Raw genomic sequence first — 288,358 nt, forward strand, 5'->3', positions numbered from 1 at the left:
AAGACTCCTTTCTTGGGTTGATTAGGTTGCTAGAGTTGCTCATAGAACTTAGAAAAACATTTTAAAGCACTAGATTACCAGTTTATTATGAAAGGATATAACCCAGGAAGAGCCAGATGGAAGAGTTGCATAGGACAAGCTATGTAGAAATGGGCACTGAGTTTTCATGCCCTCTCTGGGCTTGTGTCACTCTCCCCACACCTCCATGTGTTCACCAACCCTGAAGCTCTCTGAACCTTGTCATTTTTATAGAGGCCTCATAACATAAGCATGATTGATAAAATCTTTGGCCGTTGGTGGTTGAACTCATTCCCCAGTTCCTCTCCCTTCCCTGGAGGTTGGGAGTGGAACTGAAAATTCCGACCCTCTAGTAACTAGCTCCCCATCCTTCAGGAGTTTCCAAAAGTCTCCTCATTAACACAAATCAAGTGTGCTCAAAAGGGGCTCTTTGTGAATGACAAGATATTCCTAGGGTTTTAGGAGAGCTCAGGGGAGATTCGGAAAAAATTGGAACTTCCAAAGTGGTCAGGTCTTCTCCTGCAACTTGCTGCCAAAGTGCTAGTCCCAGACATGATCCTGCGATTGTCGCCATCAATGCCCTTGTCTGGAGTTAGGTCTCTTCCAGCTTCATTGGTGAGCTCAACTTTAGAGCAATCGTTAGACTTGTCATCAGAGCAGATTCTGTGTTTATTAGGAGAAAAGCCCTAGAGCTGGATGAAGGTGAAAGTTAAGTCTCTATTTTGGACGGATGAAAGTGAGAGTTGAGTTTCTTTTTTGGGGGGATGAAGGTGAAAGTTGAGTTTCTGAGTCTGCTATTTTGTTTGACCACACTCTTCGGCCCTGAAAGTTATAAGAGAGAGCAGCATCTTCCCATTACTCCTGCCATGGCATTTGGAATTGTAGACATAGTCCTTCAACCACATACATTTTTTTCTCTCTTTAAACACAATACAACTTTGTTTTTATCTCTTTTACAGAATTTAAGTCATTTTCCTTTGTATTTTACAAATTTTATGTGTTTTTCTCCTTTCGATTATAAACTCCTTAAAGTTAGAGACTGTAAATAATTTAACAAAATATATTGAGTTGTTTTATGAAAGCACTGTGCTTAACACAGGCTATATTAAGGGAAAAAAAGTTCTATCCTATAGGAGCACATCAACTAGAAGGGAAAATAGAAAGCATTTGATAGCAGGTGTTACATAGGCCCAGGGCACTGTGAGAACCCTCAGGAGGAGCATCTTATCAAGCTTGGGAAGGGGAGATCATGAAAGTCTTCCAGAAGAAGTGATGTGTAGTCTGAGATCTGAAGTCCAAATTAACCAAACCAATATGGGATAGGAGAAGGGAGGGGATGGAAGAAGGATATGCTAATCTAAGTGCACATACCAATTTCTGAGGTATAGGGAAATATATCTTCCCAGATTTCTCAGTACTCCTATAAAAAAACTCCAGCCTCATCTTACTATGCTGATGGACAGTGACTGTAATGGGGTATGTCGGGGGACTTGATAATACGTGGAGTCTAGTAATCATAATGTTGTTCAAGTAATTCTACATTAACAATACCAAAAAAGAAAATCTCTAACCTCCTGGAATACAGAGTAGAAAGATACACTCTGTGTAAAGCTATACTCTGGTATAAAGACAGAGAGTGTTTGCCTCCACTTCCCCTAGGAATATCTTACCTTTTACATACCATGAGAATCCTATCTGTAGTCATGTGTCTAGTGAATTGCTCTGATCCAAAAGGATAACAAAATTACTATTATCTCCTTGAGAGGGCACAAGGTTACAGCCCAAACTGGCTTCTATGTTAAGCTCTGTGTTGCTTTCCCAATAACAATTCCCAATTCTCTGACATCAATTGGGTGTCCTAAGATTCAGTGCAATTCTGACACTAACTGGACAGAGTTAGTGCAGATCCCATAAGTTAAGGGCTCAGTCTTACAAGACTTCCCCTACTTCAAATGCTGGCCACAAATGGGGTCTTCAGATTAACTGCACTCCAACTGACCAGTTATAAATTCAGAGGTTCCCAGGATCCTCCTTCAGGTTTGGTAATTCCCTAGAATGACCCACAGAACTAAAAAAAGCACCACACTTATTATTATAGTTTCTTATAAAAGATATAAATGAACAGCTAGGTGTAAAGGTACATAGGGCAAGATTCAGAAGGGTCCCTAGCACAGAAGCTTCTGTCCCCATGGAGTCAAGAGTGAACCACCCTCCTGTCATGTCATGTTTGGCAAGGCAGGATGTGCTCTGAATCTCCTTGTTAAGAGAGTTGTATCCAGGCTTCACTGCATTGGCATAATTGATTAAATCTCTGGCTATTGGTAATTGAACTCAAATCTCCAGCCTCTTCTCTCCTGAGATTGGGGGTGGAATTGAAAGTTTCACAGGTGGCCAGACCCTCCCCTTGTGACTATCTGAGGGTCCACCTTGAGTCATCTCATTGGCATAAACGCAGGTATGGTGAAAGGGCTCCTTACACCTTATAACAAAAGACACTCCTATCACCCAGGACATTCCAAGGGCTTCTGAGGCTCTGGGCCAGGAACCAAAGGGGCAAAGACCAAATATATATTTCTTATAATACCACAAGTTCCCAAGGTGCCAACAGACTGGAGGACTCTCTCTCTGGGTGTCAACATTTCAAAGAAGAATGAAACCTGGGAGCTTTGAGGCATTTCTAGGTCATATAAGCTAGAGACACATGGCAGCTATCTGGACCTGGAGAGATTTTATTTATTTTCCCAAAAGTGTGAGAACCCAGCATCCTATACATCCTGTCTCCAATAAGCAAAGATTTTTCTCTCTCTTTTCGTTAAGAGTGTGGAAGGCAGCTGCCTCTTTCTCTTGTATGTAAGCAAAGACAATCCATTCTCTCCCATTCCAGACTTGTGATGCAGACTTTGAAGTGTGTCTGCATATGACAACTGACCTAGCTTTTGTTGTGTCCCTCCAGGAGTAAGAATTGGGGTGTGGGAAACCACACAATCAGTATTTGCTTTTTAAGTGAATAATGATAATCTGCCTCTGATCTAAATATCACATATTCACATTCAGGATAAAATGAATAAAGATTAGTATTAAAAACTCAGTAGAGAGCAAGAAAAGATGCCCATTTATGTAACTGTGGTATGATAGTACTTGTTTTCACCCAGAAAGAATGTATTGCAAAACAAGACAGAAGGGTTGCAGTTGACTCATGAGGAACTCTACCATCCAGGGACATGCAGAGGAACAGAAACTCAAGGAAGACACAGAGACGGGACAGCCCAGAGATATGACTTCAAGACAGAAGAGATGGTGCCATGGAAGCCAGGAAATTATTTCAGGAAGGTTAAGTGGTCAAAACTGTCCGGTGCTTTCAGAGATGCAAGAACTGACATCTAAGCATAAGAAGGGATTGAACCCAACACACTAGTGGTTCTACATCCTGTTTCTAGGCTCTCTAATGAAAAACCTGATTATTACCTTATTTGGTGTAGTGGACCTGAATTGATAATTCTGTTAACTCTGGCCAGGGGAGTAAATTTGTGACTTTGGGATGAAGTCTTTTTGTACAAGTTGTATTTGTATAGGTTTTGCTATCAATGTTTGTTAAGATGTTTACATGCCTAGGGAACTCCATCTACTAAATTTGTGTGTGGTTTATTAGATGTATAAGAGTCTTCTTAAAATGTGTTTAGGAAGAATAGTTTAAGTATTCAAGTGTGCCTTATTAAAGTTGGAGTGCAGCAGAATCAGGTAAACTAATCTTGTTATTGTCCTTTGAAAGGTCTATGGGAATGTAAGACGTATATAACTTTCATTTAACAGAGTAACTTAAAAACCAATTTAAAAAGTGGTGGACTACCATCAAATGTGTGAAAATAAGGAACAAATTTGATTTAAATCAAAGGTGTCATAAAAGCCTATAGCACTTAGTGAAAATAATAGGGAAGATTTTTAAAAAACAAATATTTCTGTATCTAATTTGCTCCAGGTCTTTCCTTTCTCTAAGTCTGTAAAATTGAGAATGGTATAAAATTGGAAAAGGACGAGATTATCTTACCCTTGAAAAAAAACCAAAGCTTCTGATCCTGGGATGGAGCAATTATGAGAATCTTCACATTGTTTTTCTAAGCTATACAATACATGAGCCAGTCTATACATCCCTGGACACATTTTCTAAAAGATAATTGAAAACACCTGCAGTTGAAACTAGTTATTCATTTCACTACTGTTTTAGTTTTAAATACTGCTTTGATTTTGTACTGCATTACCAGTTAAAACAGATGGGTATTTTTTAGTTTTGTGGTAATCAAAATTCTAGTTAGAAGGATAATTGATATCAACCACGAAGTGATTCAACAGGTTGATGAGACACACCAGGATTTTTAAAAAAGAAGAAAATGGTGTAACCATGGAGCTGACAAGTCCTGAACATATAAGTTTCACAGCAGGTTGCAGAAATTCCCGTGATCATGGAGATGATGTGAATCACAAGGCCAAACTAAAGGACAAAAATAATTTCGAACCAATATTGTAAGTTGCAGGAAATAAATGTATTTGATCAAATACCAGTGAAAGGGTGTGGGCTCAAAAAGTAATTGACATGCTAGGCATGAGCTTCCTCTAAGGAAGCTGAAGAAAACCTTAATACATTTAACACTCATTAACGTGTGACTGAGCGTTCCTTTCTTTCACATAGCCATGCCCCCAGTTCTTCACATAGCCGCCCACCGTTAGACGAGCTCACTAGTGATCATTTAAGATTTTTTAAAGATAAAAGGCAATACCTTCCATCATCATTAAGTTTTTCTGTATATTCAAAATCAAAATACCTTAGCTAGTTTTAAATTTGAAATCCTCTTTTCTGTCATTAAGGAAACATCTGGGTGGCAACTGTGTGATAGACAATATGCTAAGCAGAGGGAATACAAAGATGATTAGGATATTTACCTCTTTCTTATGAGCTTGATGTCAAGTTAGAAAGATGTTTGGATAAAATCACAATGCATCGTAATTGCCACAGTAAAATATCCAAACTTCTTTAGAAACAAAGACATATGATGAAAGCTACTTGCATGATGGGGGGTGTTGAAACTGATGTCTGAGCTGGGTCTTGGTAAATGTGAAAGTGTGCCACATAGAGAGGAGAGGTAGAAGCACAGTCCAGGTGGAGGGCAGGAGGAGCAGCACCACAGGCACAGAAACAGAAGGTAAGGAGGTGTGTTCAGACTTCTCAGCCAGCGAGTGGGTGGCGACAGAATTCATGGGAAGAGTAGCAAATATTGGGGTGAAGAAACAGGCGGGTGCTAGGTTCTGGAGGACCTTACGTACCTATAAGAAATGGGGAGCCATTTAAGAATTTTCAGTAAAGTCAGGGAGAACAATGAGATTATTATAAGTGAGAAATTAGGCCTTGAATTTAAGGGGCAGAGGGGACAGAGAAAAGAACAATAGGACAGGACTTTGATCATTTCTACATGATGAGGAAGGAAACCATTCTGCACGTGATGATCTCTTTCCCTCAAGGTCAGTGCTCTGGCGCGGGGGAGGCTGAAAGGACAAGTACAGGTAGGACGTGTAAACAAAGTGGTGGAGGAAAACAGGCTCCAAATGTAAGCATCTGTATGCTTAAGCTTTATTAGAAGAATAATCATGTAATACTGAGGGTATAAAAATTACTTTATTTCAAATACCAAAATATAAAAACCACTTGTGTATAAAATTTAAGGGTACTGAGGAATCAGAACTTTAAGTTCCAGCTTTAGCTCCTTATAAGTGTACTTAAATTTGAGACAAATTCATAGACATAAAGAGGATTATGGTTCTAAAAAATTAAGATTCAGGAGAAAATAAAACATTCTGTCTCTGGTAAAAGCACAGAACCATAGTGCCATAGGCTTCCCAACACCATCTCCATTCCAAAAGGTTAGTAGGAGATGATCACAGGAGTCTCACTGACGGCAGTGACGGGGAAACGGCCAGGTAACCCATTCCCAATCAGTGAGATGGGAGGAGGAATGAGGAGAGATTTGCCAAGAGAACCTCTGAGAAAGGGCTCTTCAAGTCTGTGAAGGAGACAGAAAAAGTTGCTCATCTTTCTCCAGCTTCTGCTGGGACTGAATGGGTCCAAGGAATAACCATCGCCATCGAGCCACCCTGAGAACGGAGCTGGAAATGGAGCCAATGCTAAAGGTGAAAGAGCAGAGAGATGGAAAGAAGCTGGTTCCTTGGTGACATGCTGAGGTGTGGAGCCCACTCTGCTTGAACTTCTTGTTATGCGGGATTATAAATGTCTCCTGGTTTAAACCGTATGAATCAGGGTTTTCTGCTCTTTGCAGCCAAAAGTTTCCCAACTAAAGAGGTAAAGGTAGATTAAATGTAAACTTGAATATATGGTTATAATGTATTGAATTAAATTTTCTCCTCTTGGTAAATCACTTAATTTTTTTTACTTCATTTGAAGTTTACATAATCCCTTCCCTCGGAATTGTCATTAATTTTTTATGCTATCACATCTAACCATCTGTCCTCTCACACAGCACTGCTGACGAAGACAGAACAGAGAGAAGAGGAGCAACATCTGGATCTAGCTGTCTGTAAGGTGCAGAGTCTCTCTCTTTTATAGTCAATTACAGCTTTTTCTAGGGGGAGCCCATAGGGACAGCATATAGAGTAAAGAATCTGACAATCTTCTAATAGCTGTTTTTAAAAATAAAAACAACTAAGCACTTTCTGTGTATCCTTTCCTTTCTTGCCTCCGGGCTGTAATGTGGGCATTCATATACCTTTCAAATAACTTAAATAAAAATCGCACATGCACAAGACTGAGCATAGTGTTGGACACGAGGTATTATTAGCAGTGGTCTACTTAGAACAATGTGGTGCTAAATCTAGCACTCAGCACGTTCCAGTGTCTCTAAAGTTCCCAGTAGTTGACCTGTGATGTATCTGCTTGCCTTCCTATAGCTTGAGCTTTGTTTTCTTCTTATTGATACGCTTGGAAAATTCAATCTCAAGGCTAGTGTATGCCTTTCACTCTCAGATGCAAGCAGCAACTTTGGCATTTCTTATCACGAAAAACCCATATGAGAAAGCTGGCAAGCCCAGTGAACTTCCTGGGCGAAGAGGTTTTTCTGTCAGAGCTGGCAGGGTTTGATCATCCACCATCTTCAGAGTTTGACCATTGAGTTGGACAGATCTGGAAAAGAGTGACGTCCAAATTAGCCACACTGTGCATACTCCACCTACTCTGTAAAAGTTGTGATATCTTTTTAAGACCAAAAAAAATGTTCTGGGGCAGTTTATATTATATAACCTGCATTTCAACACTGTATCAGCTAGGTTTGATCTTTAAGCTACATGGCAAGTGTTGAGTAATTGTGACAGACACCATCTGGCCTGCAAAGCCTGAAATATTTACTATCTGGTTCTTTACAGAAAATGGAACACACATAGTCTATATTAGGCAATATGATGGAGGTATACAAAGGATAAACATGACATAACTTCTGGATTTGTGGTGATTTTATTTAATAGTAAATAATTGAAAACATATATAAAGCAAAGAGATATGTAGAATGGAATGTAAATTTCATGAATTTAATATAAAAAATGACAACCAATGAAAGTCCCCACTTGTAGTTATGCCCATAAACCCTGCAGCCCCTCAGGAGTTTGCATCCCTTTTGTTTACATTGTTAAGATATTTTGATAGAATGTATATTGCTGTGATGGCACAAAAAATTTTGTTTGGCTAAACCACAGATTCCAAAATATTAAATTTTTGCATTTCACTGTTGGAATGAAAATTTAAAACTGAGTCAAAAAATGGAAGAAAAACTTAATGACAAGTGTTCTTATGCATATTATTATTTAAATCAAATCAATACATGCTCACAGCAACAAATCCAGTACACACAGAACTTACAAAAGAAAGCTTTAGTCTGCTTCTAGCTCTACTGATAGTTACTTCCATAATTCTAAATGATGCTTATGTCTTTTTCTCAAATGATTTTCATATTATGAAAACTTAGTAATATGAAAAAAACTTTTTGTTGAAAATTCATAAGATTCAATGCCAGTTATATCTATGTCATATATGTAATATATAGGACACTTATAATAGTGCCTTGCATATAGTAAGCACTGTAAAAAGTATTATCTATCCTTATTATTCTGATCAGTAAATTGAACAAAAGTAACCTGTTAATTCATCATAACGACTTTTAATATTCTGATGTGTATTCTTTCATCACTTTTCTATATATGCATATACACACATTTTTATTTAAACAAAATAAGCATATAGTACATAGTTTCTTGAAACTTGATTCTTTTTCCCTTAACACATCTTAACATTAATTCGCTCACACTATTAAACATTCATCCACGACACCATTTTCATGGCTGCACAGGATTCTGTTGTGTGAGTACATTAGTTTATGTACTTAAATGTCTACTGTTAGACATTTCATTGTTTCCAATGTAGGGTTATTACAAAGTTTTCGTTTTTTAAAGCTCTCTGACACTCTATCCTCACTGGGTATCAATGAGCAGAAAAACTGGTTTCCACTGAATCTTGGTCAGATGCCCAGCTCTAGGCTCCATACCTAAAGATTTAGTAGGATGACCATGATCATGCTGGAGGCCCACAAGAATACAGTGCAGTGCACTCAGTCCAGGTGCACCCGAGTTTTGTTTTTTAGCACTAAGATCACTATAAAGTCTTAGATGGGGTGGAGGAGGAAATGCCATGACTATCACCAGGAAACCACAAACAAAAATAGGTCTTGAAAACATTTCTAAATGACATTAGTAAGAGCTGTTCTGCATGAAATTGAGCACCAGTAACAAGAGTACACAAGAAAGTTCAGAGATGCTTTAGGAGGGGGCACAGAGTTTAAAGTCAATCTCATTGTAAATTAATGCTGCTGTAGGTTAAGATAATGAAACATGGGTGAGATAACATGTAATATGATCTGGCTATATTGTGTAATGAGATATAAATATAGCTAAAATGATGCTATCAGTATATAGTTTGTAAGCTTAAAGCATGCTGATTATTTCCCTATCAGGCTGGGCAATGATGGTAGAGTTTTATCTGAGGGTAATATCCTGCTTCGTATTTTGAAGTTGGTAACATGATAACAAGAAATAGAAGACATGCTTGTCATGTTTCAGATGAAACAGCTGAAAGGAATGAGGAAGCAACAGATTTGGCAGAATTGGAAATGCTGGGCAAAAGTTATCTCAGATAAATGTAAAATACTGCCTTCATATTAAAATAGATATTCACTCAAATATTTACTAAATACTATGCAAGGTGCTACACTAGCTGTACAAATAAAAAATAATTTTAAAAAGATTATCACTGTTTAGCACCCTGAGGTCATTAGCATGAGCAGATGTGCAGACTGTGCACTCATCAAACTTATCTGGGATATGCATGCAACATTTTAAAGAGAGAAAACTATAAGTAATATATACTTGTCAGAGAGAACTTAGGGCAGTAAACATCCATAACTTCACCAATTTTCCAATTATAAAGCATGAAATGTGTGATCACAGTGCAACAGTGTCTGATAAATACAGCAAAGAGAAGAATCATTGAAGAAATTGGGCATATTTAGCCTGGAGAGAATGTAATCCAACTGTCCTTCAAATATTTAAGAGTTATTCTGGGGAAAACAAGGTATTTGGCATTGCACATGAACAAAATGTAGCAGACTCAAATGCCCATAAGGGCCAAGGAAGTTACACATGTACCTGCAGTAGGACCAGCATAAGACAAGAGTGTCATGGAGGGACTGAGCAGAACTAAAAAGCTGAATGACCTGTCTAAAATAACCTCAATTCAATTCCATCTAATTTGGTAAACAAGCCCAGAGTTGCCAGAGATTCCAATTTTAAAGAAAATCTGCAAGTCCAGATGGTTTAGTAGTTTCAGTTCTTAAATGTTGACAACTAATTAAAAATAAAAACAGAGTTCATGCTAAACTCCCCTATGAGAGAGACACAGAGACATAGAGACACAGAGAGAGGAGGGATGTGGAGAAAAGGGAACCCATTTGCAATGTTGGTTGGATTGCAAATAGGAGCAGCCATAAAGCTACTATGGAAAGCAGTATAGAGGGTCCTCAAAAAGACTAAAAACTGAACTACTATATGTCCCAGCAATTCCACTTCTGGGTATCCACCCAAAGAAAACAAAATCACTAATCTGAAAAGATATTTGCACTTCTATGTTTATTGCTACCTTATATATAATAGACAAGATATGAAAGCAACCTAAGTGTCTGTCGATAGATAAATGGATAAAGAATATGTGGTACATACACACAATGAAATATTACTCAGCCATAAAAAATAAAGAAATCTTGCCATTTGGGAGAATATGGATGGACCTTGAGGGTATTATACTAACTGAAACAAGTCAGAGAAAGACAAATTTCATATGATTTCACTTATATTTGGAATCTAAAAAACAAAACAAAACTGAAATAGACTTATAAACAGAAAACAGAGAGAACAGACTGGTGGTTGCCACAGGAAGTGGTGGGGAATGGGTGACACAGGTGAAGAGTGAAAAAAAATTAGAATGCTTGATATCCTGATCTGGGCAATGGTTACATGAGTGTATATGTATGTTAAAATTAATCAAGTTGCACACTAATAGTTGTGCATTTTATTATATGTACCACAATATAAAAAGTTAAAAAAATAGCTCAGTGAAATAAGCCAGGTGGAGAAAGACAAGTATCAAATGATTTCACTCATCTGTGGAGTATAAGAACAAAGAAAAAACTGAAGGAAAGAGGAGAGGATTAAAGATGGTGGCGTGAGAGGTGAGACAGAAGCTTCCTCCTAGAACCACATATAATCCAAATATATAATTAATACAATTAATCCCGAAAGAGCAACAGGAAAGAGGACTATGCCAGACTGTACACACCTGGAGAAAAGAGCAGACCTCATGGAACAGGATAACGTACCAAAGCCATGGCCTGGCAGGACCCAAGCCCTTCCCCCACCCCAGCTCACTGGTGGGAGGAAGAGAAAATGGAGCATGGAGGGAGTGGAGGCCTGGGACTGCTGAATACCTAACCCTGGAAATCTGCTCTGGGAGCACAAACCTACATTTCATGGTGCTTTCATGATACTCTTGTGATTAGGGGATTGGAAAGCTAAGACAGGCAGAATTCCTAGAGAGACTGAGATTCCAGCTGCTTGTGGAAAGCAGGGATCCATGTCCACCTGCTCTGGGACAAAAGAAAGGTGGGCAGTCTGAGAGACTTCCTAACAAGGAAGCCCTTAGCAAGAGGGCTGCTAAGGGGCAAAGACTACACAGAGCTTACTGCTCAGGAGAAAGGACAGGTAAACAAAATTGTCTGGGTGCACTCTGCCCAGCAGGTTGGGAACATTGTTGATCTTCAGGTGCTCCAGCTCCCTGGCTGGCTACACAGCTCCAAGGACCCCCTCCATGATAGGCAGCCTACTGTGCCTTTCTCCTGGCCGGCCCCACCTGGTTTGCAAACCGGCAAACCCTACCCTGGTGTTAGGCCAGCCAGAGGGAAGATATGTCTACAGCAACTACAAATGCAAAGCAAAGGGGCTTATACCTGTGTTCTCAGCCCACTGGTTCAGGCAGTGGAGACAGGCATAGCAGCCGGAAAACAAAAAACAGCTTTTTCCTCCCCCCGAGCACCAATACCTCTCCTCTGCAACCCCCGACATTGCTTCAGGGGCTGAGCAGCTCCAGAGAGTAGAGCTTCTGGACACTAGAGGGCACCATATACAAATATGAAACGCCAAAGGAACCTGGTTCAGAGTAAAACTATTAATACAACTCCTGAGAAAGATTTAAATGATATCGACCTCATGAATCTTCCTGAAAGGGAGTTCAAAATAAAAATCATTAACATGCTCATGGAGGTATGGAAAGATATTCAAGAACTCAGGAATGAATTCCAGTTGGAGATTCAATCATTGAAGAGCACAATGGAGGGTATTAAAAGCAGATATGGTGGAGGAGACGAGAAATGAAATAGAAACTAGAGAATAGGAATACAAAGAAGCTGAGGGACAGAGAGAAAAAAGGATCTCTAAGAATGAAACAATATTGAGAGAAATGTGTGACCAATCCAAACGGAACAATATTCACATTATGGGGGTACCAGAAGAAGAAGAGAGAGAAAAAGGGATATAAAGTGTCTTTGAGGAGGTAATTGCTGAAAAATTCCCCAATATTGGAAGGAGATAGTCTCTCAGGCCATGGAGGTGCACAGATCTCCCAACACAAGGGACACAAAGAAGAAAACACCAAGACACATAGTAATTGAAATGGCAAAGATCAAGGGTAAGGACAGACTACTAAAAGCAGCCAGAGAGAGAAATAAGATCACATACAAAGGAAAGCCCATCAGGCTATCATCAGACTTCTCAGCAGAAATCTTATAGGCCAGAAGGGAGTGGAATGATGTATTTAATGAATGATGTATGCAATGAAGCAGAAGGGCCTGGAACCAAGATTACTTTATCCAGCAAGATTATCAATTAAATTTGAAGGAGGGATTAAACAATTTCCAGATAAGCAAAAGCTGAGAGAATTTACCTCCCACAAACCATCTCTACAGTCTATTTTGGAGGGACTGCTATAGATGGGAGTGTTCCTAAGGTTTAATAGCTGTCACCAGAGGTAATAAAACCACAGTAAAGAAAGTAGAACAGCTAATTACTAAGCAAATGAAAAATTAAATTAACTATCCCCAAAGTCAATCAAGGGATAGACAAAGAGTACAGAATATGATACCTAATATATAAAGAGGAGGAGAAAGAAAAAGGAGGAGAAACAGAAAAGAACCTTTAGATTGTGTTTGTAATAGCATACTAAGTGAGTATCTAAAGCCTGCAATGGCAATAAGTACATACCTATTGATAATCACCCTAAATATAATTGGACTGAATGCACCAATCAAAAGACATAGAGTCAATGAATGGATAAAAAAACAAGACCCATCTATATGCTGCCTACAAGAGACTCACTTTAAACCCAAAGACATACACAGACTAAAAGTGAAGGGATGGAAAAAGATACTTCATGCAACCAATAAGGAGAAAAAAGTAGGAGTTGCAGTACTTATATCAGACAAAATAGATTTCAAAACAAAGAAAGTCACAAGACACAAAGAAGGACATTACATAATGATAAAAGGGTAATCCAACAAGAAGATATAACCCTTATAAGTATCTATGCTCCCAACACAGGAGCACCTACATATGTGAAACAAATACTAACAGAATTAAAAGGGGAAATAAAATGCAATGCATTAATTCTTGGAGACCTCAACACTCCACTCACTCTGAAGAACAGATCAACCAGACAGAAAATAAGTAAGGACACAGAGGCACTGAACAACACATTAGAACAGATGGACCTAACAGACATCTACAGAACTCTACACCCAAAAGCAGCAGAATACACACTCTTCTCAAGTGCACATGGAACATTTTTAAGAATAGATCATATATTAGGCCACAAAAAGAGCCTAGGTAAATTCAAAAAGATTGAAATTGTACCAACCAGTTTCTCAGACCACAAAGGTATGAAACTAGAAATAAATTATGCAAAGAAAAGGAAAAATCTCACAAACACATGGAGGCTTCACAACATGCTCCTAAATAACCCATGGATCAATGACCAAATAAAAACAGAGATCAAGCAATATATGGAGACAAATGACAACAACAATTCAACACCACAAAATCTGTGGGACGTAGTAAAGGCTGTGCTGAGAGGAAAGTATATTGCAATAAATGGCTACCTCAGGAAAGATGAACAATCTCAAATGAGCAGTGTAAACTCCCAATTAACAAAACTAGAAAGAGAAGAATAAAGGAGGCCCAAAGTCAGTAGAAGGAGGGACATAATAAAGATTAGAGCAGAAATAAATAAATTCGAGAAGAATAAAACAATAGAAAGAATCAATGAAAGCAAGAGCTGGTTCTTCCAGAAAATAAACAAAATAGATAAACCCCTAGCCAGACTTATCAAGAAAATAAGAGAGTCTATTCACATAAACAGAATCAGAAATGAGAAAGGAAAAATCACTATGGACACCACAGAAATACAAAGAATTATTAGAGAATACTATGAAAAATTATATGCTAATGAACTGGATAAACTAGAAGAAATGGACAACTTTCTAGAAAAATACAACCTTCCAAGGCTGACCCAGGAAGAAACAGAAAATCTGAAGAGACCAATTACCAGCAACAAAATTGAACTGGTAATCAAAAACCTACCTAAGAACAAAACCCCTGAACCAGATGGCTTTACTACTGAATTTTATCAAACATTTAGTGAAGACCTAATACCCTCTTCCTTAAAGTTTTCTAAAGAGTAGAATAAGAGGGAATATATCCAAACTAATTCTATGAGGCCAGCATCACTCTAATACCAAAACCAGGCAAAGACACCACAAAAAAAGAAAATTACAGACCAATATCCCTGATGACATAGATGCAAAAATACTGAACAAAATATTAGCAAACCAAATTCAAAAATACATCAAAAAGATCATCCATCATGTTCAAGTAAGATTTATTCCAAGGATGCAAGGATGGTACAACATTAGAAAATCCATGAACATCATCCACCACATCAACAAAAAGAAGGACAAAAACCACACGATCATCTCCATAGATGCTGAGAAAGCATTTGTCAACATCCATTCATGATAAAAACTCTCAACAAAATGGGTATAGAGGGCAAGTACCTCAACATAATAAAGGCCATATATGACAAACCTACAGCCAACATCATACTTAACAGCGAGAAGCTGAAAGCTTTTCCTTTAAGATCGGGAACAAGACAAGGATTCCACTCTCCCCACTTCTATTCAACATAGTACTGGAGGTCCTAGCCATGGCAATCAGACAACACAAAGAAATAAAAAGCATCCAGATTAGCAAGGAAGAAGTTAAACTGTCCCTGTTTGCAGATGACATGATATTGTACATAAAAAACCCTAAAGAATCCACTCCAAAACTACTAGGTCTAATATATGAATTCAGCAAAGTTGCAGGATACAAAATTAATACACAGAAATCTGTTGCATTCCTATACACTAAAGATGAAGTAGCAGAGAGAGAAATCAGGAAAACAATTCCATTCACAGTTGCATCAATAAGAATAAAATACCTAGGAATAAACCTAACCAAGGAAGTGAAAGACCTATACTCTGAAAACTACAAGACACTCATGAGAGAAATTAAAGAGGATACCAATAAATGGAAACACATCCCGTGCTCATGAATAGAAAGAATTAATATTATCAAAATGGCCATACTGCCTAAAGCAATCTACAGATTCTATGCAATTTCTATCAAAATACCAGCAGCATTCTTCAATGAACTAGAGAAAATCATTCTAAAATTCATATGGAACCACAAAAGACCACAAATAGCCAAAGCAATCCTGAGAAGGAAGAATAAAGCAGGGGGGAATTATGCTACCCAACTTCAAGCTCTACTACAAAGCCACAGTAATCAAGACAATTTGGTACTGGCACAAGAACAGGCCCATAGACCAATGGAGCAGAGTAGAGAGCCCTGATACAAACCCAACCATATATGGTCAATTAATATATGATAAAGGAGCCATGGACATACAATGGGGAAATGACAGCCTCTTCAACAGCTGGTGTTGGCAAAACTGGACAGCTACATGCAAGAGAATGAAACTGGATTATTGTTTAGCCCCATACACAAAAGTAAACTCCAAATGGATCAAAGACCTGAATGTAAGTCATGAAACCATAAAACTCTAAGAAGACAACATAGGCAAAAATCTCCTGAATATAAATAAGCATGAGCAACTTCTTCCTGAATGCATCTCCTTGAGCAAGGGAAACAAAAGCAAAAATGAACTCATGAGACTACATCAAACTAAAAAGTTTCTGTACAGCAAAGGACACCATCAACAGAACAAAAAGGCCTCTTACAGTATGGGAGAATATATTTGTAAATGACATATCTGATGAGGGGTTAACATCCAAAATATATAAAGAACTTACACACCTCAACACCCAAAAAGGAAATAACCTGATTAAAAAATGGGCAGAGGATATGAAGAGACAGTTCTCCAAAGAAGAGGGCCAACAGGCACATGAAAAGATGCTCCTCATCACTAATCATCAGGGAAATGCAAATTAAAACCACAATGAGATATCACCTCACACCAGTAAGGATGGCCAGCATCGAAAACACTAAGAACAACAAATACTGGCGAGGATGCGGAGAAAGGGGAACCCTTCTACACTGCTGGTGGGAATGTAAGTTAGTTCAACCATTGTGGAAAGCAATATGGAGGTTCCTCAAAAAACTAAAAATAGAAATACCATTTGACCCGGGATTCCCACTCCTTGGAATTTACCCAGAGAATACAACTTCTCAGATTCAAAAGATATATGCTCCCCTATGTTTATTGCAGCACTTTTTACAATAGCCAAGATATGGAAGCAACCTAAGTGTCCATCAGTAGATGAATGGATTAAGAAGATATGGTACATATACACAATGGAATACTATTCAGCCATTCAGACATAAGAAAGAAACAAATCCTACCATTTGCAATAACATGGACGGAGCTGGAGGACATTATGCTCAGTGAAATAAGCCAGGTGGAGAAAGGCAAGTGCCTAATGATTTCCCTCATTTGTGGAGTAAAACAATGAAGCAAAAGTAAAGGAATAAAATAGCAGCAGACTCACAGACTCCAAGAAGGAGCTAGTGGTTACCAAAGGGGAGGGGTGTGGGAGGGCAGGTGGGGAGGGAGGGAGAAGGGGATTGAGGGGTATTATGTTTAGTACACATGGTGTGGGGGATCATGGGGAGAACAGTGTAGAACAGAGAAGGGACATAGTGGATCTGTGGCATCTTGCTGCACTGATGGACAGTGACTGCATTGGGGTATGGGTGGGGACTTGATAATATGGGTAAATGTAGTAACCGCATGGTTTTTTTCATGTGAAACCTTCATAAAAGTGTATATCAATAATACTTTAATAAAAAGTTTAAAAGAAAAAGAAAAAACTGAAGGAACAAAACAGCAGCAAACTCACAGAACCCAAGAATGGACTAACAGTTACCAAAGGGAAAGGGACTGGGGAAGATGGGTGGGAAGGGAGGGATAAGAGGAAAAGGGGGCATTACAATTAGCACACATAATGTAGGGTGGGGCACGGGGAAGGCAGTATAGCACAAAGAAGACAAGTAGTGATTCTATAGCATCTTACTATGCTGGTGGACAGTGTTTGTAATGGGGTATGTGGTGGGGACTTGATAATGGGGGGAGTCTAGTAACCACAGTGTTGCTCATGTAATTGTATATTAATGATACAAAAAAAAAGTTTAAAAAATTTTAAAAACATGAAAAAGAACAGTGAATTTATAATTTCCTGCCAATTTCTACATTATAACAAACCTTCTTCACACCAAAATAAATAAAATAAAAACACAGAGTTCATACCAACTTCCTCTACCAGAAAGAGAAGAAAATTTATATAAGCCCTCTTGTCCACAGACATGAGGTGTAGTTGCCAACCTCTGCTTTAGAGAATAGAACTAAGAGCATCATAGAATGCTCACTTTATCCTCATCAGAGAGAAGAGTTGCCAGGAGAGTGTGTGATATCCAACAGAGAAGTCAAACAGAGCCCACGGGCCACAGATACCCAACTGAGGTTAGAATAAAATGATCTTGTAAGGCACTTCCAACTCACAACTATTATTCAATTACTTCAGAAAAGCTTTCCCCTTATTAGCATCAGACACAAATATGCTAAAAATACCCACTTCACCAAGGATCAGAACCCAAATGGAGAAAAGTATCTGTTACCCAAATATGCATTATTTACAACAGGCAAAAAAGATTAAACAGTAGAAAAATGGTAGGTAAAACCATGGTATTTTATAAAACATGAAGCCCATCAACAAAGGCTATGTATGAAAAGACACTTGGGAAAACCTGTGTGGGTTTCCCCATCTTTTTTCCACAGAAGTTGCACGATTATAGTTATAGTAAAATAAAGCATGGGGAAAAAATAAAGGAATGGTACCCAGTGTTAATAACACTTCTGTATGGGGGACAGGATTTGGGGGAAAGCATGCTTACTGCACTTTTTTTCAGGTTCTGATGTTTATTGTTAGGAAAACATCACTCATATAACATTTTGCAGATATGGGAAGAGATGGTGAGAATTTTGTAAACTCTTCATTTTGTATGCTCCAATGTAAATAATAATTGAGAAAAGAGCCCCTTCCAATATCCACTGGACAGAAATCTTACAATGTTTGTGTTCCTGACTCTTCCAGGCTCCTGGTCATTCTTGGGTTTTCTGCTGAGTATCTTCTTTGATAGGACAGTCAATGGCTGCCTTTTAAAACCAAAATGTAGTAGGAACCAGCTTCAAATAATCCACCTAAAAGGTACATTTTTGACTATTCTGTTTTCTTACTCTAACCAATAAAAAACAATGTTATAAGAGAATCACACTCATCTTATATGGTATAATATTCTATGTCAACCTCCATGCTCTTAGTAGCGATTTTATCGAGGTATGCTTGTTTTGTTTAAGTCTTTTTAGAGCAAGTAATCTAAAAGCCTCGAGTGGATCCTGACACACTATTCCCTAAGATAAACTGCTTGTTTGTGTTCTTATCCTTCTGCCTTGGACTCTCAAAGTCCTACCTGTATTGATAAGTATTCCTGTATAAACTTCCTGGATATTAAGAATTGTTAGAACTTGAAATAGTTGTTTTTTTTCTTTTGCTCCCTTTGAACACTTTCTATTCTGATAAACACCAACAAATCGGTGAAAATTTGAAATGAACATGGAAAATAACTCACTTGGAAAGTAATCCATCAGGTCCTGAAGGTTTTATGAGGTATTTGTCCACTCGTTTGTCAAATAAGTAATATGGCAACTGTAAGCGCTTGGTGACATTATAGAGGTTTAGGGCATACAGGGTTAAATCTCCTTCTTTATATCTTGGGCTAAAAAAATAAGATCAACTCAATAAAAATATTTATCTAATTTAAACAATTGAAAACTTGACTACAAACATAATTGTGGATACTAATATCAGTATCTACAGTGATATGGGGCCTCTTATTATTCTTTTCACAATATATTAGACCACTAGTGTGGTCCTATGTGAAAGCATGATTAAAAACATTCCTCTTTCCACTTCCCATTACCAACTCTTGCCAGGCTGAGTTCTAGGAAGCTGGTCAGCCTGTGCATTTTAACATAGGAAGGTCAAATGGTAAAAGGTGAATTTTGAGGGTTCATGTTAATTCAAATTATAAACCAGATAAACAGGAATTTTTCTAACCTTACAAAAGAACTGAAACAAGAAAATTAAATCTGTTGACACTTTTCAGAATTTCCATCCAAACCATTTCCCTGTTTTTTCCTAGTTGGACCTTACTATCCCTGAAGTTCCCACTCACTAGAAATTGGAAATGATAGATGGTGTTTTTGGCAAGAGTTAGTATTTTAGTATCATGTTATCAGGAAGGACAGACTGAGCAGAGAGAAATCTCCAAGACTTAGGAGCATATTTTGCTACCAGAGGCCAGAGAACTGGGCTACAAAAATCTATGTGGCCTCTCAACTCCAGAAATTGGGTTGAAACTTCTGAAAACAAGATTGTTGTTACTATTGTTCTCCTCCTTCTTTTAAGTTATTTTTCTAATTCTTCTCTTAAAATGAATTTTAACTAATTCCTCTTAATTCTTCTTCTCCTTTATTGAATTTGTCAGATATGATTATATTCATATAATCATTCATGTGAATCCATTCATATTTATATTCACTCATAATTTCAATGACTTAACTGTTCAAATAAAAATAGTTACGTGTTCTTAAATTTGTCCTTTTCTTTATTTATTTAAAGTCAGAGTGTATTTCTAGTATGGATTATGACAAAATCAGTGTACAAATTTATGCTAGATTGCAAATGCCCATTATTTATTATTTATTTATTTTTAGTTAAACTCTGGCACCATGTCACTGTGAAAACAGAAATAAAAGTAAAGACCAATGACAAGCCTTAAACCCACTGTATAGAGGACCACAGGGTGTCAGAGCAGGAAGCCACGTGCTTACTGATTAAAGCTTGTTGCCTGGAAAAGAATGTGTTGCATACGTACTGGTTGATGTTTGTGCAGTGGAGGTATACTCGAAGTTTGCTTCTTTCTGGACTTTTCACACTTGCCATTAATACTTTAGTGCCTACCAGCTTCTTGAACAGAAGAGATAGCCAATAGTCCTAGTTGTGGTGGTTGGGAAGGGGAAGGGCAAAAATAGATCTTTATTTAGTTATTTATTTAACAAAAACAGTGTCAAGCAAATAGTTATCCTATAAAGACTGGGACTATTATCCTAGAGGTATTTAAACAGAATACCTCATTTGGTCCATGTTACCACCATGAATCTGAGGGCAATATTGCTGAGAGAGAATTTAAATATTCTTTTTTGTCTATCATGCAAGAATTCAAAGCAAAGCTCAAAGCCAAACTTTTAGGTACACACATGTGTACACACACACACACACACACATGGTTGCACACAAAGGCAAATTTTAAACATAGAGCTTGTATATGTTTAAGACACTAAAACAGTTTCCTTTAAAACCTTATAACCATTGCCTGCCCCCCCCAATAAAATAATGTATTACGTAACAATCATCATTGGCTATCAAGGTATAAAAAGAATGACAAGCAGACATTATGTGCCTCTTGATGGAAACACACATCTGCTATAAAGAATTCTTGAAAAACAAAACAAAAACAAGAATCTGATAAGCTCTAGCCTCAAGGTCTACCTACCAGTGTACAGGAAAGATGGAACACGGGGTTAACATGCTAACTGATACCACAGGAATAAATTTAGCAAAATCCATGTTGTGGGAAACACTATAAAACAAACTACCTGGTTTCTTTTTCTTCTTCTTTTTTTATTGAAGTGTAACTGCATACAATAAATAACCTATTAATTTTGGGTGTATATCATGATGACCCACTATGTTCATACATTATGAATCATGGTCATGGCAAATCTAATCACCATGTGTACTTGTTTTCTTTAATTAATAAATTCCAAGGGACAAGATAGGAGAGGAAGGAAGAACTTCACAATTAACAGACTTAAGAGATATATCAACCAAAGACAATACATGGACCTTGTTTGGATTCTGATGTGAATAAACCAACTATTAGAAACATCTGATATGAAAAGGAAAATGTGAAACACTAAATATTTGATGATATTGAGGAATTATTGCTAACATTATTTAAAGTATGATAATGATACTTTATGTTTTTACAAAAGAGATACATACTGAAATATTTATGGATAAAATGATATATCTGAGATTTGCTTGAAAGCAATCTAGTAGGTGGGAGGTGAGGAGCAGGTAGGATTCTGGATTAAACAAGAATAGGGATTCATATACTTATATACTTTGAAATTTTCCACATTAAAAAGACTGTGCTTTTTTTAAGAACCCCACTCAGTATATGCCACAACTCTTCCTCCCTCTTGAGCTGAGGAAAGGTAGACTCAATAGAAAAACAGCTTTTGTTTCCCTGCTTAAAATCAAATTTTTCACTGGAGACGAGTAAAACCAATTACATGTTTTCCAACGAGACAACTTCAGCCTGGTTCAGTGAGTGGTAGGGTAGAAAGCAGGCCTCGGCCAGGATTTGTGCAGGATTCTTTCAAGTAACACAGGACAACTGTGTGACCTCCAGCAAATCACACAGCCTGATCTCAGTTTGAACTTCCACATTTGAAAATGGATCTAAAATACTTGCCTTGCCCATTTCCAGTACTGTTATGGAAATCAAATAGGGAAACAGATGTGTGTGGTAGATTTAAAGCTGATTCCCATGTATCCTGCAGGTGTCAAAGGGTACCTTTTACTCTTCTTGCAAGTTTTTCTAGCCAACTGTGAACTTTGAGGAAGAAGTATATTTAATGCATATACAAAGGGTTCTTAAGCTAAAGGTTTATGTTTGGGCATTGAAAAGATTTTGTTAACATAATAAATAGCTGTTGCTACTTACAAAGAGTGACAGAATAAGCTGGTTAATTCCTAGCCATTATACTCAAAGTGAATTTTGTAGAAGCTACTTATTTACCTTCCATGTTCAAGGTGCATTTAAGAAAGGGCCAGATTTTGGATATTTGCCTAATGAAAATATCATTTGTTTTAACTCTAAAGTTGACTTATACTTGGAGAAGATAGATTTCATTTTTTAACAAGGCCATTTTTCTAAGAATTTTCTATAAGTTATGAATAGTGTGCTCCATGAGCTTGGACCACTAAAGATTAAAAGCAACTTTGTTGGGAAATCTATCTACAAACCACAAAAGCCTAGTTTATATTTTGGCATGTGCTTTTTGCAAACTTTCTTAGCTTTCCTATACTACTCAAATAATTCCCTTAGGAATTATTCTTAGAAAATAGATCCCCTCAAATGCCATTTTAGACTAAAAATCAAGGTCATACTTCCCAGAGCTTTATCTACACTAACCCAATTTTTAGACATATATCTTTCAGGTAGCTTTTTAGATAGAAAGTCTACATTTCTTGATTTAGTACCAGATGCAGTAGGAGATAGGGTGTAAATTAGACTTCATTCATAAATATGTTAGAGAGTATTAACAAAATAACCAATTCTTAGGGTGAGATTTTTTTGAGCAAATACATGATACTGGCTTATCTTAAAGTTAAATAAATTATTTCATGACATAAAAAAGTTTTGAAACTTTGGATACCATAGGTAATTTTCACTTTAATTTACTTTGCAAACATTTTTTGATCTAAGTTTGTTATCTTGTAAAATTAGAGTCATAAAATTTCAAATGACCCTTTGTTTAAAGATCCCATACCATGCCCCAAATGGCCCACATAAATTTCTTCTCTTAAGACACAAAATGTTAGAATTTCTTCTCTTGACATGCAAAAATGTTAGAATGGAAGATCTCTAAGATTTCTTTCAATTCATCATTCCATGGGTTGGCTCCTTACTGAGAGCACTGAATTTATTGAGAGGATTTGCTCTTCATAGGAGCTAAAAAAATAAGGACCCTCAGTATATGGGAGTCTACTCACAGAAATAGGAAAATAATGGTCACTTACAGGTAAAGGTTCGAAGTTTTTATCCACTAAATGATAGTTTCCAGCTCCGAATAACACTTGCCTCATCACCACTTCTATGCCCATTCTGGCAGACAGACCCAATTTATCCAGCCACCTGGAATAAAGTAAGGCCCATATTTCTTCAGGTTTGGAAAAGTAACCCAATTCTAATTACACACTATTCTGATTTATTCATCTATGTGGGAGGAACTGACAGGAAACTAGAAAAGTAGTATTAATTATAAGTAAGTCATCATATGAAATGGAGACCATCCTTCCCTTAGTATGTTCTCATACTTCAGCATGATAAAAATTCTTAGACCATTAATATGCCATAGGAGTCCCTTTCAGGGTAAGGCAACTTCTGCTAAGCAGAGTGGACAAATTCCCATCCCTATAGATGATTATTCTCCATCTTGAGGGGTACCCCTTGCCTCCACAGTCCCATGTGAGGTTTGAAGAAAGGTTGCTAATAGTCAGCAGTAGTAAAATGTGAAATAAGTAGAAATCACACTTAACTTTTTGGACATTTCCCCCACTGCATTAGTTAATGGCAAAACAAAATCCATTCTCTCTGTATGCCTCATACCCTCAATGAGCATAAAGATTTGTGCTTTATTCTGGACTTAGAAGAATGAGGGTAGGAGAGGTAAGAGAATATGTCTCAATGTGAAGATACAGAATTTAGATTAATAAGAGTGTTAGCAGACTTACGGATTAATCATAAGTAAACCAGTTGTTTAAAGCAAACAAGATTGTGGTGGTTGGTTAATGAGGTGATGCATTCAATCTTTAAACTCATTGGTAGCCCCTCTGATGTGATCTCATACTTCAGGCTCTAAACTTCTTGGGAATCCATGAATATAATATTTGTAGCTATATTCATAGATTCCCAAGAAGTTTAGAGGCTGAGTCACAGCTCTAGATGCACTCTTTCATCATCTCCTTTAAAGGAAGGAATCCTTGGCATACTTAAGAGCCATAATCAAGGAACAACACTTCTAAAGCAATTCATTCATAAATGATTGTTTGGGACACACATTAAAGATGTCCAGCAAACTTTAGTAAATCATTTTCTTGCAATATCTGGCACAAATTTTGGGGCTCAACCACAGAAATTGTCTTTGATCAGCTTTTGGCTGATGAGCTATTTCAACTTAATAAAAGGATAGTAGAATGCTGCTATCTGGTCCCTGAGCCAAGTGCTTCTTCACTCACATAAAGCCAGCAGCAAAGGTATTGGACAGCAAAGGTGCTCCACCCCCGTACGCAGAGCTTGTTTCTCCTAACCAAACCTTCTTGTTGGGTCTGGTCTCCTCAACAACCTATGGAACAGGAAAGTCTCCGTGGTAACTGCAAACAGACTGACCATTTGTAGTGCTGAAGATTAACTACATTCAAACCCTTTCATTTCCAGGCCCATTTGTCCAATATAGCTATGAAATATGCTCATAGTCATTTAGATTCTTGGGCAATTTACTTTTATTGGAATACAAGGTATGGGAGGTATTTAAATAATCCCATTCTTATGCCCTATGAGAGATAATTCTACCAGAAAGGCTACTGGAAGTTATTTTTAACTTCTAATCAACATACATGGGTAAGACCCTATATTGAGGGGGACTGAAGGTGAATAAGACCTAGGGCCTATTCTCTAAAGTTGAAAAAAACATGTAAATTTATATACACATAGAATTTAGAACTAGCTCGTCTACAAAATAAGGACTATGACTTTACAGGAGTCCCTGCTCAGTCAACCACAGTTCAAAAGCTGATAATCCTTCTGACACACTGAGGTCAATAGTAGCCTAACACTACATAACAATGCCTACGTCACTCACCTCGCTTCCTCCCATCACATAGGCATTCTATCACCCCACATCATCAAAAGAAAAGGAAGAGTGAGGACAATGCAATAAGATATTTTGAGAGACCACATTCACATACCTTTTATTAAAGTATGTTGCTATAAATGTTCTATTTTATTCTTAGTTATTGTTGTTAATTTCTTACTGTGCCTAACTTACAAATCAAACTTAATCATAGATATATATGGATAAAAAAAATTTAGTATGCAAAGGATTTGGTACTATCTGCAGTTTCAGGCATCCACTGGGGGGTCTTGGAACATACATCCTGAGAATAAGGGGGAACTAATGCACATGAAAAAGAAAAAAGACTTACCTGGAAAATTTTTTGCACAGATAAAATAAAAGTGTCCAGTATATCAGGGTTTAGAAAATCTTCTTTGGTAGCAATTCGTCCATTCAAGTAGTAGCTAAATTATTCAGAAAGTATTCAGAAACAAAGCAACACTCTTTACTTTCTGCTTTTAAGTTAATTGGCTGAATTTACTCTCCTTCCTACCTCTTCCCACCCCCCTTTTATAAAAAAAGGCAGATGTTCTACTAAGCAGAGACCAAGGTGGAAGGGGTTCAGTTACTTTGTCCTGAGAAGACACAGTCACCAGTGTGGATACTCATGGGTTACCCATTCTTTGGCAAGCACGTTGGCTTTAGCTAGGTATCTGTTCCATGAGTTAAATGGTAATGTGCCTTAATCTTTGAATTTTTTTTAAATTTTGGTATCATTAAAATACAATTACATGAGCAAAATTGTGGTTGCTAGATTCCCCCCATTATCAGGTCCCCACCACATCTTTGAATTTTTGTTTTATTAATACTAAAATTCTAGAACAGTGCTGCTGGAGACACTTTGTTTCTTACTTGAACTATAAGGCCAATTAGCAGTTAAATGGAAATAATTTTTTGAAAACTAGGTGACAAGTAAAGCTTGCATTACTTCCTTAGTATTAAGGTCAGGAAACATACTTACTGATGCCACGTAACTGAATCAATCACTTTTCCCCCTGCCTTCAGGAAGCTAGGAAAAAAAATCCGTTATGTTATCACTTAATCTTCATATGCACAATACATGAGCAAGAATTTTGTTCCCTAGAAATGGGCTGTTACTACTTTAGGTTCCAGCAAACAGAAATTTCCTAATTCTGATTAAAAAGTTTTCATAGCTGCTATTTGCCCCCAAATCCTTGGTCTTCTGCGCCAATGTTCCCTCTTTGGTAAAACATCTAGTTAGGCAGTAAATGGTTTAATAAGAAGTAGGCTGTTGATGGGCCCCACTGGAGAGAAATATTCTTTTTAAGAAAAATGGTTCTGCTTCCTCTAGCTCTTACCTCCTCAGCATCTCAACAGTCTTTCCTCGAGGCTGGCCAACATCAGGACCATAGAGCTTTGCAGTTTTGAAAGCAGATTTTCCTAGAAGTTTATGCAATTCAATAAAATCTTTTCCTAACTGCAATCCATCAATGAAAATACCAGCCTTCTTCCGGAAACTGTTAGGTTCTGAAAGACAGCACTTTTCAAAATAACCATATACCTAGTTTTGTTTATTTAAAAGCAAACATAACAGCAGCATATAAAAGCAACAAAACATTTCCAAATTACAAAACCTTAGAATCCAAAGTCAAGAAAAGTAAAACCCTTAGTTGTAAGGAAGATACTCCAGAGAAAGAAAAATTTTAATTATATAACTGAGGTATGAGGGGTTATTAAGACAATTTGAAGTTAATGATGGAGATATAAAACTAACAGATATTTGGGAAATAGTCTGTATTCAGTGTTTAGTAACTTAATTTACTTCAAAACAAGCAAACAAACAAGGCTGGGTTGGAGCAAGACATTTAGGTCTGAGTATCATGAAAATCTCAAGGAACCTGGGAGCTGTGGATGTTGCTGTATTCTAGTTGTCCTCAGTCCAAATGCACATAATCTAGGATTAACAATAGGTTCTGGGGTATATAAAGGAGTTTTCAGCCATAAGTAATTCCAAAAGTTGCATTGTTGAGCACTGGCACAAATGTGTTGAGTCAAAAGTATATTTGCTAATAATAAAAAGAATGTCATAAATGGGAACAAATAATGTCAAGGGGGAGAATCTCCTTATTAACGAAATGTTCCTGGGGGACACTTACCATTGCCTAGTTCCCAAGAAATGTTGTAACTCTTGGAAGAGCAGTAGTCTAGGAGCAACTGAGCATTAGAACTGTTCCACTGCAAATCTGCTGTTCGGAGTAATGCATTTATACCAAAGATCAAGTCTAGTCCTGAGCAATTTGCAAAAGTGTACAGCATATCCACTGAGCTTCCTAAAAGAAAAATGTTGCAGTTTAAGGGTTAGGTTGGCACCACCATAATGAAGGTCTCCAGATGTTCTTTGTAATGAATTACTATGTCCCTTGTTAAACTGAAGGAATTCCAGTCCTAATGAGTGACTACAGTTATGAATAAAAGACAAAAATTTAAGAATATTAATATGATTTCATTTACTCCAACTGTTGAATCAAGTCCCATGGAAGGTACCAAAAGCTTTGGTCAAGCACACAGGTTTTGTGCAGATGACCTCAGGTGGACTGGGAAAACTCTGCTGTATGGCTCAGCGCTCAGCCTGCACACACCGGACCTCATTAGTCAACATAAACCCCACTTTTCATAATCTGTCTCTACTCACAAACTCAGTTGCAAACTATTTTGGTAAATTTAATTACATTTAAAAGATTTTTTTGAGAAATTCATGTATGTGATTTATTACTTTAAAATTAGTAGAATTTTACATTAAAAATTTGGCCCAAGGCCATAGGACTGTGGTTTCCAAACTATGTGCCAGGGCACTCGGGGAGCTACAGTGAATTTACCACACAGTTGTCAGGTTAAGCAAATAAATATACAGGACATTTATCTGAACTTCAGATAAATGATGAATAATTTTTACTGTATGTCCTGTGCAGTATTTGAGAAATACAGAAAAAATGAGTTTCATCTGAAATTCAAATGTACCTGGGCAACCCTACTCAGCAGGGGCACTGCAGGATCTCTTAAGTTTGCAAGAGAAACCCATCACATCTGTTGGATGTGACAAGAATTACTACTATTAGGTTGTTTGGACCTAACAACTTAATAATTGAAGCTCTTAGGTATTTGTTATGGTCTAGGTATGCTGTGAAAAAAGTGCCATAAAAACTTGAGAAGTTTTGTCAAATTTTCCAAACATTAGCTAGTCTATAATCACTTCTTGAGAGTGGCCACAATGTCATTTTGAGTGTCATCTTTTTATTGTATGTATAATAATGATTTTTTGGTTATTTGTTAAGTAGAAATTCACTCTCGAATTCTCCTGGTTAAAAAAAACTCTACTTGCCATCAGCCATCCCTGGCAAACTTAACACCCTTTCTCCTTGAAAATGGGTTTGTTTTTGTTTTCTTTCTAAATCTCCAGCCTGAGTTATTCAGATCACCAGAACAGTGAAACCCTAGATTTAATGTTGCTGATAAAGGCTGAGGGGCAGAAATGACTCTAGCAAGCTGTTTTAGGTGTTTCTGATGTTTGCTCTGGCACCTGCTTACAGACATTAGGGTTTGAAAAGCTCTGGAGTCCTGCAGCCCAGCATGCCCCTGGATCTGGAGCTGTGGCTGAGGACAGCACAGAGCCTTTGGCAGCCCTGAGTCCTCCCCAAACCTCCACCCTCATTTTCAATGAGGAAACTAATACTCAAGAATTGAAGTGCTTTGCCCAGTACCACTCAGCTCTTTGATGGCAGTGCCATTCATAGAGCCTGTTGCAAAGGCATGACTCACTGCCGTAGTCACAGTATACTGTAGGTGGACATGTGATAAAATCATGTTGTAGAAAGTTTCCTGGACCAGGATTCATAAGATCTGAGCTGCAGGCCCTGCTCTCTCTCACTTACAGACTGTATGATCAGGGGTGACCCTTTTACCCTGCATGAGCCTCAGCTACGGATCTGTAGTCTGGGAAGCAGCAATCCACATACACCTTCCTCACATAGCCAAGGTTGACACCACACATGTGAGAACCCTTTGCAAACCATAAAACACCCTTAGAGATATACAGCACTATTACTGCTGCCTAGCCTCTGTACAAAGATTCTGGCATTTTCAAAAAACCTGGAACATTTGCATTTTACATTATTTATACAGCTCATAATTTACTCTTTATCTATTTCTTCATTTTTCCGAATGCACTTGGAATTTGCATAGCTTGAAATTCCATCATAAGCTTCCTAAAATTTAACAGTATCATCTAAAATAAGAGGTGGGGCTGAGTTCAAATCGACTCTTAAAAAAACACAAACCCACCCACCCTACTCTCTTCTCAAATAATAATAATAATAATAACAAAAGTCATAGATAATTAGTCGATATCCAATCATTATCCAATCTCTTATCTCTGGGACAAGGATAATCTAAATGTCATTAAAAACAGGCACTGACTCTCCCTGGCATTAAGCCTGTATGTTCACATTATGTGTGTCCAGCATCCAGGATGGGAGTGCGTGTTGTGGGGGGGCGGTGTTGGGTGATGAGGAAGAGAGGTGGAGAAGGACAGCAAGGAATTAGCTCACTAAATAGGATTATTTTAACAAGGAAGTCCTCATTTGTGCAGTCACATCCAGAATTACATCTGTAACACTGCTTCCTTCTCCTGTCCAAACAGGTTTACAGTGTGTTTATATTCCCATGACAAATGTTTTTGTCATCTTCTACATAAGTTAAATACACCATAACAAGTCCTGTAATTAGAAAACTTAACCTATATCTTCCAGAACACCTGTTTTAAGGGTTCAGGCCACTAAGCAATTAACGTGTTCTTTTCACAATAGACTTTTGCTCTGTCTTCCCCATTGTATGATACCACTCCAAGTACTCAGGCATTTCCAACCTCAGCCATGGATGCAGAGCAATGTACGGAAACACCTCCTAGCTTCTGAGATACTTATCATTATGAGTTGGTGCCCAGGCTAAACACAGTAGATTCCTACCTACATGTTTCCAAGATATGCAGATTAAAATAGAAAATTTCAAACCAGAAGTCAAATGTTTCCAAATACAAGTCAACTATCTCCATTTGTTATACATTTTAGCATTGCCAACAAGATGGCTGGAGTTATACTGACCCAGTTACATGGTTAGCAAAGGAAGCTTCCCTGGTGTGGAAACTATGAAGGTCCAAAACCCAGAGGCAGGAAAAGATGTTAGAAACCTCCTATCTTGGTTACAGAAAGGTCATGTGGAGTAGCATATCTTTTTTTAGAAAAATTAAACATAAACTAGTATAATATTTAACATAATAAAAAAAAGTAGGAATCTACAAACTACCCAAAACCATGGAGTCTTTTCCTAGCAGGCCTGTAGCATAATGATTTATTACAAATGAGACCTTACTGCTGTGGCTCTTTAGTGGGATCTGAGACGGTCCTGCTTTACACCAGATTCCGTTCAACCACAGATCATGTTATTAAAGCAACAGAGTAGCTCCCCCACCTTTCTTTAAAATGCAAAAAATTAATTTAAGAGAACTACATTATCTATTAACATATAACCTATTTTTTTACTTTTTGTGTCATATTTTTTTCTGTACTTCATAAATAAAAAATATAAATATAAAACATCTATCAGATATACTGAAGTCCAGATAGTGTACAGCAAAATCTTATAAAAATAGTTCACTTTCAATAATGTGCTTTTTAGAAATATTGATTAACCCAAATTAATGTCAAGATAATTTATTTTCCAAAAGTCAAAAGAAGACAGTTGTACAGAATCTGAGCAGGTCATTTCCTTAACTGAGATCTGGGGCAACATCAACCCTTAGTTAGGTATAAAACATCAACTTTCAGATAAAATATATTTCATAGTTAAATAAGGATTGCTAGTTTCAGTTGTTTTCAAGCCCTGCAGGACATCATCCCATTTTGAAGACTAGAAACCTGTTTCAGTGAATGGAGATAAATTCCTGGTTTGCCGAGCTAGTTCTGCATCTGCAGAGCACAGAGGGAAGAGAAAGCTGCTTCATTCATGGCTAAGACTGTGTGGTGTGACTGAGGATTCCCCTGCCTGGTGATACACCGATTCCTAATAGGGGCTGCTTCTGGGAGGAGTGACGGAAGGGACAATGAGTTGTGAATGGTTTTCACATTTTACTCTTCATACGTTGTATTTTACTTTCACGTGGAAAGTGTATCCATGTCTTCCTAGACTTCCTTCAGAACAATAAAGGTCAATATTAGCCAGTGAATTATTGACTTCTGTAATTCATTACTTAGCTAGTAGGCAAAGGCAGGTGAAAAAGAGAAAAAAAAGGAAATTTTGGGTTCGAGGTTTCACGCTAACTAGGGATAACATTCTTTGAGTATGATGCAGCTTTACACAGCTGTTGCAGGGTTTATTAGAGTCAAGCCCAAGTTCAAGCTATCCAAATGTTTTGGGGGCTGGAGCACCTTCAGGGTGCTTTTCATTTCTTACTAGAGTAGGTGCTGTTCTTGAACTTTTTCTGATACTGTTCTGTAAGTAGCAATTGCTCCTGGAAGGGCCATTCCAACTGTAAGCTCTTCTCCACATCAGAAGGGATGGATCCAGATTCGCAAATATCTGTAAATGGAAGAAAAAATTTAGAGAATCTATTTTCACAGAGACAAGGTCAAAATCCTATACATGTATTTACTTAGCTATTTATGGGGCTAAAGCAGGATAACGAACTTTCTGGTTTTCAGGTATAAGTTCAGAGAAAGATACATTCTGTTACAAATGTCCAATCTGTTGGCTAATCAATCATCACAAACGAACAACCAAAGGGTGGGTTGCCTAAGAAATTTCAGATTTACAAACATTGGCCACAGATACATTGGACATAATGTCATGATATTTAACAAAGCAGAAGCTCCTCAGACACTGAAAATGGTTAGAGACCAACACCAAAGAAAACAGTTCAGTTCTCTTAAGATTCACTGTTAAAATGAACAGAAATTTGTTTTACATGGACTATATCTGCTTTGTGGTGATGTCCTCTTTCCATAATGGTAGGACAGGAAATGTTGACCTTTTTCCTTGTAATTTGGTATCAACAAAGTTTCTGAGACCACAACATGTGTACTTGGAAATATCCACCACTCTCCAAGTCTGGCCGACTGTGCTTCTTTATCACAAGGCAGCAGGGCTGCTGGGTGCTTGCCGCCAGGGGGGCGAACCTGCCAGCGACTTCCTTTCTGTGAAGCTGCACATTCTGGCTTCCTGGAAGCTGGTGCCTCATCCATCCCTGTGCTCACAGAGGATGTTTCAGAGGCCCTTGGATAATCCCAGTGAGCCCTCACTACACACACACAGGATGACGAAGACTGATGAACAAAGGACAGTTTCCTGTCTAAAACTTATGGACCTTTTGAATGCATATGACTCGTTTGAGAAAAGCCAAGTCTAAACATAAACTATTTTGTGTTATTCCAAGGAAACCCTCCTGCTTTTTTTAAATTATTTTTATTTTGGTATCATTAATCTACAATTACATGAAGAACATTATGTTTACTAGGCTCCCCTCTTAACCAAATTCCCCCCACATACCCCTTCACAGTCACTGTCCATCAGCATAGTAAGAGGCTGTAAAATCACTACTTGTCTTAGCTGTGTTGCACAGCCCTCCCTGTGCCCCCACCACACTATACATGCTAATCATAATGCCCCCTTTCTTTTTCCCTGCCCTTATCCTTCCCTTCCCACCCATCCTCCCCAGTCCCTTTCCCTTTGGTAACTGTTAGTCCATTCTTGGGTTCTGTGATTCTGCTGCTGTTTTGTTCCTTCAGTTTTCCTTTGTTCTTATACTCCACATATGAGTGAAATCATTTGGTACTTGTCTTTCTCTGCCTGGATATTTTCACTGAACATAATACCCTCTAGCTCCATCCAAGTTGTTGCAAATGGAAACCCTCCTGCTTTTTAAAAAATTTGTTCTAATTACTATTCTATCAGTTCTGGCTGAAATACTAACTGCTCTAAACACTTCCAAGTAAAGAAAATAAACAAGGAAAATATGTAATACATTAAATACAGAAATACAATTCATTAATATATACATTATAATAATTCAATGATGCATATATTTTTAATAATTGCTAAGATAATGTTTTAACTTCCATTTGATGTCTGTAGAGCACTTAAGAAAGACCCAGGGCAAATGGCTCATGGCTCCCTAGGGCAGGTTTCCCCAGTGAAGCCCACAGACTTCCACTATCAAAATCACCTGAGGAGCTTGCTAAACTCTTAATCTAATGGAGTTCAGGAATCCAAATATTAAAACTCACCCAAGGTGACTATGTCTAGTCAGTAAAGCCTGAGAACCACACCCAATAAAGAGTCATAAGAGCCATTCTTAGAAGCAGAGCCTGTTTCCATGTCCCCCCTGCTATACCTGTCACCCACATCTACTGCTGGAGTAAATGGGTTTCAATCCATTGCTGTTTTCAGCTGGAAATGCTCTCTTCAATTTGACATGTTTCTGCCCACATGCTCCCTCTTCAGCTACACTCACTGCTCTACTTACAGCACAGTCAGCTCCCAGGCACGCTCAGCACACCTTCACTTGGGAGGACTCACTTGCAGGAAGCTGCCAGGAAGAGGAGACCTGCCCACTGCTTATTCATTGTGTGTAGGTGTCCCCACAGCTCAGTGGGAAGTCCTTAATCTCTTATTAATTGTTAGATGTGAGCAATAATATTTCTCCAAGAATGCTCATGACTGACTCCAGTTAATGGAAGTATATAGTTAATCTTTAAAAATATTCACCCTGGTTGACTTGAGATTGCCAGTAACTTCTCTCTTCAAAGGTTGGTTCCTTCTTGGGATCAAAAATTAGAAAGTCTGTCTTGGTACCACCAAATCTCAGGTATGCAGGAGACAAACCTTTGGCCAAAGTACGAAGCTTTGGAGAGCTGTTATGGAGACAAGCAAGAAATTAGAATGTTTTTTTCCCAAGACAATCTAGCCAAACATGTTTACTCCCTTCCCTCCTGGTGGACCTATTTCTTAGTATCTAGCCATACAGACCTTGGAGGGGAAAGTCATACTAGGGAATCGTCTCAATTTGAATCTCTCTATTTGCAAGGTTGCTCTTCTAGGTGTCTGAAGGCAACTTGGTGCTCTAACTGTGGCAAGAGCTTGTATTTTAATTGACAAGTAGGATAGTGTTTGGAAATTGCAAAAAATCATAACCTTCTATGATTGATGGAGGAACAGAGGTAAAAGAGTGGAAACTACAGGGAAGATGACTCTGTGTTTCTTTGAAAAACAGATGGTCTTCAAACATTCATATTCTCAGAGAAGTTCAGAAGTAACTTAACATTCCTCCTCTTCCTAACCTCCCTCCCCAAGGGAAACTATCTTTTTACATTTAAGTGAAATGACTTAGAGTTATTTAAGATTCTAATTCCTAACACTGACATCTCCAATTTGAGCAATTCTAAATGCATGTCTCATAAAGCTCCCAGGGCTCCTGAAAGGTGCCTATTATGTCCTCAGAAAGGTACCAAGTGCTGTAGAAAGGAATCAGAATGACTTATAATTCCTTCCCTCAGAAGATGAAAATGCCATGAATATTTATGTGAACCAAACTAAGAAAACATTGACCCAGTTAGCAGGGGCACCTGTGGTACATCCAGGAAGGCTCACACATGTGATCCTGGCCACACTGCTCTCCAAATGCTCTGAAAAGACATAAAACCAATGCTGTGTAGTTCTTGGAACAGTTGAGTTAATTAGTTTGCAGGCGGGCTGATTTCAAACTGGAAAATCATCCCAGGAGAACTACTGAACTGCCAAGTCTTTTGACATCCTAGGAATCAAATGCCTGACCTAAAATACAGAATATGAAGATGTTCTTCTGCTTAACTACATATGTGAAATTTTCAAAAGGTTTCTTTATTTGTACTTAGGAAAGAGGAATTAAAAGACAGAAACTGACCAAAAGATAAGTCTCCTGCATTAAAAACTTCAGGGATTCTCATTAACTTTTTTTTTTCATATTAAAGATATTTTAATATTTCCTTAATGGCCTCAAAGCCACTTAGAAAACTTGCTTCGATTTAGCATATTCATGAATGGCATTGCAATCTTAGGGAAAAAACTTCATTTTTAAGTTATCTGGCGGTTTGAATTTAGGACAAAACCTGATTATAGGATAATTTGTTTTATATCAACCAAGGCTTTAAGTTTTGTGTTTTTTTTGAGAGGGCATCTCTCATATTTATTGATCATATGGTTGTTAACAACAATAAAATTCTGTATAGGGGACTCAATGCACAATCATTAATCAACCCCAAGCCTAATTCTCAACAGTCTCCAATCTTCTGAAGCATAACGAACAAGTTCTTACATAGTGAATAAGTTCTTACATGGTGAACAGTGCAAGGGCAGTCATCACAGAAACTTTCGGTTTTGATCACGCATCATGAACTATAAACAATCAGGTCAAATATAATTATTCGTTTGATTTTTATACTTGATTTATATGTGAATCCCACATTTCTCCCTTATTATTATTATTATTATTTTAAATAAAATGCTGAAGTGGTAGGTAGATGCAAGATAAAGGTAGAAAACATAGTTTAGTGCTGTAAGAGGGCAAATGTAGATGATCAGGTGTGTGCCTGTAGACTATGTGTTAATCCAAGCTAGACAAGGGCAACAAAACATCCACGGATGCAGAAGATTTCTCTCAGAACAGGAGGGGTGAGGTTCTAAGCCTCACCTCTGTTGATCCCCAATTTCTCACCTGATGGCCCCCCTGCGACTGTGCCTGTCTTAGGTTGTTCCTCCCTTGAGGAATCTTACCCGTCTCTGGCTAACCAGTCATCTTCCGGGGCCATACAGGGAAATGTAAAGTTGGTAAGTGAGAGAGAAGCAATATTATTTGAAAAGGTTAGCTTTTTACTTCTTTGCAGATTTATGCCCTGTGGCTTCTATGCCCAGCATTTGTCTTGAGGTATCTTTACCACTTGGAAGAATTTCATCAACTTTTTATTTGTAACTTGAGAGCTTTTTACTATGCTCCCTAACTAGGCACCTTTGCCTTCATGAGCCTCTTACTCCATAAACAAAAAAACACTTAGAAGTGTATTTTATGATGATGTTTGTAGAAAGACGAATATTTTCAGTTATACATTTAAACATTTTCTTTGACTTAAACATTCATTTCTTTAGATCTTAGGGACTGTCTTGCCAATGGGTTTCAGCCCCGGGCAAGTTCGCTATGGATTCAATGTGACCAAATAAATGACAGTAGAACGTTCTTGGGGTGAAAGGGTGATACCCAACTCTATTTCCATGGTGGCAGGTTAATCACTAAAATCCCGTCCACTCAGAGTGAGTCTGCACACAGCAAGCTGGTCTCTGAGTCTGGGCCTCTCTGCCCACACAGCCGTCCTCTGGCTCTGTCTTGGCGCTGCCACCACTCCAGCCTCTGCTCTGCTCTCCTGCAGCCCCGCCACCATGTCATGCCCAGAGCACTGGGTGGAAATCTTTATATAGAGTCAATAGTGAAGTATTGCCCACAGGTGTGCAGTGAGCTAGCCAACCAGGGCCAGGTGAGAATCCTGGCCACAGGAGTTTAAATTTTATCCACAGGGACCTTAGCATATTTTCATGGGCCCCTTAAACACACCGTGGGTCCTGGCATGATCAAATGCAGCAACAGGTGAGACTCAGAAACTTTATCAACCTGAAATTTGCCCTGGTTCAAAGACCTGACAGGAACACTAGGAAGGATGGCATCTGCCATGCAAGCCTCAAAACCACTTGAAAATAAATGGAAATGCTAACTTGGACTAAGTAAGGATTCAGAGGAGAACCATTTCCACTTTGCTACAAACCCAAGTAAAATAAACTGTAGGGAGGAGGAAGAGAGCATTATTATTTAAAGAGTACAGAGCTTGAGTTTGGGAAGATGAGAAAGTACTAAGATGGACGGTGGTGATGGTTGCACTGCAGTGTGAATGTAGTTAATGTCAGTGAAATATGCACTTTAAAATGGTTAAGATGGTAACCATGTTTGGTATATTTTATGTTTGGTATATTTTACCAAAATAAAAAAACAAATCAAGTACATAGTGTGATTTCAACAATGAAAATAATATATATAGAAGAAGATAACAGGTGTCATTATATAACGAGATGGATAGTAGACTCTTCTATTGCTTTCTGCATTTTACAAGTTTTCCGTAATAAGCACATGATATTTTAATTTATTCAAGGTAGTTTTGTGCATGTGTTAGTTTTTTAAGAACAGGTGAAAATTTATTCAAAGGAGACATAGACATCTGTTAATTTATTCAAAAAAATATTCACTGCAGGTCCACTCTGCCAGGCATTATGCTAACTGCTAGAGATACAATGACAAATAAGACAGAGTAGCTGTTGTTCTCATATAATTTATAGTCTAGCGATATATACAAACAAGTAAATAGGCAATGTCAAAACAGTGCTATGAGAACAGACAAAGGGGATCCTGACCTGACTTTGAGCTGAGGGTGGGGGTGGCTAGAAGTTTTCCAGGGAGAGTGAAGTGGCTTCACTATTGGACATTCAAAAGGAATAAATCCTACCCAGATCAAAGACAGTGAGGTGGGACTGGAGGAAGTGTTCCATGTGTAGGGAAGTCTGTGCAAAGAAAGAAATAGAAGAGAATATGGCAACACTGAAGAGCTGATGGGTGTGGCTAGAGCCTAGAGATTTGGGGCAGGGAGTAGTTGGGAGAGGTTAAACTGGAGAGGCAAGCAGAGCCATGTCACAGAGGACCTGTAAGCTTCCGTGTCCGGGAGTCCAACTTTACACAAGAGCAATGGGAAGCCATGGAAGGATTCAGAACAGTGTAGTGGCCTCATCAGGCTTTTATTTTGGAGAAGAATCTCAGGCTGTGGTGTTCACTTACTGTGGTCATGCTAATGTGGACAGAAAGTGATGAGCTGAGGTAAGGTGACAGAGTGGGGATGGAGAAAAATGGACAAATTCAAGACATGTGGATATAGAAATAATACTAGATTTTGTGTTTAATTGGACATTGGAGAAGAGTCAAGCATTTTTCCTGGGAAGCATCTTGGAAGATGGTATTATCATTTGCTGAGATGAAAAGTAAGTGATAGATTGGAGATAGGGATGAAGGCAGGTGTGTGTGTGTGTGTTCAGTTTTGCAGAATTTAAGATCCTAATGGTACACCAAAAAACATATTTCCATCAGGCCTGGCCCTGTGTGTCTGGAGCTCAAGAGACACACCCAAGTGAGGTATAGCACGGAGAATCCTCAGTCTACAAGTCAGGGGCTAGTAACTCCCAGCCCCAAGGTGCAAAGACATGGCCCTAAAACTGATAAAAGGAGCTTCTTCAGAGACACTCCAGGCTGGCCCTCCTCCTCTGCTTGGCCGACACTGCTTCTGGGCTTGGCATTTTGATTGTGCTTGATGATAGCGGAGGATCATTTACCAGAGCCCGCCCGCCTCCCAGAGGGCATGGCGTTAGCACCCCGAGTCACACTCAGTCACATCACACTGCCTTTACTTTCTTCACAGCATCCACCACTCTCTAAAATTAGCTTCCTTGTTAGTTTCCCTGGTTTCTTACCAATCCCAGGCCCCACCCCGGATGTCAGCTCTGTGAAAGCAGGGGCTTCACACATGAGGCCCATCAGAATCTCCTCGGTGCCTGAATGAGGACCTGGCACACAGCTAGGGCTTATTAAGTGTCTGTTAAGTGAATGAACACTGGAGACCAGCCTGACGAAAGGGCAAGTGGGGCCAGACAAAGACTGTTTTCTCAACTAAATTAGAACCCAACACCATGGCTCCTCCAAGTAAAGGAAATCATGTGCATCAAAGTTATTAGTATTAAGGATGGTTTTGTTTACCACCTTTGCAATGGAACATTGCCTTGGTTTGGCCTATGACAAAATAGTAATGCCCTATGACAAAAACCAGAATTAAAAACACCTGCAAAACCTGTCATGAAAACAAAACTTATCAAAGGTACAGTACTTCTATCACATATAGGAAAAAGAAAGGGGGAAAAATCCACCACCATGATAGTGACACGGAAATAATGAAAGAACACATGAGCACAGCTGCAGACATGCCATTTCTGGAGTTTGTTAGGGGAAAGACAAGTCTGCAGGTATTTTGATTTTCCCTTCTGTGCAAAAACAAGCAATTTACACAAAAGCAGAGGAGTACTGGAGCTGGTCTGGACCAGCCTGTGAGAACCAGTTGTTAGATTTTGAGAACCAGTTGTTAAACTGTTGGCACTTTGACATTGGCCCTGGAGGGAGTACCCATACCAGAAATCATAAAAACAAATCAGTCTCCCCTCCTCCCAGGGAGCCAGATGTCAAACATTTTCTAGCACATGGAGGCCATAGTAACTGAAGCCAGCGAAGTGGGTGGGACCACTCAGAAGACTGTGTGAAGTGAAAAGAAAGCCTAGGTCAGAAGTCTGAAGAACATCATTTAAGACAAGCTAGAGGAAGAAATGGGAAATAACTTAGGGAGGTGGGGGAAACCCCTGGAATTGGAAGTGACACAGACCCGAAGGGATGAGACAGTGTTTCAGTTTTCAACCTTGCCAAATACTTCCAAGAGACTCTTAGTTTACCAGGGCTGCAATAACAAAATACCACAAACCCAGTGGCCTAAGCACCGGAAATCTATTGTCTTGTAGATTAGGAGCCTAGAAATCTGAAATCAAGGTGTTGGCAAAGCCGTGCTCCCTCTTTAGTTACTGGGGAAAGATCTTCTGGTAGTTCCTTATAGCAGCATAACACTAGTCTTCATATGGAATTCTCTCTGTGTGCCTATCTGTCTCCAAATTTCCCTTTTTCGTAAGGACATCATTCATACTGGATTAGGGCACACTCCATTCCAGTATGACCTGTTCTTAATTATGTCTGCAATGACACTATTTCCAAATCAGGTCACATACTTAGGTACTAGAGGTTAGGATGTCAACATACGAATTTGGGGGGGATGCCCAGAAATTCAACCCATAGCAGGCACCAAATAAGATCAGATTGAAAGGTGTTTATTGGGTTGGCAGCAAAAGAAGGTCACTGATGATGTTGGAGAGACTGGTTTTATGACACAATGATAGGGACTTCATGGGGGTGGAACAAGGAAGAAATGGGCAGTAAGAAAGACTGCAAAGGAGAGGAGAAAAAGAGGGAGTTAACTGCAGAGGCACATGTGCAGGGAGGTGTTTGAGATGGGGAAGACTAGAGGATGTTTCTATGCTGAGAGGAAGGATTCAATAAGAAAGGAGAGGCTGGAGACACAGGAAAGAGACAAGGTGATTGATGGAGTAAAGTCCTTGCAGGATGCAGGACGGGGGACAGGATTCAGAGCAGAGCTAGAAGAACTGGCCTGAGAAGAAAGGAAGGGAGAAAGCTAGACATAGCCATGGTATTTCTGCAGGTTTGATGGCAGGAAGAAAAGGAACTTCCTGTCTAGGGATGTTATTTTCTTTGGGAAACAGAAATGTGGTCATAAGCTAAGAGTGATAAGGTGGAGGTGGGAGCAGAGTTTTGAAGGAAGTAGAGAATGAGAGAGGAAGGAAATGACTAGTTCAGGGGTAGCACTAAGGGCCAAGTAGGTCTGGAGGCTAAGAATTTGTAGTGAAACATCAGTCCATGTGACTGGAGCATTCCTCCTGGCCTCTAAGAACTTGACAGCTCAGCTATATAGGGTGGCCACTACGACTGGAAGCAGAAGCAAATACATAAAAGTGGTTTATTAATAATATGCATTACAATCATGATTAGATAATATTTCCCATTTCCATACCTTATGGCCACCTAATAGTTCCCAAAGAGAGAAAACACAGTTGTACTAAACAAGGCTTGGGTTTTAGCAAGAACACTGGGGCAGCAGTTTGGAGATACTATCACAGAATGACTCGTGGTAAATTAAGAAGCCCAAATCAGATGTGTTAGAAGTAGAGAGAAGAAGAGGCTGTTCAGTGAAGGTACTTGAAAAATAGTTAAGGTGTGACCCAAAGAGTAAAAGAGCTAAGAGGGTAAGGACTGTGGTCCAAGAACGGAAGATTTTAACTTCAGATTTCAGAGGTTGAAAGGTTCTTAGATGAAAAGACTCAAGGCTTGGCCATGGCATTAGGTGGCTGAGATAGAGTGAAGCAGTGTGTGCTAGTAAGCTGGTGCCCTAAAAAAAGTGCCCTGATTTGTAGTATTTGTCAATATTTGCTAAGTATTCCTACCAGGGTGGGTCTTAGATACCAGGTTGATGTCACTGAATGCGGAGTTGGGAAGAGATGCATACAAGCTGGTGCAAGCTGGTTCCAGTACAACACGGAGTGAAGATTATTTAAAAATCTGGGTATGAAGAAATTGACAGTTTATTCAAGTAGACTTGAAGTTATCCAGGATGACGATGGGACATGGGAGTGGACAGGAAACCGAGATCAGTGCCAATCTTCAATCAGTGAGGAGGAGTGAGTAAGAGGGGAGCAGAGTGCACTGACAAGGAGCGCAGTATGAGAGCCGGGCTTGGTCACGCTGGAGTCGAGCAGTCCTTGCAGGCATGCAGCAGGTTCAATGAGTGTTTTAGACACTGCATAGGTTACTTCACTTCATCCTAAAACAACCCATATATAGACAAGGAACCTGAATAGAAGGAGGCAAGTAATCTGCCCAAGGTAACAAGCCACTAGGGATTTGAACTACAGTAGTCTGGAGTTCAAACTGGTGGGCAATCATCTGCCAGCTACACCAGGGAATGGGGAAGAGCTGCAGCGGGGGAGAAAGTGCAGTTTCTGCTCCAAAGGGCTACTTCAGAGAAGCAGCCACATCTACTTCTCCACTTGGGTTGACAGAGGAGAGCCACATTTTAGCTAGGGAAGAGAGGTGGAGAGGTGGGGGGAATATTCTATGAGGAGGGTACAGCAGGGTTATCATGCGATGGGAGACAGTGACAGGTGTGGGAGGGAAGGGAATGATGAGCATCGATCAGGGGCAGAGTACTCTCAGGGCTCAGAAAATCTGAATCTATGTCTCAGGATTGCTCTCAGTTCTGTTTCTCTGGCTGTGGTTATTTCTCTCAGCAACAAGCATGGAGAAGGCCTGATATTATTTCCAACATTGGTTATCAAAATGTGCACTTGACATTGCTGGTAAGTGCTTTTCCAAATATGAAAAGTAACTTTGCCAATGGAGATGCAGGAATCTGATTATTGAAAGTTATTAGTAATGAATATTTATTAAATTGGCAAAAAGGGATGAACTCTGCTGGAGAAAAAAAGCAAATCCTTATGAACGGCACTCTTGCTGTTTCCACCACTCTTTTTGCTCTGTAGAACTTAGGATCTCGACCACGGACCCTGTACGCCACTTCCTACCTTGTATTAGTGACCTGTGCATGTGTGTGTGTCTTAACTGAATGTTGATATACTGCCATTACAGTAACCACTAGCCACATGTGGTCAGGACTTGAAATGTAGCTAGTCTGAAATGAGATGTACTGAGTATAAAACATACACCAGCTTTTGAAGACTTGATTAGAAAAAGAATGTGAAATATCTCTTTAATATTTTTATATTAATTACATGATAAAATGTAATATGTTGGATATTTTGTGTTAAATAAACTATATTATTAAAATTAATTTCACCTGTTTCTTTTTACCTTTTTCAAACATAGCTACTAGAAAATTTTAAATTACTTATGTAGCTTGCACATGAGACTCACATTATATTTCTGTTGAGCACCACCGGTCTTAACTCCCATTTTTGAGGGGCCAGGGCCTCTTCCCAGCTCTGCACATAGTCAGACTTAGGAAGTTCCTGATTGGCTTGTTGATTAGTTACCTCTGGGAAGAAGGAAAACTGAAAAGATGCTCCTTTCCAATTCTAGATTGTTCTCATTGTCATTTAAGTTCTGTGTACTGTGCGTTCTCTAACTGGACATGCAAAAAGAAAAATCTGTTTGTCATCATAGGAAATCAGAACAGTGCCATCTGATTAAATTTTCTTAGGCTACTTTTGAAGCACTTTAGAGGTTTGGGCTCTGATTTTCCTACACTCAAGTCATTGCTTGTCTTCATTATATCAATCTTTTCAGTTTGTTTCTGGACAGTCTTTATAGCTATACCCTACCCTACTAGCCTTTAAAAAATATAAACTTTTTTATTTTCTTGTTGTGTACTCCTGTCTCTGCAATGAGCTTCTGGGTTCAAACTCTGCTCCTTCATGTAAGAGCTGGCTGACCTGGACAAGTTATTGAACCTCTCTAAGCCTCAATCTCTTCATTTTAAAAATGGGGACAATAATAGTACTGACCTCATAATTTTGGAGCAAAGACTAAATGAATTAACATCTAGAAGATGCTTAGAACAGAGCCTGGCATATGACGAGGGCCCAATTAGTATCAGCTCTATTTATTATCCCTCCTTAGTATTAGTTCAGCTTTCATCTCCTCAGCTCTTGCTGTCTTCACCCAAGCACCTTCACTTTGAGGAACTGTAACAGAACCATGTCCATCTCACCCTCTCCTCTGTGGACAGATACTAACCTTGGTGTTGTCTTCTGAGGTGGAAGCTAAATGCTTTGTATTTTGAGATGGCTGGGTCACTTTGGGCACTGTGCTGATCCTCTTGGGGAGATGTACCCTCAGGTGCTAATTCAGAAGCGGGGTCTTTGAATAGAAGGAGAGGGAGCTCCTGCCTCTGTGAGCTGCAGTCTTTGGGGTCTCAGCTGGGAAGAGTGTGGAGCTGCCTGCAGATGCCTCTGAGGTGTAGGCATGCAAGACGGCCTCTGCCGTGGGAAGGGAACTGGAGTGGTCAGGAGCCACTAGAGAGAAGCTCATATGAACAGAAGTACACTGTGTTTTGAAAATTAACAAAACAAACAGTTTTATCTATTGCATGTTATGCTCTTTTGGTTTTCATTATCCTCCAGTCTTTAACAAAAATGTCTGGGTTGGGGTCGGGGGGAGAAAGGGTGGCCTAGATGGCCTGGGACTGTCCCCACAGCTCCTTATCTTGGGAGAGCCTGCATTCACAGGGCAGGGCCAGTGAACCTGTATCAGCCTCAGTTTTCAGGTGAGGAAAATGTGTCAGCAGCGTCCCCCGTTCTGCAGTCTCATCTTGGAGAGGCAGCTTTGTATTCAGGCTCTGTAAGTCTCTGCAACAGTCTCCCAGGTCTCATTTATTTAAAATTTGGATTTAAAAAAAACCTGTACTCTGAGAAATCTCTGTACCTTGCACAAAAGTGCTCTTTAAAACTTTATATATATATATAAATTTATATGGAGTATATAAGCTTTACATGGAGCATAAAATTACATACTTATACATGGAGTAAGGAGCTTACTCTCTTTGAGGCCTTTTCCATCGTTAAAAAAAAAGTCCATCTAGTCCAAGGTCTTAGGTGTCCTACACTGGGCAATAGATCGAAGGCTCACAGCCCTCCAGGTGCACTTGCCCGGGTCCCCATCTCTGGGCGCGCTGCTGCGAGAGGTGGGAAGTTTCTTTTCCAAATTTCCCCTTAATAACTGAAGGCAGGAAGGAGCGGTTTGATGTAGGCTGCCGAGATAGAGCTGGAGGGAGGAAGGGAGAGAGAGACCGAGCGGTTCCGGGACTGAGCGGCGAAAGAACGGAGAGTGGCCGTCGGGGCGCTTACCCCAGGAAGGTGAGGAACCGCGGGTCGGTGGCCAGGTTGGCGTCGATGGTGACGGACAGGAAGGCGGGACTCACCAGGTGCAGCGGCGGCTCGGTGGAGAAGTCCAGCTCCGCCGCGACCTCCGCCTGCACGGGTCCCGCCGGGGGGCCCGCCAGGAAGGGACCGAGCGGCCCCAGCAGCAGCAGAAGCGGCGGGGGCACCGGCAGCCCCGGCCTCGCGCGCAGCAGCATCTCCGGCTCACCTGGCAGCCCCGCCCGCGCGCGGCCTCGCTGCGAGAGCAGACGGCGCGCTTCCTCCGTTCGCGGTCGGCGCGCGTCTCCCTCCCCGGCCTCCCGCCCTCCCCCGGCCTCCGCGGCCACCCGCGCCCGCTCCTGGCCCTCCCCGCGCCGCGCACCCCTCCCCCGCCCCCTCCCAGCGCCGCCCCGCCTCCCCCGCGCACTGCCCTTCCTTGCGCGCTTTCCAGTCCGCTGCAGTCACGTCCGTTCCTGAAAGCACCCACACCCACTGAAGGGTGAGGGCCTGGCCAGGAGCCAAGCGTCCGGGAGGCCTGGGAGGCAGCGCCCGGGACGCAGCACGAGGTCCCTTGTTCGCCGGTCGCGACCCTGGCGCTTCCTCTTCCAGGTCCCATCCAGGTGGGGGTGGCGTCAGGTCTTCGCACCCTCAACTAAAGCCTCCGGTAGAGCATTCATCACTTCGCCCCACATCTGGCTTTTAAACACTTGCTTGTAACTTGAGCCTGCCCAGATCTGATTATCAGGTGTCCTTTGGCTCAGCGGAGAGCTGTTCCCCAGGCACCTTACTTTTGCCTAAAAAAAAATATGACCAGGTTATTGGCCCTCCTCCAGCTAGAAAGAGATCAACTTCTAAAAATCAACTTGTCATGAAAAGAGCCTTGGGTATTCGACGCTCCATCTGACACTCGGGACGCAAACCTCCGTACAAGCGCAGGCTAAGGGCTGCCCCTTGAATTTGGAGCCTTTGTCAAATCTCCCCTTTGTTCATTTATCTTTAGATGTTGGCCAAACTTTTCTTCAGTTTTCCTGCATTGATATGTAATTACAACGGGCATACATGTACTTAGGGCTCTCTGTTTACCTGGTACTGAAAGAGGTGCTTTACCTGTACTGTCTCTTATTCCCACAGCTCTGCCAGGTGCATATTATCCTCGTATTACACATAAGGACCCAAGCTCTGGGACATTAATATGGCCAAGTGTCAGAACTGGGATGTGAAGGCAGTTGCACAACTGCAAACAGATGGCGGCCTGCCTCAACTGGAATGTAACTTCCTCAAAGGAGCTTTGCCTGAACTTCCAGGCAGCTGCAGTCCTGAAGGACACACTCTCACAGCCTCCTGAACTTGCTAGAACTTTCCACATTTGTTAGCATTGTGAATGTTGCTACGTGCTGGAGTCATCTGCTGGATTATAAACTCCACAAAGGCAGAGATGTGGTTTGTCTGGTCTACTGCGCTCACTGACACTCACGGCACCATGCTTGGCACTTTAGAACGCACCAAATAACACCAAAACCCTTAGAATTTTCCACTTAGATTGCAACACCAATAAAGCAATGAATGAAAAGTGGTTTGAAATTTTATTTGACTTGCACAGATTTGTCTGTTCTTCAGCAACTTAGAAGGTAAATGTAGAGTTAATTGAGGAAGGTTATTACAGTTTGGAGGCATTGTGTGTATACATATCAGTTACTATTTTGCAACCTGAATCAGACTTACAGTCTACAATTACAGATAAGAAAAAAAATCATATATCAGCACCAGGAGATCGTATGGTGGCAGAAATGGAGGCAGAAAAGCAGATGCAAAGGCTCTTTTTCTGCCTTTGTCATGACATTTGATCCTGTATCCCACCACGTTGCCCCTGTTGTGGGTTAAGTCACATCAATTACTTTGGAATATTTGGGTGATTTGAAAAGTGGATCACTGTGAATTTTCTAAATAGTAAATCCTTGTGACATGTGGGCCAGTGCAGTCCACATGCAAGTTAATAAAATGGAAACTGGGAAAACATAAATGAGGAAGTGAAGAAGAGAGATTTGCACACGTGATGATCTGTTGATTGAGATCAGTTACATTGCTGGCTCCTGGATCTAGCTGGTTTGATCCACTCTGCCAGGTAAGAGGAATATATGAGAACATAGGAGTAAGGATTATGCAGCAATATTAATAGGAATGGTTATTTCAGAGACTATATAATTAGATACCCTACATTTTTATGGCAAGTTTCAGCTTACATGCATCCTAGCTGGAGACCTCTTACATGCATCCCAGCCATGCAGCTTGGAAGGGTGCAGAATCTTGGTTTTTCAACCTCCCAGAGCCTCAGTTTCCTTAACTGTAAAGTGGGGGTAATAATGCACAATTTACTGTGTTTTCTGAGAATTATTTAGCTTTATGTGACACACCTAGCTTCATATGCAATATGATGTAGCTGTTCAGCAGGTGAGTTTTTATCATTATTATTACTTCATTTAATCTTCACAGTAACCTTGTAAAGTAGATTTAGACTCAGCCTGCTAATTCCAAGTCCAGAATTTTTCCACTATATAACCCAGATTTGGTGATCCAAAAGTGATCCAAAAGAAATAAAACTCTTCAAATGAACTAGGGCAGCTCATGTGAGTCATTTAATAATTATAATGTGGTAATATTTGCATGTGGCCTAGAATTGATTGTCAGTGGTGGCACTGAGATTTTAGGGACTCACACAATGTTTACTTGGCCAAACACTTGTAAGAACACAGGCTGATTTCAGGGTGTCTTCAGAAAATAATCATTTTTTCACTTGTCTGTCTAGAAAATGAAGATTTTCCTAATGTAAAAATCCCTTAGAGGGGGCAATCTCTTAGGTATTTGTTATTCCCTCTGGACTGTGTAAATGATATACATATGGTATGTTGTTTTGAGTTACTGGGTTAAGTCTTACTAAAGTTAAGTTTCAGTTTTAAGTTTTTAGTGATCAAACTATACTCTAAAACAAGGAGAAACTAAAAGCAATAACATCCTAGGGGCTGGAATGAAGGAAGTTAACATGTTGAGTGTGTGCTGTTCTTTAAGGTGCTTTCATTACCTGTTATTTATATGGCCATTCAAATATTTATGGATGCCCACCATGTGCCGAGCACTGAGCTAGGTAGCAGTAAGCAGCAAGCAGGAGCGACCCCTGCACTCTGGAGCTTCTAGTCTTACTGAGCAGGCAGATGCTATTTAAAAAAAACACACACACACAAAAGTAAAACTGCAAGGGTGGCAGGTGCTCTGAAGATGATTATGTCTTTACAAGTATATGTTGAGGATTTGAATTAGGGTGGGGTAAGGAAGTTCCTGTGGAGGTGATATTTAAGTTGAGGTCTGAAAGATGAGCAAAAAGTAGGCAAAGGAGGGGAATCATTCAAAGCTAAGGAGATGGTAGGTGCAAAGGTGAGGCAGCATGGACGTGAGAGGACTGAGGGCTGGGGGAGCTGAATAGAGAGAAAGGGGCAGCAGGGGACATAGAAACTGAAGTAGCAGGGCCCTGTGGTATCCTTGCAGCAATGGGAGGCCATTGACAGGGCCTCTAGCCTGGTGTGGCAGATGTTATATGATCAAATTTATGTTTTACAAAGATAAACTGTAGATAGTCTGTTTCCTTTCTAGTGTAGATGTCTGTTTATAGAAGATGGATGTGCACTTCTCTATAGATTTAGACAGGGTTTCTGATTTTCTTCTGTTAAGCTTTTGTCTATATATACCCTATAAATATGTATTTCTCCCCATGTTCATAGGAAAGGGCACTTAGGGCCAGTCAGTGAGCCAGAACCTATCAGAGAAAGCAGGAAGTGTCCCTAGAATAAGGACTCAAAAGTCTCAGCAGCCACATACCATAACCAGGTAGGTTTACTCAAAAGTTCCTGAGGAATACTGACTGCCCAATTTTGAACACCCATTTCTGGGATGATACAGGCCCTGGAAGACCCTATTAATTATACTAATGCTAAAAAAGCTAATTAAGTGGTATATTGTTTTTTGTTACCCCCAGGCTCTATAGACAGTGTAAGTAATGTACACACAGACAGAAAAGGGAGAGCTCAGAAAATGCACCAGAAATAGGGAAGTGGTTGGGGTGGGGATAGAGTGAGAACACGTCCTATTCTGATATTATATGTAGGCTAGAGTCTACTGTGTTCTTGACTTTTCACCAAGCATCAGTTAGTTTGTGGCTCTCCCAAGAAATAATCGCTACAAAGTAGGATGGAAGTATTTCCTGCTTTGTTGAGTCTAGATAAGGAGTTATAAGGAAGGTGGCCTGGGTAGGAAACACTCCTTGTGGTAGAACCAATTTAGCACTGGTGACTGAGGCCTGAAAAGGGCTACTGTTTGCACCCAGGTTGCAGCTGAAGTGCAAGTTTGGGTGGTCAACGAGCTTGTGGGCAATTACTTGTACATCTTGTATTGAATAGTTGGTTTAGGCATGATTGTGCAATTATTTGAATATTGTGTTAGATTGTATTATTTTATAAAATGAATAGAAAATGAAAAATACAGTTGAAGAGACACATGGGTCTCATGAACTTACCTCATTTGCAACCAGGTGGAAAATCATTAGATGTGCTGATGGAGATAAATCTTTATCCTCAATTTCAGCTCTTCAGCTATAAGCAGGTCAAATGTGCATTCATTTCTGAAGGAAAAATTCATATTAAAGAACCTATTCAAAAATGTTAGAAATAACCCTATTTTAATCCTAACTCAAACAAATAAACTTAATTGAAAATACTGATGAGGCAATTTGGGAAACACAGACTGGATATTTAATAATATTAAACAAGTTATTGTTCATTTGTTTTAAGGTGGGATAATGGCACTGAGGCTGTTTTTCAAGAAACCTCATCTTTTAAATATACATGATGAAGTGTTTATGGGTATACTGACATGATGTTTGGGATTTGCTTCAAAATAAACTCAGTGGGAGGAGAGAATTGGGTATGGTATGGATGGAACAAAGTTGGCCATGAGTGAACAATTTCTGAAGTGGGGCAATGGGTATGCAATGTTTGCGGCAGATTTTATTTTCTAAATATGGCAGTAACAGTTTTTTCTATCCCACATGTTCTTCTGTAATTTCATCTTCCCATAGAAAGGTGGGGGTCTATGTACATTCCCCTTGAATAGTAGGCAGGTTTGTAATTGCTTTAATTAAAAAGGCATAATAGAAATGACATGGTGACTTTTGAAGCTAGGTCATAAAAGGTTGTGCAGCTCCCATCTGATTCCCTTGGTACCTTAGCTCTCCAGACACCCCTCTTAGGAAGCTCCCTCTGGGAGTCCAGCTGCCACATTATGAGAAGCCCAAGCCAAATGGAGAGGCAATGTGTAGGTGCTCCCCTAGAAAGGTCAACAGCTCCTGCTAAGTTCAGCCTTCAAGTCAACTCAGCCCAGGTACAGACATATGAGTGAACAAACCTCCAGATCATTCCAGTTCCAATGATTCAACTCATATAAGCTATCTGATCTTTCCAGTTGAGGCTCCAGACATTGTGGAGCAAAAACATGCCATCTCTAATATGCCCTACCCAAATTTCTGACCTTCAGAATCCATGAATGCAGTAAAATGGCTTTTGATTTAGATCACAAAGTTTGAGGTTGTCTGTTACACAGCAAAAGGGAAATGAAAAAAGGTGAATTATGGTATTCTACCTACTTTTGTATTTATTTGAAATTGTCCATAATAGTTTTTAAAAACTACTTTTGTATATATTTGAAATTGTCCATAATAAACAGTTTTTAAAAGACCATTAAAAAGAATGCCAGAAATACACCATCAGATTGTGTAAAAGGCAAAATGCAATTAGGGATTTTACAATGGTTTTATGTGGAGACAGAAGCTCTCTTACGATATGGTAAACTTTTAGACTCCTTACTTATACACATGCGGCATATGTGAAAGCCAGGGACTGTCTGGATGAGTTTCCTTGTATTACTTTGGAGAGGAGAGAGTATGGGGACAAGCCTGTAGGGGAGACTCCATCACTCACAGTGAAATTAGAATCAATTGAAAATATGTTTATTATAGTTATTTTGTTTGTATTAATTTTTATAGTTTGGTATAGTTATTTCTAATGGTCAAATTAGAGTAAATTGCAGCCTCTGGGTAGATTTCTAGATTTTATGCACAAAGAATCAGCCCAAACCCTTATTTCTTTTTCTTGGGGTTAGAGACAATCTTTGTCATCATAGTTGATTAACTTCCCAGGAGTCCTGCAAAGGTCTCAACTAAGTTAAAGAACTTTGTACCACCCTTTCCTTCTCTTTGTTACCTGTGCTTTGTGAGAGAGCATGTGTCGTCTTTTTCCAAAACAGAAATAGCTTTATTTCTGTTGATAAGGTGAATTCATGTTCTTTTAAAAAAGTTGGTTTATCTAGAAGCAATTCACTTGTCACTGATGGATGAATATATGAACAAATGTGGACTATACATACAATGGAACATTATGAAGTCTTAAAAAGGAAGGAAATCTTAGCACATGCTACAACATAGATGAAATTTGAGGATATAATGCTAAGTGAAATAAACCAGTCACAAAAAAGCAAATACTGTATGATTCCACTTATATGAGGTTCCTAGACTGTCAAATTCATAAAGACAGGAAGAAGATGGCCATGGCTAGGAGCTGGGAGAAGGGAGGGAGATTTGTTGTTTAATAAGTATAGAGTTTCAGATTTGCAAGATGAAAAAGTTCTGAAGGTCTTGTTCACAACAGTGTGAATACACTTAGCACTGCTGGATTGAATACTCAAAGATGGTTGAGACGGTGAATTTTATGTTATGTGTTTTTTACCATACAGTTTTCTGCCATACAAGGTGTGAGGCAGAATAAAACTTTGGCAAGGATTCTCAAAATTTTTGCTCTCAGGATTCCTTTATACTATTAAAAATTATTGGGATAAAGAATTTTTTATGGGTTATATCTGTGATAATATGCAGATTAAAACTGAGAAATAAAAAATATTTATGAATTCATTTAAAATAATTATAATAAACATATTAATAACATTGTATGAAAAATAACTTTTTCTAAAACAAGAAAATTAGTGAGAAGGGTGGCATTGGTTTACATTTCTGCAAATCCTTTCATGTCAGGCTTAACAGGAGACAGCTGGATTCTGGTATCAGCTTTTATAGTCAATCTGTTACATTACGTATGTAGCTTCTGGAAAAGTGTACAGCATTCTCATGAAAGAATGAAAATGAAAAGAGCAAATAACATCTTAGTATTATTATAAAAAGAGTTTTGGCCTTTCAGACCCCCTGCAAGGGTGTTCAGATCTCTTTGTGGACTGGAGACCATATTTTAAGAACTGTTATTTTATAGATATTCCTTTATGTCCTTTAAGCTTTTTTTCAAAATTTCAGTTTTATCTAAATATAATTAACAAAATTGGAAGATAAAGTCTATGTCATGGTGATTTAATACAGGTATACATTATGAAAGGATTTTCCCACATTGAGTTAGTAACACATCTATCACCTCACATATTTATCACTTTGTGTGTGTGCATTAGAACATGTAAGCTATACTGTGTAAGCAAATTTCAATATACAATATAGTGTTGTTGACTACAGTTACCATGTTTTACTTGGGCTGCTCAGACCTCATTCATCTCAACAGATGAAAGCTTGTACCAACTTCTTGGTCCTTTTTTTCTTTCTAGTCTCTTTGAACAGAAGCCAGCCAGGCTCATTGCCTCAGGGGAAGGATGGCACAAAACAGAAAAAGGAAAAGAAGCTTTCATTTCCAAAAGCCTAAACCTAAATCCATTCAGGAGATTATGTGAAGTGCATCTGAAGTAGCATTTCTCCATAGTCAGTGTCCCAACCTTCTGCACATCTTGACATACGGAGACAAGTGAAGCGTTTGTAGGGCACTCTTGGGAAAGCTAGTGCTTTGGAGGGAATCTGTATACATTGGTGAAAAAATGTACTCCATTTTGTATACTCCCTTGGTCTTCTGCAAGCCCTTTCTGCTAATTTCAGCTTCATCATTACTTTGAAATACTGTGAAAAAGTTCAACTGTATTTAAAATCCATTTACTTTAATCACAGGAAATTCCACCATTGTCTTTGTCATGAAAAAAAAGGAATTGCTGTGAGAGTCTTTTAACAATATTACACTGTTAAAATTTATTATGTACTTGTGTGAGCAAAGCTTTGATCAAGAATTTGAAGTGATCGTCATCTAAAAATTTTAATCAAGTTGGCAACCAGCCATTTCAAGCACAACCCTGGATATTAAAAGTTTCACTCATGGAATCAAGCTCAAGTTTTTGCTAAGAAAATGGAAAAGACATTATTTAGAAATTATATACAAATCAAATTTTAGCAAACACATGCTCTGTATTTTACTTTTATTTTTCTTATCATAGTTATTATGGATAAAATTGCAATATTCCTAGAATCTATCGCCTGGCCTCAGTGTGTCTCCATATCAATAGGTGTTTCCAAGGGGTGGAGAGAAGTAGTTCATCTCCGTATCAGTAGGTGATTACAAGGGTGGGGGTAGCAAGGGTTTATCTGGACTGGAGAGGTTGGGTGGGGTCCCTTTTTATAGCCGGGTTGTGAGAGACACATTTTTCTCCCTTTGACCGATTTCCGCTTCAAAGGTAATTTGCAGATGGGCTGTGAACAGATGCCTAGAAGACCAGTGCCACCCACCATGTGTCTGCTCCCTACATACACCACACCTTGACCCTGTCTACATTCTCCATCCTATAACATTCCTTTTGTGGAAAGGGCTCAGAATAAAAATTAAGTTGTTATAGAATATGTTTTTACAGTTTTATATTTACTGCATGCCTCAGTTTTGCTCTGAGATCCATTTCTATCACAATGTTTATTTAGTTAGAAGTAGGACAGAGAGAGTGAAGACTTGTGCTTAAAGTCTGGAAAATAGAATGAAATAGTAAAGTGACAAGGACACCACTGGAAGAGCACAGAGGCAAATGCACTAAGTTGAGCAGTAAGAAGTCTTTTAAAAATACACACTCCAAGAAAGGGGATTGTGGGCAACCTCAGAGAGGAGGTGCACCTAAGGGCTTAGGATTCTGTCTTTCAAGGCTTTCAAGAATGGGATAAAGGTAAAGGGTCAGGGGGCGTAAGCTTGTCATGTGGTCTTGTGATGTCTGTCTCCAGTGAGAGACTATATGTCATTATCCCTAGTCAGTCCTCTAGATAATTCTGTAGAATAAACTTGCTGTTCCTCTCCAAGATAGTGGCTGCCCCCCAAGCACTGGGAACATACCAGTTAAGGCTGCTTGCCTTGCCTTAAGATAGGTTGTTGGCTGATTACCAAAGAATATGTTAGGAATCTTAACTTTGCAACTCTCTGCTTTTAAAATGGAATGTTAGCTTTAAGATAAGTCCCTCTTGTTCTTACTATGCTATTCGTATCTCAGCAATTTTAGGAAAATTAATCAGGGTGCTTGCCGTGTCTCTGCCCTATCTCACCTGCATTAGCTAGAGTAAATCTCAGGATCAGTCCAGATTCAGAGCATGTGGAATGAACTCACATTGCAAAGTGCATTAACTCTGTGAGTCCTTTCTGGCTCTCTGGCTTTATCTAATTAATTCCCTGAGTCCTTGGTGGGCCCCACCCTCTTTTCATCCCCTTATATCTGTCCTCCTGCCTAACAGGTATACTGCCTTGTATTTGTCCATTTTTCGATTGACAGATATTTGTGTTGTTTCCTTTTTGGGTATTAGGTATAATGCTCCTTTGAACATTCATGCACAGGTTTTTGTGTGGACATGTTTTCAATAGTCCTGGGTATATACAGAATTGCTGAGTCATATGATAACTGTGTTTAACATTTTGAAGAACTGCCTGTTTTCTGCAGTTGAACGCACCATATTGCATAGCCACCAGTAACATATAAGGGTTCCAATTTTTCCAAATCTTTGGGAACACTCACTTGTTATTGTCTGTCTTTTAGATTACAGCCATTCTAATAGATGCAAAATATTTTATTGTGGTTTTGATTTGCGTTTCTTTAGTGACAAATCATGCTGAACATTTTGTTGTTTTCATTGGCCATTTGTGTATTTTCTTTGGAGAAATGTCTATTTAAATCCTTTGCCTATCATCTAATTTTTTTGATACTGCAATATAAGCTGCAGACAGTGTACTTTACTCTTAAAGACTTCAACTTGCATGTTATTACCTAGAGTTCAGTTTGTTTATGGGTCTTTTTGTTTTTAGGTAAAATTTACACACAGTGTGTTAAAAACAAGACAATAGGCCCAAAATGGAATGGTTTCACCACACCAAGACCTAACTTAATTAACATTTTTGTAATTAATCTCAAGAATGGAATCTTAAAAGTCAATCAGGAATCGCCTACCAGCACTAGTTAGGTAATCTGCCCTGTCATCTCACATAAGGAAAGTGACCTTACCATAACCAACCAGCTTTTTTGCCTATTATAACTTCCTTGTTCCACCCCCTTCTGCCTGCAAAAATCATTCATTTTGTACTGCTCTTCAGAGCTCCTTTCCATGAATCAGCAAATAAAGACAATAAGATCTTTAAAATATACTCAGTTGAATTTTGTTTTTTTAACAAGTGAAATGCATAAATCGCAATTGTAACATTGGATGAGTTTTGACAAGTGAATGAACTCAAACTTCTATCCCTCCAGAAAGTTCCTACAAACTCTTTCCCAGTAAATCCCTGCTCCCATCACCGGAGACAACATTCATCATATATTCGTTTATCCTGTTCTAGAGCTAAAAAAATAAAGAAGAATCACACATGATATACTTTTGCATAATGCTCCTTTCACTCAGCATAATACTTCTTGAAATTAATTCAGGTTAGGGCAAATAGCTGGGAGTGGAACGGGAGGGCCATAAGGTCATGCATTATAGGACCTCCAAAACTTTTCCCAAGTGACTATATCATTTCATACTCTGTGAACAATGTATGGGAGTTCTGGTCCTTTCACATCTTCACCAACATTCAGTGTTGTCCAGTTTAAAAATTGAATCCATTATATAACCATACAGGGCATATAATCCTATCTCATTGTGGTTATTTTCATTTCTCTGATGACTAATGATGTTTTTTATGTGCTTATTTTCTATTTGAATAGCTTCCTTTCTGAAATGACTGTCCAAATTGTTGTCAGCTATATGCCATTTAAACATATATAAGGGGTGTATGCCCTTTAAGATAGTAAAAATTTAAAAAGAATGAAGAATTCTGCAAAATTAGATATTTCAATATCTGAAGAGCAAAAGAAATGCAAAATACATTGGCATAATGGGCCTGTCTAGGTCTGGTGTCCAAGCTCTGTAAATTGATTTAAAAATTAGTGCCTCATAGAACTCACACCGAGAGATGTAGGCTAAGTGACCAGGATCATGTTTTGACTTTCAATAGGCCCTGGGTACTTTTGCCTTTGTGGGAAAAAGATGTTAAAACTTGTATTTTATTACTGCATTGATATAAAGATGAATATAATCCAACCTGATTTGGCATTATATATTCATTATTATATTAATATTTTTCTTATTTTAAAAGAAGTTAAAATTTAAACGTATTTTTAATGTTGGTATGGTAGGTCCTAGATATTGTGCTGCTCTGAAGTGGATTAGTCAGCCCTATTATGAACCACTCCCTTCTTAAATTATGGCATTAAAAAACTATAGTAATTATAAAAGGGAATTCAACCTAGGTCTGGGTTGTGAAAAAATCTGACCTGGAAGTCTAATGTCCAGGCTGAATCTTCAGGCTGTTCCACAGCTCTCAAAGCACCTTGAAGGTAATCCCCAAAGAGCGTGGAATGACAGAATCTTTTCTTTGGTGGGCAAGCATCTCTCAACCTCAGAATGTATTAAGTATAGGAGTGTTTGAGGAAAACACACCTGTACGTGAATATTTTTAGGTTGAAGAAACTGAACTTATTTGATTTTTAATGTTTAAGAGAATTTGGCTGTTAGAATAATACTTTAGCTTTGTAATTCCCAATTAAGTGTACATTTGAGCAATTGCTTTAGCTCATGATTTTAAGTTGAGGTGCCATAGTTAAAACTGATTGGATTTTAACTTATCTAAGAACATGGAATGGTTTTGTTTGTTTTGTTTTTTAAAGGAAAATCAAATATGTTAAATGTATAAATATAGTTGGAAATATTTAAGGGAATCTACTCACTTTAAAAATCCTTCCTTAAGGAGAGTGTTAAAATTGTCTAGATTTATAAAGAGAATTATTTTTTGAAGCTGACTTCTTAAAAGCTTAAGAAATAATTATTAGGTTTTGAATAATTTGAACACAAATTTTTTAAATGAAAATAACTTTCTCTCTGTGCACAAAAACCACCCATAAGGATATAAGGAAATGTGTTGACAATATATACTGCCACAGTGGAGGAAGTTTGCTTTAGGTAAGTAATGAGGAGGACAGCTTGTGTAAAGTGGGGATACCAGGAACCAAGTGAGAACAGGAGTCTGCTCCTCTTACCCAAACCTCATATTTGCCATTTTGGGGCCTCAGTCCTAAGCCCAAATATGTATCTATGAAGTCATATGGCATATGCTGTAAATACGGACATGCGGTTGTCAATGCTCTGTGTTAACCAATTTGCAATGGTCATCTTTGTACAAAACACACTTTAAATGTTCCTATCAGTACCTGACCTCTCAAATTTGGTTTCCACTTTGGTCCAGACTCTGTTTTTGCATTATTTATCTGGCTATTTATTCCACCCTGATTCTTCTCTCTACTCCCTGGGTGCAGATTAGATCTTTTGGAAGCAGCGTCAAAATTTTCAGTCACTGGGGGCCTATTTGCCCTCATTTACTAGGAAAATAATTCCTTACATGGTGCCCTGGTGGCCTGAATAAATGGATGCCCCTTTCAAATCGCCTAATTTGCATCTGAGCATGATTTAGCCATCCAGCAACATCTAGAATTCTATTTTTATCTCCTTAGTTAACTTTGTAGTTACTTTGATAACTATTCTCAGAGCAGCCATATCATGTTGCTTGGATAAGGGAAATACTAAAGCTGCTGAGATAATGTGGGTTATTTTAAATTGCTATAAGAGAATATATATTAATATGCAAAGAGTATCATTTTTTAAATGTGAAGGCCATGATATTCGTATATGCTGGCAATTTAATAGTTACATTCATTTCACATTAAAGTTACAAAGTCTTTGTTCCCTGGGATATTATCACACACACACACTAAGGTGTGTTTGCCTACTCTTCATGCATCCAAGAGGCTGCTCCCACCATCCACAGGCCTGATTCTGTGCAGTAAATTTCTCCCTTATGATGGCCACTGTTTCCTGCCACAGTTGACTGACCAAGGGTGGGAATACAATCTGAACTTGGCCTTTCCTCTTTGGGAAGAGAGCCAGGAGAGTGTCTGCCGGTATATATACAGGAGGCCCTGTGACCAGGGTTCTGAAGCCATTGCTGTGGGGTGGCCATCCTGCACCACACATCTGTAGAGCCTAAGGAGGCCATCTGCAGAGAGAAAGCAGTAGATGTGCTGAGCAAAGCAAAGGTAGATAAGGGCTCAGCATCCTGGGAGAGGAACAGAGCAGCTGGTTTCAGAGAGCTTTCTGGTTCCTGGTTCCAGGCCCTTGTGAACCTGAGTGCACATTCTGTGCATGGAATTGGTGAAGTGACCCTGCTTTTCAGAATATATCAGCCCATTCACTCTGGATTTCTCTTACTTGTAACCCAAATAACTTTGAGAAATAAAGGATACTTCTTAAGTATTAGCCACAAAATCTAAATCTTCTTTAAAAAATTAATTTATTTAGGAGAAAAATAATGTGATATTAAGTGAAAGAAGGATCATGGTGTAAATGAGATGACGCTCAAGAATGCATTGAAGAATTGGCCCCCCAGAGAATCAGAGGCTGAAGCAGGACCGTTTAGCCTTGAAGACACACTGCCATAGGCTTGATCCAGGACCAGCTGCTTCTGACACCCATGAAACTAATGATGGACATCAGAACCTGCTGTAGGGAAGCCCAGGACAATACCTGCTGGAGGAAGACAGCTACACAGCAGAAAGGAGGCCTCCACCTTACCTGACCTTCAAAATAACAGCAATGATTACAAGAAAGCTAGCACTACAGATACTATGTGCCAGACTAAGCAATTTTTATGATTTAACTCACTTAGTTCTCAAAACAATGGTATGAAATAGGTGCTGTTATCACTCCCATTTTACAGACAAGGAACCTAAGGTAAAGCAATAGTAAGCATATCCAGGCCTCACAGGTAGTTAGTAAGTAGCAGTAGAGATGTGCATGCATCTTATTAGCATGGACTTTTTCACGTCTAGAACCCTATCTGCAAGGAAATCTGGGGAGCAAAGTGTCGGTTTTGATTTTCCTGCCTCTACAGCTTTCGAGGGCACACTAGAAGGGAGTCAGGATGGTGGCTACTTGCCTGTGCACCACTGCCAACCTGGTAAAGCAGCTGCACACCCAGGGCTTACTGCGGCAAGAATGCTGCCACAGCAGTGAGTCAGTGCAGATGATTCAATGCAATCTCCTCAGAGTGTGATTTAGCAGAAAAGCACCCAGTAGGAATCTAATCTATTTGTCATGTGTTACCCTATGATTAGTTAACCACAAAACCCTATCAAAGCAATCCTGAGAGCTTCTAGATTGTATCTGACACACACTCCTGTTTGAACAAGGCATAAATCAGCTTGTTGTCTGGGTTTATTTCATTCACATAAAAGTACAAACTTAAGTTTGGTATTTCAAATTCACTCATTTTTGGTAATATACGAAGTGTTGTTTGTTTTTTTAAGCAAGCAAACCAGCTGCAAATAATGATTAAAGCTCATTGTAGATCAACAATTCCCTTTCATTTTTCAAGACATAACTCAGAAGTCATCTCTTTCAAGAGGATTTCCTTTCTGTCTTAAGGTACTTCTGTTTATTCATTATATTCTTGTCTGTAAAAGATCAGAATGTGTCTGAACAAGTTTGCTAGGGCCGCCATCACAAAGTACCACAGTCTTGGTGGCTCACACAGCAGAAGTGTGTTTTCTCACAGTTCTGGAGGCTGGAAGTCCTAGCTCGGTATCCGCAGGGCTGGTTTCTCCTGAGGCCTCTCTCCTGGGCTTGTGGGCAGTGCTCCTCTCTGGGTCTTCACATGGCCGTCCCTCTCTGTGTGTCCGTGTTCTAATCTCCTGTTCTAAGGACGGCAGCCATATTGGATTAGGGCCCATCCTAATAACACCATTTTAACTTAATTACCTCTGTAAATTCCTTATATCCAAACACAGTCACATTCTGAGGTACTGGTGGTTCGGGATTCAACATAGGTTTAGGGGGACACAGTTTAGCCTATAACAATGTCCTTTGCCAGCTAAACTATTGTGTTCTCAGCATTTTTCATACCAAATACATTTTTTCCAAATCTTATTTTATTTTTACATCTAGGAGGCAAAATTTTTATGTAGTCAAATGGGCCCATCTTTCCTCGATTCTTCAATTACAGTGTTTTACTTTTTTGTTTTACCTATTTATATAACTTGAAAGTATCTTAAGTTTATTTTGGTACTATTTAAATGAGAAACTAAATGGTTTTTATTTCTCTGAAATTTTAAGTAATTATTCCAACATCGCCTTCTGCATATCCCTTCCTTTCTTCATTTGATATGTAATGATGTCTCCTTTATTATGTAACCCTGCTGCTTTGCTCCCAAGACCTGTCTGTAGCTTCAGACCACTACCGGCAAGAATGGCAAAGTGTTCCTTGTTTTCAGCCGGGGCATCCCTCAGTCTGTCAGGAGGCAGCTTAGGGTGGTCACTGGCAAATCTACTTCACCCTGTGTGCTGGTTCTCCTCTGCTGTTGCCTGGGGTTGGACTCCACCTGCTGCATTCCTAGTGGTTGAGGCTTGTGAGTTATTTGCCCTTTGCATCTGAGACAGGTAAGATCTTTCTCTCCAACCTGGAGGGCAATGGATCCTACATCCTTCAGAGATCTGATGGCTTGAAGTAGTTGTTCTGGTGAGTGAAAGAGGGAAGATGGTCAGAGAAATGTAATATGATTTCTGGGCAGGACTGAAACCATAAATTTAAGCAGAACCCACCAGCTCCATTGTGTTTGTCTTTGGTAGGGAATGGACAGATTTGAATTCCTTTCTCTGGGGATTGAAACCAAGTAGAGTGAAGAGGTTGAAATCAGAGGAGAGATGGAGAAAGTGGGAAGATATCAGCCTCAGTAAGAGATAAAAAGATTAGCCTTGACAAGAAAGACACTTTACCCTCTTACGAGGGAAAAGTAAAGAGAGTGTGTGTATGTGTGAGCTTGCACTGGGGTGTGTGTGTGTGCTGGGGTGTGTGCAGAAACTGGAAGAGTCCCTGCCTGCCATGTTCCAGTGCTCCCTGTTTCAGGGGAAGAGGGCCAGGAGGCACCTCTCTCCCATCCTGTCACAGACAGGCCAGGCCACGTGTTCCAGGCTCCCTGGATCTGATGCTTACCTGGGGCTCTGACTCTGGAACAACTAGTTGTTCTTGCCAACTGCAGTGATATTCTGTGGAGATGGCAGCAGTGTCCGATGTCACAGTGTCCCTCTCTACTGTCCTGGCTAAAAGATGAGTTTATATACTTCCTGTTTCGTTTCCTAGACCTGTCTTGGTTCCAGCGAATTTTCCAAGCCTGGTCCTCAGGCCTCAGGCCAATACTGTAGAGCCCCACTATCCTCCTGTCATATTGTCAGTGTCAGTTTCCGTCACCTGTGAACAGGACCCTGATTGTTGCTTGGGGTGGGCTTTGCCACCAAGCTCATGTTTAATATCAGTTCTGGCACTAATTCTGTGGCTTAAGCAAGGTTTATAAGCATTCTAAGCTCTAATTTCTCTCATTTTGTAAAATAAGAATAAGAATGTGTATCTTACAGAGTTGTTATTAGAATTAAATGAAACAATAAGTGTAAAATACCCTCAATGATACCTGCATTTTGGTAAGATCTTTATAAAGAAGTTATTCTTTTACAAAGTGCTTTCATGTGTGTAATCTCCTGTGACTTTCACACAAGGTAGGGAAGACAGCCCCATTTTACAGATTTTGAAACAGGTTCAGAGAGGCAAGGTGACATCCTTGAGTTCACACAAGGAGCGAGTACCTCAGGGATTGTAAATCCGGGTTGTCTGCTTCAGGGTCCAGCTCCCCTAGAGCCCTGGCTGTGAGCTTATGGGCGGATATGAGCATGTCACTGGGCATTCACGGGAACCTTTGGGGAAAGGCAATATGGGCAGGAATTTGGAACTTAGGACCAGTAAGATGCATTTTAATGCTATGATTACAGTGGAGAGAGGAGGAAGGACTGTCTGGTGTACACCAGTTCACAGGGGAGAGGCACAAGCAGAGCCTATGCAGTAGTGCACAGAGAGGAAGAGAATCAGTATCTTGCCGACACCTGGAATAAATAAGAGCATGGGACTGAGCTACAGAATTAGGCATTTCAAAGACATCAAGCAGAATGAGAACTGAGAACAGGCTATTGGATATGGCTACAGAGAAGTCCTAGCATTCAAAATCTCCACAATGTTCCCCAATCTCGTCACCAGACTTACCTATACCATCAGATTAACAAATATTTGAAGCATTTGTTTCATTCACAAAAGTAGACATAAATAAACAGAATAATATCAATGACATTTTTCATTAAGTATAGTGTACTATGGTTTTTACTAATTGCCATTAATCCTCTAAATGGTAGTATTCCCAGAAATGGAAGAACATAATAATAATACTACTCTCTGAAATCACCCCATAAAGATAAAGACATTTGTTGATTTGTAGTACATTTTTCTATTATCATTGGAAAAAAATGAATAGCTTTTCTGATACATGTAAGTGCACAATTAAAACACTACAAAAAAAAAGCCAGTCATATAAGTAATGTAAGTCTATTTCCTAACATATAGGAATAGGAAGTGTCAGTACTGGTAAGCAGTTAGGAATTTTTTTGCACCATCAAAATTTATGATCATTGGCCTTTATTTAAGGCCAAAAGGGAGACCCTGGCCACTTTAACAGTCTGAAGGCATATTCCAGGAATGTCCCCAACGGCACAACCTCTGAGACCAAATCCAACAACCTGAATTTTACCTCAGTGAAGTTTGAGCATCCATCACTGCTTGAACAGATGGATGGGAGAATTTGGCTGTTTGGCTTTGACCCCCTCCTTTTCCAGCACCTCCAAAGGGGTTGGCCTTCAGGGCTGCTCGCAAATGGGTTTGTTGTACTATTTATCACTGCCAACTTCTGGTCCATGGGGGAGTCAGCACTTCCAGGCCATATGAAGGCTGCAACACTTGCCCATCCTGCCAGCCCTGCAGGCCTCGGCACAAAAGTGATGTATTTTGGTGAATATTACAAATGCTCAAAAAGAAAGCAGAAAAAGAAGAAAAACAAAGGAAGGTTTTGTGTCTAAATGTGATCTTAGTGGGTGTGCTAGTTATCAATTTATTGCCACTCAGTTCAAAATCTACCCTCTATTGTCTGCTTTGTGATACCGGGCTAGACCCTTTAAGCACTTCTTGTTTGCGATGAGCACTCTGTTAGACTTTGCAGAAGGACACCGCAGGAGGAAGAGGCTTCTCATTCTGGTTTGGAGCTTCCATTTTATTTTTTCCAGATTACACGCATTTGCCCACCCAGGCAGAAGCAGCACTGGCCCACAGCAGGCTCCCTGTGGTGGGGGTGGGGTCAGGAGGCCCAGATCCCCTTTGACGGTTGGTGCCCACCCCCCACCAATGCTGTGAGTGGGGGCTGCTAACGCCCCGTTGCTCTTTGCTAGAGAACTGCCCGACCACACAGGTGCTGCCTTGGCCTGCCCAAGAGGCTCTGCCACTCTCTTGCCTGTCTGAGTTGCCCAATGACTGACTGATGAAGACTGACTGATGAAGGAGGGTACAAATGACCTCAAAGGGGACTGACTCTGTGTTGCAATTTGTGATCCAGGGCTTTTCCAAGGGATTAGACTGAGCTAGGCTTCAGCAGAGACAACAAGCTTGCTTCTCTTTCTTTCCCCATCCTGCCCTCTTACCTCATTGTCTCCTGAGAGCACCTCCCCAAAAAGCACTTGAACATGGTTTGAATCTCAGGTCTGCTTCTAGGGAACCCAATGAAAGGCCTACCCCCAAAGAGAGGTCAGCCCCAATAATACTCATGTGTGAAAGAGCTGAGTGCAGGATCACGTCAAAGATGAAACTGAGAGAAGACAACCTAGGACACCCACCCTGTTCCTTATACTAACTCAGCAATCAGAAGGTGCACCTCTGCTGGGTAAGAGTGAGTGACAGGGTACAGAAGCCAGGAGTAGTCCAGAGCTCCCTTTATGCACATGGAAGAGGAGACCAGGTGTGTGGAAGAAGAACCAGCACGAATGTCATCAAATTAGTATTTTTTAAATGTTACAACCTAGGGCTGTGTGGGGTAAATGGCAGAATTTCCAGAATCTCTTGCCTAGCCTTAGTTCATTTACATAACAATAGGTGTTTACCACTACAGAACCTTCTCTGTATCTGGGGCACGGGGTGGAGAGAAAATGGCCAGTCTCTCCTCCCCTCCATTCCTGGTACATAACTGGTCTGGCGTCTGCCAGTCACCAAGGACCCGCCCTTGGGGTTCCTTCTGGTCCGGGAAGGAGAGTGTGAGCCCAGTTGGAGGAGATGGTTGGTGACGAACCTGGCTAGTGACTGTAAGAAATAAAAGCCTTTCTCCCAGCCTACCTTTACCTTGACTTATTTCGGTTTCACTGCTTTCATAGGGCACTCGTCCTGAGCCAGGAACACCCTTCCCCCTGGAGCTACAGGCTGTCCTAACAAAGTACCACAGACTGGGTGGCTTACCCCAATGGAATGATTAAACTAATTTATTCTCTCACAGAGGCCAAAAGCCTGAACTCAAGGTGTCAGCAGGGCCATCCCTGGCTTGTAGATGCACCCCTCCAACCTTTGCCTTCATCATGTCATTCTCCCCCTGTGTCTTCACATCATCTTATAAGGACAACAGTCATATTAGACTTAGGGCCCACCCTACTCCACTGTGACCTCATCTTAACTAAATACTTTTCCAACGACTTATTTCCAAATTAAGTCACTTTCTGAGATACTGGGGTTAGGACTTCAACATACTTTTTTTGGATACGGTTCAACCCATATCAACTGTACAGGTCAAATAGGATCCCTGTGAGGGCTAGACTTAGCCACAGGGCTGTCAACTGGCTGATAAATGTGCTCCTTTTCTGTGCTTCTGGAGAACAAGGCTTTACCTGTGTGCAGAGTACCCATCTCTGCCATAGCACCTGTTACATGTTGTACAGTAGTCATCACTCTGCTTTGATTTCCCCTTAGACTGCAGTGCCTTGAGGGTGGGAGCAATTTATTATTTGTCATCTTCAGTATCTGGTAAAAAACCTGCCACAGAGGATTCACTTCCAAATGCTTGCTGAATAAAATAAGAATATTTCCAGACCTTCAAATACAATTTGGTTCAGATAATTGGGTCCATTATTTAACTTCTCTGAGCCTCTAGTTTGCTATTTATAAAATGAGATTAATCAAAACCAACCCATGGAACCATAATTTGAAAGTCTTTGCTTCCATCCCTTTTGCTGCTTTTCCCTCTTTGAATGTGTAGGGACCCACTTGGAACCTCCAGAGTTAGTATAAAGATGATTTTAAGCTGAAGAGACTTAAGATTCAATAGATGTAAAGAAAGGCCTTTTCAGGGCTTCTCTTTTCTGACTAAAAGCAGAAACTTCTGAGAAATGAGGCTGCCATGAGTTCTCTCTTTGGGATGGTTTCTACTCCCAGGAGAGACCAAGAGAAAAACCTGCCATATATTTCCTCTCCAGGGGTATTTCATAACCTGCAGAATTCGGACAGACCACTTGCACCTGCATAAACCAACATCATCACAAACTTTCTTATCTCCCATTTGTTCTCCCAAAAATCCATTTGTCTTTCCTAAAGAAATCTATTTATTCTTCCCATCGAAGCTGTTAGATACATTTGCCTTTAACTTTGGCCATTTAATGAGCCAGCTACTTCTTTTATTGGCTCCTGTGTGTATAAACCTTTTCCTCCTGTCAATCTGCCTTTTGTCAGTTTAAATCAGGTACAAAATTTAACAGGATAGAGGAAAAAGTTTTTCTTACCCTACAGAGTCTTTGGAAAAGTGCTATTTTGTTTTCATTTGTGACTATGTAATGTAACTATGTACATATACAAACATCCTGGAACATTATCTTAACAAGAATGGATGATTCTGCCAAAAAAGGTGTGATATCAGCTTCTAGCAACTGCTGAACTATGTCTGAACCACAGATGTCCACAGTGACCCCTCTCCCCTTCCACAGGACTAATAGGCAGCACATTCAATTACATTGTTAAAATGTGTAAGTTTGCAAAGGAAGAAGGAAAGAGGATTCATCAAAGTGTCAGCATGAGTTTTTTCTGGATGGGGACATTTTAAAATTTCCTTTCTCGGGCTTTTCTTTTTTTCCAAATTTTCAGCACTTAATAATCGTTGTATAATAAAAAAGCTCTTTCTTTCACAGCAAATACTGAAAATAAAAGTAAGTGATTAAAAATACAAGATAAGCAATACCTCTAGATTACTACTCATTTGCTGTTCTTTTTTTAACTTTCAATCCAGATTTGCCATTGCTTTTTAAGTGTTAACTGCATAGTCAGCATTCTTTGCTTTTTGGAAGTAGGAGGAGTTAAAGTAATTTCTTCTGGGATTTTGCAATCTACAGGTGTTTAAAAAAGAGACACAGGTCCAAAATGAAGTCACTTGTGCTAAGACCACATTACCAAACCAAAACTTACTATTTAACTTACAGTTTCAACCTCTCCCCTCACCCCAGAGTGGGATCCTAAACAGTCAGTCTGGAATTAACCAGTCAGCACAAGTGAGTTTGTTGGGAAGAAATTCAGTTCGGAGTTGCAGGGAAGTCAGAGAGGAAGGAATTCATTAAAGCAAGAATAGTAGAGAATGGCAGCCGTTTTGCAGCAGCAGAAAGCAAAGAATGACAGAGGCAGGAAAGGGAAGCTCAGTGAACTACTGCTCGGCATAGGGCAAGTCCCTTGCCAACTCCTAAAGCCAGGGTCACCTGGTATCCCATGTCTTCTTGAATCTGCACAGTGTGGGAACTAAGTCCCTACCACCTTAGGATTTGGGGGAGCCTCAGAGCACTAGATGGAGTTGAGATGATGTTCTGAAAACTTCCCAAAGGTGTAGAAAGGAGATTTTCATGCAGACTACTAAAGAGCACGATCATACAACTGCAGTCCTGTCTGGGTCATGATCATACAGCTGCAGTCCTGTTTGGGCTTTCAAGTTCCCAGGTGACGGGAACTTGCAGGCCAAATCAGAGGTCTCAGCAGCCTCTCTCTACTTATCTGGAGTAGAACAGAAAGAATGACACACTTGAAGAAAAGGGAGTGCAGGCAACCTCAGAGAGGAGGTGCACTTAAGGATTTGGAGTTTGGGGTTTTACAGGGCCTTTTGGGTAGGGGTCAGCATAAGGCATGATGCATGATGATTCATAATTCCTTTGAAGTTTTGCCTTAAGAATAGGGCTATTTAGGTGACAGTGTTGACTTGGGATCATGGCATTCTTTATCCACTAGGGTCATTTACACTTTGAAGATCTATCTCCTGTCCTGGTTACAAAGTTACCTAATTGATTAAGAGGCTGGCAGAAGAGGAAGAACAGCCTATAGATGAAGTAAAAGAATAAACTGGGCCTTTTCTGCAGGCTAAGTAGATTTTATAAGGGCATGACCCTTGTCCCATTTCCCTGCCCTAACTCAGCACTGTTAACATTGTGGGGACTACATAATTCCTGTGGTAGGGGCTGGTCTGTGCATCGTAGAAGCAGCATCCTGGCCTCTACCCGTTAGATGCCGGTCAAACACCCCCAACCCACACACAAACTATGACAACTAAAAATGTCTTCAGACATTATCAAATGTCCCTTGTGGGATAGAGGTGTGAATTGCCCTCCATTGAAAGCACTGGCTTAGAATAAGTTTTCTAAACACTCAGCCTTCTTCTCTCTCTACATGAGCCACACCTGTCTGCTGCATGCTGCCGGAATGTTTGGTGATGCATGGATGAACACCATGACTGAGTGAACCTAAATTCCATTCCCAAAGGAACTTACAGTCAAGTCCTCTTAGTGGAAGACATCTCTGTACCCAGCAGCCAGTCTCTCTCTCTCTCTCTCTCTCTTTTTGCTAACACCTTGATTATCTTTCTCAGTCATCATGATGTGGGGAGAGAGTTATGACCCAAATCATTGTACCTCCAGGGCTTTTCTGGTATCCAAGACCTTGTCAATCACTACAATCTACCCTTGTAGCCATCATGAAAAGGACAAAAGAAGAATTATTTTTTGGATGGTTTTACTTAGATTTGAGGACAGAATCCTTCAGGCAGCCATCTGGCCACCAACATGGGGGGATCCTGACTAAGAATAGAAGCAATTCTCGGGGAAGCAGAAATAAGATAAAAGGAGACAGTATCCTAGGGACAAAATTTGAGCCCTGGGTCTAGCCATGCCTGAAAGTCATTGCTTCTGTAATGTTTGTTAATGTGAGTCATCAAAAGCCATGGTTGGGAGTTCAGCATGCAACTGGCACACAGCACTCCCAGACTCGCCATGCTTTCCTTTCATCCCAGATGGACTGGGGAGGTGGAGGTAGAAGAGCTTTGTGCTTTTGACATTCTCTTCTGATCTCCCTCCCCAATGAAGTTCCTCCCTTCTTCACTTTTCTTGTATTATAGTTATTTATGAAGATGCTTTCTCTCTGCTACTGAGTAACTACATGTTTCTTAAGGACTAGATCCTATCAAATTCACCTTTATATTCTCTGAGCACACAGCAGACCCTCAACAGAAGGAATGGATTGCGTGAAGCAATTTACAGGTACCAAATTCTGTGATGTACATGTGTCTTAAATTGATATCTTTCTGGTTTCCACAGTAAGATTAGAGGAAGATTTTCAGCAGTGTTCAGAATCTGGAAGCCGGGCCTGTTTATTTCCCATTAACTGCGTGGACTCCATCTTTCTCTTCTCTGTATTATTCGCTCATAGTTTTGGACACATGCAATGGCCAGACAGCTCAGTTGCCCCTTCCTTTGCCATCCTGTCAATACTTCTTGAGTTCCTACTGTCCTTAAAACAACAAGAGATTGCTTGTTCCTGTAAAAAGTTCAAGAGTGGCTGGCAATGGAAAGGCCCTGATGGTGCTGTGGAAGACCAGGCCACGACTACTGTTTTATCAGAAAGGGTGCAGTTTGGAAAACAGGACCCTTCCTGGATAATTCAGGTGAGGGAATATGATGTTAGGGAACTGCATACAAAAGCACTGAAGGAGTAGAAGAGGCAAATAAAGGACATTGAGGCTGGTCATATATTAGTAACAGCAGAAATCTGTCATTACATATGGGGCTTGAGAGATCAAGGGAGAAGGTGGTGTCAGGAGTCTAGGAGCCAGGACCACCACCATCCATGGGAACCAGTCACAGTGGGGGCTGCCAGAGGAGCAGAGACCAAAGAAGGGCTGCCTCACAGAAGCCAGAACCTTGGAGGAAACACAGCCAGAGATGCTGCCCAGTCACCTGCCAGCACCTCTCATTGGCAAGTTGGAGAAAAACTACCCTCTTAAGCTTAGTACCTGGACACCTGCAAATTTAACTGATAAAACCAGGTTAACAAGAGAAAAGCTTAGGTGTTTGTTAGTTTAGGTGTGCAATATGCCATCATGCAGGCATGCTTTGTGATGAGTAACCTAAAGAGGTGGTTAAAATTTGGGGGTTTTTTATACCTAGCTTAGCAGGGGATAGGGAGAAGGGAGAAATGGTGTCTATGGGAAGAACAAATAGGTTTCCATAAGAAAGACAAATGGGTTTTTAGGAGAACAAACAGGAGATAAGAAAGGGAGTTTGTGGTAATGTCTGCTTATATAGGTGCAAGTGGTCTTACCACTATGAAATTCCAGCAGAGAGGATTTAAGGTGGGTTTACTCTTGGTCTCTCTCCTGGGAGCTGACCCACCCCAAGAAGGAACTTATGACAGTTTGTTTTCAGAAGTGTCTGCTTTTAATCAGATAAGGGAAGCTCTGAGATGGCTTCTTTCTGCACCTGTTGAATGTCAAGTATCTTTAGGTTAAAATCATCTTTACATCAACTCTGGGGTTCAAGTTGATCCTGATGGGGTTCAGGACATGCTATCCAAAATATAGCAGCATATTGGGTACTTCAAGATGAAGCAGTTTGAGAAAAGAGCAGAAGCAGGGAGATTACTCTGACCCCTGCCTTTCTTCCTTGAAACAGGTCATGACACCCTTCCTGGAGAGGTGCCCCCCACTGCACCCCGAGGAAAGGAACACCCTATCTCTGAAGACAAAGGGACAGTGAGTACAATCCAAATATACAGGCCTCACTCTTTCCCCTACTATACTTACCTCATACTCTTTGACCTGTCATATTTCTCCATGACTGCCCACTCTTTATCAAACCCAGCAAATACTCAGGTTTAACTGTTTCTTTAGGTGTCACATAAAATTTATATTAAATAAATGTGTATGCCTTTCTCCTGCTAATCTATCTGTCAGATTAATTTTCAGCCCCAGGCAGGGATCCTAAGAGGTTTCGATGAAAACTTTTTCCTCCCCTGCCGTCTCCATGAGCTAAACCTGACTGCGGGCCAGCTGAGCTGGGGAGCCTGGGAAGTACAAGTGTCCAAACTCCAGCCCCTACAATTCAGAGAAGAAAGGAGCAGGGACTGGTTCTAAGAGCAAATAGGCAACTGACTGGCCCCTCTCGTTTTCTGTGGTCACCGTGATATTGCTTCACCATTTGCCCCTTCTGGAGCACTCCATTATGATAGAAACAATGCCCACTGATCAAACGGCAAGCCCAATAGTTCACTTCTAGGTCTACTTACATTGCTAACTTGATGGTATTGCCTAAATGGCAAGAAGAGCTTTGTATGTGACAGTCCTTCCACCATACCCCCAGCTGTCACACACATCAACACAATTGATTTATGTTGGGTTATAAGCAAGACCAAACTGAAGTGCTTAAATAGAGCACCAAATAACACTTGGGAGCTTCTTAATTTACAATATAGATGTGATGAGTGCTCCCTGAGATATGGATTGGAGCTCTTTCTTTTCCAAGCCATCTCACTTACCTAGGGGACAATTTCCCTACAGTTTCAGGGCACTTGTTTCCAAGGGTTGGATTCAAGCTTCTCGTTCAACAGAGATCACTGAAGTTTGGCGGGCAAGAACAGAAACCTGGAATAGAATTCTTTGGTCTTAGTCTGCTTAGCGGCCTGTATCAGACACAGAAACCCAATCAACCACAATTTATGAATGAAATCACTAATCATTATGAATCAGTACCATAACGATTATACATTTGGAATAAATAAGGGGAAATACCCTTTCTCTCTGCTGAATGGACGAGAAAGAAGTTTCAGCAGCATCTGCTAGAATCTGCTCATTTTGCAGGAAAAGAAAACAAAAAAGGTCACCTAATAAGTCAGCCCCCACCAGAAGTATGCACTGCCTTCAGAAGGCCACTGTGAACTTGTTCTGCGCATGCTACTATTTAGTGAGGCACCACATCATTCTTACCCTTTCCTGTGTGTGGACTCGTGCCCTCCATTTGCGCTTCTCTCAAGGACTTCCAACTTCTGTGCGAACATGTGTTCTTCCAGCCCAACATGTTGGCAAAAGCAAGTCTTTCTGGCAGCAGGGTCATTACTGATAGCAGAAGCTGGCATAAATCTGGGAAGCCAGGGCACAGGGGAAGACAGTGACCCCGCTACTGACAGCTGGTAGAGCTTTGTGTCTCTATTTTAGTTTCCCCAGCTGAGTGGCACAGACACAACCATCATTAACATTTAATTTTGATTTAGTGTGTCTGCACAGGCTGAAACAACTAACGTGCAGCCTGTTGCCTATAAAAGTTCAAGCCCCCTTGAGGTCATTCAGAACTGCACCTGCTCAGGCCCAAGCGATGGGTACAGGAAGCTTTTCAAGGTCGTTTTGGTTTCTAAAGGCTTCCTGCAAATACAGGAGTCTTGAAAGATGATCTTAAGAGCTATGTGAAGAGCTGGAATAACTTATGCACAACTTTCTTCCCTACTTCTCTGTGATCTGCTGAGAAAAAGAACAAAGTACTAAAATTAAAAACCAAGACCCAGGTTTTAAAATATAGATTGAAGGAAGCCAAATACCATTCTTCATGATGACATTTTTGAAGGTGAGCTAAGTGGTGCATTTGGAACAAATACTAGAAAGTGACAAAGATTCTCTTCTTGAACAAACTTTAGACAGGCTCCTTGGAGCCTTCCTTTTGACCAGGCTTAACTTTGGCCGATAAAAACTGCAGACTCTCAGCACAAATGATCTTGTTCACTACCCTGAAACCTGACTGAAAGACCTGAGCAAACGCTAACATAGTCTCTAACAGCTCAAGGCTGTGCCACTAGGATGACCCCAGCCCCTTAAAGTGTCCGCCTGAGAAACTGCCAGATTTTACTGTTTGTTCTAACCCAATCAGCTAATAGGCCCCTGAACACCGCCCTGCCCTCCCCACCCTGTCACCTGTGTTTGGAGATGTAGATCTTCCACCATGCAGAACTGCTTCTCAAGAATCTGAGGGCCCTGTAGGTGAAATGCAAACATTAAGGGAAACAGCTCCTGCCTTGCCTCCCAAGCCTTGGGCAACTTTCTCTAACTTGCACCACTACCTTCTGGCATAAAGATACTACAAGTTTCTTCTCCTCCAGATAAGCACCCAATAATAAACACAGTCTCTGCATGAGCTCCCCCTTGTTTCCCTCCTTACTCACTCACCTCCCTTTAAATTGTCCATCACCCCTGCACCAAAGAGATTTGAGCTAATTTATGTTGGACCCTCTTCTCTATTGCAATAGCTATTACTCAATAAAGTCTATCCTGACCACTTGAACTGGTATCCCACTTACCTTTGAGAAAAGTCAGATCTACATTTTATATCTGCCCTAGGGCAAAGGTTAGTTTAGACAGATAGATCACAGTGCTAATAAGGCCAAGGTTATGAATTTGATCTCCATACAGCTCTGTCCACACTGCAGTCTCAGCTCAGCCAGGTGTTTCCTTCATTGATCATAAGGGACACCAGATGAGAAATTAGAGATGGCTCAGCACAAACCATTTCCTGCTGCTTTTTTTGTTTCTCATTACTGCTTTAAGAACTTAAATATGCAGATGGTGTGGCTTATGCCTTCCCCTTGTATATCCCAGCTAGTAAACTACCTTCATATCTCTCCTCTCCCAGATGCCCTGCTCCCTCTTTGTCTCAGATGTTCCCAATTCTCCCTTCCTTTTAGCATCTAGTTCATGATCTCTCTTTTCCACAAGTTCTTTCTCAATAACTCCACCTCCCTTTTCTCTCTCTCTAATGCCTATCAGCATTTATCTTTTGTATATACCGTATTTCATTTTGTTAGTGCCACTGGCTCATGGTTCATGTACTTATGCTTTAGTACTCCTGAAAAAAAAAAAACCAAAACCAAATATTCCACCTCTTGTTTTCTACCAGGGTCTAGCATCAAGCTAAGTATATTGAAACTGTTCAGTAAAATGCATTTAAGTATTTTCATTGAGCTTTCAAATGGTGTGGGTAAAATTGTAATATTTCCGAATATCTCACCCGGCTTTAGTGCATTTGCATATTAACAGGTCTTCCTCAAGGGTGGAGAGTAGTTCATTTCCGTATACCTGGGCAACTGAGGGCTTATCGGAACCTGAGAGGTTAGGGGGATGGATGGTTTTGCTTCTGCCAGAGCAGGAAAGAGAAACAGCCTGGGACTGCAGTTCACAAGCAATGAACGGGTTTTAAACTTTATTTCTCCCTTTGATTGATTTCGGTTTTAGAGGCATTTTGCCCTGGGACTTCCTTTCCCTGGAGTTACAAATGGCTTTGACAAATTTCTGCAAAATGATGTTGAATTCCTCCATCTTTTCTAGGATGGGCAGTAGACTGTGTTGTTACAACTCTCAAAGTGCGTACAAATTTATATAGAATCAAACTAGTGTTACTTACTTTGTACAGAGCGAGTAGCCTGTTGCCTGTGGATTTTCTTCCAATTTTATTTGATCATACAGTAATACTATATTTTACCACAAAGGATAATCATTTAGCATATAACATTATAATAGCTAGTTTTTTGTACTTACATTGCTGTTGGCCTACACTTTCATAGCTTGATGTACCTCTCTTTATTATGATAATATACTTTGTACTCATTTAAAGACAATTTTTAAAAAGTTGGGGAAAATGTCATGGATGACATTTTAGAGCCACTAGATTTAAGAGCCACTAAATGGTTTATAAAACTCAGAAGTTAGAGATTCAAATCTCAGTTGTAATTGGATCTTTTTGTTGTTGTTTTATTGTAACCAACTAGGGTTGGGACTTTTATTTAAGTTAAAAGGATAAGTAAAAAGAAATTTATCCCTTGGAGAAAAGTGCAATTAATAAAAATCATAGGTATTTATCACACTTAACTTCTATAGTATTCAAGTAAACAAAATAATCCTTTCAATGGGCTTAACACATTTAACTTAGATTGTTCACAAGTTAAGATCTAGAATGGGTCCTCTAAAATTGGTGGTTTTCCAATTGTATTCCATGCTATATTCAGATATGTTAGTTTCCAATTGCTGCTGTAACCTATTATTACAAATTTAGTAGACTAAAACAATACAAACTTATTATTTTACAGTTCTGGAGGTTAGAAGCCTCAAAAGGGTCTCTAAAGCGTCAGCAGAGCTGAGTTCCTTTCTTGAGTCTGTGGTGATAGCACTTAAGATCTCTCTAACCAATGTTCAAGTATATAATACAGCACTGTTAAAGATAGTCACCATGCTCTAGAAGAGACTCTGTTTCCTTGCCTTTATCACCTTCTAGAGGGTGCCTGAATTTCTCTCCCATTTTCAAAGCCATCAGTGGCTGGTTGAGTCTCTCCCATCATATCACCTGACCCTAACTCTCCTGTCTCCCTCTATCCCTTTAAGGACCTTTTTAGATTATATTGGGCCCGCCCAGACAATTCATCTCAAGGTCAGCTGACTAGCAACCTTAATTCCATCCACAACCCTAACTCCCTCTTGCCATATAATATGATGTAATTACAGTTTCCAGGGATTAGGAGGTGGATCTCTTTCACAGGGGGTGAGGCAAAGGGTGATAATGTTATTCTGTCTACCACACCAGGTATCATGCACATTTGAGATAAAGTTCTTTTTCTCCTGCTTTGAGATATTACTGACATATACATGAGCTTAAAATGTATGTGATTTACATGTATATTTTGTAAAATGATTAACACAATAAGGTTAGTTAACCTCCATCCCCTAACATATTTTGTGTATGGTTATAACATTCAGGATTGGCTCTCTTACCAACTTTCAAGTATATAAATACAGTACTGTGATTTATAGTTACCATGCTGTACCTAGATCCTCCAGACTTATTCATCTTATAACTGGAAGTTTATACACTTTGACCAACATCTACTCCACCTCCCCAGGCCCTTGGCAATCACCAGTCCACTCTCTGCTTCTGTGAGTTGGGCTTATTTAGATCCCAGTTATAAGTGAGAACATACAATGTTTGTCTTTGAGTCGAAAATTCTTAAAACAACAAAAATCCAAGTTAATTATGTAAATACTTAGAAGAAACAAAACATACAGTTGAACTTACAGTGCATCAAACGTTAGACAGCAGGTGTGACCTGGGTGCTCCTTTGTGCTGCTAGGCCCATGTGTTTTAGCGCAGTCCTGAGAATGAAGCGTCTACTGCTACCTCAGTGCGCACATCTCAGTTTGGGAGGTTTAATCATCGAATACATTTGGTTCAGCTAGAGCAAAACCACACATTTCCTCTAGAGTGACAGTTATAATTCTAAATAGCAAGATTTTTTTTATTAAGGTATCATTGATATATAATCTTATGAAGGTTTCACATGAGCAACATTGTGGATACTACATTCATCCATATTATCAAGTCCCCCTCACACACCCCATTGCAGTCACTGTCCATCAGCATCAGTGAAGATCCTAGAGTCATTACTTGTCTTCTCCCTGCTGTACTGCCTTCCCCATGACCTACCTACATTATGTATGGTAATCATAATGCCCGTTAATCCCCTTCCTCCCTCCCTCCCCACCTACCCTCCCCCACCCCTCCCCTTTGGTAACTGCTAGTCCCTTCTTGGAGTCTGTGAGTCTGCTGCTGTTTTGTTCCTTCAGCTTTTGCTTTGTTATTATACTCCACAAATGAGTGAAATCATCTGGTATTGTCTTTCTCTGCCTGGCTTATTTCACTGAGCATAATACCCTCTAGCTCCATCCATGTTGTTGCGAATGGTAGGATTTGTTTCCTTCTTGTAGCTGAAAAATATTCCATTGTGTACAGTACCATACCTTGTTTATCCATTCATAAATAGCACGTTTATATTACATACTTACACTCTCCTGAAAGACAAATATCACACCTTCTACTCCAAATGGCCACCTATCACTTGGGTAACTGTTCACTGAGGAAAAGGATCAAAAGACTATTTTAAAAATGAAAAATGAAGGAAATGGAGCATGTTAGCATCATATTTTTATTTCTATAATCATTTCATAGAATTTTAGGCAGGAGGAAGAGCTAATACATATGCTGTGTGTGCCATACTGATTGACTCCTTTCCAAACACAAGCAGGGTAGCTTGTAATGCAAATACACAGAATCAAAAAAGGAATTATCAGTGTGACCCAGATATGAGTCTAGGCCCTGTCACTTATTCATGGGGTGATCATGGGCAAGTTGCCTTTTCTACATTTGTAACACAGAGTAAAAAATAACACATACCTTAGATGTAAGGAATCATCTAAATAACACATATATGATGTTTAGTGCTGGCACATGGTGAGCCCTCAATGAATAGTTTATTGTCATCATTATTATTTATCCTTAAAAGAGTAACAAAATAAAATATACTTATTAATATGATAATAAATTACTGGAATTGTCAAAGACAACCACATATAACAATATTTTGTGCCACTGGTATTATTTTTTGTTATAATGGGGTCAAGTTCAAAAGTGGCAGTGATTCCTGTGTGGGAAGATTCTTACAAACAGAAGCATAAAGCTAAGGATATTAGTCCTTCCTGAAAAAAAATGTCAGTTTGGATATTTATTAAGAAGGCAGCTAGGTTTGGAAAGGCTTAATCTTGACCAAAACTTTGGTGCGCCCAAGAGAAAAGCTTTTTTTTGGTGGTGGTTGTTTAAGTTCATGGTGTAAATCAAAAGGAGCTAGGACGTTAGAAAGACCTTGGTGAAGTTAAGCATCCTGGAAATGGGCAAGCTTCCTCATAGCTTCAGAAAAATTAAAAAAGGACAATCTGACGCTACATTGGAATTGCTGACAGGTTAGTGTTTTGAAGCCTAACGTGAAGGAACTGCAGGTCCTTGAGGCTTCAGTGATAGTCAAATGAAGTCAGATTCAAATCTTCATTTAACTAAAACTTAATTAAGTTTGAGAGCTAGAAATTCAGCTTAATATATTCCTACAACAAGGTGCAGCCAGCTGTTCCAACTGCATTCACTGAGGTACCCATAGTTTCCAGTGTGGTTGAAGTGTCACCCATATTAGTTATTGACTTCTCTGCCTACCACTGCTTCTCCCTGCCTCCTGGGAAAAGTACAAGCCAGAACACCACACTCTGGCCACAGAGTGGGCAAAGGACCAATTAGAGCAATTAGGATCCTTCCCAGATATGTTTTTTACCTGGAGGTAGTAGCAGAGAGCTTCTGCTTTGTTCTTGAAGCTCTAAGAAAGTAAATTTGGATGCCTGATGATGAGTGCTTCCAGTTCCCTAAGCCAGTTCTAACCCGGCCCTGGTTTGAAAATGTGGCCACTGAATACTTCTTTTTGTTTACGCTAGATATACTTGGGTGCCTGTTAGTTGAAACTGAAAAACCATGTTATTATAGATTAAATTTTTAAATGTATTTGAGTCTATTTTTATTCTCCACTGTTTCCACTAATCTACTTATCTCTTCTCTAGAACTGAAATGTTTCAATTTCTTTACATTTTTGTATCTTTTAGGGCTAATACCCCATCATTATACTTGATACAGCCTTCCAGTTGGATTGACCTAGAGAAACACTGATTAAGGGTGGGAGAGATTGTCCTGGGAGCAGATATAGGGATTCTACTTTCTATAAAGATACCCAGCCAACCTCACCATCTCTAATTGTAAATTAATAAATTAAGTTGGGATTATTAATCAGTCTTTTATAAATTGGTCACCAGGAATAAGGGCTCACTTATAGTCTTACTTGAGCAGAGTAATAAAACTAGGGTTTCTAGATTTAAAAAAACTGGACATTTGACCATGGACCACCATGGGCACACCCCGATGGCTGGGCCCAAGCAGCCGCAGGCCCACCAGATGATCTTTTAGTCTTTTTACCTGACAAATGAAATATGTGAGTGAAACCCAAGATTCTAAGACATTAGGATGCCATACTTTGACTCATATGAAGTGGGATGTGAATGAGATAAAATCAAGGCCAGATGAATCACTTAGGAAGGCACAGAATGGGAAAATTCTACCAAGACAGTACTGTAGAATGGTTTGGTACACAGCCTGGGTCTGAATTCCTGCTCTACAAAATTAGTACATGACTTTGGGCAAGTTAATTTCTCTGTGTCTCAGTTTACTTATCTGTAAAATGGGGATGATAATAATAGTACTTGCCTTACAGGGTTGCTGTAAGGATTAAATTAGTGACATAAACCACTTTTAACTGTGCCTGGCAAATAGCGATTACTAGGCAAATGATTGCTATATTATAATGCCCTAAAATGCTAAGGCACAAAGAACTTAGACTGAATCTATTTGCAAACCTTCCAGTGAATGTCTTAAGCAGGTGAGTAAAAAGTTTAGTACTCATAAACATTGCTAGTTATTACCTTTTTTCCTACAGTTAACCAGTCATCTCCATTTGAGTTATAACTCTGAAAAGGGAGAGGGGAGAGGCAATATTTGTGTTTAGAGAATCTTTGAATTTTTAATTTGGGTGGTATTCATTCTTCACAGAGATTCCTCGTTTGAGCAGTGTTTGAGTACTGTGGTAGGTGCTATGTGGCATACAAAGAAGATAAAAAAGGGCTCGACCCTTCAGATTTCAAACTAACAGCATTAAAAAAAGACATGGGTGTAAATGAGGGGCTCAGAATACTTATAGGAGGGAAAGATGTATGTATGGGTGGGGTGAACATGAACCTGGACAATTTCATTGAGGAGACAGTATTTAAGCATTTTTAGTTACCACCTGAAGTACATAGTACAGTTTAAAGATAATTTTCCATGCTCTGGGAATAGCTTAAAGTGGTTAGGAAGTGGAGGATCTGAAAATTCTGGGAAAAACCCTGAGATTTCAAATAGTCCAGTTTGATGAAAGAAATGGGTAAGAGAATAATGAAAGATTCTGGCTGCAAAAGTAGGCTGGAGATATGTTGAGGAAGTTGGATTTCATTTGTGGCGGATACTGGATTTCTGAGCAGGGAATTAATATGTAAGTACTGAGCAAGATGGATTCTTAGTGGGAAGGTTATTGCAATTATGGGTGAAAGATATATTCAAACATCATCCATAGTTCTTAAGGTATAATTAAAATGTATTTTTTTCATTTATAAATTACAGGGAATATTTAATAAAACATATGTACAATAAATAATTCATATCTGAAAGTGCCCATCAAATAGCTTCATGCCTTTTCAGTGGAAGAGGCCACAGTGCCAGGAAAATCAGGAGGCAATCTCAGTAACTCTTCTACTTCTTCTTGCAAAGCCTCTGCTTTTTCATGCAACAGCATCTACGATAAAAAATCAAGTCAGGAGGCCAAAATATGCATTGCTAGAGAATTACTAACATTTTTATCACCATCTATTAGACACCTGAATCCTTACACATCAGAAATCGAGACATTAAAACTAATAATGAGATTGAAAAATAGCCACTTAAGAACAAGCGATTATAGTAAATGAGGCTGAAGCATTTAGTGAAAGCCATTTTAGCTGATCATTGCATTTGGTATATCAAAAATAAAAGAGCTTTAATACTCTCAAAGATTTGTTTTATTGAAGACTCAGCCACTTAAAAATGCACTTTTAATCTATAAAATCTATGACAATTTTGCAAAAATTGTATTAGCTCTTGGAAATGTTATCCTTTCTATATGCATTTAATAGTTCTGAAAATTACGTATGCTATCTTTTAAAAATCTCTCAGTGTTTCAAAGTAGTTTTATTAAAGCTTTTAAAACTTACATGGTTATTTTCAAAAGAAACCAGGAAAGAGCAAACAAAGTACTTCTAAACATGGCACATATTAGATGTCAACGAACATTTGCTGAATAATGATTTTTTCCCTTTTCTTTTCAAAACCAGAAATAAAAGTTTGGTATTTGTTGCAACTGGGTTTTGTGAACATTTGCTCAGTATCTGCACTACTTTTTCACAATATTTTATAATAAAACATTTGGCCAAATAACAGGGAGTGGAAAAAAATCATGACACAAAAGTGAAAGTGAAAACCCCACTCTACCAATTCGATATACGCATAGTACAGAGCATTATATAGAAAAGAGATTAAAGGGTAACTAGGTAAGCTTCCCAGTAGCTGAGGTAATGGTGACTATGTAAAATGAATTTCCCAACACAGCCTCTAAAAACTACACAAGAAAAAGAGCAAGTAAACCACACCAAATTCCTGTGCAGCATTACTAGAATACAGAGAATACCATCAATGTCAGATTACTTGCAACTAAAAAAATCCAGCAGAGCCATTTCTCAAGCTCCCACATCAAGTATTTGCAGATATCAAGGTGGGGTTGATAGAAACTAATGGAAAAGCAAGAGGGAAACAGAGAGTCTCAGAGGAAATATAAGCACCTCCAGTGAGAGAAAGGCTACTCCAAGTACAAAAACACGGAGAAAAGTCTATTGGTAGGTTAAAGCATGGTGTATAGGAAGGGACTTACAGTGTGTGGAACTCTAGAAGGCAGCTGGGAAAGGCAATGCTTTTGGGGGAAAAAATGGGTAAAAAGGGAGACGTTCCTTTGGAAGCTGAACAGTGAGGGAAAAAAGAAATAGGTGGGGATAATTTAGGATCCTGTATGACAAAAGGAAGCTAAAAAAAAATCAAACAATACAGCTCTCCTACCCCAAGCCCTTCGTTAAAGTAACTATACTTTGCTACAACGGACACTGAGAAACTCTTGAAGTAGGAATCTCATAAACCACTCCAGATGGCCATTTCTGTCTAAGAAATGCAGAGGCATAAGCAGTTCTCATATACAAAACTACTATATAAAAAGAAAACAGAAAGTGGGAATCAAAGCACTTCAGCTCATAAAAAATTCTTTCCCTGAAAGCAAACCATGAAGTAGAAAAATTGCACCACCCCACTCCCAATTGAGTTAACCTAATGAAACAAGGTCAGTTGTAGTGTCCCCACTTGTGAACTGAAGATGACATGGACTCTGCCCATCTCATAAGGCTGTTGTAAAGATCAATTAAGGTAATATAAACAATGTGAGCACCATCTAAAAAATAAGATGGAAATTTACTTTTTAGCTACTTCTGATCTAGATATGACAATAGTGTAACAATGAACTTTTTAAAAAAAGCTAAGTAATATCAGTTTACAAGAACAGAACTACAACTGAGATCAAAGAGGAAATAATCACAAACTGCTCTGTAATGGCTTCATCCACATGGAGCAGGAAGTAAGGACAAACTGGACTACACCTAGCAAAGGGTAACCTGGACAGTGAATGGCCTAAAACTAGATTATTTAATATCAAGGAAGGAAAAAAAAAAAGAGAAACCATGAAAGCAATGAGAGCTGTTTCCAAATGTGAAAAACTGTCATATGAACAAAGGACCAGAATAGTCCCAAGGGAGTAGTACAGCAATGTAACGGTAGACCTACTAAGAAAGCAACATTTAGCCTCATCATTTTGGGATGCTTTTATAACATTAAGAGTGTCCAAAAATAGAAGCACCTAATTTTTGAGCTTGTAAGCTCCTTGTCAATGAAAGCGTTCAAAGGTGGGAAGACCAGATGTCAGGGATACTGAGGAAAGGACTTCTGTGAAAATGGTATAAGGAGGCAGAATGCAATGAGTTCCAGAGTTCCCTCTACTTCAATGAACTCCTGAAATTGTCTATTTCTTTAGGAGGTCCTTTTTCTCTTTTTAGCAAGATTAGTGTCATAACAGATGCACTCTTTTTATCCACATACTGTGAGTATATACATTTGTGTTTATAGTTAAATATTTTTGTTTTTATGTCCTAAGTATAAAGAGATAACACTACAAAATAACATGAAAGTTAAAAAAATGCTTTGTTTGTTTACCTTTGCTGAAGAAACAATTTGCTTGGCTTGGCGTCTTGATAAATGATCAATTGTCTTTATTAGCACTTCAGGATCTGCATTAGCTAAGTGCACTAGACTTTTATAACCTGCATTGTATAACTGTTTTGCTCGACCCTGAAAGGTATTATAAAAATGAGTAGGATCAGATTTTGGGACTAGGAAAAAATAATTAAGTGTTTTACTGGAGGCAAATATTTCACATGGAAGAGAGAGGAATAAACTGAATAGTATAGTAAATATGATGAGATAACAAACAAAATCTGAGGAATTTTAAAAGATGTGCTTAGGTGGTTCCAATTGGATTGCAAGATAGCTTTCCATGCAGATTAAGTCAACTGATATTTACAATCAGGAAGGAGAACTCCGTTAAGGCAATTAGGTGCTGGGGGCATTATTTTAGTCTTCCAGCCAGACTGTTCTAGTCCAGTATACTTAAAATGTTGTCACCATTTATTCAGGGGACTAACCAGTATGTGTGTGTGTTTGTGTGTGTGTGTGTGTGCTCCGAAGCAGAACCCCTCTGATTCAAGAACTGAATAACAGAGAGCACACTGAAATCAAGGGTTGGACAAAAACAGAAAGCTGAGAAACCACCTTTTCTTGGGATACTTTTTTTCACTCCCTTAGGTAGTATAAAGAAGCCTTGTTATCACTGAATCACCACTACCTTAAGTAAGCACAGTCTAAACTGACAGAAGGTAATTCTTTACTGGAGTGGAGGATGAAGAGACGCTGAGGAGTGGCAGCACACATATACTTGGGGAGTGTCACCTTTGTCTCTACTGTTATTAATTTTTTTAAATGTGATTTTTCACTAGAACTGCTCCCAAATTAACAGGGGATCTCTGGGAGGCCATGGCAGCAATTTATTAAAAAAAAAAAAGACACCAATGACAAATGAGCAATAAAGCTGTTGCTGGCCCTTACCCGTGATAAAACTTCACAGAACAGTAAAATCTGATTTTTCTGTTAACTGAAATTATGTCAGTTGTGAAACTGGGAAGCTACTAACCTCTAAGACTCCAGTCACTTCCATGAGAGGGATCAGCTCTGCCTTTACACAATATGTCAACTTCTTGGTAAGTTCTACCAAAAGGGCTCTATAAACCCAAAACTCCTCAAGTTCCTGCTGAAAACAAAGAAACAAAATTTAAATCTGATAAGTTATTTCAAAGTTTAGTTTGTGTGGTAGAGGACTCAGAGAGGCTCTTCCCTTATGTAAATTCTGGAACTTGGATTAAGCCAGAGATGAACAATGAATAAGTAAAATTATTGTGAGGAAACATGGCAGAGATTCTGAGGAATTTGCTGAAGTGGTTTTGGGATGAGGAAATAGATTGAAAATAAAAAAATGAGACAATTTAAGAAGAGTTCTATTCACTTTTATCAAACACCACCAAATGAATGCATAGTTTTTCTTTCCTAAATGACTGAAAGCAATTCTTCCCTCTGGGAATTTATCCTGAAAACAAAATACTAAAACGGAAGGATTCAAATACATGATGATGCTCAGTGCAGCAATATTTAAAACAATAAAAATATGGAAACCATGAGTCAGAAACTGTTAAAGCTGGGTGGGTAAATGGGTATTAGTTACATTATTTTGTCTTCATTTGAACATGTTTGAAAATTTCTATAAGAGCAGTTTTTTTTTTTTAAACATCCCTTTCTAACCTTTGGGTGTCACTGTTAGAGTATGTGAGGTATGGAATGGCATTAGCTGGTCATTTTTGTGACCACTGGGAAAGTACAATGTATTAAAGGTGGCGGAGTTAAAAAGAAGAGAAGAAAACCTTGAGCAGAACTAGGGAATCAACCACCCTGGAATTGCCTTAGCTCTAGCTTTTCTCTCACACAAGATAATCTTTTTCCTTATTGTTTAACTTCTATGGAGTTTTCTTATTAACTGTAGTTAAAGGCACCTTAACTAATACAACTGGTATACCACTTATATAGCTTTTTAAAAAGAAAAAACACCTTAAAATATTGAAAATACATTCATGAGGGCATAAGTTGTCAGGTAGATTTGTTCCTAGGATCCATCATCAAATTACAGTAGTCTTCCAAGTTCAACTTACAGATTCTTTTACCTGGACAATTCTGTAAGACTAAAGTCCTTATAGTTCTAAGTAAAACAAAGATATAGAATATTAGGGAAAGCATCTTTAAATACGAAGAACAACAAACATAGGAAATGTATTCTTTATTATTCATAATTTTTGCCTACTTCTTAGCTAGTATGTGATTAAGGAGTGTAAGCTAATATTAAAAAATCAGTAAAAGTAAAAGATATTTAGAAAAGTAAATTTGCTAAAATAATTATCATTCAATGCAAAGTCAAGTATTTTTTATTATTTGCTCATTAGCACGTATGGTAGAATAATTGCCACATACATATAAAGAATATGGAGATTTAAGATAGGGAAAATGAAAAAGACTTTAAGTTTAAAAATAGAATTCATAGGGGAAAAGTTTTAAAAAAATTGAGCATAAAAACAAATATGGAAAGGATTATTATGTCCTCAATAAGAAGAAATTAAATGCAACAAAAATGTCTTATATTATAAATTCATCAAAAAAATTATCTGAATAGAAATGTTTGGTAAATTTTGTTGGGCTATTTAAAGAAATTCTGATAAAGCTTCTTTTAGTAAATTCTTAAACAAACAAATCTATCTCAAATGCATATGACCAAAATAAAGTTTTCTTCCTGAATTATTTTATAAAACATTTGATGTAGAAATGTAAAGTGGCTTCCTGACATTGGAAGCAAAAATGGTCAATTACTGTGACAATCAATAGAAGACGGTACTAAGCAGTCACAAGATAGCTGCTGGATAGTGTAACATACTGTACAAGTACTTTACATGGTATCATGTATATCAATGGAGAAATGTCATTTTGAAAGTTGATCACAAACACTTGAAACTTTTATTAGCAGTGGTTCTAACAGTTAGGATAACTAGGTACTTGTTCACTATATATTTTAGCTGGTTTTATCTTTTTTGTATCTTTACCATAAATATGTATATAGTATTTTTAAAAGCAAATAAATGCAAAAATATATTTTAAATTTTGAGTGCTTTGTAATAGCAGAATAAGTCAACAATAAGAAAATGCTAACTTGTTTATGAGTTTATTAATAGTTAAAACCAGAAGATGCACAAAGCATATATCATCTATTTAACGGAATTACCTCACAGAAATGAAGCACACAAGATGCAAATGCAGCAGCGCCAGTGAGAAGATTCTGGATATATCCTCGAGGCATATTAAATTTTTCAGACACACTCCAAATGTTGGTCTCTTTGAGCAAGGTATAAAGAACAAAAGACAGGTATAGTCTGTTGACGATATCTTTGTCCACCTTCTAGAAAGACACAATCAAATAAATTTATGTACTGGACCTGCTAAAAATGTAACATTTTATTCAAATTGGACAAAAGGTAAAATTAATGAATTTGTATTACAGGAGAGTAGGATAAAGTGATTCACAGAAATAAAAATTCAATTCTAACATCTGTGCTTTTGATTAACTCAAATCATCATTTTTGTCCAAGTATAGAGAGATATATCAAATTATTTCCAATTTAAATTAAACTTCTTTCTATAGGGAATGTACTGGGTTGAACTGTGAGTCACCCCATCCCAAAGATATGTTAAAGTCCTAACTGTGGTACCTGTGAATGTGAACTTATTTTGAAATAGGATCTTTGTAGATGCAGTTAGTTAAGGATCTTGATGAAATCATCTTGGATGTACAGGGGGCCCTTCAGGGCTCTTTTATCAATGACTGGTGTCTTTATAAGAGGAGAAGACACAGAGTGAGAGACAAGGAGGTGACATGAAGATGGAGGCAGACACTGGAGGGATGCACCTGCAAGCCAAGGAACACACCAAGGATTGCTGGCAACCAGCAAGAGCTAGGAGAGAGGCAAGCTACTTTCCTCCTTGGAGCCTCCAGGAGGAAGCAACCTTGCCAGCATTTTGATTATAGACTTCTGGCTTCCTGAACTGTGAGAGAATAAATTTCTGTTGTTCTAAGATACTCAGTTTATTCTAAGTTGTTATGGCAACTATAGAAAAAGAACACAGGAAGGGAAGAAATTTGGGAGAGCTTTACATTTAAGGTGATATTTTTAGGTTGTATATTTATGTGAATGTGATTATAAGTGACCAATACATTTATTTAGATAAATATGTCAAAAAATGCATCAACTAGCTACTCTTAGTTTCTTATAAACTATGGGTAAATGTTAGATTGTATGATTTTTACAGGTCATGATAAAGAATTAATGTTTCCAAAGTTAGCACACTGAAAGAAAAAAACGCTTCCTATAATTGACAATTTTTATTCTGTGTATCTGCTTCTGACTGTGTTGCTAGTGACTACATTTCATGTATAGTATTTCATAGCTAATATCATGCTAACTTAGAAACTGAGTAACTCCTGCTTAAAATCAGAGGAAAAAAAGGATGAACTAGAAAAAAAGGATAACATATAAAATTATTTCTCGACTATAGAAGGAAAGAATGTTTGAGGTGAGAACTTAGGGTGACATATCCGAAGGATGTGTGAATTACAGATTCTGCATGCTGATACTGGATCACCCTTTAAATTAAGCTGAAAAAGCAAGATAGTTGAATAACGAGTAGGAAAAGACTGCTTTTTCATTTCCCAATTTTAGTGCACCTTCATTATTAAGTATAAATTGAGTAAATGTAGATTTTTCCTTTGAATGTATTTTCTAAGCCAAGAAAAATGATATAATTATATTACATGGCAACACAAGGCGCTTTATACCACTTCCAAGATATATTTAAAGAAAAGAGGTTTGTGGGGGACATGTTCTTTTTCAATGTGGAGAAATCAATTAGATTTTAAGTATCACATTCTCTAGAATTATGAGACTGACGCACTGCCTACTGCGCTAAGGAGGCTGACTCCATTCTCTAGAATTAAAAGAAGATATTTCTAAAACATCAAGCCAGTAACTAATCCATTTATAATTTAGATAAATTCATATTTAATTGAAAATTTTTTATTTATTACTTGAACATTTGCTGACTACATTTCAAAAATGTAACAAAAATTCTGATTTGAGTTTAAAAAAAAGATGCATTATTTTAATAAGATTTTTTAAGTGTTTATTATTTGGTAGTGAGTTCCAAATTAACAAGATTTTGTTTTTATTTTGTATTTTAGAGTTGGATATAAAAGGTTTGTTTTAAGAAATATTTTTATTTAACATTTTGAAGATGTAAACAACATAGACATTTCTGAGGTAAAAGATCCAATCTAAATATTATGATAACATGAATGCTGAACTACTATATATTTATAATTTTATGATACAGCAATACATGGGACAGTGTACTATTCAATTCAAATGCAAGTAAACACCATCTTCCTTTTTTCAAAATGAAATGTTACATGTATGTAAATTTTAAAAATATAGGGAGAAATGATGGATAAGATAATTAGGTTTCAATGAAGATTGGATTACCAAAGAAAATTAAAAATGAAAAAATGCATATTCTGAGATGGGAGATGATACTACCTTATGGAATTTGAAGGCATTTTTGCCAAATAATTATTTCCACTTCTCTTAAAGTCAGCGTATGCATTAGACACTTGCTTCACATATGCTGATCAAACTTTAAAACACCAAAAAACAAGGTATCACACCCAAAGGAGTATTAGCTTACATACTCTAACCTTTTAAATGCTTTATGTAATCTAAGTACCAGAACTAGGAGTTATTTGAAGACAGCAAAACACAATGACAAAAACCCAAAACTTGTCCTGTCTCAGAATCCCTGATACCAAATAGAATGCTTAATAAAAAGTTCCTGGAAGATTGGAGCCAAGATGGCAGCGTGAGTAGAGCAGCAGAAATCTCCTCCCAAAACCACATATATCTATGAAAATATAACAAAGACAACTCTTCCCAGAATAAAGACCAGAAGACACAGGACACCATCCAGACCACATCCACACCTGCGAGAACCCAGTGCCTCGTAAAGGGGGTAAGATACAAGCACCAGCGCGGCGGGATCCGAGCGCCCCTCCCCCCAGCTCCCGGTGGGAGAAGAATAGGCAGAGCTGGAGGGAGACGGAGCCCAGGACTGCTGAACACCCAGCCCCAGCCATCAAGGCCAGAGTGCAGACACAGTGCGTGCATGAGGGGCCCTGGATACTAGGGAAACAAGGCAGCAAGAACAGTGAGCAGGTACCGGAGGACATAAGAAAAGCGAGTGGCCATTTTTTTTTTTTTTTTTTTTTGCTCTTTTGTTTTGGCGAGTGCTTTTTGGAAGTCTTAAAGGGATAGGGACCCCAATACTAGGGAAACAGGGCAGCAAGACTGGTGAGCAGATGCCTGAGGCTGGCGCCGGAGAATAAAGAAAAACGAGCGGCCATTTTTTATTTTATTTTATTTATTTAATTTTACAAATTTTTTTTCTTTTGTGGTTGTTCTGTTTTGGCTGGTGCTTTTTGGAAGTTTTAAAGGGGCAGGGCGGGACACTTAATCCAGACGTAGATAATCCAGGGATCTCTGGGCACCCTAATCCCCTGGGCTGCAGGGAGCTCGGAGGCCCCTTACAGAGATAAACAGCCTCCAGGCCACTCCCTCTCCAACGGGAATCCACCATTTTGGAGCAGCTGCCCGAGCCAGGCCACGCCCACAGCAACAGCGGAGATAAACTCCATAGCAGCCGGGCAGGAAGCAGAAGCCCTGTCTGCGCGCAGCTACCAAGCACAAGCCACTAGAGGTCGCTGTTCTCCTAGGAGAGGAGGGCCACAAACCAACAAGAAGGGAAGTTCTTCCAGCTGTCACTCGTCCCAGCTCTGCAAACTATTCCTATCACCATGAAAAGGCAAAGCTACAGGCAGACAAAGATCACAGAGACAACACCAGAGAAGGAGACAGACCTAACCAGTCTTCCTGACAAAGAATTCAAAATGAGAATCATAAACATGCTGACAGAGATGCAGAGAAATACGCGAGAGATATGGGATGAAGTCCGGAGGGAGATCACAGACGCCAGAAAGGAGATTACAGAAATGAAACAAACTCTGGAAGGGTTTATAAGCAGAATGGATAGGATGCAAGAGGCCATTGATGGAATTGAAACCAGAGAACAGGAACGCATAGAAGCTGACATAGAGATAAAAGGATCTGCAGGAATGAAACAATGTTAAGAGAACTGTATGACCAATCCAAAAGGAACAATATCCGTATTATAGGGGTCCCAGAAGAAGAAGAGAGAGGAAAAGGGATGGAAAGTATCTTGGAAGAAATAATTGCTGAAAACTTCCCCAAACTGGGGGAGGAAATAATCGAACAGACCACGGAAATACACAGAACCCCCAACAGAAACGATCCAAGGAGGACAACAGCAAGACACATAATAATTAAAATGGCAAAGATCAAGGACAAGGAAAGAGTTTTAAAGGCAGCTAGAGAGAAAAAGGTCACCTATAAAGGAAAACCCATCAGGCTAACATCAGACTTCTCAACAGAAACCCCACAGGCCAGAAGAGAATGGCATGATATATTAAATGCAATAAAACAGAAGGGCATTGAACCAAGGATACTGTATCCAGCACGACTATCATTCAAATATGATGGTGGGATTAAACAATTCCCAGACAAACAAAAGCTGAGGGAATTTGCTTCCCACAAACCACCTCTACAGAACATCTTACAGGGACTGCTCTAGATGGGAGCACTCCTAGAAAGAGCACAGAACAAAACACCCAACATATGAAGAATCGAGGAGGAGGAACAAGAAGGGAGAGAAGAAAAGAATCTCCAGACAGTGTATATAACAGCTCAATAAGTGGGCTAAGTTAGGCAGTAAGATACTAAAGAGGCTAACCTTGAACCTTTGGTAACCACGAATTTAAAGCCTGCAATGGCAATAAGTACATATCTTTCAATAGTCACCCTAAATGTTAATGGACTGAATGCACCAATCAAAAGACACAGAGTAATAGAATGGATAAAAAAGCAAGACCCATCTATATGCTGCTTATAAGAAACTCACCTCAAACCCAAAGACATGTACAGACTAAAAGTCAAGGGATGGAAAAACATATTTCAGGCAAACAACAGCGAGAAGAAAGCAGGGTTGCAGTACTAATATCAGACAAAATAGACTTCAAAACAAAGAAAGTAACAAGTGATAAAGAAGGACACTACATAATGATAAAGGGCTCAGTCAAACAGGAGGATATAACCATTCTAAATATATATGCACCCAACACAGGAGCCCCAGCATATGTGAAACAAATACTAACAGAACTAAAGGGGGAAATAGACTGCAATGCATTCATTCTAGTAGACTTCAACACACCACTCACCCCAAAGGATAGATCCACCGGGCAGAAAATTTGTAAGGACACAGAAGCACTGAACAACACAGTAGAGCAGATGGACCTAATAGACATCTATAGAACTCTACATCCAAAAGCAACAGAATATACATTCTTCTCAAGTGCACATGGAACATTCTCCAGAATAGACCACATACTAGGCCACAAAAAGAGCCTCAGTAAATTCCAAAAGATTGAAATCCTACCAACCAACTTTTCAGACCACAAAGGCAAAAAACTAGAAATAAACCGTACAAAGAAAGCAAAAAGGCTCACAAACACATGGAGGCTTAACAACACGCTCCTAAATAATCAATGGATCAATGACCAAATCAAAATGGAGATCCAGCAATATATGGAAACAAATGACAACAACAACACTAAGCCCCAACTTCTGTGGGACACAGCAAAAGAAGTCTTAAGAGGAAAGTATATAGCAATCCAAGCATATTTAAAAAAGGAATAACAATCCCAAATGAATGGTCTAATGTCACAATTATTGAAATTGGAAAAAGAAGAACAAATGAGACCTAAGGTCAGCAGAAGGAGGGACATAATAAAGATCAGAGAAGAAATAAATAAAATTGAGAAGAATAAAACAATAGCAAAAATCAATGAAACCAAGAGCTGGTTCTTCAAGAAAATAAACAAAATAGATAAGCCACTAGCCAGACTTATTAAGAGGAAAAGAGAGTCAACACAAATCAACAGTATCAGAAACGAGAAAGGAAAAATCACGATGGACCCCACAGAAATACAAAGAATTATTAGAGAATACTATGAAAACCTATATGCTAACAAGCTGGGAAACCTAGGAGAAATGGACAACTTCCTAGAAAAATACAACCTTCCAAGACTGACCCAGAAAGAAACAGAAAATCTAAACAGACCAATTACCAGAAAAGAAATTGAAGCGGTAATCAAAAAACTACCAAAGAACAAAACCCCCGGGCCAGATGGATTTACCTCGGAATTTTATCAGACATACAGGGAAGACATAATACCCATTCTCCTTAGAGTTTTCCAAAAAACAGAGGAGGAAGGGATACTCCCAAACTCATTCTATGAAGCTAACATCACCCTAATACCAAAACCAGGCAAAGACCCCACCAAAAAAGAAAACTACAGACCAATATCCCTGATGAACATAGATGCAAAAATACTCAACAAAATATTAGCAAACCGAATTCAAAAATACATCAAAAGGATCATACATGATGACCAAGTGGGATTCATCCCAGGGATGCAAGGATGGTACAACATTCGAAAGTCCATCAACATCATCCACCACATCAACAAAAAGAAAGACAAAAACCACATGATCATCTCCATAGATGCTGAAAAAGCATTTGACAAAGTTCAACATCCATTCATGATAAAAACTCTCAGCAAAATGGGAATAGAGGGCAAGTACCTCAACATAATAAAGGCCATCTATGATAAACCCACAGCCAACATTATATTGAACAGCGAGAAGCTGAAAGCATTTCCTCTGAGATCGGGAACTAGACAGGGATGCCCACTCTCCCCACTGTTATTTAACATAGTACTGGAGGTCCTAGCCACGGCAATCAGACAAAACAAAGAAATACAAGGAATCCAGATTGGTAAAGAAGAAGTTAAACTGTCACTGTTTGCAGATGACATGACACTGTACATAAAAAACCCTAAAGACTCCACCCCAAAACTACTAGAACTGATATCGGAATACAGCAAAGTTGCAGGATGCAAAATCAACACACAGAAATCTGTGGCTTTCCTATACACTAGCAATGAACCAATAGAAAGAGAAATCAGGAAAACAATTCCATTCACAATTGCATCAAAAAAAATAAAATACCTAGGAATAAACCTAACCAAAGAAGTGAAAGACTTATACTCTGAAAACTACAAGTCACTCTTAAGAGAAATTAAAGGGGACACTAACAGATGGAAACTCATCCCATGCTCGTGGCTAGGAAGAATTAATATCATCAAAATGGCCATCCTGCCAAAAGCAATATACAGATTTGATGCAATCCCTATGAAACTACCAGCAACATTCTTCAATGAACTAGAACAAATAATTCAAAAATTCATATGGAAACACCAAAAACCCCAAATAGCCAAAGCAATCCTGAGAAAGAAGAACAAACTAGGGGTGATCTCACTCCCCAACTTCAAGCTCTAGTATAAAGCCATAGTAATCAAGACAATTTGGTACTGGCACAAGAGCAGAGCCACAGACCAATGGAACAGACTAGAGAATCCAGACATTAACCCAGACATATATGGTCAATTAATATTTGATAAAGGAGCCATGGACATACAATGGCGAAATGACAGTCTCTTCAACAGGTGGTGCTGGCAAAACTGGACAGCTACATGTAGGAGAATGAAACTGGACCATTGTCTAACCCCATATACAAAAGTAAACTCAAAATGGATCAAAGACCTGAATGTAAGTCATGAAACCATTAAACTCTTGGAAGAAAACATAGGCAAAAACCTCTTAGACATAAACATGAGTGACCTCTTCTTGAACATATCTCCCCGGGCAAGGAAAACAACAGCAAAAATGAGTAAGTGGGACTATATTAAGCTGAAAAGCTTCTGTACAGCAAAAGACACCATCAATAGAACAAAAAGGATCCCTACAGTATGGGAGAATATATTTGAAAATGACACATCTGATAAAGGCTTGACGTCCAGAATATATAAAGATCTCACACGCCTCAACAAACAAAAAACAAATAACCCAATTAAAAAATGGGCAGAGGAACTGAACAGACAGTTCTCCAAAAAAGAAATACAGATGGCCAACAGACACATGAAAAGATGCTCCACATCACTAATTATCAGAGAAATGCAAATTAAAACTACAATGAGGTATCACCTCACACCAGTAAGGATGGCTGCCATCCAAAAGACAAACAACAACAAATGTTGGCGAGGCTGTGGAGAAAGGGGAACCCTCCTACACTGCTGGTGGGAATGTAAATTAGTTCAACCATTGTGGAAAGCAGTATGGAGGTACATCAAAATGCGCAAAACAGACTTACCATTTGACCCAGGAATTGCACTCCTAGGAATTTACCCTAAGAATGCAGCAATCAAGTATGAGAAAGACCAATGCACCCCTATTTTTATCGCAGCACTATTTACAATAGCCAAGAATTGGAAGTAACCTAAATATCCATCGATAGATGAATGGATAAAGAAGAAGTGGTACATATACACAATGGAATACTACTCAGCCATAAGAAAAGGGCAAATCCAATCATTTGCAGCAACATGGATGGAGCTGGAGGGTATTATGCTCAGTGAAACAAGCCAAGCGGAGGAAGAGAAATACCAAATGATTTCACTCATCTGTGGAATGTAAGAACAAAGGAAAAACTGAAGGACAAAACAGCAGCAGAATCACAGAACTCAAGAATGGACTAACAGGTGCCAAAGGGAAAGGGACTGGGGTGGATGGGTGGGTAGGGAGGGATAAGGGGGGGGGAGAAGAAGGGGGGTATTAAGATTAGCATGCATGGTGGGGGTGGGAGAAAGGGGAGGGCTGTACAACACAGAGAAGGCAAGTAGTGATTCTACAACATTTGCTATGCTGATGGACAGTGACTGTAAAGGGGTTTATAGGGGGGACCTCATATAGGGGAGAGCGTAGTAAACATAATATTCGTCATGTAAGTGTAGATTAATGACACCAAAAAAAAAAAAAGGCAGTTCCTGTGTGGAGACCTCCAATGAGTTGTACACAAGGGTATAAAGGGCATATGAAAGTGTAGGCAAAGGGTCTGTTTGTGTTTATACAGAGGATCAAAGCCAAATTGGGCTACCCCGAAAATGAACTAAGATACGATATGAAAAAGAACTTCCAACATCAGCACTCTCTGGAAGACTCATGCCAGAAGATGATCATCAAAAAACCCCAACAAAGATCAACTCACTGCTACAGGTGTAGATGCACTCATCCCACCAGCTCCTGGACTTGCCATGGGAATGAAGGAGATATCTAAGCTGGCCTGTGCATACAGTAAAACAACAAATTTGACTGGATCTATACTGTTGGAACTCAACCAAGAATTAGGAGAAGTGCAAATTGTAGCGCTCCAAAATCTTACAACTACAGACTATTTACTGTTAAAAGAACACAAGGGATGTGAACATTCCCCAGGAATGGGTTGTTTTAATTTGTCTGATTTCTCTCAGACTGTTGAAGTTCAGTTGGACAATATCCACCACATCATAGATAAGTTTTCACAAATGCCTAAGGTGCCTAACTGTTTTTCTTGGTTTCACTGGAGATGGCTGGTAATTACAGATATGCTTTGGTTATGTAACTATACTCCTATTATGTTAATGTGTGTGCACAATTTAAGTAGTAGCTTAGAACCTATATATGCTGAAGTTACTCTACAAGAAGATATGCCAAAGAAATAATCAAATCTTCCCATGTTTTCTTCCACCTGCTACTTCTATAGCTTTTCTTCTTCCTTCCTAATTATAACCCTTAAATAGAATTCGTGCCTCATATCGAATTTACCGAGTATCATAATTCTTCCAAGTGGTAAAGATACCTCAAGACAAATGCTGGGCATAGAAGCCACAGGCCATAAATATGCAAAGAAGTAAAAAGCTAACCTTTTCAAACAATAAGGCTTCTCTCTCACTTACCAACTTCACATTTCCCTGTATGGCCCCGGAAGATGACTGGTTAGCCAGAGACGGGTAAGATTCCTCAAGGGAGGAACAACCTAAGACAGGCACAGTCGCAGGGGGGCCATCAGGTGAGAAATTGGGGATCAACAGAGGTGAGGCTTAGAACCTCACCCCCCCTGTTCTGAGAGAAATCTTCTGCATCCGTGGATGTTTTGTTGCCCTTGTCTAGCTTGGATTAACATATAGTCTACAGACACACACCTGATCATCTACATTTGCTCTCTTACAACACTAAACTATGTTTTCTACCTTTATCTTGTATCTACCTACCACTTCAGCATTTTATTAAAAATAATAATAATAAAGAGAGACATGTGGTATCCACATATAAATCAAGTATAAAAATCAAATGAGTATTCATATTTGAACTGTTTATAGTTCATAATGCATGAGCAAAACCAAAAGTTCCTGTGATGAAGGGCACCAGTTAGTGCCCTTGTACTGCTCACCATGTAACATTCAATATGTAAGAATTTGTTCTCTATGTAAGAACTTGTTCGTTATGCTTCAGAAGATTGGAGACTGACGAAAATTAGGCTTGGGGTGGATTAATGATTGTGCATTGAGCATTGACTCCCCTATACAGAATTTTATTGTTGTTAACAACCATTTGATCAATAAATATGAGAGATGCCCTCACAACAACAACAACAACAAAAAAAAAAAGTACACACTTCCAATTGTAAAATAAATAAGTAACCAGGATGTAATATATAGCATAAGGAATATAGTCTAACTATGGTAACAACTTGGTATGGTGATACCTGGTACCTAGAATTATCATGTATATAAATGTTGAATCACTGTGTTGTACACCTGAAACTAATGTAATGTAATACTGTGTGTCAACTACCCTTCAATAAAAAATAATTATCTACACACACACACAAAAAAAGAGTTCCTGGAAAATACATTTTTTCTCCCATGAACTGAACTTATTTCAGGATTATATAGTATTGTGAAAACATTTTAGAAATATTTTACAATTTTTATAAGCCTAAGAAAAATTGATGAGTAAGCTTTCCTTTCCCTATGTTAAAAGCCTACATGTACATGACAGAAAATTTCAGAAATAAGAAAGGTACCAAAAAAAAGGCTATCACACCATCCAGAAATAAATACTACTTTTTAAGAATGCTTAAATTTCTGGTCCTCTGATATTCTGAATAGTAATATGGGAATTACATTAATTTAACAATATGTGAAACAAAAAGATCAAGTCAGCAAAAAAGATGACACAACAGCATTCATTTTGTTAAACGAACTTATTTAGGAAGGAAAAGAAGATTAAAGTACCTTCTTGATAGCTTGACCTGATGCTTTCTTCCCGATAAAGTTTTCAGAGACTCCGAGAAGAGAAACTACATTTTGTTCTGCTGGACTGAGCTGGTTAAACTATATGGAAATGAGTAAACATATAGAAAAATAAAATTGTGACTGTAAAAAAATTTGCCATTTGAAACAAATCCAGTGATATCACATTTTCATGATTTACAAATTTTATTTACAAATATTGCAAGCTTAAAATATATATTATTAAAATATAAGATACTTTAGTGGAGTTATTTAAATACATGGTCACAAGAACTGTGACCATGGCTATGGTTTCCATGGACTATGAGATCATGTTTAATACTGGAGATGCCTGGGAAGGGGGAAGAGGGAAAGCTTTTGAAAATAACTGCATTATATAGTATCACTTAAAAAAATTTACAACTACAAAAAAATGCAACATTAAAAAGTTTCCTGCAATTAAAAGCTGTATGCTGCTTCTACCTTGTGTGTATTTATACATCTATCCTCTTCACAGTAAAATCAAAGAAGACTACTCTACACCTAGCTTGGTAACAGGTAAGGCAGTCACACCTTGTTACTGGTGATAAAATGGATATTCCTCCTCAGGAACTGATGTCACTGGGTTTGGTCATCATGCTTGGTTCTGATAAGAGTTTTCATGTAACTAAACTCTCAATCATCAGAGACCCTGGTTTTCTTTATATTCTTGGTATTATAAAATGTAGTGGTCACCAATCCTAAGAGTAACTATTGTTGGGGGAAGGGGACCAGGCATGATCCCTTTTTTCTTTTCTGCACCTTTCCTTATTTTTTTGATAATGAACATGTTTATATTTAACAGAAAAGTAACCTTTAAGTTAAGCAAACCAAAAATGCTGTTGCCATATTACTATTTTAAAAACTTAAAGACAAAGGACCCAATTTCAAATATGTTTTAACAGAGAAAAAAAAGTAAATAATCACTTGACAAAAGTCACATCATTATCAATAAACTAAGTAGCCTGTATTGAAGAGTCTTATATTCTCACCTGCCTGAAGTATATCATCCAATCAGGGTGACAGTGAGAAGCCATTTCATAGGGAGTTGTTAAGTAAATCAGATGAAGAAAGCTTTCAAGCACAAGTCCCTCAAGACCTTTCTTCAAGTCTCTGTAGAGAATGTCACAATAAGCCAGATCTATAGTTCCTAAAGGAAAGATACAAATATTTCATCTTTCATAATTACCAAAGGGGTAAAGAGGTTATTTTAAAGAAAGTCTTGTTTAGAAGTCACCAAAATGTATTATATAACTTAGAACAACTATTTTGGGTCATTTTGATAATGATAGTATCCATCAACATGTAATAAGTACATACCTTCTGACTTGATGACTCTTTTTGAAAATCTAACCCAGACAAATATTTCCATAGATACCCCACAGTACATGAATAGAGGTGCCCATGCAACCTTGTTTATAATTGAGAAGAATCAGAAATAGTGCAAATGTCCATCAACAGAGGAATAGTTCCATAAATGAAGGTATCTCTATTATAGATTACAATCATATCAAAAGAAAAATGAGGTAGATTTAAAGGGACTGACATGTTAAGAAGCTCATGATATTTTTAAGTGAGAAAAGCAAGCTGTCAAAAAATACACTGATTCCATTAAATGACTATTTACATATGCATATATGTATGTGTATATAAATATATGTACACACATAAAAATATTTGGAAGGGTACACACACACACACACACACACACATATATATATATATATATATATATATATATATAAAATTGTTAATAGTGGAAGCCCCTAGGAGAGTAGAAATGGGACAGAAGTATATGGTTTTCCTTTACATAATTCGAGTTCTAAAGGTATATTTAAACAAAAGACATGTATTATTGTTTATTAAGTAAATTATGATATATCAATTAAGAAAGAAACTATTCACTGTCATGGACCAATCTCTATTACATTAAGCAAAAAAAGCAAGTTCCAGAACAATATAAATGATTATTTATATTTAAAGTTATATATATTTACAATTAAAAGCCTAAAACATCTTAAACCTGTATACATGCATATGCACTGAAATGTACAGAAAACTTCTGGGAAGACATAAAACAAACTGTCCTTGGCAGGATATTCAGGTTTGCATGCTTGCTGGGGGAGGGAGCACGCTGGAGGGATGGCCATTGTCTATATACTTCTGCAGTATTCTAAATTACTTGTAATTCAAAGCACTTTCCAACTTTTTAAATTGAAGCAGTTTAACAGTTTGTAAGAATAATGTTATTATAGGAAGTTACGAATGAAGTAAAATAAAGTTAAAGTAAAATAATTTAATTTCTACTTTTTCCAGTGCACTTCGTCAGATTAATAATAAGATTTAGATAAACTCTTACCCTTAAAAGAAGCTCGTCCCAACTTTGTAATACGAAAAGTACATTGGAACTCTTCTTCAGACTTATAAATAGTGTCTTTCTGTAGAAGATCCTTTTCCATTACAAAAGCATCTTTTTGTAGGAGTCCTTTTTCTGTCAGGTATCTAAGGGAGTCAATAATTATTTCCCAGAGACTTTTTTCTTTCAACAAAATCTTTTGCTGAACACCAAAAAACGTACCATTCATGAAGTGATATATGTCACCAATATTTGTTGTAATCTGAAACAATTCAGGACATCATTAGAGCATTTTTCTTAATTTAAACATCATTTTGAAAGTACATTAATCAAGGTGATGACTCATTTCCATACCTCAAAGTTATTGAAATAAAAAATTAGTATAAACTTTACATACTTGTATATATAAGGGTAATTTTATAATGGCCCTTTAATTAGCAAGAAAAAACAATTTAAAGAAGATAGTTATCAAATTCATACTTTTTATGAAATCAGCATACTTTTCATTCAAAAACTCCTGAGGTTTTTGAATAATTGACAATATATCCCCAAAGCTGCAAGCACTGTTTACTCCCCAACCAATTATCACTAATTCCCACTCAGCCTCCTTCAGAAATCATCCCTTACCTCTCTCCAGCCACCCATGAAATAATTTTTTAGCCCTAAAAACTGTATTAAAAACAAACAAAACAAAACACACTGAAAGTCTCCACCTCCCTGATGTACTTCCTAAAAGTAAACAGCAGTTTTCTACCTCTTTTTGTCTTTTAGTCCCATCTTTCCCTGTTCTTTTGTTGCCTTTTTCTCTCCCCTTATTTCCTACTTAGAACTTATAATGGCAATTGTAATACTTGACTCTCCATTTGCTGTTCAGATGTAGAGTTGACTCTGAATTTGAATAACTTTATATTAGCCAATTTTATTGAAATCAGCATGTTATAGTAAGATATAGTCAATCAATAAGTATATTTCTTTCTCTTAAAACGGTGATGATATTTCAACTGGAAAACTTAAGTAGTTATTTCAGATCAAACCAATAAAAGGATGACAAAACATTATGGAGCACAGACATTTCCTAGTGCTTCTCCTCCTATTAATCAAAATCATTTCTAATATAGTATTCAATTAGGCTAGAATTGCACTTTTAAGATATTCAAGAATTGATACTCAGTTTCCAGATTATCAGCATACTTAGTTTCTATATTGTTTCCTACTTGGTTAATTACAGTTAACACGAGGGATAAAAAAGAATAGAAACCTTTACATGATCCTTCTAGCTACCATCATGTTATCTTTCTGCTCCTCTGGAAAACTTTAAGACACAGTGATTTAAACCATCTTGGCCAGCCTCTGCCTCTGGCCCCCCCAGCTTTGCAAAGCTGGATTCTCCACTGTTGCCCCCACCTGCAAGTTAACCCACGTCCAACTCCAAAGTCAATCCACTCCTTAATTCAAGTATTTACTGAATGCCAACCACATGCCAGACATTGTGCTAGGCACTGGGATTCTGTAATTAATGAAAATAAAGGTACTAACAAAAATAAAATCACAAACTGTCAGGTGCTATTAAAGGAATGTAGTTCTATAAAGCATACAACAGACTGACTGGATTCAGGCATAGAGAGGCTTCCCTGAGAAAGTGTACAGTTTCAGTGAAATACAAAAGGCAATTGATAAAAGATATCATGAGACAAGTTTTGATTACCTTGTAGATGAAAGATATATAATATAATATCCTCTGGCAATTTAGAAGAGTGAAAGGCTACAAGGAAGAAAATGAATTAGTGTTGAGTATTGAAGGAGACAGAGGTTTTAGAAAAGAAGAGGGAAGGAATAAGCTGTTTCAGGTACTTAAAATAGTATGAAAGATGAGAAAACTTAACATGATGTGGGGTAGCAGTCAGTGGACTAGGTGCTGTAGCTCTAGAGGAGGACTGCAGATCCTGAAGAGTAGAAGGTTGTGTGGAAAAAGTTGGCCAGCCTGGGTACCATTGATTTGGGAAGATGGGAGAGTGTTCTTAAATACTACACTAAAGAGTTGTGATCTTTATCAGTGGCACAATGTTAACATTTCTTAAGAATAACCCTATAATCACAAACCAAACACTTAGAATAGATATACTAAAAAGAAAGAGAAGGGAACCCAACCATAACACTAAAGAAAGTAATAAAACATACAACATGAAAGCAAGAGAGAAAGGATTAAAAAAAAACAATAAAAACAACCAGAAAACATTTAACGAAATGCCAATACTACATACTTATTGAGAACTACTTTAGATGTAAATGGCCTAAAATGTGCTAATAAAAAGATATAGGGTGAATGAATTGATTAAAAAACAAGACCCATTTATTCGCTGCCTACAAAAGACTCACTTCAGATCTAAAGATACACATAGACTGAAACTGAAGGGATGGAAAAGACATATCATGCATATAGGGATGAGAAAGAAAGCTGGACACCAGTTAGGATGGCCAACATCTAAAAGACAAACAACAGCAACTGTTGGAGAAAGGGGAACCCTACTACACTGCTAGTGGGCATGTAAATTGGTTCAACCTTTGTGGAAAGCAGTATGGAGGTTCCTCAAAAAACTAAAACCAGAAATACGATTTGATTCAGGAATTCCACTCCTAGGAATTTACCCTAAGAATGCAGCAGCCCAGTTTCAAAAAGACAGATGCATCCCTATGTTTATCGCAGCACTATTTACAATAGCCAAGAAATGGAAGCAACCTAAGTGTCCAACAGTAGATGAATGGATAAAGAAGATGTGGTACATGTACAGAAAGGAATATTATTCAGCCATAAGAAGAAAACAAATCCTACCATTTGCAACAACATGGATGGAGCTAGAGGGTATTATGCTCAGTGAAATAAGTTATGTGGAGAAAGACAAGTATCAAATGATTTCACTCATCTGTGGAGTATAAGAACAAAGGAAAAACTGAAGGTACAAAACAGCAGCAGACTCACAGAACCCAAGAATGGACTAACAGTTACCAAATGGAAAGAGATTGGGGAGGATGGGTGGGAAGGGAGAGATAAGGGGAAAAAGGGGCGTTAAGATTAGCACACACAATGCCGGGGGGGTGGGCATGGAGAAGGCAGTATAGCACAGAGAAGACAAGTAGTGATTCTATAGCATCTTACTACGCTGATGGACAGTGTCTGTAATGGGGTATGTGGTGGGGACTTGATAATGGGGGGAATCTAGTTACCACAATGTTGTTCATGTAAGTGTATGTCAACAATACCAAATAAATAAATGAAAAAATAAATAAATAGAAAGAAAGAAAGAAAGAAAGAAAGAAAGAAAGAAAGAAAGAAAGAAAGAAAGAAAGAAAGAAAGAAAGAAAGAAAGAAAGAAAGAAAGAAGAAAGGAAAAGAAAGAAAGAAAAAGAAAGCTGGAGTTGCAATACATGTAACAGACAAAATAGACTTTAAAACAAAGAATGTAACAAGAGACAAAGAAGGACATTACATGATGATAAAAGGATCAGTCCAATGAGAGGATATAACAATCATAAACATTCTATGTACCAACATAGGAGCACCTAAATATATAAACCAAATACTAACAGACCTAAAGGGAGAAACTGACAGCAACACAATTACAGTAGGTGACTTTAACACCCCACTTACGTCAATGGACAATCATCCCAGCAGAAAAACAGAAAAAGGAAAGAGAGGCACTGTATGACACATTAGCCCAGATGGACTTAACAGATATTTTCAGGACATTCTAGCCAAAAGCAACAGACTACACATTTTTCTCAAGTGTGCATGGTATGTTCTCCAAAATAAATCACATATTAGGACACAAAACAAGTCTGAATAAATTTAAGAAGACTGAAATTTTATCATGCATATTCTCAGACCACAGTGGCATGCAACTAGAAATCAATTATTAGAAAAACACTGGAAAAAACACAAACATGTATGCTTCTAAATAATAAATGTATCAAGGAACAGATCAAAAAGGAGATCAAACAATACATGGAGACAAATGAAAACAGGAACACAACAAATTAAAATATGTGGGATGCAGCAAAAGCAGTTCTAAGAGGGATGTTTATAGCAATACAGGCCTACATCAAGAAACAAGAACAATCTCAAATAAACAATCTAATCCTACAACTAAAGGAAATAGAAAAAGAAGAACAAAGCCCAAAATTAGTAGAAGGAGGGACATAATAAAGAGCAGAGCAGAAGTAAATAAACTAGAGACTAAGAAAGCAATAGTTAAAACAAAACAAAACAAAAAAAAACAATGAAACCAAGACCTGGTTCTTCAAGAAGATAAAGTAGAGAAACCCTTAGATAGACTTATCAAGAAAAAAAGAGACTGCACACAACTAAACAAAATCAGAAATGAAAAAGGAGAAATTACAGCAGACACCACAAAAATTCAGGAATTATAAGAGAATTCTATGAAAAATTTTATGCCAATAGATTTGAGAATCTATAAGAATGGTTAAATTCCTAGAAATGTACACTCTTCAAGACTGACCCAGGAAGAAACAAAAAATGTGAACAGACAGACTGCTAGTAATGAAATTGAACTGGTAATCCAAAAACTCCTAACAAACAGAAGTCCAGGACCAGATGGCTTCATGGGTAAATTCTACCAAACATTTAAAGATGAGCTAATACCTATCTTTCTTAAAGTATTCCAAGACACAGAAGAGGAGGGAATACTTCCAAACTCATTCTACAAGGCCAGTATTACTCTAATATAAAACCAGACAAAGACACTACAAAAACAGAAAGAACAGACCAATATCAAGAGGATCATTTATCACAACAAAGTGGGATTTATTCTAGGGATACAAGGATGGTAGAATATCCACAAATCAATGTGATTCAACACATTAACAAAAAGAAGGATAAAAGCCATATGATCATCTCAATAGATGCTGAAAAACATTTGGCAAAATTCTACATCCATTCATGACAAAAACTCTCAATAAAGTGGGTATAGAGTGAACATACCTCTATAATAAATGCCATATATGACAAAACCACAGCTAACATCATACTCAATGGCGAAAAGCTCAAAGCTTTCCTCTAAGATCAGGATTAAGAAGACAAGGATGCCCATTCTCACCACTTTTATTCAGCATAGTACTGGAGGTCCTAGCCATGGCAGTCAGATAAGAAAAAGAAAGAAAAAGTATCCAAATTGGTAAGGAAGTAGTTACACTGTCACTATTTGCAGATGACGTGATACTATTTATAGAAAACACTAAAGATTCCACTAAAAAACTATCAGAACTAATGACTGTATTCAACAAAATCTCAGGATACAAAATCAATATACAGAAACCTGTTGCATTTCTATATAATAACAACAAACTAGCGGAAAGAGATATCAGTAAAATAACTCCATTTACAATTGCATTAAAAAGAATAAAATACCTAGGAATAAACCTACCAAGGGAGTGAAAGCCCTGTGCCCTGAAAACTATGAGAAACTGATGAAAGACACTGAAAAAGACACAAATAAATGGAAATCTAGCTCATGAAAAGAAAGAATTAGCATTGTCAAAATGGCCATCCTGTCCAAAGCAATTTACAGATTAAATGCAATCCTTATCAAAATACCATGGCACTTTTCAATGAACTAGAGCAAATAATCCTAAAGTTTATAAGGAACCATAAAAGATCTCAAACAGCCAAAGAAATCTTGAGAAAGAAAGACAAAGCTGGGGTTATCATGCTCCCAGATTTCAAGCTACACTATAAAGCTACAGTGATTAAAACAGTATGGTACTGGCACAAGAATAGACCCACAGATCAATGTAACAGAATAGAGAGCCCAGATATAAACCAATACTTATACAATCAATTAATATGTGACAAAGAAGCCATAAATAAACAATGGGGAAAAGACAGTCTTTTCAGTACATGGTGTTGGAAAAACTGGATAACTATATTCAAGGGAATGAAGCTGGATTACTGTCTAACTCCTTCACAAAAGTAAACTTGAAATGGATTAAAGACCTAAATGTAAGACATGAAACCATAAAATTCTCAGAAGGAAACTAGGCAAGACTCTCATGAACATCAGCATGAGAAATTTCTTTCTGATACATCTCTCTGGGCAAGGGAAACAAATAAAAAATAAACAGTGGGACTACATCAAACTAAAAAACTTCTGCCACAGCAAAGGAAACCATCAACAAAACAAAAAGGCAAGCTACAGTATGGGAGAATATAAATGTAAAGGACATATCCAGCAAGGGGTTAATATCCAAAATATATAAAGAACTCATATAACTCAACATCAAAAAGCAAATAACCTGATTAAAAAATAGGCAGAAGAACTGAACAGACATTTTTCCAAAGAAGAAATACAGATGGCCAGCAGGCACATGAAAAGATGCTCCACATCGCTGATCATCAGGGAAATGCAACTCAAAACCACAATGAGATAAACAACTCACACCAATCAGAATGGCCACTATCCAAAAGACAAGAAATAACAAGTGTTGTTGAGGATGTGGAGAAAAGGGAGCCCACCTACACTGTTATGAGAATGTAAACTGGTGGAGCCACTCTGGAAAGCAGCATGGAGATTCGTCAGAAAACTAAAAATAGAAATAACCATATGACCCAGCAATTCCACTTCTGGGTATTTACCCAAAGAAAACAAAAATCCCTGATTCAAAAAGATTTATGTACCTCTATGTTCATTGTAGCATTATTTACAATAGCAAAGATATGGAAGCAACCAAAGTGGCCATTGAAAGAGGAATGGATAAAGAAGATGTGGTACATATACACAGTGGAGTATTACTCAGACATAAAAAAGAAGGAAGTCTTGCCATTTGCAACAACATGGATGGACCTAGAGGGTATCCTGCTAAGTGAAATAAGCCAGGCAGAGAAAGACAAATACCACATGATTTCACTTTAATGTGGAATCTAAAAAAGAAAACAAACAAAAAATAGACTCACAAATATTGACAACAGACTGTTGGCTACAATAGAGAGGGGGGTTGAGGAATGGATCAAATAGATGAAGGGGATAAAGAAGTACAAACTACAAACTGTAAAATAAGTTAGACATAGGATGGAACTACAACACTGAAATATAACCAATAATATTATAGTATCTTGGTATGATAATGGGAGAACTACACTTATTGTGGCAAGCATTTAATAATGTATGTAATTATCAAGTCACTGTTGCACATCCGAAACCAATATAATATTGTGTATCAACTTTATTCCACCTTTTAAAAATAATATAAAATAAATAAATAAAGAGTAACTGTACAAAAGAAGTTTAACTCAAGAGAAACCCTACTATGATATACACCTGAAACTAATCAGATATTTTATGCCAAGTATACATCAATTTTTTTTAAAAAGCAAGGAAAAAAAAAAAAAGTAACCCAACAAAAGAGAGCTAATTTCTAATTTTAGGAAAAAGAGTATTTTCCTGTTGTGTATTTAAAAAAATTTTTCTGCTTGTTATAGGCTAAGCAGATCTCACAAATGGTTATAATATCCTAGAATGGTCACAGCACTACAGGTGAATCTTATTTTTGCAAGGGCAGAGATGCTGGATTATCCCACATCAGGACCCATATCTTTACAGCTCCTTATATGCCCCACAGTATCCACTTGTCTCTTACTTGTAATGGATGCCCAGTTATGATTTTTGATCTTTCATATTCTTTACAACTCAAAGAACTAAAAATGCACATATAAGTCCAGATTCAGATTTATCACAGACTTCTTTTTCAATTAGAAATTGACTTTTTTTTCAAACTTTACAGTTTTCATAACTTTTTAACCACTACTATCTCAGGCAACAGTAATAAGATTTAAAAATACTAAAAAAAATACCTTCAAACCAATCAAAGAGAGAAATAAAGTTTGAATTCCCTTGGTAAGTTCTTGAATAAGATGACTGTAACAGTTTTCTAAGGGTCTGCTTATGAACTCCAATACCTACAAAAGATAAAGCAATACTACGTTTTGTGTTATTATAAAAAATAAATAGTGTTCTGTATAAAACTTTATATATTGCATATATCTTATGAAGGCAGGGGTTAAAAATACAAAGACAAAAAAGTAAAACTTTAGTAAGTATCCTCATTAAAATGGAAGTTAAATAGGGAAAATATTTTTCATTGTTTGCCTGAAATATAAAGTATCAAACTAATTCAAACTCTAATTCTTAATCATAGAAGAGAAACATTATTTAAAGGAAATGAATAATTAACTTTTAAGAGATGAACTCATGAAGGAGCTAAATCAAAGACCAAGAAAAGAAGATCAACCAACCAGCCAACAACCAGACTGTTACCTGTTTCTTGTCTTTTTCTTGCAATATAAGGATACTCTCCCCAGCAGAATCTATTCCAGCACGGCCAGCTCTGCCAATCATCTGTTTATATTGATTCCTCTTTACAAAGTCCTTACCAACATAGGGGGCTCTTAAAATAACTCTATGGAATTGATAACATCAATTAAAAGTGATATTCCATCTAGCAATAGCACATATTTAAAATTTTTTAATTTCATTATATCTACGTGGTATTAAATTTAAGGATGTATTAATGCAAAATAATAGGTACCTATTATTTATGAAGATTTGATGTTCTAGGTTCTTTATGTACATTATTTGTAGTTCTTACAAAACTCTTGTAATAAATATTATTTTTAATTTTATTATATATATATATACACACACACACACACACACACACATATATATATATTTAAACAAAGGGGCTAACTGAAGCACAAATTAAGTGGCTTACCTCTACTCACAAAATTAGTAATTAACAGAATCATGATTTGACCTTAAGCCTCAAAACTTAAGATCACTCCACTATAGATAGCCCTAGTCTCCAGATATTTTTGATTTTATACCCCATAAATGAAAAATCTGACCATGTACCGTAAACAAATGCATATTTATTTATGAATTTATATTACTGTGAACTATATAAAATAACAGTCAACTGTTTTGACCTACAAACATGGTGATTTCAATCCTGTTCATGTATACAGAAGTCTGTAGCCAGCTTTCCTCTTCAAAGCTGAGAGAAAACCTATGTCATTTACCTATACTAATCAACCTACTACTTTATTTAATAATCATGATGGACAGTCCAGATTACCAAGCACTTGAAGGAAATTGATGACATAAAAGAAAAGCAACAAGAACACACAGAATAAATACTGACAGAAGCAGGTAACACAGGGAACAGAAAAGAACTTTAAAAAATTCTAATTAGTACCCACAGAAAATTCTAGAGGGTATTATATTCACAATATAAGAGTAGACTATTATAAACAAAGAGCAGTAAAAGAAGAGGGTTCTTGGATATTAATAAGAAAAATGTTAAATTCATTAAAACAATTAATTAGAAGAACTGGATGAATGAGATAGTTAAAAACTGATTCTGTTACATAGAAAGTGAAGTTGAAGAAATCACACAGCTCATATAGATTGAAAAAATATGTAAGAAAAGCTGATATGAAAGCTCAGTCTAAAATGCTTCAACCCTGTCTAACTGAAGTTACAAAGGCAGAGAACAGAGATAATGAAAGAAAAGAAATAGTAAAAGAAATTTTGAAAAAAATTACTCTAAGTTGAAGAAAAGCATGAAACTTTAGATTGAAAGCTTATATTCAAGTGATAAACCCTATGAATTAAAAGTAGCTAAACTGGGATAGTTGGGATTATAGATTTGGATTTCCCAGGTTCAAACTTGGCTTTGAAACTGATTTGTTGGGTGTGAAGTTGGTTAAGCTATTTAATTGTTCAGCACCTCAGTTTTTCCTTTAATAAAATGTGGATAATAAAATATGACCTCCCTCACAGAGATGTCATGAGTTTCTATTAAAACAATGTGTTCAAAGCTGTTCTGACATGGGGGATGGAGAGTAATAGCTGCAATCATTATTATACGCTGTAATGGAATTTTAAAATTAAAAAGTCCAGAAGCTTCTGCAGAGGAAAACAAACCTATGCAAACACAAAAATGAACACTGGCCTGTAGCAGTCATGGAACAATACTACAAAGTCCCCAAAGGAAAAAAAAATTGAATCTGTGATTCTTTTCCTAGCAAGGTGTTAAAGTGTGAGGCTAAAATAAAGACATCTTTAGCCTATGCAAAGACTCAAAAATTTTTGCCCCCAATGTGGCATTTAAAAAATAACTATTCAAGGATGGCAAAATACAAAATAAACCAGAGAAGGAAGATGAGGGATACAAGAGGCAGTAGTAAACATAAAAGCAAGTATAATTGACAGGTAAGTTTAAGCAATTATTGACTATGAGATGAAAAGAAATAAAAAATCTGGAACTAAAATTCTAGGTGAGGCCTACGTGAGGCAGCGCAGGAGAACCCACATATGCTAAGACTCTTGCTATGTTCTGGAGAGGATATAGTTATTACCTCTAAAATGATAGAAAAATATGTTTAGTTTCAACTGTTAAGATTTTAAGCGTAAAATTGAAATAAGAGAAATAGGACATATGACTTCCTTTTTTCCCTTCCCATTGTCTGAAAAATGGAAAACTTAATCAGTGACAGGTTGAAAACAAAAGAATGGTAAAGGATATTCTTAGCAAAAAATCATGTTGTTCTAGTATTCAAAGTAGAATCACTAAATGAGAAAAACAAGGACTTATTATATCAATAAAAGGCATAATTCAGCAATATTTGTAGCAAACCTTTGTATACCCAAACAGTTTTGAAATACAAAACAAAAACTTCTAGAAATCCAAAAAAGAAAAGTTGACAACTCCATAATTACAGTGGGAGACTAGCACCTCTCTGAAATTGAAAAATCGAGAAATCATAAATAGTAAGAAAATAGAGGAGCTGATAACACAGTAACTGTGATATTGAGATACATAAAACTGCATATTTTTTATGTATGCAGATTTTTTAACAAAACTGCAGATTTTTTAACATTCACTGATTTATAAAAATTGACCATTTATTTGAAAAAGTGTCACAAATTTTGAAGTCACAAATTATAAAGAAGATAAATAAATTACAGAGCCTATAGCTTTGGTAACAACTGAAAAAGTAATCAAGGTTCTACTTGAAAAAAAGATACAGGACTCAAAAGTCTTTATGGATGAGTTCTCTAAGGTTCCAAGGTTTCAACCCTATGTTAAATAAACTCATTCAGATCATACAACTGGTGGAAAGCGTAGCAACTGTTTCTACACAACTAGGATAATAAACTCTGACACCAAAGTCACATAGAGAGAATACAAAAGAAAGTAGCAATTCTTATGCCAGAAAATCTACTAGCATTGTTTTTCATTAAAATATTAAAGGTAACAAACCAATCAACTCAGCAAATGCTGAAAGAACATTTGATAAATTTTCACCTACCACTGAGAAACAATAAAACAATAAAACTGCTGGCAAGTTAGGAGTTGAAAAGTTTTGAGCCTGGTCAATGTTTATTTATATCTTACCTTCGTGCTGGTAGGTTAACACCTGCTGCTAGGGTGGATGTGCAGGTGAAAAGGCAGAGAACTCCCGTGGAATAGGCTTCCTCCAGGAGCTTCCTTTCATCACTTGTTAAACCACTATGGTGATAAGCAACTCCAAATGGGACAGTGTGCTTTAAAATAGGACACAGATTGCCACTGCTGATATTCTTCAAATTCTTAATCAACTCAAGTTTTTCTTCCTCCCTGTGTTTCAGATAGTCCCTAGGAAAAAGGTCAGTTAGAAATATGAACCCTCCATCTTATAGTGACAACGTTCCTATCATTTAAATTTTAGTAGAGATATATAAACATTCATTTATTTAAAAAGTATTACTTTTATTGATAATAAGTACATAAAATGTTCTTAGGATTCTGATTTTGATTTCATTAACTATTAGGCAGTCTCTCTTAACCTTTTTGTGAATCATAGAACCCTGTGAAAATCTGATTAAAGCTAAGGAAAAAAGAAAAATATTCACATTAACACAACACCTGGCATATAATTCCAGAGGGTTCATAGGCCGAAGCTCATTCCTGTACTTCGTATGAATCCATGAATGCCAGGTTTAGACTTCTGCTTTAGAAGTTACAATAATTTTTCTCACTAGAACATATACCTTTATTTAAGATGATTTGCTCTATTTTAAATCATAAATTTTCTTCTCTAAAGATGGATACATATATGTTTTTAAATTGTATGTATCATATGTTAACACTAGCATTTTAGAAGACTCAGTAATAGCTTACAATACCTCTGCATCTAGAAATACCTATTATTTTAAATTCCTTTTAGAAAAGAAAGACTAAGTACAACTAAATTACTATAAAAAAACAACTTCTGAAAACTGATAACAAATATGGTCTAAGATAAAATACACATGGCCCTGTGTTTAGTATGCTTCATTGATAGAACAGAGCTCTGGCTGACGTTAACTGCAGAAGGCTAGTGGTTTCATAAGAAGTTGAGAAATGGGAGGCAAGGAGACAAAGAAGAACAATGAAGAATTGGGAAGAAAGTGGTCAAGAGTCATCAGCATAAGAATTAGAAGTAACACTGAGTAGGGGCAGCAGACTTGTTATTCTTTCCAGCCAATGTGCAATGTCCTGAAAGGGATGGATACTATGAACCCATCCATGCAAAGTCTTGAATGGGGTGAGAATATGGATAATCTCCATATAATTTTAGAGAAGAGCGACATTATTTATAATTGACCAGATAAAACATGGTTACGTGGAGAAGGTTTTGTGGGAGAAACTAAGATCTGAGCTGGATCTTGAAGAACAGTATAGAGAGGTGGTGATGAAGGGGTTGGGAAGTGCATTCCTGAGAGGGTAAAACATGATCAGTGAAAGCATGATGTGGAAAGTTCAATGCATAAATAAAGAAGAGAAGTAATTTGGTTTGGATAACTGCAGGGTGAATGAAGAGTAGAAGTGAGGATGGAAAAGTAAGTTGAGTCAGATGTTAGCCTGCATTCTAGGCTAAGAAGCACTGTGATACCATTTTTAGATAAAGTGACATAACCAGAGCTTTGGCAGCTGTCAGCAAATAGTGTTTAAAAGCCATTCTTGACTTAGAAGTCAAGAGTAGTAACAGCTGTAAAAAAAAGATAATTTTCCTTGAAACTGAGACAATCACTTGGGAAAAATCTCCAGTCCCTGCACTTAAACAGACACACACAGTCTAGTGATCCCACTGCTCCTGCTTCCCGTGAATTATTATAAGAAGGCAAATAATTAGATACTAGCTGGTACCCCAGGACTCTCAAGAAATCATGTGTTAAAGACCCTACTGAGATCAGAATCCATTTAGCCCTAGATTTTGCTTTGTCTACATGTAAATTACAGAATAACATTGAAGAGTATGTTCTTAATATGACTCAACAGTTTAGTCAACAGCTACAAAAACAAGGGGCTAAACTACACTCAGCATTCAGCTTATGAAAGCAGCAAGCAATGTGGAAAATTATTTTAGAGGAAATTTTCCTTCAGAAAGAAAGTGTTAAGTCCTATCTCTTTAAGCAAGTATCAAGTATCCTTTACAATTCATTAACTAAGGGTTCTGGAGAACCAAATTTTTAAGGGCTTCAATATTAACCATCAACATTTATGACCCAAATAAACTATTGTCATCACAAAGCAAAATAAGTCAAGGGTATAACTAATAAACCTTAAGTCTCCCAGTCAAATGTTATTTTCTCAATGTCCACATCACTCAGCCAGTGCTATATTACCTCAAATTATTTTAAGAAAAGGAATGATTTACTGAGAATGCCTCAATGATAATTTAGTTTCCTTAGGTTTTCATAATCAACATCATCTAATTAGTAAGCATTCTCTTACATGTAGCCTTAGAATTTTTTTCTATTTCACATAGGTGAATTTCACAAACTTTTTGCAAGATCCAGACCTTTAAAATCTAGTGCAACAACTAAATATAATGTTGTGCAGGAAGTAATTAGAGTTTGTTGAACAAACAGAATATACAACCTGTAATTCACGATAAAAATAACAGAACAGAATACTTTGAAAAGATTAACATACTTGCTTAAAAATTTGCATATCATTTCTGCAACGTTTTCACAGTTCTTCTTAGTGGGACAAAAAACTAAGCAGGAATAACTGGGAATAACTTCTGTCACCAATGCTACCAAATGATCGGGATCCATCTTTTTCAGAGTGTCAGAATACTGCACAAGATGTAGGAACAAGGTAGTTAGCAACTATGAAAACCTGTCATTTTACCAGTGTGCTTTGAAGGTTGGTAAACCATCTGTAATTTTGAACTTCTCACTTAATAAACCTGATCATCTAAAACATGAACTCTATATTAAACATTAAAATGTTAAATCCCACTTTTCTCTTAGGTTATTAGGATTTTGTTAGGTGTATTTAATTTTAAATTAAAGAAGTGAAAGTAGTCAATGTTATTAATAACTCCGCTGCATGCCCCTCTCCACCAATGCAGAACAAAAAAGCCCAGAGAGGAACACAGATTGATCCTAAAAACAGTCAAAGGCCTGCATAAATAAGATATACCTTTTGCTATTACTAATAGTTTTCAAAACCATAGATTCAATCATACTAGAACATATTTTCAGAAATAAAAAATATATTTATCAAGCAGACACAAGGAACTCAAAGAACATGGAGAAAGTGTAGTTATTTAAAATCTCACTTTCTTTGACTTTTGTTGAAAACTAATAAGATACAGATTTAGAATAATATACCTTTTAGAATTCTAAAACTGTTGTAAAATCCCTTTCTCCCATTTCTAATATCCTTCATAGAACACTAATATAGTGGGCATTACCATTTTCATATACCAACATCGGAACCACATAGTCCATATAAATGTTTCTTGTTTTCCTGTTGCTGCTGAATAAATACACATTTAAGGGCGAGGTCTTCACATTTGCTTGCTTCATGGGGCCCCAAGGAAAAAAGAAGTATCTAACAAGTTTTATTAGGTAGTTAGATCTAAACAACTTGGTAAGTATATATTTCCTCAGAATTTAGTAGCCGTTTGAATAAATAATAAACATTATTGAATGAAATATTTGTATTTTGTTCTTAAATAACCACAACAGTCCCCTAATGGGATACGCATACAATGGGGTGCTGCACAGTTTTCAAATTTTAGAATCAGTTTGGACATAGCTACTCTCATTTCCTGTCCCACATTGACTTTCACATGGCATTTGTTTATAGTAACTGCAAAAAAAACCACCAACTTCACAAAGATATGATGTCATAGAGAGGAATGCAGTATGGCTCATGTTGACACTGGAAACTACCTTGAGTAGTAGTCGTTGAATGGTGTCTGACAGAGGTCAAACATCAGCTGTTTCTCTCAAATATCTAAACCAACCCAAGGTACCCCTGTGAAACTTCTGTGGTGCCCTGGGGCACTTGGGCACAAAGACTGTGAACTTAACATTCAAGGGTTATCAATATTACCTTAAAATTGAGCAGCCGTGAAAAAGTCATGCCATTCTCAGCTTTGCTGTCAACTTCATATATTGAACTGTTTATTTTCAGATATTCTTTTAATTCAACCTTGTATTAAAAGGACATTTGCAATTAATACTATATATATTCCCCCTTCCAGAGTTTTAAATTTTGTGATATTGTAAAGACATTTATATAAAAATTTTAGCTTTTCTAAGGTATATAAAATATGCTTCTACTTAAGTTTTTTCTCTATCATTTCTTTGTCTCTTTTTCCCTTATATCAAAACACAGATTAACATCCTTGAAGAGATACTTCTGAATTGAACAGTCACATATCTAAAAGGAAACCAGACACTTCTGTATTTGTCACAAGAAGAATGTACATGAGAAAAGTGTTCACACTCTATCTTTCACTAAGGAGTTATTTGTGTTATTCTTCAAGATACAAAATTTTGTTTTATTAGCCATCAGTTTTAATTCTAGTCCATCACCTTAACCACTCGGCCACCACCATCTGTTTTAATTCTAAACCACCATACTACTTTTAAGTATTTGTAGAAAAAAAATTTGTAAGTAAAGCTCATTTAAAAAAAAAGAATAGCATTTAATTTGACAAGGTTAGAAAATATCTCTTGAAAATTCTCATATTTTGTACAAATGTAAAAATATCAAATTTCAAATTAAAATTTGAAGATTCTCAAAAATTATTTTCTGAAAACTTATTCAAAGAACATGCATACAAGTATTGCAGACAGAGTATTATGTTAAAAGATTCTTCCAAGTAACTAAGAATTACATTTATTTACTTTCTTCATGCCTTTGGGAATACTATTATGGGGGGTTAAATTTAAATCTATGTCAAATCTTAACTTATTAAAAAAGCATTAAACTACCAAAGCATATATATTTGAAAATACTTCAACATTTAAGATAAATGTTGTAAGTTTCAAGATAAATTTAAGATAACTGCTTAAGTTACATAACTCAAAACAGAAATCATTAAATTTTGACCAAATGAAAAAATTTACCTTGCAGAATAGGAAATAGAAAAATAGAATGGGTCTGGAAAATTTCATTCAATCAATATTCATTGAAGGTCCATGTTCCAAGTGCTACAGATACAGTAGTGACCATGCCAAGATTCCTGACCCCACACAGTTAACATTTTCTATGCACAAACTCTTATTAGAATTAGCACTAGCATAAAAGCATAGTGGAGTTATGTTGCTTCCATAGAATTTTTTAACATAGTATGTTTGCTACTTTTCTTTCTAAGTAAGATGATATGTAACAAATCAGTACAGTGCAAACCTTCGGTACATACTGGTCTAAATTGACTGGTATAATATTCTGCTTGAAGGAACTCTTGTAGATCTTCAATATTGTTCAATGTTGCACTCATACCAATAATTTGAGTTGTTTCTAAAACAAAATACAAAGTATTGAGGAAAATATGTTAGTTAATATATCATAATAGTAATTTCAGCAAGCCTTTTGTATTCTGAACTCTTTCTGAGTGATTTGAGAAGGAGAAGGAGGGAGGATGTAAGACAAATAGAAACACATTACCAGAGTGCTAATCTGGCAATCAAAGACTGAAACCTTCAGGTATTCTGAAAATTACTAGTTAGAGTTTCATAAAATTTCAAACTTGGAGAGAAGTAGGATCTTCCTTAAAATTTCTGAACAGCAATAATGAGTATAAATATGCTTGTTGCTGATTACCTGGACCACTGTATAAAGAATCACAGTATGTTCTGTAGGTAGAGGTATAGGCAGATGTACAGTGCAGGATCCAGGGTTGACTAGTTCTCAAAACTCTTGCCACATGAAGAGTCCTTATGGGGTCTTGCTACTATCAGGTTGTTAACTTCTTTTCCAATAAAAGGTGGAGTAAAATTCATGAAGCTGCATGACTTCTTGGGCAGTACAAAATGGTTGCTTCCCATTGACTTAGTTATTGAATCAAAACCCAAAGAAACCTTCTTAGCAAATACTTATTTCTGCTGTCTTTTGCCTTGAAATTATCAAGATGTTATCTGAGAGAGGAATATGTGTGGTCTCTTCCTACTCCATAAGGGTGGACTTTGAAACTGAAGAGGTGAGCATGCACCCAAATGAAGAAAGGCTGTGCGAAGAAACGTGGCATTTATGTAGAAACAAAGGGAAGCTATTAAAGGATTGCAAAGAGTAAAATGCACTAATTGGATTTGCATTTGGGAAAGATCATTCTAACTGCACTGAAGAAGAGCGATTTGGGCGGGGAGAGGGCAGTGATCAAGACTGCAGGCAAAGAACTTTGTGATTTCTGTGGTGATCTAGGTAAGACAGGACGAGGTATTGAACTGAGTATTTAGCAGTAAAGAGGGACAGGAGGAAGAGAATTTAATAGTGCATCTATGAAGTAAACCAGACAGGATCTGGTTGTTGACAGATGTGCAAGAGTGAAGACTATGAGATTCTGGCTTGGCTGGCTGGCAAATGGTGGCACGGAATTCAGATTCGGACGTGGTGAATCTGAGCTATTCACAGGATATTCAAGTAGGAGTGTCCAGTTGGCAGAAAAAATTACTCAGAAGAGAGGTGTAAGCTGGAAATACAAATTGGGAGCCATCAGCACACAGAACGCACTTGATGTCATGAGTATGTATGCGAATCAGCAGAAACTGTATGAAGTAAGAAACAAAAGAAGAGTCTAAGATGAGTTTTTGGTAACACAAATGTACATAATAAACATGCTTAGAAAGGTATCACAAAGGAGAAGAAAAACTAAAAAGATTCCTTTCATTCAAATATCTATGAAGTGTAAGCACTGGTGATAGAAAGACAAATAAGTATACAGCACAGCAAACACACGTCCATTATGTGCAGGTGCTGTGCTAGATGCTTCAAAGATTACCTCATGCCATCTTCACAGCAGTCCAGGGAGGAAAGTTCTACTATTCTCATCCATTTTTGATGCATGAAGAAACAGAGGCAAAGTTTCTATAACTTGCCCAAGGTCACATACAGAGTTAAACGTGAGCTAGGATTTGAATCCAGAATCTGTCCTCAAACATGCTGTGCTCTCTCTCAATGTTAACACATCATCCCTCTTACAGACAGATAGGAGATAAACCAAGAGAGAATGGAGTTTTAGCACCCAAACTAAAAACAGAATGATAATCAAATGCTGAAGAAAAATTAAGATAAAGACAGTGTACACTGGATTTGACAAGTAGGTGATCACCCTCCCCTCTTTCTCTGCTTTCTATTTTTCCATAGAACTTGTCACCATCTGACATACCATGTTTTCCTGTTTATCTACATATTATCTATTCACTTTCATTAAAATCCAGGTCTGAGGAAAGCAAGGACTCATTTAATCACTGTTATATCCATAGTGCTTAACACAGTGTCTGGCATACAGCAGGTACTCCATAAATATTTCTTGAAAAAATGATTAGAAAGTGCTACAACCTACCTAAATACCATTGCTATCAAAATTTTAAAAACAGTTCTTAAGTTTCTACTTTCATAATTAATAATTTTTCCATATAAGCTATTGCAATGACTTAACTAATATTGCACCAGCATATTAATATATAGCAGAGAAGACATTTAGAACAAATATTTCATGTACATTTAAAGGCTATCTGATGCTGCAAAATAGCTCCTTAAAGTGTCTCCTTACATATCCTGCCCGATGGGTATGGTGACGACGGATGGTGGTGGAGGCAGCACTCTTGGAGCGCTAATGCTAGGCCCTGCTCAGTGCTTCGCCTGTGTTAGCTCCCACAGTCCTCACAATAATCCCACCAGGTTGGTACCCATAATAACCCTCATTTTACAGATGAAGAAACAGAAAGCTTGAGTCACATGCCTAAGCACACATAACTAGTAACTATAGGATAACGATGTTGATAGGGGATGTCCTCAAATGTTCATTTCATTTATCTTTACAATTCTACTCATTTATTCATTCTTCCAATGAAAATTCATAAGCTTATTTTAGAAATAAAGAACTAAGGCAGAAAACTTACATACTATACTCTAAGTTACATAATCTAGTTAGTGATATAATTAATTCTTTTATAGGTCTCTTGATTATAAATCAATTAGTGACCACATTTGAAGAAATACTCACTGCTAGTGTAGAGAATTTTTGCTAGGGTCATTTCCAGTACAGCCCCACGGCTTCCTTCACCAATCATGTGCAGCTATGAGATTTAAAAAAAAAAAGAGAGAAAAGTACATCCACTTATAAGGCCTGTATAGAACATGCATATATTTTTTGTTTGAAATGAGTAAGTAATTTCGCTTTGTAACTCTTAAGCATTTTGGATATGGCAACTGGAGTACATACGCATTATTTCACTGGTATTTTAAGTTAGTGAGGTATGGAGGCAGCATCACGACACATCTGGAATTCATAAGTACCATCATAAAATTGAACATACATACAATCATCCTTTAAGAAACATTTGACACAAAAGCAAATTTGAGATTACTATACATAAAATACCATCTGTATTGTCTCTGTATTGAAATAAATTATTTACTCTCATAGGAGTACTAAGCAGAGCTACATAATAAATGTTAGTATAATAAAAATGCTGATAAATTATAAAAGTAGTAACTAACCTCATCTACCACAACCAGACCCAGACTGCTAATCCTTTCAGTTTCAATCAAGGAGTTCACCAGACTATGTCCTTTTTCAATAGTGGCAATATAAAGTGATTTCTTTTCCCTTCTTTTAATTGGAGGAAATTTTCCTTTGCTTCCAGCATATTCTTCAACAAAGAAACCCAGTTCTACACCAAAACTTGACAAACCTGAAATCTAAAATATTAGTTAAAATAAACTGAGGACTAGAATTACTAAATTCTCACAGGAATTAAAAAAAATCAAAAAGTGTTTAATACTAATCAGAAACAAGGTCACAGATACACACACACACACACACACATCTCTAACAAATGTCATGATGTGTTGTTTACAAAATTAATGCAACTTTTAAACTACATAATAAATGTGAAAATAAATTTCAATGGTTTCCTCTGATGTAAAAAAAGATTGGAATAAGTAATTTGTTTTGATAAAATAATTAGTTCGTTTGAAAAATCAGGCTAAATGTGAATAGAACATTTAAAAATAGTTTAATCCACCAGTTCAGAAAAAAATAAAACTTTCTTCAAATGTAATTGGCATTTAAAAGGATTTTTATTGAGTATTCCATACTGCTTTTGCACATACTAAAAATAATTCATTAATAGATTCCTCTTCTCAGTCAATAAAGTTATGATTTATGATAGTTTTTATATCTTAAAGTAAAAATACTAGCAAATACCACCTTTTAAAAAAAAAATCACACCTTTTCTTGGACAATTGCCACATATGGTAGGATCAGTAAGACATCTTTCTGCCGGCAAAGCAATTCTTGTAGCATTAAAATCTCAGCCACGAGGGTTTTTCCACCACTTGTTGGCAAGGAATATATTAAATTTTTTCTTTCTTGCACAGAATTCAATGTTAAGCAAGTATGTTGCCATTCTGCAGAATTAGAAAAGAAGCATTATTTCCCCCTATTGTAATCTCAATCTCAAGGAAGTTTCCTAAGAAGTAAAAATCAAAGTCTACCCTGTATAGTAGTCTTCTCATGACAAACATAATTATACATCAATATTAAATGTCAAAAATCCTCAGTGTGTGATGTGCACAGCTGATGAGTCCAATCCAGGCTTGGTCAGCTGGGTAGGAACTATAGCCCACCCGTGGAGCAGCTACAGACGTAAGTCTCCAATTCCAGAAGGGCAGGCGGTGGCCTGCTGGACAAAAGGTGTCATCTGGGACATTAGAGGAGCTAAAGGACAGCACAAGGATCTGTGTGAATTCCAAGGCTTTCCTCTTATGTTCTGTAAGATTATGGAAGCTTTCCTTCCCCACTCACCCAAACACTATCTTACAGAGAAATAGGGATAGACAGAAAAAAAATCTATGAAGCTTTGCATAAACCAAGGAAGACTACTCAACTTTCTCTCTCATGGGGAGCTGAACTTTGAATGGCCTGAGTACCATTTAAAATTTTAAGACTCTTTAAAACATAGATGAGGATTATTAACTGGCATATCTAGGGTTTATACAACTTAGCAAGGTGGAATTCATGAAAAGGATCACATCAGATCTAAAACATGATATAAAAACTAGTAAAACTACTCTGTAGAATAATTTGATAATGTGGATCCTCAAAAGTCTTCAAAATGTGCATTAGTATTTTATCACTAGAAAAACAGGCAAAAGGTGTATTTCACAGCAGGAAGAAATGCAAATGGCTAATGAATACATGAAAAAATGCCAGCTGTTTCCTAATGGGTTGGCAAATAAATAACAAGTAACTAACAAGAAAAAAAAGCCAAACACAGGTAAAAACCAGAGCTGATAAGAATGGGAACAAATAGGCATTCTTGTATATGGCTGATGAGAGCAAAAACTGCTACAATCTTTTTTGGAAAGCAATCCACTGGTATGAAAAATAAAACTGCATATTGTCTTTGATCTACCAGAATTACTTTTAGGACTCTGCAACTGTAGAAATAAAAGCAAAAGCACATAAAGATTATGTGAAGATATTCTTCATAGCATTGTTTATATGTAATGAGCCATCAAGGGGTAAAAGTTGCATGAATTCTTATACAATCTTATGATTTAATTTTTTGCAGCTTGAAAATGGGGGGTAGACTGAAATATATATGCTCAGGAGACAGTTAAGTAAAAATAAAAGACATCATAAATGTGTTGGATAGTATGAACCCAATTAGGTACAGATATTAGAAAAGAATATATGCATAGAAAAGGTGGCCTTGAATATATAACATTTGTTTTTAAACAACTTAAATAAAAAACGACTAATAGGATATATTACTAAGTTATTAAAAATAGTCACATCTGATGATAGCCAAGGGCTTTAATTTATTATGCCTTTTTGGTGACTCCCAAATATTTGCAGGTAACTATTTTCTTTAAAAATATTTTAAAAATACTTAAATTTAGTATTTAATACCTAAAAATAAAAAATACTCCATACTGGTATTATCCATTAGTTACCAAACTGCAGATGTTTGTGTGAAAATACAACTTGACCATGCCCACATTTTATCCAATTTAGATTTTTAAAGTACAAAAAAACCAAAATAACAAATATTTAGGCACATCATTTATCTTCAGATACTAAAAGAAGTTACATTAACTTAGTTCTGAACATTTATACAAAATACATTAAGCATGTAATTCTATGATACAAAGGCAAAAGTAACAGTCTAAGAGGGAAGGTCTCTAGCTTAGCGGTTCTCAAACTTTAGGCACATCAAAATCTCCTAAAGGGCTTGTGAAAGCAGATAGCCAAGTTCTAGATCTAGGGCGGAGGCTGAGAACACGCATTTCAACAAGTTACCAGGTGACGGTGATGCTGAGGCTGAGGTCCAGGAACTGCAGTTTGAGAAAGACTGCTTTCACTCAATGAAAAGTAGCATACATATTTATCTTTTAAATTGGTCATGTCAATAAGCCAGATTTACAAGTAAGAGATTTAAAAAGTTGTCACTTACTGAAATTCTTCTTTAGAAGTAGCCAATGTAATTACTGACAGTCATTACTCTAATTTGGCATGCCCTGACACAGAACAAAACTTGCAAAAACAATTATTATTGTCATCCCTTTTTAATACATGAGGAACTAGGGCTCTGAGTGCAAAACCTGTGTTTGAGTGACAGGGCCAGCATTCACAACTAGGCTGACAATCCCCAGCAGTTGAGAACCTACCCAGCAGGCACAGTGTTAGTTAGGTAAGAAAAAGATGACTTAAGAGTCCAGTCCTCAGAGTACCCACTCTGGCAGAAGATGAACACTAAACAAAGAACAAGGTGCTAGGAGGAAAGCAGAGGGAAGTTAACATCTACTTCAACGGCAATACACACCTTTAGCTATTAAACTGTGAACCTCACAATTTAGAATTTATTAGACTCTTGTAGAGTCTTATATTAGACTTTGTTTCCTGCAGTCCTACTTCTCCAACCTGATTGTCTATTCCCTGAGATGAGGACCCATGTTTTCATGTGGTTCAGAAGATACTAACAGAAAAGTTTCAAAAATATTTATGAAGTGATTGGCTGATAGGTTGATCTTTTAGGATGGCAGCAACTAAAATGACACATATTTGAAATAAATGCAAGGACCTGGGATTTTTAAAAAACATTACAAGATACATTGCTATTAATACTATCTCTCTGCACTTTAAACTTCATCTGTCTTTAAAGATATTTAGTTTTAATGAATAAGTCAATAATCACTAATATTAACTTCTTTCACTCAAGACATATGAGAGGCTAGAGGAATTTCAGCAACTAAGTTTTGGTAGAGAAGACAGAGCCAGTCAAGGAAACACCAGCTAAGGAAACAAGGGAGTGGATAGACTGTCAAAGAAACAGGAGTGGAATGTCAAGTCAAGAAAGGGTCTGGTAGATTGTGTCAGGTAAGCTACTGAGAAGTCAGGGAAGGTAAAAATTAAAAGTACCATAGGGTTTAGACACCCTACTCATTGCACCTTAAGTGAGAGTACAGAATCCAAAGTTGGAGTGGGCTGGGAATTACTCAAGGTGAGGAAATGGAGGCAGCAGGATAAAAGGTTTGAGAAGTACGCCATGAACAGCAGGGAAGGAGGCTTGGTAGTAGGATAGAAATGGAAAGCTGAGAGAGGACTGATATTTTGATTTAAGTTGAGAAATATGACCATGGAAACATCTGCTCTCTGTTGATTTGCACTATTATTATGGTAATGATGGCAGTTTCTTTTCATTCTAGCAAAAAGCATTACCATATAATTTTTCAATTCCCTTGAGCTGAACATAAAGGTCTCTCACTTTGCTGGGTAAGGAATAAAAAGGACCAAGGTCATCTGATGATGACTCAATTGTCTTCTTAGCAACATTAATTTCTTCAGATAGGAGAGTTTCTTTGAGTTGTTTAGTCCTAGAAAATATTGGTGTTTGGGCCTTGGCATTTCCAGTCATGGCACTTTTTATTTGATCTTTAAGACTTTTTCTCCTATTCACATCTGAACTAGTTCTGACCTTAGAGGCAGAATCATCCGCTTGCTGAGGTTGTTCTATGCTATTATGGAGCAATTTCTCACTAACAGTCTTGTGAGAGAAGGAGCTCCAATCTTTCTCTTTAGAAGAGAGATCGCCTAAATCATTTGAAGAGTTCTGCAAATTTTCAAAGTATAAAACCTGTGAAGAAGGCACATCAAAAAAAAGATCAGCTCCAGGTTCAATACAGACATCATCATGCCCACTTGGGTTCTTTGTGTGCTCATCTGTTTTTAATTCAGTCAAGCTGTCTACAGCAGTAATGCTGAGTTCGGTATGTCTGATGCGCTCTGAACAAAGATCTTCAGTGGCAAGGTCTGTATCATGTTTTCTACGTTCAGCAAGTTGTATATATTTTTGTTCCAGGTCATCAACTTGAGCTAAAAAAGAGTTTTCAGCAAAGCTATCATAGTCACCAAACATGTCCTCTTCACTGTCATTATTCTGGAAAGAAAATAAAAAGATTTATGGCCAACTGTAGCTTCACTAAGAATAAAAGTTTCAGTCTTGGGCTGTATCCGATACGTAATTATATGATCACATATGGCTTAGAGACATTATCGTCCTCATTTTACAGAAGAAATGGAGACCCAGAGAGGTTGAGTGAGTCGCCTAAATTGCATTCCTAGCGAATGGTGACGCTGAAATACTAATTCTTAAGCCAGTACTAAATCCTTAAAATGGTAGCAAGACTGATAGGCATCTATTGGGATGTTTTCTAACTGGACGCTTCTGATAACAGCAGTATCCCTTCTCCTCCCAGACTCCAATCTACAGAGACTGGCCTGTAACAAACATACCATGCTTCTACCACTGGACTCTCCAGTTTCTCTTCATCAGAATCTGTAACTGAGAGGGAGTCTGCACACTGACTGTATTTACTGAATGTAAATTTGGAGATAGCACACTATAGTGAAGTGATTAAAAATAAGTTACGTCAGAAGTGCAGTTTCTTAATTTCTCAGGGCTTGGTTTCTGTTCTAAAAGATAATCTAAATAGCTTAACAAAATACCCAGCACACAATGGGTCTGCAATAAATGGTAGAATTTATTAGTACGGTAGGAACGGCAGTAACTTGAAAGTCTGGTTTTCGTCTCAGTCATGCCACTTATTTGCTGCGTAAACAATTGTCTTGGGGTCTACATTTCGTTATCTATTTAAAAATACGCATATATACCTCACAAGTGAGGATTAACGGCAATAACAAAGATGAGGTAAGCAAATGAAAGCTAGTCTGTAACTGGTCGATTGCCTGCAGTTGGGAAGGGAGCTGCCCAAATTTTGGTGTTTCAAGTTCTGTGCCTTCTAGCTGGTTTCCCAGCCCTCTTTCAGAGGGCATGCACAGTGGGAGCCCTGGGTTGGTATCACCGCCCCAAGCGGTGGAAACAGGAAGAAGCACCGACGGAATGAGAGCCCTGATCGCGCTGTACCTCGGCCGGTCGCACATCCGCGGTTCGCCGCCGCCGGCTGCCAGCCTCCTTCTCCTCCTCCTCCTCCTCTTGGTCCTTCTCATCACTGGGCTTGAGCTCGGCCGCGGTGGCGGCGGCAAAATTGTTCCCTATGCTAGGACGGCTCCTTTTGCGAACAGACACCCGCCGGCGGATGCGGGGACCACCTTCCTCCATGGCAAGGGCTGAGAGCCCCGCCCGGAAGTCTTGCCCTGTGACCCAGCTGCCAAACCCCAGTGATCCGGTGAGTGCGGGACAGCGCGGGTAGGAACCGGAGAAACTGCATTCACCTCCGCACCTTTAAGAAAGACCACAAGCCAATTGTCAGGGCCGTCGGACCGGAAGCGGAGATACAAGCGTTAGAAGCCCGCCCTCTCCTTGTCCAATCATAAGTGTCCTGTGCTTGAGGGGCGGGAAGGTCGAGAACCAAAAAGTGTTGCACAGGCGCATTGAAAACCTCACCCACTCTGTGTTCTCCGCGTTCGCCAACGGAACCTTTGAATGGAATACTCGCGTCAACAGGGGAAGAGTACCGGAAGGGACTTGTCAGGACGCTTTGGAGAAAAGGAAGAGGAGGAGTGAGGAGCCATGGCGACTGTGGCTGCTGTTTGCTGCCGTCTAGGAAGGAAAACGTTGACGCCCATCGTAACGGCTCCTGTCTGCCTCACAGAGGCCGGGATTCACGCGGGTAAAGTCTCTATATCCTATGCGCCTTTGTCATATTGCAACCGTTCCTTTAGCCCTAATTAGGTCGGTGGAGTGGTCACTGCTAGGCGAACGACGTCTGTTTTGGCAATACAGGGATTCTCCATGATAGGAATCTCTGATAGCCGTGACTAGTATCGTAAAGATGAAGATGGCATTAGATAGCCAGTGCTTTTTTTTTTTTTTTTTTCTGACACGAAGGGTGTGATGGGAGTGCTTATCCAAAAAGAGGCAGGGACTTGCTTAAGTTCTCGGGTAGACTTGGTAGGGAAGGGGCATTTCCAGTCACCCAGCAGCAAATTCCAGGTGTCTGAGGTACCACGTCAGGGCGAAATTGGGAAATGACGCCCTCAAGTCTTATTTTCTGAACTTTAATCTTCCCTGCCAATAACTACCCTCTGTAGGTGATCTGTTACTCACTTTCCCTTGGGTATGACAATGCTTTTCTGTTGCTTCTCCCGTATTTGCGTTAAAACCTGTCTCTAACCTTGGGGTGAAGGGAAAAGAAATTTTAGGAAGTGAGCAGGTGAAAGATTTTATAGGTAGGAAAATACATGTTTTCTCCCCAAAGCCCCGGAAAGCACAATCGTCTTAAGTCTCAATCTAACTCAAATCTAAAAGTTTTTATTCAGTCGTTGTGAGTATAATGAATGTAAAACTTTTCTCTGGTGTCCTTTGATTCATCTTGCCTCAATAAAAACAAAACCTTTCCTTAGCTGGTGAGTTAACAAAACAAATTGGTTTGTTGTTTGTTTAATTGCAGTGCTGTGGAGACGTTATTCACAATATAAACAAGTAACCAGCAATGAGGACCTGGTAAGAATTTTTTTTATTTCTCTTTATAAGGTATTTGCAAATATGGCCAAATTCTTTGATTAGCTATTTGAATAGAGTTCAACTGGAGTACAAAACAATATAGTAATCAGTCTGAGTTTGAAAATTATAATTCATTTATGAGTAGTCACATATTTGCATTTGCAAATACGACCAAATTCTTATTAGCTATTTGAATAGAGTTCAACTGGAATACAAAACAAGATAGTAATCAGTCTGAGTTTGAAAATTATAATTCATTCAAGAGTAGTCACTTAAGTGAGCTTTGAAATGAGAATTCCTAGATTACTAGCAAGAAGCATGGCTTCTGTAACATTGTATTTTAATCCTGGATTGTCAGTTTAAGGGTTTGAGTTAATGTATGTGCTTTCAAAATTAAAAAAGGTAGTTTTGATTGGTGCAGTAATGGCAGAAAATCCAATAAAAGGATTTTATAGAGCTTACCTGTAGTTTGGCTCTCTTTCGCATTTCAAATTCAATTCTTTGTGCCCATATTCATCACATTTGGGGTGAGAGTTGTCTTAAAAAATGAGGGGTCAAATTCAAGTTGTATACTAGGACATTAATTACAGTTTCTTGTACCCACAGAGGGATTTTTATGGGTTTCAAGTACTAGTAGAAGTTTTCTTGCTGTATACAAAAATAATTTGACACTAATCAGACCACACAAAGCACTTAGCACAGTGTAAAAAAGGAACATAGTTATTACATATGAGCTGATTGTAAGTTGGATTAAGAAAGTTTGAGGAGTTGGAAAAAAGATCTCTAGTCCCTCTGAGCATCCATCTTGGTCATCTAATTCATACCATAGTTAAGAGAGTAAAGGAAATTATTAGAGCTTCTTTTAGGTCATAAATATCCCAATGAGACTATACAGAAAGCTACAGGCTCTTTCAGAAAAAGGTATACTCAGTCCCATTCATTTGAATTTTCACTTACAACTCTAGGGGTTCAATGACTTCAAAGTCATTTCTAGATTAGGAATCTCTTGAGTGGAGACAAGCCTATACTGATTATAGTAGGGAGGCATTGTGACAGAAGCACTAGAGGTACTAGTGAAGATAGAAAAGCAAAAAGGCTGATACAAACTTATAAAGCAGGCTGGGCCACAAAATTGTAGTCAGAGAAGCTTATTACAGTAAGCCATGAGGGCACTGTCTTTTTATAAACATAAAAATAGTGACAAAACATCTGATAAATATAGGGATGGATTTAGGGATTGTATTAAGACACATATAATATCTGTTGTACTGTAAGTTTCTCTTAATTTAAATCTAAGTTAAGAATGTTTAGTCAACTGCAGTCTGGGCAAAACATTTGAGGAGAGAATCACTTACTGTAGACTTGAATTTTTTCCTCCTTATAAACTCTTTTTTCTCTAAAGATTGTATTTTATCCCAGAATCATCCTCCATGGCTTAGTTCCTCCTTAGCCAAACTAGAAATAAAATACGTGTACAAAGTAAGTATGAGCTCACTGAAATCTTTAAAATGGTGAATTCTTTTCAGAATCACTTGATTTTTCTTTTACAAGCCAAGCTTTTGTATTTATTCTTCTTCAGAGTAAAAAGGATACACCTAATTCTTTGCATAGATTTAAATGTGGTAACCTTAAGATTTTTTAACTCAAAATTAGCACATTAAAGTGTATAATGAGATTTTTTCCCCTTTATCTTAGCCCATTACAATGGAAAATCCTTATAAGGAACCTCTTAAGAAGTGTGTATTATGTGGAAAACGTGTAGATTATAAGAATGTACAGGTGAGATCTGGTTTATTTCACTACAATACTTTGTTTTAGGATTTTGCTTCTTTATTAGTCCTAACTAAAGAGAATTAAGTCAATTTTATAATAGGCTTTATGTAGAGGCAACCATTTAGCAACTTCGTAATTTTAAATCTTAACATCTGTGTATAAGGCATTGCTATTTTATTCCATCAAGAACCCCTTGGCTCTACCTCTTTTGCTATCATTTCAGCTCAGTGTTTCTTCCTCTTTTTTCTCTACCCCAAACATCTTTACAATAGCTCGTTATGGTACTGATTCTTAGTTGGTGGAGTTGAGAGTTTGAAAAAAACTCTCCCAGTGAAGTTGATTTCTGTCTCAGCACCAGTATCACTGCTTCAAATATAATTTTATCTCTTATCTAGCACTCAGCAAGTTAAAAGTGGCAACTTTAGGGGAGAAAATGGTGGAGTTAAATATACTGACTGTAGTACAAAGTGATAGCTGCTATAGTGGGAGAAAAACTAAGAAACTTTAAAATGCAGCATATTAGGAGGATAATGCATAGTGCCAAAAACAGTGCCTGGTACTGCATAGTGCTTAAGAAGAATTCATATTAATAGAACATAAATTATAGCAAATGGCCTGATGTACTTGTACCTCCTAAAGACCTCCTTATAATCTGATATGTGATGGTGTATGAAGATCGATGAAATGTTTAGGATCTTGTTATAAGCAGCAGTATTTCAGAAAAGTATGCGTGGAAAAGTTATGGAAACAGCTTTAGCACTGAAAGAATATGCTCATTAATTTGACACATTGTATATAAATGTTGACTTTAGTAATTTCTTTAGCTTTTTTATTTTCAAAGATGATCTGTTAATAGGATTAGTTCAGTATTTTAATTCATATTTTATGAAGTTTGAAATTTATTAGTAAATGCTTATATAACTTCAAAGTTTTAGGTTTTTTTGAAATAGACACAATCAAGGTTAATAAATATATTAACTTTTTTTTCTTTTCCAAATAAAACTCCAGCTTTTGTCCCAGTTTATTTCTCCATTTACTGGATGCATTTATGGAAGACACATAACAGGTATTTTATAGCAAGCTAAATGAAGATATATCTACTGTTAAATTTTCAAGTTGTACTATACATCATTATTAGACCAGATACTAAGGATACTTTGAGAAAGCCTCCTTAGGCCAAAAGCTTTATTACTTGGCATGTCTTCTTATGCTTAGGTTTAATTATAAGCTGACAACACATAGCAAACTTGGGCTTAAAAACTGCATTGATGTGTTGGGATATGTGATAGTCATTCCTAGACTATTGAAACTAAAGGCCTATTTTATTGCCTGCAGGCCAAATTTGATCTGCCACTTGTTTTTGTAAATAGCTTAGTTTATGTATTATGTATGGCTGTTTTGTGAGTGGAGTTGAGTAATTATGACAGAAACTATATGGTCTGCAAAGCCTAAGATACTGTCTGGCTCTTTAGAGGTTTCCAATGCTTCAGTTGTTAATACATTTTGAATACTGGCCCTCTTTATGAGTAAGAAAGCATTTCTTTTATAGGTCTTTGTGGGAAGAAACAAAGAGAAATTACAAAAGCAATTAAAAGAGCTCAAATAATGGGTAAGAGCATCTGAAAAACTTAATTGGGCTAATCAAAATTTGGTCATTATCCTTTGTGAAGAACTTTCATTGTTTCTTTACAGGGTTTATGCCAGTTACATACAAGGATCCTGCATATCTTAAAGACCCTAAAGTTTGTAACATCAAGTATCGGGAGTAAAGGTTATCATCAATAAACTTACTTTACAGTAAGTGGTTGTATGGTGCTGTACTGACTCAAACTATAAGACTTATTTAATAACTGTTGGGTAGAAAATTAATAGGCTAAATCTTAAACTATGAAATACTAAGTTTTTAATTCTTAATTTGAAATCTTACAAGGAAAAAGTGTCTCAGGAGTGAGGCTTCCTTTTCATACCAGTAAATGTTCATTAAAGAAAACCAATTATTTAAAATGTTAACTTGTTACATTTTACTCACCTGAATTAAAAAGAATTGATATTGTGGGATTGCCACTTACATTTGGTCCCCAAATAGCTCATACAGTCTTACCACTGATATTGGGGTATTAAATATGGAAAGGATGATTTGTATTGGAATTTTACTTTAGGCCCAGATTCTGTCAGATAGATGGGATTTTAGGGATATGGGTACAGGAAAGTGGAATGCTTGTATAATGTATAGACCACACATGACGACATGGTGTGGACTTGAAATTACTTAGGAAGAGATTCTAACTAGCAAATATAAACATGCCCTACCTTCCTCTACGCTCTAGCCTTCTACTTCCCTCCTCCTCCCAGTGGGTCTTTGCTTTGTAGAGAGGTACATGGGGATGGATAGTGGTGATGTCACACAGGACCTAACATTTATTCATGGACTAGTTTATCTTGAAATTGGTAGTGTCCTTAAAATGATTCATAGGCAATGAATTACATCATCTTCTCTTACTCCAGGGCTACAAACTAATTGCCAAAAGATGGAGAGTAATTGGTAAAAAAGTGTCCTGTAGGGACTCTCTTTTTGTTGAAAGTTGGATCATCAAACTTAATTATGGAAGTTCAGCTATGTACTAATGACCTCAGCAAATTCCCTATGATTGAAAATTTAGGATTTCTTTCTTCAAGAAGATGGATCACTGTATAAAATGAGCTAAATACTTTTGTACCTCTCTAGAGTGTGTTGGTTGGCAAATTACCTGTATGAAGGCCCATTTAGACAAGTTTAATTAAGTCTTTGAAAAATCTCAGGCTTCAGAAGACATTTGCATATGTTGACTGCTTGTTGCTTCTGCAGTTCCTGGTTTAGCCTGTTGATCTGTTGGTTAGTAAACTGGCTCCACACCTGAAGAGCAAGACCAGAGAGGCAGACTACTCCAGATTGGTAAGTGGCAGCTTTAATAAGCAAAGGAACATATGAGGCTTGTCTTAGGTGGCCACAAGACAAGATCTCCATACCCACCCACCAGAATCTTAAGTTTGTGTAGAGGACTCAGCTGGGTTCAGTAATGTACACAGTTCATACGGTCTCAGCATCTTACTCTCTCAGGGCTTTGTCCTTGGCACAGTTCCCACTGTGGAAACAGTAGGCAGAGTGTATATTCCAAGGACAGGAAGGATTGAGGAGCCTCTGCCCAGGGCCAGCTTCAAGGTCATCTCTTGACATCTTCCAACAGATTCCAATTTTGTGGATTTGTTTTGGTTGCATTTAATAATCATTGATGTTGCATATCAAGTTCTATATGCTCTGGTGATGTCTGTGGTTATTTTTAAATTAGGGTTCAGACTGACAGCCTATTTCCGTTCTGCCCTGCATGCCACCACAGTGCTGCTTAGGTAACCAGTAAAACAATCCCAACAGAAACTCATTTGTACAAATCATCTCTAGTTTTATTTTGGCTTTGTAAGCACCCCATGGTATCCAGTGCATGTTAACAGAGACAAAAGATGACAGTTCTTGATTCTATGAATTTTCTCTATCATGAACAGCAACGGACAAACTGTGTCGTTCAGCATTTCATCCAGTGAGTGAAACATGAAGGCTTCATATAACATGCATATGCTTAATGGAAGTTCTCAAAGTTATGAAAAGACACACACAAAAATACCACAGTAAGAGTTCCCTTAGCCAACTTCCACTTAACTCACTGAATTAAACTGGCACTTTACATCCTTAAAAATCATACAGAAGCCCAGGATTCTCCTAACCTATTGAGTTCTGCATTGCCAAGAGTGCTCTTTTGTTCCCAGACCTATGTCAGTTGCATTTGTAATTGTGTTGATGAAATATGAGCATTAAAGAAAAAGTTACTGTTGGAACAAAAACCAAGTAAATGCAAAAAAATAACTAGCTTTAAAAAACAGTTGTCAAATTAGGTGTGGTCAGGACACTTTAGTAAGACTGGGAGTAGGAGGGTGCTATGAAATGAAAAAACCTAGTAGCATTTTGTACTTAAGTTACTTTGCAAGTTTCTTTAAATTCTTCACTTTAAAGAAACTAAAACGGAATTGTAATGATTATGTAATGGTTGCAATTTACACTGGAATTCCAATATTCTTGCAGAAAAGTTCCTGACCCTACAATAAATGGTTGACAACTGTACACTTCTGATGTTAAAATTAAATCTCTGTGATGGACATTATATATATGTACATATGGGTATGTGTCATTTCCAAGTCCCATTTTAACTGGCCTTTTCAGCTGAACAACTACTGATCCCAAGCACAGTACTCAAATTCTGGATTCACTCAATATTGTATAGAGGACTGTAGACTAGGGAAGGGAGAGATTACATTTGTGCTGTGTTACAGTCATACCATATCAGAACTGCCAGATTTAGCAAATAAAACACAGGATATGCCATTAAATTTCAATTATCAGCTAAAAAATGGGTAATTTTTTAATGTAAGTAATAACATTGTATGGTGTCCAGCATTTTATCTGATAACCCTAGCCATAAATGTAATATTTTTCATAACTTAAGGAATGTTAATGAGTTAGATAAAAATTAAATTTTTCATACTAACTTTAGACTTATATTGTGAAGATAAGGTTAGTTCTTTTTCCAGTTCTAAAGAGTGCTGTACCAGTTTAAAAGAATATTTACTTTTCCAACAGTTTAGTAAAAGTAGAAAAAGTTTTAGACTAAGCATCTGGTATTTTTAAAAGTACTTAATAAAATAAATGCACTAGGACTTACTGTGTGTAACTGCAAATCATTGGACAGAGTAAAAACAACAGAAATGTTTGGCTTTACCTTTCAGCCAATGAAAAATCTTTTGGCCTAAAAGGATCAAAATGTAGGTGACTGTGGATATTCACCAGAACCTTTCATTTTTTCTATCTCTTCATCTGTTTCTGGGCTGCTTGTTGTGGATGTTTTTTCTTGGCTACTACTATCAGTATCTGTTTTAGATGGTTTGTTTTGTATCTCTAACAGCCGTGACTTCTTTACTTGCCATCCATCATCTGTATCTAAAACTTTACGCTTGGTCTTTTGCAGCGCATTGCTAGCTGGACTAGGTTCAGGAATGTCCGTGTATTCCACCATTAAGGTCAGGTTGTCTACCTCATTGAGGTGATGGCTGGTATTACACCGACTTTTAGAAATACGCCTATTTTTCAAGGAGATAACACATGAATGAAGAAAGTCACAATCTGGAAAAAATGTCTGTAAAGCTTGACAAAGAAAAATGTTCTCCTGAGGGTCTTTTTGGACAACAGTCTTCTCTCCTAAGCAAAATAAAAAGAAAAGTTCAACATAAAATATTTGTTCTACAAAGCTTTTGTAATATCTATTTGATAATAAAAGACTTAAAACAATTCTTTCAAACTATCTAAATTGAGAAAAATGGTGTGTATAACCCCTAATTTTAGTTTATATGCACAATATTCTAAGAGAAAATTAAAAGTTGCATATTTTTAATAATGGAATAGCATAGCTCTAACAGTACCATGTTCTTTGTTCCGGAGGATTTAAAGGTATTAATAAAACACTGCTAAGGTGGACAAATGCATCATTTAGTGCAGCTGGCTCATCCATAGGTCACATCCGTGAGAATTTTTTTTAAAGCACAGAAGGTAGTAATGTGTGAACTTTACTTACGTGCTGCTTGAATCTGTGCTTGTTTTCTTTTTTTAATTTCTTGTCTCAGTCTGTTTACATCTGTTAGTAGTTTCTCTACTGCTTGCTCACTGTGTTCTACTTGTTTGCATATATCCTGCAAAATAAAATGAGGGCATAGATCAAGTTCCAAGTCGTGCACTAAAATTCTTCACAGCATATAATGTCAAATATTTGCCTTTTTAAAATTTTTATTTCCCTGTTTTCTTGAGGAACTTAACAATAAGCAATTGTATGGTACTGCATTAAATAATACATGCTCTGCAGATGTATTCACTTCCCATTTATAGCTTTATCATACCAGTTATTTCCTTGATGATACACAGAAATAAATGTTTAACCCACTTTGAAACAAAATACTACCTACTTTGAAATGCATGCGTATTTACTGCATTTACCATTAAGAAACTGACAACAAATGAAAAATAAAAGTGACTATGTTTTACTGATATGAAAAAAACCTATGAAATTTTAATTTCTGTTAAAACCTATTACTGAAAAGCAGACTGGCTTTATGTGTCACATTTTATGTACTAATACCCTTTGATTTAGTGATTTCATTTTGGAAATATATCTTAACAAAATTTGTAAAAGATGTTTCTTAGAATAAAATCAAAGTAAACTAATTTCTAGTTATGGGTAATAAGATGGTATATAGCCAGTTTTGGTGCATACTTTTTAGTATCTCACTGTATTTCTCATGAACTTGTTCACCCTGCCATGAGTTCACCAGCAACCCACCAGCTTTCACCCTAGCTGACCCAAGCAGAGATAAATCACTTAGCCAACTGCCAAATCGTAGTATCTTGAACAGAAGAGATTTAAATGCAGGAGCTGTGGGTTGGCCGTGGTCTGGTCAGCCAGTGGATGAATAAACAGATCTGTAGATACTATGAAGGAAACCAATTGCAGACCCAAAGGGAGAAAAAGTTGATGGCACTCCAGCTCCTGGCTCCAGTTAGTTCCTGAAGCTCAGCTGCTTTCTGCCTACAGTTCCTGTAATATAGCTCTACATTCCCTATTTTAACCCAAGTTGGTATTTTTATCGTAGGAGTTCTAATATATTGCTCGATGAAATACAATGCCATTAAAAATGATATATGGCAACACAAATATAAATCATGACACAAATTTCTGTCTCCACACTGTCAACTATGTAAAAGCATGTATACATGAGGGAAAATAACTAGAGACTAGCAAGGTAAAAATAGTTATGCTACAATGGTGTAATTCAGTTTTCTAAATTATCATTCATCTGAAAAAATAGTGTGGGATATTAGTAGTGTGCCACAGTATTAACCCCATTTTTCTTTATGTGCTATATTGATAAATATGGTGGCCATGGATTATACTACTCAGATGTCTATTTGGAGGAAGCATAGTTAATTAACACCCCAGCTGCCATCCTTTTGGGTCCACTACTGTGTTTGTGCTTAGGATACACTTCCCTTAAGCAGCTCTTAGCCAATACTAAGCACAGTGGAGGTATTCAAGTCCATTCCTGTAGGTCAACTTTGCTTAAAGACTCCCCATCAGCCTAGCTGAAACTCTTGTGGCTCTGCAGTCTAAGGCTCCCTACCCAAATATCCTCCCTTACCTGTCTCCTTTTTCAGGTGTAAGACTTGGACTGAAAGTTTCCCTTCCTGCTCTTGCTCCCCCCTTTATCTTTTTTAGGCCCAGTTCTTTTGTATGTCTAATCCCATCTTGATGTCTGCTTCCCAAAGGACCTGAACTGACACAATGAAATTGAGCTTAGTACTGTGGAAGACTGTTCCATTCCCAAATAGTGCTTCCCGCTAATCCTGTAAAAAAGCCTGTTGCCATGACATTCTCTGGCGAATGAAACGTGAGTGGAAGTAACATGCCAGCTCTGAGCAAAAGTGCTAAGCTGCTATGAATTTTTAACCACCTTTCTGCTCTTTTCTCTTTGGCATCAGAAGAGCATGTCCGACATAAGGGCTGCTCCTTCAGTCTGGATTGTACAATGAGAATGACAATTTAAAACAGAGCTGCAGCCAAGACATAATGTGAGAGTAAATTTCTATTTTTGTAGGCCACTGAGATTGAGGTCTTATTACTGAAGCTAAACTAATACAAAAATATAAATCTAATCAAATGCAAGGTTATCTCTAAAAAATTTGTGACCAACTTGATAGGAACTATAGAAGTAGTCGTTACGTGTTTGACATATTAACTTACCTTTAATTCCTCTTGTAAAGAAGCATACATTTCATTTATCTTATGTACCTCCTTTAAAGATCCATCTTCTGTAAAAAATTCAGGGCTGTAAAAAATAACCATTTCCTCAAGCAAATACACAGACTCGTTTTCATGATAAAATGAAAAACTTATTTGTAGTTGAGGAGCAATGGAAGATGCTTTTTTCTGGCTTTGTAGGGACCAGTAATCTTGTCAACCTAATTGAATACAGTAAAACCAAATCAGAAAACCTAGTTCTTCTATCTTCACATTAGCAAACTTTTTAGCCTCCTGAGTTCTATTGCTAGCCCTAAAATAAGATTAAGTAAAAAGAGATAAAGACTGAAGAAAGATGGGGGGGAAAGGTTTCTTTCTTGACAGAGGGTGTTAGTCCATTTCAAAAATATTTTACTGAATTTAAGTCATCATCTATTTAAAGAGGCAACATTATTTTATAAACTGCAAAGGAAAAATGCTAAGGCATGGTTTGGAGAACATCCCAATTTGAGGTAAATGTAAAACTAAGCATTTTAGAATCAATGAAATGTGGTATTCAATTTCAAGACACTGTTAAGCACTGTGGGAACACAAAAATAACATCTAGTCCCTACTATCAGGAAGTTTATACTTTTGTGTCATATCATACCAGTGTTATTATTTCTGACATTAATTATTCCCTTAATGATCACAAAAAAATTATAGCTTAGCAGCTTATAGTATGAGTCTCAATTAAGGCTTCATTTTTTGTCTTTACTTAATATCTGGTCTAATTACATGCCTTTAATCTTAACTGCTGCTTTAGGAAATTATTAATTTGAGGCTAGCTACTTATTCTTATAATAAATATGTAAAAATATGCAGGATATACAACCACACTTGCCTCTCTTCTGTATTTTATAAATGGACAAGTGCTAGAAAAAATTATGGAGAAAATAAAAACAGTCTGGTTTACTTCAGTAATATAGTCATCAGTCAGTATTTTATTTTTATTTTGTGCTTGTGTAATACAAAAATTAATTTCAAAAACTGAATAGGAGTAAGTTTAGTGGGGAAGTAGCTGAAGAATCTCACCTGTGTGTTTTTACTGCTCGGCTAAAACCAGCAGACATACAGGAATCTGATACAGTTTTATAACCCAGTTGTTCGGACATGCCCAGATTGGCCACCACTAATGGTATCCTGTAGAAAAGTCTGAAGAAATGAGGTTTTAAAATATAAACAGGATAAAGTGGTAAAGATACCTCAAGACAAATGCTGGGCATAGAAGCCACAGGGCATAAATCTGCAAAGAAGTAAAAAGCTAACCTTTTCAAAGAATATTGCTTCTCTCTCACTTAGCAACTTTACATTTCCCTGTATGGCCCCGGAAGATGACTGGTTAGCCAGAGACGGGTAAGATTCCTCAAGGGAGGAACAACCTAAGACAGGCACAGTCGCAGGGGGGCCATGAGGTGAGACATTGGGGATCAACAGAGGTGAGGCTTAGAACCTCACACCCCTTGTTCTGAGAGAAATCTTCTGCATCCGTGGATGTTTTGTTGCCCTGGTCTAACTTGGATTAATACTTAGTCTATAGGCACACACCTGATCATCTACATTTGCCCTCTTACAGCACTAAATTATGTTTTCTACCTTTATCTTGCATCTACCTACCACTTCAGCATTTTATTTAAAAAAAAAATAAGGGAGAAATGTGGGATTCACATATAAATCAAGTATAAAAATCAAATGAATAATCATATCTGACTTCATTGTTTATAGTTCATGATCAAAACCGAAAGTTTCTGTGATATGACTGCCCTTGCACTGTTCACCATGTAAGAACTTACTCTATGTCAGAACTTGTTCATCATGTAAGAACTTGTTCGTTATGCTTCAGAAGATTGGAGACTGTTGAGAATTAGGCTTGGGGTTGATTAATGATTGTGCATTGAGTCCCCTATACAGAATTTTATTGTTGTTAACAACCATTTGATCAATAAATATGAGAGATGCCCTCTCAAAAAAAAAAAAAAAATTACGAAGTTACTGCATGCTGTTTCCTCATCAAAAGGAAAGCTGCAGAAGAATCTATTTTGTTTACTACCTAATACACAATAAATAATAAATATTTGTAGAAAAAAATATATATATATATAAACAGGATAAAGTGAAAATTAGTAACTACGTGTTACTATTGTTGACTACCTTTCTCCTACAAGGTTAAACAACAAAAAACTCATTCCTTACTATTTATCCAAGATAGAATATACTGACTTGAGGCAAATGTCTTTTAAATGTTGTGATATGTGCAAACTGTAAGGTAATTGTGTGAAAAAAATATTTTAATGGCTATTTTCACTGATTAGCACATGTAAAATAAGGCAATATTATGGAGATTTAGCCTATCTTCCATGAATAATAAAACTAATCTTACTTGGCACTCAACTTAATTCTCATGTTCCATGAAAATGCTTATATAACCTGTGGGGAGTTCCTGTTAATTCATTTTGGTGGATCAAGAACTACTTTCTTCCTTGTAGAGGTTATAGAAAAAATACTCAAGTACCCATGCTTAAGTTCTACATTATATCCCTTAGCAACCAATATCGAAAGCACATGTATTTTTTCCACCTTAGAATAAATAATGGCTTAGTGCCAAAACACAAGTCATGACTCCATACTGGTCTTCTCTTTTCCTTATCTCTCCTCACATTTCCCATCTCTAAAGAATAGAGGGAAGACAGACTTCAGAGGGTTATTGTGACAATCTAATGCAACGCTATATGAAAATTCTTGGAGAGCTGCAAAAGTACAATAGAAACATTGGGCATATTTTTCCATTGGCTGAAGATAGCCAGTGACTAGCCAACATTTACCCTTTCTGAGGTTTATATAAGGCATGCTCCAGCCGATGAGTAGAGCAGCTTTCTGTTATTATACTTGGTGTTAACAGCAGAAAGACAAGTTCCTGGCTTGAAAGATATTGTTGTAAGTTTTTGTGAAGCAGTCTCTCTCTAAATGTCATGACCTGGTCTGAATGACGCCGGAATTTGTACCAACCAACCACATCCTGAAAGAAAATAGAGGAAAGTATCAGGTGTATATCTTAATGGTTAAAATTATTACTTGTCTGACTGTAACTTCAACAATCTTAAAAGTGGTTTTCTTAATATCTAGCAAGATTTGGGGCATATATAAACAAAGTATCCACTTAAGGACACATTTTACTTTTGTAAAATATACATACTGACTTGCAGTTAAATTACTCTCCAGTTCCTTACAGGGCTGTGATTTTATTCAACAGAGATTGCAGAAAAAAACAATCAACTTCCTCTAGTTTCTTTTATGGCATTGGGTATCTTAAAATCTTAGCCTTTAGTCAAAATTTAAATGAAAAAAAGTCAGTGAAAACAAGTTAACTTTCCTGTATGGAAACTCGGTTTGTTAAATTAGCTGAACCCAATAGCTTTGAAATGATACCTATGTGGGAATGATAATCTATCCACAGAATTGGTTTCAAGATTGATTAAGATCATATGAAAGAATTTTGTAAACTAAAACATGCTAACCACATGTTTTTATATTAGTAAACCTTTCTTTTTTACAACTGGAAAAATAAGTCTCATCTACTGAAAACAGTAATTATTTTTTTAAAAAAGCAAACACTGCCTAGAAATCTACCTGTAACAGTTTCAGCAACTGAGTTTTATATTTGTACATTTGAACTGAGAAAATTTACTGAATCTATTTTTACTTTCAACTTAGAGATCAGAAAGTTTTAAAAGGGAAAAAGTACCCAGAAAAAAATCTGTATTTGGGAAAAACATTTCTTTAGATCATTCACCAAGTTTTAACTGAACACCCAGTAGCTGTGGCAGATTCAAAATAGGGGCTGTACAGGAAAACATCCTGAACTATGAACGATATTAACTGCAGTGATGTAAAAGAACAGTAATGGATTAAGTCCTAGAATAAATGTACTGGGAAGGCAGTACCTTAATGTAAATCTTTGTAAGTTAAAAATGGTGGGAATGTAGAAAAGGAAGAGGTCAGTGTTAATTAGAATAGCCAAGGGAAAGGATGAGAATAAGATTAATATTTCTAATGACTAGTTTTACTTTTAGAGCCTTTGATTGTGACAATCTAATGCAACGCTATATGAAAATTCTTGGAAAGCTGCAAAAGTACAATAGAAACATTGGGCATATTTTTCCATTGGCTGAAGATAGCCAGTGACCTTTGATTTCCAGAAACCTTTGATTTCTGGAAAGAACAAGCCTTCCCTCACCTACCTTGTAGGACACTGAAGATAAATGCTGCTTAAAGGTTTTGTCAAAGTATTACTATTACATGTTCTCAAGCACTGAAAATAATATATTCAATACCAAAAAAGAAAAGGTAAATCAAGAAATACCTTTTTGACACTGGACAATATTTTCTTTGCTGCTTCCTCATTTATTTCACCAGAAGAATTGTAAAAGCTGTAAAAGCCAAAATTAAAGGTACTTCAAATAAGCTAAAAATACAAATGATTTTATTAACAAACACTTCTATTTTTAGTTACTCATAACCCAACTACCCTACTTGCCTGTCATGTGGAGTTCCAAATAAATAGTGGAGAAAGTTCTCAAATTAACAGACTTAATGTGGTAGAAATGAGGTTCATAAACATGAAAAAGGAAAAGGAATGGAGAAACTTAAAGAGGTAAGTTTGAGCATCACATTTTTTTAACCTAAAACAAAACAAACTATCCACTAAATACAGGTATTTGTAAATTCACATAGCCAGTACACAATTCATTCATAATTTACTTATTAAAACTTTTTATAATATTGATACATTCAAAAAGAATATGTAATATGAGTAATGAAGCACAGTAACAAAAGACAATTATTCATTGCTAATTCCAAAGGCTATACTTTACCAAATTTGGAGAAATGCTTTAGGAGTTGATGGGTTTTTGTTTTTGTTTTTTTGGGGGGAACAGGTACTGGTTTAGTTTAGTGGTCTTTGTTCTGTAGTTGGAATGCAGGGAGAATTGCAAGATAATTCTACAAGATTCTAAAGTGTTTACTTCTAGCTTTCTTTCCCCTCCAATAACAGGGATTGCAAATAGTATTTTCCTCAATTTAACATTCATTGAGATCAATAATATTCTTTTCTATGATGGTGAAATATGTGTTATGCAAAGCCCTTTACAAATAATATTCAATGTAATGGACTTTTACTGGTAAACCTAATTTGTATACTGATAAAATATTTAGTTATATAAAACTGAAAAAATACATCCTAATAGGCAATATATTTTTTCTTTTTCACTTACAAAGACTTACATTGAAAGTTTCTCATCAAAAACTTTTAATGGGAAAATAGTGTTCTACCTATCTAAAGGGAATATTCAAGCAAATCAAAACAAATTTCTCCAATTTATCTACTCCTTTAATTCAACATGAATAATCGAAATACAAGAATTTATTCCTGTATTTCTCTACGGTGGTCCACTTCTGAGCTTCTCAAGTTGGGGCATAAGGCAATACACCACGGTGTATAAGAAATAACAAAGATAACATGTACATCTTCTGTGTAAGCAATGACTTTACATGAAGTTTCTGGGAAAGGGACATTCTTATGCAGAAAGATATAGTATGCAGAATTCATGTTAAACTGCATAATTTTTAAAAAGTGACTAAGTTTTAGGCTTCAATGGGCCATGTTCCAGGTACTCCCCCAAGATTCCTGAAGCAAGGGAATCAGTGTATTTCAGTGGAAAACTTTGAGAAGCAATGTATTAGAGCACAATTGGCAAACTTTTCCTGTGCAGGGCCAGGCAGTAAACACTCTGGGCTGTGTTGGAGACAAAGTCTCTGTTGCATATTCCTCAGTTTTTTTCTTTTTTTTTTTAACAACCCTTAACATATTAACTATTCATTGATGGGGGCCATGTAAGAACAGGCAGTGGGCCACACTTTGCCACCCTCTTAAGTAGAACATAAAACTGGGTATTAGAGTTTATTCAACTTGGACTCCAAGAAGTATGGTATCAGAAGACTTTGTTTTTAATATGTTCACCTATATTATTTAAAACACAGAAGAAACAACATGGTATGCTGTTGGATTAGAACTCAAGAAACCCTGCTTCTTCTACCTACCATTACAAAGTCTGTGGCACTGGTTAGATCATGAACATGTTAGGCACATTACTTTGTTGTTAAGGGAAAATGAAATGTGTAGTTAACTTTTTTGAATGACAGCTTTTTCTGGTAGGGTCTCATGCCACTCCCCCATCCTCTCCCCACAGTCTCGTACAGCTGAAAGGCTGAGGCATGGGTTTCTCACCCCTGGATCAGATTGATTCCTCAGCTTAAAAGACTCCTGCTAAATTTGTCTATTTAAGGAAGCTGCCAGAAGATACTGAATCACTTTTTTTCCCACTCTCCTGTCCTAATCTTTTGCTGGTCCAGAGTCTCTCAAGGAAGTATTTTTATGAGTCTTCACCAAGAATCCCTCAATCATTCAACAAATATTTTTATGTATCTGTAAGGCACTATAGGAGCTGTGTTCCTCTTTCTGGAACAGCAGTTTCAGACCACACAAAGCCTTTATTTCTGTCATCCCCTGCCTGGATCTTTCTCATCTTAACCATACCCTCCACTGCAACTCTTACACAACCTTAGTGATGTGTACATACGGTGTGACTGTATGATAGCAATGCCAATTTTTCATGTACAATTTATATAAATTATAAAGCTGCTTCACAAAAACCACATCATGTGGTTATAGACATTCACTTTATGAAAATTCATTTATTTGTGTACTTATTCTGTATATATGTTATATCTCCATAAAAAGGTTTTAAAAATATAACCTCTTAGGGCTAACAGTACTACCATCTGTAGGACTGATGGTGCAAGTTTTTACCCTAGAAAAAGCAATAGGAAGCAGGTTAGATAAAGCACCTAACCAGTTAACAAACAAAAGACAACATTTAAATATACGGTAAGTGAGGAAACATGATAAACTGGAATAAAATGGCAGAAGAAAGGGCTGCTATTGATGTATGAGAACATGTTACTGAGTTTATAATATGAAATGAGGTGATTGGTGTGAGAAGGAAATGCAATCCTCAAGGTAAACTGGTACCTGGGAGAGGCAGTGGAGACCAGCTAAAGCAAGCATATAAATACAGAGAAAGAACTATTAGCCAGGGCTGAAGTGAACAAGTGAATTTTCAGGTATTTAAAAAAAAGTTTTCATTTTAATCAGTACCACTATGCATATAACTGGTAACTTAAGATATTTTGTTAGTTTTAAAAGTTACTGCAACTTGAAGAGAATAATTTTCACAATGGATCTACTTTCTCATACTACTCACCTAAAAAGCTGATAGCATGGAATGTATTTCTGAATATCTGGAAAAAAAGAATTTTTAGTTATGATTATATTAATTATCACCCGAATAACATGTACTGAGCACTTCATGTCAGGAAGTACTTCACCATTATCTCACTTAATCCTCATGGCAAACCTGAAATAGATGTTATCACTCCCTTGGCTTTAAAGGTGAAGTAACAGGTGGACTGATTAAGCTGCTCAGCCAAGCCAGCAGTGGGGCCAAAATTCAAACCAATGCCTCAGTCTTAACTAGAATTCCATATTCCTTCTACATAGGTTTAGTAACAAGAACACAAAAGATAAATTCAAAGTTGCTGTATTTTCATGGAGTCCCAAAAAAGGTTATGTTCTAATTTTATTCAATTGATAAAAATAGCTGTTAAAAAGGATTCCCTCTTGTTATTTCAAGTAGTAGTTTCACAGAGGCTTGTTGGTGTTAGCTGCAGACTGAAAAAAAAAAAAGCCAACATCTTCTGGAGGTGAGTTATTCTCTTGTCAATAGAAATACATCTGCATTCTGGTAGCTGCATATGCTGTGCAAAACAGATTAAACTGTACTGTGTGAAACATCATTACAAATCTTGTAAGTATCAAGATCAACAAGGTGTTTCCTCTTACATTCCAAACCTTCAGATTTCTCAAGATTCAGTAGGGTAGAGTAAGAGGAGTGAAACATCCCTATCTGTTAACACAGAAACTTATCAAGAGAACACAAGTTCTTCTGGGCATCCCACTTTCAAGTGTTCTTTGGACAAGAATCAAATTTTACTGGACAGCATTTAGCAGATCACTGTAAGAGTAATCACCTGTTTCAGATTCTCCTGTAAAATGTCCTATTGGTACGTCTCTTCCTTGAAGAAACCCTAGACAGATTACTAGAAAGTTTGTTAGTCATCTAAATCAAAGACTTCAGTTTGATTATGGAGAATTTGTGAATCTTCAGCTAGATGAGGACATCTAGTATCAAACTGCTGTTGAAGAATCATTTCTAGTAAATACCTGAAGTCTACAGACATTTCTGCATTTTTGTATCTGCAAGCACCATCTTTAAGGAGAAAATCTCATGAAGTCACCATTTCAGTAACTTGACTATGTATATTAATAAAAATAATTCAGTCTATTAAAAAGAAGGAAAAGCGGTCATCCTCTTTAGATATTTTTTTTTTCAGCAAATGAACGTTAGCCTCAGGTAAATCCTGCCTGAGAAAACACTGGAAATAGTCTTTATAACTGATAGCCAGACATATTCTAATGTAAATAGGGAAAATACAAAAATGATGAGGATCTCATTAATTAAAGCAATGCAGTAGTTCTAATTCTGAGATTTTGCCTGTTAGCATCTGTTTTAAAGTAATCCAACATTTTAAAATATGTGAGCAAATGCTTAAGTGTTCCTACAGCACTTGCCTGAAACCTCAAAGCTTAGCTTTGTTCCAGGAACAATGAAGTTGTTCAATATATGGCTGCTTAATTAAATCTTCAAAATATATTAGATACTTTAGGTGGCATGCCAATTACAACTCAGAAAAAAAATGCCCTAAGGGCTTGCTTTTAAAGTTATGTCTAAGCAGGAAAAAAAAACATTAAGAAAGTAGAATTACAAACTGTATAAACATGTGTAACATATGACAAAGGCCAATTCCCTTAAGTTATAATATGGTATTACAAATCAATAAGAAAAAAACCTAACACCCTAGTAGAAAGTCAAAGCATGGAACACACCTATCCTTTTCAAAGGGAAAGGCCCCCCTGCTAAAAAAGTCAAATCATAAACAATATCATTTGTAATCAAGAAATGCAAATTATATTTTTTTCTTATAAAATTGACAAAGATTAAAAGATTTGATAATACCTAGTGGTGATAAGAGTATGGGGATGTAGGCACTTCTATTATAGAGGAGTCTCAGATGGAATGACTTTTCCAAAAGGCAGTGGTCTACCTCTAACAATTTGACTTTCAGACATACTCAGAAGCACAAAGATATATGCACTATATAATATTGTTACATTGTTTTGTATTAACAAAAAATTCATAGCTGGCTAAATAAATTATAGTACATTCATACAGTGGAAATATGAAGCCATTAGAATGAATGACAAACTATACACATTGATACTATTCTGCACTAATGATATAGTGGAGATATATATCATATACAGTATGATCCCCATTGTGTGAATAAAAGTATATACACATTTATACATGTGTATATTATGTGTACTGTGAAAGAGTAAAGATAAATATGAAATCAACAATGGTTACCACGGGAGACTAATGAGAATGAATTTAAATGTACTTCATATACTTTATACACATATACCACATTTACATACATATATGAACTAATACATAGAAGTTTACATATATAGTTTAATTTTTAACCTTTAAAATGGCAGACAAAAGAATACAATCACTATGAGTATAAAGGACATAATCTTTCTGGAAAGCAATTTGCTAATACAGATCAAGAACCTTAAAAATGTTTGTTCCCTTTGAACAGTGAACCATTAAACATGAACCATTAAAATAAAATGAATGCAAGAGACTGTCAGTACTACTAGTCACAGGAAATTGATCTGTAATAGATGCAGCATAATATACACATATGAAGATGTTCATTGTAGTATAATTTATGATAATGAAAAATTGGAAAACCCTGATTATAATTTATTTATTTAATGGACTGCTGAAGTCATATAGAATTGTAAGAATAAGTGAGCCATAGAGAATACAATGCAGTTATGAAAAACCTTTACAGGACTATTTAACATGGGAAAATAGTCACAACACAGTATGATGTCATGATGCCAATTTTTTAATAAAGGACACCACCAGTTTTGTTTAAAAAAATATACTTAAAAGAACCGCGTATGCTAGATAATCAGAAAACTCTTTATATATTTTAAAGCTCCCTCCCCTTTTCCCTTGTTTTCCTGAAAGAACAGGTGCCACCAGCTGCAGCTGCTTCACCACCCACTCCTCAAACCCTTTGCAGCTGCGCCCTTTCCCCACCACACTCCAGGAATTACTTACGGTTTTTGTTATCTAACCACTGAGTTTTTTCAGTTCTCATCCTAAGACTTTTATGCAGCATTTAACACTTTCGGCCAAAATGTTTAATCTTTTTTCTTCATGTTGCTCACTGGTTCCTTCCCCTTTTGCTCAGCCACCTTCTTGCCACTTAAATATATGAAGGTGCCATTTCATCCTTGATATTTCTTCACAGTAATCTTACCTCTTTCTATGTCCCATACTGTTTTTTGCTTTAGGCCAGGGCCATAATATTGAGAAATGAGTGCAGTATATTCTTTTGAAATAAATTTTTGTGTCTATTTTTTTAACTGTTGAAAAGGCAATTTATGCTGATCCTTTTAAGCATATTACTATTAAAAACAGCAGACACAGAAATAAAAGTGACTCACCAATTGTATAAATAACTTCAACATCATCCATTTGGGAATCAGTAATGCTATTCTTGGCTTCGCCTTTCACTTCCCCAAAGAGAAAACCTTCCTATGAGGACAAAAATAAGCAGTATATGGAATACACTGTCAGAATTACCAGTCACTTACCTTACCACTAATTCCCAAATATTTTACAATGTAAGCAAGTGTGTGCTACCAGCTGAGGGGCACATGCAAGAAAGACCAGGCACACCTTCCAGTTTAGTTGGGAAACATGAACCATTAAAATAAAATGAATGCAAGAGACTGTAAGGACTACTGTGACTTTAGCAAACTTGGACTGTAAAAGGTTTAAAGCCAGAAAGGAGCACACAGAGTTTATGGAACAAGGAGTAGAGCCTCGTCTTTGGAAGAGAAGGCTCCCACTTGTAAGGAAATCATAAATAGATAGGAATAGCGCCAGTAATGGAACATCCCAAATGACTAGCCATGGACTCTGGTTAATGGCATGTGCTTCTGGGAACCTGTGGAGGCCTCTGAGCTATGAAACGACACAATGATCTGTGCTTTTAGATTAAAAGTTGGGCAATATATTCATTATCAGAGTCTACTTTCTAAAAGGAGATCCATGGGCCTCGGTCCTCTGGTTCTTGCCTCAAGCAGTGGCATTTCTTTGAACTCTGGAGAATTGAATTATTTCTCTTGGCACATCTAAAGACCCAAGGTGCTTGATAGAAGATGTAGATTTTTATAGTTAGTTAAGACTGCTTTTTTCTTTTTCATTTCATTAATAGAAGAGCACAAAAGGAATAGTTTCCACAATGTGAGTCTTTACTGGAATCAAGGGGGAACAATCCACAACTCTAGTATTCTAGACAAACCCCAGGAAAGAAAGCAGGGACAATGTAAGTCTGACTACCCTGAAAAGCACCTTTTTAAACACTTTAGGAAAAAGATCTAACAAGGGCCTAACACTGTGGTACCTGCAAGGGCTAATTCTTTTTAAGCTACAGAGGACTTAAGGACCCATTCCGTTTATATTTACCCGAAGAAATTCCATAATTCCCAGAGCCACACACATTTTACATCATCATATATTTGCTGTTATTAATTTACAGGGTCATTTAAAATTGTACACATAAACGATATCAATTCCGACCTTTTTAGTACTGCGCCAAAAAATGATTCTGGTTAAGACAGACCTTACATTATAGAAAGGATGCAAATTTTTCTCGTAATTACCAGCCTTTGTCGGTACGTATTCTCTAAACTACATTTGTAAGTTACTAAGCACTTACTTGAAGACACTACTAGGTTCAAAGTTTTACGGTGTTTTTTAAATTTTATAAGTTTTTTAAAAAAATAGTCACAATACTGTATTTTAAGAAACGACACTAAATTCATCTGGAGATTTCTGAACCTATGTCAAAGTATGAAATGAGCATTTAAATATTTGAGGATAAACTTAAATATTTAAATTATAACTCGACGCCCCAGAAAATAAACTAGCTGAGGCCTTACAATTTAACAAACTTGATATCAATGCAAACAAGTCTGCCATCCGATATACCAAATGAAGCTTCTTTATCCACTAAGAGTTCCCCCAAAACGTCTAGTGGATGCATCATCTATTATTCCCTTACCATCCTACCATTTCAACAAACATGCACAGTAGCTGCTGTGCATGAAAAAATTAGGATGTCTTGGAAAACCAGTGCCTGTAGTAAGAGAAACAAACTTTACCGGCAACCTTCCCAGGGGTAGCGGCAGAACGCTGTGAACTTTCCATCCATTCACAGCCAAGTTTAACCAGAAAAGGGTGTGTGTATGTGCGTCGGGGTGGGGGTGGGGGGTTGAAACAGACGTCCGGGCACGGAAATCAACCCTGTGACAAGAGGGGGCTAATTCTTTCACGACCTGGCCGGGGCGGCGCCCGCAGGCGGCCCGGGGGCGGAGGCTCCAGACCCGAGTGCGGCGAGCAGACGCTGCGGCGTCTGGCAGCTCGCGGGCGGGGACCCGGGCCACCGGGCGAAAAGGCGCCCGCGCGCAGGGCCTCTTCCGAGGCGACGCCGGATCCCGTCCCGCCCCTCGGCTCACCGTGTCCGAATCGGTGTTGAGGTGCTGGAAGGCGAGCGCGCCGAGCACAAAGCCGGACAGCACCGCCGAAGTGCTCTCCCCCTCCATGTTTCCGTTGCTGCGGCGGAGAGGCGGGCCCGAGCGAGGAGGCGGGGCCGGGGCCGGCGCCGGCGCACTGGGCGGGCGGGGGGACGCGGGCGCCCCCTGGTGGGGCGGACGCGACGGGCCGGCGCTCAACTCCGCTGCGCGCTCGCGGTGCCGCTTGGCTTCTGCTGAAGACCGCGCGCAGCCGGCCGTTCTGAGTCGGACACCTCCGCAGAGGGCCTCGAGCGCGTTTGGGTGGCCAGCTGCTGATGAGGGGCCAGTGGCATATATGTACAAAGCTACAGAAATGAGCACTGCTGACAGAATAGAAGCATTGCTTTGTGACGCTCACAATGGAAATGCCTCGTTTACGGTTTTCAAAATGCATGATACTGCCGTTCATCCATTGAAACTTCTACAATAGTAATACCCGTTTCAGAAAGTGTTCTTTTCTAGAACTCTTCAGCGATGTTCTGCCGCGCGCGCGCGCGCGCGTGTGTGTGTGTGTATCTGTGTGTGGTGGAGAGGGTGGGTGTGGAATTAGAGGTAGAGGTTCTTTGTTTTTTTGCTTTTAGAAAATCCAGGCCTCAGGTTAATTTAAAGAATACCCAAATTTTAATCATCATTCCTGTAGTTGAATGGACAGGTATGCCCGTGTTGGGTTAGATTATTTGATATAAATTAAGTGGTGTGAGAAGACCAAGGCTTGACAATTTTCCACACACCATATGTTAAGTTACTGTTTTTAAATGATTAAAAGCCAGCAAAATTAGTATTGCACATTTCTGGGTTTTGTTGCACTGAGTTTTGTGTTGTTGTGCCCCGTTTCCTTGAGTCCCCCGTGTGGAGCCGCAGTCACCAGCCTCAGTCGTGAGATGTAAGAGCGAAATAGGTCTTTATTGCTAGTTCGAACTAGGGTCTCAGTGGCCCGTCAGAACACAGGACTGGGTCTGAGACCCTGAACAAAGTTCCCTTTTTGCTTTTATACTTTTGGAACAGTTAGGGGCTTTCCAAGCGGGGGGTGGTCTATTGTGACCTTAGCTGATTGGCTGAGGAGGGTTGCTGGGCAAGGTTTCCGCGGGAATGGGCGTAACTTGAGTGGGAACCTCAAAATGGGGGACACAAAATAAAATGGAGGGACATAGTCATTCAAAATGGCAGACACAAAATGGAGGCAGGGGTCATGTAGGGGACATAGCTATTCAAGATGGCGGACACAAAATGGAGGCAGGGGTCCCACATTCCACCCTTTTCTTTTGTGCCTGAGTGGGCATTCTTGTCCCACTATGGGTCTGCATTCAGTTGGTGACATTGGTGGCGATGCAACTTCAGCTTAAGGGGGTTCTGCAGGTGCGCTTTCACTGTCCACTGTTCCCCAGCAGGTGCAGGTGTCTTCTCTGGGTTGGCTTGCCGGATGTGCGAGTAATGGATCCACGGCCCAATGCCGTCTACCTTAAGGGCTGTAGGGATGGTAAGGAGCACAACATAAGGCCCTTTCCATCTAGGTTCCAAAATTTTGGAACGGTGATGTTTTACCCATACTTCTTCTCCTGGGTTGAGGTCATGTTGTGCCTCTGGTGGCTGGGGCTCCCTGCCACAGTTCATAAGAGGGGCCACACCTCCCAGTGTACTTCCTCCAGCCTCTCCAAGGCTTCCCGATGGGCCGGGTGTCCCAGGGATTCAGGAGTTGAGGCTGAGTGGGGTAAGATAGGAGGGGGAGCCCCGAACATGATTTCAAAAGGGGTCAGTCCTAACCAATAAGGGGTGTTCCGAGCTCGGAACAGGGTGAAGGGAAGGAGGGTCACCCAATCTCTGCCAGTCTTTAGTGCTAATTTAGTGAGGGTCTCCTTTAAGGTCCGATTCATCCCCTCTACCTGTACTGAACTCTGGGGGTTGTGCTCACAATGCAATTTCCAATCTACCCCCATGTGGGCAGCCGCCGTCTGTATAGCCTCTGCAGAGAATGCTGGTCCATTGTCTGATCCTATGGTCGAGGGCAGGCCATCTAGGCATGATTTCTTCTAGTAATTTCTTACCCACTACTAGTGCTGTTTCTCTTTTTGTGGGGAATGCCTCCACCCACCTGGAAAAGGTATCTACTAACACTAGCAGGTACCGGTACCCGTATTGGCCAGGTCTCACCTCAGTGAAGTCCACTTCCCAATGTTGCCCTGGTGGGTGGCCCCGAAGGTGAAGTCCTGTGTGTGTCCCTTTAACTCTTTCCGGTTGCATTACCTGGCATGCAGTACATAATCTCAAGAGAGCCTGTATGTGGGCCTTGGCCCCCGGGATCCAGATCTTGGCTTTTTCTAAGAGCACTCGAGTCTTCTTTTCACCCAGGTGGGTAGAGGAGTGTAAATTAGTTAGTATCTGGTTCCCCTCAATCTGTAGAGTTATCGAGTCCCGACCCCCTCAGTTGCTGTCTTCTCCTGCATACATCACGCGATGTCTAGGGGCCTCATTGGGTTTTTCGCCTTTCTCATGAGGTGTGAGGACAATGCCAGCGGAGGCACTCATTCTTCCAGTGCCCCATTTCTTTTCAGTAGGCACACTGGGTGGGTCCTAGTTTTCCGGGAAAAGGCCCCACTTTCCTCCATTCCAAAATAAGCTGCCATTTCCTGGGCAGGTGCAGGAGTAAACCCCTCTTCCTTTCTCCTGTCTCTCTCCCCTTAAGGGGCCCAAGGAGCCTCGGGGCGGACGGCCGTCCTGGGCCCCCAAGTGGAAGATGCGGGCTAGTTCCTTTTGATTTTTTCAGTTTTCTTCTGCCCTAACTTTCCTCTCTTCCATCCGGATCCTGTCCTCTCTTTCTTCGGGGGTTTCTCAGTTGTTGTAGACCTGCTCTGCTATTTGGAGTAGGTCTTGTATAGTCTGCTCCCCGAGTCTATCTACCTTAGGTAACTTTCTTCTGATATCAGGGGCTGCCTGGTTGACAAAAGCTAAGACTAAGGCGGCCCTTGTCTCATCTGCTGAAGTGTCTAGGGGAGTGTATTGTCTAAATGCTTCCATTAATCTCTCGAGGAAAGTGGCTGGGCTCTCGTGGGGCTCCTGTCTAACGGCATTTACCTTGGCCAAATTAGTAGGCTTCCTGGTGGCTGCCCAGAGACCGGCCATCAGAGTCTGGTGGTAGATTTGGAGACACTCCCTACCTTCTGCTGTTTCAAAATCCCAGTTGGGGCGCGTTAAGGGGAATCCTTCATCGATGAGGTGGGGCTGCATGGTGGGACAGCCGTCGATGCCTGGCACAAGTTTGCGAGCCTCCGTGAAGATCCTCTCCCTTTCCTCAGTGGTGAAAAGTACTTGGAGGAGCTGCTGGAAGTCCTCCCAAGAAGGACTGTGGGTAAAAAGGATAGATTCTACCAGGTCAATAAGACCCTGGGGTTTCTCAGAGAAAGGGGCATTTTGGGTTTTCTAATTATAGAGATCACTAGAGGAGAAAGGCCAGTATTGATAATTACAACCCCCATCGGACCTCCGGGGCCCGATTGCTTGGACCAGAAGGGCTTGGACATTGGAGTCGTCTGAATCCGTGTCCGTGGAGGCAGAGGATTTGCTAGTCTGGTGTCTACCCCTGATGCCAAAAGCCTGCCCCCCCTGGTAGCCGTCCCTGGGTGGGGAGGGCCTGATTGGGCTCAGGGTCCTCCGGAGGCGGACTGCCGGCCCGCGGATATGGGGGAGGGCGAGGTGGTAACACTGGTGCAGTGGGTTGGACTGCTTCGGCCTCCAAATCAAGAGCACTAGGATAGGGGGCCAACTCTGAGAGGACCTTGGAGCCTGCTGGCTTCTTGTCGTCCGAGGTGGTTGCTATCGTGGCTTGGACTGCTGGGGGTGGTGGCCCTGGGGGGGTAGGTGCCGTGGGAGCGGGTGGAAAGAGAAAAGGTTTTAGCCAGTGAGGGGGGTTCTTAACAAAGTACTGCCAGGTGAGTATGTAGGGGACCTGGTTGGGGTGGCCTCCGGGCCCTGGGTCCATGACTCTGTCTCAAACCGCCTGAATCACAGACAGGGTGAAAGATCCCTCTCGGGGCCATCCCATACCAAAGGCAGGCCATTCTGTGGAACAAAAGGTTATGAGTTTGCTCTTCCGGACTTCCAAACTAAGATTACGAGCCTTGGTTCTGAAATCAGAAAAATGGTCAGTCATGAGGGTCAGTGGCGAAGATTGCCCTTGCCCCATAGTTGGATGATGTCTGTGAGAGTAAGAGTGAGAGCGGGAAAAAGTCAGAACTGGCCAGACAACAATGACAATACAAAACAGGACAATATGACTAACAAAAGTAAATAATGACAACACAAATCAGGACAATAAGTCTAACGAAACCAACCAGAAAACAAATTTTCCCAGAAGTCTGACAGAAATAACTTTCAGTTAGTCTTCTCTCTAGAGATGACTGACCCCAGAGACCCAGGACTGTTTGCTACTGTCCTGAGCCTGAAACAGCCTCCCGGCGCGTCCGCTGGCCCCGGTCTTACATTGCCCTGAACCAGATGGAGGCAGGTCCTACGGAAGGACTTCTGCCTCCTGGGTCAACTGCCTCCCAGCACGCTCGCTGGCCCTGGCCTTCCGTTGCCCTGAACCAGATGGGGACAGGTCCTACGGAAGGACTTCTGCCCCCTCTATTCCAGCCGGCCTGCAGCTGGCATGACTAGTCACTTTCCAGATTCAATAAAGACCTTACCCGGTGGCTGGGGCTGCTGCTCCTCATGGGGATCCCATACAAGCCCCCAAATGTTGTGCCCTGTTTCCTTGAGTCCCCCTTGTGGAGCCGTAGTCACCAGCCTCAGTCGCGAGATGTAAGAGCAAAATAGGTCTTTATTGCTAGTTCAAACTAGGGTCTCAGTGGCCCGTCAAAACACAGGACTGGGTCTGAGACCCTGAACAAAGTTCCCTTTTTGCTTTTACACTTTTGGAACAGTTAGGGGCTTTCCAAGGGGGGGGTCTATTGTGACTTTAGCTGAGTGGCTGAGGAAGGTTGCTGGGCAAGGTTTCCATGGGAATGGGCGTGGCTTGAGCGGGGAAACTCAAAATGGGGGACACAAAACAAAATGGAGGGACATAGTTATTCAAAATGGAAGACACAAAATGGAGGCAGGGGTCATGTAAAGGACACAGCTATTCAAGATGGCGGACACAAAATGGAGGCAGGGATCCCACAGTGTGTTTGGTTGAGCAACACAGTGAAGACAAGAATGAATAATAATTAATTAATAATTAATAATTACTTTGTTTAGCCCCCAACACTAAGTTTTTTGCCTTCATTTAAGCAAGAACACTGCTGATATGAAAAGATTTTCAAGTAATTTGTGTTTTACGGATAGTAACCATCGAAAAGATTAAAAAGATAAAATATAATACTATTCCAAGAGACCAGAAATAAGCCCTCACAGATAAGCACAAACAATTTTGACAAGAAAGGGAAAGATCAGTCTTTTCAACTAATGCAAAAGAATGAAGTTAGGCCCTTATCTTACACCATATACAACAACTAGTTCAAAATGGACCAAAGTCCTAAACATAAGGCCTAAAACTATAGAACTCTTAGAAGAAAATATAGGGGGGAAGCTTTGTGGCATTTGATTTGGCAATGATTTCATGGATGTGATAGCAAACAAAGGCACAGGCAACAAAGGAAAAAAGACAAATGTCACTTCATCAGATTAAAAACTTTTGCCCATGAAAGGATGATATCAAGAGAATGAAAAGGCAACCCATAGAAAGGGAGAAATATTTGCAATCCATATAGCTGATAAGGGATTAATATACAGAATATATATAAAGAACTGTGACTCAGCAACAAATAGAAAAACCACCCAATGAAAAAAATGAGCAAAGGGTTGAATACATAGTTCTCCAAAGAGCTGAGGGCCAATAAGCACACGAAAAAATACTTTTAAAATCACTAATCATTAGGGAGATGCAAATAAAAACCATAATTTGGATACCATGTCACACATATAATAAAAAATACATTTGGTCTTTGTCCCTGCTTTCAGGAGCAGTGCTCCTAATACTACCCTTGGAGCTTCCTGAGATGACTTGAGGATGGGAACTCTAGTTGCCAGAGAAACCAAACCTTGATCAGAGGATTAAGCTCAGCCTCCTTCCTGACCTTTAGGTGAGAGGGACTGGATATTGAATTCAATCACCAATGGCCAATGACTTAATCAATGATGCCTAAGTAATGAAAACTCCATTACAACCCATAAATGATGGGCTCCATGAGCAAAATCAAGCAACTGTCCCAGAAGTCTTACAGAATTTGCTGTCTCAGCTTCCCCATGGGTGTTACAGAAGCTAATAAAGACATCAAACTAATAAACAAGATTATTGTAACCTTAGTATAACAACCTGCTTTTTTGTCTAGAATGACTTCCTTGTTCTCACTCCCTTTTGCCTATAAAAGCCTTTCAGTTTGTCCTGGTCCCTGGAGCTCCTTTCTGTCTGCTTGACTGGATGCTGCCTTACTCATGAGTTCTTGCATAAAGCTATCAAGGTCTTTAAAATTTGCTCAGTTGAATGCTGTTTTTTTAGCAATATTACACCTGACTGGGGAGTACGTGTCCTACCTAGTATGAAAACCCAAAACCTTTTAATTAAAAACCATCAAATTGTCCTACAATAAATCAGTTCTGATGTGCAATTCCATAAGAAATGAGTGCCTTGAAAAAAAATGAACTATCACTAAATAGAATCTTTGCCATTGTTGTAGATAAAGATTTTTCTGTTAGGTAGTTTCAATTGGTGTAATTTGTACTTCTTTGCTTGCTCATGAAGCTGAGACATATTTTTTGGCCATTTGTATTTGTTCTTTGGGGAATTACATCAGTAGTGACCCGTTTTCTATTGCTTCTTATATCTTACTGATTTGAAAGTGTTTATATGTTTGTTAAATACTGAAAATAATTTTTCCGAGAAGTTTTTTTACTCTTAATTGTGCTCAAGGCAATTTTTTAAAATACAGAAGCTTTAAAATTTTGTATTTAAAGCTTTCACTCATGTCCTTTCATCTAAGGTATCATGTTTAGGAAAACTTCCCATCTTATGATTAATAACCATTATTCTTGAATAGGAGGCAATTAGTAATTAAGATTAATGGACTAATGCCATTAGCCAAATGGAACTGTAACAAAGATCACTTACTAAAAGTCTAAACACTGGATTCATACACACAATAGAATTGTTTCAAAGACTTTTTAAAAGGGATAATTTGTTCCTTTCTTTACTAAAAGGAGCTAATGCTCCTTGGTGACATTTTTAAGGGCTTATTTTAAGGGGTGGGGCAGAAAATATTAGATGAACCTGGAACATTTTTTTGGTGCCAGGAAATACAAATGGGCTCATGGTGTAAACATGCCAACCTGACAGGAATCAGGTGAAAAGAGCTGATGCAGACCAAATTGTAGGCAATTTAAGTACCAAAATAAATAATGATAGTAATGGATTATGTCCCATTAAATAAAATAAGAATCTTTGAATCATACTGGTATAAATGAGGTAAGAGAAAGCGTCTCCTTACAGTAGAATGCCATCTAATAAATGTAGAAGGAAACATGAATTTAGAAAATCCCTTTTAGCAACTATCATCATCATAATAATCGATACAGGTAATGGATATTAAAATCAGTGGGTAAAGTTTGCGTAACAGGCCTTTTATATAGTCTCCAAGTATCTCCCCAAAATACACTTATGAATGACAGGAGGAAAAATAACTTTACCAACATCACCTTAGCCAAATAAAGAGACAAACATCAGATACCTCCTGATATGATGATCTGAGAAGATGATACCAGCTCTGCAATATTCTTGCTAAAAGTGCATAACCTGAATTTTCTCATGTGGAAACATCACATAAACCAAGTTGAAGGACATTTATAAACTGCTGACCTGTGCTCTTTGTAAATGTCAATGGCATGAAACACAAAGGTTGAGAAACTGTTTCCAGATTAGAGAAAACTAAAGAAAGAAGACAATGAAATGCTATGGAGGAATAACCCACATGACAGGGACAAGTCCATTCAAACAATACTGCAGCACTGGTGAGAAGAGTTTTGCCTGGTTTTACTTCGCCATATCATAATTCGCATATGATAACCCAGGAAACCTGAAAAAATAGAGCAACTCTGGAATCTCTAAGAACTATTTTGAAAATATACTAATAGATTATCCATTAACAACCCAAATTGCAAAGCTTTGAACATGTTTGAACAATAGTTTGTAAATTTTCTGGGCAGATTGAAACTTTTCCTTGCCTGCTTTAAATTTTGCTAAAATAAGTATGGATTTTATTTTTATAACCTGGGGAAGTCCTTTAATATGCTCTATTAATTAAAACAAAACCGAAACCTCATTTTATAGGTGAAATGCTGAAAGAGCTATGCAAGATACTCTTATGAACCAGAAATGTCATTGGTCTATATCCCCAAACTCTGAGAAGGTAAAATGAGGTAATTTATTATAAAATCAGAAATAGTCTAAATTTCCTAAAAAGTATAACCCCCCTTCACTTAAAGTGTACCCCAGCATAATGATAATGCAATCTTTACCTCAAAATCCCCATACACTCTCACCATATGGAGTTTTTATAGGAAGGTTCATGAAGCGTGGCTCGACTCCTACTATGATAGAGTCCTCCTTGGTATATTTCAATATGGTCAAGTATTTTCAAAGTATGATTTACACAGGATTTGTCCAAGAGGTATGAGATACAGTTCCTAAAGGAACATTATCTTACATACCCCTTCTTGATGTACCACAAGGAGATATAAGAAGAGACACCAACAAAAGTTAGCCTTAGAACATAACAGAAAGGAACTTTTCAAATCTTAAATGTGTTTCCTAAGCCTCAATGCATACTCTTGTGGGAATATGCTTCCCAGCTGTATTACTTTGTTAGGGTTAGCATAACAAAAATCACAGAATGGGTAGCTTAAATAACAGAAATGTATGTCTCACAGTTCTGGAGGCTAGAAGTCCAAGATCAAGGTCAGATTGTCTTTTGCTGAGTCCTGTCTCCTTGGCTTGCAGATGACCACCTTCTCACTGTGTCCTCAAGGGGTCTTTCTCTGTGCATGAGCATCTTTGGTCTCTTCTCGCGTATCCAAATTTCCTCTTTTTATAAAGGCATCAGTAATGTGGATTAGGGCCCACCCTAATGACTTCATTTTAACTTAATCACCTATTTAAAGACCTACCTCCTCATATAATCACAGTCTGAGGTACTGTTGGTTAAGGCTTTGTGTTTAGGATCCTGGATATCTAGATCCACTGGACAGCTGATCCTGAGGCTCATTAAATGGTCTCCATAAGCAAAGGACTTCCAGAAGTAGAAAGCAATTTGCAAACATTTTATGTATCAAGAAGATGGCATTGGGTATTGTCAAAGGTAAACAAAGCTGGACATTAAGGTGGTAAAACAGATTTAATTTAGTAACTACTGCCATTGCTGAAAGAGGTGAGCTCTATTCCAATTTGCTGCAGAGGTGACTGGACATTTTAAAGAGAGAATGAAGGAGTAGGAGGGAGAGTGAGTGAGGGCTTGAGCAGAGTCAGGGAAGTGACAAATTACCACAACAGCTTAAGGGAGCTGGTCAGTGTAAAATGAGTAGACCATCTGTGTCTTCTAACTGGCATTTATCAAAATAAGGCTTTTACCCTCCCCAAAAGACTGGGAGAAAGAGATCCTATCCTTCCTGATGATTACATTTCAAAGGAATGACTTTCAGTTCCTAGAGAAACACATTCCAGAGTTGTAGAAAAGATGAAGACATCTCAAAGGAACAGAAGAAGGATTTACAATTGTAAGCGCTTTTGAGTAAAGGTTCTTAGAAAGAGGTCAGGGAGTGGGGAGGGGGTGCTATCATCAAGTATTGGAAGAACAAACAGCAAATTCTTTTGACAGCTGTACTTTTTTCTAGACAAGAATGCAACTTGGGGATGGATTGCCCCAGGGAGGGGCCTTAGGCTCCTAGAAGCTGTGTTGAAGCTTAGCGAAGTTTCTGATTGCAGAGGTTTGAATGGATGTTCATGGAGCTTTTGCAGGTCTCAAAGGTTTTAGTCAATCAAATCCTTATAATCCAGAGATGCAATGTCATTAAATTGGAATTCCATTTCTGGGAATCCATTTCATACTACAAATATATCAAACCTGATGATTAAATGAAGTAGGAAGAAATCAAGTGCAAATCTTTGCTTTTATAAAATGACTTAACTGAAGACAATATATAATTCACAGCCATAGAATATGCACTGAAAAACTTAACCATGTGAGGTATACTGGTGAGAGGTCCCCACATCAGTGGCTCCCAAACCAGAATCTTAGGAATCACTTAAGATTTATATTTTATTTATTATTTTAAAATCACATATACCATCATATGATACAAATTTTACCAGGTAGGTATGTAGTAGTATTTCTGTCGCCCAGCCCCCCAGCACCCTTTGAGTAACTTTTAAAATTTGCTTCCTAGGATTCAGGACGAAGCTAATATATCAGAATCAGAGATGAAGCCCAGGCATTGGCATTTTTGAAAAAGGTGATTCTGAAGGTATTCAGGTTTGTTAAGCACTACTTTATAGGAGAGTATAAAATAAGTGCTTTTATTATTCACTTTTAGAGATGAAGAAACTGAAGTTACCTCATATGTTGAGCCCCTACTCCATATGACTGGTGTTCTAAAAAGAATGCCATGTAAAGAGGGAGATGTGCACACAGAGAGAACGCCACGTGAACACGAAGGCAGAGGGGCTTCCTACAAGCCAAGGAACGCCAGATGGCAGGCAAACCTCCAGAAGCTCGGAAAGGAGAAGCTCGGAAAGGAGGTACAGAACAGATTCCCCTCCCGCAGCCCTCAGGAAAACTAACTCCACCCTGCTGAGTTCCAACTTTCATCCTCCAGACTGTGAGACAATGAATTTATGTTGTTTAAGCCACCCAATTTGTGGTACTTTGTTAAGGCCCTAGCAAATTAATACATTTCCTAAAATAGCAGACTACTTTGCTTCTTAGAAGCCTCCCTAATTCACTTTATCTTCTCACTGCCCTAACCACAGTCTTTTCTCCTCTCCCCACCAAGATCATGCTCTTTCTCTACGGAATTTTATTTTCTTATAACCTGGTTTCAGTTTGTTTGGGCTGCTATAATAAAAATACCATGAACTAGGTGGCTTATTAACAATGAACATTTATTTCTCACAGTTCTGGCATGGTGCTGGCTGATTTGGTGTTTAATGAGGGCTTCTTCTTGCTGTAACTTCACGTGGTAACACGCTTTCTGAAGTCTCTTCTTTAAGGGCATTAATTCCAATCTTGAGGGCTCTGCTCTCATGATTTAATCATTTCCCAAAGGCCCCCACCCACCCACCTCTTAATACTGTCATCTGGGGATTAGGATTTCAAAATATGTATTTTGAGGGGAACATAGTATTCAGGCAGTATCAATCCCTTCCATGTCCTTTTTTTTTTTAACAATCTGTATCCCACCTACTAGAGTTCTAGTTTCTCTTAAATCCCTCTCCATTGTAGAAAGTTATTTTTACTCCTACAGAATTTGAAAAACTATTGATAACTATACTATGTGAGCTTCATGTTAGTAGAGATTATTAATCTGTCCCCCTCTAACCCCATTTTATTTTCAATCCCTAGAGTAGTGCCTAGGTCAACGTTGACAATAAATATTTGTGGGATGAATAAATTTCGGCTCTTAACTATTGACTAATGGGCATAGGTGTTGCTTGTTTTTTTTTTCTTTCCTTAATAAGATTCTAAATTCTTGGAGGGCAGGAATCCTGCCTTATACTTTCCTTGTATTCACGAATTCACAACTACTGAATATCTGACTTTAAATCAGGTGCCATGCTAGCTACTGAAGGTCCATTGAAAAACAAAATAGAAGTAGTTAGTGTTGGTCCTGTGGAATTTATAACTTAGGTGGAGATGGAAACATTAAAGACCTAATCTCTTACGAGGGCCTAATTGCATAATTCTGATAAGCGTTTATCAGGAAAAATACAGAAAGCTAGGAGCAAGGATACCTAAGGTACCCCTACTACTGTTAGGATCAGGGGACGTCTTCTCAAGGACCTAAATGCTTGGGAAGAAAAAGGTGGGAAAAGAGCCGGCGCCCTGCTCCATGGAAGCCCTGATCCAAACTTGGGGAATGGTTACCTGAACTGAGAATGAAAACAGATGTATTTTTGAATCTTATTTAGGCTCAACTGTGAGCAGTTCCTGTGTTCTGGGAAATCACCTGAACAAATCCTTTAGTTACAAAAATGTAAAGTAAGTACTTACCCTTTGTTTTTAAGAAAAAACTGAAGGAGTAAGAAAAGCGTAGATGTTTTAGACATGAGTCTTAATCAGTGGTATATTTGGACTCTGAATAGTTGTATATAGTTGGTTGGCCTTAAAAATAAAAGTCTGTTATTTTGTTAGCAAAGATAGGTTTATTTGGAAATAGCAGAGGACTACAATTTGGGATGAGCAGACTATTGAAAAAACCAAAGGCAAGTCCAACAAAGTAGAGGAATGTTATTTTTTTACTGCTTTTAAAAAAATTATTTATTTATTTATTTATTATTAAAGTATTGTTGATATACAATCGTATGTTGGTTTCAAATACACAACACAGTGATTCAACAGTTACCCATATTATTAAGCCCTCACCCCCTCTTAGTGCAGTCACCATCTATCTACATAGTAGGATGTTACAGAATCATTAACTGTAGAGAGGAATGTTATTTTTGTGGAGAAGAAGGAGGAAGTTGGAGGCATTGTTTTGAAGGCAAGTCCATTAGAGAAAAGCAGGAGTTCAGGGTTGATAGTTTCTCCTTGGCTGAGTTGCTGGGATAGTTGATTTCTTGTAGAAGATGCGATGTACATCTCTTCCTGTCAGGGTTTGCAACTGATGGTTCCTTCGTGTTGATTCTTCAGTTGGGGTCTTACTGAGAGCGCTCACTGTTGTTGGGGTGCAGTACTATGGTGCAAGAGCTCCTCCTGCTGGCCTCCCAAGTCCATTTTCACAAGCTGAATCATTACTACACACTGAGACTCATTTGTACCTGTGGTAAGAAATATTTCTGGACTTTATTTATACCTAGAGTTCATGGTACTGATTACCCTTGGGGAAGTGAGTCAAGAATTGCTTGCAGGAGATCCAGAGCTTTTGCTCCAGAGCCAAGGACCTGGTCTTTATTTTCTACTACAGAAGACAGTAACTAGGAATAGACTGGGCTTGGCACAACCCAGTCTGTGCTGGATTGTTGATACCTTACATATGACTGTAAGACTGAATAAGCTAAAATTATGCTGATGCTTGCTTTCAAAATGACTGCTCCAATTGCAGAGCAGAAAATGGGTTGAAAGTGGCAAAAAAGGATTCAAGCTAGGTTATTCTGTATATAGGACCCATCTTGGTTAATTTCTTCAGATGCATTTAATTTTTCTTTACACATCCAAGATTTATCATAATATCTGGCAAACATGTAGTATGCCCTCCATATTTACTTACTGAATGAATGGACTTTTTCATTAGGAGATTACTCAAAAAGTCATTATATAGAGTATGGAGTAAGACTTCCTTGGATCACCAGAATTTGGAAAGAACATCCTTTCAGAATGAAAATAATGTATATATGTATTTCTTTGTTCATCATTTATTTTCTTGATTACTTGTTCTCACTTTTCCAAAAATGATTCAAAGGGATGAAACTATGCATAATGAGTCATTTGTAGTAAGGAAACGCCATCAGAAAAAAACTGGCAAGTGCGTTGCTGAAGAGATGCAAGGAACAGCCATGAAGGTGACTAGAGTAAATTTCCCGGAAGAATGACCAGAATATAACTAACACGAGAGGAACCTGTGATGTCATGGACTATCAAGAACCCCATTTAAGGAAGGATGGCAGGCGATCCAGGTGGAGTCAGTAAAGAGAGAAACCAGAGAGGCTGTCGTGGGTGGCTGTCGTGTCACGGGGGCTGGGTGGTCTCCTTGCCCAGGAGAGGCACGGATGGCGGCCCCTCCTCCTGGAGCCACACAACAGTGATCCGCTCCAGGAGTCTCCTAGCCTGGACAAAACAACCCTCGACACTGTGCAGCTCTCTCCCTCTCATTTGTTTTGATTGTGAATTCGGCCTTCCAACCCTTTGACACAATGAAGGAGGAGGCACTATATTTTGAAGATGTTCTGGTTACTAGAAAAATACATATAGCACTACACATGGCACTTGGCATTCTCATTCATAGCTCAGTCCCCTGTGAATTTGATTATTATGAACTGGCTGCAAAAGCTAGACCAAATCAGTTTTGATCTTAAAACCAAGGGCCATTAAGCTACTTCGAATGGAGACGGTCACACTAAGGTAGTGGCGGGCTCCCGTTTTGGTATTCCGCCTCACCCATCTGTCCTATAGGGATTTTTCAGGAGGAACCTTCCTCGTTAGGGTGGTTCATGGCTGGGTGGACTGGGAGAATCTCTGCTGTGGAATTGTTTGCACAGCCTTGGCTTTAGGTGTGCTGGTGGGACTGGCTGGGTCATGGTATTTTCCAGGTAGGAGTCACAAGGAAAATGCCCTCCAGACACTTTTTTATAAAGGCAGGTTCATAGGAAAATCTAAGAGGTTGAGACTTCAGTCAATAGTAAGCAAGCTGAGAGCCTCCTTACTTAATTAAACAGATATGTGTAGGTGAACCATTTGCTTTTTAAAGTCTTTAATAACAGACTCATAGGCTGGGATTTTCCTGGTTCCAAAGAACATTTCCTCTAGCTTAAAGTTCATCAGATCAGAACCATATCACCATCTTCCTGGGGTGCACAGACCAGAGAATTCTCAGATTTCTAGGATGATATGTGTCTACTCTAATTTGAGAATACTGAATTTAAAAAGTTGATGACCACTACTCTCTCACAGAGGACATGTGGACCCCCAAGAATATGTGTTTGTGTCCCCCCGTGGTTCCAGGGACTCCATTTTGAGAAGTGCTGGGGAGGTGATTGCCTACTCGTCCCTGTTCACTCGTGGACAGGGTGGTATATCAGCTTTCTGTGCATGTATATTGAGGTCCTGACTGAAATGTTAGTCTTCTAGTGAGAACAATGCCTGATGGATTTAAGTGTATGTCAAAGAAAAAAGTTTTGTTGGTTATAATAACAAAAATAAGAGTGGAAATAAAGTATACACTTGGCACCACTGTTTGGAACTTTGCTCTAAACTCTGGTTTGGTGAGGGGAATGTTTTTCCTCAAGACTCCAGGCAGGAGATACCAGGAGTGGACAAATAAAGAGTAATCGGTGGAGCGCTACAAGTAACAGGAATGTGTTGTAACAGTCATTATGGTGATTGAAAAAATTTTATCTTTAACAGAGTTCAGAGTACATTGAAGCTACTAATTAATCAGCAGGTTGTTTTCTTTTTAATTGTTGTCAGCTAGTCGTTCTCTGCACAAAATGTAGAAGTGAACTTTAGCACTGTATATTACAGGGTGGCAACAGCAATCTACTAAATAAAGGCAACTCTTACGATTTGAAAAGGTTTTTAACTTATGAACTTGTAGAATGAGAGACTCCCAGACTAATCATGGGATAAATTTGACTCTTTAATTATTAATCTACTTCTTTTTATTCTGCTTTAGTGAAGAGAAAGCATGCCCCTAAATAATATTTAAAAATGCCAGTTTCCATTTATTACCAGATGTCCACATATCTAATTCGGACCTGCATTCAGTTCTTAAAAATTTTTATTTTTAAAAGTTTTTTATTTTCCCTGAAGTGTGACTATTTTAAGGACAGAAGAGAGAAAATCAATCTCTATGACAAATTTTCCATTCATGAATGAATTTTGGTGTGTGATTGATTATACCATTAGATAATTTAAATCCCAAAACCATGACTGGAACCACCAAATCACCAAGACCCATCTACATACATGTATGTGTGTGTGGAAGTGTATAAATACGGTGCAATACTTTAGCCAGTGAGATGAGGACTTTACCCACTCTCAGGTAAAGTCAGAAAGCTAGATACAGTATCAGCCTCAGAGCAAAATGTTGCTATTAACCAGGAACTTCAAATATGAACTCAATTAAAAAAATCTGTTAAAGATTTTAGTGGTTATGATAATAATGTAATGATTCTTCCAAAATTAGAGAAATATTTTGGGAAGGTTGATAAATTATGTCAAAGTGGGTATTACTGGGAATAAAGTGATTACAACTGCTTGAGGAAGACCCTCCCCAAGTGAGAGGTTTCTTAATGGAAACATTTGCCGGCGTTTCACTACCCTCCAATTTTATTCTCCTCTGTCATTATCTCACTCCTGTTCCTTAGAGGTGGTGAACTGTATGGGGACATCTTTGGTCTTATTATTATCTTGGGGACACTGGGCTCTTTCTAAAAAGAAAAAAGAAAAAAAAAGGAAGAAAGGAAGAAAGGAGGAAAGAAAGAAAGGAAGGAAAGAAGGGAGGGAGGGAGGGAGGAAGGAAGGAAGGAGGGGAGGAGGGAACAAGGAAAGAAAGAAAGAAAGAAAAAAGAAAAAGAAAACATTTCTTTGTGGGATCCAGCTCTTAGGAATACTGACAATCTGAAGTTTTGGTAGTGATGAGATAATCAAACTTCTGGTGGAAGAAATTCGGATTCAATGGGGCTATCTACATTCAAATTAAAAAAACAACTAAAAGAGGCTGAGCAAGTAATGAAAATGAAGAAACAGGCTGGGGTTGAGAAATTTCTGGTGTAAGTACTTTGGTACAAAGTACGTGTCATTTTCTTCTTAACTCTGTTGTACTGCAAGAAATACATCAGTGCCATGGTGATAGGAAAAGACCACGAGCAGCGTGGAGACAGAGTACACTGGAGAGGTTACGTCCTGCATGGAGCAAGCACAGTGCTGGCTGAGTCCAGGAAAATCCAGACATTCTAATGTTAGTACATATTTTAGTATATCAGTAAGCAATTCAAATTTTCTAAAAAACATTGGATGGGCCCTTGCAAAGGCCCTCTAGTTTCTGACTGCTGATTTATATATAATCAGTGAATAAATGGATTGGGAAGAGGCAGGCCTAGACTTTCTGGCCAGAGGCTTCTCTTCCCGCTGTGTACACTCCTGGAAGCTGCATTCTTGCCCATTTGGGACATTCTGTCCAATTTGGCAAGTGTACATTGAGTATATCACTATTCATAACAGTTTGCCCTGGGATGAAAAATTTCACGTCTAGTTCTCATACCACTTTTGAAGATTTGATGTAGTAGATTCAGATATTTGGTCCTGTAATAGTGGTCCCCAATCAGACTGTTGATTAGAATTAGTGGGGTCACAACCTATATCTGAGAGTTCTGTTCTAAGCCCACCCAAAAAGAAAAGATTGGGGGTGTCAAAATCATCCTTTGAAAAGGTCTTTAGGAATGCTCCATCATGGAGACCTCTCACCAGGCAGTTTTCCTCTAATACCGGAATAGATTCATTGCTTCTTGGACTGAGCCCAGATGACGTAGTGCCTGGATTTTAGGGCTAAGCAGTTTGAAAATATGCAGTCTAGTTTTACACAATAGAATCACACTCAGGAGGGACTTTGAGAGACACCCTCCACCTGCTTCAGGAACTGAGCTCTTTAGAAGGAAAAACAGACTTGTATTCCCTGTCTCAAAGAGCTCCCTGAGTGGAATGGCCACTATATCGTCTTTGCTCTTTTCATTTTTTTAGTTATATAATTTAACTCACATAGTTAGGCATGAGGTATGAGGCAACTCTACTGTAAATAATGTCCCCCATGCACTGTTGTTTTTCAGTTGGAGAAATAATTTTATGTAGAGCAGTAGTTCTCAAAGTACAGTCTAGGGACTCCTGAAGTGGCCTGACACCCTTTCAAGGGGTGTGTGAAGTTACACTATTTTTATAGTAATATTAAGATGCTGTTTTCCCTTTTTGCCTTCATTCTCTCTCACATGTGTCTAATGGTCATTTTGATGCATGCACCTGGAAAGCCTACAGTCCTGGGTTTCTCAAACATTCATCTAGGTGTTGCTGTGAAATTGCTTTACATGTGATTAAAGTATGTAGTTACTTGACTTTAAGTAAGGGAGCTTATCCTGGATAATATGGTGGGCCCAAGTGGAACAGTTCAAACGCCTTACAAGCAGAGCTGAGGCTTTTCTGAAAAAGCTCCATCTGTGGACAGCAGCTTCTCGTGCCTGAGATGTGCAGCCTGCCCTTCCTGACATCCTGTCCTGTGGGTTTCAGACTTGCCTGGCCAGCCCCCACAAAGCATAAGTGATTCCTTGTAGTATATCTCTTAATATATATCTCCCACTGTTTGCTTCCCTGGTTTAACTCTATTTTGGTAGCAGAAGGGCTTATAGAAGAACAGAATTGTAAGGATGAGTTTTCTGGAGTTGATTTTCTAATCTGGTTAGATTTAAAGGCACTACTACCTCTGTTTTCGGGGTAACGAGGGCATTTGTAGTTCATGACATGATAGGATAAGAGATACACAAATTATCCCTTGGAGGCTCCTCATCAATATCAGTAGAAGGCAAGGTTCTGGGTGACTGTGTATTTGCTATTTCAGAACATTTTAGTTAAACTAAGGAGGCTGGCTGATTGCTCCAACTGTACTCCTGAGTAGGGATAGAAAAGTGAGCTCAGCACTTCAAATTCTTAGGTCAAGTTCCAAAGAAGTGACCTGAAAGCTTCTATATCTGCCCCCAAAGAAACCCTTGACTTCTGTAGTCATGGGCCAGGATTGTTGAAAACTGAACTCACAGTCCCATCCTGTGAGCAGCCAGTGTATAACGTAAAGATGAAGGCATTGATCAGAAAGGAACAGGATCCTGAAAACTGGCATGGGGCTATGTGGGCAGATCTTCATGAAGCCGAGGACATTCTGCTGAGTTGGGGATGGAGCTTTCTACTTCTGCCTCTAGAAATTGGCCCTCCTTTGCCTGAAGAACCTGTAAGGCTCCTCTGAGGCACTTGCCTTTCAAGATGTTGCTGATGTGCCTCGGAACCTGCCTTAATCTCTCTCTGCCTCTAGACCTGTCACTAAGCTCAAGTCCCAGCAGGCCACAGAAAGCACTGCACAAAGTGTGACCCTGAGTAGGTGTGCTGTGCCCCCAAAGAAGTGCATGACTTTCCCCATTTACACAGGCAGAAATAGGGGAGTATGTGTGGGAATGGACATTAACAGTGTGGGAGAATGTTGGAAGGAATGGAAACTTGGATCAGGTGAAATTTATGGAGATGTGCCCACTAAGCAGAAATTGCAGGTTTGGTATTTTAGCTTAGGGGTTAGAGAGGACTCTTAACAGTTTAACTTGCAGTCTGAAACATGGACCCAAGGTGGTCTATGCTAAATAGGTGAAAACACTAGGACTGCCTTTGTATGCTTTAGAGGATAGTAGCCAAAGGCTTAGGGAGATTGGGATCTTAGAGTAGATTTATCATGTACGACCTGATCACTCACCCTGGGAAGGTCCAATGACATACTTTTACCTCGACTGTGAGAAATATATTTGTGAAGGGAGCCCCAGGATGCTTGAAGAGCTCTGTGGTTGCTCTTCTCTGTAAGTCAGAATTTACAATGGGAATTGCTACCATTGAACTGGGATCCCTAAATGCAATGGGGATAATGGAATCCAGTAAGGCAGGGCCCAAGTGGCTGCATTTGACAGCCAAAGGCGGTGGCTGTGATGATTGTAATGGACAGCAGAGGGAGTCAGGTAGCAGTCATAATAACCTGATTCAAAGAAACCTGTGGTGTTGACTACTTGATGGATAGAAGTAGATGGTCAATCTACTAAATTCTCATTTGTATTCTGTGTAAGTGGAAGAGATCTAGGATTAGTCAACAGAAGTATTAACTTGAATCACAAAACAGCTAGTCATGATCTCTCAATTAATTCCCAAACTTGAGCCAGTTTATAGACCCAGAGTCACACAAAGAAAGGGAATCTGGGTCTCCTTGAGGAGGGCCAAAGTTTTATACTGTTAATCCAACTCCCAGTCTAACCTCAAAGGTACATGTGGCCATTTACCAGGATGACTATACATTGAAGAAAGGGAAATCATCAGATTATTCAGGGAATACTGGATAGTGTTTCTAAATTGATACTAACTTGGAGAGACCCAAAATGTCATTCTGATCTATCAGTGAAAATAGTAGTTTATGGAGGTCAGGTGAACAAGGGGATCTTAGCTCAGGTTCATCTAACAGTGGGCCAAGTGAGTCCCTGAATCCATCTGCGGTTATTTCCCCAGTTCTGGAATGCATAATTGGAATGCAGAGACTCAGCAGCTGGCAGGATCCCCAAGTTGGATCCCTCAACTGTGAAGTAAGGAATTTGAATGAGAGATCAGGAGAGTGGTGTGGGTGGGACAGGAGGGACTGTGACATGATCAGAGACCCAGAGAAGAAGAAACCCTGCAGAAACCAGGCAGGTAAGAAACGCTTTGTTGGAATGTGATGGGAGTTAAAACTAGAGTGCTTTAAGATCTAGCCTAAGATGTTCGATAGTTGAACTTTAATTTATGGCCATCAGGAAAGTCACTGCTGGCTTTGAACAGTAGTGTAGCATGAAGTAAAATCCTGTGCTTTCTTAGGTAGAGAAGGGGTGAAATAATGGGCAGGGCATGAAAGATGAATGATACAATTCCTGGTATTAAGGTATTTACAGTGGGACAATAAAGCACATACACAAATCAAGACAGAATATGATGAATGTCCAAGAAAGGTGTGAAATCAGGGAAAAGAGAGGTCTTTTTCAGAGACTGGAGATAAAATGTAAAACGTGTCCATTTAATAAAATTCTTCACCAATCTGCCTCACTACCAGATTTCTCAGTTCTACCCTACCTCTTAAATTGAATCAATATTCATCATTTGCTTCTAGCTATGGCATCTTATTTTCCATAGGCATCTATTCATGAGAGTATTGACCTGTGCTCCAAGCTTTTTAGCTTAAACTTCTCTGACACATTATGCACGATTGCTGTCAAAACAGGGGTATAAGGATGTAAATGATACAGAGTCCTCATATAAGGTCTTCTATTTGCTTGGGAAAGAAACACGGCTCTTCTATTTTGGTTGGGAAGAAGAGACATACCAAGACAGAGGCAGAGACTGGATTTAGGCTTCCGCAAGCCAAGGAATACTGGGAGTCATCAGAAGCTGAATAAGCGAGGAAAGGCTCTCCCCAGGAGCTTTGGAGGGAGCTTGGTCCTGCATCTGGATTTCAGATTTCTGGCCTCCAGAACTGAAAGAATAAATTTCTGTTGTTTTAAGCCACTAAGTCTGTGCTACTTTGTTAAAGTAGCCCTTGGAAACTAACACAGCAAGTGAAAGGAGTCCTAACTGCAGGAAGTGGGGGAGGATTCTATCCCAAAATTTAACTGAAAGATCCTCATGGGGTACAGGAGAGGCTGGAGGCAGGGTGAGTGAAAGGGAGAAACTGGCAGAGAGCAGTGGGACCATCTGCCATTTCATTTCTTCCTTCTCCTTCCCTCCTTCAGTTGCAAAGGTGAGCCTATCTTGCTCCTCGGAGGGCTTTTGCACTTGCACCAAGCTGCTTTCTGATCACTGCTTTGTTGTAACAAAGCACTTTCAACTCATAATCACTTTCCCCCTTAAAAAAAGAATCTGTTTTATTGATGAGAAAGCTGAAGTACAGAAGGACTAAATGAATTGCTCAAAATAAAAGAAGGGTAAGAGCCAATATAATCTTTGAGGTTTTGTGCAAAATATATCTCTGTTTTCAGCAAGGATTTTGGACAGATTTTGGCAATTGTATTTTCCTCGTTTTGTAAACTGCAGACCATAGAGGGGTTTAATTTTGAGAAACCAAGAACCTGAAACGTCTTCATTCATAACCTGGTTTTTACGAACAAGTTATATTTTTTTCCCCTTTCTTGTGGGGGAGGCAGCTTGTGACACCTACCTGGCTAGATGCACAGAGAGGACAAACATTTACATTATTTGCAGTGGGGTTTCTCTCTTCCCTTCCATTCCCCACTCCCTCCACACCTGGGGCAGGGGCAGAGCTCTCTTTGCAGTATTTGCTGTCAATACTGTTTCAGTTCAGTTTTCTGGCCCTCCCAGTTTTTCCAGCTTGAAATAACCTGAAAGAAACCTGTGTGAGATTTTGGTCCCCATTCAGTGACGATTTGGAAACATTGGGCAGTCTGATTTTCTAAGAGACATGAACTGCAGTGGAGCAAATACACATACAGGATTTTGCCCGTCATTGCTCTTACAAGGGCCAGCAAGGCAGAGTGGGGCACTGAGTGCCCAGGACGCTTCAGCTTGCAGCAGCCGGGCGTTTTTCTGCAGCTTCTGTTCTTTGGAAGTGTTGGGTACGGGAGCTGTGTTTGGAATCTTCCCCTAGGAAGAGGGCGATCCGCAGCCGAACTGTTTCTGTGCCAGGGAGACGGCAGCTGAGCGAAGTAGGCGACGTGAGGAGAGAGCTTTCAGGAGGCGACGAGTAAGACATCGCCCCAGAGCTCCGAAGGGGAGGGAGGGGGAGACCTGGAAGCCGCGCAAACCGCAGCTCAGCAGCGCTCGGTACATTTCTCTCTCATTGAAAGCCTTTCAAAAGGTCGTTTTACACCCACAAAACAAGACCTTTTCCAAGCGTCCGGGACACGTCAACAGTTCATTCTGGGGGTGAAGAAAATGCTAACATTTTGCAGATGACAACTCTGCTCCCTAAAAGCCCTTTGCCGAGAGTGGCGAGGGAGGCGGGGCGCGGAGAAGAAGGGAGACGGCCCCGGGGGCTGCGGCGCTCTCGGGGCAGTTCCCACCTGGAAGCTCCGCGAGGGGTGGCGGAGGACGTGCGGCGAGGGCAGAAGCAGAAACAGGGCGCCGGGCGGCCGAGCGCAGCCCGTCACCAGCGCAGTCCTCGGCCCGGCGCCAATCCCTCCGGCCGCCGGAGTGCGGCGGGGCGGTGCTGCCGCGGGAATCCTCGCTGCGGGAGGGCCTTCGTGCGTCAGCCGCTGAGCTGTCGCAAGCGCCACCGGGAGGAAATCAGGCACAAGGGTGGGGCGCGTTCCCGGCTGCGCTCGCGGCCCTACGCGCGCCGCTGTGTCACTTCGCTCACCTCCAGTCGCGTCCTCTGGCCGGCGCTTCCAGGTCTGCGCACGCGGCTGGGGAGGCTATGGCGCGGGCCTGGGCCTCCGGCGCAGAGGGAGTTAACCGGCCCGGGCGAGGAGGAGCCCGAAAAGGAAGGAAGGAAATTGCTGCCGTTCTGTAAGTTTTTTCCTTCCTTCTTTTCCCTGCAGACGTGAGCGCCGGGAGGCGGCGGCGCTGATTCTGCGGAGCCGGGCTGCGCTGCTCTGCTCCCAGAGCGGCCGCCCAACTGCCTGGGGAGAGGAACAGCTGTCGCGCTCGGATCTCCTTCGTGGACCTCTTCCGAAAGGGTGCGCCGAGCCATGGAGGGCGCAGAGCTGGCCGGGAAGATCCTTTCCACTTGGCTGACGCTCGTGCTTGGCTTCATCCTCCTGCCTTCGGCCTTCGGGGTGTCTTTGGGCATCTCCGAGGTCTACATGAAGATCTTGGTGAAAACTTTAGAGGTGAGTGACAGGAGGGATGTGACGCCCCTGCGACTCAGAGGGCTTTAGGGAGAAGCTGGGGCGGAGGTGGCTGGGGGAGAGCTGTGGGGGCCGAGCTAACACGAGGGGGCCAGTTCCGAAGGTCAGTGGTCAGGAGGGGTGTGCATTGCAGTTTGTTCTCCGCAGGAGCGCGAAGACAGCATCGTGGCTACCCCTGCAGAGTTGGAGGGATCCGGGCTGAGAACCCGGGACCACCCTGTTCCTCTGGTTGAAGGCAGAACCACCCCCTGCTCTGTTAGTATTTTTACCAGTTAGAATAACGATGTAACCGCCTTTTATATCCTCGGCATCTTTATGCCCACTGTGCAGTGCAGCTGTCACTTCAGTCTGTTTAGTTTTTACAGCCCCAGGTTCAGAGGTCCTTTCATGTACTAAGGCATCCTGTCCTTCAGAAAGGCATCTGGTTTATGCTCAAGATAAGAAACAAATTGCTGGAAGGTAGAAAGAAATCAGATTATATTTTAAGGGAGTCATGGACATTTTATCTAACCAGTGGCATTTGAAATGTCATTGAAAATCTACATTCTTTGCCCTCAGAGCCCCCTATACTACTGTTTCCAAATTTTGCAAAGAAAGGTGTTAGATGGAAGTGGGTCCGATAGGGAGCAGCTACAGCTTACCTTTACACAGGGCTTTATTAAATTAGATGCTTCCCTCATCAGATGCTTCCCAAAGCCTTGGAAGGTAGGGAGCACAAGTGTTATCGCACCTTTTACAGGTAAGGAACCTGAGACTTAGAGAAGGTCAGTGGTTTGCGCCAATTAAGAGGAGACAGGAGTCTTAGGAGAGGGACTGTAGCTAAGTGGTTAGAGTACAGACTGGCTAAGATTTGGTACCAAAACCCCGGGTCTGCTCCTCAAGATGTGCCTTTAGGGCAGTCACCTTTTCTTGTGCCTCATTTTCCTTATCTATAAAGGAGGAGTAACAGTAATACCTATTTCCAGATGGTTGGTTAAGTGAATTAAAATGTCAAGCATTTTAAAAGGGTGTTTGTACATGTTAGGTGCTATTAAAAGAATAATATTATTATTTAGATTCTAGCATCTTGGTTTCTGTAACTTCTACAGTACCTATTAATATAGTTCTCATTTTTCTGCCCTTATTTTCTGTCTGCCCCCAGGGCTTGGCTCTGTCTGCTCTTCTCTCTCAGCTAGTAGGGTGGCTCCAAGATACATGTCTCTAACCTGCTGATCACCTGCCAATCTCTTTTATCTGTCAATCTCCTGTTTTACCCCAGATTTTTGTTGCACTTTCTGTTTGTGGTTTTTTTTTTTTTTTGTTTAGTCTTTGAAGTAATATTTGATTCTTCCTCCTCTGCTCTCATGTTTTGAAAGTTCTGTTGTTTCTACTTGGGAGATACTTCAATTTTGGACCCTTCGTATTGACTGCACACTCTGAACTTGGTCACACTATACTGTGAATTTCCTACCTGCTTCCTACTGTTAGATCTTCTTCAGAATACTCTCTCCATAGCAGATGATCCTCTCCAGCTGATGTTCACTTTTTGAGAGCTCTGAAATGATTGAATTGTTCTCCCACACAGCAATGTCTTTTGGGATTTATACCCCAAGTGAGAGTGCGGTGATGGTAAGTTATATTCACTGGCTTCCAGCTGCTGACTCCTGTATGTCTTGCTTTAGTAATTCAAGGTACAGCTGAAGAGATGTCAGTGAGAGAGGCCTGCTACTTGGCTGTCAGTCTGGCAAATAACTACTATACTTTGAAGAGATACATCCAGTCCAGGATCTGGCCTTCAGTTTGGCAGGGCCTCAGGTTTTAATTTTTGTCCATCTAGAGTTGAAGAGACTGTCAGAGATGTACTTCTTGTTAATCAAACTCTCAGTGTTCTAATTGTAGTGGGAGACAGACCACTTAGATAGGAAACCAGGTAGATGGCAGCATAAGGAACTACCCTTTTTTGCTAAGACCAATCATTAGGTAAGACAGCTACTCAGCGAATGTGGAATTAGAAGCGGTTCATTTGGTGAGCCAGCTCTGACGTGTTGGCTGTAGCTGCCTGGAGCGCCCTGTGTTTGGGAGCAGCTGGGATCATCAGGGAAGAACTGTGATCCTGTAGCGGTATCTGGTTTAGACACAGGAGAGGGAAGTGGCAACCCACGGCTTTTCATCTTTCAGCTAGACCAGTGTTAGATGTTTCACAGCTACTTCCGTTAGGTGATGATTGAAGGCCTGTCCACAGGCCTTCAATGGAACCTGCCAAAAGGCAGATAGTTGTCCCTAAAACTAAAGGTGTTCTAATACTAAACAACGAGTAGAGTTTTTAAAGGAAATATCCCTATAGTTGGGAAAAGCAATCCACTGTACTGAACCGCTTCTAATTCCACATTCGCTGAGTAGCTCTCTTACCTAATGATTGGTCTTAGCAAAAAAGGGTAGTTCCTTATGCTGCCATCTACCTGGTTTCCTATCTAAGTGGTCTGTCTCCCACTACAGTTAGAACACTGAGAGTTTGATTAACAAGAAGTACATCTCTGACAGTCTCTTCAACTCTAGATGGACAAAAATTAAAACCTGAGGCCCTGCCAAACTGAAGGCCAGATCCTGGACTGGATGTATCTCTTCAAAGTATAGTAGTTATTTGCCAGACTGACAGCCAAGTAGCAGGCCTCTCTCATTGACATCTCTTCAGCTGTACCTTGAATTACTAAAGCAAGACATACAGGAGTCAGCAGCTGGAAGCCAGTGAATATAACTTACCATCACCGCACTCTCACTTGGGGTATAAATCCCAAAAGACATTGCTGTGTGGGAGAACAATTCAATCATTTCAGAGCTCTCAAAAAGTGAACATCAGCTGGAGAGGATCATCTGCTATGGAGAGAGTATTCTGAAGAAGATCTAACAGTAGGAAGCAGGTAGGAAATTCACAGTATAGTGTGACCAAGTTCAGAGTGTGCAGTCAATACGAAGGGTCCAAAATTGAAGTATCTCCCAAGTAGAAACAACAGAACTTTCAAAACATGAGAGCAGAGGAGGAAGAATCAAATATTACTTCAAAGACTAAACTCAAACTTCAAAGACAGAACTATTTCAACTGGTTAGGTAGTTTCTTTCTTTCTCTAAACCAGTGATTGTCAAGGGGTATATGATAATTTCTAAGGAGAAAACATTGGCAATACTCTAACTTTATACTGGTAAAATTGTTTTAGGAATGCAAACTATGAAAAGTAAAACTTTTGTCTGGGGGTGTGTAGATAGTAATCCATCGGATAGTCAGGTGTCTGTAACAACCTCTGAGAGGGTGTGTGTGAAATTTTATGTTTAACAAACATAGATTAAAGGGTGAAAAATGCTGTTCTCAACTATAAGAATTGGTGGGGGTCAGCATGGTGAAGGACTGCTATTTGTTGGCCTAGGCTCATGATTAGAGGGAAATAAAGAATGGGAAGATAATATAGGGTTAATAGAGAAAAAGAAGATAGGGAATAATCTAATTTAACCAGATAATACAGGCAATGGACAGGTAGTAAATGTTAATGGCCTTTTTCCCCCCCTCAACTTTTGAGGAATAAGCTGGAAGCATGAACAGTTTCCTCCAAATCTCTGGCCTTGTAACGTTGGGCAGGTGACTCAATATCTCATCCTCAGTGCCCACTTGCATATGCAGGAATATGCCTCACAGAGTTATTGTGTGGATTAGATGAAGAGAGGCCAATGAGAGCACTTGGTACCTACATAGCAGGTGCTCAGATCTTGGTGGGATTTGAACTGGGATACTCTTTGGTCTTGTTTTTTTGTGTTGTTTGCTCCTGTGTGGCTAAGATTTAACCTACCTTCAGATCTTTGATGGGTTCACAGACCAGTCCTTTTTAATTATTTTTCTTTCTCTGTACCCTCTCCTCCATCCACCAATTAATTTCCCATTTTTTAAATAAAGGCATGCCAATACTTTTCAGATGGTAATACCATCTCTGTTAGTATAATACTCAGATGTATTATCCCTGGTGTTGGAAACACAATAAATGTCCTAGAAGGCCGTGGCTGTTTATGATAGAAAATACTAGCAAAGGAAGGAACGCTACCAAGGCAAAGGGCTTTTTACCTCATTTAATTCCACAGCAACTTTCTGAGATGGGGTCTGTTATGGGTCCCACTGATGGACTGGGGAATGGAGGTCCAGAGAGGTAATACCGGGGCAGGGGCATACAGCTGTCAGCAGCAGAGGCAGGATTTTAGTTTGCATCTACGAGCCTGAGTTCGTACTCTGCCAAGACGACAGCCTCTGTCGAGAAATTGTTTTATTACACTACAGATGGTGACCTGCTGTTGTTGGAGTAAGCCTAGTATTTTGAACTGTTTTATAATTTTACACATTTTTTTTGTTCTGTTACTCTCTATAGTCCATTCTTAACTGTCTTAGTAGTGTGAAAGCTGAAAATTGTAATTGTCTAGGAGATGATGTCACAATTCTGTAAGCTTTTGACCTAAGCTTTCAAAAGACTTAACCCTTTAATTCATTTTGGTGCAGTGGAGACAGCTACTTTTTCCTTTCCAAGAGGAATTTGACATTAAGTGGAGTGAGAAGCTGCCTGAAAGTGTTTTTCAGCTTCTCCCCGCAGGAGGGAGTGGGATGGGGAGCAGTACTGGGGATTGTTGCGAGCCACTCTTGTACTCAAGGGTCACCTTGTGGATAGGCATGTATCTTCCATGGTGCCTTTGTTCTGAGATGCCTCTGGAGAAGATTTAAAACCTCTAAAGAGAAATTCTACCTCTGCATTTGAACTTAACCTGATTAGCTAAGGAAGCTGGTATAGTAAAAGAGAAATTGCTATTTATTGGGAGATGCACTGATGGTTTGGAAAAAACTGATCATTTTGGAACCTAAATAAAGTGTAGGGTACATAGAGGGAGGAGGAAGCTAACACTTGTCATTTTACTTCTTAGCCTATTGTGTGTGGTAGTCTTTGGATAGATTATCTACCTTAATCTTTACAAACACCCTTGGTATTGTCTTTGGTTTAGAGATGATGAAATTGAGGCCCCAAGAGGTTGAAATCTTTTGTCTGTGATGATTAGCTGGGAAGTGGCAGAACTGCAATTCACGTGTACATCTGTCTGGCTGCAAAGCACCGGCACTTTTCACTCTGGGAAGTAAGCCCAAAGAGGAAAATGGTTTTCCAGTACAAATTCCCTTTGATTAAATGATTTCTCCAACCTTAGCGTTTGCTAGTCTTGAACACTAAGTGCCTTTTGTAGGACAGACCTTTAGAGTTATCGTTTCGGAGGTGTTATTCATTCTGATACTTGTCTGGCGACAGAGCATGGTGCTCTTCGTGCCCCAGCGTGGTACCTGAAGAATGCCCCCGTGTTAGGGTGCTGGAGCTGCTGTAACAAGTACCACAGACTAGGTGGCTTAGAAGTTTATTTCTCTCAGTTTTGGAGGCTAAAAGTCCAAGATCAAGATGTCGGCAGGTTTGGTTTCTTCCGAGGCCTCTTTCATTGGCTTGCATTTGGCTGCCTTTTCTCTGTGTCTGCACAAGGCGGTTCCTCTGTGCGTGCGCATCCCTGGCAGCCCTATGTGTGTCCAAATTAACTGTTATAAGGACACCAGGCAGATGGATTAGGAGCTACTCTAAGGCTCTCATTTTAACTTTGTCAAAATTAAACCCTTTTTAACAGGTTCTATACAAATACGGTCACATTCTGAGGTACAGGGTGTGGCAGGGTGCTAGTTTAGGGCTTCAACATGTGAATTATGTGAATTTTGGAGGGGACACAATTCAGCCCATCACAGCCACAAAATATCAATATTTTCCATGATATGAGCATGGAATAATTATCCCAGTCTATGGTAATTATCATTTATATAAAATATAAAATCATATAGTTACAATAAAAAAGTGAATTCCAAGATATCAATGGTTATTTATAAAATTTTATTTTAATAATATCTTTGGTCTACTTACACATGATAATAGATTTTAAAGTGAAAAACCATGGAAATAAACCTTTCCCTCTGTTGAGAGCAGATGGGAGGCCTAAGTCTGGAGTTTGAGAACAGCTCTCCTCAATCAGCAAGGAAAAGAAAAGGATGCAACCAGATTAAGATTGAGTCTTATTATTATCTGTGACTTGCCACTTGACACCTGGAAGATTAGGCCTCTATTTATTGGCCTTTCTGTAAGTGTAAATGGCATGTTCCTCTTTGGCTCCTTGGGATCTCGTGCAGGGGTCCTGACGCAATCAGATCATGCCTTATTCCTTGACGTTCATGTACATGTTTTAGGTCACTTATTTTGTATCAGTTACTTTCTTATTTATTTGAAAAAAAAAATTTTAACTTCTCTGTTTTAAGCCCTCTGACCAGAGGAATAACTGAGGTTTTTGTCTGACATAGTCAATAAACTCTATCTTTTTGCCCTTTCAAGGGTGCTTAAGTCCTAGTCAAAATTATTACCATGACTTTTACCTCTTATTTTGCACCTTCCCTCTCCTCCCTAAATCAGTGAATTTAGACACTGTCAGCTTCTGGAATTGCGATCATCTAAATAATACTTTAGTTTAATTGCTCCTTTTCTAAACTAGAAAAATAGCCATTGGGATTTCCTGGAATGCTGTCAACAAAGTTAACTTATAGGTTTTGAACTATGATGTTAATAGTAGATAATTTTGGAAAGGCATAAAAAAGTATAGAAAGAAAATGACAAATCACATCCTATATATTTCTTTATGCTCCTATGTACATTCAGAACAAATGGGAGTTGATTTTTTCCTGTTCTTAAATTCTCTTCAACCTGTGATTCCTCATAATCATAACCCTTTCCCTGTGCATCTTATTAGAGGTAAGTGGCCAGATGGGCAGGTGAGCTCTACAGTTAGTGAATTTACTGATTTTTTTCCAGCTTTCCAAGTGTCACACTGTCTCCATCTGCAAGCTAATTTCTGATGCACCCAATCAGTCCTCTTTGAGTGTGTCTTACCCCTCAATGTTTAATTTGTTATGAAAATTATAGTTACTCTCTGGGCCCAGTATCTTTACATGTGTTAATCTCACGTAAGCATCATAGCAGCCTTATGGGATAGGATACATCATCCTCATTTTACAGCTGAAGAAACTGAGGCCTAGAGGGATTAAGTAACTTCAAACCCAGACAATCTTGATGCTGTAACCTGTGATCTGGCTTGACACATATCATGAACTTCTCAAGGAGTAATTTATTGGGGTACCAGAGGTGTGTGAGGGGTGTAAGTAAGCTTAACATGATTTTTTTGTCATTTTATTAGGGTATTGTCAGGAAGTCATGTAAGAGTATACCTGGCAGTACTGGGTTCACTGCACTGGGGTATCCCTTTAATTCAGAAAGCACCAGGGCTTAATGTTTAATTTAACTTCTGTATAAGCATGGTTTAAATATTTGACGTTGTGTCTGTAGAACAGTTTAAATTAATGCTTCTTATTTTTGAACAGTGGGCTACAATACGAATTGAAAAAGGAGTCTCAAAGGAGTCAGTTCTTAAAAACTCAGCTTCTGTTGGTAAGTCTTCCTTTTTATTATGATTTAAATATTGAAACTGGGTAAATTTATATCTACCCAGTTTGAACTTGAAATATGCAGAGAGCAGTGCATTCTGTAAGTCTTGGATTGTTCATAATTGTTTCCTTTATGCAAAATTGCAGCTGCCTTTGTTTTGAATGGGTTTTTACTGTAAAAGAGGCTTAGTGCTTATGTGTTCTTACAGGGTATTTCTAAAGGCATGCATTTAAAGGTGGGTACCCCTAGTTTTAAAGATGTTGTAAATGTTTTTTTTGAAGACTAAGACTACTTTGGGGTTAAACCAGCTTTTGAGGTTTCATTAGCACCTTGCACCTTATTTTAACTTACGGTTCTCAAAAATGTTCTTCAGAATACTCTTCCCTCTTAAAGGTTCATTGGTAATACATGAAATCAGTAACTCCCTCATGAAATAAGCTTGGTATCACCACAAATCACACCTCACTTTGTGCTTTGCTTTTATCCATAAATCCTTTCATTTGGGGTAAGAATTTAGGAATTGTTTAGGGCACTGGGCTCATAGGGGTGTAGTATTCTGTAAGAGCACTGGCTATGAAACTAGGAAAAAATGAATCACGCAGTTTAATTAAAAGATTAAGCTTTATGTGTTTTTCAAAAATATTGTAGAAACAATTTTGTATCCATTTTAATTTAGGATTAAAGATGGCCAAAATGTCAAACACTGCATCAGAAGGAATTTGTCTTCTGGAGGCTTGTCTAAGAGGAATTGTAGAAATTATATATTATAGTAGAGTATAATTTGTTTTGGAGGTAAAATATTTGAGTGAAAAACACCTGCACATTTTGGTGTAATTAGATCATTATAGTAAAATGATTGGAGCAACTAGTAGATTGTTGTGGTGTGTACTTAAAAACACCAAAGTATTACCACCGATAACATTTTTACCAAGATTGGACATTTCTGGCTATATATGATTCTCTATTTATTGTCAGATAACTTCTCTCAGATATAGCAGATTCTATAACTTTTTTATTTTGGAGTACATTTTTTAATGTGTGTCCTTATGATTTAAGGAGAGAGCAAACTTTTTTCCTCCAATGGCAGAATGTTAGGTGATTTAATTTAATTAATTAGTTGATTTTAAGTATTTTTCTTATTGAAGTATAGTTGATACACAATATTACATTGGTTTCAAGTATACAACACAGTGTTCAACAGTTACCCATATTATTAAATCCTCACCCCTCCACTCGTGCAGTTACTATCTGTCAACATAGGAAGATGTTACAGAATCATTGGCTATAATCTCCATGGGGAGCAAATCTTATTGCTGGTTTTCTGTTGTACTTGGTAGACTTTGGGCCGTCACTGATCTTAAATGAAATTGTGTGGGGCCTTATGGATTGGGATGGTGGTGGTGCATGTCTTGGGCCATGAATTTAAAAGGGCACAAGGTGTTTCAGTTTGGTAGGTTAAGAGAATTAAAGTCACTAGGTGAGGGGGTCCAACGGCACTGGTTTAGTTTTTCCTCCTATATGGAAGTGAATATTTTCACTTGTTGAGTTTTTTTTTTTGTCATGTGTCTGTCTATTTTTGGTCTTTGTGTCTTCCATGGTACCTCCAGGAAAGAGTGGAAGTGAACAGGAGGAGAAGATATACGTCATAATGGCTTAGAGTGTGGCTGATGTCTACAAAATTTGCCATGTTTCATTCAGAGTAGCTGCCCTTCCTTGTCACTTGTGAGATGGGGACTTGACTATTGCAGTTGTGGAGCATTTGCTCCCTGTAAGCTTGACAGGGGACCCAGAGATGGGTAAGAGATGGCCCCTGTGGGGAGACCAGAATCTGACAGGCCACTGTGATAAATGCTAAATAGGTGTGTAAGCAAAGGACCATGGGAGATCTGATTTAGGCTCTGATATGTGTTTTCCTCTGTTAATCTGTACCTGTGGGCAGTGTGCACCTCCACCCCCATCCTGACATCTGTCCAGCTTGGATAGCTTTGCCATAGGGTGTGTGCCCCGTTGAGACATGCTGGTCCTGGGAGTCAGCAGAGTGGAGAGTGGTTTAGCATTACAATCTTAGGCATACCGGCAGAGGGTGATGAAACACAGTGAGCACCGAATGCCTGCCTGGCTGGTGTAATCTTCTGCCTGCGGAGCATCATGTCTCTTTACTGAAGCCAAAGTTAACAAAAGGCAGTATTCAGCTGGTCAAGAGTTTAGACAAGGTCACAGGCAAGCCAAGGGCCCCAGAGGCGTGGGTGTGATTGTGAGATGTCTGAATGTTAAAGTGCTGATAATGGGTTTGGGGAACTGAGAGAGATTAGCTAAATAGGGAAAATTGTTATGTTTATATTCTACACCGAAAATTCCTCTGCCTCTGTTTTACACGGTGAAGCCATTTTTTGAAAGACTTTTCAAGTCTCCCTCTCTAGTTAAACCCCTTTTGTATTATATTTCTTCTGTGCTTTTATTGAATGAGCAAACCTTTTATTGAAAGCTGAACCTAGGGAAGCATTATCTTTGGGGTTAAAGCATTCTCTTCTGCCTTTAGCCATATTCTGCTGTGTCTTCTATTAAAAAGCTATTGAGCTCCAGACATAATCATGAGTAAGGTCTCTGTAAGAAGCTCTAATATTGTACCTTCTTCTAGGTTTAAGGACTTTTTCTCATTGTTAATACAACAATGAAGATAAATCTTCTCCCCCTTCAAGTAACTATGTTATACTGAACAACTTAAGTGGAGAATATACATTACCTCTACCTTAGTTTTTCTTCTCTGAAAGTTGATGGGCTAGAGGCTACAACTAGAGAAGAGGAGGGTGTTGGCTTATTTTTCTTCTTTGCATAAGCTGTGCTTTTACCACCCCAGCCAGTGGCCCAATGCATCATCATCTCAGACTCTGGGATGTGGTCTGATAGATATTTTAGCAACTTTTATATTGCTCTCTTGTAAATAGTGCAAGTGATCACTAGAGAGCCTTTGACTATTAAGAGCCACCAGCCTCACTCTTTGGGTACTAGACTGATTTCCAGGAACTATGATGCTATCAGACTTTAATAAGTCAGTAATTTGATTGTACTTGTAATGAAGGTAATTAATTATATCATTTTCGTGACTCAAGATTAATTCCATTCTAATTGCATTATGAAACTAGGACATTTTGAATGATTACTAACTCAAAGTCAACCAGCAGGAATAAAAGCCCAAATTGGCCTTTGCCCTGGGAGTGAGTCACAAACAATACAAATAAATAGAGGCTCAGTCATTTTGCCATTGTTCCCTTGATCAAGGTCGTTGCTGGCCCGACTGAGTAGCATCTGCAGTGGGAATGCAGGCCGCCTCCCTAGGCTCTGCTTGCCCTATGCAGCAGGCACGTGGCCTATTAATTATGCCTCTGTGCTAAACTTCTATTCTGCTCTGTATATCTTGTTCCCCAGCCCTCTTCTACCCCCATCACTCCCAACACAAAGGACAAAATGTGATTGTGAGGCCTCTATTGTTACATCTATTCAGAGAGAATTGAGGCTGCCTGACATTTCTCTCTAATTTTAATTTCAGAATTCTTGCTGTTAGACTCGACTAACCATGTTGAAAGCTTTGCCACAGTGATTACATCAACATTAATCAATTAATCTCTTGAATTCACAGAAAATGTGGAATAATATTTTGTGACAGGAATTTGAACGGTATCATTTTCCCATACTCATTTTGACATTTTTGATATTCTTTAAATCAGCTAAGTTGATTTAGTACTATTGTCTCAGAGTTAACTCTCTGAATACAAATCTGTATCTGCCGTCCTCAAGTATATGGAGTATAATGTATTTAATAGGGTTATCTTACTGATAAAATCCTGGCACTTGTCTGGCTACTTGCAGAGAGAAAAATAATCCAGTTATGGGCTGTGGAAGGGTTGTAAGTTGAGATTTTATCATGGCTGTGGGTTCACCTGCTTTTATTAGTTTGTCTCTGTTGGTAAGTCTTGTGGCTGATGGTGATGAGGAGGAGGAAAATGACAATTTTCAATACACAGAAGTACAGAAATAGTGTAATGAGCCCGACTTAGCCAACATTTGTCAAGGTTTTGCCATATTTGACCTGTCTGTCCTCATTTTTTGTTGAAGTGTACAATGCAGATACAAGATTTCATGTCTTTCATACCTTTTTTAAAAAAGACTTTAAACAATAACCACAATGCTATTATCCTTTTAAAAAACTTAATAATTCATTAATATCATCTAATACATGGTCCATATATAAATTTCCCTAACAGTTTCAAATATTTTTTATAATTGATTTGTTTGAAGTGTTCTTGGAACAAAAATTACTTAATAGGTGATTCTGAAAAAATTCACTAGCATTTTTATCCTCACATCTTAATTTGGCTCTGTAGAAGGCAAAGGTTTGATTCTTTTGCTTGTTTATTTGTTTATGAACTCTAAGATTAGTCATCTTTATTTATAAGTACAATATAATGAAAACTTAGTTCAGTTCCTTTGGAGAGCAATTTGGCAATTTGTGGCAAAGTTGAAGGCCTATTATAGTCCAACCCCACAATTGCACTTCTCTTAAGATAGGGAGCCTACCCAAACTCTCTGCATGTTGTATTCGAGTACACAAGTGTATACAAATAGTGTATACAACAGTGTATATGAACAAGTATATGCAAATAGTGAAAATGTGGAGACAACACACTCACTCACTCATTGGGAAAAAATTAATATGTAAGCTGGTTTATTTATCCTATACAGTGTTCAAAATGAATGAACTAGATTTCCATGAAGAGAACAAAGTAAACAAATCTCAAACAATGTTGAGAGAAAAAATGTATAGTATAACAACACTTATATAAAATTTAGTGCTGTAAACAGATACTGTATATATGTATGTAGATAGGTGTAGATGAGTAGAAAATATATGTGGAAATAATATATACTATGATGGTGGTTATCTTCTAGGACAGAGGAGAAAAGGTAGTGAGGTTGGCTTTAACTATATAATTTTTTTCTTTGAAAAATACTTGAAGCAAATATGACAGTGGGTATATTTTTTCCTTGTTGAACTCATGTTTTTTTTTGTTAAACTTATATTTTAAAAATAAAAATTGAGAAAAGCCAACCAAATAAAATGTCAGTAGTCATTTATCTAGTCTTAAGTCTGATGAATGGAACTAGTTTTATATGAAGAGAAAATAGATATCTGTCTCGGGGGTGTGACTGAATGTTACCTTCTTCTTTTTTAAAATTTATTTTATTTTATTTTTTATTTTTCATTAAGGTATGATTGATATACACTCTTATGAAGGTTTCACATGAAAAAACAATGTGATTACTACATTTACCCATATTATCAAGTCCCCACCCATACCCCAATGCAGTCACTGTCCATCAGTGCAGCAAGATGCCAGAGATCCACCATGTCCCTTCTCTGTGATGCACTGTTCTCCCTGTGATCCCCCATACCATGTGTACTAAACATAATACCCCTCAGTCCCCTTCTCCATCCCTCCCCACATGCCTTCCCACACCACTTCCCTTTGGTAACCACTAGTTCATTCTTGGAGTCTCTGAGTCTGCTGCCATTTTGTTCCTTCAGTTTTGCTTCATTGTTATACTCCACAAATGAGAGAAATCATTTGGCATTTGTCTTTCTCCACCTGGCTTATTTCACTGAGCATAATGTCCTCCCAGCTCCATCCATGTTGTTGCAAATGGTAGGATTCGTTTCTTTCTTATGGCTGAATAGTATTCCATTGTATATTTGTACCACATCTTCTTTATCCATTCATCCACAGATGGGCACTTAGGTTGCTTCCATATCTTGGCTATTGTAAAAAGTGCTGCAATGAACATAGGGGTGCGTATGTTTTTTTGAATCTGAGAAGTTGTATTCTTTGAGTATATTCCAAGAAGTGGGATTCCGGGGTCAAATGGTATTTCTATTTTTAGTTTTTTGAGGAACCTCCATATTGCTTTCCACAATGGTTGAACTAGCTTACATTCCCACCATCAGTGTAGGAGGGTTCCCCTTTTTCCGCATCCTGGCCAACATTTGTTGTTCTTAGTCTTTTTGATGCTGGCCATCCTTATGGGTGTGAGGTGATATCTCATTGTGGTTTTAATTTCCCTGATGATTAGTGATGTGGAGCATCTTTTCATGTGTCTGTTGGCCATCTGAATTTCTTCTTTGGAGAACCATCTCTTCATATCCTCTGCCCATTTTTTAATCAAGTTATTTGCTTTTTGGGTGTTGAGGTGTGTAAGTTCTTTATATATTTTGGATGTTAACCCCTTGTCAGATATGTCATTTACAAATATATTCTCCCATATTGTAGGATGCCTTTTTGTTTTGTTGATGATGTCCTTTGCCGTACAAAAACTTTTTAGTTTGATGTAGTCCCGTGAGTTCATTTTTGCTTTTGTTTCCCTTTCTCAAGGAGATGGTTTCAGGAAGAAGTTGCTCATGCTTATATTCAGGAGATGTTTGCCTATGTTGTCTTCTAAGAGTTTTATGGTTTCATGACTTATATTCAAGTCTTTAATCCATTTTGAGTTTACTTTTGTGTATGGGGTTAAACAATAATCCAGTTTCATTCTCTTGCATGTAGCTGTCCAACACCAGCTGTTGAAGAGGCTGTCATTTCCCCATTGTATGTCCATGGCTCCTTTATCATATATTAATTGATCATATATGGTTGAGTTTATTTCAGGGCTATCTAGTCTGTTCCATTGGTCTACGGGTCTGTTCTTGTGCCAGTACCAAATTGTCTTGATTACTGTGGCTTTGTAGTAGAGCTTGAAGTTGGGGAGTGTAATTCCCCCTGTTTTATTCTTCCTTCTCAGGATTGCTTTGGCTATTCAAGGTCTTTTGTGGTTCCATATGAATTTTAGGACTATTTTCTCTAGTTCGTTGAAGAATGCTGTTGGTGTTTTGATAGGAATTGCATTGAATCTATAGATTGCTTTAGGCAGGATGGCCATTTGGACATTTTGACAACATTAATTCTTCCTATCCATGAGCATGGGATGTGTTTCCATTTATTGGTATCTTCTTTAATTTCTCTCATGAGTGTCTTGTAGTTTTCAGAGTATAGGTCTTTCACTTCCTTGGTTAAGTTTATTCCTAGGTATTTCATTCTTTTTAATGCAATTGTGAATGGAATTATTTTCCTCATTTCTCTCTCTGCTAGTTCATTGTTAGTGTATAGGAATGCCACAGATTTCTGTGTATTGATTTTGTATCCTGCAACTTTGCTGAATTCAGATATTAGATCTAGTAGTTTTGGAGTGGATTCTTTAGGGTTTTTTATGTACAATATCATGTCATCTGCAATGAATGTTACCTTCTTCAAAACACATCTCCATTCAGCCTGGCCAGTGCCTGGAAATTAAATTAAACCTATGGAACAAAGGTGTGTTCATTGCAGTATATTACCTCAGAGCTGGATTTTTCAACTTCAGCCCTACTGATTTTGGGGGTTGAATAATTGTTTGTCATGGGAAGCAGTGTCCTGGTCTTCTAGACAACAGTAGCACACCCCTACTGTGACAGCCAGCAGCACCTCCAGATTTGCTGAATGTCCTGTGGGGTGGCAAGATCCTCTCCCCTCTCCCATCCATCCGTGCACTACTTTGTGAACCAGTACTCTTAGAGAGTAACACATTAATATATTGATACCCACAGTCATTGGCATAATTTATTTTAGTTTTCTAACAAACAGGCCCTTGAAGGAGCAGAACTTTATTTCTACAGTTTTTGGTGACTAGTGTGGGAAAGGATGGACTGTGAGGTGAAGCATATGGATGACAGGGTTAGGAGAGAACACTGGTTGGTGGGGGTGGAGGTACGTTCCTTAAAGAAAGGTAGAGGTGAGACACCCTTGTTTCAACTCTCAGAGTCTGAGGAAAACAGAAGGTCTGTTTTGGAGGGAGCTTTACTTTAGCGTGGTAGAGACTTGCATTTAACTAGGTGCTCTCACCTCTGAAAGGAGATGACTTGGCATTTAATTCTGGCCAAAAATGACTAAGCAGGATGGAGGGCTTCTGGCAGGAAAAAAGGTTAAAGTTCAGATTAGACTGTTGATCTTAACTGTGTTGTGAAGTGATGTGTGGGAAGACAGTGATGTAAGCCGTAAATCACAGAAAGGAGGGCTCACATCCTAAGAAACCAATTAGAAAGCTCATAAAACATTCTCTATTACTTTTCAGATTGTTCTTCCTTTCATATGGCAGTAACAAATTGGATGACATGTCCTGTGCCTCATTCCTATTTTCTGTGAAATTTTTTTTTTTAACGTAATGAAAATAAGCAGATTTTAAATCTTTCTATCCCCAGCACCAACTAGTTCTGGGAGATCTTGCTGGTGATTTAACTTTCCTACTCCCAAGTCCTTCAGCAGTTTAGAAGGGTACATGCATCTCAGAATTGTGTAGTTTGGAAAAAAAAGTTGGTTGAGATCTGAGACTCAAGAATTCTTTGAGGGTGGGAAGATAATAGGATCAGATGAAAGGAGAGTCAACTCAAGGATACCTTCCCTAAGTTAGAGAAGTTCTCTTTACTGCTAGGGCGAGTAGATAACTCATCAGGTACCCATCAAATTCAAAATCCAGCTTGTCATTTAGAAGTGTCCCCAAAACCAGCCGCCCCACGACCACATCCCTTCTGGCTACCCTATATGCCAGAGAAAACCCCAGTACAGACAAGAACCTATTAATAATAATAGTAATCACCACAATTTGTTAAACACGACTCCACTGTACAAAATTAACATGAGGAAGGTCTTGTTAATCATCTTTTAAAGCTGAGGAATCACAGGTGAAGGAGCCAAGTAACTTGCTGCAGATCACATAGCTAGTCACAGGCAGCCTGAAGAGGAATCCCAATTTGTCTTTCTGCTCAAAATCCCTTGCTACCTCCCCAAACTATCCTTTCCTTACCAGCTCCTCTGGTCAATGCCTTCTAATTCTCCCTCAGAAGGCTGAGTTAACTTCTCCACAAACGGAAACTCCTCTGCTAAGTGTTGGCTTTGTCACATACTAGGAAACTCATACCATTTTGATCTCAAATCATCAACTAAATTTTAAAAGAAATGAATCTATGAAGAATGTTTAGCATTATGATCAAAGATACCATACGTAAAAGCCAAACCATAAGGCTGACATTTTAATTGAATTGATGACTCACTTGATGATGAAATTTTATGGATGCTTCTGTATTGTGGGACTTCTTGTTTAAATCAAATTAGTTATGTTCAAATCAACAAAGTTAATGTGGGCTGTCAGCCAAGATATGGGTCAACAGTATATGGAATGGGATGTTAAAATGTTAATTGTTTAAGTGAAACTGCCTGTTACTCCAAATGCCTGTTGGCTGTTCTGCAGGGTTGACTGACAACTGATTACAACATCCATACTTCCACCCTATTTATGCTTCAAAATAGGTATAAACACATGGTTAATGACATGATTAGTATTTATATCTGGGTTCAAAATCTTCTCATTTTATAATCAGCATTGATTTTTTTAATGATTATAAGTTTCTAGAGAACTACTGGAGTTTATGATGAAACAGGGAGTAGATTTTCTCACCCACCTTTCTCCAGAGAACAAAAATACATCTCCAGTACTTATTTTTAGTCTTGATAACTGAGAGACAATAACAGAAAATTACTCAAAATGAAAAGGGCAAATTGTTGTATTACAGATATATAAACCATGTAGAAAACAGGAAAATAGAAGCTACCTTTATTTCAATAAAGCTCTTAGTTCTGTCCTGATCTCAAATCCATCCTCCATGTCACCCCTCCCGTGACTCTGGCAGGCATTACTAATTGATGATAAGTCTTTGTCAGTGAATCAAGATGTGGCCTCTTAAAAGTTCTCCTTAATATAAACCTGCAAACAGCTTCTCACTACCAACTGATTTGGAGTTGGCCTTCCTGATGAAACCTTGTCACCACTCCTGATCTGAGAGCAGACCGGGTTTCTCACACTGTGAGCTAGAGGATCACTAACTGAAAGGAGGGGAACCTGTTGAGTAATTGGGTTTGGGCATAGATTTGGTTGTATTGTTTGTTGTATTGATGACTTGGACATAGTTGAGAGCTCAGTAGTTTTGACTGCATGCTCTTAAAATAGGTTTTAAAGAGCCTAGGAAACAGGAATAGAAAGTAATCTTGATGGTTTCAATGAATGAGCCATCAGAGAGAAGGATGACATTGAAGATCCTTTACCCATGCAGGGTGCTCTGGAATGATAGAAACACCAGGCTTGATTAATGGTGGGAAAAGGCTTGCTGCTTCTGAAGGCCAGAGGCAGAATTTTAGGCAACCGGACAGTGGAAAGCAAGGCACAGCACAGACCCTCAGGTGATGTGGCAGTGCATGACAGAACCAGCATGTTCAGCCACACAGTCACCAGCTGCTTTGAATCACTCTTCCTGCTCTCTGCATGAGCAATGCTTCCTGAGTGTCTTCCCCATCCTGGGTGAGAGGCTGAGCTATGCTCTCAAGCAACCCTTAGCCTAATTAAGAAGATATGGCCCATTTCCATATATCCATGAGCTGTTGTGAACCAGGTGGTATTGAGATTGCTGATTCCACAAACATTAAATAGAATTAGTTTGAGGAAGAAAATTCATCAAGTGTCACCTGAAAGGAGATCTTTTTGGATGGAGGACATCAGAGAGGGTTTTTTGTGGATGTGTTAGTGTTGAACTGGCTTTGTGGAGGTGAATTGGAATTAACTAAGGTGATGGAGCTTCTCAGCTGGGGAAGGAGGGAATGGCTTAAATAGCAATGGGAGGGAACTGAGTTTATAGAAGGGGCAAAACAGAAGTAAAGTTGGCTGAGATTATCTAAGAAGGACCTCAAATGCAAAGGAGTTTAGATGTGCTATAAAGGCATAGTTAAACCCTGATTTACTGTTTATATTAAGGGTGGTAAAGAGGAAGTTCTGAAGCCTGTAACAAGGACTGATGTAGTGGTAAAATGAGATCTGTGAAGGCTGATTATTGAATTTAAGAAAAAAAATCAAGGGATGATTCATATTACAGTTGGTTAATAGGAGGAGGAAACCATCCTACTTTTCATCCATATCCATAAAAGGTAGGCCAAAAATATTGGCTTAAATTGAAGTAAAATAATTGTTATATGTAAGAAAGAACTTCTTGTTGGCAGAAATGATCTAAAACTGGACCAGGCTAGTAGGTTGATTATATAGAGATTTTTTACAAAACGGGCAGGTGGCAGAGAATTTGGGGAGAGGTATGACCTATATGACAAAGCTTTTCTCAGACAAAGCTTTTAACAGTACCTTGCTCTGGTTGTAACAAATTCCCTATAAAAATCCAAAGTATTTCAGTTTTAATCTGTCTTTTTGTAGGGTTTGTAACATTGCTATCTGCTTATAGATCACTGGCTCTATAAGCAGAGAAAGCAAGAAAGCTCTTCATCAGTTTTTATTCTGCCAGCATGGAGCAACAACCCTTCAAGCCCTTTTACCTTTTCTTCTCTGAGAGGCTTTGAAATGCAATTTCACAATTTTCTGTTTTCTTGCTGAAGCTCCCTGGGAAACATAAGTTCTCAAATGAGCAAGAAGGTGAGGGACTGGGGTACGAAAGCATGCTTGGCACACAGAAGGCTGGGGAGATGGGGAACAGGCAGTGGTGGTTCTGTGTTTCTTGAGAACAGGCTCTTGTGGTTCAGGGAGAAGAGAGAGCTATTTGGATTTGTGATTAGATGGAGTTATTTTCTTGGGTTGTGATAGAAAGAAACCAGTGATATCTCGATGCCCTGAGCATCAGCAAAACGCTTAGAAAAAACATTCTCCTTCGTGTGCCAACCTTAGAACGGTTTGATGAAAGCTCTACTCTGTACCCCCTTCACTAATTTTTCTAGGTCAGGTGCTTGGGTTCCCAGCTTCTCTTCCTCAAAGCTCTGTTTCCCCCAAAGCTTGGGCTGGCTAGAGAAGAACGTTAATTTCCTGGAGTCCTATTCCATTTTCCGAAGGTTCCTCAGGGAGTAGAACCAATAGGCCCTTGTGTCTTTGGTGACTTCTGGAGCCACTTGGTGAACTAGAGGAAAGAACAGGACATGTTCTGCTATCCTGTTAGTGCCTTAGAGCCTTCACCCTGTCTAGCCTTGGCATTTCTGTCTGGAAGTGATCATTCTTGCCCTGTGTGCCTCTGGTGTTGAGTGATGGGCAGCTCACACCTGCTCATTTCACCTGGGGAGGAGGGGTGGACGCTGAAGCCCAAGGATGCAGAGGATGCCAAGGACAGACTTTGTGGGTGGTGTAATTTGGCCCTTTTAACTTTGAATGTTTGGAAAAATGCACTGTATGCAGGGGACAGAGGTCTGGAGGAACATTGGCTCAGCTCTTTACAAAAACTTAAAAACTTTGGAGACTGCATATACATTGCAAATCACACCCTTCTCCAAGCTGTAAGAGAAAACCAGCCTGATTTCTGGTATTCTTTTGTAACCAGTGGAATTCTCTTGGTTTAAGCAGGGGAGAAATTAATAATGAATTCCAGAAACTATAAAAAAAAGGATAAAAGGCAATTAAGACCAGACAGAGTTTAGACTTTGGCTGTGTATAATTAATAAAATTCCCTGTGAGGAGGAGGGGAAAAAAATGGCAGAGTAGGAAAGTAAAGTGGTTACATTCTCCCACACATACACCAAGGAAGCAACTACAGCAAATATGACTAAACCTGAAAATGACCTGAAGACTGAAGAACAGACCACCTACACCTGGCGAAGAAGAGATGACCACATGGAGAAGGGTAAAGTGGCAGAGCCACAATTGAGTGGTACCCAAGCCCTTCCCCCAGCCCAACCCACAGGACAGAGGAATAGGAACAGAGCCGGGACTGGATAGGCACTTAGAAACGCTGCACACCTGGCCCTGGAGATCTGCTCCAGGAACATGAGTCCCCATTGCATTGGGTTTTGGTGATTAGCGGGGCTAGACATGAGGGACAGTTGGAACATGCTGGAAGACTAAGACTCCAGCTGTTTGTGGAGGACAGGCATGCTCCTCTGATCCTGCTGAGACCTGAAGGAGAGGCAGCAGTTTGAAAATTCCATGAAAGATCACTCCCAGCAGTGGGAGGGATGCCTGAGGGGTGAGGATTGGATGGATTTCTCTCCACAGGAGAAAGGGCAGGTGAATGACACTTCCCCAGCCCCTGCGGGCACTCTCAGGAGCTCCATCCACTCCATCCACCTTGCTGGTGGCTCAGCTCTGAGGTCCTTGCACACCACAGGTGGTCCAGCCTGGTTGGTCCAGCAGCTCAGGCTTCGCTGCCTGGCAGGCAGAGGAAGTCTTTTCCAGGTTTCTTGACCCTGTATCAACCCAATTAGAGAGGCACCTGCAGGAGCCAGCTCCAAGCCTCCTTCCTTCTCACCCCTGAGCTGCACCACTGCCCCACCCCATTAGCACTGCAGCCCCACCACCAGCACAGGGCAGGCATAGGGCAGCCCTGCCCACAACAGTACCAGCAGAAGCTACTGCTGTGATCACAAAGGGCCAGCTGAGGCAAACTACCAGCCACAGGAAACTGACAGCCAGCAGACAGACAGAAAGGCAGCCCCACCCATTGCCCACCAATAGCAACTGGGGCTCCACCACAGAGGAGAACCAGGCACTGGTGAGCAAAGAATCTTGAGCTTGTGGGCACCACAGGACACCTTCTTTACTCTCTAGAACAGGAAGCACAGCAGATCCATCTATACAAAGGAAGAAACACAGAAACCCTGACCAAATGAGGCAAAGGAATATGTTCCAAACAAAACTACAGGATAAGACACCAGAAAGAGGGCTAAATGAAATGGAGATCACCAATCTTCTTGATAAAGATTTCAAAGTCATAAATATGCTCACTGATCTGTGGAAAAGTATTGAAGATCTCAGGGAGGACATCAACAAAGAGATAGAAGAGTTGAAAAAGAGCCTCTCAGAGCTGAAGAATGCAGTAACTGAAATGAAATATACAATGGAGGGAATGAATAATAGATTGCTACAAATAGAGGGGACAGTCAATGAGATGGAATTAGAGAAAAGGAAAACAATGAAGCTGAGGAACAGAGAGCAAAAGAAGCTCTAGGAATGAAAGAATGTTAAGAGAGCTGTGTGACAACTCTAAATAAAACATTATTTGCATAATAGGGGTACAAGAAGAAGAGAGAGACAAAGGGATAGAAAGTCTCTGAGGAAATAATTATTGAAAACTTCCCCAATCTGGGAAGGAAATAGACACTCAGGTGGAAAATGGAAAATCAGAAGCCCCTAACAAAAGGAACCCCAGGAAGACAATGCCAAGGCATATAATAATTAACATAACAAAGATTAAGGATAAGGAAAGAGTATTGAAAGCATCCAGAGAGAGAAAAAAATTACTTATAAAGCAAACCTCATCAGGCTATCAGCAGACTTCTCAGCAGAAACTTTACAAGCCAGAAAGGAGTGGTATGAAATATTTAATGTACTGAAACAGAAAGACCTTCAACCAAGAATCCTCCATCCACCAAGATTATCATTCAAATTTGAAGGAGAGATTAAACACTTCCCAGATAAACAAAGGCTGATGGAAGTTAAAATCACTAAACTGGCATTACAGGATATGTTAGAGGAACTTCTGTAGGTGGAAATGTTCGTAAGCATAAATAGTTTTCAGAGGTAAAAACAAACCCACAGTAAAGGTAGTAGACCATTTATTTACCAAGCAAATGTGAAATTAAAACAAAACAAATCAAAACAAAGGTAGTAAAACCAATGAAACACGAAATCAATTGAGGAATACACAAAAAAATACAGATTATGACATCTAATAAATAAAATGTGAAGGAGGAAGAAGAAGAAAAAAGTACTTTTAGATTGTGTTTGAAATAGAGCACCATCAACTTAATAAATACTGTTATATAGTTAGGAAGCTATCCTTGAACCTTATGGTAGCCACAAACCTAAAGCCTATAATAGATACACAAAAAAATTAAAAAAGAAATCCAATCACGACACTAAAGATACCATCAAATAACAAGAGAAGAGTATAAGAGAGAAAGAAAGGAACAGAGAGAAACTATAAAAACAGTCACAAAACAGTATCAATAATTAACTATCAGCAGTTACCTTAAGTGTAAATGGGCTGAATGCACCAATCTGAAGACATGGAGTGGCAGAATGGATAAAAAACAAGACCCATCTATATGCTGCCTACAAGAAACTGATTTCAGACCCAAAGGCATACACAGACTGAAAGTGAAGGGATGGAAAAAGATATTTCATGTAAATAATAGGGAGGAAAAAGCAGGAGTGGCAGTACTTATATCAGACAAAATAGACTTCAAAACAAAGAAAGTAACAAGAGACAAGGAAGGATAATGATAAAAGGGTCAGCCCAACAAGAGGATATAACCATTATAAATTATCTATGCAACCAACATAGGAGCACCTAAATACATAAAACAAATACTAATAAAATTAAAGGGGGAAATAGATTGCAGCTCATTTATTTTAGGAGACTTGAACACAGTACTCATATCTGAAACATCTTCCTATGTTGACAGATAGTAACCATATTAGTGGTTAATCCTAACAGCATTAGGATTGAATAATATGGGTGACTATTGAACCACTGTGTTGTATACTTAAAACCAATGTAAGACTATATCAATGATACTTCAATAAAAAAGAAATAGCATTCCCTACTTGGTAGATTGTGTAAAGTATTTAAAGTTTTTGCAAAGGCTAAGTTTATTTTCCTTTTTTTCCAAGTGTGGCAAGCTTTTTGTTTATTAAGTTGGTATCTGTTAGTATACCATGCATATATATATATATCCCTTCTTCTTCCTTTCTCTGCAGTGATATTGGCACAAATTTACTCAAATGAACATCCTCATTTTCAATGACTCATATGTTCAGAACAGTGAGTTTTTCTTGCCAGTCAGTGGCCAACCTACATGACCTTCCACAACAGACTCTAAATGTGTGATGCCAGCAGACATTGCAAAATCCCAGCATGTGATAGCATTTAGCCTCTGATGCTCAGCTTACATTCTGTACAATGAGCGTCTGCCCAAGTTTGCTAGTCAATAAAGAGGCATGTGTATCAGGATATGTGTGCAAGCAGGAGAGAGAACAACAGGCATTTTGTAATCAACGAAAACTGACACCCTTTTCTTAAGGGAGGGGGCTGCCTTGCCATTCCACTCTTACTCGCTGAGGGCAAACCATCCATTGTGCCCTTTAGTATAAACCTGATTTAATTTAGAAACTTAGAAATGATATTCCATAAGTTTGAGGTAACTTAGTCTCTTTTGTTTTTGCTTGTAATCCATTAAGACAACCTTGTATCATAAAATGAATAGAGTTGGTGTTTTATGGGCTCAAGGAAAACAAAAAGGGGAAAATGGATTTCTATTTATGTAAAACAATTCTACTGATTTTAGGAAAAGGGTTATCAGGTGGAAGAAACTGTGAGGAAAAGCAGGAGGGTAGGAGAACACAGGAGATATTAGCAGATCCAAGAACTGATTTAGGTTCGTTGGAGTTAGGATGAGTGAAGATGAGGTGGAGGTAGGAGTTGAGATTGGGTAGTTAGGTTTATGTCAAATCCTAAAAGGCCGTGAATGACAGGCTAAGACATTGCCTTAGATGAGGCATCTCAGTTTTGGGAAGACAAATCTGGTAGATTTGTGGAAGTGGGATTAGACAGGAAGAGGGGGGAGGAAGTGGAGAAAGGAGGGATGGTAGACGGGGAGCCGTTTGGGAAGGTAATCGGGCCTTGAACTGGAGCAATGCGATTGGTGGAGAGGTGAAGTGTCTAGGCAGCTGTAAAAAATGTGAGCCTTGGGGAAGAAGTCAGGACTACAGATGCACATTTTAGAGTTATTTGCAGAGGGTGGAAGTTGAAATGGTAGATTTAATGAACTCACAGAGAGTGAAAGACATTTACAAAGGCTAGGGAAAAAAAATCATAGGAAAGGGGCAGTAAGAGATAAATGAACCACATAAGGATCAACCAGGGAAGAGAATGAGAGCTGAGGGAATGTTAACGAAGAGAAGGGAGTTCTGAGTATATTTCCTTTGTCCTCATCTCACTGCTACTCTTTTGTGCTACATTTTTCTCCCAAGGATAATAGATGCCTATCTCTTTCAGAAATAAAAACATTGAATTCCTTAACTGTAAACTGTTCATTTCCGTGAGTGTATAAACCTGTGAGGTGGTGGATTATTAGGGGCTTCTAAAGCTAACCCAGAAATTAAGTATTTTTGAGTAAGATTTGAAATGCAAAGGTGACACTGGTTATGTGGAAAGTGATCAAAATACAGTTTCATTTTGTTCCATTTTCACAATTCCAAGAACATGCAGAGCCTTCAGAATGATGTGATTCTGAGAAGCAAGCTGATGAACCAAGGATATATATGTAAATATTTGAAATTTAGGTTTATAGGTCTTTTAAAAATATTTTTATTTTTTGCATAAGTAGTACATTTACATGGTATAAAAATTATAGCAACTTGGAAATATATGCTTTGGTAAGTGGAGTTTCCACCTGTTACTGTCTACTCCTCTGCCATGTTGCCATGTTAGTTTCTTATGGATCGTTCCAATGTTTATACTATTACAAACATGCTGTTATAATGCAAATGCTTATTATCTTCTTGTCTCGTGAACCCCAAAGGTGATGTACAATAAACACTATTCTGAACTTTGTTTTTCACTTATATCCTATAGTTCTTAACGTAGTTATTTAGAAAGTTTCTTCTTTTTTAACAAGAAATTACATTCCCTGCATGCAGATGGTACTTTTTACCTGTAGTTCTCAACCATTTGCTGTTAAAAAATGCTGTGATATGTATATCTATAACATGAATTATAGGTAACATGAATTTGTGGCATGAGTGGGATTGCTCTGTCAGAGTATTTGTAATTTTGTCTATTCTTTATTAATGGTTGTACTATTTGTTCTTCCACAAGGCATGTATGCAAATGCCTGTTTCTTCACAGCTTCACCAATGGTATAAATATATGTCAAACTTTTGGATTTGTGTCAACCTGATAGGTGAGAAGTGGAAACTCAGTTTAGTCTTAATTTGCATTTCTGTTAAAAATAGTATGATTTTGTACATGTTTCAGGGTCCATTTGTATTTCTTTTTCTGGGAATTATCTACCTACATCTTTTAGTCATTTTTCTATTTCTCTTTGTTTTCTGTTTCGCTTTGATTTCTAGGACCTTCTCATATATTAAGGTGATTAGCTTTTGTCTGTGCTAAGATACAAATACCTTTCAGTTTGCTGTTTGTATTTTTTCCTTTGCTTATCACACTTCATACTATGCAGGTGTTTTTCACTTTAATGTAGTGATACTTAACAATGTTTTCTTTTTATAGCTTCTGGATTTTGAGTTTTTTAGTACAGAGATTTTTCCTCTGCCAGGTTCAAAGGAAATGCTCTGATGTTTTCTTTGATTACTTTTATGTCTTTATTTTTGTACATTTAAATCTTTGATTCATTTATGCTGGTGTATTTGTCCAAATGACTATCCAGTTGTTGCAACACTTTTTATTAAAAAGTCCATCTCTATCCTACTGATTTGCAAAGCATTCTTAATGATTTCCTGAAATCCAGTATGTGTTTGGATGTATTTCTGGACTTTCTTTTCTGTTCCATTTGTTCACTTGTCTTATGCATTGCTTATCATGTTTTAATTGTTGATGTTTTCCTAGATGTTTTAATTTCTGAAGGGATTGTTGTTCCCACTCCTTTTCCTTAACAGAGTTTTCCTGTTTACTCTTGCTTGCTTATTTTTCCATCTGATCTTGTGATTAAGCTTGTCTATGATCCAGAGGAAATGCAACTATCTATTTTTATTGGAGTTGTATTAAATCTATGAAGTTATTGAGGGCAGCTTGCCATTGTTGATTTGAGTCTTGCTTACTTTCAAAGACGTACATTTCTGTTTGTTTAGGTGTTCTTTTGTATCTTCCAGAGGTGTTTTAAAGTTTTCCTCAGATAGGTTTTGAACATTTCCTCTTAAGTTTATATTTCTGATTGCTATTATAAATGGAGTCCATCATATCATCCGATTATTCTTTATATATTAGAAAGCTTTTGATTTTAGTAAGGTAGAGGATATTAAAGTAAGGAATTCTTTACAGATTTTTGCAGATTTCTTTTTTTTTTAGGTATGCAATTATTTTATCTTCAAACAGTCATATCTTTACTACTTCTTATTCAACTTTAGTTTGTATTTTAATTTTTTTCCAGTTTATGCTTCATTTCTTTCACTTGTCTAATTGTGCTGCCTGCTCTTTCAGTACAGTGCTGAATAACAGTGATGCCAGCTGCCATTCCTGCTGGGGATGGGCTGTAGGGCTTTCAGTGTCTTCCCAGTGTCTTGTTGGCTTTGATCTACCTCTCCATCTTATGTTAAGTACTTGGTGATTCGTGTTTTGTTATTTTAAATCAAGATGAATGTTGGATTTTTCATGCTTTTCAGCATCTTTGGTGATGAATATATGTTTTCTCCCTTAGGTGTATTATGGTACACTAAAAAAAATAAAAGTGTTTATTTAAAAACATCAAATAAACAAGTTGAATGTAACTCTTCAGTGTGCCAAGTGGGGAAACATTAGCGGGGGACACATGAGTAGTTTCATACTCTTGTGCTTTTGAAAAAACTAGGCAATCATGATTGAGTAGCTCTTAGGAAACCAAAGGAGATGAGAAGCCAGCATTTATTTTGAGCATAGTTCATGTATATGACATGTTAGATAGCTGTGCTGATTTTGTCCCCTTTCTGTCTATGGTGTATAATAATCTAGTTCTTCTAAAGCAGTTTTGCTGCAAAAGGGACGCTTGTGAGTTTTTCTCATTTTGTATTGTACTCTTATTTTTTTTATCCTCTCCAATCTCTCCACTTCCAAAAACAGAGAAACTTCAAACCTTGAAATAACCAAAAAGCAACCTAGCCAACAGCAGCCCCTCAGAGTATACAGCTAATTTGACTATCAAATAGATGAAATATTAATCAATCATAGATGAAATTACGCATAAAGATGTTAATGCATGTCTGTGAACTTCCTGATGTTTAGTACTTATTGGTAACAACTTGGTTCTTTCATCCTAAGTATTTCTCTTTCCAAATCAGTTTAATCTGCAAAGTGAATAGTTTAACATAGATCTGTTGCTTGTAGCAACAAAATGATAATGTGATTCAGAGGAAGGGCAAATCCAGTTTTGTGGGGGCCTGAAGCTGATACAATCTGGCCACCCTCTTTAAGAAAGAATACACAGAATTTGGTGCTGGACCTTGAAAGGCGCTGTGCAGGTGAGGAGACTGCAACTTAACCTTACTAGGGTCACGGTCAGTTTGTCTTCAGCTCAGAGACCTTGAATGCACACTTAGGGTGATGGCTGAGGGTACAGCAGGCTGTTGGGAATAAAAGAGGTAGAGGCTGATTTCTACAAACCCTGGCTAGGTAATGGTCCAGGTTAATGAGGTTGTAAGAGATGTAGAAGGTTTTAGGACATATCTAACAGCAACAATGAAACAGGGTGATTATCCTTTCTAAATCTTGATTAACCTGTAAGATGCATGGGGCAGCTGCTTCTGCCTCAAAGGGACACGAAGAGTAAAAATGCTGGCAGGATATCTGTGTGGTGAAGTTACAGTCATAGGTTGGACAGAACAGCCTCCCGGGGCAGCTGGGACCCAGCTAAACTACAGAACAGGGGGAGCTTTGAGGGGGTGTTTTTTGTTGGGTTTATCTTGGGAAGGCTCAGAGACCTAATCGGATAATACATCCGATTTCTGCCCCAGTTGCCAAAAAAATAGTTACAATTTTCTGGAAGGGATGATCAAGTCAAGTCAATTGGTGACAAGTGCATATCCAGATTAATGCTAGATGGAGGCACATACTGGTTTTCCTGTGTCAAAGTTCCATTTCTTCTCTCAAAGGTAGGACAGATACTAGGAGGAACTGCTAGTCAGGACTTTCTACTCAGCAAGGAAGAACTGGGACTGATGTGGAGTTGCTGGGAAAGATCTTACCCATTTGGGGTTTGAGGGCAAGTGTTGGACTGAGTGACATAGAATTTGAAGTTTAGGATATGAGAAGCATTTGGTTTTGGAGTCACAGACTTGGTTTCAAATCCTGGTTCTGTTTCTTATTCTCTCTGTGGCCCTGGGCAAGTCACTCAACCCTTCTGAGCCTTAGTCTCCTCATGTGGAAAATAGGGATAATAGACTATAGCTCATAGGATTATGGGGTTGTATAGGTGGGTGTGTCAAGGATTTAGCACACAGTTCAGTATCAGGAGACATTCAATAAATGTCAGTTGTCTTCTAGTTTGGGAAGGAAGATTTAAAAATATTGATGGGAAGGATGGGTATGATTGCCTAGAGCCTCTAATTGGGTTTGAAAATTGTGGAGACTCTTAAATGCAACATTTTTCTGTTTTTTAAAAAAGTGAGGCATAAACAACATATATTAAAATGCACAAATATAAAGAGTTCAGCCAGATTATTTTTATGTATTTATAGAGCTGTGTGATTAACACCCAAATCTAGCTAAAGAACAAATTCAAGATCTAAAAGTTGTTTTAAACCCCTTCCTGGCATATGTCACTCATCCCTTGGTCCCCATTATAAACTCTCTTCTGATTTCCATCATCATTAATTGGTTTTCCCTAATTTTGAAATTCATATAAATGGAATCCTTTAGTAGGCACTCTTTGTATCTGTTTCTTTTTCACTCAGTATAACATTTATGAGATTTCTCCAAGTTGTATGAATCAGTGGATTATTTTTTTAATTGCTGAGTAGTATTCCTTTATACAAATACATAGTAATTTGTTTATCTATTATTATTTTGATCAACATTTGGGTTGTTTCCTGTTTTTATTTGCCATGAGCATTGTTGTGAACACATTTGCTTATTTTTCTTGGGTACATACCTTGCAGTGGAATTGCTAGGTCATAGGATAAGTGAGTTTATGTTTAACTTTATTAGAAACTGCTGAGTGGTATTCCAAAATGGTTGTACATTCTTAGAGCAATACACGAGTTCCATTAAGTTGCTCCATAGTCTCTTCAATTGATGGTATTTTGGGCCTTTTTAATTATAGCCATTCTGGTGGGTGTGTAGTAATATCACTGTGGTTTTAGAAAAGAGCATTTTAAGTACTTTTTCCCATTATGTAAGGTAATACATATACTTGAGAAATTAAACACTGTGGATGTACTACTAAGAAAATTAAAAATCACCCATATGAAACCCTATTACTCAGAAAAGACCTAATATTTTGATGTATTTTCTTATAGCTTTTGTCTATGTATATACATATTTTAAAACGTAGTTGACATTCGAGTTTATTAGATCTGGGCTTGGACCCTGACATCTGTATTTTTATAGATTCTAAAGATATTTTGATGTGTGGCTGTATTTGAGAACTACTGAGTTAGCTCAACTCCTCTTTTTCCCTCTCTCTTAAATTTCAGTGCCTAGCCTGGTACCTGGCTCTGTCTTATAGTGGCTGAGTGACAAGCTGCCAGAATGAAGGAATGCTTCATTCTGTGTGAATGAGAAGTGAGGAAATTGAGTCGCAGCTAAATTGACTTTTCAAATGAGTTTCTTAAATAGATTAAAAAAATATATAGCCTGCATTTTTAAAAAGTAAAGAGAATAGTACAATCAATTCCCCAGACCCCATCACAGAAACTCAACAGGAATTTGCTTATCTGTCCTTTTTTTTCAGTTTCTCTTTTGTGGAAGTACTTTTTTAGTTAAAATTTTAATTACGGATGTAGTATGTGAGCAATGTAGAAAATTAGAAAATACAGATTATCAATCAGAAATGGCATATTTTCATCTTCTTAATATATGTTCTTCTATGGAAACATTTTAAAACGAATCCTAGAGATTATGTCATTTTGCCTTTACCTCAGTATGCTTCTCAAAAAATTGACTTTTTTTTAACGTAACCCTGATACCATTTTTATACTTAACTAAGTTAATAACAATAAATTGGATTTTTAAAAAGTACTTAGGAAGGAAAGCTGGGGCAATCAGGAAAACAGAGGAGTCAATGTGAAATTGTTTATGTGCTGTAAATTGCATCTTGACTAATGGCCCGGGGAATTTTTTGAACGTAGTATATCTAGAGCTTAGCCTTGCAGAGTTATAGCTGAATTATTGTCCAAAAAAGTGACAGAAAGTGGACTAGAAACTTGCGTGGTTAGGTGGCTATCTTTTTGTGTGTATTAATGTATTAGTATGTGTGACAATTAATGAATTGGAGAAGAATGAGGACAGAGATTGGCGGTCTGTTTCAGGGATCCTTTCTTGGCTCTTGCTTGTTAGAATTGTATAAAGACTTTTCAATCTTTAACTGCACCTGAGTGATCGCTCGAATATGGTCTTTCCTCTCGGAGCTTGGCTTTGAGTACTTCTGGTCTTTACACCCAGCAGCACAGGGGTACTCCTGGCTCAGCCCCACCCACATACAATTATCTTTATAGCTACTTCACCTTGGTCTCCTCTTTAATCAGGCCGATCGCGTTTATGGATCAGGAAGGTATGATATGGGGGCATGGGAGGGAAGAATGTTGGCCTGGCTTTCTTGCCAAGGGCCAGAGGCCCTCAGAGGAGCTCTCATCCCAGGAACGGGACCTCCCTACTGGGTGTTGGTGCTGGGACCTCTAAACTCTCCGCGGATTTGCTTAACGTAATATAAATTTTTTTTTTAAAAAAAGGGAAGCAGTATTTATTTAATCCCATAGTGGATAAATTACTGAAATAGGGAACTCACAGATATTGCCTCCTTTTTAAAAAAATTGTGGTAAGAGCATTTAACATGAGATCTACACTCTTTTAACAAAATTTTAAGTGTACAATATCATATTGTTAACTATAGGCAATATTGAACAGCGGATCTCAAGTAAAATTTTTTTGATTGAAGCACAGCATAGATAGACAAGAGTGTAAAATTATAAATGTAAAACTTGATGAAGTTTTCAAAGTGAACTTACTCATGTACTTCTCATCCAGATAAAGAATACAACATTACCAGGACCCCAGAAAGTTCAGCTAAGGCACCCTCTCGGTCACACTGCAGGGCGAGGAAGGATATTTTTGTTAATTCCAAACCAGATTTAACTAAAATTTTTCCTATAGAAATAGTGCTGAAAGACATGTCTATTATATGGTACTGCTACTATATGATCATCTATGTTTTGGGGTTAGTTAGGTTTATGATTGGATAAAATTCTAGCTCAAACAGATTTATTCAAAGTTTCCATGAGAAAGTGTTTTGGACTCTGAGCTTCTTCTGACTTTTGGAATATAGCCTATTGGTAGGTTAAGGATCACCTTATATATATAAGGCTATCACCCCACTTTTAGTCTTTAGTGGATCCGTTCCCTAATGCGTGACCTACAAAATATGCTTTACAGCTGGAGGAAGGAAGAACTAGTGTGATTTATAAATGGGCAGTTATTCCAAGAGTTCGCTCAGCTCATTTAGAGTTAATTATATTTGAGCTGGTTTTAACTTCAGCCTGCATTTCTTTTAACAGGCTTTCCATAGCTGGTATTATTTATGTACCAGTGACTTGCTAAAGGCACAGGGGCATAGGGCACCTTGTGCAATTAATCTCTTGCATTAGATAGATACAGTTCACATTTTATTTTCACCCAAGCACGAACCTTGTTGGTAGAAGGACACAGTTCAAATGTTTATGGCGTTACTTTTTGGAAGCTGACTTGTGTAACCAAAGAAAATATTTTCTAGATCAGGGTTTTACCGATTTCAGAAGTGATGGATACTCTGAAGGATCAGGATTAATTTACTAAGAATTTGGGATTCCTTAATGGCAATAAAAACCATTATCTAAATTGTGTCTGTGTTGGTTAAATCTGATATGAATTTATATCTATATTTTCAAGATTTTTTCAAGTCTACTTATGAACCTTGGTGCTGTAAGAAATATTTCCTCCTTTTCTTTCTAGCCTGTACTTTGATGCCTGATACATCATGAGTGTCCCCTATATGCTGATTGAGTTGAATACATTTTCTGTCAGAAGTTTATATTTCGGGTGAATTGAATCAGTAATTCTGACATCAACAGTCAGGGTGTTTCAAGAAGGAAGTAACATTACATATTCAGCAGTACTTCTTTTGACATTTAATCTTGTAATTCCCATTTCTAGATTTTGTATGCCTTGGTGAACTCTTAGTATTTGTTCATTTACAGTATGGATCTTCATCCTGGGAACAATTGTCAGTTCCATGTATCTTTCTTTTTTTGGATTATAGCACATATGTAGCCATTACCTAGTTTAATAAATATAGCTTTACAGATACAATTTATTTCTCCCCTGTATCCCTCCCTAATTCTTACCCTGCCAAGCCCTGAAACTACACCCTGATTTTGATGTTTATTATTTTTATGCATATTTTCATGCTCCCCTGTACATGTATGTATTCTTAAATAATACATAGTATATATTGTTTTGCATTATTCCAAGTCTATAAAAATATCACCTTCCACATATGATTCTGAGTTCTTTGTTCATTCTGTTTGCCAGTTATCTATGTTAGTAAATGTTCTAGTTAACTTTTTTAAAAACTCCTATGTAGTATACACTGTATGTATCCATCTTTTAAAAATAATACGAACTGCCTTTTATTATTTATTCACTAATTTTTAATTGAGGTATAATGACATATAGCATATTAACATATTAGTGTCCAATTAGTTGCCCAACATGATTATTTGATATTTGTATATATTGCTATATATCCATGTACTTAATGGACCTTTCGATTGATCCCAGTATATCTATTGCCAGCAATGTGGCAAAATGTTCTTATATGTCTACGTATGCACAGTTTTATAAGACTCTCTAGAATGTAAGGGAAAAGCTGTTCCTTAAGGTGGAATGCCAATTAATAAATGTGAAAGGAATGAAGGAGTGAGAAAATGCTATTTTAAAAGACACATAGTACCAATTTATCCAAGCAAGAATCACAAATATCCGTTAATACCATTGGGTAAAAAGTTTGAGGAGTAGGATATTTCTGTAGACTCACTTTTATAGATACTTTTAGATAATAATTATCTACTTATTAATCAAAAAGAGAAAAATAGTAACTTTACAGTGGAGAAACCTGGTAAGCGTTAACTACATCAAACCAAGTGATCAAAGCTAAATGTCATCAATCATGGCACAAACTGACATCACATGTGATGTACGGAGAAGAATACAGCATCACTTACATAGGATTCTGCAAAAGTGTACAACTTGCACCTAATCATGAAGAGACATCAGATTAACCCAAGAGAAATTTGGCAAAATAAATATTTTGTACTAAAAAATATTTCAGTATCTTGAAAGAAAGGCTGAGGAACCTTTTCATATAATGGGAGACTAAAGAGACGGCATGTATATATAATGTGTAATCCTGGGTTGAATCCTGGACCAGGAAAAAATGCCCTGAAGGATATTTTTGGGACCATTGTCAAACTTTGAATAAAGTCTGTAAATTAGATACTAGTATTTGCAATAATGTCAAGTCTTTTATTTTGATAATTGTGTTGTGGTTTAAATAAGTGAAGCCCCGTATGTCGTAAGGAAATCTGTGTTGCAATATTTGTCGGTATAAAGGGCATGATGTTTGCAATTTATTTTCAAGTGGTTTAGAAAAAATGATACTATATATATCATTTTATACATATAGAGAGAGAACAATAAAGCAAGTCTAACAAAGTGTTGGCAATTCATTAATTTGAATAAAGTGAACTATCATTGCAACTGTTGTGTATATTTGAAGCCAAGTTGTTTTCTAGTGTGGTTATGCTAATTACATTCCCATTGTTCCAAATCTTCATCAACATTTGACAGTATTCAATTTAAAATTCTTACCAGGCTTCATGGGTATGAAATAGTATCTCACTGTGGTTTTAGTTTGCCTTTCTCTGATTATGGTAAAGGTGAACATCTTTTTAAAAATGTTTAGTCATTAAGGCTTAGTCTTTTTGTGAATTGCCTGCCATACTCAGAGCCAAATTTTTTAGGGGTTTCTTTGACTTTTCCTTGTTAATTATTTTATATTTCTTAATCCACTCTGGAAATTAATTTTTCATCAGTTAGATGCATTGCCAGACACTAACATACTTTTGAAAGAGGCTTAATGAAAATATAAAACTGAATTTTATTTTATTTGACTTACACAGAATAAAGTAAGTCAGGGGTCAGAGAAAATATTGCACATCAAGTGTGTAGAGGCTAGGGGGATGGCTTCTGTTTACAGATTTCTTCTCTCCTGGCTCAGTTAGTATGAAGCAATTTGAACTTGTGTTGTGTTGAAAAAGGTTATTGTTAGAAGGGCTGTCCACTGTCCCCAGTGTGTTTCATTCAGAGATTTGCTGCATAACTTGGTCTTCCCTCCTCTTCTAGACTTAAAATAAAAATCTGTATATCGCTAAATAATGAAACTATTGCGCTGCTTAATACCAGCCAGTCTTGGGATCGAGTAACCTCTAGAGAGCAAGATGGTAATTCAGGAGCGACACTATCTTGGTTCATCTGATAACACTAAGTAAACCCTTTTCATAGATTGTGAAGAAAGATTTAACCACTTAGACTTGAATACTGAAAAAGATAATCTAATGATCATTCAAGAACTTACTTTACTTTCTACCCCAGTGCATTATGCTGCCGTTCCTTCAAAAAACTGATAGATTATAGCTCTTTCCATGGATGTACAAACAAGTTCACCAGTATAGTTATTATAGCATTCTCCACATTCCTCATTATTTCCTTGTAAACTGGAAAGTGAGAAAATCAAAAGGGATCTTCTTGTAGGGAATCTGACATCTTAATTTCCACCTCCAAAGAAAAGACTTTTCTGTTGTTGGAAGTAAATTGCTACACACCCCAGGGGGTGGATAGTCACATCACTGATACTGCCACTCTTTACTCCTCAGAGATCTCATCTAGCATTCTTAGTTGATAGTTAGAAATGAGTGGCCATAGTCATTTTTCAATTTAAAAAATTTATGACACTTTAAAATCTTTGAATTATTTTCTTTATGGAAAATACAATAACAGTATAAAAAGGAAAATCTAAGCCTGTTGCTCCAGGATAAGCACTTAATATTTCCTTCTTGACATTTTTTCTATGTATATATATATTTCATAGAGTTAGATTAAAATAATAGTGTTTTAAATTGAAGTATAGTTGATATACAATCATATTGGTTTCAAGTAGACAACACAACAGTTCAACAGTTACCCATATTATTAAGCCCTCACCTCAATGAATGCAGTTAACTGTCAACATAGAAAGATGTTACAGAATCATTGGCTATATTCTCCACGCTGTGCTACCATCCCTGTGACTGACTTATGTTATGATTGAGAATTTTTGTGCCCCTTTATCCCCTTCACCCTGTCCACCCACCCCAACTCCTTCCCCATGGTAACCACCAGTCACTTCTCAGTGTCTATGAATCTACTGCTGTTTTGTTCCTTGTGTTTTGTTTTGTTTTTATATTCCACAAATAAGTGAAATTGTATGGTATTTGTCTTTCTTTGCCTGGCTTATTTCACTTAGCATAATACCCTCTCGGTCCATCCATGATGTCTCAAATGGCAGGATTTCTGGTTTGTTTGTTTTTTAATGGCTGAATAGTATTCCATTGTGTATATGTACCACCTCTTTATCCATTCATCTATTGATGGACATATAGGTTGCTTCCATATCTTGTCATTGCATATTATGCGGCAATAAACATAAGGGTGCATTATCTTTTCAAATCACAGGTTTTGTGTGGTACTTCTATCATAGATGTAGAATTACTACTTTGTATGGTTTTCTATCTTTAGTTATTTGAGGCACCTCCATACTGCTTTCCACAGTGGCTGCAACAATTTACATTCCCACTAACAGTGTAGGAGGGTTCCCTTAAAATACAGTTTTATTTATTTAAAAAATTTTTTAATTTTGATATCGTTAATGTACACTTACTTGACAACATTATGGTTACTAGACTCCCCCTATTATCAAGTTCCCCCCACATGCCCCATTACAGTCACTGTCAATCAGTGTAGTAAGATGCTATAAAATCATTACTTGTCTTCTCTGTAAAATACAGTTTTAGATCCTGCCTTTTTTCACTTGACATTTGAGTACTTACTAATGTGATGCATCATATCTCATTGGCTAGATATTGAATGCAAAATGCTACAGTGAATACTCCTGCCTACATTTTGGATTATTTTCTTAAGACAGATTTCTAGAATTGGAATTACTGAATCAGCAGCAAAACTATTTTTAGTTTCTTTATGCCAAACAGGTTTTGACAAAGTTGCTACTCGTTCCACATCATACAAATTGAGTATAAGAGTAACTGAATAGTTTTTATCACTGAAGTTTATTGAATAAAAATGTTGCTGATTTGATCATGTAAATAGGCCAGTCTTTGTCTTATTCACATTTCTTTGTTTACTAGGAAAAAGGTTTTGCTGCAATTATTACCTATTTCTATTGTTTCTGTGAATTCATTTCATGCACTTTGCTTACTTTTCTGAAGGAGTCAGTGTTTTTCTTATTAAATAATTTTTACATATTAAAAATTTCAGCCTTTTGCCATCTGTGGTAAGCACTTTTTGCCATTTTGCTTTGTTTTTAGCTTTATGGTTTTTATCAGTGGGAAGCAGAAATCTTTGTTTTTATACAGTCTAGAACTATACTTGGGGAGAGTTTGCTTCTGTGAGTTCCTTTGCTAATGGAGTGTATGAAGGAAATGCAGGCAAGAAGGTTACTGGGGCCCGGAATTCTCCGTGACTGAGTTCATTGAGTAGAGGCCATGTTATGCAGATTCAGTAGTTTTGCCTCTTTTTCCACTGCACTTGCTCATCTTATATTTCTGAAATCTGCCTCAGATTTTACCTGTTACCTATTAAATTTATTTGTCTGCTGCACAGTTAAAGTTGCCCCTTTGGTCAGTTGTTCTGTCCTATGGCATTTTCTCATGTTCTGATGCTTTCTTTTAAGGTATTATCCAAAGAGATGAGTCACCCATGGAAAAAGGGCTCTCTGGTCTGCGAGGAAGGGACTTTGAGCTGTCTGATGTGTTTTATTTCTCCAAGAAGGGATTGGAAGCCATTGTGGAAGATGAAGTGACCCAGAGGTTCTCCTCAGAGGAGCTAGTGTCATGGAATCTCCTCACAAGGACCAATGTAAACTTCCAGTACATCAGTCTACGGCTCACCATGGTGTGGGTGCTGGGCGTCATAGTACGCTACTGTGTTCTGCTACCCCTGAGGTATGTCTCCTGCCCAGCAATTGGATGGCATCATTGGTTCAGCCTTCCTTTTAAATTATGTATGTAATGGCCACATGAGAATATTATGGTACTCTTCTCACTGAGAAAACACCACCGAATGTCACCCCCAGGGGAACGTATTATCTGTTCTCCTTTCACATTTTTTTCCAAATGACGGTGTGTATTCAGAACCCAGTATAGCAATCCGGATCCATGTTGTTCTGTAAGTCATAGCTAATTTGAGGATGGAAAGAAAAGGGAAGTTAGAAAAAAAGACGAGAGAGGATTTAGTTTCACTTTTACCGAGTGTCAGCCAAGCTCTAACTGCCTCTCTTCGCTGGTCTGTAGCAGTTCATAGCTGCACAGGAGAGAAAAAATTCCTGAACAAGGATACCACAGGGGAGAGCCATTTGGAAGGGTAGATTTGTTTTATCCAACTCCATATGATCACTCGCTTTTCTTATTAAACATTTCCCTTCTGGGTACCCTTTGGTTCTAAGTTTGAGTGCTGCCTGACGAGGAGTTGCTCTTAAGCCTGGTTTAGTGGAGCCACAGTGCGGAACATAAGAGTAGAAGAGGTGACATTGGGCAGTAGGATGAAGTACAGTTGCCAAGGTGTGCTTAGCATGTGATATGTGATGGTGGGGAGTAGGCATGTGCACCAGTCACAATATTTTTGTTGATTGTCTTGCTCCATTTCCCTTGGGACATGGCATCCTCTCAAGAGAGCTTTCCAGGCTGTTGTTACCAGCCAATTAAAATTGGCACATGAGTTGAAACCTCTTTCCCATCCCTCTGGTGGCCTGTACTTGCCTCATTCGGATTTATTACAGGGGAAGAGATTGCGTAAGTATAGCAAAGGCTCATGTCTAAGAGCCTCATGGTGGGCATGGTATGTCTTTTGGGAATCATTTCAGCTGTGATAACAAAGTGAAGTTCAGGGTTTTGCATACACTTTTGCTTGAACCTTAAGCCAGTGTTCCCAAAGTTGGTTTCATGTTCTCTGGGGAGGTATAAAACTATCCTTTGGTGTGCAGGAAAGAAATATTTGAGTTTTTATTTTTTAGAAGTTTCTATTGATTATTTACAATTAAGCTTCCATTAGTTCTATTTCTATTCTTAAAAAGAAATGAAACTTCAGTGAAGTTGAATATATGGATTTGTTCCTATGTCTTGACTTGGTCCGTGGAGCAGGCACCGTATCCAAGGCAACCTGAAGGAAGAGTGAGGATTTCACAGCGCAGAGTACTTGAGAAGCCCTCATTTGTTGGTTAGCTTTCAACTGCTGTGGGTGCCCAGCAAACTGTGTTATGATTCTATTATCTAGTTTAAACCAGCACTCACAAAATAGGCAAGGGGCATGAAAGATGCTTGCAAAAACCCCACAGATTTAGGTAATCCAGGATGTAAGCACCCAAGAAGAATAAAGAAATGGCAGAATTGAGATTCCTAATCTTGGTACATGTTCTTCAGTCTGAAGGAATTGTTTTGTAAGTGCTTTTTAAAAGTAGTTGCTAGAAAGTGAGCATTTAAAAAATAGATTGTGCTAAAATTAATTGTACTGATGGTTGCACAATTTTGTGAATATGCCCCAAACTGTTGAATTGTTCACTTTAAATGGATGAGCTGTGTGAGATATGAATTGGATTTAGTAAATAAAGCTCTTAAAAATACAGATATGGCTCAAAACTTGTGTCATCTATGAGAATCCCACGTTTAGCTCATATAAACTGGAAAACAGAATTTTCTGGCCTGTTAATCTAGCAAATAAAAAATTTCAGTAGTTTTGAACCCAATAGTTGGGCATGTTAAAATGTAACCCCTTCTAATTTAATGTGTAGGAACAAGTGATTCTCATTAGGGCAAGATAGCAAAACATTGTTTTTAAACTCTTGCATAATGGACAGTGGTTTGAGATTAAATAGTGATCGGCGTGAAAATATGGCATCTAAAGAAAACTGAATCTCACCTTCAAAGTGCTGTGTAAAAAGTTTTAAACCAAGACTTACACCTTAATAAGGTATTTATAAGGAAGCCTCATTTATTTTAAAAGATTTTAAATCTGAGCTTTTTCTTATTGAGTAATTCTACTTACTTTTCTAAAAATGACTATTTTTCTTTTGAAGTGACTGGAGCATGTATTAAAAGTACTTTTCAAAAATGTGGAGTTTAGAGGTATTGTCAGCCACTTTGTTTACTAACTTCTGAGTTATCTTGAACCATACAAAGGGACAACAGATTTGCTTTAAAGATTCCTACAGGGTGGCATAATTTGCTGTTCTTACAGTGAAAGAGCCTTTAAGTATAACTTTCATGATATTTTTTATAATTTTAAAGTCCTTTGAGAAAAATTTGTATTGTACCCTTTTGCTCCCATTAGAAAACAGAAAAACAAGTTATTTTCAGACCTTTGAAAGATATTTCCTTTTACAACCATACCATGCCACACCAGTGTCCTGAACAAAATAACTACTTCCAAACTGAAGTGACTCCTTTATATAAACTAAAATTTTTTTCTTAAATTATACAAGAAGGTAACGTGTGTTTTTAAAAAAAAAATTAAAAGAATTTAGAAAAGCAGAAGGCCAAGACATTATTCCCTTCACTACCTGCTTAACCCTTTGATGACTGAACTTGGCAGTTTTGTAAACAAATTTCCAGGCCTTCTCTCTGCATCTGTGTATGAGACACATGCTTGCTGTTAGTTTGGAAATGATTCATACCCTGTATATTATTTTGAAGTTTACTTTGCTTGTTTTTTCCTTCTCATAATGTGCCAAGTACCATTCTTCCATGTCAGAAACTGTAAATATACCCAATTCTTTTAATGCCTGCATCATATTTCATAGTGTGGATGCACCACAATTTATTTCCGGTTTTGTTATTTATGCACTTTTGGGTTACTTCCCTTCACCCCTACTCCTCAGCTTACTTGTGCTTTGCCTTTTCTTTTCCTTTTCAGGGTTACCCTGGCTTTCATTGGGATCAGTTTGCTGGTCCTGGGAGCCACCCTGGTTGGGCAGCTGCCAGACAGCAGGTAAAATGTTTGCTTCCGTCCAGCCATAAATAGGATTGTCCCTTTTCTTAGCTGTGTCCACAAAGAGAATATTTGATTCCTATGTATTGCATCAAATTTATGACCTCAACACACTTATTAAGATCCTGTTTACTTCTTATTTATAGTCTTTGTTTGGTTTCCCATCCTATTTTCCTACACATTGTGAGATGCTATTTCTTCCAAGGGGATAGGAAAAAAGCTCACCAAGGAACTCAGGGAGAAAGTATTCTCAGGCTCACAAGGCCAAGAGCAGAGAAACTTCAGCTTCTCTTGGTCAGGGGTTCATCGTGCTAGTCTAGCCAGGTGGGAGCTGGTTTCCTTGACAGTTTTTTCCTGAGTGAGGCCCTAAGAGCTGACTGTGCTGGTGTGTGAGAACACAGTGTGCTACTGGGAAGGCCCACACTGAAGCTGTTACCAGGTAGGTCTCAGGTGTGCCCACAACTGTGCAGTAAAGTGTTTTCTTTTCCTTCAGCCTGAAGTCTGAGCTGAGTGAGCTGGTGCACCTGACTTGCTGTAGGATCTGCGTGCGAGCCCTCTCCGGCACCATTCATTACCACAACAAGTGAGTGTCGGCTGGCTCCTCTGTTAACCCAGCCTTGATTTACAGCAGGGTGGGAGGCAGCCTGGGATGTAAGGGAGCTTCCAGTGTGTCCATCCCTGCTGCTTAGACTGTCACAGACATAACAACGCACAAAAACGCTTTTAAAAGACAATCTTGCAGAAGGAACATAATAATAAACATGTAATGACAATAACTGGGCATTTACAGTGTGCAGGCCAGGCCGTTTTACAGGTGAGGAGATGCAAGCTCTGGAAGTGGTTGTCTGGGGTCACATAACTGGTAAGTGGCTATGGGTATGAATCAGATTTTTCAACTGGGTCTGTCTGACGTAAACTATGATGAGGTTGACAGGCCTGTAGTGTGGTGGAAGGAGGACCACACTTGGAGTCTCAAGGCCTGGCTTCTAGTCTCAGTCCTGTGCTTCTGAAATTCCATAACTGAGCCTTATAACAGAACACTGTATTCTGTTTCCCTCATCCCTAGCCATACGGGTATCAGTAGCTAAATGAAGTTATTAGCTAAGTGAAAGGGATTTTGACTGTTTCACTTTTCTGTTAACTCAATTTAATTTTTTTACATTTAACATCATTTAAAAAAAAATTCCAGGACAAGACTCTTTTTTACAGACTGTATCTTTCTGTCTCATTTGTAGAAGCAAAACGTTTTATCATTTGGCTTTACCATGTATTCCCAACATTAAAGGGCCCATAATTTTCTAAAATTAGATAATTTTGTGGTTGGGCTCTGTGTTTTGGGGTGAGGAAATGCTTTGATAAAAGTGTAATCAGAAAAGACATCTTCACAGAAATGGTGCTTTAATTATAGGGAGAGGACTTCATAACTTGCTGTAGAATTGCTTTTAACTTTAAGGAAAATATGCTAAAGTTATTATGCATTGGGTTCCCTGTTCGCTTTCTTCTCTGTACAGGCCCAAAGAAAATTGTTTCACTTCATTGGTGTCACTGGTTTCGATACTGGTTGAATTCTAGGACAGAGTTTGGGAAACTAAACTACAGACCCATAGGCTAAATGTGGCCCCCAATCTGGTGTTTTTCTGTAAATAAAGTTTTACCGAAACACAGCCATGCTCATTCATTTACATATTGTTTGTGGCTGCCTTTGTGCCAAAACAGCAGAGTCCTGTAGTTGTGACAAGGATTGGCTGCCTTGCAAAGTGTAAAGTGTTTACGACCTGGCCCGTGAGAGGAAAAGTTTGCCAACCTCTACTTTAGTGGGATGGAAGGGAGGAAACCACAGTAAATTTGCTCTGTGGATCACCATGGAGCAACTAAAAGTGAGTCTCATGAAAAATGGAATGATATAAAAAAAACTTATGTTAAAGTGAAACTTACATATCACAACATTTATTAAGGTTATGGAATCTTTGTAATTCACTCCAATATTTTTAAATTGTTTTTTCATCATAAAAGGAAAATTTGATCATTAGAAAAAGCAACATAAATATATGTAAAGGAAAAGCCATGGTTCCCTTCTATACTCTTACCCAACTCCTATCACACTGCCTAGATATAGCCTCTTTAAGATGGGCCCATATACTTAGAAACTTAAATTTAATAAAATACTTTTTTTAAAACAAAGTAAGATGAATCTCTACATGCTGTTCTGAAAATTAGTGGCCATTTTTCAAGGTTTAGTATTTACCATTGTTTGTAATTGCAGGCAGTACAGACCCCAGAAGGGAGGCATTTGTGTTGCTAACCATACCTCCCCAATAGATGTTTTGATCTTGACAACAGATGGATGCTACGCTATGGTAAGAGTGGCTCATTGATGTTTCAAGTACTAGTTGCCTATTTTGTGGATTGCTCAGGTTTTTCATTTATTTTGGCACAAATAAGAAAGTCATTTGCATATTAGAAAGTGACTGGATTGTACTACCGTAGCTATCTGTTATGTAATATATTAACTAAAGAATATATAGCACAAGAGGAAAAACCAAAGTAGCCATTATATTTAAGGTAGTAAAAAATCACTGACATGTAGATGTGCTTGAGCTTGATAGGATTTTAGGAAGTTGATTCCATCTTGTTTCTAAAATCTTAGCAATATTTAGTAATACTAAAGTCTTCCTCCTTAGAGCTGTACAAATCTCTTACCAGACAATTAGTTTTGTCTTCCTTCAGGGACTCATACACAATTAAAGAAATATCTGGCTCTTTAATGAAGATCAAGCAAGAAAGACAATGTTTTTACCACATTGCCTTTCTCATTTCTTGCTTACAGCCCCAAAAGAAAAGTAGAGAAGAAAAGAAAACCTCAGACAAAACAAAACCCAACAAGAAACCACAGAGCCCACAGTAAAATCACTTCAAAACACCTTTTCGTGAGATGAACCACAGTCTGGCATTTTTTTCCTCCAAATCTGTGTTTTGAAACTTGTTAAGATTTCCTTTATCTCCTTTATGTATGTGTCAGGTAAATTTTGGAGGATAACTATGACTAAAGATGTTTTTTCCTGCATGGTGGTAAATAAGCCTTAAGCTGGTGTGTGGAATAAAATCCTGGGGAACCTTCTTTCCATTTCTCATGTGGAGGACTTGGCTACAGGGAGAGCAGATGGATTTTATTTCACTGGTCAGCTCCAGCAACTGATAGAAATGGGCTGGTATGCTTTTCTGGGAAGACATTTGTAAGGAGCCATTATTACAAGTTGCTGCAGGTAGGAGAACAGACACATGGGCCAATGTTTGTCTATGGGTTATACAATCATTGAGGGGGTTTTGGAGGCCTTTGCGTAAACTCCTAACTCATTGCAAGATATTTATCTGTCTAAAATATAAGTTCAGACAATTAAATTTTAACACCGTAGTAAATTTCTGTCATGCACAATTAAAAAAATATCTGTCTCTTTAATGAAGATCAAGCAAGATCTTCTGAATCTTGCTTGCACCTCTTTCTGAATCTAAGGAAGTTTTAACCATTTCTCTGAGAAGACTTATGGGCACTGGTAGTTCAAAACCTTCTTTAATTAGGAGTCAGTTTATAGTTACGTACTCTTTTTTTAGGAAACCACAACAACATATGCGTACATTAGATAAACACAATTTTGTGTATAACTTCAAGAATGTTTATGGATTTGCTAGAAAGCCTGTCCAAGGACCATCAGGTAATCAACTCATGATTGACCCCAGTGGTCCTTGGTGTATGTAATAATTCCTTCCCTTCATGTAGACAAGCGTGTTCATGTCCATTAGATTCTATGTTCCCTGTAATCCAGTGAGGTTAGGGCTGAGATTTTGTTCCAGTTGAGAAAGAAGAGATTCGGGCATTATAACCAACTTGCCTTGTAATTTTGTGTTTCTGAGACCATATTCATTCTGTGTGCTGGTCAGCAAAGAGCTGACTAGAATTCATTTGTGTCACAGAATTTTTTTGGCATTTTCCATGCTTTTTGATCCTGTGTAACTGCAATTACAATGTGGGCCAAGGTTTAGAAAAACCTAGTACCTGTGGACTTCCCAGTAGGCTGAGTGATAGAAGCCTAACGCCAGCTGGATTTAAGTCAGTGGTGGTGTGGGAGGAAGCTACTTCCCGAGGTCCCAGTTGGCCTCATTTGGCTAAACATAAATGTATATCTGAAGAACATTCAAGATCTATTCTCAGTGGCTTTTCAGTCTTTTTTGTTCCAAAACAAATACCTCTACTTATTTATTTTATTTAGAAATATTTTCTAACTTGCAGAGAAGTTGTAATAATAAAAATGTTACATAAAGTTTCAATATGCCCTTTATTTCATTCATATTCTCATCCCTATAATCAGAATTGCTTCACCTGTTTTACTACAGAAAACAAATGTTGGAAATGAAAAGAATTCAGGATATTTTGCACATCTTGGTACCCCATCTGACATGGAGGGTGTGTGGGCAAACACTCTCTGAACATTCCTTGAATTCTTACCCCCTTCCTTCAGTGTTGTTCTTTTATTCATCTGAAATACAGTTGGGTTTGTTTCTTTCATATTGCTAGTCCCATCCTGTTGACTAATTTTTTGAATATGTTGGGCATTAATGGGCTTCCAAATGTCAAAACTAAACAAAAAAAGGTATTACTCAGAGAAGTGTCCCTCCCTCCCATGTCCATTCCACCCATTTCTTCCTACCCTTGTCGGTTTCTAACTTCACTGATTTGGTTATTCTTTCTTTTTGTAGAGATGAACAAACGTATGTATATATTTACCTTCTGTCTTACACAAAAGGTGGCATACTATATTTACTCTTTTGCAATTTGCTTTTTCACCTCACAGTATCTCCTGTAAATCACTCCTTAGGAGTTACAGAGCATGACTGTGTTCTTTTCTCAGCGGCATGGTCCTCCCTGTGTGTGTGTGTGTGTGTGTGTGTGTGTGTGTGTGTGTGTGTGTGTGTATGCATACCATCGTTTGTTCATCTAATTTCCTATGGCTGGACATTCAGATAATTTCCAATATCTCACAATTATGAATAATGCTGTGGTTAAAACCTTGTGTATATGTATTTTCATTTTTTTGGAGGTATTTCTTCAGGGTAAATTCCTGGAAGTGGAATTATTGAGTTGATGGATCCATGTACATATAGTTTTGATAGATAGTACAAAATTTCCTTTCATGGATGTTATAATTTCCCCTGTTCCAAGCAATGTATGAGAGAGAGTGCCTGCTTCCCGTAGCCCCGGCTCAGAGTACATTGTCAAGCTTTTGAATCTTTTTCAGTCTGAGGGTGAGAAATGGCATTTCAGTGCAGTTTTAATTTTCATGTCTGTTATCTTGACTAAGTTGAAAGATCTTTACTTTTTAAAGCTAGAGTATAGCGAGGTGTAGCAACATAGCTTAAAATTCAAAGGTGCTGCTGAAGAACACGTTTTTTTATATTTGACTATTCATGTCCTTTGAACAGATGAAGAACCTCAGTCACTAGAGAAGGCCTGTCTTTTCTCCAACTGTGGAACAGGAACTTATTGGTACTAAAAATAAAAAGCCTTGGACAATTGTACCTTCACATTTTTCTCTTTCTCTCATGTTACATCTAGGTTGGCCAGGTTCATGGTGGATTGATGGGAATTATTCAGAGAGCTATGGTCAAGGCTTGTCCACATGTCTGGTTTGAACGCTCAGAAATGAAGGATCGACACCTGGTTACTAGGAGGTAAGCAGTAACATCACTCAGAATCCTTTGGGGGAACATAAAATCCTATTCTCTTGGCTTTCCTGCTGAAGAGGGCAGAGCAGTAATAAGGATTAAACAAAAATATATGGAGCTCATTTTATGGTTGTTTTTTTCTGGTGAATCACCTGTGTTAGCTTGATTAAAAAATTTTTTAATCCTGTAATCATAGTGGGATGTATGATGAGATTAGAAGCCCTGTAAATGTATATTGCTGTGATTTAGGTATAGTCCAGACACTGAATTTTAGTTAAAAATTACTACTTTGAAGGTTAAATAATTGATAACTTTGCTTAATAAACAGTCAGCTGTCTGCTGTTTGCTGCATGGCTGACTGGTTGCTGAATGACTGTCAACACTTAAAGCCATCCAGAGATAGGCAGAGCTAGTGCTGTTTGTGGGAACAGGAGAAGGAGCCTCTGGGGCTCCGCGGGAGGTGAGCCACTGTAAACCTCTGCTGGGGAGCAGCTTTTGGCCTGAGGCCTTTAACCAGTCTGGGTTGTTTCCAGAAACAAGAAGGTGGGCCATATTCTTAAGAGTTAAATGAAAAGTACTGGTTGAAATCGTAAAAGGTTAGAAAAGGTATTCCCCATTTTGAGATTACTTAGCAGTGGGGCACTGGTGACTGTGACTGCCCTGTCTCAGCCTTACCAGTTTCTGGTGAGCAGTTGAGAATATAGAGCAGGTCTATATTCTTTTATATTGACTAATCCTCCTAATTAAGGAGTTTTCTTTTACTTACTGGCCATAAGGCAGACAGGTCTGGCAATCGACATTCCCATTTTTCAGAAGAGAAAATACAAGTACAGGGGCAAGGGTGCAAAGCTTTGACACAGCTCATGTCTGCCTAGGATTCTTTACTGCATAGCAGAAAGCACTGCAAATCACTCCTTTGAAATGAAACTGCAATAGTGTGGATAGCCTTATACTTTTTAAGGGACCAACTTCAGTGCATTTCCTTTACTTTTATTTTATTTCTTTTCTCCTTATTGCTTTACAAGCAGTACAGAGAGTAAGGAATATCAAAGAGGATTGCTGCCTCTCTATTTTAAAGGTAGAATTTTGATCCTTTTATTTTTTTCTGCAGACTCAGAGAACATATTGCTGATAAGAAAAAATTACCCATATTAATCTTTCCTGAAGGTAAGATGGGTAAGACGGGGCACTGCCTATCAAGCTGTAGTTGATAACAACAAGCACCAAAAGTGTGTGAGGAATCAGACTGTTCTAGAGTTGACATTCTTAGCCCAGATCTCTGCAGCCCTGTACGCATGGGATTGCCTTATTGGGGCTAGTAACTTCTTGTTTTCTTTTTAAATTTGTTGAAAGTCATAGTAACTTTTTGATCTTTATATATATATATATATATATATATAAAGTTATATATATATTACTTTTGGATATCCATATATATGGATATATATATATATATATATATATATATATATATATATATATTTTAAATTAGGTTTCATATGAGCAATATTGTGGTTTCAAGATTCATCCATATTATCAAGTTCCCTGCCCGACCCCATTGTAGTCACTATCTATCAGTATAGTAAGATGCTATAGAGTTATTACTTGTCTTCTCTGTGCTATACTGTCATCCCTGTGACCTGTCTATATTGTGTGTGCTAACTATAGTGCCCTTTAATCCCCTTATCCCTCCCTTCCCACCCATCCTTCCCACCCCCTTCCCTTTGGTAACCACTAGTCCCTTCTTGGGTTCTGTGAGTCTGCTGCTGTTTTGTTCCTTCAGTTTTGCTTTGTTGTTATACTCCACAAATGAGGGAAATCATTTGGTATTTGTCTTTCTCCACCTGGCTTATTTCACTAGCATAATACCCTCTAGCTCCATCCATGTTGTTGCAAATGGTAGGATTTGTTTTCTTTTTATGGCTAAATAATATTCCATCATGTATATGGTACCTTCTTGATCTTAAAAGTCATTTCTGGTAATGAACTTCGACAGGTATTACCTATAACTTTTTTAAAGTCCTTATTTTAAATGTATTGAATTTGTTACTTATTGTGAAGAAGTTGTGTGTCTCTAGAGCATTTGGTCATAAGATTAAGGTTTGTTCTTAAATCTGCTTAGAACTGTTGAATTATTACTTAAGCAGGGATGACTTGTGAAATGAAGTAAAAAAGCCTATAATTTTGATATGATTTGAATATTTGAAATCATTTTATATCAAAATAATTACCTTTTAAAATTTGTTTAAAAAATGGCAGCCTTTAAAAACACTCACCTCCCCTCAATCCTGTTCTCACTCCACTGCAGGAACTTGTATCAACAACACTTCAGTCATGATGTTTAAAAAAGGAAGCTTTGAAATTGGAGGAACTATACATCCAGTTGCAATTAAGGTAAAACATGTCCCTTCTCCCCCCACAACAAACGGCAGTAAACTTGGTATTTATTTTCATAGAATTCAGGCTAAAATTTGCAAGAATAAAGAGCACTTGTGGACCCCTTACTCAGATTCTCTGGTTGTTTACAGTTTGCTCTGTTTGCTTGATTATTCTCTCTCTCCCTATGGGTATGTGATCAAATATGAAGGGGAAGAGTGTGGGGTGGGGACAGACTGTGGGCCAGGCATCGTGTTAAGTACTGAGGACACAGTAATAAGTGCTGAGGACACTGTCCCTACTTTCAGCCACTTCCAGTTAAGTGGGGAGACAAATGTTTAAGAGTCACGTGAATAAACCTCCTGTTGCAGTGCTCCAGGGCTGGTTTGCATTTTTGATGATTTCTATCAAGCAACATAGCTTCTCTTCTTGGTAACAGAGCCATTGGGCCTGCCACCTTGTGAACACTGATGTGTATAAGAGAAGCCACCAACTCGTTTGTGACTGGGCTGGGTTTTTTCTTTTGTTTTTTCTCAGTATAACCCTCAGTTTGGTGATGCATTTTGGAACAGTAGCAAATACAACATGGTGAGCTACCTGCTTCGAATAATGACCAGCTGGGCCATCGTCTGTGATGTGTGGTACATGCCTCCCATGACCAGAGAGGTATTCCATAGATAGCAGCTAGACTTTGGTGCTTTATCTAATCAGATAAAGGCAAGAAAACCTTTACCTGGGTGTTTCCCTCTCTTACATCAGTTAGAGCTGACTTTCATTCTGCTTTCCTCAGCAAATGAGTCATTTTTAAAAAATGTATTTAGCTTTCTTCAAAGCAGGCCATTTTTACATTCAGAGGTTCTTTTCCATAATAGTTTTCACAATTGCTGTTGCCTTGTTGAGCCTACAGATATGATGGAATATTGTATCTGGATAAGACTAATGAAAAGCTTAATAAATATTTACACATGAACAAGTTCAGCTATTGTGGAAAGCAATATGGAGGTTCCTCAAAAAACTAAAAATAGAAATACCATTTGACCCAGGAATTCCACTCCTAGGAATTTACCCAAAGAAAACACATTCTCAGATTAAAAAAGACATATGCACCCCTATGTTTATTGCCACACTGTTTACAATAGCCAAGATATGGAAGCAACCTAAGTAACCATTAGTAGATGAATGGATAAAGAAGATGTGGTACATATACACAATGAAATACTATTCAGCTATAAGAAAGAAACAAATCCTACTATTTGCAACAACATGGATGGAGCTATAGGGTATTATGTTCACTGAAATAAGTCAGGCAGAGAAAGACAAATACCAAATGATTTCCCTCATTTGTGGATTATAACAACGAAGCAAAACTGAAGGAACAAAACAGCAGCAGACTCACAGCCTCCAAGAAGGGACTAGCGGTTACCAAAGGGGAGTGGGGGAAAGGAGGGTGGAAAGGGAGGGATAAGGGGATTAAGGGGTATTACGATTAGTACACATGGTGTGGGGGGGATCATGGGGAAGACAGTGTAGCAGAGAAGACAAGTAGTGATTCTGTGGCATCTTACTACACTGATGGACAGTGACTGCAATGGGGTATCGGGGTTACTCGATAATATGGGTGAATATAGTAACCACATTGTTTTTCATGTGAAACCTTCATAAGAGTGTATATCAATGATACCTTAGAAAAAAAAATATGTACACTTGATAAAATCAAACAATACAGAACTGCCTTTTCTTGAAAGAACAAATGATATCTACTATAGTTGAGAATGGAATGTATTTGAGCTAAAATGTGAATCTTATATTTTAAAACAAATCTAAATTATAATGGGACATTTTAAGGTTATTATTTGAAAACTCTATCCCTAGGATGTACTAGTAATTTTTTTTCCCCTAGGAAGGAGAAGATGCAGTCCAATTTGCTAATAGGGTTAAGTCTGCTATTGCTATACAAGGAGGATTGACTGAGCTTCCTTGGTAAGAGAATTTTCAAAAGTACTATCACATTTTTTTAAATAAAAAAACTTTTAATAATGTCATTTATTATGGTGGTTAGCTGGAGGTTTAGCTGAAAGTGGCAGTGGTTTATGCAGAATAACAATGGCTTAAATATAGTAGTTTTTCCTCTCACCGAAATGTGGGCAGTCCTGTGTGGTATGTCAGCTCAAGCTGTATTGCTCAACCATCCTCAATGAGCATAGTCAGTTTCTGGTGAAAGTTTTCGCTCCCCTTTGGCTTGCAAATGTCTGCCTTCTTTCCATGTATTATGTAATTTCTGCTTTGTGCATGAGGAGAAAGGTGAGGGGGAGAGGGAGGGGCGGAGTGAGTGAGCCAGTATGCTGATGTTTCTTCTATAAGGGCAGTAATCCCATCCTAAGGGCCCTAGCCTGATGACCTCATCTGAACCTACCTACCTCCCAAAGGCCCCATCTCTAAATATCATCGTACTGGGGTTAGGGCTTTAATATATGAATTTCAGAGGGAAACAAACATTTTGTCTGTCTTGGTGAGGGTTAGCTATACCTAATTTTAGTGCAAGCTGGCACCCAAGAGTCCATACTTTGTCCTATAAATTTATTAAAAGTCCCTCTATCCTTTTGATAGAGTAGTTTTTCTCTCTCACTGAAACATGGGCAGTCCTGTGTGGTATATCAGCTCAAGCTGTATTGTTCAGTCATCCTCAATGTGCTTCTGCTTTAGGGTGGAGGATGGCTGCTCCAGGTCTAACCCAAACATGGCTAGCCAGAAGGAGTTAAAACAAGGACACACCCCTTTCTTTAAGAGCATAGGCTGGAAAGGCCCTAGCCTGATGACCTCATCTGAACCTACCTACCTCCCAAAGCCCCCATCTCTAAATATCATCATACTGGGGTTAGGGCTTCAATATATGAATTTCAGAGGGAAACAAACATTTTGTCTGTCTCGGTGAGCGTGTTTCAAAAACACTTTATATGAAGAGTTCATTGGAGGCAATTGTAGCAATGTTATAGAAGGAGGATTTGGCTGAGTCAGACTGTCAGTCAGGCAACCAAGAACTTAGGAACCTGCAGAGGGCCCAGGACTCTAGAGATTAAGCTTCTGGAAGAAGGGTAACCTAGATTGTTATACTCCTTTATGGGAGGGTGGGGAATCTCTAAACTATTTCATCCGTTCACATACCTTGATACAACTAAGTTCACCTAAGAAAGCCATTTCTGGCATCCATTATGCTAATGAGCAAGGCACTAACTTCTACAGATATGAGTTTTCTACGTTGAAAACTCATTTCAAAAGTTGTTATGTGAATAGCAAAGCTTGGGAAGTTGATGGGAGATAAAGGTAGCTGAAACCTTAGAGGGGTGGCTCTGGAGGGAGGCCCTCTGATTAAATGCCCACTTGATCACCGCTGGAGTATGAGTCCCTAAGACAAATGTCTTCCCCTAAGGCCAAGACTAGTTCCAGATAGGTTAAGGCTTATATTTATATTACACTCTCTAAACTGGAATATGTTAAACTAAATTGCAGACCTCGTAACATCATGAAATGACAGGTTTACAAACATTGTAGTTTATAGTATCTTAGTTTACAAATGACCTTGTAATCCATGTTCATATATGTAACTGGCTTTATCTTCCTCATTCATTGTTTTCTGTTCTTTACCCCTTCCTCTTACCTGGCGTTCCAGCCCAGCTCCTGCCCTGAAGCCATTATGAAAAGCTCAGAGCTTTGGATCAGTGGCTTCAGACCAAGGAAGGGAAGAAAGCCCAGAGCAGTCAGCCACAGCATAGACTCCTAATCAGATAGGCTTAAATGAAATCCGTCAGAAATGATCTTCAGAGTTTTTCAATTTCCTTTTTTAAGGCCATATTCAGTTTATAATAAATGATTGCTTTTAATCACCTAGGCTCATTAAAAAGAAAATTAACTCACTGCCTTTCCAGATGTATTTGTCATTCACTCATTGGGTTATGAATTAACATGTCTGGATTGTTTTTTTCTTGATTAAATGAGAACTTAATTCTGTCATCTTAAACTGGCTTTTATATGTGGTTGCTACTCTCTTAATTAAGATCTGCTTCCATTACAAAGGGGAGTTGGGTAAAACTTTGAATTCCCTAGGGGAGACATGTCACAATTGGGGTACTTACAGCAGCCTGAGGCCTCCTGGGTGCTTGGGAAGGAGAACTGAGTGATGATATAGCATCAGGATGCTCGAGGGCAAGAGTCACCTTCCAATTTTTGCCAGGTTTGGCCTGGACCTCACAATAGGAAGAAGGGCCTTTCTTCTCTCCCTCCCTTCCTTAATTCTTACTATACAGAATTCATGTAAATGCTAGGAATGGTTAGAGGCAGTTCATTTGGTTAAAAGAGGCATTTGGGGACAATTCTGGGGAACTAACAACAGTTTCTAACCTTGTTTCATGAAAATTTCCTACACGTGACATCCTGGAAGATTTGTGGGCCGCAGTCTATTTTTAACTAGAGGACTTGCTAGTGGGGTGTGTCTTGGATTTGACTCTAGAGGCCAGAGCACTGCAGTGGGCTCAGGCAGGCATCTGTTTGTAGGTCAAGTTCTGCCTTCAGGGCATTGAGTTCACCAGCTAACCTGTGATCTATTCATCATTATCAGAGGGCACTCGGTAAACGTTTGTGCTTAACTGGGTTAAAGTTAAACAGGCACAGTATGAAGTAAGCAAATTCTCAATCCACTTTCCTAGGAGTTAAAATAAAAAACCTTAGATTGGGAGAGAGAGAGAGAGCGGCCCCTGATAGTCCAGACTCCACCCAGGTCTTCCAGTTTGTTGTTTCTTTGTGTTGTCCAAAGAAGGAAAGATGTGCAGAGTCCATGTGACCCAGGCAGGTCTGTGTTTTCACCACGCTGGAGAGAGTTCAAAGACTCATCATGTCTGCATTAAGGAATGCTGCTTACATAGGCACAGACTACTGGTTGAGGGGAGGTTATGATTTCATTGTTTGTTTTATTCTGGGTCCTGTTCAGAATACAGAAGATGATAAATGCTTGAGATACATAGTGCTCTGAATGAAAATACAACTGGTTAGACATAGGATTAGATTTGAATAATGATTAAGCCATTTATCTTTAAGGAATGTACCCACATATATACAGTACTCTCACCATTTCTTGTGTGTATATTTTAAATTTTCCACATGGTTTTCTAGTAAGACATAGGTTGATTAGATGAAAAGACCAGTACTTTGCTTTCCTTAGGGAAAAAGATAGGTGAACAATCTTAGCTTTAATATAGAGCCCAAATATTGAATACAGCAGCCCTAACTTCTGAAAAGAAACTGAGTAGAGATAGTATTCTTTATTTCAACCAAGCCTCAGAGAGACTGTTCCTTCCCCAAAGTAACACACAGCTGGTAAGTGGTGGAGCAGAGACTGAACTCTGGGTCTTCTGCTTCCAAATCCCGTGTACTTTGCCTCAGAGCTGCTCAGCCACTTAAACATGGCTGGGAGCATCTTTTAACTTTTCTCTTTCTGTTCCCAGGGATGGAGGGCTGAAGAGAGCAAAGGTGAAGGATGCCTATAAGGAAGAGCAGCAGAAGAATTACAGCAAGATGATTGCGGGCAATGGAGCTCTCTGAATCGGACTGAATGACTGAACTCCACCCTGGAGATGAAACTTGACTCCCCAGAATTAGCCCTGAGAAATGGACTGTGTGTGTGTTTTTTGGAGGGTGGGCACTGTTTTGCATTATTGTTTTTGTTTTTTTATTGTTAATCTTTCCTACAGAATGATTGTCTCTACCTCTTTATGCCAGAGGCAGAACCCACCAGTGCCGTTTTTGGCTTCCGCTGTTGTTAGAGCATTAGCCTCATGAATGTCAAGGTGGTGTACTGAATCTAAGCAGATTCTGCCTTTTGTAAAATGATCATGTCATGGTTGATTGAATGAAATATTTGTTCAGGGAAAAGTGCTTCTAAAACACTTTGGGTATTTGGAACTCGTTGATAGGGTAGTTCCCAAAAAATACCCTAATCTCTATTTTTATAATTAGCTTTCTCAATTGCTTTCCTTACCCTTCCTTCAGTCGCTTAAGCAGTTGGGATTCCTCATCAGGTCAGGGTTACCATCAGGGTCATATTCTACTTCAAGGTTGGAAAGAAAAGTGGAGGTTGGTATTTAGGAGAAAGGACAAGTTTGTGGCCACCTGATTGAAAGTTGAAAGCAAATGTAAATATTTTTTACTGGAGTGTTCAGAGAGAAATACTGTTTGCAAACTTTACCAAAGAAAAGTGAGTCCAGGTGACTGCATGTGTGATGGATATGCAGGCGCGGTGGGAATCAACACATTTTAGCCACCAACCAGTGATAAAGTTTTCAGTTTTCCTTGTTTATGTGCTGCAGATCTATACCTGCTGTCTCTCCCATCTACTGATTTGCTTGATTTTGTAACAAAATACATTTTCAAATAGGAGGATCCTTTGATAGTGACAACAAGTCACACTGAGTAGTGTCTTCAGCAGCTGGACGCATGTGTGAAGTGTGCTGCACCTCACCCTCCACCCCTTTGCGGTTTATGTCAGAATGTTCCCAGTTTCTTAAGCTGAAAAAGTAAGTGGTAAAATTACCTTTTGGAAACTGAGCCTTAAATTTTTTAAAGGGGAAAATAAGTGTTTCCCGACTCACACAGCGTAAGCAATGTTTGGTAGCAATATAATGCCGTGTTAAACTCCAAGAGTGTTCTCTCTCTTCTAGTAACCGTGTACAAAATGTGAAACTGTCTTAGTGAATATAAATAAATTCTATATTTCTAAATGTATGTTGCATTATTTCTCCTCACCTCTACCCTTAACTTAACTTAAGGAAGTTAAGTTCTTAGTATGAACAAGGATTGTTTATTTTTCACAGCATTGACAAAAGTACATTTTATTAGACTGGAATATCTGGGAAATGAGAACATGAACCACTGTTTTTGGTTTGTTTTTTCTTTCTCTTTTAGCTTTGTTATCTGGACTCTGGCCCTGTGGACTCTGCCCTGAGCAAAGTCACAGACTCCAGTTATCTTGTTGGGGAGCTCAGGCACCAATGACCTTTTAATGGGCTATAGGCATGTGTGCCACAGCACTGTGGGTGTCTATTCTTCTCACTGAGCTGGGTGGGTTTGACCCAAAGGAAAATTTGCAGACAGGTTACCCTCCTGGTCAGCTACTCTTTTGTTCTCACCTCCATTGTTTTTCCATTTTTTGTCCCAAAGGCTGTACTGGGAGTGATCTTGACTAGAAATCACTATGTCCAAATATGTATGTTGGCAAGGCTCTTTGTCTTGCCTTTTTTTCCCCCAGAAATAAGAGTTCCTTTTTCTCTTTTACTTTTCATATTCAATATAACTTGAAGTAATAAATCCATTTTGTTAATTAGTCTGGTTCTCAGAAAAGCTGATATAACAACTACTGGCTCTTTCGCTTGGGACACCAAAAGTGTGTATCTTTCCAAGGGCACTGTGCAAGTAATAATGCTGTCACGTATCCACTAGAGAATGGAATGCTTTCTCAGTCAAAACTTTTGTAGGTCTTTGACACAATTACTTTTCTAGTAGTTTGAAGAGTTGCCATGTTACTGAAAACATGTTTTTAGAAAGCAAATATTGCTCAGATTTAGCTTTTGCCCCCCAGAGGTAATTTTTTTTATTTGCCTTCCTTAATACTGTTTTATACCCACATTAGAAAAATTGTGCCCAGACTTTGGTCTTCTAAACTTCTGAGTCTGTAATTGTAATGGGATGTTAAGAGTAGGCGGGGTTTGGTAGAAAAATCCCACTAGATAAAACCTTTCATCTAAACCTCATACAGATTAATTCACTGAGCCTTGAGATTTCCTTTTTTATTCCAACTCTGACCTGGTCATATATTTTTTTTTTTTTTGAGAGGGCATCTCTCATATTTATTGATCAAATGGTTGTTAACAACAATAAAATTCTGTATAGGGGACTCAATGCACAATCATTAATCAACCCCAAGCCTAATTTTCAACAGTCTCCAATCTTCTGAAGCATAATGAACAAGTTCTTACATGGTGAACAAGTTCTTGCATAGTGAATAAGTTCTTACATGGTGAACAGTGCAAGGGCAGTCATATCACAGAAACTTTCGGTTTTGATCACGCATCATGAACTATAAACAATCAAGTCTGACCTGGTCATATTTACAGACATCAGGTTTGAGGAATTCTAAAGGTTTCTGAATATTCAGGCATAGCTTGGGTTAGGTGAGTAGCCACGAATGAAACAAATATACTCAGTGCACAGGGGAAGTAGTTCTGGATAACAGGCTAGTGCAAAGATCATCTTGAGGACAGTTTTCCTGCATAAGCAGACTTCCTAAGGGGCCTTCAGCTCTGCTGTGGTCATTTGCCATCATCCCCCCAGGCCTGTGTTGCACCTGGGCATGCTGTTGGTGTCCTGCGATCTACGTAAAGGCTGTTGGTTTCCTGTGACTACAGATAATGTACCGTGGTCATGAGGACTGCCTCTCGGCCAGAGTTGCTCTCTCTTTGGTCTCTGAAACGGGGTTTACTGCCAGGTCTGAGAAAGTTGTGGTGGGAGGGAGGGTGAAGCTGAGATCTGAGGTTGGTGCTGAAAAGTAGGGGCCCTAGGAAGGGCCTTGACAAAAGCTGTGTGCTTGGTTTTGTTTTTTAACCACTGGCTTCTAGTGGATTGAGGGATTCATTACTTTCCTTCTTCCATTTTCTCTTCTTCCATCGGAGCTTAATGGTCTTATTTCTGCTTGTTCTGTGGTTACCTTGTAAATTATAACTTGCAAACTTATCAAAGTCTAAACTTGATCACTATCCTTACACTCCTTGTGAATAATACAAGGCCTCTAGAACTTGAATTCCAGCCATTCGTCCCTTCCCACTTGCCAGTTTCTATGACACTATGAGTTTTAGTTACTTATATAATCCCACAAATTGTCGTCGTCATCATCATCGTCATCGTCATGGTTAGCACTTGTACAGTCAGTGATCACCTGCACTCTTACTGTATTATTTGTTCTTCCTCACCTCTCTTCGCATTTCTCAACCGGGGGCCACATTCCCTTAGGGAGAATCTGCTCATGGCTAACTCTCTGTTCTAGTTTTTCTGAAAGCATATTCATTTTGTACTCATTCTTGAAAGGTTTTGCTGGATGTGTAAGTTTATGTTAATACCGACAGTTATTTTTCTCTAAGTGCATTAAAGCTCATTCCATAGTTGGTATTGGTAAGTTAGCTACCAGCAGCATAATTATTACTTCTTTGAAGGTTAATATGTGTTTTTTTCTAAAGAACATGTTTTCATGGTTTTTTTGCTTTCTAAAAACATGTTTTCAGTGTTTTTTGAGTGTATTAACATGTGTTTTCATATTTTGTGTGTGTATTTAAGAGCATTCCTTTGTTTTGTTATTTTACCATTTTGCTGTGATGTATCTAGGTGTGGGTTTCTTGTTATGTATCTTGCATGTGGCTTGCTGGGTTCTTGTCTGTAGATAGGTGATTTTTCATCAGGTCTCAAAAGTTCTCAGATATACCTTGTATTTTATCAGCGATAACAGGTTATTCAGGAAAACGCTATTTTATAGGGGAAGGGCGGAGTTGGGAGGGCTGTGCTCAGCAAAAAGTCCTTGGAGTAAACAGAAGTTCCACGTCTCGTGGCTTCTCATGGGTTGAATAGTGACAGTCTCTGCTTGGCTGAGCTGTAGCCAGCAGGTGCAAGGTGGAAGCCTTCTTCTCCCTGCTGGGTGGTAAAGTAGCTCCAACAGCATGGCGTCCATCCCTTCTGCTGGGATCTGAGATGAATGAAGAGTGATGGGCATGAGCGCTTCTCCTGCAGGCCTTCTGAGTCCATGTCAGTAAAGTTTCCCTTAGTTAATTTTTACTCCCTTTAGATAACGTCTTTGTCCCATTTTCCCATGCCTGTCTTTTTAGACGTCTGATTAAACAAGAAAAATTCTCTATCCTACATGTCCCTCAATCCATTTTTATATTTCCCATTTCTTTGCCTTTCCAGATTTCTTTCTGGATCATTTTCAGTTGTGCCATTTTGCTAGTTCCTTGCTCAGTTCTGATTGATCTGTTGTGTCCCTTCAGTGATATTTTAACTTCAATTTTTATATTTCTAATTTCTATGAGTTTTATTTGATTCTTTTCAAATGTGCTTACTTTTAAAACTTCTTTAAATGTTTTGAAGCATCTTATGCTTGTTGATTTTATATTTTTTTCCAAAAATTCCAAAATCCTACATCTTTTCAGGAGTTGCATCTTTTTTTTCCCCCTCCCTGTGGTTTTTTTTTTTGTTGTTGTTAATCTTATTTCTTTGTGTGTTAGGAGAATTTTCATGATCTGTCATTTTCTTTGGAATTTTATTTCCCTTCAGGCCTTTAGAGCAATATGAGCAAACAGCCTACAGGCTAAATCCTCCCCTCTGCCTATTTTTATAAATAAATTTGTATTAGAAGACAGTCACACCTATTTGTTTATACATTGTCTGTGTTTGTTTCTGCACTACAAAAGAAGTCAGGTAGTTGCAACAGTGAGTGGGTGGCCAAAAGTGTCTGAAATATTTACTCTCTGTCTCTTCCCCTGAAATAGTTTGCCTACCCCTGCTCCAGGGCACTAGCGGTCCAGGACCACTTTAAACTACATTATTAGCTTGAGTTTTATAGAACCATGTAAACTGTGAGAATTTAGCCTGTAAACCTATAATGAGGGCCTATAAATAAGGGCCGTTTTGTGGTTTCGAATTCACTACATCATGTTTTTGAGATACATCCATGTTGTTATGTTTGTAATTAGTTCATTCCTTTTCATTGCCAAGTGCTTTTAAATCCTTAGGGGAAATTAATTTTTCCCTTTCACTTAGTGTTGAGGTTTGACAGACAATTGTCCTGGCTGCCCTCTGGGAGTTGGGCATGGGGTGATTTCTACTTTCTTCTTATTTAACAGATATGGCCCTTTGAGATCCCACCGGCAAGGAAGTGTTTCTAGTTAGGTTTCCCAGCCTGGCCCAGCCTTCAACTTTGTCTATTAACCCTTAGGCCCTTGCTGCTCAGGAAATCACAGTTTGCTTGGTTCAGCCAGCACCTTCAAGGTGCAAGCCAGCAGCTGACCTCTCTGTCCTGCTTATCTCTCAGCGGTAACCTCTCTTCCCTCAGTCTTTGGACTGAGTGGTCATAACGTTCTTACTAGTTTATGGAAGCATTCAAAATAACTTTCTTTTATCATATAGAAAGAGGGTATGTCCAGGTTGGTAGAAATGAATTTCTGCGGCATGACTCTAAATTTAAAAAAAGTTTCTCTGGGTCATTATTTTAGTATAAAGAGCCAAAACGCTCCTTTAGAATCTAACTGTTGATTTGCAAATTAAATACTCTGCTAAAGATACACAGGAAGATCCAGACTGACGCAGGGAAAGCTGTAAGGTGTTCAGCATCAGTAGAGATTGCAGCATGCTAAGAGCATGGAGGCAGCTGAAAGCAGCTGACAGGTGGGTGGTGGTCTCTGCACTGTGGGTGAATGGCAAGTTCTCTCCCTGCCCGTGTCACAGCCTGGGCTGAGGTCCCCTCAAGGCTCTGATGGCTCTTCCTGAAAACCCGAAAATCCCTGAGGATGGGTGCCCCTCTGCTGTTGTAGGAAGCATAGAGCAATCCTGGCTCCTTGGCTGGCCTCTTGGCTCTATGTCTGGAAAAGATGCCCAGGATAGCTTTGAAAATAGAAGGTGTATGCTCTATCTCGGTGAACCGAAATATTTTGGATCCCTTTGAAGTCCAAGCTATAATTAGGGAGTGGGATGCCTGGAAGAGCAGGAACAAACAGTCGGTCTCCTCTCAAGGTGAAATATATATGTGTTTCTTTTAAAAATAAGTAAATTGAATTTGTTTTGAAAAGCTTTGAAAATTGTATCCCTTGTCTTAATTAAGATATATCCTTGCCAAATATAAAAAGTGATTGGGAATCGCAGGTTAGAGTTAGGAAAGTTTTAAAATTACTATTTCTCTAGCTGTATAAAGTAAAACCCATATATTTGGTGCCTGCTATGTGTCCACCACCGTTCTGGATCTGAAAACACGGCAGTGTCAAAGGAAAAGTCGCTGGGTTTGCGGAAAGCCACTGAAGCAAGTGGAAAGTGAAAAAATAAAAAAAACATGTTTGGATAAAGCCATCACAGGGGATTCAGAGTGGCCTTTAATTTTTTGTATAATCCTGGGATAGTAAATACCTAATCATTTTTTAGAAAGAGTTTATGGAGAAGTATAGCATCAATGGAATGGAGCTCTGCGACTGACCGGCATAAGGGAGTGGGTGCATCTAATCTCTGCGGAATGCACACCTGACCGTGCTTATTGCCCAGTCGGCTGGCGGTTTGACCTTGGTTAAGGCCCTTTTGCTATAGCAACTGTCTTTTGATACAGGCAGCCCTGACGTCTGGGTGTTGCTAAATCAGGCACAAGTGAGAGTTCCAAAGTTCCTCACTGGAAGGAATTCTCAGTGCTGGTTGTTTGTAAGGCAGGTTCTGAGATTGTTCCTGAGGACTCAGAATTTTGCTCAGGGTGGGGCAGAGGAATGACTGAAATCCTGTCTTATCCAGTCTGTTCTATGGTCATTTGGTTAGCCAGTGGAGTGATGAATGAGATCCCATAGCTTCAACCACTAAATCCCTTGGTTTAATACCTGTCTTTGGAAAATGCTTCTATTAAACAGTGATTTTTGTTAGACATTTAACACATATTTTATGAAATGTGTGCTTGAAATGAGTCAGTCTCTGTTGGTTGCAAGGTGCTGTGCTGTCCCAGACAGGAATCTGCACGGCAGGAGCTCAGAATGTGGAAGTGGACACAAACTCACTAACCACCGGAGGAAGTGGCAAGGCCTTTTTCTGGCCTGGGAGCAAAGTTCTGTGGCCTTCTGGAGAAGTGATTAACACTGGGGATGGCAGAGAGTGTGGCAGGGAGGACATTGAGTCAGTCTGGACGCTGAGTAAGTGCTCCCTGCTGAGGTGGGGGAAAGGTAGGTGAATGGGTGCCTTGTTCTGCCCATGCACCGTACCCTCCCACCCCCGCCAAACCAAACCAAACCAAAACCCTGAAAAGGAGAGGGTTATGTGTAATCACAGAACTGTTTACCTCGGAAGTGTTCCTTACTCTCATTTTTTGAGCTGCCTACTCTTTTTCCAGCATTACTGCCTGAGCCTAAGCCATCATCATCTCTCACCTGGGCTGCAGTAAGACTCTTCAGCTCATTCTCCCTGCCTCTGTTCATGTCTCTGTTTGGTAAACAGCAGCTAGTGTGATCATTTGAGTTGATTTTTTCTCTTATCTACTTTCTCTTTTTTTTCCTTTTTATCTACATTATTAGATGTTCACCTCAACTATGTAGTTACTATCTGTCAACACAGAAAGATGTCACGGTAGTGAGAGCACTTGAAGTCATAACTGATTCATAACTTCCACCTTCACGCCTCTCCAGTGGCTTCCCATCACCCTGAGAATAAAATCCAAATCCTTTACCCTGGCCTCCAAGATCTTGCTGTGATCTGGCCTCTGGTCACCCCTTCGGCCTGACTCCTACCATTCCTAACCTGGCTCAACCTCCCCCTAACACTCTGGCATTTTTGTTCTTTTTTGAAACCAACATTTCCTGCTTCAGGATCTTGACACTTGTTACTTCAGCTTAGAATGATCTTCTCCTGGGTATTTGTGAGGCTCCCTTCCTGTTTCATCTGTCTGCTCGCATACCTGCTCCTCAAAGGCCTTCCCTGGCTGTCCCGCCCATCTAACACAGCAGCCCCTGCCACTCCTGTCCTGCTTCATCCCTTACCTTGCCCCCACCCCCCAACCCCCAATAGCACTTACTTCCAAACAGTACATATTTGTTTTACATGTACCCACCACACCAGTGAGTTTGATCAATATTTGACAAATTAACGGGCAAATTTGTGATCATTCCTCAATCCTTCTTTGACTTTTCTGACTTTGACAGTCTTGAAGATTGCAGGCCAGCTATTTTTTAGCATGTCCTTTAATTTGGATGGGTCTGATGTTTTTTCATGATTAGGTCAGGTTATGCATCTTGGGTGAGTAACTGACATGCTGTGCTCTTCTCGTGGGTCCTATCCAGCTGTGCCCAGCCAGATGGATCCTCATCACCCTGCACGGGCTCTGGCAGCTCACCTGGCTGGGGCTGCGGTGCTCTGCACAGGGCATCCTTCCACCACGGACAGCTCACCTGCAAGTGTCCACCGTGGCCTTCTTGATGCCCATGTGGAGGCTGCCTTACTGTGTTCTACCTATGGCTTTAGGACTGAATTGTCCAGGCATTTGAGGCCCTAATAGCTCTCATTGTTAATCATACCTGATGTATCCTGTCTAGTGTAGTGAAGTCCCAATCTTCAGCACTAAGCACGCACATTTGTTTTACACTGCAGAGTGGTAAAATTTGGCATTGAACACACCACTCTGACAGCTGGACATAAAAGGGATAATTTCACGGACTCTTAAAGGGGTTTCTTAACGCTGGGAGTTAGAGGTTCCACAATGCTGGCATTTCACTTTTGCGGGGAGTGTACAAGGCAGGCTGTTTCCTGTGTAAACTCACTCCTATTAGGAGAGAATGCTGCTTCACCGAAAAATACCTCTCAGAATCTTGGAGTGTATAAACCACAGCAGCCTGTAATAATATCATGTCAGGACTAACCCCTTTTTTTCTTGTGCCCTGGGAATCTTAGCCTACATTAAACAAAAGCAATTCTGGCTGTTTCTTTGACCTTCTTTTCTCTCGATCATCTCTTTTCTTCTATTTACAGTGTGACACCTTCAACACTTGTCTGACTTGGGTTGTCTATGCTCAGTTCATTTTTGGTTTGCTATTTTTAACACATTGTTGAGGTAGTTTTTGATCAAAATTCTATATTTTGGCAGCACAAATCATTCAGCTAACAAAGGCATCATAATCATTGAAGTGATGATCAAATCAGATTTTTAAAAAGTGTTTAGTTTTTTTAAAAGCATTCCCAAGTGGGTATGTAAATTTTTATGAGAATTCCTTTGGAGCAAGAAGCATTTATTTCCTAGTACTGATCTCATTTCCTTCTACTTCCATCTCATCAAATAATTGCTTACATCATTAGAAGAAAATTCATAGATGTAAGCCAAAGTCTGAGGCTAAAAGTTCATCTTCTACCAAGAAAGTAAATAATGTCATGGTAGCAGCTTTTTTTTTTTTAATAGTGGGAAATTGCTACATGGCCACAGGTTCTAAATTTCTCCCTTCTCTCTACTCCTCCTAGTAAATTTCATTTCAGGAGATTTTGTTTGCTATCATCATATCATATTTACTGATGAAATTAAGAAGGTGGATCTTCCGTCAATAGTTCAAAATAATTTGCAGATTAATCATCTTCTCTATAGCCCAATTTTCTGAACAAAAACTTTAGGGATTTTCATTCATTCATTGACTCATTCATTCAGTGGTCACTAGAGTAGAACCTTTCCTGACACCCTCTGATTGGGCAGGAACAAAGGTTGTTTTTCCACGTTGGTACCCCATCTGTCCGGTCACCCATCTTGGGCAACATTAGGTTGCCCAAGGTTGGTGTGGCTTCAGGGCAGGAGCTAAGGCCACCTGCAGCTCTCTCCCTGGTCTTGGGCTAGATGTCCCCAGCCTCTTGAGGTGAGGGGGGCCATGATGGGTGAGTCAGGCTGCTGGTGCTCCTCGTGGAGGGGCTGCGTGTGGCCCCTGCCGTGTTGGTAGATCTGTAGCTGGTCAGTAGTGGTTGTTGGCATTTCAAGAATCCTGATTCAAATAGGGGTGAGGGAGATTGTGGTTCTCTGCTTATTGTCCAGTGTTGGGCTTTCTACACATAATTGAATTTTTCTTTAAAGCCTCTCTCTTATTTTTTCTTTTCTGTCATCACCATTCAAACAGCATTCAGACTTTAAAAATCTCTTGCTTAAAATCTCTTGCTAGAACTAAAATTCTCCATGTCTAAAGCCACCATTAGATAAGCTTCTTAAAATACACGTTTCATCATGTCATAGTCCATTATTAGACACCAAATGAAGTCCAACTCCTTAGCTTGGAATTCTAGGCTCATCACAGTTTGGTTCCAAACTACTGAAATTCCTACTTATCCCTTTTCCTCTAGGCAGATGTGTACACTTGAGGTTTCTAAAACATCCCATGGCAGAGACCACTTATTCTCCCTAAATTAATTCTCTTTGTCTTAGTAACAGAACCCTGATTTTATCCCAAATATAAGCACACCCAGATGAAAACTGTACCCCCCAGGCTGTGCTGCAACCAAGTATATCTGTGGACTAGGTGTTTGTCAACATGAATCCAAGTGTAGAATGGGACTTCTGGGAAGTATCTATACAAATTTTTTTCTTTCTAGTTTCCTAGTTTAGGGGTGTAATGGCTGGAGCTCCAGTAGTCATTTTGTGCCTTGACAAGAACCACACTCAAGGCAAAGCAGATGAGAGATCTGGAAGAAGTCTGGGTCCCAGTGACTTTGTGAATCTAACTTATCAGCTCTACCTTCAGTGTTATTTGAGTAATTGTTTTGTTTTCTTATTATATGAATGGAACCTAATCCCAATTAATATATATGCTTCATGGTAACATTTAGATGGTCTTTGAGGGATTTAGAAGGATTTAGTAGGATTTAGAAGGGCAAGAAGAGTAAAGAAACTTCACAAGTGAGCAGATAAAAGAATCATAAATACCCATTAAATTTACACTGCATTTTATAGCTTGTAGAGTGCACCCACATCCACTATTTAATTTGTTCTTCCCAACAGCTGGGCATGTTATATGCAAATATTATCCCCATTTTATGGGTAGAACTATGGAGTCCAAAGCTGGAGAGATGATTAAATGGGAGGAACACTGGATTCGTAGTCAGAAAATATCAGGGTTTGTGTTTCTCATTGTGAAGAACAAAGTTTAAGGTGGCCCCATGTTCCCTCTTCTGGTGTTCATGTTTCTGTGTGGTCCCCTTCCCTGAAGTGCGTGTGGACCTGTGACTTGCCTGTAGCCAGTAAAAGGCAGCAAAGTTGATTCGATGTTATTCCCATGGTTACAGTACACTGTATTTCACGCTGTCTTGGTAACTTACTCGCTCTAGGGTCTTTCTCCATTGCTGGCTTTGGGAAGGATGCTGCCGTGAATCCTACAGTGGTAAGGAGCCAGTGCCGCCAAGAACCATGTGAGCAGGAAGGTGGATCTTTCTCTTATTGTGGCTCCAGATGAGACCTCAGCTCAGGCCAAAATCTTGACTGCAGCCTCCTGAAACTGAAGTGGAAACCAGCTAATCCATGTCCAGACTCCTGACCTAGAGTAACAAACAAACAAACGTGGGTTGCTTTGAAATACTGAGTTTGTGGCAGTGTGTCCTGCAGAAATAGATAGTTAATATACTCATCTACCAATTGTGTAGCCTTGAGGTCATTACATAACTACTCTGTCATGAGAGGGATGATTAACTGTTCACCATAAATTATGTTAACTTCTTCCACAGAATAACATTGTCATTGAGAAGTGGCTGACCCGCCAGGGGCTACACATTCCAGTCCCCCCTTGCATCTAGGTGGAGCCATTAATTGGTTCTTACGAAGGAGATGTGAATGGAAGTAATCTGGGTTACTGCCAGGATGAGGTTGCTAAGAAGTGACCAGGAACATCGGTTTGTACTGTTAACATGAATGTGAAATAAACTTTATTATGTTAAGCCACTGACTTTTTGATGTTTATTTATTGTAGCACTATTTTCCCCCTAATACAGTATTAGTTTTCTTGTCTATAAAATGGGGGTAAAGCTCTGTGACTGAATGAAACAATCTATTGGAAACACTTACTACCTCGTCAAATACTATGCTAACATGGGGTGTTTAATGGTATTTTCACAAAAGTCCTAAGGGTGTAACCAGGGAAGAAATTATTTCTTCATTTCAGAGGGGATAAAACTAAAATGGAGAGGTGACAAGACTTGTTTGAGATCACTCTGTGAATTAGTGATGGGGGTAGGTCTAGAACTTTGGATTTCCTGTCTGATACTTTTCCATGACTCACATCAAGTGTTCAGAGGAGGGGAAGGTGTGCGAGCAGGGGAGGCTGCAGAAAGACGTATTTATTTTAGTGTAAGCTCAGTGTTTTCAAGGCTCTCCCTATGGAGCAGAGCCCAAGGCATCTCTCTGCAGAGGCTGTATGTACATTTGGTTGTCAGTACATGGAAAAGAAACAGGCTACACCTTACATATGTTGTACTTCAATGAAAAGATTGATATGTATTTATTTTGAGGTGATTGTTGAAATACCTTCCTTGTGTGTAATGGAATGTTCTCCTTTGGCAATGCTGAAGACAGTTAATTTAGCTGCATATGTTGTCAGTGAAATTTCCCACATGCTTGTATGAAATATTGGTCTTTTCCAGATGGTCTGTGTAAAGCCCGGTTGTTCTTCTAGTAAATTTGTAGTTATGACAAACATGTTATCTTTCTCCACTAGAGGAGAGTTCTTTCTTGGAAGAGGAAATGGTCTCCTACTGTTCGAAAGGGGAAAGCAGGCACTACACTGTTCTAAGGTTGAGACTCGGTGAGATCTGAGTTTAAAGAAACCAGCAGGCTAGATATATTGCTTTTATCCCCTCTCCACCCACAGAATTGTGTGGTCTGAAGTTCCCTCTGAAAAGGAACCCCAACACAAAAGTTCCCCTGAAGATACTCCACATATTTCTAATTTCTTGCTTTTCAACTTTTTTCTAATAATGCCTTATTTTCTTGTTAAACACTCAAGCATTTATGATTCAATATTTAATATATAAAAAAGAACATCTGTGCTATATATGTTAAGAAGCTTACTAATAATTGAACACCCGTGGAAACACCAATCGACTTCAAGAGCCAGAATACAACCAATGCTATTGTGTTGATCTGTAGTTCCTTTCTTTTCCCACATTTCTGCTCCCACTATGAGCCACTACTGAGCCTTACTTTCTTAAATTTGCATGAACTGGTTATAATTATTTATAAAAAGGTTTGAAAACCTTTGCAGGAGACTATGCAATGTGACTTCAGATGGGTATTTACAATAATTCTAACCTTTTGCTCAGGGCTTTCAAGACTATGATCTTCTTTGAAATTTACAATAGTCCTGTGAGCTAACCAGGAAGGGCCTTTAATATTTTTGCAGATAGGGAACAGGGGTCAACACAGGACTCATAACTGATAAGTAGTTAGCAGAATTGAGCTTATAGCCAGTCTTCAGACCCTAAGTCCTGTGATCTTTGCACTAAATGATATTGCCTATAAGTGAGTAGCTGCCATTCAGTAGATGTCAAAGGAGAAATCCTTGTTCCTCACCTGGCAGAAACATCACTGCAGGTTATAGCCCCAGACTAACAGTAGCTTGTATGGTTAGCAGACTCATCAATTCAGGGCCAAAGATTGTACCTTCTTTTTTCTTGCATTCTCAGCCCTCAGCATGGTGTCTGACACATATTAGGTTCAGGTTAGGAGTCTGGGCTCTGGCATCAAACATCATGGAAACGAAGATTGGCCCTCCATTTATGGTAGCTCTATGATGCTGGGCAAGTAAACCAACTTCTGGAAGTTCCTGTTACTCCTTTGTAAACTGAGCCTAATCACAGCAATGCTCAGGGGTGCTGGGAGGCAATGACTGTGTAGTGATGGCACAGTGCTTGGCGTACAAACGCTGAATAGATGGTGGCTAAAAATAAAAAGAAAGTGTCAGTTTCTGCATCAAGGAGTCTTAAGCATTGAGTTTATTTTCTGACTGTAATCTGGAGAAGGATGCACAATGGTATGGGAGCAATTCCCCATCTGACAGGCATTAAAATCTAAGTGAACCTTGGCTTCAGTGAGAACATGACAGGCTCTGATGCTGGGGGTGCCTGAGATGGGATTCCTATACTTGGCCACATGGTGGAGGGAGAGAATGAGAAAATAGACACTTCCAGTATGTTTTAGGTGGTGTTGTAGCAGAGAGGACCTGCCCCTTGTTTCCTGGGTGAAGTCTGAAGGCAGAAACCTTGAAAAGCAGTCCTTCTGTCCCACCCTAATGCTAATATGGCTTAGCTGAGGAAGAGCAGAAATGGTGGTGTGACACTTATGGACAAAATGTCCCCCTGCTCACCCACATACATGCATGAAGTTGCATGCAACATTTACCAACAGGGGCATGGAATTAAATGGGAGCCAACTAGGGAATGAGAGCTGCCTTGGAGTGAGCATTAAGAGGGCTGGCAGGCTATTCCTGCAGATACTAGGACAATTGATGCCACGGCTTAGTCCCGGAGACAGTGAGACATGATTACTAGTAATGCCATGTGCTACATGTTGTGCTAGATTATACCCAAGGTGCTATGGTATGGCAATATGACAGAAGGTATCTCCAAAGGGGATCATGTGAACTGGATTGTGAAGAATGTGTAGGTGCTCATCATATGGAAAAGAAGATGGCAGTCATTCATAGGAGACAAGTCATTCAGAGTCCTAGAGAAATCGTGTGAAGCATTTGGGAGATAGTGAGAAGACCAGGTGTGCAGAAGGTCAGGTCCATGTGGGAGAAAGGAAGACAAGAGGCAGGGCAGGTTTTTATTCTATGCCTTGAAAAATATTATTTTCAAAGGGGCATGAGTGCCAGATTGTAAAGGACTGTGTATGACATGTTAATTTCTCCTAACCCTAGATCATTCTATAAAGGTTTTCAGAGTTTTCTTTATGAAGGACAAATATGCCATTTGACTTAAAATCCTACACTCACTCCCCTTAGAACAAGGATTCTTACCTTTTATCATGCCATGTAATCATGTACTAGTCTGGGAAAGCTCAGAAAAAATATATTTCAAGGCATAGAATAAATAGCATCCCAAAGGAAACCAATTATGTAGAAATAAAATGGTTAAAATAGTTGAAAATTTATATTATATGTATATCTCCAATAGGTCTTCTGCAAGTATGTCTAATAACTACTGAAATTGGAAAGAAAGTGATGAGTTCATAAAATAGTTCCTGGTATCTGCCACAGTGTAAAGTGTGAAAATACTTGTGATACTGATTCGTTCAGTAGATCACAGGTACTGCTCATACCATGTGGTTTGTGCCTAACTTCTTAATCAAAAGAAACACTAAATTAAATTAGAAGTTAGTGAAAATAAAGATGCCAACAGTGTGTGACAGACACGCTTCTGGATTGGTGGAAACGAACTCACTGGAAGACTTGAAAATGGGGGTTGGTCGCCATGCCCTTCCCCGACGGGCAGTGACCTCAGTGTGTGAGTCAGCTTTCCCGCAGATGCAGCTCCGAGGTGGAGACTTTGGTCTTAGGAAGGCTGGTGACTCTCACAGTAGGTCCTGTTCTCCACCCAGACTTTATGAGTAAAATTGTATTTTGATTCTCTGTCTGCTGACTCATTTATCTCAGTTCTGTCTTAAGCAGAGAAGGGGGGTGCTATTTATTGCCCCCCCCCCCATTGAAGATTCAAGAATAGCAAGACTTGTTGAGAAGCTAGTCTCCCAACAGCTGAGAAAAGTTAAACGTATTAAACTATTTTCAGTGTTAACTCCTCTCAGGATGTGGGTTACCAGGCTCTTTGTTGTCTTACCCCAAATCCCCCAGAACCTGTTAGTCATCAGGCTGCTGGAGGGACAGGGAGTGGAGAAGGGCAGAAAAGCCCTGAAAGGGGGAAAATGGTTCAGAAATAATATATTAGCAATATACACACTATCTTAGAGTTCTCTTCATGTAGCAAGTTACCAAGCCCCTTTATATGTTTATCTTAATTGATCTATGTGAGTTAGGCTGTTACAGATGAAAAAGAAAAGACTGATGTCCAGATTGAAGCTCTTTCCTATTATTTTAAGTGAAAAGAGTGCCTAGAGATGTGTGCATGTGTGTGTGTGTTGGGGTGGGGAGGTGGGGAGGAAGGGGATTTTTATACAGAGAAATAGTAATTAAAAGCCAAGAGGGAAAAAAAAAAAAGCAGAGCATAGTCCTGTTTAATAAAGACACTATGAATAAATGGAGTGACTTGCTTCTGCTTGCCTGGATCTGGCTCTGGATATTTGGATTATGGCTATTTTAATTTCCATTTTCCTTCTGACATCATCACTTAACTCATCATTGGTCAAAGTGTCCTGGGAGGAAAACTTCCAGGGGCAGAGCTCAAGCCCATCGCTGCGGAGGCTTCTGGGAGGATGCTTCATTTGTCTCAAAGGTAGAGCACACTCAAGGACCCGCCGGAATTCGGAGGCTCTGATGGACATCTGGACATCATCTACCTCCTTTCCTTTGAGTAACTGAAGGGTCCCCCACGACTGGGTTCTCAGGGGCCTGGCAGCCAGGGTGCCCCGTCTCTTGTCAAGGGTTGGTCACATGATCCCTCTAGGCCAGTCAGATGTTCTCTCAGACACTGGAATCTGGAGTGAAGTGTCCACAGGACTGACCATGGACTGAACTCGTTCACTTTGAGGGGGCATCTTGAAGAGACTATATTATTTCCTGCTACCCAAATCCTTAAAACTGCCCTGTTTCCTCCTTGAGGTGTGATTCTACATTTTTTTCTTATAATTTATGGGTTACCACATGTCCTTAGCATACACTGCTTTCTAGTTTAAGTCATCCAGAGATAGTTTCTATTGCTTAAAATTAAATATCCCTGGCAAGTACTTAGCAGTACAGCCCGTTTGCTGTGGGCAGCCTCCCGGTAATACTTTTGTACATATGCTGATTTGTGAAGAAAAAGCTCTTTTTACCCAGGAGACAAGCTGGGGCCAGGCTAAAAAGTTAGTAGAAAGTGTGGGAAATCTGATTGAGATCAGGAAGCAGTGACAGGAGAGAAAAGGCAGTGAAGAACGGTTACTTAGAAAGACGTTAATTGGTCAAGAGCACTGTGTCAGGTTGGGGACCAGGTAAGGGTGATCCGCCACGGCCAAGCATTTAGGGACAACTCTAGATGGGACAGGAATAGATCCACAGCTATTCAGTCAGCCCCTTCCTCAGGTAGAGGAGACTGTGCTGGAAACGGGTTGGATACCAGCGGCTGGTTCAGATCCTGGGCTCTCTATGTGAGGCTTTTCTCCCAACCTGGATGGAATTGGACTCTGGAACTGTTCTGTGTACCTGCCATTGTTTATCAGGACATAAATCGTATCCTGATAAATAATTGCACCTGTTTTATAGTAACTTTCTGTATTCAGGAAATTGACTTAGAATTGTGACAATCTCATTTGCTTATTCATTCAGTAAATATTTATTGAGCTTCAGTCACATTGACAGGTGCTAAGTACATAGTGGTACAAAACAGAGAGTTCCTATTTCATGGAGACAGTAACTGTAGAGAGGGAAAGAAATACCAAGCAAATATTTAAGTAGAAATGTATAATACTAAACTGTGCCAAGTGCTAAAAAGGAAAAGTACAGCCTGTGTTCAGGATATAATATGGATAGTATTTTACTATCAAAGTAGGGGAAACAGAGGACTTTTTACCATAAGGAGGGTTCACAAACTTGTATTCCTTCAGTAGGACTCTTACACTTTATCCAAGAGGTCTTGTCCTTCTATTTTCATAAACATACATTAAAACATAGTTCAAAATATAGAATTTGTTAGATGTAGTATTTTTTTGTGTTGACCTTATGTGTAGTATGCTGTAACTGAAAACTGAAGGCAAGCTTGGACACTAAATTTGGCTTAGAGACAGTGACATAAACTTGTGAATCTAAATTGTGAACAGGGAAAACAATTTAAAAACATTTTTATTATTATGAAGAAAGGACATAATCAGGCTAATTTCATGAGTGCATACCAGGGGCTTGGTGATCTCAGCTGTCATACAGCATGTTGACATGACTAAATTTTCTGGCCACATTGCAGGTAGATCTGTTACCTTGAAAGAAATGAACAAACCTCATTTTTAAAATATTTGTTTAACATTTTGGTGATGTGACCATCCGCTGAAAACCGTTAAGTGTAAGATACTCTGCGAGTCGCACTGTGACTACCAGAATGCCTTTGGAATCACCTAGAACAGAACGATTGTGCACCCTGATAGGATCTATGTGGGGCATAATTAAAGCGTTAAAAGTTGGCAAGCTAACCTGAGTGGTGGTGAATCTTTGACAGAATGCTTTAGCGCCATCTTGTGGGCAACATCAGGAATATTGAGTGCGTTTCATCCTCCAGTTGGCAGAAAGATTGTGTTTAACAAGTTGATGAGGGCTTTTGGGCTGTTTGGACTTGGAAATACGTCGCCGTAGAACCAGTGTCGTAAAGCATGGTTACATTATCTGGCTGTGGCAAGGGCCTGGTTTGTTAATCAAGCCTCTTCCACATTCAGGCGACAGAAACTTATTTCAAATTCGCTTAAGCAAGAAAAGGGGTTAACCTCACGGAGCACAAGGAGTTGGTGCAGGAGCCAAGGCCTTGGACGCTAGCTCTGGGACCCAGTGTCACCAGAACACGCCCCCTCTATTTCTCATTTCCATCTGTTTTTTTTTTTTCCCTCTTGTTTTGGGGAAGATTGTTGTCAGGAGTCAAGATTACAAATGGTTTCTGCATGATGACTCAGGTGCAAATAGAAGGATGTCAGAGAGGGACTGGCCTGACGCGGTCATATGCCGACCTTGCACCAGCCTGTGATAAGGGGAAGGAGGCACAGTGCCGAGAGGCTGGAGTCTGGGGATCCTCCCCTGAGGTCGGGGCGGGGCAGTGACCTTGGTGCCACGGATCTGTAACCTTCGCAGCAGAGTATGGGGGAGTGCTTGCTGGGCAAATGAGCGGACTGAAGGAGATGCCACAACACACTACTGCCTGCACCTGCTAACCCCATACCTGTTCCCTATGAGTGCAGTTGTGAAGGTGCCAAAGTATTTTGTTTCTTGAGAACAATGCAAGCACATAAACTCATCTCCTCCTCAAAGGAGACAACTCAAAGATACACAGAGTTGATGAATTCAATGCCAAACTTAGAATTTCTGGATAATTTGCATTCCTCTTTGGTGCAGACATAATGGCTTCTCTTGGTCCAACAATCTTATTTCTATTAGAGGAAGGAAAACACTTGACCTCAAAGTCAGTTCACTTGAATTGGCATATTTTGGGTTTACTTAACATACCTTTGAAAATTCCCCAAAGAGGAAAGTTCTGTGGCAGACTCATTTGAGTAAGTCAAACACTTTAGAGACATTCATTCATTTATTTAAATAAACACTTATTTGAGCCCCTAATATTTCTCAGGTATCATTTTAGGATCTAGGAATATGTCCCTGAGTTCTCTCAACTTGAAGATATGAAAAATAATTTTAATACTAAATAGTAAGGGACTGCAACTTCAGTATGAATGGCGTATTTGTATGTATGTTCTATTTATTGCATTTCCAGAATTGTATATGTTTCACAAGTGGTGCTTATGGAAAATCAAGACCGCTGAAATAAAAGACTCTCATTGATGCAGAGAATAGAGATAAAAAGAACCTCAAAGAATGAGCGATATTACTGGGATTGATTGCAGATTAGAAGATAATTCTTAATGGTTTCTCTAAAAAGATGGAACCATTTTCTTCCTGTTTCTTGTTTTTCTAGTCTTTGTTCTAAGCAGAGTTTGATTTGTGCCCTTGATGGCTAATTAATCATGAAACGATATTGGAATCAATTTACATTATTCATGAATTAGTTTCAGAGCTCATTGTCCTGATGGTATTTCTAATTTAAAGCAAAGTGAATGATTTACTTTCAGACAGGCATTTAGCTTAATGATTACAGGGGAAGAATAGTGTGGTGCTTGAGAGCATGGGGTTTGGCATAAGATTGATCAAGGTTTGAACCTGACTCCACTCTTATTAGGTGTGTGGCCTTCAGCAAGTTGTCTAACTTACCAAAGTCTCAGTTTCCCAATCTGAGTAGTGGGGATAACACCAGTCTTCAGAAAGGTCAACTAAACAAGTAATTGTGTTAGCACCTAGTAATGGTGCAAAAAATGCTGAAAGAAAAATTGGAAAAAAGCAAAGCTTTTCTTAAGTGCCTTTTATAGGCAGGCATTATATGGATAAAATACATTTATTAATGTCTTAGAGACCATCGATTAAATGATCATTGTGCATGTAATTGATTACTGTGGTCTTAACTGGAGATTAATATTACTTGGAAAGAGTATTGAGAATGTGGAAATGAAAAGATTTTGTTTTTCTTGTTATACTGAGTGGCATTGTGGGGGTATCACTGGACCAGAAGACTAAGTTGAAGAGTTGTTGACAGGGTGGTGGTGGGGACACTTCTTCCCATCACTGATGTTTTATTTTACATGAAGGGAGCTCCACTAGCCTAATACTTTTGGCCCTTTTTGTCCTTTCTTTGTTCCTTTCTGGGGGAGGAGTCACTTATCTGACTGGTGAATACAAAGGAGTAACTGTGACTGCATGGCCTGGATGCACCTCTTTTAATCTTGGGAGTGAGCCTGCCTGCAGAATGCATTCTACCCGGATTCTCTTTGCCATAAAATATCAGGGATAGGCCTTGTCTCTCCAGTGCTTGCCCAGTTCCAGAGTTGCTTGTGACTAAGAAGATAAGTAGTTGAATACTCAGAATGAGTGTAATGGAATCCACTTGCCTAAAATTATGGACCACATCCTCCAATATGAATGACATAATATCCACTCCACATCTGCCTTATTCTTGGGTCTTATTTCTTAATCATATCACAACATTTGTGAGAAAGATGGATGCTCTTAATCAAGCTGGCTGAAATCCAATAGTCATGTCAACATACTAGCTACATACATTCCACTGGGGACCTCTTAATATCCTGAGTGGAATGCACTTCCATATTATCTAGTGAGGGGAAGGGAAGCTAGGGATTCAGCAAGAATTCCCATTTGTACGGCTTGAGTGTTCCTTTGGGGGTGTTAATTCCCTGGTGCTTTAGATGGCCCACTTTGTGCCTAGCAGAAGTTCTCAGGGAGAGGTAGGTGCTTGATGTAGGAAACCATCAGAATAAGTAGAACTATCCAAGCTACAGGTGACTTTCTGTGTGGGTTGAGGGGATATGGCCAGGGTACCAATAGCCTGCTAGAATGTTGTCCCTGGGTAGAGGGACATGAACTATGTTAAATGCTCTTGCAGGATGGTTCTGGAGCCCCCTGTTTCTTTCGTCATATAACTTAGAACATTATATGAGTTGTCTATTCTTTCTCCTAGGCAATAAACTCTATGTGGGGAAGGGGCAAGATCCATGTTGTTTACTGTGGTAACCATATGTTTACCAGTCCTAAGTGATCAGTAAATATCTGTTGAGTGAATATTCTGATCAAGAACGAATAAATGTTCACAGAGAAAAAAAACCTAACTATATGATTATGATTAAAACTAGTTTTGGTGTTTTGTAAGAAATAAATTTACTGCATATGGAAGGGTACTGCTGAACTAAATTAAGTGATTCGTTAAAAGACATTAAATGTTTTTTTGAATCCATCTGATACTGGTGTCAGTCTTGAAAGAAACTTTAGTGTTTTACAAATTTTTGGTCCAAGAAAAAAAGGTAATGATCAGATCTTTTCCTTTTTTAAAGCAAATATTGTGAGCATGGAGTAGTTTACAAGAAAGGAAGAAAGAGTAATAAATTCATCAGATTTGAAGTCTTTCTAAATTGGTTGTTTGTGAAGGTACTTGCCAAAGTTTCCCAAAGGGAGGTAGTTGAGCATTTTAGATGGATTTAAAGGCTGAGAATATGAGGTGTAGTGTGACAATGGTCCCAGTAGGTGGTGGTGTTTCACATAACAATATGCTTTTTGGATTTGGACTCTGTAAATGGAGTTCACTGCATTAATCAAAGACTGAGTTAGTTTAGTTTCTGAACAGTTGATAAGACTTTTCTAGTTTCAGACAGGCAATAAGGGGGAAAAAACCCAGTCACCTCCCTCCATAAGCAAAAAACTCAGAGGGAAATACCATCTGTAATTCATACAACTATAGTCAATAGTAGGGGGAAAGAAATACACAAAACAATGGCTAATTCCAAGTTGGTTATATGCTATGGTGTGGCCTGGATAATTCTAGTTTTGAAAGACTTTTCTGGATATGCACATATGCCAGGAAAAATTTGGATATAATGGCTAGTTTTTGCTCTAGGGTCAAGACTTGTTTGAATATATAGTTTTAAAATGAACTGGGAAGTGGTGGACTTGTCTCTGTGAATTATCACATATCAAACACATTTATGCTTGCAAATTACTACACTTAAAAACAACTCACAAAGTGATTCTTAATACTCTGATACGTATAACTTGACAAACTGCTGAGCTGTCTTAATATTTCAACTGAATTTAATAAACACTTATTGGGGGTCTACTGTGTACCAGGCAGTCTGCCAAGCACTGGGAATCCACAAATTAATAAAACACAGCCCTTCCTTCTATGTTAGCCTTTAGCCCATACGTTGTCAGGCCTTATGGAGACCCTGCTTCTTCTCCATCACAGCTAAGGGTCTTGGTGCAAGAGCTGTGGTGCAACGAAAGGGGTCTATGGTCCCTAAATCTGTGGTCCTTTCTGTAGCAAGGTCCCTGATTCTCTCATAGGGAGACCTTGTCTACTAGCCTGGAGGCTGCAGAGGAGCAAGAATCCCACCCATTGATGATGGCTCCTGTACTACTACTCTTCAAACAGAGGGAAGGACTCTGGTCATTTTACATTTATTAAAACTCTAGTGATAGGTTTAAAAAATTATTGCTTGTCATACATGGATTTTCAAATCATACCCTTTTCTAGGATGCTAGCAGAAGATTCAAAGACAGTGAAATGTGAAATGGTCAAAGCCATACTCTATGAGGAGGTTGCAAAATGACCCCTTTGGTGCCAAGACACTAACAGGATTGCCCCAGATTCACCCTCTCCTCATTATCCAGAAATATTCAAGATGGTGAAAACTGCCCCACACAGCAGCAGAAAGATGCCCAATTACCTTCTGCAAGATTAACTACTCTAAGTCTTGGGTTTCTCACTTAAAAACAGGAATTATAATTCCTAGCTCATAAGGTGTTACAATGCTTGAAATAGGATAACGTATGGGAAAGCAAACTATAGTAATTCCTGACATATTATGAATCTTAGAAATATTAGGACTGTCCCTTCCCTGTTTGGAGGGAGTATTGGTAGTCAGTCACACAGTCACTAAATCACAGGTAAGGAAGTTTAGTATCAAAATTTTGTCACCAATATCGACGAGTCATCTCCTCTTGGCTTGTTCCTAATGCTTCTCATTTTGATAGCAATGGCAATAGGCAATTTCATGGTAGAACCAATGAGCAGATGATCTCAAGGGCTAGGTCTGGAAGCATTCGTAGGCAAATCCAGAGTAAAAAGAGGCTATTTATATTTCTCACATGTTTTCTTATAGCTGATGCACCAGAAAGCTGGCATTCTAAAAGAAACTGATTAAATGATGAATTGTGTTGCTGCAGCCCAAAGCCTTCTCCTCATCTGCTGTGTGATCCTCAGCTTGTTGGTGTAAGTGAAATGAGGAACGGTTTCTCTTCACATGCCATGGACAATATGGGAGCATGACTGCTTTTGTTGCTGATGAAAATATTATAGCCTCGGTTCCCTGTAATCAATTTACTCCTTTATGGACCCAAAGTCCTCCAGAGAATTTAATAAATTCACATAATGTTTCTAAGTGTTGCATTGTGCATTTGGAGCACTGATTTAGCTGACAAATGTGAAAAATTCGTGTAGCTAGACAATTCCCTAGTGATTAGACATGTGTAGAAGCTAAAGAGAGCACGTTGTTCCAGAGAAGGTCAGCATTAACATACAGCAGACACTCCTCTTGTGATTGGCTTTGTGTCCCTCCAGCCCTGGCAGATAATACCACCTAACCAAACATTTGTTGTTGGGGGGAGTTACCCATTTCCAGTGGGGCTGGACTTTAGGTTCTCTATTAACTTGCGACTTCTGATCTGGGCAAAGCAAAGAACAACAAAAGTGAAGGAGGTGGTGGGGTGTTGAGGACAAGGGTGACACCCATTGGATTCAGATGATGAAATGGTCACTGAATTAGGAACATTTCACCCTGAGGATGTCAGAGGTTTCTAAGGGAGATTTTTTATGGGCTAGGATTGCAGGGCCACTTTTTAAAACTGGTTCCGCTTAACTTGTATTGAATCTTTCTGCACATCTTTCTTTCATTCTAATTTCCTTCAAAACTTAAAACAAATTTACCAAAAATAATAAATATTAAACCATTATATTATTTAAAATAATCTATCTTTACTAATGTGTATATAAGCATTCTACATAGTTACAATCAATCACTCTACTACTTTGTCTTAAAAGTACCATTTTATATTCCATTTTTCCTCCGTAATGTTATTTCATACAAACAATAATGCTATTTTATATCCATCAAGATGGACCATAGAGCTGTGGTTTCAGATAGTTTTTTAGTATTGAAATTCTGAAATTTATCTTTAAAGTGGACAATACCATGTTGCTTCAAAGACCACTCTTCAGAATTACTCCGATTTTATTGTTGATTTTAGCTTGAATTTTGATTTTCAACTCAAGTTAAGATTTAGGTTTAGCTTGAGTTCCTGAATTAGAGGAAATAAGCAAACAGGTATACAAGCCTGGAGATTTTGTAATAGCTGGTGTGGAAAATTAGCCAATACCTGTCCCATCTTCCCTCTCCAGTGACATATGGCCCAGCTTTTTCCTCTGCTCCAGGAGGCTGGGAGTACTGAGAAACTGTTGACTCTCTCCTGATGGACCCATAAGGTTTGCAGCTGACTCCATGGCTCTGGATCTGGGTGGTACAGACACCCAGATGGCTCACTGATTAAAAGGGAAAATCATTTCATGTATTTGGATGCAGTGAGCTGTCATTTGACAGGTAAGTTTTCTGAAGAGTTAGAGAACCACCATGTGGTCAAGGACTGACAACCAGGGATAGTCCTGGAATGAATAATCCTGATCAATGAATTCGGGGTTCCTAATTATGATTACAGGTGGATTTGGTACTTACTCAACAATGAATATGGCTAATCTCATATCAGAGGTATTGATTATTGACAATGGGACAGGAAGCTGGATAATCCGTAACTATTTCCTTTGAAGGGTATTTTTAAACTTTGCAGTGAGCTTTCCCTACACCTATCCTCATTAATCTGATGTAGAGACAGAGGCCTAGAGAAGACAAATGACTTCCTTAGGCTCCAAAGGCCAGTTACTCTCTATGATAGGATAAAAACACAGCTTCTATGCTTCCCACTGATATTTTTCCCACTAGACTGGTGGTTCCCAACCTTTTTGAGTATGAAGACTCAGGTTTTTCTTGTAAAAAGTTTAGGAATCTTATATGATAGTAGCTATGTATATATTTTTTCCAACTTTTAAATTTTGGTAAAATACACAAAGCATGAAAGTTTACCATTGTAACCATGTTCAAGTGTACAGTCCTGTGGTATTAAACACATCCATGCTGTTATGCAACCATAACCATCATCCATCTCCAGAACTTGTTTCACCTTGTAAAACTGAAAGTTCATACCCATTAAACAGTAACTCTCTGTTCCCCCACCCCTGCCAGCCCCTGGTGATTCTACTTGGCTCTAAGAATTCCACTGCTCTAAGTACCTCATGTCAGTGAAATCATACAGTATTTGTCTTTTGTGGCTGGTTTACTTCACTTGGCTTAATGTCTTTAAGGTTCGTCCATGTTGAGCATATGTCAGAGTTTCCTTCCTTTTTAAGACTGAATCACAATATATTGTATGTATTTACCACATTTTGCTTCTTCTCCATTCATCCGATGATAGATAATACCTGGATTGTTTCCAGTAGCTATATTCTTTGTGTCTGTTGATTGGGAAAATCCAAAATAGAGTCATAGACCCTTTGTAGCACTCTGTGGCCCCTTGGGGTGCACACGTTGGAAAACCATTGTCTAAGAGATTTTAATTTTTAAAGGCTTTTTAGTGAACTCTGACATGGATGGCAGCATAAAGCAATGATATTAAAAGCAAGATGTTTAATTGTGATGCTCTCTACCATCCAGGAGTTAACCATCTCATCATGGAGGATGAGAAATGGAAAGGTTGGGGTGTAGAGCAGGAGAGGACTCGATAATGAACATGCTTTAACTTTCAGCTTCCTGCATGGGGAACAGCACCACGTGCCAAACCTGACTGTACTGTATTTCCATCACCTCTCTTGCAGTGGTAGAACTGAAATGCCTGTACTAGACAGACAAGGGTCTACATTATCACTCAAACGATAAACCAGTGTGACCAACCTGCTTGTGAGGATGTGATTTTTTTTTGCCACTATTTTGTTGCTGTCATTTCTGAAAAGTACATCTCTGTAACTTGTCAGGTTAAATTTGCTGTCAATTGGAGTACATAAAATGCATGCCTTCATATGTATACATTTTTTTTCATTTCCTAAAATGAACATCATAAAAAAGACAGAAACGTGACATCAAAAGGCAGGATACAGACTCAAAATATTGTACAGCAGCTTCATCTTTTTATTAGATTTTCTGTGTGTGTGTTTTTTTTCCCCTCTAGTTGCTGGATAAAATCCATACAAATGAAATGCTAGCTCACTCAGTAAATAATAATGAAAAGGTAAATTCATTTTACAGAGAAGCCAGTACATGTAAGACATCATCTTGAATGACTGTGATTTTCTTGAACTGATCACCAGGCTATTACTGTTTCTCAAAAATAATATCTGGCTTTTAGGCTCTCCAATTGGGCTTGTGACCTCTCCTTAACCCTTTGTCTCTTAAGAAAAATTGATTTTTTAAACATGTGCACAGTATGCTGCTAAAATCACACAGGTGCTGTTTAATTCACATCAATTGGTGTCCTAAGAGGTGACAGCGCCCATGGAGGGTCTGCATTCTTTCCGCCATGATGCCGCCATGTGAAGTTCTTTGAAAGAAATAGAAAAAAATATCTTTAGGGCTAAAATCTTGTTTTCTTTTTAAATTTATCTTGTAGCTAATTATGTCTCTATACCTATGTTAGATTCCATTTTATGTTTTTTTGGGGAAAGTCCAAACAGTTATGTATGATAATTTTGTTTTTTCTCAGCGTCTCCTTCCAGACTGGGGGAAAGGACTGACCTTCAAGTAAATGTACGTATGCTGGGGAGGGTGACAGGGCGGCTGGGCACTGGAGTTTTCTCAGGGCATGTGACTTTCAGTGCCAAACCTGGGAAAGTCTCTGTCAAACCAGGATAAGTTGGCCTCCCTAGAGGACAGGTTTTCTCTGGACTTTGTTTCTGTATGAGAGAAAGGGTAACATTCAAGTCAAAAACTGTTTTTTTGAGCACTTCTTACATCACAGACCTCCAAGGACAGAAAATTAGCAAACTAACATCTCTTGCCCTTGGTGAGTTTTCTTTCTGGAGTAGGTGGCAAGTTAAGTCTAAAGGAACTGGTAAGCCAAGTGTTACCAGGGCCCTGACACAGCCGTGAGAGTTCAGGAGGGAGTAAGTGATCTGTGCTCAGACATTCCTCATCTAATCAGAAATAAAATACTAGTAGTTCACAAATGCCATGCACATAACTCGGTGATAACTGAGTATCTAAGGAGATAAAAATACGCAAGAGCCCTTGAGTCAGAAAGACGTTGTCCTCAATTCCAGATAAAAGACTTGGGCTTTGTTGAAAGCTTTATTGGCTTTCTTGAAAATTTTGAAGATGGAAATAAATTGGACTCTCATGTATTTGTCTCTAATATCAAAAGTGAGTAGCAAGCCTGGGGAAACAGGCTTTAACGTCTGAGAAGTGCATCCACATAGAAGTGGCCTTGAGTGAGAGGGGAGGGAGCTGTGAGCTTGGCCAGGCAGGTGGCCTACCTGCGGAGAAACCAGGCGAGGGGCTTCAGGCAGGCAGCCTGGGGAATGAGGCCGGGCAGTGGTCTGGGAAAATTTAGGACGCGCAGGCCTGGCGCAGATTACAGTCACCAACAGAAGGAGGAGAGAGCACGGCCGAGGCAGGATGCCTACCCTGGCTTCTGTTACAGAGGTGTAAAAAGTGGCCAACAGCCAATGAGAAGAGGTTAAGGGCAGAGTCAGACAGTCCTTTATTGGAATCCCTTTTCCCACTGCTTTCTAGCTGTGTAACCTGGGCAATCCACTTAATTGCTGCAAATTTCGGTTTTCTTATGTGTGAACAGGGGCACAATTCTTTCACTATAGATTAGTCACTAGGATTAAATGAGAAAATGTAAGCAATTTAAATAACACAATTCCTGGTAGTAGCCAATAAACAGTAGCTATGACTATTATCATTGTAATAATAAAGCAGCTACTGTATTCATTTGCTGTAATGAAATCACTTGATAGCTGTTTCTCTTGCCAGTTTGTGCAACCATTTTGTCCTCCTGAACTAAAATCATCCTTTTATTGATATGTATGTAATTATGAGAACCATTTGCTAGTTGATACATGATTTAAAGTATAAAATATCCATTTGATAAATTCATTAGGATTAAAATTAAACTTACATTAAGAAATAGTTTATCCAGGATTTCTTCAGAAGTAATAGCATTCTTTCTGGGAATCCTCTGGGATATAGTTTATTCTCCCCTTCAAGTGCTGTCTGCTCTCCTCAGCTATAGCCAGGTTGGAAAGTAGAAGGGCCTGCTCACTCCACCCTGGAGGAGACGGCCTGGACAGCTGCCCGCACAGTGTGAGCATGTGAGTGACAAGGGGAAGAGCTGGAATGTCAAGGGACCTCGTCCACACAGCCCCACACAGCCCTGTTCGTTCTGCCCTTCTCTTCATGCAGCAGCTCAGTGGACTTTCTGCGTGAGGGAAATTCATCCTGCTGTGGAGAATTAATCCTCTTCAAGTGCTCTGGCAAGATGAGAGCAGGAAGTAGACACAGTGTGGATAAAGTGAAGGTTCCCATGGCCAGGATCCTCACCTGAACCTAAACTACTTGATGATGTGACCAGCCTGCCTCTAGGCTAATGATTCCACACCCGTAGGCAATGAGCTATTATTGACTGAGTCATTGTATAAAGCCCTCCGCCCAGGGCTCTGGGTGGAGCCAGAGATGAAGGAGGATTACAGACCTGCAGGCTGTAGGAGGCAGATGTAATTCTAGTGCTCTACCTATTGCCAGGAGAACAAGAGGGGTAATAAACCCTTTCACCCCAAGAATGTTCCATTGTCATTCATCAGTCTCCCTGAATCCATAGTGAACTTGCCCGGGGCTGAAACCCATTGGCAAGACAACACCTAAGCCCAAGTTTGTGCCCAAGGAGAAGAGAGACACACCTGAAGCACCTGTCCTAGGCAGCCAAGCCAACTTGTGTCTTGTCCTCCCTACTGGGCAGCTGGAAACTACGCAGGCCAGAGAGTGAATGTGTGGAGGTCATCCTCATGTGAGTGAATTCTGCTGCTCATAGGATTGTTTTGGTTTCAAAGGAAAGTAGGAATTGTTCAGTCTTTTTAAAACTACAGCTACAAACTGGGCTGAATTGGATAATATTCTGCTTGGAAGGTGAATGTTTACGCTCACCTTGCACTGGAACACACCAGGAAGCAGCTTGTGGTAAATCCCGTGCACCGGCACAGGCTGCCTGAGCATCTGCTGTGGGGGCAGCAGGGTTCCTGAGGCCTGACGGAAGTCTCTCTGTGCAAAGTGCCGGCGAGCCTCATGTGAGAGGACTTACCCTAAGTGAGGTGGAGCCAGGCCTCATGAGCCCAATCCCTCACTAAGCCCTAAATGAGTAAGGCTTTGGGAGAAGCATTATTTGCACATGCTCTACCACAGATCCATGAATGATGGAAGACAGGTAAGATGTAAAGAAGAAGCTGACAGAGTCATGATACTAAACTTCTTACAGCAGGTTTGTAAGCAGACTGCTTTGGAAGCTCTTCAGCAACAGAGTCGCCATGAAAAGGGGTGGAACTCCTGAGGCATAGGACCCAGTAAGAGCGCACTGCTTATGATGAGCAGGAGCTGGAGAGGAGCCCACTGTGTTGAGCTAGAACTGGTATCTATGAAGAGAGTGGCTTTGACATGCAGCAAACATGGAGTTGATATTCATCTAAATCTTCTGTGTTAGTCCATGGAAGGCATGGCCCCTGGGAAGCGTGGCCCCTTCCAGGTGCTCAGAGATTTATTCAATGCTGGATGAAGTGAGTGCATGTACTGGAAGGATTACTGTTTTTAGAGTTAATCCTGGGGAATGTACTTTCTGTGTGTGTGTTCATCTATAGAATGGAAATAGTGTCTCAGGAGTGGTGTGAGGTTTGGAAGTAATCAGAATGGATTTTGCAGGTTTGATTCCCAGAAGTCAGAGATTAGCATGCACAGTGTTTGTTAGCTCCTCGGATTCACACCTGCTGGGGAGGAGCTGGGCAGAGGGAGCAGGTGGGCTGCCATGTGGCTGACCTCATGGGGAACTCTGCATCTGCAACAATCCTTTGGAACTGTCCCCAGTTGGGGCTCAGAGCCTGGATTTTCATGTCCCTGCATCAACCAGTCATTGAATGCAGACTGACCCTGGAAAGAGGGTCAGATTGGCTGAGATGATCGCATTTAGCCAGCTGAGGGCAGTTCCCAAGGGCTGGGTGCTGAGAGTTAGTGGAAGGCAGCATGTGCAGCAGTTGGGGGAATAAATCCCTCCATCCTAAAGTTGGACTTCGAGGGGTATAGCACAGTCTGTTACAAAGGGACTTATTTTTTGACAGACCAATGGAATGTCTGGACTTCTGATTTGGGGAGATAGAAATTGGTGTGGACAATCAAAGCAAACTATAGTAATCCTTGGATTTGGGGATCAGGAACTGACTAGAGCCTTTAAGCTTTAAACCAAGTTAGATTAAATGAATGAGCTCTATAGTCTGTTCCTGTGCCTTCTCGTCCTGAGAAAAGCATATATGCCCTAAAATTTTCTCATACTCTTGTAAATAGTAAATACTCTGCACACTTCTCACGCTGGGCAGTACGATAGTAATAATAGCAGTAATGGTAACACTGACCATCATTGACACGTAGGAAGTGTTACTAGGTGCCGGCCCTCTAAGTGCTCTATTTACAATCTTATCTCTAATCGTCATAATAACCACTAGGAGGAAGATGGTTTTATTTACACCCACTTTTTAAGGATGAGGAAATAGGCTAAGAGAGTTTAAATAACTTGCCCAAGTTTACATAGCTAATAAGTAGCAGTGCTTGGTTGTAAACTCAAATTCAATGAAAAGCAAAGTGAAAAGATCTGAACCAAAGCAAGGTGTTCTTTAAAAGAGATGGTCCTGATGCCTGGAGCTGAACACGTGAAGCTTCCCGAGCAATGGCAGTGGGCCTGACTGGACGTCTTCTGTTTCTAGAAGTGAGTGGGCTCTAGACCTGTGTCTTGCCAATTCATAGCTAAATCTTCTGTGTTAGTCCATGGAAGGCATGGCTCCTGGGAAGCGTGGCCCCTTCCAGGTGCTCAGAGATTTATTCAATGCTGGATGGAGTGAGTGCATGTACTGGAAGGATTACTGTTTTTAGAGTTAATCCTGGGGAATGAACTTTCTGTGTGTGTGTTCATCTGTAGAACTGAAATAGTGTCTCAGGAGTGGTGAGAGGTTTGGAAGCAATCATTGATGTAGCATATAGTCTTGCACAGCATACACTCTGAACAAGTCAGAGCAATGGTAATTACTGATGATGATGGTGGTGATGGTGATGATTTTGCTCCACATGCTGGCAGGTGGTGTTTGATGTAAACATTACAAAGAACTAAAGGCCTCTTTCTCTCAGCTCTGGAAGGCTTGACCACATTATCACTAGTGTTCTGTCTTAAAACAAGTACAGAACCCTAGATTTTGGTGTTTCTCAGGTGAAGTTTTTAAACAAAATAATTTGCACCAAAGTAAAAATGGGGAGTTTTTTAATTCCAGTCTTCCCCACCCAGCCCCCTTCCAATGTTTTCAAGGCACGTCTTGCTTTTATTACCCTTGCATTAACAGATCTACTTCAAGGAGCTTCCCATGCCCCAGGAAATGGAGGCTGACTCGAAATGGAGGAGCAGAAAGGACAATGAGACATAAAAGGAATTTTATGTTCTTTTTTAAACGGTTATTAAAGTCATCTGAAATATCATACAAAGCAGTGTTTAGATAAGACTCAGAGAACATTTTCTATAGACAGAAAAAGCAGAGGCTTTCCAGTTTTGACTGAATTAATTCCAGGGTAAAGTTATGATTAGGGGTTCTATCAGTCAGGGAATGGTTGGATTGGAGAAACCACTTCAGCTTTTTTAAGCAGAAGTAGATTAACACAGGGAGTAGTGTGTTTACAAAACCATTGGAAGGATTGGAGGAGCAGGCACCAGCTGGCCTCCCGGCAGCTGTTGCCAAAAGGAGACCCAACCTGGCCTGGCTAAAGAACTCTGACTGTGGCACAAGCGGGAAGTTGGGAAATCAGGAGGCCACTGGGCCTCCTGCTCGTTCCAGGGTCATGTTCCCTGGGCTGTGAGTCTGGGGTCAGGAAGCCACCATCTCCACTGCTGGTTCAGGAACACACCACCTGAGCCAAAATCTAGGGGTCAGGAGGTTGGCTCCAGAGCCTTGATCTTCTGCTAAATCTGCATGAGCAAAGTGAGACCCTTGCTCCCCACTTAACTCAGGTTTGAGTCTGGGTCTTGCCCACACACATCTTCAAAGCAGTCAGAGAAATGGAGTTTTTATTTTTCCAGCTTCTGAAAGCAAGGTAGACAGAGGTTGGAGTGAGTGTTAAGCAAGCCAATCTAGTATTTCCACCGCAGTGGTTTACACAGTGGAAAATTGGGAAGGCTTCAGTTTTCTTTTCTGTTAAGCTTGTTTTTGTATGTCGTTGGAAAGAATGGCATGTGAGTATAAGCATAAACTTCACGTTCACACTCTTTTGATCCTATGACTAATTCAGTGAACTCTAACAAGCACCTGAATTGTTTCAAGGCTAGCATTTTGCTAACACCAGGTACGCTTAGAGAGAAAAGGCAATTTAAACATCATTGGGAGAAACAGTCCCTGTCCTTTAAAACTATTTAAAAACCCAAACCCATTAAAACCTCAGTAAGAAATAAGTAACAACTCAAATTCTCACACACAGATGAGCCTATTTATAATGATGAATTTTATGGAGCTGTTTATTTCATAATACACTTGGGAAACCATTACTTCCCCAGTAACTGTGGCCAGATAAGTGCCCAAATTGTTTCTCTTCAGAACCTTTGGCCACTCTTGGATGATTGGGTCATAATCAACTCTCTTTTTAGTGGGAACACCGTAGACTGTAGTGCTTGAAGCCTAACCGATGAAGACAATGGCCTGTAATCTCTATGGGGTCAGAGACCACATCTTTCAGCCCCCTGTCACCCACCTCCCGCTGCCATTAATGCTATTTCCCCAGTACCAAGGACATAGTAATTGTACAACAAATATTTGTTGATCCTTTCTTAGCTGACTACTGGGATGTATGATGGATAATTGCTAAATAGATCGCATCTTGAGTTTTAATGGTAGTGAAACATTGGGAAATATAAGGGGGACTTTCTAGTTTGAAAAAAAATTATTTTTGATTTCACAATTGAGAATTTTTCTTTTTTTTAGTATGAATGCTCATGAAAATAGTCCAAATGTATCCTAGATAATTTTTTCACCCTTAGGCTTTTATTCTAGAATAGACCTAATGTTAGATTAAAAGCACATTGTAATTTTGATTTGGGCTTTTCATTCCCTGGAAGAGGTAGCTGTGGACACAGATAAGGAACACATTCTCCAGGTAGCATCCTTACTCTAGCCTTCTTTTCAGTACTTGGCATGCTTCTCATGCTTTCCTAGAGTTCATAATTCAGTCCAGGATGACTATTTCCTCAGTGTCTTACCTCTCTTGAACCATGGTCAATGCTTTCCTTTTTGATCTTTGCAAAGAGCAGTGGGCAAAGCAAAATCTTCCTCTGTAGACAAACTGCAAATTATTTTCCCTAGTGAGCTTGTAATGAATGAGTCAGAATAGTGTCCACAGCAGACATTTCCAAGCTGCATTAACATTATAAAGTCAAACACTTTTGTGAGGTGCTTCTGATAGGAGCAAAGACATGAGTTCCAAACACACTGCTCCTCATCATGGTGTTTAATTTGTGTACCTGAAGGAATGTGATACATTCCGGGGTAAAAAGATTAGGGCTTGTTTCATTATTTAACTTCTCCAAAATTATTTTTGAGTCTTTGCTGTATGCCAGGCACTGTTTCAGTTCCTGGAAATACAGCAGAGAACAAAACAGATAGAATCCCTGCCTTCCCAGAACTTAGATTCTAGTAAGGAGACATACTGCACAAATGCACACATGTATAATAAATACAATACCAGGAGTGGTCATTGGAATGGGGCAAATAAAGCAGGTCAGAAGGAGTGCAATGTGAGATCACATTTATGCAGATAACGATGTGGAGGGAAAAAGTGTTGCAGGCAGGGGATGGTAAGTGCAGAGGCCCCAGCGCCAAAATGCGCAGAAAGGAGGGTGGTCAGGGGTCAGAGGATGCAAGGCCTGTGGGCCGTGATAAGGAGTTTAGATTTTATTATGGGTGTGAAGAGAAGCCAATAGAACACTAAGAGCAAAGAATCAGCTTGATGTAGTTTGTATCTCAAAATGATCCCTGCTATAGCATGGACAAGAGCCTGCAGGTTGGTAAGAGTGGCCAGCAAGTGGGGCTATTGAAGTTGCCTGTGGAGTTTGGAAGAATGTATTGGCATGGGGGTGTTGAGAAGTGGTCACTGAACTCTATTAAATAAAACTTGAGGTTATATTAAGAATAGTAACAATGTAGTTTTCATTCTCACATGCTGGGGACATTACAGGAGGAAACAGGCTCAGGTGGTGAGAAATTTAGTTTAAGAGCAGAAGGAGGACTGGCAAGAACAAAGTTGGCATTGGGTCGGTGGAGAACGCGTGGAGATCTTTCTCAGAGATATTTTAGAAAAGGGAAGTACTGTGGATTTAAAGGAAGAAAATATTTCTAATAAAAGTAATCATGTATCCTTCAGTGTTGAAAAAAATCTCAGCAATGACATGACATATTTTCTTAATAAGCTTTCTGCGCATTTGGGTTCTTCCTTTCATCTCTTTAAAAAACTTAAAAATTTTTTTATTGGAATATAGTTATACAATATTATGTTGGTTTCCTTCCTTTCATCTCTTTTTTCAACTAATTACTTAAATATCAGATTAGATTTCTTCAAGTGAATTATCAGAACTTTGTCAAGGACAAGAGGGAGAACAGGTTTACAGACAAGTCTAAAAAGGTTGGAAACATAAAACACAAATCTAATTGATTTATCAAAAAATTCCATAAACTTCTAGAGAAAACTGAAACTTCAAGGACAAATGCCTGCAGAAAGGTTCATAAAAGTAAGGTCAGAATTACTAAGGCAGGAAATGAGATGCAACTTCCAAAGTTGAAATGGAACATTCTCTTTTTTACTCTATCAGGAGCAAGAAAGGACTACAGCAGTGTTGTCCTTTAATTAGATAGGAAAGAGAGAGACTCAGCGATTACATCAAAAGGCCACAGGGTATTCAATATCTTTTTTAAAAACCCTTCTGCATGATCAGCTGATTGGGGCTCTGGAAATAGGTAATGCATGCTGTAGGAGAATGGAAAGGGAAAAAGAAGACTTGGAGGATGATACTTTAAATGAGTGAGATCTGTATCTAAACGTGCAGGCCCTGGTGATTTGCATCCAAAGGTACTAAAAGAATTGGCTGAAGTACGGGGGACCATAAATTGAATATGAGTCAGCAATTTGTAATGCAATTATTTTAAAAAGAGAACATGACTGAGAGGTGTATTAACAGGATTATGACAAGAAAAGGGCAAGGATACGCTTGGCTCCGATCAACTGTTATTTAGAGTATAATTACCCATTTTGGTTGCTGTGTATTAAAAGAGATGAGTAGGTTCAGGGAAAGTAATACAGAATGAAGAATGGAATATAAAATATGTGAAAGACCAATGGCGGGGGTAAAAGGTTAAATCTCCACTCCTACATCCTTTTGGTAAAGAATCTAAACGCCCGGATGACGCTGACTTGGAATGTCCAGGCTTTGCCTCCTAAGTGGACTCTATCTCAGTAGGCATATCTTAGCTTACAGGAAGTGGGTTGTTTTGTTTAGAAAAGAGACAGCTAATGTATAAGAAGGGTTATTGTGAAAACCCCTCTGGCAAACTGTTTTTCATATTTTCTAGAGGAGAGCATGGTGGAGTTGGTATATATTCATATTAAGAGAGTTAGACCAAAATAGAACTAAACTAACAATGATTAAATACCAGAACAGAGGGCTGGTTTTCCCACCAATCCATAGCATAGTAATCTGGGGTCTGTAAGTACATACTGTTTTCCTCTGTTATCACAGAACCTTCTGTTCCCTGATTCGGTGGAGGAGCAATGTTTCAAGAGTCAATGGTAAACAGGGCCCATTTCAATGGGAATTCTGTCATGATTTTCTTAAACTGGCCAGATTTGTTTCTTACTCCTCTGAATTGCTCTTTATCTTCTTTTTCCATGGACACACCCCAGAACCTCTCTTCCCCGGATGCCCAGAGCATTTATATTGTTCCTCCTGGCCGCTCAGCACCTCCTCCTAGCTCACTTTGATACTTTCCCTCAGACTGCTTTCTCTGCGTTGACAATGTCTTGGGCTTACTCCTCACATACCTGTCAAAATGTACCTTTCCTCTGTCCCATTCCCTGTGATCCTTTACTTCACTTTCCAAATTGACAGTTTATTAATTCTGGTAAACTCTAAGGGGGCTCATGGTTCTTCAGTGTCTCTTAACAAGTGGCACTGTGGGTCTAATGTATGAGGGAGAACACATTTGAGTGGTGTGTGAACGTGGCTTTACATAACATTGAATCATGAAGAGTCACAATTATTCCCTTTTCAATTTCTTCTCTAGTCTTTCTGACTGAGTGGAAGAGAAAGTTTCATTTTGGTGCTAGTGTGTTTTTTAATCCTTTAACAGTTGTTAATCTCTCTTTTTGACAAAGGAAGTGTAGGAATCAGGCTCAAAGCCATGGGAGTTAGAATTATTTCTTAGGCTTTTTTGGTGTTGAAGTATAATATACACACTAGGAAGGGGCATAAATAAAAAAATGTACATCCTAATTAATTATACTAGCCAGAAATTTTTAAATATTAAAAAAATTCTCATTGTATTTATTTACACAATTCCCTTTTATTTATGTCAGTGATACTGGTTTTCCAAGGCAATGTAAAAAAAATTTCTTAAAAAAAAAAGAAGTTTAAGTAAAAAAACATTGATTAAAAAAAACCCTGTTCATCTGTTCCATAGATTCTAAAGATTAATGTTTTTCCCCACTATATTAATGTCTCTGAGGCATCACACAGTTGGTGTCATCTTATGATGCCCATGGAGCAGGGCAGGCCATGCCCTCACCGTGCTGTAAGCCTCCAGTATGACCTTGGACTGTGGTCAAATCAGGAAAAATCAACATCGGGGCATTTTAGATTCAACAAAATATGGCAAACAAACCATAATACTTTGGGTCATACTATGATGTGGAAAAAATAGAGATGTGATATGCAGAACACTTGAAGTTTGGAAGACAGAAGCTTAGTGACCTACTCTTTCTATCTGATGCCTTTGTATTAACAGGAGCTTTCTAGAATGTAAAGTCTTAGTTCCAAAAAGTGATAGCAATTGTAGAAACCTCAGCCCTGTGGCTACGTGTGGTGTCAGAGAATCTTGGGGAGCAGGTGAACTTTATTTTACATCCTCTCAGGGTTTTGTGCTTCTAAACCCGTGTCTGACCCTGAGGCTTGCCTGGTTGTTTGTGACATGTATATATTCTCTCTCAGAAATTTCTAGGCACTACATAATGAGGCTGTAGACATGAATTATCAGGAAACCACCTTACAGATGCAGAATACTGTGACACTAGAATATAGACACTCCTGAAAACCCAGGATCTGCTCTCAGACTTGCCCCCAGCACCCTCATGACCCAACATGATGCCTTCTGCACAGGATCCTCCACATACCTATTTGGTAGAAGAATGAATGAAGGAAACTTTGCTTGGTTTTCCACTTGCAGATTCTAGGTGTGGCTGTATACTGTGAGGCCTGAGCAGCTAGGGGCCAGCAGCAGCCCACAATTGGCTCCGTCAGCCTCCTTGAGGCTCCAGAGGTTATGGCTGCACATTTGTATGGCACACCGTTTGCATACTCTAACGAGATGGGCTGTAATTGGCCTTCATTGATTTTGTTTTCATTGAGCTAAAATAGAGTCAGAGCTTCTTAGGCTAGAAGAACTGATTGATTTGTGGTAGAATTCAGGACTGTTCAGTTGAAGAAATAATTAATTATGTTCTTATTTAGTAATCATCAGGGTTCAGCCTGTTTCTCAGCAGGAGAATGTGCTCAGCAGAATTGGACTTTGCTAAGGCAGAGATGCTTTAATTCAGGTACTTAAGTCAGGCAAATGGATGCCACACATAATGCTTATTATTTTTAAAGAAAGCTCTGTGTAGATTGGAGACAGCAGTGTAAATATGTATATACACATCACACACACACACACACACACACACAGTACATGTAAAGAACAAGAGACACGCATCATATCTTTCTGTTCCTCATCTTTCTGTTTGAGAATGGGAGTGGGCTAAAGCCTTCATTCCTTCTTGGGGAAGGTGGGATGAGGGGAGGATACACTCCAGCAGAAAATCTGGGCAAGTCTTGAGATGGTGAAAGGCACTGGGAGGGTCTCTGCATCTTTAGTATTCCTCCCAACCCAGTCTCTCTGGATGGAGCTGACAAAGATGGGTACTAATTGGGACCTGGAATTGCTGCCACTGTCTTGGAATTATCATTGATATTAAAGATGGAGAAGCAATTGCCACTGTTGACATTGAGCCTGAGCTGGGACAGAATACATTTTACTTGTACATCTGGAAGCTCAAAACTTCCCAGCTGGCTAGTTGTGCAGGCCTCCTCCAGTCCTTACATTCCTCTCATAATAATACCAGCCTGCATTTTCTGTCACTGAAAATTCTGGACCCACTTTTCATATTATGGGGCACTTTGCTGAACCTCCCTGATGTGCTAATCTGCATATTATTCAACTCAACTTGTATCAGATGGTGTAGATGATACACTTGCAAATAAATTTTAGACTTATACTTTTCTTTAATTCTAAGATCTCCAGGAAGGTTATTTTATTTTACTTTGGAGTATTTTCTTGAGAAGGGAAATTATAAAGCTAATAATGCTAACTACCTCTTAACCCTTAACAGGAATGAGACCAGCTAACACCGTTTTACCCCAAAGGTTGATTCTTCTCATTATGTTTGTGAATATGTACTCAGCCACATAGCAATTATGCCTGTCGTTTTGGCGAAGTTTAGCCTAAGATTTCACTGAAGTTTCTCATTACGTTCTAATTGAGTGATTTTCCTACCATTTTGTTAAACATTTTGTCAAGTATTTGTTGGAACTTTAGAACTCCATCTACCCCCGAAAATGAGATGTAGCATAGTGGCAGGGAATAGGACTGGTCAGCAATCAGAAGATCTGGCTCCACAAGAGCAGATTCAAGTAACATTTCTTAGTATCGGTCACATGCCAGACACGGAATTTCAGCACTTCTGCATCTGCCACTTTTTAAGATCCTTGTAATAACTGCAAGATAGGGACTATCCTACTCATTCTGCTGATAGAGTTGGTGGGAAGTGTGTAGATTCTGAATCCTAGTTTGAATCCTAGTTCTATCATTTATTAGCTGTGTGACTGAAGAAATTTCCAATCTCTTCCTGAGTTTCTTTAATTAGGCAGCAGTATTACTGTATAGGGATTGGGAGAAGATTAGACAAATTAAGTGTGTGGAATGCATAGAGTGAGTCTGACCCATAGTGAGCACTCAGTAAATATGAGCTATTTTTATCCATGATCAGATATTTTCAGGTGTTACTTGCTAGCCCTGTGACCTTGGGCAAATTATTAGCATTTCTGGATTTACAACATCATATTTAAGAAAAACCTCATAGCATTTTTGGAAGACTGGAAAGAGATTAATCAGTGTGGAATTTGACAGTGATGTATTATGGAAGTATTAGGATTAATATTAAATTGTTCATTATATAGTATATTCTTGTTATTAATCCCATTTCTAGTTTTTATTGAAAATTTTATCAAAATATCTCAGCAAAGAAGACAAGTGGTCAAGGACTCACTCAGTTGTTTCTATCTTAAATCTTCCAAGTGTCTTTCCACTAAAGTCTCAAAAAAAATGCAACTCCAGTCTTATTTGTTGACCTTTAATACATGTTATAAATCTTGATCAAGGAGTAGGAAAGGCTTTTTGAGTGGATAAGATATGCAGTAACTACTTTTTTATAACAAACTCAAGTTCAGTATTTCCTTGGGATATATTGTAATAACAACCCACATCTGACAGCATGCTTATCAAATAGCTTCCTTTACAACAATTTTCTAAGTCATGGGTTGTCATCTCCATTTTACAGGTAAGAAAACGGGGGGTCCTAAAGTTTAAGAAACTGCCTAAGGTTTCATCTAGGAAATTAATGTCAGAAATTGTTCTCTTATCTCATAATCTGTAACAACATTTGTATCATTGGTTAGGATGAGAATGTCAGTTTCTGGACCCATAGTTTGAACTAACTTCATTGTAACCAGAGAACACAGTCAAGCAGCTGTATGTGGTCAGTCCTATGCTAGAACTCTATGCTTGCATTCAACCTATAGGATTTTATTCTGTTCAGAAGCAGCTGCTACCCTGTTCTAAGATGGTTCTTCAGTGGTCAGTTAACAAGCTATATTCTGGTCTCTAACATCTCATGAGATATAATATTCATTTGATTATTTATCATATATCATATTATCCTATAATAATCATGAGATGATTTTTGTCTATTCTACTTAGAAGAGGGTACTTGAAAATAAAAACCTCACTTTCTGGAATTTCTCCTAGTAGTCCAACAGCCAATTACTCTGCAGAGCGCACACACACATACATGCTGATACTGCATTCCCTCAGCCAAATCATGGGTATCATGGGTTCAACCCTTTGGATGAACTTGGAGGGGCGTCCCAGTGCCCATGTCCCCTTATTGTCATGGAGGTACCAGGAGGGGAAAGCACGCTTCTACCAGACAGTCTTCCTATGTTGTGATACAACTAATCAATCACTAAGAGCTATTTCTCTCCTGGGTTTTTATTTTTATTTTTTAATTTATTCTTTATTTATATTTTTAATTTTGGTATCATTAATCTACAATTACATGAGCAACATTATGGTTACTAGACTTCCCCCATTATCAAGTCCCCACCTCCCCACCACATACCCCATTATAGTCACTGTCCATCAGCCTAGTAAGATGCTATTGAGTCACTACTTGTCTTCTCTGTGTTGCACAGCCCTCCCCGTGCACCCCCCCACCCTACATTATGTTTGCTAATAGTAATGCTTCCTTTCTCCTTTATACCTCCCTTCCCACCCATCCTCCCCAGTCCCTTTCCCTTTGGTAACTGTTAGTCCATTCTTGGGTTCTGTGAGTCTGCTGCTGTTTTGTTCCTTAAGTTTTTTCTTTGTTCTTATACTCCACAGATGAGTGAAATCATTTGATACTTGTACTTTTCCACCTGGCTTATTTCACTGAGCATAATACCCTCTAGCTCCATCCATGTTGTTGCAAATGGTAGGATTTGTTTTCTTCTTATGGCTGAATAATATTCCATTGTGTATATGTACCACATCTTCTTTATCCATTCATCTACTGATGGACACTTAGGTTGCTTCCATTTCTTGGCTATTGTAAATAGTGCTGCGATAAATATAGGGGTACATATGTCTTTTTCAAACTGGGCTCCTGCATTCTTAGGGTAAATTCCTAGGAGTGGAATTCCTGGGTCAAATGGTATTTCTATTTTTGCTTTTTAAGGAACCTCCATACTGCTTTCCATAATGATTGAACTAATTTGCATTCCCACCAGCAGTGTAGGAGGGTTCCCCTTTCTCCACATCCTCGCCAACATTTGTAGTTGTTTGTCTTTTGGATGTTGGCCATCCTAACTGGTGTGAGGTGATATCTCATTGTGGTTTTAATTTGCATTTCTCTGATGATAAGCGATGTGGAGCATCTTTTCATGTGCCTCTTGGTCATCTGAATTTCTCCTTTGGAGAAGTGTTTGTTCAGCTCCTCTGCCCATTTTTAAATTGCATTATTTGCTTTTTGTTTGTTGAGGTGCATGAGCTTTTTATATATTTTGGATGTTAACCCTTTGTCAGATTTGTCATTTATGAATATATTCTCCCATACCGTAGGATGCCTTTTTGTTCTGTTGATGGTGTCCTTTGCTGTACAGAAGCTTTTCAGCTTGATATAGTTCTGCTTGTTCATTTTTGCTTTTGTTTCCCTTACCTGGGGAGATATGTTCATGAAGAAGTCGCTCATATTTATGTCAAAAGATTTTTGCCTGTTTTTTTCCAAGAGTTTTATGGTTTCATGACTTACATTCAGGTCTTTGATCCATTTCGAATTCACTTTGTGTATGTGGTTAGACAATAATCAAGTTTCATTCTCTTGCATGTAGCTGTCCAGTTTTGCCAACACCAGCTGTTGAAGAGGATGTCATTTCCCCATTGTATATCCATGGCTCCTTTATCATATATTAATTGACCATATATGTTTGGGTTTATATCAGGGCTCTCTAGTCTGTTCCATTGGTCTATGAGTCTGTTCTTGTGCCAGTACCAAATTTTCTTGATTACTGTGGCTTTGTAGTAGAGCTTGGAGTTGGGAAATGAGATTCCCCCTACTTTATTCTTCCTTCTCAGGATTGCTTTGGCTATTTGGGGTCTTTTGTGATTCCATATGAATTTTAGAACTATATGTTCCAGTTTGTTGAAGAATGCTGATGGTATTTTGATAGAGAGCGCATTGAATCTGTAGACTGCTTTAGGCAGGATGGCCATTTTGACAATATTAATTCTTCCTACCCAAGAGCATGGGATTAATTTCCATTTATTAGTGTCCTCTTTAATTTCTCTTAAGAGCGTCTAGTAGTTTTCAGGATATAGGTCTTTCACTTCCTTGGTTAGGTTTATTCCTAGGTATTTTATTCTTTTTGCTGCAATTGTGAATGGAATTTTTTTGCTGATTTCTCTTTCTGTTAGTTCATTGTTAGTGTATAGGAAAACAATAGATTTCTGTGTATTAATTTTGTACCCTGCAACTTTGCTGAATTCAGATATTAGTTCTAGTAGTTTTGGAGTGAATTCTTTAGGATTTTTTATGTACAATAACATGTTATCTGCAAATAGTGACAGTTTCACTTCTTCTTTACCAATTTGGATTCCTTGAATTTCTTTGTTTTGTCTGATTGCTGTGGCGAGGACCTTCAGTACTATGTTGAATAGAAGTGGGGAGAGTGGGCATTCTGTCTTGTTCCCTATCTTAGGTGAAAAGCCTTCTGCTTCTCGCTATTAAGTATGATGTTGGCTGTGGGTTCATCATATATGGCCTTTATTATATTGAGGTACTTGCCCTCGATACCCATTTTGCTGAGAGTTTTTATCATGAATGGATGTTGAATTTTATTCAATGCTTTTTCAGCATCTATGGAGATGATCATGTGGTTTTTGTCCTTCTTTTTGTCATGTGGTGGATGATGTTGATGGATTTTCAAATATTATACCATCCCTGCATCCCTGAGATGAATCCCACTTGATCATGGTTTATGATCCTCTTGATATATTTTTAAATTCAGTTTGCTAAAATTTTGTTGAGTATTTTTGCATCTATGTTCATCAGGGATATTGGTCTGTAATTCTCTTTTTTTGTTGTGTCTTTGCCTGGTTTTGGTATTAGAATGATGCTGGCTTATAGAATGAGTTTGGAGGTATTCCCTCCTCTTCTATTTTTTGGAAAACTTGAAGGAGAATGGGTATTATGTCTTCTCTATATGTCTGATAAAATTCAGCAGTAAATCCATCTGGCCTGGGAGTTTTGCTCTTGGGTAGTTTTTTGATTACCGATTCAATTTCTTTGCTGGTAATTAGTTTGTTTAGATTTTCTGTTTCTTCCTGGGTCAGCCTTGGAGGGTTGTATTTTTCTGGAAAGTTGTCCATTTTTTCTAGGTAATCCAGCTTGTTAGCATATAGATTTTCATAGTATTCTCTAATATTTCTTTGTATTTCTGTGGTGTCTGCTGTGATTTTTCCTTTCTCATTTCTGATTCTGTTTATGTGCATAGATTCTCTTTTTCTCTTAAGAAGTCTGGCTATGGCTTTATCTATTTTGTTTATTTTCTCAAAGAAGCAGGTCCTGGTTTCATTGATTTTTTTCTATTGTTTTATTCTTCTCAATTTTATTTATTTCTTCTCTGATCTTTATTATGTCCCTCCTTGTGCTGACTTTGGGTGTCATTTGTTCTTCTTTTTCCAGTTTCCATAATTGTGACTTTAGACTATTCATTTGGGATCATTCTTCCTTCTTTAAATAGGCCTGGATTGCTATATACTTTCCTCTTAGAACTGCCTTCACTGTGTCCCACAGAAGTTGAGGCATTGTGCTATTGTTGTCATATGTTTCCATATATTGCTTGATCTCTGTTTTAATTTGGTCATTGATCCATTGATTATTTAGGAGCATGTTGTTAAGCCTCCATGTGTTTGTGAGCCTTTTTGTTTTCTTTGTACAATTTACTTATAGTTTTATACCTTTGTGATCTGAGAAGTTGGTTGGTAGAATTTCAATCTTTTTGAATTTACTGAGGCTCTTTTTGTGGCCTAGTATGTGGTCTATTCTGGAAAATGTTCCATGTGCACTTGAAAAGAATGTTTATCCTGCTGCTTTTGGGTGTACAGTTCTGTAGATGTCCATTAGGTTCATTTGTTCTAATATGTTGTTCAGTGCCTCTGTGTCCTTACTTATTTTCTGTCTGGTGATCTGTCCTTTGGAGTGAGTGGTGTGTTGAAGTCTCCTAAAATGAATGCATTGCATTATATTTCCTCTTTTAGTTCTGTTAGTATTTGTTTCACATATGATGGTGCTCCTGTGTTGGGTGCATAGATATTTTTAATGGTTATATCCTCTTGTTGGACTGACCCCTTTATCATTATGTAATGTCCTTCTTTATCTCTTGTGACTTTCTTTGTTTTCAAGTCTATTTTGTCTGATGTAGTACTGCAACACCTGCTTTTTTCTCCCTATTATTTACATGAAATATCTTTTTCCATCCCTTCACTTTTAGTTTGTGTATGTCTTTGGGTTTGAGGTGAGTCTCTTGTAAGCAGCATATAGATGGGTCTTCTTTTTTGTCCATTCTATTACTCTGTATCTTTTGATTGGTGCATTCAGTCCATTTGCATTTAGTGTGATTATTGATAGATATGTACTTATTACCATTGCAGGCTTTGGACTCGTGGTTACCAAAGGTTCAAGGGTAGCTTCTTTACTATCTTACTGTCTAACTTAACTCGCTTATTGAGCTATTATGAACACTGTCTGATGATTCTTTATTTCTCTCCCTTCTTATTCCTCCTCCTCCATTCTTTATATGTTGGGTGTTTTATTCTGTGCTCTTTTGTGTTTCCTTTGCCTGTTTTTGTGAGTAGTTGATTTTATTTTTTGTCTTTAGTTAGTATTTGGTTGGTCTGCTTTCTTTGCTGTGAATTTGTTTTCTCTGGTGACATCTATTTAGCCTTAGGAGTGCTTCCATCTAGAGCAGTCCCTTTAAAATATCCTGTAGAGGTGGTTTGTGGTAGGCAAATTCCCTCAACTTTTGCTTGTCTGGGAATTGTTTAATCCCTCCTTCAAATTTAAATGATAATTTTGCTGGATACAGTATTCTTGGTTCTAGCCCCTTCTGTTTCATTGCATTAAATATATCATGCCATTCTCTTCTGGCCTGTAAAGTTTCTGTTGAGAAGTCTGATGATAGCCTGATGGGTTTTCCTTTGCAGGTGATCTTTTTTCTCTCTCTGTCTGCCTTTACTACTCTGTCCTTGTCTTTGATCTTTGTCATTTTAATTATTATATGTCTTGGTGTTGTCCTTCTTAGATCTCTTGTGTTGGGAGATCTGTGGGTTTCCATGGTCTGAGAGACTATTTCCTTCCCCAGCTTGGGGAAGTTTTCAGCAATCATTTCTTCAAAGACACTTTCCATCCCTTTTTTGCTTTCTCTTCTTCTTCTGGTATCCCTATAATGTGAATATTGTTCTGTTTGGATTGGTCACACAGTTCTCTTAATATTCTCTCATTCCTAGATATCCTTTTATCTCTCTCTGCCTCAGCTTCTCTGTAGTCCTGTTCTCTGATTTCTATTCCATTATCAGTCTCTTGCACCTCATCCAGTCTGCTCTTAAGTCCTTCTATTGATTGTTTCATTTCTGTTATCTCCCTCCAGACTTCATCCCTTAGCTCTTGCATATTTCTCTGCAAGTCCATCAGCATGGTTATGACTTTTATTTTGAATTATTTTTCAGGAAGATTGGTCATATCTATCTCCCCAAGCCCTCTCTCTGGGGTTGTCTGAGTGATTTTTGACTGGACCAGATTCTTCTGCCTTTTCATGATGATAGAAGTGGTCACTGGCAGGTGTCATGTGTGTCAGCTGGGAACACAGAGTCCCTTCCTGCTTGCTGGTCACCTTGCCCTTCTCTGCTGCCTGTGTTGGTTACCTGCACAGTGGGAGCAGTCTCTGGGATAATCTCCTGAGCTGCTGTGGGTGGGGCTGCTCTCAGGATAGCCTAGGGCACTGCGAGGGGTCGCAGACGTGTCAGGTGTGTTCTCCTGCGAGAACGGCTCCCCTTTGTGCCTTCCGGACCTTGCTCCGGCTTCCACTGCCTGTCCTGGTTAGCTGCGCGCTGGGAGGAGACTCTGTATGGTTGCTGTGGGTGGGGCTTCTCCCCAGCTGTTCTGCAGCAATGGTGGGTTGGCCAGTTTGCCTGCAGTGTGGCTGGGGGTAGTGAATGGCAGGCAGCTTATCACCACGAGGGGCTTAGGAGATGCGTTACCACCCAGGGGGTTAGGGTGCCTAAAGTTCCTTATGATTCCCAGCCTTCTGTGCTGAGCGCACCAGTATGATTTTGTCCAGCTGTTAAGCCCTTGTCCCTTTAAGACTTCTAAAAGTGCCCACTTTTCTTTTGTCCCATTGGAGCTGGCTGTGGGGACCCGCTCATAGTCTCCATCTCGGAGTTTACTTTTCCGTTTCTCTAATATCCAGTACACTGTGTAATGTGTGTCTGTGCTCCCAGGGCAGATTACTAGGGCTGGTTATTTAGCAGTCCTGTGCTTCCACTCCCTCCCCGCTCTGATTCTTTTCCTCCTGCCAGTGAGCTGGGGTGGGGGGAGTGCTTGGGTCCTGCCGGGTCACGGCTTGTATCTTACCTTTTATGTGAGATGTTGAGTTCTCGCAGATGTAGATGTAGCCTGGCTTTTGTACTGTATCTTCTGGTTTTCTTTTAGGAATAGTTGTATTTGTTGTATTTTCAAAAATATGTATGGTTTTGGGAGGAGGTTTCTGCCACCCTACTCATGCTGCCATCTTGAGCTGTCCTATCCCGGGTTTGTAATGGTGATAAACAGAGAGTACCCTAAGCTCTTTAAGTCTGATGTTTCAAAGTCTGCCCTTGAGTGTTCTTTGGGAACTTGCCCTAGGGTCATGGATTTTGGTGATAACTGAAATAATACTTGGCATACTGCAGTGAAGTTCTGATGCTAACCTCCCAGAGGTAGTGCAGAGTCTAAAGGTTAAGGGCACAGAACCCAGCAAGACTGCGCTCATCTCAGATAGAAGCCACAAGTCTGGGGGCCCCAGGCCACCTGTACTTCTGACCAACTAGTTATAATTTTGGGGTTCCCATGACCCGTCCAGGTTTGACAATTCACTAGAATGACTCACAGAACTCTGGAAAATGATATACTTATTATTACAGTTTTATTATAATGGCTACACATAGAGTGAGGTCTGGGGAGGTTTCAAACACAGAGCTTCCATGTCCCTGACACTGGCTGAAATCAGGACACATCACTCTCTCAGCATATTGATGCATTCACCAACCAGGAAGCTCATCCAAGTTTCAGTGTCCAGAGTTTTCATTGACATTTCATTGATTGAATTATTGGCCATGTGGTTGCACTCAATCTCCAACCCCCCTTTCCTCCATGGAGGTTGGGCTGACATTACCTAGCTCAAAATTCCTCTAGTCACATGTTTGTCCTTCTGCAGTGACCAGCTCCCATTCTGAATTATTTCCTGAACATGAACTCAGATGTGGTCCACTCACCATGAACAACAAAGACACCTATTTCGCTTGGGAAATTCCAAGGGTTTATGAGCTCCCTCCCTGGAACCTGAGACAAAGACAAATTCTTTATTATAATACTACTACATATAGGTCAAGAATCAGTAAATGTTTCCTAAGCAAAAGCACAGAGGAAAGAGTGAGAAAATTAATGAGTTTGATGGACTTTCTGAGGGATTTGAACCCAGCCCTTTAAGCTCTTTACTAGAGTAATTAACTTGGGAGCTTCTGAAGTACTCTTTTCTTGTAGTGTCCTGAATCTACCAGTCGAAATCCACGTGCCTGAAGGGGTCGTGCATCTTGGGTTCAGTGTTCTGGTTGGCCTTTCTACTAAGTGTGGTAGAGGTGGTGGTGAGGGTGTTTCCCAGACCAGCATACCTTGCATGCCACACCACACCAAACCGCAGGGAACTCATTGATTTAACGTGTTTAATGAATGCCTACCATATCCTAGGCACTGTTCTAAGTGCTGAGGATACCATGGTGAACAAAGTATATAACATTCCTGCCTTTTTGCAGCTTTCATTCTAGGAGAGACAGACGATGCACACATAAAGATATTCTAATCAAGTGATTATGAATGTTTTGGAAGAGAATAAATGGAATCCTCAGAACCTATTGCTGCTCTTCTCCTGCAGGTGGGGTAGGTGAGGGCTGGACAAGCATCTAACTATGGGGCAAAGCTTGTAATTTGTTGCTGTGGCATGCCCGCTGGGTTAGAAAAAATCTGTCCCTAAATGCTTAGTGAGTCTGCTTGGCCTTTTGATTCTGCAGTGATTAAATGCCAGGCTATTGGGAATTAGTTTTATTCTAATTCATGGTTAAATGTAGAAAAGACCTCCCTCCTCTCCTTCAAAATTCAACTATGGATCTTTTAAGGGTGTCAGTCTCTCTTTGAAGCCTCTCTGACCTCCTACTACCCAATTGCATTTAATCCTCCTTTCTCTTCTTTCACAGCATTTAATTTATAGCTCTGTTGGATCACGTTTCATTCTATCTTATATAGACTTACATGCTTACAGAGTCTATGTTTCCAATAAAATTTGTAATTTTGTAATTTTCTTGGAGGCAGGGAGGTTCTTTGTCACTCTATCCTCTCTTCCCTCCATCCCCAGGAACTTTAGAATGTGGGTACACAGTAGCTATTAACTAGTGATTGGAAAAAAAAAAAACTCAAAGCATGTTCATCAGTGGTGATATCTGATTTGCAAATATGTAAGTTTCTTATCTAATTTCCATTGATTTACTGGATAAATGGAGTGTTCACTCACTTCCCTGGGACATTAGTTTTGACTGTTTCTTAGGAAAGCAGTTCCAACGTTAAGACTTTTGAAGAAGGTAACAGGCATTGGGAATAATCACAACAATAAAAATGTACTTATTGTTTCTTTTCTCATGGTAAAAGATACATCTTTATTTTTGAAAGTTGAGAAAGTATAAATGAGCATAAACAAAAAAATAAAAATCACTTTCATTCACTCAAAAGATATATATTGAACCGTTACAACTCTCTAGATACACACAAAGCACTGGGAATGTAACAGTAAACAGGAAAGGCCAAGTCATGCTTTCAGAATGTCACAGAAGAGAGAAATTAAACAGATGATTATAAGTTGCACAGTTAATTAATTGATATAATTCCCATAATTCTTACACATGAAAATAGTTAATACTAACATTTTAATGTGTATTTATCCAATCTTTAAAGCAATATTTTCATAAAAATTTTTAAATTGAGATAATACTGCAATACTGTTTTCTAATGTGACTTTTTTATCAATATATTTTATGAATATTTCTTTAAGCCTTTTAGCATTATTCTATAATATCATTTTAAATAGCAGCTAATGTTTTTTCTATTGATGCTTCAAACTTTTAAGTGGTGATACATTATTTCCCTAGAAGAAATTATATTAGAATTAGAATTTTCTATCAAAGGATCTGCAAAAATTTAAAGCTTTTGATGAGTATCACTACATTGCCTCCTCATTCTACCTGATGACTGCCAGTTTACACTTTTACTAGCGTTATATGAGAGGGCTGGTGTCAGCATTTTTTTTTCATTTATAAAGGAATTAATCTTTTCCACATATTTTTGTTTGTGAGCGTGTGATCATTCCTGGTGCACTGATTGCTGAGATTGGCTCCAAAGCAGAAAATGAAAGATATTTGTAATCAGTGTTGGGGCAGAGAAGTGTTATGCGAGGTTGGATGTCAGGAATATTGGATGGTTTCCAGCCCTTAGACTGTAAAGTGAGGAAGTGACTAAGAGGCCCTGTTGTTTATGTTTATGTTAATTGATTCTTCAGTTTGGCCATCGTCTTGCCGTTACATGGAGAAAGAATATTTAAGAAATATCCTGGACTAGAACATCAGGAACACAAGGAGAGAGCTAGGGCAACTAGTAGCCAGTGTCACTAATGAGATTGCAGAGAGGCAGACTGCATGCCCATAAGGACGATAGGGAGCAGCTGGTCAGTCCAGCCCCAGGCAGAAAGTCAAAGTGCTGTGCCTGGAGGCAGCTCTTCCATGGGAAACAAGGTGCCCCCTTCTGAGGAAGACAAGAGGGATGCAGTGGAGGGGTGTGTCCCTTCTTTGATTCTACCATTATGGGACTTGGCTTATAAAATGCTGTGAGGTTGGTACTTTATACTACTATTATGGCCTTGGCTTTAAAGAGATTCTAATTTTTATTTTTAAAATGTGCCACACGTTTTCCCCTGTACAAAACAGGAAGGAGCTGGTATTAAATAGGGAACAAGCTTGTGAGTTTTCTGTGATGTGGAGGTGAATGCAATATCAGGCGGGAAATGGTCCTGGAGAGACATCAGTGGGCTTGTGCTGTATTCTCGCTCCTGCAGTCACCCACTTCTGTGACCTTGCGCCAGTCTCTTAATGTCTGTGGCTTCAGGCTCTTCATTTTTAAAGCAAGAGATTAGAGCAAATGGCTTTACTATTTCTTCTGGCTTTGAGGGTTCTCTGACACGGTCACCTAACCCAAAATTTACGCAGGTTCAGAAGTTCATCTTATTCCCCCTGACCAGATATGGGGAACACTATGTGCTCACAGCAGTGTGGAGATTATCGTCTCTCCTATGTGACTGTCATGGGAGTTATGTTAGAAAGAGAGAATTGGGGGATAGGTAGCATAATTTACTACTACAAATGACAAATTGTTTATATTTCTGTCTTGGTCTTTGTAGTCACCATCTAGGTCTGACTTCACATTCTTAACAATAATGGAGGAGGAACCCTTTCCATTCCTCATTACTTATTTTTCTCCTCTGCAATTAATTTTTGTCACTTCCTATCTCACTTCATAAAGCGATGAACACTTTCTAATTTACTGAAACAGTTGCTCTTCAGAAGACCACCATGCTCCGCTGGCTCTCACTACTGTATCTTCGTCTGCCCTCCGAAGAAGAGTGTGCTTGTGTGTGTTGGGGTGTCCGTGCTTACGCATCCACGTGGAGCAGAGGAACATGAGTTAGGCTTCACAGAGAACATTTGTAGATTCTATCTGGAGCGCATTTTATTAAAATTGCAACAAACTTTATAAAATCAGATGTATGGTTCATTAAGGGAACATTACCTTACAATTATGATTAATTAGATTAAACTTATGAAAGTGTGTTATTTGTTCAAATCAAAAGGGTGGGGGAAGATGATGGATGATGAAAGAGTGTGATAAATGCAGAAAGCAGCTGAACTAAATTGAATGTGTATTCATCCGTTCTCACTTCATAACTAATGATAAATTGAGCATGTCACATTTAACAATACATGTCTGGGCTTAAGCACACAGTTTCAGCTCCTGTTTGCTAATGCCTTGTGATAGGTAGTTGAGACCAGAGAATTGAAATTTTAGCTCTTGGACTTTCGTCTGCTGCTTATATTTTTCTATGGGAAACACACAAGAGACTTACTACTGAAATAGAAGAATTTATGGAATTTATTTGTTACATAATAAAAAATTGTACTTCCGCAAGTCATGTAGTTATGGCATTTAAAACTAGATTTATCCTATGTTCCCAAAAATGGATGCTTTCCTCCATTTGCAGGCCTAATCAGGAGGCAGAGGTGAAAAGCACCTGGAGCTGTGGACATCTCTTTCTCCTCTCTCCCTCTCTCAAGTGAAGCCATGTTTATACTGGCAATTGATTGCAAGGAACACCCTGTAGAGCTCATTAGGCAGTCTGGGAAATTTGAAAGTGAGGGCTAAATATTAAATAGTTTACATCAGTTTCCTGAAATTTCAGATTTTCCAATATTTTAAATCACATTGTAGTCTTTCAAGGACCATCTGAGATTTACGAAGCTGGTGTTGGGGTCAGGGAGAAAGCATGTGGAAAATATTTCCAGTCAGACTGAAATTAGACAAGTTTGCCACACAGAGTCAGGAATGGTTTATAAAAAGAACCCCTTTTTCTAGGAAAGTTAAAGAGGGTTGTGATGCAGGATCTGACAAAAGTATTACTTTGTTCTTCAATTCTTTTGGAAATCAGATTAAGACACTATGAAGTAAGTGATGTTTCTGAAAAGGTTACAGAATTTTTTTTTTTTTCTTGAAGGATTTTGGTAAGATTCATTCTGAGTTGTGCTGATGGTTTCTGGTCAGTTTTGATTTTATCTATACTTCATCTGTAAGTATAGATATACTTTTATCTATACTTCATCTCAAGACCTATTTAAGCATTCCTAGCTTGATATTTTTAGGAACAATGAAGTTTTAAGAGACTGAGTCTCTTTTAGATACTGTTTGAAATATTTCATGCTTGGGTTACACCCATAGATGAGACATTTGGATGAGAATTATCCTATTCCTCAGAGCAGGGGAGGTGTTCTGAAAGGCAGAAGGTGAGACAGCTGTGGCCATTTAAGAGTTATGAAGGGGATGAATGGTGGTGTTGTCAGAAGTAGTTATTCAGTGTAGGTTATATGGCTGGGAACAAGGTTGAAGGCAGTGGTTCTCAGTGAGGGGAAGGTGGCAGCAGTGTGGTGTTGGTGGCGATTTTGCACCCCAGGGTCTATTTGGGGATGCCTGGGGCATGTTTTGTTGTCTCACCTTTTGGGGAGGCATGCTACTAGCATCTGGTGGGTAAAGATGGGGGATGCTGCTACACATCCGTAAGGCACAGGACAGCCCCTCCCAAAAAGAATTATTCCAATTCCCCAGCTCAAAATGTTGCCAGAGATGAGGTTGAACAATGCTGGTCTTGGGTGAGGCAGGAATGTAAAGAATGGCAAATTAGTGAACTTGGTGTGCAAGTGAAGAGGAAACTTATGGTGAGTCACAAGGCTGACATATAAAATATGTCTGAATTATATTCTTAAAGTGACACAACAAACACATCAGCCAAATGAACCCTAAATTCAATTAGTTGACTATAATACTAATGATTTTAAGTAGAATATAGTATAAATTGGGTTAGTCTTGGATCCCAACCAAGCTGATTTAATTCCTGCAGTATCAAAATAATTTGACTCTGCTTAAATCTTTCTCATGACTTTTTCCCTTAGGAGTTGATTTGTTAATTTCCAGTATGGTTTTTAGGAGGTGTTACAATCTCTTCCTTTTCCATAGAGAGGAATTGGAGAGGTAGGTGTTGGTCTTATGGTTGAATCAGGAACAGTACCAGAACCAGAATTCTGCCTTCCTGAGGGTGTTGTTTGATTCTCCAAGTCAAACGACCTCCCTCTTTCAGGCCAGGGCACTGCTCCCTCTCCCGTGAGGAGATGGTCTCTATGAGTGGCAAACTGTCTTGGAAAAGAAGATCCTGAAGGTGAGGGAGGGTAAAGTCTTGATCATGCTAAAGTATTCAAAAGAGGAGCTTCGAGGAAGAAGCTGTCACACTTGTCTGAGTCTGATGTAAAATACATTTCAGGGCCAAGACAATTCATCTGTCAGGCTTCCTGTTGAAAGAATATTTACTCAGCTGTGAGAAGAGAGCTTCAGTGAACATCCAAGATAATGAAAGTTTGATAATACTCAATATTCTGGAAGTAACCCTGAATCGAGTAGGTTTTTAGTGTCAGACGGCAAGATGATAAAGAACCTTCAGAAAACTTCCTGGGCAGTAGAAAGCGACAGCATCCACATCAGAGTTTTCTGACCGGGAGGTAAGGGTCCTGTCTTTGCCAGGAGGAAGAAAGAACACATTCAGTTCACTTCTTTTTTGTTTGTCTCAAATTCTTTTTTTTAAAATTGTGATAAAATATGTATAACATGAAGTTTACCATTTTAACCATTTTAAGTGTACAATTTAGTGGCATTGCGTACATTCACATGTGGGACCATCACTATATCCATTTTCAAACTTTTCCTCACCTGAAACAGAGACTTGTAACCATTAAGCAATAATGCTCTGTTCCCTCTCCCCTCACCCTTGGTAACCTCTGTTCTACTTTCTATAGCTGCTAATTTGCCTATTCTAGATAACTTCTATAAGTGGAAGCATACAATATTTGTCCTTTTGTATCTGCCTATGGTTCACTTTTGCATTCTTGGTGCCTAGTTAATGCCAGGCACAAGAAAGTATTGGATAAATAAATATGGAATGAGTGAAAGTTTTAGTTGGAGAATGGGAGTAGCATGCACCTTCAGGATTTAACACAATTTTTTTTTGCTTATGATAATAATGACATAGCCTTGTTTTTAAATAGTGCTTAATGTTTTTCCAAAAGCTTTGATATTTTATCTTATTTGATGCTTGATTACTTTGGGGAAAAAATGCCACTCTTTTAAGATTAGATTTAATTAAAACATGAATTTACCATCATGTTAATATTTTGGTTTTGCTAGATTAAATTTACTTAATAATGTTTTAATGTGCTACTCTTGGGGATAACGCCATGTGATAGGCTGCTGTGGAGGCATGAATGAAATGCATGCTTCATAATCATTTATTGATAAGGTTCAGGTCCACTGCGGGAAGGAAATGGAAGTGCTAAGATATTAAGTGCATCCTTTCAAGGTCCCCCAGGAAATTAGCAGCAGAGCCAGAATTAGAATTCACAGCCTTTAGGTCCCCAAGGCTCCACGACCCTGAGCTGCCCACAATTTCCCTTTTCCCATGCATCTATTCCCATTGATCTCTAATGGTACCCACAAAGCATGAAGGAAAAGTAACCATTCTTCCATGAATCCTCCCACCAGTGCAAACAGTGCAAATTGTTTTCTTTTGGGGTCAAAGCTTTGCCACCTGCCATTTCAGACTCTGTGGAAGGCTGGAATACATCATTTGAGGGGTTATGCACTGTATCTCACCCATTACTGACTAGTCCTGACTTCTCCCTGGGAGATCAGCTCCCTTCCCTGCCTGCTGCTGCCTCCAGGCTGCTTGTTCCGTTAAGCTCCAGGTGCCTTCAGGAGACCAGAGGGGACATTTTGCTCCACGTACAGATGCAGTCAAAAGGAAAGGCTAAGTAATTAAACTAATGCTCTCTTCATGGCCAACTTTATTTTTCCCTGTTTCTACAGTCTAATTTTTTCTATCTGTGCAGTTTGTGGTTCGACATAGCCCCATTGCACTTCCCCTCTGATATTGTCTCATAAAACTTTGTGTCAGTAATATAATTGTCTGACCAGCTTTCTAGGTTATGTGTTCCCCGCCACCCCCCGCCCTTAAAGCACACCGGTAGAGAAAGCATTTATGCTTGACATTGTGACTTTCTTGGGCTAAGTTCCGTCCTTTTATCACAGAAAGGCTTTCAAGAATGCACTACAGTGCACTTACTTTTTTCTTAATATAACTTCCATCCCACCTTTGTCTGCTTGCCAAAGGAGGCCAATAGACTTGTCTGCTTGGAATAATCAAATGAGACTCTGATAGGAAAAATAGGTCAGGGAATAATAAGTAGCTAATTTACTGGGGACAATACATTCATTCGAACTTGGAGTTTTTTATTCAACAGCCTTGAAAAAAACAAGTTTTAACAACCATGATGATACTTCTGTGGCAAGATTTGGGGCTTAGTAGGACACTGATGTGGAACTGGAGAGGGGAGCAGGGGGAAGAACAGAAGCATGAGTGAAGTAGTGTCAGCTGGGAAAGGGCAATGCTGCTTCTGAGATATGAATGTGAATCGTGAGCATATGCCATGAGGATCTGGACGATTATTTAGGGATATCGTGTTGGTTGCCTGGCCCCTCTTGTCCTACTTTGGGTCCCAAGGGGCAGCTCCCCTCTATCTCCTGTGAGGCATGCTAGAGGATCCTGCATCAACTATGCTCCCCACAATAACCTGGCAGTTCTAATTTAGACCTGTGTCTTGAATCCAGCCTCTTTTTACCCTCCTTTTTATTGTTCTGATCAGGGTCTCACTGGGTCTCTTTGACGGTGAAAAGTGGTCCCCTAAGCAGGCTGATCTCAGAATCAGCTGGGGAGTAAACACACAATACACACACATATACACAAACACAGACTCGCCAAATCCACCCTTGTTGATTTTCACTCATTTGAGTGGGGCTTAAAAATCCATATTTCAAAAACACTTTCTAATGATTAGCCATATTTGAAAATGTCTTTCTTTGCCCATTTCAACCATTTGTTAATTAGATGTCCTGACTAATGTGTCCCTAGCTCAGTCTATCATCTTCCAGGTTATTGCCCTAAAAATAATAGAATCAAATATTCCACATAGCTGTTTAAAAACCTGTTTCCTCTCTCTCTCCTATTCCAAGGATGAAATTCAGACTTCCTGGTTTAGTATGTTGGGACCCCTCCACTGCAATCCTTCCGTCTTTCCAGCTTTCTTGCCTATTATTCTCCTTCACGCACTTTATTATCCATCCACACTGAACTTCTCTCAGGCCCCTGTACATCTGCACTTGTGAATCCCAAGCTTTTACAAATGGCTTTGCCTTTGCCTGGAATGTCCTACCTGCTCCATCTATACTTCGAGGCAAGACTTCTCTCAATGGGCACCTCCTACATGAAGCCTTCCTTGACTGGGCCAGACACTTAGTTGTTCTGTGATTCTGAAGCACCTTATTCATGTCACTACAACAACATGCATCAGACTGTATGCTAATTTGCCTTTACTAGATTGCAGGATACTCGATGTCAAGGATTATTTAGTTCATCCTGTTCTTTCTAAACCTAGCACCTAGTCTGGAAAAAAATACTTCTTAGAACTGTGTATGGAATAAATGCATGAAATATCACTTTTATAGTGTGGCAGTTAAGAGCCTGGACTCTGGTCCCAGATTAACTGAGTTTGGGTCTTGACTATGCCACCTATTAGCTGGATGACTTTGGCCAAATCACTTACCTTTCTGTGGTTCAATTTCCTCATATAGCATGGTGTAAGTTATTATTACCATTACTGCCACTATTATTATTTTTAAATGATGAAAGAGAATTAAAGGGATATTGTAAGAGAGTTTTGATGGAAATGGCAGGATACAATGTCTCCTTTGTGACTCTGGGTGAGTCACATGACTGCCATATAAAATGATGACTCAAAACCCTATTTGTACCACAGGTACATAGTAAGAAGCAGAAATAACAATTGTTACTATTTATTGAGCACTTCTCACATGCTAGTTGCTCTTTGAAGCACTTATGCATATTACATCATTAAATTTTTATAACACCCATGTAAGGCAGATATCCTTACATCTTCCTCCTACTGATGAAGAAATTGAATCAGTTGCCCATGGTCACAAAATTGGCAAGTGAGAGAGCTAGGACTTGGACCCAGGCCTGTCTAGCTCCAAAACTGTACTCAGAACTATGAGTAAAATTGCATCCCAAATAAGATAACATTGCACATGAAAGAGTGTGCTGATTACATGGTGTGAAATAGTTACTCACACTGTTTTTGCTTAATGCTTGGCTTGGCTGCTGTACATGGAGAGAGGGAGGGCTTTGATTTGGATGTGATCCAGGAGAGGAAGGAGAAGATGAGAGTATTACAGAGAAACAGTGGAGGGTAGGGGCCCAGCTGGGCAGCTGATTTGGTGGGGAAGCTCGTGCCCCACATTTGTTTGTTTTCGGCTGGCATTAATCCTTTGCCTAGAAACTAGGTAACAAATAGAAGCTTTCATTCAAGATGGCTTGTCTTCAGGGTGTAAGACGGAGTACCTCTTGGCTCTGCCCTCCTGTTAATTGGTCCTGGAAAATCTAAAATAAAGAGGAAGAGGAAGAGGAAGAGGCATGAGCTGGCTTCAGTGTCTTAGCACAGCGGCATCTTAATGACAAGATGTCGCCTCTCCAGACACGGGAAGGAAGGCCCCTCTGGGGGCCTGGGAGTGACCTTCCACCCTTTTGCTTTCTCGACTTCTTGCTTGTTTTCACCTGAGAACTCCCTTCCTCCTTCTTCATCTAGTGATGACAACAGCTAAGATATGGGGGAGAATATCTGTGTTTTCATTTCTAGGGATTGTGCAGGAGCTACGCTGGCCAGCACTGAGTCTGGGTCTGCAATGGCACCAAAGCCAACTGTCAGTTCAGCCCGTGCCTTGGGTTGGGCAACTGGCTGATGGACTAAAGTGGAACCTCTCATAATGTTTCTTTGGTGTCGTGTAGTAGAACAGGAAAATGGATGTGAGATGACCTCTTGAAGTATCTCATGGGGAAAAATAAAAAGTATGCTGTAACAGAGAACATCCCAGACTGGGAGTCAGGAGATGGGTGTGTCCAGGCTCTGCCCCTGGTGAGTTGTGTGGGCCTGAGCAGAGCATCTCTCTCTGGATCTCAACCAGGAAGTGAGATGCTTTGGAGGTATTACACTTTATAGTTCTGTTTAACGATATTTAGGTCAGATGACTTATTAGTGCTTTTTCCTTTAAAAAAGGTGTCTGGATGTACTGAGGTTTTTTTTTCCGAATTCCTCTTATTTACACATTGGTACAGAGGACCTGAAAGTATTTTTGTTTTTAAAAAATACTTTGTTTATTTTTAGAGCAGTTTCAGGTTCACAGAAAAATGAAGAGGAAGGTACAGAGATTTCCCATCTACCTCTCACCTCCATCCATGTACAGCCTCCCGCCTTCTCAGTACCCGTCACCAGAGGTGTACGTTTGTGGCAGCTGATGAGCCCACGTTGACACATCATTACCCAATGTCCATAGCTGACCATACAGCTCGTTCTCGCCGCTGTACATTCTGTGAGTCTGGATGGATGTGTAATGACATGTGCCCGTCACTACAGTGTCAGCCAGCATGGTGGCACTGTCCTAAAAAATCCCTCTGTGCTCCACCCCGCCCTCCCCTCCCCCAGCCCCTGCTAACCACTGATGTTTTCACTGTCTCCATAGCGTTGCCTTTTCCAAAATGTCATATAGTTGGAATCATATGGTATGTAGTCCTTTCCGAATGGTTTCCTGAAAGTGTTTTTAAAGAGCACACAATTACAGATGCAAAAAGCATCCAAGTTCCCTCACTTCATTGGGCCGCTTATCTCAGTTATTCATCGTCTCCAGCCCCAACTGTGTTCTCTGCTGCCAGGAAGCCCATGGACGTTCCTCAGGCTGCTCTCCTCGCCCTTGAAAACCTCCCTCCTCTCTCTTCTGAGGTGGATCTCTACATGCTCTCTGCATCTTACCCCACCTGTGTTTTGGGGACCCCGCCACCACTCCCCTCAACCCCAGCTTTTTTTTTTTTTTTGAGTTTTTAACCTGTCTGTCTCCATTGGCTGCTTCCTATGAGTGTTTTAGCATGTTCTTATTTTCTAAAAAGTGGCAGTGTATCTAATTAAGAATGTTCTGTCTGGGTGTCTTGCATTTAACACCCCAACTTCTACTCTGGCTTTCAGGGTAGCTGTCTCTGATTTCAGAAAGCACCCTCTGATCCCACCTTTTTCATCCTGCAGTTCCTCACTCGTGGACACAATAGTGTGACTGTGTTTTCTCTCCCTCCACCACTCCCAGGCTGTGAGCTACACGAGCACAGGGATTTACCTTCATTTCTTCTTCGTTGTAGTAGCCCCAGCACCCAGAAGAGTGCCTGTCATATAGAGGAACAGAGGAACTTGGGAAAGACTTGTGAGTGAATTAATAAATGGATTAAGGGAAGAGGAAGACACACAAGACTTTTCTCTAGTAAAATATGTTTTACCCTGTGGTTTCTCTCCTGTCTGCTTTGACTGGGAAAATATAATGGTGAGTGCTTTATTTTATTTTTTGGTGTATGTTAAAAAATGTATGGTTGATATATAATATATTGGTTTCAGGTGTACAACATAGTGATTTGACAATTACATACATACATAGGGCCTTACCACAATAAGTGAAGTGGCCATATGACCACATACAAATATATAATAATAATATTG

At 38.9% G+C, this 288,358-nt stretch overlaps 6 protein-coding genes, 1 long non-coding RNA gene and 1 pseudogene across 31 annotated transcripts; 3 read left to right on the plus strand and 5 right to left on the minus strand.

Moving 5' to 3' along the window:
* Positions 1 to 4,534: 4,534 nt before the first annotated feature.
* HPSE (heparanase) lies at positions 4,535 to 45,078 on the minus strand. 4 transcript variants are annotated; one of them, XM_036906370.2, is made up of 12 exons: positions 44,741 to 45,078; positions 33,863 to 34,008; positions 31,553 to 31,678; positions 27,205 to 27,378; positions 26,407 to 26,575; positions 26,049 to 26,096; positions 25,398 to 25,491; positions 24,432 to 24,538; positions 23,214 to 23,328; positions 20,218 to 20,336; positions 18,910 to 19,056; positions 4,535 to 7,201 (listed from the first exon to the last, which is right to left on the minus strand). In XM_036906370.2, exons 1-12 carry the CDS (start codon positions 44,968 to 44,970, stop codon positions 7,042 to 7,044), a joined length of 1,635 nt encoding a protein of 544 aa, XP_036762265.2. In that variant the 5' UTR covers positions 44,971 to 45,078; the 3' UTR covers positions 4,535 to 7,041. The 4 variants fall into 4 exon arrangements, with proteins under 4 accessions (XP_036762265.2, XP_057358390.1, XP_036762266.2 ...); XM_057502407.1 differs by lacking the exon at positions 18,910 to 19,056; XM_036906371.2 differs by lacking the exons at positions 24,432 to 24,538; positions 25,398 to 25,491.
* Positions 45,079 to 59,475: 14,397 nt separating this feature from the next.
* Positions 59,476 to 75,869, minus strand: LOC118923009 (uncharacterized). Of its 2 annotated transcripts, XR_005028988.2 has the most exons (4): positions 75,570 to 75,869; positions 72,425 to 72,484; positions 71,450 to 71,977; positions 59,476 to 60,783 (listed from the first exon to the last, which is right to left on the minus strand). It is a non-coding gene; the product is annotated as an uncharacterized LOC118923009 (long non-coding RNA). The 2 variants fall into 2 exon arrangements; XR_008997789.1 differs by lacking the exon at positions 75,570 to 75,869 and having other exon boundaries at positions 72,425 to 72,866.
* A 3,650-nt stretch (positions 75,870 to 79,519) lies between these two features.
* HELQ (helicase, POLQ like) lies at positions 79,520 to 125,453 on the minus strand. Of its 13 annotated transcripts, none has more exons than XM_036906357.2 (18): positions 125,083 to 125,430; positions 123,378 to 124,095; positions 119,883 to 120,061; positions 119,150 to 119,350; positions 118,653 to 118,725; positions 115,851 to 115,948; positions 114,533 to 114,631; positions 113,117 to 113,262; positions 110,555 to 110,794; positions 107,410 to 107,551; positions 106,947 to 107,051; positions 99,089 to 99,347; positions 97,722 to 97,879; positions 96,694 to 96,792; positions 85,507 to 85,680; positions 83,323 to 83,439; positions 82,290 to 82,424; positions 79,520 to 79,743 (listed from the first exon to the last, which is right to left on the minus strand). In XM_036906357.2, the coding sequence occupies exons 1-18, from the start codon at positions 125,275 to 125,277 to the stop codon at positions 79,636 to 79,638; spliced, it is 3,246 nt and encodes a 1,081-aa protein (XP_036762252.2). In that variant the 5' UTR covers positions 125,278 to 125,430; the 3' UTR covers positions 79,520 to 79,635. The 13 variants fall into 13 exon arrangements, 8 of the variants coding, with proteins under 8 accessions (XP_036762252.2, XP_036762253.2, XP_036762254.2 ...); XM_036906358.2 differs by having other exon boundaries at positions 83,323 to 83,436; positions 125,083 to 125,429; XM_036906359.2 differs by lacking the exon at positions 82,290 to 82,424 and having other exon boundaries at positions 125,083 to 125,453.
* A 106-nt stretch (positions 125,454 to 125,559) lies between these two features.
* Positions 125,560 to 134,641, plus strand: MRPS18C (mitochondrial ribosomal protein S18C). Of its 5 annotated transcripts, XR_008997790.1 has the most exons (8): positions 125,560 to 125,788; positions 126,569 to 126,621; positions 128,317 to 128,400; positions 129,403 to 129,460; positions 129,944 to 130,003; positions 130,087 to 130,191; positions 131,240 to 131,326; positions 133,446 to 134,641. XR_008997790.1 is itself a non-coding variant. In XM_036906368.2 (7 exons), the coding sequence occupies exons 1-6, from the start codon at positions 125,689 to 125,691 to the stop codon at positions 130,161 to 130,163; spliced, it is 432 nt and encodes a 143-aa protein (XP_036762263.2). In that variant the 5' UTR covers positions 125,560 to 125,688; the 3' UTR covers positions 130,164 to 130,191; positions 133,446 to 134,641. The 5 variants fall into 5 exon arrangements, 3 of the variants coding, with proteins under 3 accessions (XP_036762263.2, XP_036762261.2, XP_036762264.2); XR_008997791.1 differs by lacking the exon at positions 129,944 to 130,003; XM_036906368.2 differs by lacking the exon at positions 131,240 to 131,326.
* Positions 131,807 to 149,255, minus strand: ABRAXAS1 (abraxas 1, BRCA1 A complex subunit). Of its 2 annotated transcripts, XM_036906364.2 has the most exons (9): positions 149,143 to 149,255; positions 147,064 to 147,154; positions 143,621 to 143,657; positions 140,662 to 140,728; positions 139,124 to 139,317; positions 137,337 to 137,456; positions 136,266 to 136,350; positions 134,049 to 134,163; positions 131,807 to 133,675 (listed from the first exon to the last, which is right to left on the minus strand). In XM_036906364.2, the coding sequence occupies exons 1-9, from the start codon at positions 149,227 to 149,229 to the stop codon at positions 133,236 to 133,238; spliced, it is 1,236 nt and encodes a 411-aa protein (XP_036762259.2). In that variant the 5' UTR covers positions 149,230 to 149,255; the 3' UTR covers positions 131,807 to 133,235. The 2 variants fall into 2 exon arrangements, with proteins under 2 accessions (XP_036762259.2, XP_036762260.2); XM_036906365.2 differs by lacking the exon at positions 147,064 to 147,154 and having other exon boundaries at positions 149,143 to 149,251.
* On the plus strand, positions 143,726 to 146,177 carry LOC118922987 (E3 ubiquitin-protein ligase RNF138-like; annotated as a pseudogene).
* Positions 149,256 to 169,606: 20,351 nt separating the features above from the next.
* GPAT3 (glycerol-3-phosphate acyltransferase 3) lies at positions 169,607 to 228,510 on the plus strand. Of its 4 annotated transcripts, none has more exons than XM_036906355.2 (13): positions 169,607 to 169,625; positions 172,460 to 172,750; positions 180,219 to 180,285; positions 210,342 to 210,612; positions 213,575 to 213,649; positions 214,143 to 214,232; positions 215,913 to 216,006; positions 219,258 to 219,373; positions 220,479 to 220,534; positions 221,676 to 221,761; positions 222,281 to 222,409; positions 223,644 to 223,723; positions 227,239 to 228,510. In XM_036906355.2, the coding sequence occupies exons 2-13, from the start codon at positions 172,610 to 172,612 to the stop codon at positions 227,333 to 227,335; spliced, it is 1,302 nt and encodes a 433-aa protein (XP_036762250.1). In that variant the 5' UTR covers positions 169,607 to 169,625; positions 172,460 to 172,609; the 3' UTR covers positions 227,336 to 228,510. The 4 variants fall into 4 exon arrangements, with proteins under 4 accessions (XP_036762250.1, XP_036762249.1, XP_036762248.1 ...); XM_036906354.2 differs by lacking the exon at positions 169,607 to 169,625 and adding an exon at positions 172,198 to 172,310; XM_036906353.2 differs by lacking the exon at positions 169,607 to 169,625 and having other exon boundaries at positions 172,317 to 172,750.
* On the minus strand, positions 170,729 to 172,611 carry LOC130683963 (uncharacterized). The gene is made up of 3 exons (XM_057503250.1): positions 172,375 to 172,611; positions 171,983 to 172,333; positions 170,729 to 171,616 (listed from the first exon to the last, which is right to left on the minus strand). Exons 1-3 carry the CDS (start codon positions 172,609 to 172,611, stop codon positions 171,245 to 171,247), a joined length of 960 nt encoding a protein of 319 aa, XP_057359233.1. The 3' UTR covers positions 170,729 to 171,244.
* Positions 228,511 to 288,358: the final 59,848 nt, after the last annotated feature.

Source organism: Manis pentadactyla, chromosome 5, assembly GCF_030020395.1.
Source record: "Manis pentadactyla isolate mManPen7 chromosome 5, mManPen7.hap1, whole genome shotgun sequence".
In the NCBI taxonomy this organism is placed as follows: domain Eukaryota; kingdom Metazoa; phylum Chordata; class Mammalia; order Pholidota; family Manidae; genus Manis; species Manis pentadactyla.

Coding starts and splice junctions, on each gene's coding strand:
- MRPS18C (XM_036906368.2), top strand. CDS start 125,689: ATGGCGACTGTGGCTGCTGTTTGCTGCCGTCTAGGAAGGAAAACGTTG. Junction 129,461..129,943: donor TTATGGAAGACACATAACAG/GTATTTTATAGC, acceptor TTTCTTTTATAG/GTCTTTGTGGGAAGAAACAA. Junction 130,004..130,086: donor TAAAAGAGCTCAAATAATGG/GTAAGAGCATCT, acceptor GTTTCTTTACAG/GGTTTATGCCAGTTACATAC.
- GPAT3 (XM_036906355.2), top strand. CDS start 172,610: ATGGAGGGCGCAGAGCTGGCCGGGAAGATCCTTTCCACTTGGCTGACG. Junction 210,613..213,574: donor TGTGTTCTGCTACCCCTGAG/GTATGTCTCCTG, acceptor TTTCCTTTTCAG/GGTTACCCTGGCTTTCATTG. Junction 213,650..214,142: donor GGGCAGCTGCCAGACAGCAG/GTAAAATGTTTG, acceptor CTTTTCCTTCAG/CCTGAAGTCTGAGCTGAGTG.
- HELQ (XM_036906357.2), bottom strand. CDS start 125,277: ATGGAGGAAGGTGGTCCCCGCATCCGCCGGCGGGTGTCTGTTCGCAAA. Junction 113,263..114,532: donor CACGGCTGCTCAATTTTAAG/GTAATATTGATA, acceptor CATCTTGTGCAG/TATTCTGACACTCTGAAAAA. Junction 79,744..82,289: donor AAATTGTTTCTTCAGCAAAG/GTAAACAAACAA, acceptor TTTTTATCGTAG/ATGCTGTTGCATGAAAAAGC.
- ABRAXAS1 (XM_036906364.2), bottom strand. CDS start 149,229: ATGGAGGGGGAGAGCACTTCGGCGGTGCTGTCCGGCTTTGTGCTCGGC. Junction 137,457..139,123: donor TTATATAAACCTCAGAAAGG/GTAAATGTTGGC, acceptor TCATTTCTTCAG/ACTTTTCTACAGGATACCAT. Junction 134,164..136,265: donor CTTTACAAGAGGAATTAAAG/GTAAGTTAATAT, acceptor TTTATTTTGCAG/GATATATGCAAACAAGTAGA.
- LOC130683963 (XM_057503250.1), bottom strand. CDS start 172,611: ATGGCTCGGCGCACCCTTTCGGAAGAGGTCCACGAAGGAGATCCGAGC. Junction 172,334..172,374: donor GCTCCTCCTCGCCCGGGCCG/GTTAACTCCCTC, acceptor CCCGCGCCATAG/CCTCCCCAGCCGCGTGCGCA. Junction 171,617..171,982: donor ACCCCTCGCGGAGCTTCCAG/GTGGGAACTGCC, acceptor TACTTCGCTCAG/CTGCCGTCTCCCTGGCACAG.
- HPSE (XM_036906370.2), bottom strand. CDS start 44,970: ATGCTGCTGCGCGCGAGGCCGGGGCTGCCGGTGCCCCCGCCGCTTCTG. Junction 27,379..31,552: donor CAAGAACAGCACCTACTCTA/GTAAGAAATGAA, acceptor TTTTTCTTTTAG/GAAGCTCAGTGGATATGCTG. Junction 26,576..27,204: donor TTCTTGGGAACTAGGCAATG/GTAAGTGTCCCC, acceptor GCTGTCTTTCAG/AACCTAACAGTTTCCGGAAG.